This window comes from Gracilinanus agilis, chromosome 1 (genome assembly GCF_016433145.1).
Source record: "Gracilinanus agilis isolate LMUSP501 chromosome 1, AgileGrace, whole genome shotgun sequence".
In the NCBI taxonomy this organism is placed as follows: Eukaryota; Metazoa; Chordata; class Mammalia; order Didelphimorphia; family Didelphidae; genus Gracilinanus; species Gracilinanus agilis.
This window is the reverse complement of record NC_058130.1, coordinates 424,426,859-424,629,357: the sequence shown is the minus strand read 5'-3', so window position 1 is coordinate 424,629,357 and position 202,499 is coordinate 424,426,859. Positions and strand designations below refer to the sequence as shown.

The 202,499-nt window shown below is 36.4% G+C and overlaps 2 protein-coding genes across 11 annotated transcripts; one reads left to right on the top strand and one right to left on the bottom strand.

Moving 5' to 3' along the window:
- Positions 1-28,447: 28,447 nt before the first annotated feature.
- On the bottom strand, positions 28,448-63,490 carry TRIP13 (thyroid hormone receptor interactor 13). Its single transcript, XM_044657862.1, has 14 exons — positions 63,450-63,490; positions 63,150-63,251; positions 56,813-56,978; positions 55,999-56,128; positions 52,739-52,794; positions 51,912-52,002; positions 48,591-48,663; positions 45,364-45,427; positions 44,075-44,161; positions 43,781-43,887; positions 36,349-36,502; positions 34,340-34,452; positions 31,094-31,163; positions 28,448-29,374 (listed from the first exon to the last, which is right to left on the bottom strand). The coding sequence occupies exons 2-14, from the start codon at positions 63,239-63,241 to the stop codon at positions 29,276-29,278; spliced, it is 1,302 nt and encodes a 433-aa protein (XP_044513797.1). The 5' UTR covers positions 63,242-63,251; positions 63,450-63,490; the 3' UTR covers positions 28,448-29,275.
- Positions 63,491-63,609: 119 nt separating this feature from the next.
- On the top strand, positions 63,610-126,402 carry BRD9 (bromodomain containing 9). 10 transcript variants are annotated; one of them, XM_044665185.1, is made up of 18 exons: positions 63,616-63,854; positions 67,083-67,303; positions 68,265-68,397; positions 75,353-75,413; positions 76,913-77,057; positions 79,112-79,222; positions 79,940-80,115; positions 82,501-82,638; positions 83,328-83,460; positions 84,335-84,410; positions 85,917-86,012; positions 89,429-89,561; positions 90,470-90,581; positions 108,055-108,093; positions 108,495-108,563; positions 116,808-116,910; positions 122,858-123,025; positions 125,456-126,402. In XM_044665185.1, the coding sequence occupies exons 1-18, from the start codon at positions 63,803-63,805 to the stop codon at positions 125,554-125,556; spliced, it is 2,067 nt and encodes a 688-aa protein (XP_044521120.1). In that variant the 5' UTR covers positions 63,616-63,802; the 3' UTR covers positions 125,557-126,402. The 10 variants fall into 10 exon arrangements, with proteins under 10 accessions (XP_044521172.1, XP_044521198.1, XP_044521120.1 ...); XM_044665202.1 differs by having other exon boundaries at positions 63,617-63,854; positions 80,003-80,115; XM_044665193.1 differs by having other exon boundaries at positions 63,617-63,854; positions 80,000-80,115.
- The last annotated feature ends 76,097 nt before the right edge of the window (positions 126,403-202,499 follow it).

Sequence of the window (202,499 nt, the reverse complement as noted above, 5' to 3'; positions counted from 1 at the left end):
GGAAAGGAAAGGAAAGGAAAGGAAAGGAAAGGAAAGGAAAGGAAAGGAAAGGAAAGGAAAGGAAAGGAAAGGAAAGGAAAGGAAAGGAAAAAAAGTTCCATGAACTAAGAAAATTGTTTGGGTCTATGCAAGTCCAGTTTTTTACACTAAATATTTTAAAGGCTCCACTCCTACCATCCACATAAACCAACCCAATTCACTAGGCCCAAGAAACATCCCTCTTTCTTCTTTTTTCCCACCTGCCAGAAGGTCAGGAACAAGTGTATCTCCTTCTATCCTTCCCCCAGTAATCTTTCTCTGATGGGCTCTGTCAGCCTGCCTTCCTTTTCTTTGTTACTATATTTGGAAAGAGCACATCAAACAGTGTTCCTGAAATGTGGTCAAGATTGATGAAAACATTTGCAAGGGGGAGATATGGTATCATCTTTTATTTTCCCAAATGTGATAGGCAATTTTGTCCAGATCTTGATTTGTGTTTCCATCATGAAACATAATTTCTTAATAATTTGGTGCTCATAGGAAGAAATTTATCTTGGAACTAAGATCTAAAGTAATTGCCAGCATTCCATAATTCTCCATAACACTTTTCTTTGGTAGATGTTAACCACTGAAGCTTAGCAGCTTTCCAAATATTATGACACTACAATGGAAAGGCACTTTAGCTACACTCAACAATAGCATCTTGATCCAGGAATGCTTTCTTATATGTATGGCGATCGAAAGATCTGGTTCTGAGTGCCGTAGGAACCAATGGCATTCCTTTTCACATGTAATTTTATAATGCAAAGAATTAAAATTCAAAAACAGAAATTGTTGCCTTAAGAAAAGGGTTAGAGTTCAATATCTAAAAATGTCCAGCCTACAGAAAAGGATCTGGAATTAAATCTGAATTGAACTTTCCCCAGAACAACTCACAAAAAAGAAAAAAAAAATTTAGTCCACACTTTGCCAGATAATAGAACAGTGGAGAGGCAGTTAGGTATCCCAATGAACAGAGCACTGGACATAAGAGTTTAGAAGACCTAAGTTCATGTCCTACAAGACTCTAACTATGGGCATGCAGCCAAGTCAACTTAACAAACTCTCAGACTCAGTTTCCTAGTGGGAAAAATAATAAAATCAAGAATAAAATTTAATTCAAAATTCAGAACCATCAAAACAAACAAACAAAAGAACAAAGAAGGTGAGCACTGACAAGAGAGTGTGATGCAGTGATATCACAAACTCTGGAGGCAAAGGTGCTGAGTTCAAATATTACTTCTGTGACTTTGGACAAGTCACTTAATCTATATGACTTCAGTTTCCTCTTCTGTAAAATGAGGGAGCTGGCCTAGACTGACTCTAAGATCCTCTTAAATGCTGAATCTATGATCCTGGCAAGAAGTCTTCTGAAATCTCTTCTAGGAATATTCTCTTTCTTTCCAGATTTCAGTTTTGAAATATTTCTTATTCTTCACAGGAATTGTTTTTTCCTTAGTCCAGATTTTTTTTTAAATTTTTCAAAAATTTCTACTTTTTCCTGTGTGATATTTCTCACCAACACTTGACATATTGTATTTTTTAACCCTTGCTTTCTCTCTTAGTAACAACTCTAAGACAGAAGGGCAAGGGCTAGGCAAGAGTGTTAAGAGACTTGCCCAAGGTCACACAGCTAGGAAGTGCCTGAGTCCAGTTTTGAACCCAGGACTTCCATCTCTAAGTCTGGCTCTCAATCCATTCTGCCACCTACTGCATTCTTAAAGTCAAGCTAAATTCCTAGCAGCAGTCATTCTGGTCTCACTTAGTGCCCATCAGCCACTCAAATATCTGGCCTTGATAATAGCGTGGTACTCTACTGCATTAATAGCTTCAGAATAATTGTCATCAACAGCAAGTAGTATCTATGAGTTGTGGCAATCAACCAATCACTTAATCAATAAACATTTATTAAGTGTCTACTATATTCCAGGGACTGTGCCAAGCACTGTAGATACAAAAAAAGAGGCAAAGAGGGGAGATAACATGCAAACTAATATATACAAAGTAAACTATATACAGGACAAATAGGAAATAATTAACAAAGGGAAAGCACTGAAATTAGTAGGGGGTAGGGAAGGCTTCCTATGGAGTTGCTTTGAGGTTCCTTAGCAGTCTTCCCTCTCCCCTTTGTACTGTCTTTTCCCAAAGCAAAGGCTTTCTAATAAGTAATCTATCTTGAATTGCTTCCATCTTGTCCCAATTCTGTTTCTCAGTATCAGTGAATCCCTAAGGCAATATAGCGGATGAGGAAGGTACAATGATGAAGGCTGGTAGTTGAGGTGGTAGGAGAAATAAGGGAATGTCTGAGTTTAGGGAATATAAACACTGAGACACCAAGAGTTGCAAGGCTGAGGATGAGTTAATCTAGGGCAGGCAACAACAGCAAGGAAATACAGACTGGGACCCAGGTTAGAGACAAAACACTGAAGGGAAACAGACTGAGTTCCTCAAGTAAAAGAGACACTTTACAGAGCAAGGTTAGAGCCAGCCAAGAACGGCTTGAAACTGCAAATATTCCCTTATTACATCCTGAAATTCCCTATTACATAGGTTAGTTTGTCATTTCCTTCTTCAGGGGATTAAGACAAGCAGAGGTTAAATGACTTGCCATAGGTCACACAGCTAAAGTCTGAGGCCAAATGGTAACTGAGGTCTTCCCAACTCCAGGCTCAGCACTCACTTCATTGTATGGACATGTATTTCATATACACATAGGTACACAATATATGGTATACAAATATGTATTTTGTAATATACATATGCTACTTATTGCACATATGTAAAACATTGTTTAAAGACTATATTACATATATTGTATTATATATTCTATACATGATATATATAACAAGATACTACACTTGGATTCTTTGTAGGCAATTATGTTTTAAGACATGTTATATGTTCTATTATATGTCTATATATAGTGTTTATATGTTGTTTTTACATGTAATATACAATAACATCATATACATATTTTATGTGTAATTAATTAATATATAAACAATAGTGTTGCTTGTTATGTATGATGTGCATATATTGTATGTTATAGACAACATATATTATATACGTTTATATAACTTAGATAGATAGATAGAGAGAGAGAGAGATACATAAATGGATAGATAGGTAGATGGATGGATGGATGGATGGAAGGACAAACAGACAGACAGATAAATGTAATAGAAGGTCTTCCATGCCTTAAAACATATTGATCCACAAAGAAAGGAAGCCTAGTGATCCAAAAGTATAATCTAAAGAAAAAACGTACATGAGCCTAATGAAACTAGATACTAAGGTAGAGGGCATCTCTGCTCAGAGTTCTAAAATGTTTGAATCTAGGTGATAAAACTCTACTGCTGGGGCAATGAGAGGCCTCTTAGCTAAGACTGAGAATTATACAAGGCTATTTATTCAATAAAGGGGGGGGGGAATAAACCCAAACTTGAGAGTTTTGTTTCATTTTTTTGCATAAAATAGAATATTGAATTTACAATCAAGAAGACCTGAGCCCAAATCTTGTCCCAGATACTTAATAGTCATATGACACCGGGCAACCCCATCTCAGGTTCCTCATTGTAAAATGAAATTGTCAATAGCACCTACTACATAAGGTAAGGATCAAATGAGATAACATAGGGAATTTGTCATTTAGTTATTTTGGTTGTGACTGACTCTTTGTGACCCCATTTGGGGTTTTCTTGGCAAAGATACTGGAGTGGTTTGCCATTTAATTCTCCAGGTCCCTTTACATATGAGGAAACTGAGGCAAATAGGATTTAGTGATTTGCCCAAGGTCACATAGCTAGTGTGGAAAGGGAATTCCCCTCCCTTTGTTTTAATCTAATCAGTCAGGGACTTGGAGATACTTTACCATTGAGATGTACAGGCATAGAGAAAGGAAGTTGAAACCAATGAGAGAGGAAATTGATTCCACAAGCACTGCCCCCCTGGGTGGTGCCAGGCAAATTGAGGAACTACGATTGGTTCCTGAGATGTGATGTGGGAGAGCTAGTGGGTGGAGAAAACTGCTTATTAAGGTAAGACCAGGGCTCTGCTGGGAACTCTCTCTCGTGTTCTTCTGTCTGGAGATTGAAACCTGAACGAGCACATGTCTGTGGTGAGCTTGATTCTATTGGAACAGTACATAGGGTGGTAGGCTAGGCAACTCTCTACTTCTTTCCTACATTTCCCTCTCATTACTATCACTACTTTGATGTAATAAAGCTACTAACAGCCTCATGATTTAATTTTTAATTATTACAATTATAAGTGTCTGAGATCAGATTTGAATTTAGGTCTTCCTGACTCCAGGTCCAGTGCTCTATCTACTACTCTTCTGTCCCAATATATACAAAATAAAGTGATTATATATATATATATAATTTAAATTTTATTTTTGCTGATCTACAGTTGGGGACATTGTTTTTTGTAAGAAATTCTCTGGATTTGAGCCAAAAAAGGATGAAGGTACTCTGATAGCCAAAATTCAACTAAAGCCAGAAACTTAAAGCTGAACAGCCTTCACCAGAGCTGGGCAGAGCAGAGCCTGCATGCTGGGCAGAGATGATGCATCCAGCTGGTTAGTGCCCAATGGAGCAGCATCCCTGCCAAGATCTAGCTAAGCAGAATCCAGGAAAGGTCTCACCTCTAAAAGAAACTAAATGCTGGATGGAGCAGCATAAATACTGTGAAGTAGTAGCTGGCAGAGACCAGCAAGAGGCAGGAAACAGTACAATGAATCCCCCCATAAGACATGAGCTTTTGAGGTTTGAACTGTTCCTCTGCATCAAGAACCCTAACCCCACATGAGTGTGTGCTGCCACATTGTGCTCAGGTCATATGTGCTCCCTAGATACAGTGTGTCTCAGGTTTACTGGGAAAATGTTTTCTTGCTACTTTTCTTAATCTTCCATTTCATTATATTTCTTTGTTTAAACCGGTTGTGTCCTCTGACCAAGAAAGGGTAAGGAGAAGGAGAAAGGGAATAAGCACTTATATAATGCCTGCCAGCTGCCAGGCATTCTGCTCAGTATTTTGCAAATATTGTCTCATTTGATTCTCATAAAACCCTGTGAGGTAAGTACTGTTATCATCTATCTTTTACACTTGAAGAAACAGGAACAAAAGCTTGCCCAGGGTCATACAGCTAGTAAATGTCTAAGGTCATATTTGAACTCATCTTCCTGACTCTAGACCCAATGTTCTATCCTCTGCGCCACCTAACTGGTAGTTAAATTATGTAAGCTCATAAGTGGGAGCTAATTAGTTATGGTTTTGAATGAATATAGATCCATCAAGTACTAAACTTGGGGATTCTCTTCTGGGAATCTGCCCTATGAGTTGGGCATACTTCTATTGTTAAATGTTCAAATTGCTGCTAAAAAATTAACAGGATTTCTTTTCTAGTGTCTGTTTTAAAAATTCTACATGTTTTTATTGATATCTTATTTATTATATCATAATAGTTTTTCCCAATATCCTTTCCCTTCTCCCTTCCAGGGAGCCATCCCATATATCAAATAATATTTTTAAATCCATCAGCACAACTCATCAGTGTGTTGAAAAAGTCTGAAAACAAGTACACAGTGCAATGACTTGTGGGCCATTCGTCTCCAAAAAGAGGATAGGGTAGAGAGTCCCCCCATGGTTTATCATCTGAGGCATGCATGCTTGATCTTTTTGATTTTATTACATTCTCTTTTGTTATTTTGGATGTGGTTGTTCTTTCCATTTCCATTGTTGTAGGTATTGTGTGTTTTGCTTTCTTGGCTCTGCTTACTTCACTCTGCATCAGTTCATGTAAATCTTTCTGTGCCTTTCTATAGTCATCCCATTAATCATTTCTTACAGCACTTAATATCCCATTTCATTCACATGCCTCAATTTGTTTAGCCATTCCCCAATTATTTCTAACTCTTTGCTATCACAAAAGTGCTTCTAAAATATTTTGATGTATATAGGGACTTCCTTCCTATCAGTAGCTTTCTTGGGGTATAAATTCAGTAATGGAGTATCTGGCTCAAAGGCTATGGACATTTTAATAATTTTATTTGTGTAATTCCAAATTGCTTTCCAAAATGGTTCTCAGCTCTACCAACAATGTATTAGTGGGCTTATAACTTCATAACCCCTCCAACACTGATTATTGCTAGATTTTCTCAATTTACAGGATTAGAATAAATCTCAGGATTATTTTGATTTTTATTTCTCCAATTATTAATGATTTGGAGCATTTTTTCATGTGGTTGTGAATATTTTGTCAATTTTTAAAAAGTATTTGTTCTTATTCTTTGACCACTTACCTTTTGGGAAATGGTAGCTTCTTCTTTTCTGTGACATAAAACCAGTCATTACTGTATCATTAGATCACTTAAATAGTTCTTAACCTCTTTAATGTGTCCTGTTTGCCTCTGGCAGTTTGGTAAAGCCTGTAACTTCTTAGAATATTTTTAAAAGTACAAAATAAAAACACAAAGGATTATAGGGAAAACCAAAGATTTGTAAAAATAAAGATGCTTTTTTTCATATTAAAGTTCATAGATCCCCATTAGGGTCAATATATCTTAGGGTAAGAACCTCTGAACTAGATTCTAAATGACCAATCTTACTACTATTTTTAAGATAATGAAGCAAAGTCCAGTGGCAGAAAAAGGATAAGAACCAGGTCTGTTGACTCCTACTCATTTATTTCAGTCCTTATAGAATTGATAGCATAATCTAGTTTTCCTCCTTACTCAGTACTACCCAAAACAACTCATCACAGAAAAATATTGATTTTGTCAGTAACATAAGTCAAAGAAACACACAAATTTAAATCCATCAGAAGAGAAAGTGTCATGCAACAGAAAGAACACTGAGTTAGATTTAGAGAACCTGAGTTTGAACCTACCACTTACTACCCATATGATCTTGGGCAAGTCATTTAACTTTTCTGGGTCTCAGTTTCCTCCTTTATGAAATGAAGAGTATCAGACTAGGTGCCCTGTAAAGTTGTTTCTAGCTCCTAACTTAAAGAAATAATTAAGATAAATTAGGTTTTTGTGACATTTGGAGCAAAAAAATAAATAAAAGGATTGTTAATTTTTTAGAACTAATGGCATAATTCTCCAACAACAAATGGGTTCTCAGTGGAGGCAGAAGGTTCCCCGTCACCTGAAATGTTCAAGCAAAGAATGATAATTATTTTTCAGGAATGCTATATAATGGTTTCCTAAGTTCAAGAACATCAAATGACAGATTCTTTAGTTATCTCTAGAGTTGGAGGACTTCACATGCAGGCACGGTGATATATAATGTGCCAACTTTTTTTAAGAAGGAAAAATATGCAAGATACTTAGAACTATGCAGAAGTGGAACGGGGTACCTTGAGAGTTACTGATTTCCCTGTCATGGAAGTTTTCATTTTGAGATTGAATGGCCACTTTGGGATATGGAAGGAGTGGATATTTCAAGTTAGGGTTAGGACCCAATAACCTATGAGTTATTTCTATTTTTTTATTCTATTATCAGAATAACTGGGTTTGAGAGACTCATTACAGGAAGACTTAACATTGGATTATAATTTGTATTGGCCATACCAATTCTTCATGACTTTTTTTTCCCTAGGGTATGAGAGGATTGTAAACTATGTTAGTGAAGAGAATATTCACACAGATAAAATTAGTGGCCCTTGATATATTGATTTGGTTAGCAGGAAAGTAAGGTAGAGTCAGGAGGAAGTGTAATTTGGAAAATATGACCATACATTTCAAGCTATAGCCAACCTGGTTGTCCAACCCAGTCCATGAATATAGTATATAACCCCATCATTTTACAGATGAGGAAACTGAGGCCTCAATAGGTTAAGAGACTTGTCCAAGGTCACACAATAGGAAGCAACAGAAGCAAGATTAGAACCAAGGACCTTTGACTCTAAAACAAGTACTCTTTCACCTGATAACCATAGTATCTCTCCATTGGAAGCCATATATAGTAACTTACTCTTGGGCAATGCCCAGTTGCTGGCTGAAGTTTTCTAACCCAGCCTGTGTAAATAAATGAAATTTATTACACCTCTTTAAAACTTAACATGCTACTTAAGGAATGATCTTGGGTGTCAATGTTTATTTTTAGCTAGTAAAATCCCTCAAACAAGTCATGCTATCACCTGAGTGTTGGTTATAGTGATCTTATAGCTTTGAGTAATAAATATTTTCTCTCATAAATATAAGCATACTCAGATTCACACATCACTGTCATGGGCATGTAAGTAAAATGAAGAAGAGAGATATCTTTTTTTCTGAAGTGAATACAGATTGATAGAAAGTATTATAGAAGCTTCAATCACTCTACCTCGTGGAAGCATTCCTCCATCTATTTGAATGTCAGAGGAAGAAAGAAGGAAGAAGGGAAGATCCTATTATTGCCACAATTTCATACTTATTCACTTTTTTAAATAGTATTCTTGGCAAAATTACTGTAGGTCATAAATATGATAGACATAGTAGGCTATAGCTTTTAAAAATTCACGTAGATCATCACATCTTTGAACTGCATGGAAGCTCAGAAGTCACCTAATCCAACATATACTTGAAAGGGCATACCTAGAGGAGATTGAGGCAATTACCACCCTTAATATCTTAGTCCCACACCCACACAGTCCACTCACTTTTTGGACAGTTCTAATTCTTAGGAAAGTTTTCCTTATGTCAAGCTGAATTCTGCCAGTTACTCCTACTACTGCCTTGTGAGAACAAACAAGACAAATCTTATCCTTCTTCATTATATAATAGCCCTTCCAAATACTAATTAAAAAAAACAAAGCCCTGTTATCTTGCCTTCTCCTAAATCTTCTCTTTCCTAGGCAAATGTTCACAGGAGCCTAGAATCAATGATCCATGTTACCATCTTCTTTTTTAAAAAAACATTACCTTTTTGTCTTAGAATCAATACTGAGTATTGGTTCCAAGGGAGAAGAATCATAAGGGCTAGGCAGTTGGGGTTAAGTGAGTGACCCAGAGTCACACAGCTAATGAGTGTCTGAGGCTAGATTTGAATTCAGGTTTTCCTGACTCCAGGTCCATCACTCTATCCACTGCACCATCTAACTGCTCACCCTACTTGGTGATCACCCTGCTTGCACATAATACTTCCTCTATGGTCTGTCTAGTACCAGCTACAGTAATGACTATTACCTCAATCTGAATATATACTAACAAGTCTCAAGACTGTGTATCAGTTGCTATAATGAACTTTCAGGATAAGAATTCCCCATGGTCCTTTCTATGCAAAATGCTTTCTAGCTATAGTTATACTCCACAGGATTGATGGGAAGATTATCTTTCCCCAGTCCCACTCAGATGACCTCTGAGCAAAGATCTTCTTAGATAAGACTGTATCTGAGATGGGATCACCTCTTGTTTGGGCTTTCCTTTTCTTCCATGCAAGGTCTTGTGAGGTCTCCCAAGGTAAAGCTGGTATCTTTCCTCTTGCCTGTGCACCCAAGTCTTAGGTTGTCAGGTATCTGAGCAGTTGCAGAAGAAAGAACAGCAAAGGCAGAGACAGGAGAAGATTGTCCAAGAGAGGAAAAAATTACCCATAGCAAAATTACTCACCGAAAGAGCCCACTTGGGAGGAACAAACTGTAATCAGTGGAAGTGAATTATAAAACACAACTGTTGTGAGTGTTGTAACTAGGCTTGCATATTTATCCTCTCAACTGATTATAATTATTTTATGATTCTTTTTTATTGTTTGGCATTCCCTTTCTTTATAGGAATAAAAATTGCTTGTGTTGAACCTGGTTAAATTTTTTTGTAGTTATAATAAAAGTTTTTGTAATTATAATGCTCTGTACCTGGTTAATTTTTTGGTAGTTATAATGAAAAGTCGTTAATCAGAGAAAGGATTATAATCAAGAAAACCACACAGAGCAGTAGCACTGGATTTACAAACTGGGGAAAGTCTTATAGAGCTGCACCACTAGGTCTTCCCTTGATTCATTTTTGTACTATATGTATCTTTGTACTTCTTCCTCCTTCTAGAGAGAACCCCTTAGCCTCAAGCCATTCTTCAGGAATTAGACATGAGGATAGGATTGGAAAAGCAGGGAGGCCAATTCCCTTCTTGAGAAGACAGGAACCCAGAGTAATGCACCCAGGAAATCTGGTAAAGGTCAGGGATTGGCAAAGGTCATTAGCTCCTATAGCCTCTGTTTGGTGGTTTCTTAGTCAAACACTATGCTAGAAAAGGATCCTAGGTTCAGGGCTGGAAGGGACCTCAGAAGCTATTCGATGCAATTTCATTTTGCAGATGAGGAAAATGATACCTAGAGAGGTTACATGGTTTGCCAAAGGTCGTGAAGTAGTGTCAGAGACAGAATTTCAGTCCAGGTGCTCTGACTCCAGAGGCAGTACACTGCTGGGCTGGATCAACCAGATCAGTCCTCAGAACTGGCTGTTCTCCAGACTCAGTTGTTTTGGCTAGGGCAAGATTATAGCTATGGATTTCAGTGCTTGGACCTCTTACAGCTCTTCCAACCTCTTGAAGTTTACAAGATTGTCTCATCTTTGATATTCCTTAACCTTATCATCAGGGAAGAATAAACATAACAGAGAAAGAAGAAACAAAAGTGCTTTATTTTCATATCTCATATATTAAAAATATGTGTCTTATGCAATAGAGAATCATGGTTTCATATACAATCCTCTTTTCCCATTCTTTGTATGTGGAAATATTCATTTGTTGTGTTGGTCAGATCTAGAATAACTAATTTTTTAATTTGAGGGATGGTGTGTAATTAGACATATATGTGTTCATGCCTACATTATGAGCAGTCTTCTTTTTTTTGAGGCAATTTGTACATTATCTTGGTTGATATTTATCTCAACCCACAAAAATCTATTTCTTTCCCCTCTCAGGACATTTAAATGTTTTTGGGGGGGTTGTTTGTTTAATTCATAATAATATGGCAAGTGCTTTGCTGAAATCCTTATGTCCTGTGTTCATGGAATTTCCGTGATCCACTATTCTAGAAACTTTGTCAAAAAATAGTAAACGAGATTAGTGCTACATGATATGTTCTTATTGTCTCCATGCTAGAGCTTAGTAATTACTCTTCCTTTTCCAAGTACTCTCAAACTGCTCTTTTAATAATTAATTTTAGTTTTTTTCTAGTCAAGCCCACTGCCCTATAGTTTGAAGTATCCATCTTCTTCTCTTTGTAAATCAGGACTTTTGCTCATTTATATGAATGCCTTATTTCCCAGTTTACATTTCCCCCCCCCCCACAAAAATCTCTGGTGGCAACCCAGCAGTCAAGAGTAGCAAGCTAGTCAGTTCCTAAAGATGCAATTTGCCTGGGACATGCCTGGTCAGCAAAAGCACTTGAATTCTTGCTCCTCAGTCATCTGGGGTATCAGTTCTTTGATGGCCATTTTTGTTCTGGGTCCTGAAGAGCATTCATTCTATTTAGTAGATTACACAGAAGCACCATGGTAGTTGACTAGTTCTGCCTTTTTTCCAGTTTCTATTCATCTTCTTACCCATTCCTAATCGCCATCTTTCCCCTAGAATTCAAGAAACCTATTTTATCATCTTCAACTTTTCAAACTTCTAAACAGACATTGCGCGCGTGCGCGCATGCACACACACACACACACGCACAATTTCTTAACTACTAGAAACTCTGAACAGCAGGACCAGTCTGAAGTAAATGGTAAGACACAATAAACCATACTGCCTCATCTAATACTAAGACCCTGAGAAACATTTAAGACAAGAATTGAAATATCCACATGTTTCTCTTCTAATAGAATGATGTCTGGAATTTCTGGAATTAGAGTATCCAGGTAGCTCCTGGATAGTACTATGTATAGTACTATGCATTTTTAGAGTTGATGGCAATTTACTCCCTCCTCCCACCCCCAATATGAGTCTCTGTATATTTGCTTTTTGTATTCTTCATTTAGAAGCCACACTTGTTTTATTGGCCAGCAATTGTGAGACATTGCTGGTGATATACTCCCCTCTAGTGGTCTGACATCCAAAATCAACTTGCCTAGGATTTGATCATTTGGGGACATACGGAGCTCTCAAACATTGTCTAACATTTTATATAGCCCACAATTAGCCTTCAGTCTCTCACTCTTATTTTTTTCTATTTGGTTACAGACTTCTTCTTAATTCCTAAGAACTCTCATCATCTGAGCCAACCCTAGACAAAATTGGGAAATAAACGCTTTGTATTGGCTGCCAAATTCTTCCTTATTTCTCTTGGTGAAAGTTTCTTTCTTTCTTTTTCTTTTTAAACTTTTACCTACTATCTTAAAATCAATTTTAAGTATTAATTCCAGGAGAAAAAAGGTAAGGGCTAGGCAACTGGGGTTAAGTGACTTGCCCAGGGTCACGCAGCTAAGAAGTATATGAGGCATTTGAACCCAGGACCTCCTGTATCCAGGTCTGGAGTTTTATCCACTGAACTACCTAGATACCTCTTGGTAAAAAAATGTTTCAGGAACACAGTGTCTTCAGTTTTTTTCATCTATCCTATCAAAACCTACTTTCACATTTAGATACATACGATAAACTTATAGAATCCTAGAGTTGTATGTATGGGACCTTAGAGGATATTCCCTTTAGCCCTCTGCTGAATGTAGGCTTTCATTCACAATGTTCTTGACAAATGGTTGCCAGAAAGTCAAACCTTCTAGTGATAGAAACTTAAGAGTCCCACAAAGCGATGCAGTCTATGGCCAAATAGCTTTCATTGTAAAGAAGTGCTTCCTTACATTAAGCCAAAACTTCTTTCCCTCCCTCTAACTTCTACCCTTTGGATTTGGTTCTACATTAAAAAATGTAAAATTGGCGAATTTTACTCCTGAATATTAACCCTTCAAACACTTAAAGCCAAAAATCATATACCCTCTTCCCCAAATTCTTTCTTCTCCAGGCTAAATATCCCTATTTCCATCCACTATTCTATGTAACACATGGTCCCCAAACCTCTTGCCAACTTGGCTGACCTTTTCTGGATGAGCTCTTCCTTGTCAACAAACCTTTGAAAACAGGGCATCACGAGCTAAACACAGTCCTCCATGGGCCAGGCTTCTTTTTGCTGCTATAACTTTACTAGACTTAATTATTACTATCCCCTCTTTGCCATTTGTGTTCAGCACAGAAAAGAAAATCGTCTTTTGTACTCCTTCAACTAATTCTGATGTCTAGGGTTAATACATTTATTATCATCTGACCTCATGGTTGACCAACATTCCTTTTATTCTTACCTGACTGACTCTCTTTTTTCACAAAATCTATTCTGAATCTCCTTTTCTCTTCCTATTCCCACTCTCAGACAACTGTAGCTCCTACTTTGATAATAAAATAGCATATTTTTACTTATATTCAATCAATCAAATGACCAAGAATAACTTGATTGGGATACAGATCACAAGCTTGGCACAGAGACGTGGTGTAGTAGTAATTTAATTCATACTGTTACATTTGTTAGAGCTTTGTCTTTCCCCCAAAAGAAGAATGATGAATAACTTATTGATTTACCTTCATGATAGTTTCATTGTTCAAAAGGGAGAGGGAAAATTCTCTCTGGAGCTGAACTTCACTGATGAGAGAAACTGTTTTTTGAGGTAGAAATGATGGAATCTTGGGAGGAAATAACCATTGCTTCTTAGACTTTGTGATAGAGAAGAAAAAATCTGGGCATAATCTGACATGTATGCAAATTTTGGGGAAAGCCAATTTCAAAAGGTTCACAAGAAAATTAGATGGGATATCATGGACTAAAATTTTAATGGGAAATGAACCCAGAAGGGATAGGAGATACTCATGAAATTTTGAAGACAAAAAAGGAAAGAATTCCAATGAAGGCAGAAATGAAATTTGACTGAAGAGATCAATGTAGATGCATAGTAAACTCACTATCCAAAATGAATTTTTAAAATGATTAGCCTTTTAATGTTAGACTAACCTTTAACATGGAGCATACTTGGGAATCCATCTAGAGCAGTGATGGTGAACCTTTCAGAGACCAAGTGCCAAAACTGCAACCCTCACGCCACAAGCGAGCCCAGCCCCTGCCAACCTGAAACAGGGGAGGGAGGACATACTCTTATTGGGCTGTTGGGAAGAGAGGTGGGTGATGAGAGAAATGTCCTCAGGTTCATGGAGAGGGGAAGGGGAGCATCTCCCTCTGCCACATGTGCCATAGATTTGCCAACAGGGATCTAGAGTATTATTGTTCTGAGACAGATAACCCAGTTACTATGTTTCACTTCATTCACTTGATGACAATATTTTCAGATGATCTCTTAACTGAATTTCCCAGAGTCCTAAAACAAAGAACATAAAATACGAATAATGAGCATATTAAGTGTGAATTGATCTTGGCTCCTTCCCAGGAACTAACTTCTTTTGACTGAGGACTAAAATTAAGAAGGACAATCAAACCTAAAGAATATGAGGTTCGCTCCCAGACACCCTAGCATCTGGCTAAGTCTTTCCCAAACTTTCATGAACTCACAAAACCTGGCTGTTACTCCCCCTTTCCTAAAATCTATTTTATCACCCCTTTTCTGTAGTTCAGTGGAATCCCAGTATTGTGGTTCTATATGGCTTTTTACTATGTACTTGTTGGCCTTGATTTAAAGACCCATTATAATAACTACTTTTATAGTTATATTTTTTTCAAGTTAATATCCTGAATATGCCTAGCAAAATCTTTTAGCCTGTTCATTTTCTTTCCAATGAATTGAAAAGGTTGTTGCTCTTACATATAGATGATCTCTAAGTTGATTTTTGGCTCTAAGATACTATAATTATGGATATTACCACATCCAGCTTTACCTAATAAGGAAAACAATTTGTCTTAGATTCATACTCTGTGAGCAAGCAACTGCCTGCTGGTCCAATGGATAAATGCAAGACACTGAAATCTGAGAAATACTTTGAAAATAGCCCTCAATGACTGTAAACCTTTTCACTGTAGACACTGAATATTAAAATCGATATAGGAGAATTGGATTAAATCAGAAATTTAGACCATGAAAAGATATTGGCACCTTTGTTCTTTGTGACAACCTTGTTTATGTATGAATTCACCATTACCTTTATAAAGGAGAAAACTATGAAAGCAATGAGAATCAAAGTTCCTACTTCTATAAGAACAGGTTCCATTGGGAAACACTTGAGATGACTCAAGAGAAGGTTCGTTCGCCTTTCTTTTCTCTGTTTTTTGTTTTTTTTTTTTTTTTTTTTTTTTACTTTTAATAGCTTTTATTTACAAAAGAGGTAGAAAGAGTGAAAGTAGAGAAATACAAAAAGGAATATAGAAGATGTCTAGCCTATTACACTAAATATTGCTCTGATGCTTAACTCGGCCAGACACAACTTGTTAACCTTCTCAACCAAAGTTAAAACTCTCTCTGGAAGTCAGGAAAGGAAAGCCAATTCTTCACTCACCAAAGTTCCCTTCAAAAGGCAAGTCAAGATAACTCAAGGTGAAGATGACTCCTGAAGCTGACTCTCTTCTTGAAGCCGACTCTCTTCTATTTTTTAAATACTATCTTTTATTAAATTAATTAATTTAGAACATTTTTCCATGTTCTATTAAGATTGTGTTCTTATAAAATTCATGTTCTGTCCTTCCCATCTTCCCACCCTCCCCCCATAACCAACACACAATTCCACTGGGTTTTACATGTATCATTGATCAAGACCTATTTCCATATTATTGATATTTGCACTAGGGTGCTCATTTTGAGTCAATATCCCTAATTTTATGCCCATTAACCCATGTAATCAGGCTGTTGTTTTCCTTCTGTTTTTCTACTCCTATAGTTCTTCCTCTGAATGTGAATAGCATTCTTCTAATAGGTCCCTCATAGTTGTCCTGGATTATTGCATTGTTGCTAGTAGTGAAGTCCATTACATTTGATTTTACCACAGTGTATCAGTCTCTGTGTACAATGTTCTCCTGGTTCTGCTCCTTTCGCTCTGCATCAATTCCTGGAGGTCATTCCAGTTCATATGGAATTCCTCCAGTTCATTATTCCTTTGAGCACAATAGTATCCCATCACCAACAGATACCACAATTTGTTCAGCCATTCCTCATTTGAAGGGCATCCCCTCATTTTCCAATTTTTTGTCACCACAAAGAGCACAGCTATAAATATTTTTGCACATGTCTTTTTCCTTATGATCTCTCTGGGGTATAAACCTAGCAGTGGTATGGTTGGATCAGAGGGCAGGCAATCTTTTAGCCCTCTTTGGGCATAGTTCCAAATTGCAATCCTGAATGGTTGGATCAATTTATAACTCCACCAGCAATGCATTAATGTCCCAATTTTGCTACATCCCCTCCATCATTCATTATTTTCCCCTGCTTTCATTTTAACCAATCTGCTAGGTGTGAGGTGTGAGTTCAGAGTGGTTTTGATATGCATTTCTCTAATTACTAGATATTTTGAGCACTTTTTTTATGTGTTTATTGATAGTTTTGATTTCTTTATCTGAAAATTGCCTATTCATGTCCCTTGTCAATTGGAGAATAGTTTGAGTTTTTGTACAATTTATTTAGTACCTTATAAATTTGAGTAATTAGACCTTTGTCAGAGGTTTTTGTTATAAAGATTTTTCCCAGTTTGTTAACTTCTCTTCTAATTTTAGTTGCATTGGTTTTGTTTGTACATAAACTTTTTAATTTAATGTAATCAAAATTATTTATTTTACATTTTGTAATTTTTTATAACTCTTGCTTGGTCTTAAAATCTTTCCTTTCTCAAAGATCTGATAAATATACTATTCTTTGTTTGCCTAATTTTCTTATAGTTTCCTTCTTTATATTCAAGTCATTCACCCATTCTGAGTTTATCTTGGTGTAGGGTGAGATGTTGATTTAAATCTAATCTCTCCCATATTGTTTTCCAATTTTCCCAGCAGTTTCTGTCAAATAGTGGATTTTTGTCCCAAAAGCTTGGCTCTCTGGGTTTATCATAGACTGTCTTGCTGACATCCCTTACCCCAAGTCTATTCCACTCATCCTCTCTTCTGTCTCTTAGCCAGTACCATATTGTTTTGATGACCACTGCTTTATAGTATAGTTTAATATCTGGTATTGCTAGACCACCTTCCTTCATGTTGTTTTTTTTTTCATTATTTCCCTTGATATTCTTGATCTTTTGTTCTTCCAAATGAACTTTGTTATAGTTTTTTCTAATTCAGTAAAAAAGTTTTCTGACAGTTTGATAGGTATGGCACTAAATAAATCAATTAATTTGGGTAGAATGGTCATTTTTATTATGTTAGTTCATCCTACCTTTGAGCAATTGATGTTTTTCCAATTATGTAGATCTAGTTTTAATTGTGTGGAAAATATTTCATAGTTGTGTTCGTATATTCCTGTGTATGTCTTGGCAGATAGATTCCTAAAAATTTTCTCTAGGGTGATTTTAAATGGTGTTTCTCTTTCTACCTCTTGCTGCTGGGATGTGTTGGATATATATAGAAATGCTGATGATTTATGTGGATTTCTTTTGTATCCTGCAACTTTCCTAAAGTTGTTATTTCCACTAGCTTTTTAGTTGATTCTCTGGGATTTTTTAAGTAGACAATCATATCATCTGCAAAGAATGATAGCTTGGTCTCCTTGTTGCCCATTTTAATACTTTCAATTTCTTTTTCTTCTCTAATTGCTACTGCTAGTGTTTCTAGTACAATGTTAAATAATATAGGTGATAATGGGCATCCTTGTTTCACTCCTAATCTTATTGGGAAGGCTTCTAATTTATCCCCATTGCATATGATGCCTGCAGATGGTTTTAGATATATATTGTTTATTATTTTTAGGAAAGGCCTTTCTATTACTATACTTTCTAGTGTTTTCAATAGGAACACATGTTGTATTTTGTCAAAAGCTTTTTCAGCATCTATTGAGATAATAGTGATTTTTGTTGGTTAGCTTACTGATATGGTCAATTATGTGAATAGTTTTCCTAATATTGAACCATCCTGCATTCTTGGTATAAATCCCACCTGATCATAATGAATAACCCTCTTGATCACTTGCTGGAATCTTTTTGCTAGTATTCTATTTAAGATTTTTGCATCTATGTTCATTAAGGAGATTGGTCTGTAGTTTTCTTTCTCTGTTTTTGGTCTGCTTGGCTTTGAAATCAGTACCATATTTGTGTTATAAAAGGAATTTGGTAGAACACCTTCTTTGCTTTTTAGGTCAAATAGTTTGTATAGTATTGGGATTAGGTATTCTTTGAATGTTTGAAAGAATTCACTTGTGAATCCAACAGGTCCTGGGGATTTCTTTCTTAGGGAGTTCTTTGATGGCTTGTTCAATTTCTTTTTCTGATATAGGATTATTTAAATATTCTACTTCTTCTCCAGTTAATCTAAGACATTTAAATTTTTGTAGATATGTATTCATATCTCCCAGATTGCGGTATTTATTGCCTATAATTGGGCAAAATTGTTTTTAATGATTGCCTTAATTTCCTCTTCGTTAGGTGAAGTCTTCCTTTGCATCTTTGATAATGTTTTGGTTTTCTTCTTTCCTTTTTTGTACTAGATTGACCAGTACTTTGTCTATTTTATTTGTTTTTTCAAAGTACCAGTTTCTAGTCTTATTAATTCAGTAGTTCTTTTACTTTCAATTTTATTAATTTCTCCTTTAGTTTTTAGGATTTCTAATTTAGCTAATCATCTGGGAATTTTTTATTTGTTCACTTTCTAGTTTTTTAATTTGCATGCCCAATTCGTTGATCTCTGCCCTCTGTAATTTGTTAATATATGCATTCAAGGATATAATTTTCCCTCTTATTACTGCTTTGGCAGCATCCCATAAATTTTGGTAATAGGTCTCTCATCATTGTCATTCTCTTCAATGAAATTATTAAGTTGCTAGCCTGGAGAACTGGGAATAGGTGATATGGTAATAGGGAAGCTTGGAAGAGGGTTGCTTTGGGTGAAAGATACAGAACTCAGTTTTGGACATGTTGAACTTAAGATATCTACAGGACATTCAGTTCAAGATATCTAATAACATTCCATTAGAAATGTGAGACTGAGATCAGCATAGAGGTTAGGTTTGGATAAGTAGATTTGAGAATCATCAGCACAGACATATGGCAACTAAGAGAACTGGTAACTTGGGATAGAGCAGTTTCAGTTGAATGATGAGGTTGGAAGCCAGACTGAAGAGAATTAAGAAAGGAATGAGAAGAGAGGAAATGGAGGGATCTATCATAGACAGCCTTCTTGTTTAACTACAAAAGACAATAGAGATATGGGATAATTGTGGGGATGGATGTATCAAGTGAAGGTTGAGGGAATACATGAGTGTTTTTAGATAGCAAAGCAACGACTAATAGAAAAAAAAAGATTGATGGTGTGAGAATAGAAACAATAAAGAAATCTGTTGCAGAGGACAGGATGGGATGGAATCACTTATTTAGGACTGGCTTTGTTGAGAAGAGCCACTTTATCAAGTGAGACATACAGACAACTCCTTCATTGAAGAAGTTAGTGGCAGAAGGCTTCTGAATGATGTGAAATAGAGAAGAGGGAACTCTCTGCAAACAGCCACAATTTTTTCCAGTAGAATCTGAGGTAACATTCTTAGGTGACAGAGTAGTAGGAGGGGAAGGCATAGGATATTTGAGGCGAGATGAAAATTTTTGGAAGAATTTCTGTGGTGGAATAGGCTAATGAGTTAATTCAGGAGGTGTAAAAGAATTGCCTAGCTGCAAGGATCCAGCAGAGGTTGCATAACATACATGTGTAGTGTGAAAAATAGATAATGGAGGGCACCAGGGATGTTACAATAAATCTAAATAGTTGTGGGTACACACACTGAGTTGTAGGAGAGACTGGACCAGGATAGACCAGAGTTCACTGGGTTAACACGAGAATGGCAGTTGATCTCAACTGTCACACAGTTCTCCCTAGGCCAGATCTAGAAACCAACAGGCAAGGTAAAAGGGTTTAACTGGTTTAATTATGGTTAACTAAAAGGTGGGAAAGGGATTTCTATACTTAAAACCTAATGAAAAAACCACAGGGCAAGGGGAGGACTTCTCTACTCTAATCTTAGTGATCTAAACAGACAGGGCCAAAGGAGCAGTGCAGGAGTCACTATGAAGGCCTCGAACCTGGTACCTACCAGATTTGACCAGCACAGCAAATGGGTCTGAGGGTGGCTTTGGGGTTCTCACAGTAATCCACAGATGATCAGGATGCCAAAAGCTTAGGTGGTCCAAGATATCCAAGAAGAAAGAGTGTACTTGAGATGCTGTCCACCAGATCCCAAACTTCTCTTCTTGGTGCTTCTCTGTAGGTCTTGTCCTCTTGCTGGAAAGCCACCACCACTCAGGATCCCAGGGAAATCAGAATGCAGAGTGTCCTTTATTCTGAGATCTCCCAGGGCTAACAATAGTTTGTGCCAAGCCGTAATGGAGTCTCTCTCAAGGCACAAGGCACTCCTTCCTGCTCCTTCATTCCATCTTGGAATGCTCAAGCCTTCCTGTTAGGTACATCCTTAATAATTAATAACTATGTAATCTTCCTCACAAGAGTTCCCCCCCCTTTTCACAGAGCCAAAATTAACAAAATTTTGGTATTTGTGCACTACAAACTAAACTAAAATTCTAACCCAAAATAACAAACAACCTACACTAACTCTATTCTATCTAACACTATCCTATTCTACCCTACACTAGGGATTTCAACAAGGAAAGGTAAAAGGATAAATACATTGAACAGTTACATAGTTCAAAGCATAAAGCAACAAGTAACAAAGCAAAATTTCCAACAAAATCAACAGCAAATATGAAATATCAACACAAAAGTCAAAACAAACATCGAACAGAACTCCTAATACAGAAATATCCTACCAACTAATAAATGCAAACATTTTGGAAAATATATTTTAACACAACATTGCATAAGTCTTTACATCAAAATTAAAACAAAACATTAAACTCCCTTATGCAAATTACATTTGAATGTTTGCAACTCAATTATATCAAAGTATTCACAGAATTTACAGTTATATACATATATACATATGATATATACATAATATATACACGTATGATATACATGTATACATATATGTGCACATAATATATACACGTCAAATATACATATGTGCACCCTTTGCATATATACAATACTTACACTATAATACAGTTTACAATATACACATACTATTTACACAACTATTTACATTTTTGTGATATGTGATCTGTAATATGTTGTTCTTCATGTAATGCAATTTTGTCATGTTCATTGTATCTGCACTGTAATGTACATTAGTATCTTATCTTATCCTCTAATCTAATCTAATACTATATCTATTTCACTAAACTATTCTAAACTAACCCTGTGGTATTAATATATTAGTCTAGCTACATCTACCTAAATAACTAGCTAATCTTTGTTAGTAACTAACTATCCTTTGTTAGTACTTACTTATCCTATAGCTAAGTCTAATTTTATTAGTATTTATACATTGTTTCATTACATAAGGAACACAATGTATACTAACATGTTTGTGTCATATGTATCTGATTTGTTATGTTGTTTCTTTGCTATTTTGTGTTGCATCATGTTACTGATGGATGCATGATATCTACCAAAACTCCAGATCTCCTGCAGATCTCCTTTCTTCTTATCATGTTCCATTCCTCAAGGAAATCCCTTCTTCTCTCCGGTTTTCCTCTTCTCCTCCTCTTCTCCATCGAAGGTCTTGATAGTTTTATGTGCAATGTGGGATTCATATGAGTATGTAGTGATTCTATTTACATTACCCAAAATACTTCCAAACCATTTAGTCCAAATTGTCCATGATTAATCCTCTTCTTTAAGAAAATCCTTGAAAATGAAGTTTTATCAGTTCAATTCATAAGTTCATTAGTCTTAATATAAAGTTTATAAATCCTGAATCTTCTTCATCCATGTCCTCTTCCATCTGAACTGCTTTCGTCATCATGATCTTCTTCTTCTTCTTCTTTTCTTCTTCTTCTTCTTCTTCTTCTTCTTCTTCTTCTTCTTCTTCTTCTTCTTCTTCTTCTTCCCTTCTCCTCTTTCTCCTTCTTCTTCATTATTAACAATGTCTATAGTTTCATTATCTATTCCATGTCCTAATTTAACATGAGAAGAGTGATACCACGAATCTCTACCTAAAACTTTTACAGAAGATGGTGAAACTAATACAACTGTATAAGGATCTACCCAATTTTGTTCCGTTGCCGATGTTTTGGCAAAATTTTTCATATAGACCGTATCACCTGGTTTAAAATTATGAAGAGAATAATCCAATGGACCAAATTGAATTAATACTCCCATATCTTGTAATTCTCTTAGCCTCTGCTGTAAAGCACTTAAATATGAAGCAATTTGGCAATCACCTCCTAAAAGTGATGCATAAATAGCCTTACAAGATTTTTATTGTAGTGGAGCATGTCCAAAGAGCATCTCATATACTGATATATGTAGATCCGCTCTTGGTCTCATACGTAGGTAAAACAAAGCTATGGGAAGAACTTCTGGCCATTTGAGATGAGTTTCAGCACAGAGTTTCCCAACCATAGTATTGAGTTCCCTATTCATACACTCCACCTGACCTGAACTTTGCGGGTGATAAGGAACATGATATTTAGGTGTTATTCCTAGATTCTCATAGACTCTTCTAAGGATATCCTGAGTGAAATGAGATCCCTTATCCAAATCTATGGTTAAAGGCACACCAAATCTAGGCACAATTTCCTTGAGTAACACTTTCACCACAAAACTAGCTGTATTGGTATTTGATGGAAAAGCTTCAGGCCATTTAGTTAGTCTATCGACTATCACAAGACAATACTTGTATCTTCCAGCTTTAGGCATACAGATATAATCAATCTGTGAACTCTCAAATAGACAATACGCTAAAGGACTACCACCCAAACCTTTCTTTCTGAATGCACTGTGATTGAACTTTTGGCAGACTGGACAGCTATTACAGATCTTATTTGCAACAACACTTATTCTAGGAGCAACCCATTGTCTCCTGATGGAATCCACAACAGCTTGTGTACCAAAATGACCTTTTGTGTGGATAGCTTGACACAAATAAGTATACAAATCTTTTGGTAACAATGGTCTTCCTGTATAAGTAATCCATATCCCATGTTCTCTCCTAGCTCCAAATTTATCCTTCCATTTCTGGATATCTGAGTCTACATAAGCTTTCTCTAGATCATCAGAATCAATAGATGTTAAATTCATTATATAAATTGGAGCATTCTGGGCTGCATACTTCGCAGTGATATCAGCTCTGTAATTTCCTTTAGAGACTGAATCTCTACCACGAGTATGACTCCGACAATGAATTACTGCCAGTTTTGGCTTTTGGATTGCTTCTAACAACTCAGTTATTTTTCCTGCATGAGCTATTGGTTTTCCTGATGCAGTAATAAAACCTCATTGTTTCCAGATTGTTCCTGTTGCACGGCAAACAGAAAATGCATACCAAGAGTCCATATAAATATTCACACTTTTATCTTCAGCTAGAAGACATGCTTGCTTCAATGCCACCAATTCAGCACCCTGACCACTAAGACTACTAGGTAATGAGCCATACCACAGTGTCTCAAATTCTGTGACAACTGCAGCACCAGTACATCTGATTCCATTACATAAATATGATCCATCCGTGAATAACACCCAGTCTGGATTTTCGAATGGAGTATCTTTTAAATCCATCCTAGGCAGATCCACAAGATCTACTACCTCAACACATTCAGGAAATGGCTCACCATTCTTAGGCAAATCAGGAAGAAGAGTAGCTGGATTAAGTATGCTACATCTCTTCAACATGATGTTCTTACTACCTAAGAGAATAATTTCATACTTAGCTATTCGTTGGTCAGAATATCCTTGAGTACGAAACTTCCTCATTAATGCTTCTATCTGATGTGAACAATAGACAGTTAAAGGACATCCCAAAACTAGATCAGCTGACTTCTGGACTAATACAGCTGCTGCTGCTACCCCCTTAGGGTACTGTCCCCGCAGCTATTGGATCTAATTGACAGCTGTAATACCCAACTGGACGATAACTTTGTCCAAGAGTCTGTGTCAACACACCAGAAACTATACCCTTTGTTTCATTGACAAACAGCTGAAAAGGTTTCTCATAGTCTGGGATTCCTAATGCAGGTGCAGATAGAATGGCTTCTTTCAGCTTATCCAAGGCTAAACGCTGTTCAGGCTTTAGTTTCAGAGGTTCTGGTTCTGTATTCCTGATCAGATCTGTTAAACATTTAGTGATCCCACTATATCCAGGAATCCATTGTCTACAGAAACCAGTAGTTCCAAAAATAGCTCTAAGCTGTTTTTTGGCTTTAGATGCACTCAATTTCTATATGTCAGCTATTCTCTTTTGTGTAATACTTCTGGAACCCTCTGGCAACACGAATCCAAGATATTGCACCCTGGGCAAAACGAATTGTAATTTCGCTTTGGAGATTTTATGTCCTCGTTTATTCAATTCAATCAAAAGAATCTTGCTATCCCTAAGACACACCTTTGCATTTGGGGATGCCATAAGAATATCATCCACAAAATGCACCAATTTACTCTCTTTAAATTTAATAGTTTTTAGATCTCAATTTAGAATTTGAGAGAACTGCGAAGGTGAGTCGGTATACCCTTGTGGGAGACAAGTCCACGTCCTTGAGTCTTTTCCCAAGTGAAAGCAAAAATCTTTTGAGAATCCTCATGAACTGGTATTGAGAAAAACACAGAACATAAATCTACCACGATGAAATATCTAGCCTGACTTGGAATGGAAGAAATTATAGCAGTTGGACTTGGGACAACTGGATGTGTCTTGATGACATAATCATTTACAACTCTTAGATCTTGAATAAATTAATGCTGATCCAACTCATCACCATTAGTAATTAAATTCTTATTATCACCAATCAAATCAATATTAACACCAAGTGCACCATTTCCATTATTCACAATTACATCATCATTATCTTTAACACATACAATTTCATCAACATTCACTTTAGTCCCATTACCTTGATCAATCACTCTTGAACTTTGGGCACACCTTTATAATGAAGCTGTCCCTCCATTCATGTTACCATTATTAACATTCCCCTGTACAACATGACTAAACTTTGGGCAAGCTCCTGTACGAATAAAATCCTGCATCGTTGCCAAATTAGGAGCTTGTGCACCTTGTCAGAATGCATTCTGGCATTGGAACACATTTTGCTGACCATTTCCATGATTAAAACCATTATTCCGGTTATTTCCCCTGTATCCATAATTATTATACCTATTAAATCCATTGTTATTATTGTTGTATCTCTGCCCATATGATCTTTTTCTGTACCTACAGTCCCTTGCAAGGTGTCCAACATGTCCACACACATAGCAAGATTGTTGCCTCTGATTTCTCATGCTTGCATTGGTCTTATAATTATTATTATTATTCCTCTTCTCTGCTGACCTTAATGCTCCCACTGCCTTAATTTCATTTACCTCCTTTTCATTGGTTCTAGAATTTGCCTCCCTTAACTGCTTTCTAAAGCTTTCAATAATGGTATCCTTTTCATCACTTCCCTGTCTTTCTCCTGTGCAAATACGTATGTGGCTTTTTGTTTTAACTCATCCAGGCTCAAAAGTTTCCAATCAGGATAATTATCTGTGAAGAACTTCTTTACCTGGGGAACAGAATTCCTAACAAAAATCCTTTTCACATGGTCTATGGTATCCTCTAGTATGTTCATATGTAAATATATCTCAGCTGCCTCAATAATCCTGTCCAGAAATGTTGCTGGGGTCTCTAGTGCTGTCTGCCTAATCCTGTCCAGAAATGTTGCTGGGGTCTCTAGTGCTGTCTGCCTAATTTTCTCAACTTAGACCACGAATTTGGACGCTTTGTGTGTTTTTCCATTATTTTTATAAGGGACTTTCATGCCTACTTTAGCATTCAGTATATGGGAACTGAATTAAGATCCAGTTCCTCCCAGGCTACTGGCCATGGTGTCATCCCTTCTATGTTCCTTGTTTCTTCAACAAATTTGGCCCTATTGTGGTGTGACAAAATCTCACCCAACACATACCAACAATACTCAAAGTCTGGGTCATGTTGTTTTATAAATGCCTTAAAGATCTTAACAAATTTCCCAGAATCATCATGGAAATTTGGGATCTTTCTCTTCAAATTTTCCACATCCTCAGATCTAAATCTTGTGTGCTTCTAACTGCCCAAGAGTACACTTCCTGTCTGTCTCTCTGCTAGCCACCCATCTGGGAGTGACAAACAGTAGTGGACCCAGTCAGAATAGTCAGTAACGTGTAGGAACATGGATGGTGGGAATGATCCAAAACTGGATCATTCCCACCATCCATGTGTTTTGGATCATTCCCACCATCCATGATCATAAGACAGGATCAGAGATTGTAAAGGAGCAAGGATCTCAAGAGTAGAGTTGAACTGGTTTGCCAAAGGGGTCAAGATGGGGAAAGATGTGGCTAGGGCAGAGGTGATGAGCTGGGAGAGAAATTAGGGTGTCATGTTGTGAAGAGCAGAGTTATTTGGTATTGAAAGGCAGAGGGAAAGGTGAACTGTCAAAATATCACGATCAGATAATACATGAATGTGGACATGGTACATTTGTGGGTGATGACAAGATCTAGCGTATGATTTTTGATATGGCTGATGTGGGTTGGATTATGTCATGGAAATCAAGTAAGGACAGTTAGAGTGCTTGAGACTTTATATATATATATATATATATATATACACACATGTATGTATGTATGTATGTATGTATGTATGTATGTATGTATATATGTATGTATGTATGTATATATAAAATGTCCTTAGTATGAGGGCAGAAATTAGGGAGGAAAGAAGGAAAAAAAGTCCTAGAGGTTGTAGGGCTGGAGCTACCATAACTTCAATTTCAATTTGGTAATAGATATAGATTGGGGAAACCTCAAAAGGGATTACTGAATAATGGAATTGTAAGGTCTGGAAGTGCTAATGGGGCACAATACCCTCTCTGACCAGAGGAATGAGAGTCCAGCCAAAACTAGAAAGAATGGTCAAGAAGGCTGTGTCATTAGAAGAGTCAGAAGATGGAAGGAGTGAAAGGAAATTTAAGATGAAAGCAAGTTTTTTGGCTTTTGAAGCAGATATTCCAGAAGGCATAATGAGAGGGTGGGTTGTTTTTGGTAATAATTTGGGAGAAGGGGTTATGATTAAGGGGAACAGAAATTAGCAGGGCACTGGGAATGGGGAATGATGTTTGAGATGAGGACCCACAGGAATTCAGAATCATTGGGATAAGGAAGGTATGACCTGGGGGAGTTTCTTAATCACTGACAAAATTTTAGAAAAATATTCTATGTCAATAGGGTTATATAAATTCAAGGTGGAATTATTTCTAAGATGTGAAGAAGCAACAACTTGGAACAGGAGTGGTTATATTCTCCTTCCCCTAAGGTGGGAGGTTAGGCTGAAACTTGATGGAATGGCTTCCTTTCTCCTTGCCTCAGTTGGGGAGGTTGGTATGGGTGCCTCTCTTCCCACAGGAGGCAGGAAACCAGGCAGGAGATGATGGTAAGATGTTCAAGACGCAAAAATGTTCAGAAACACCAGACTATACTACTGGAACCCTACCAAAACTACTACTAAAGACTTTCCCGTTCTTTCCTCAAAACAACAAAATATATCCAGCACACATCAAACATGAGACTTCTCTCGTATAAAAGAGAAAAGCTGGGAAGTCTTTTTTTGGAGCTATCTCCCTATTATCCCAATGTAGATACAGATTTGAAGGACCAAAGCATTCCTCCCAGATCTAGCTGGCTATAAAAAATGTCCTTCAACAAATCTCATTTGGACATGTAATATGTGCGCAAAAGTTTCCTTCTTTTTCTTTTCCAATTAAGGATGTTAGGTTTGTTTTTTGTTTTTAAATTACATCTTACCTGGAGAAACTAAATAGTACTCATTTAAAAATTATTAGAACTCAGAGAGCTTTCATTCAGACTGCTACAACTGAGTGACTTTAATTTAGATACTAGGAACAAAAACAAACTTTTTAAAGCTAAAACAATTATCAATGAATTGTACATTAGACTTACTTAAGATATTTGGAAGAGGAACAATGGAGGCAGTATGGTAGTTAGCAGTTGGAGTCCTAAAGTCAAATAATTTGGGTTCAAATACTACATCTGTGACAATGAGTGAGCTGTTAAACTAACCTTGTCCTCAGTTTTGTCATCTGTAAAATGAGGGGATTGAATTAGATGGCTCTGGAGATCCCTTCCAGCTCTGAATCAGCAAGTTATTCCACTGACATGAAAAAATCAATAAAATGGCAAGACAAGAAATCTAAAAAATCCCCACAATGTTTTAATAAACAAAATAAGTATAAACAAAATAATAAATGAAGTCAGCACCATCTTTAAGAGTAGATATGATACAGAACCCACTAACATGAATTTATTTCATCCCTGGGAAAATAAAATATAATTCGTAGAACTCATAAGTCCACTTTACATTCATTATTGAAGTTCTTTTTATATGGCACATAATTTGTAACACTCTTTGAGAAGTAAAGAGCATTTATTCAACAAATAAACACATAAAAATAAAACTATTAGCCAAACTGATAATGTAGGTACAATAAGGTTATGAGGTATATACGAGTAACTATACATCTGTTTTTAATGTTAAACATTTTTCCCTTTAAACTTTATGATTCTCTAATACCACTGTTTGAATGTTATGAAGTGTGAAGACATTTCTTTCATTTTCTATAAAATCTGTGGAACTTCTGCTGTTTAAACACACTAGAGTATCTGTGCATTAAATAAGAAAATTAGATAAATCAAAGCCATGCCATTTATCTCGTCTGATGTGTATTTTTAAATGATCTAGTTACATTTTCCAAAAGTTTAAGTTCTTATATAACATGCCCCAAAGACTAAATTTGTTAATCAATTTTATTTTAAACTTACAAAAGGAAGTAAAAAGAAGACTCAACAGAGAAAGGTGATTCTTTGGGTAGATCTGAATTAAACTTTAAGTATATACATTTTACATTTCCCCTTAAAACAGTGAGAACAACAGGGCACTTGTCTTTCTAAAGGAGTCTGACAATATGTGTGTAGCACAGCTGTGCTTGAGAACATTAAATCAATTACTGTATGTATAATTGAGTCAGATACAACAGATTATCCAATGCAAGTTGAAAGCTTCTTTCTTTCTTCAAATTGTTTGTCTACTACAAGTGAAAGGGCCTGAAGGAATCCTTCTACTGAAACAGTAGGTGTCTAGAAGCAAACAATAAGGCACCATTAGATCAAAATATATCAAAACATAAAAACACTTTTCCCTTTTTTCTCTCTAGAAGCCACTCATCTAGCAACCTCAATATACTAAAACATAAGACTTTTAAATAGTCAAAGTCTATGTCACAAACAACATATTTCAGTTAAATATTATTTTTGCCATATGTTAAGGCACCGGGAAAAAAGTGACCCCATCTCCACAGAACTTATATATTCTGGAGAGGAAGGAATACACAACACATTCACAATTAAGGAAATACAGGCTTATACACATGGATATCCACACACAAATACATATACACACGTATATGTATAGATCTACATATAGATGAAAGTGATGGAGGGTGGTGGTAACCCACAACTGGGTTAATCTGGAAAGGTCTCTTGAAGAAATAACAATATTCAAACTGGGTCTTAAAGGGAGCTAGAAGTTCCAAGGGGAAGAGGAAGAATATTCCAGGCTTGAGATGATTGCCTTTGAAGAAATATGGAAGCGAGAGATGGAATGTTGTCTAGAGGGAAGAGCTAGTAAACAATTCTGGCTGGGGTGCACAGTGTGTGATGAGGAATCACCTATTATCAGCTTAAAAAGGCAGTAGGAGCCAGAGGTGAAGAGCTACAAAGGAGCTGATATTTCATCCTCTGGGCAAAGGGTAGCAGTGAAAGCTTCTTGACCATGGTCAGACCTGTGCTTTAGGAATGCTAGTTTAGTGGCTACTCTACCTCAAGGACAGACTGGAAGGGCAGAAACTGGATGCAGGGAGACTAAATAGGAGGCCACTATAACAGAGCAGGAAAGAGGTGATGAAGACATTACATCTAGGATCATTGAGAGGTAAGCAAAGAAGGGATGGCAGCTTGAATTTGTCCTCTGGGCACTTGAACTCCAGCCAAGCTGCTATAGGAGGTCATGCTGAGCTACAAAAAGATTGCATCCTGATTACAGAGGACAGTGGGAAGGATGGAGCATCAAGTTCAAGGAGCAACTGATGTGGCAATTGATTAGAACTCAGAATAAATATGGAGAAGGGCTAGGCAATAAGTCAGTAAAGGTAGCAGGGAGCCAAATTGGGAGGTGGGGAAGGCTTTAAATTCTAAATTGGAATCTGAAAATAAGAAGGGAAGGCAAGTCGCAAAGGGGATGTCATAGATAGAAGTTACAGAGGTAAATTACAGCTGAACATAAAGCTTAAATTTCTAACAATTAGAATTGTCCAAAATCAAAATAGGATGTCTAGGAGGGGTTTGAATTTTCTATCTTCAAGCAGAGGCTAGATAACAACTCATCAGGGATGTTACAGAGGGATTCATGATTGAGGCAGGGATAAGACTAGATAACCTTTGAAGCCCCTATCAAGTCCTGAGCCTGAGACACTTGTGGGAAGGGGAGAGTCTATAATAGGAAGAAAAGTTTATTATAAATAAACTTAGCTCATTTCACATTTTCCCTAGGACCAACCTTGCTGCCGGGCATGACTATTAAAGTTTTTTCTTACATTTGGCAGAATTATTGCCTTTGCCATTAACATGTCTTCAACTGGCCTGACTGTTTAATATCTTTGGCATAATATCCTGTAGTATAGTTGCTCCAAGCTAAGGCTTTAAGCGAGAAGCAATTTAAGTTAAGGCTTTGTGAGTGGCTAATGATGGTTGAGAATGGAAATATCAATTGAAAAAAAAAGAGTGAGAACAAAAACTTACTTGTATGTATAATGCATGAGCTAGAAAAGGAAGTTTCCTTAAGACTCGGCCACTAAGTCCTTCACTTTTCCTGTTTAAAAATAAACATTATAAAATAATTCTAAATATTGTTTTTCCATAGTTTAAATCGACAGTTCTTTTCTATGAATATTTTTCAGTATTAATTGCAGAGCAAAATTCAAGCAACAGTATTGACCACAAATACATTCTAAGATGAATCATGATTGCTTTCTAAAGCCAATGGCTGAAAACACCACAAGGAAGGAAAAGTAGTGGCCTAAAAACAATTCCATTTGTTTATTTCCAAGAATTTGGAGTCAACCAACTTTGTCCATTCCAAACCTAACAAGGACCCAATGAATTTAGAGGCCCAGAGGATAAATTCAATACATCAACACATTTCTGTATATTTCTGCCTACAGTAATATGAGTAACAACTTCAGTTAATATTATGGAAGGAACTATAAGCATAAGTACAAGAAAATTCTAAAGATTATTAAATAAACAGACAATCCAGATGATTTAGGTCAAAATCAATCCACTAATGTACCTTTGGTCTTGAATTATCATGGGGGAGGGGGCGGTGCTGTGTGTGTCTATGTGGTTAAGTCCCAATTACTGTGAAAAAATTATTCTATGACTTGTTTCATTATTTGAATCTACACTTTTAAAAATATACTTGCAAGTAAAATATGGTAATTTGCTCCAGATCAACAGAAATATATACTGCCAATCCAAATAATGCAACTACTTCATGGGATTATTTATCCATATCAATTAGGACCTAACTATATAATCATCAAATTAAACCTAATAATTGTAAAATCTTCATTTCATTTTGCATAACATAAACAAAGCTAATGTCACATAGAATAAAATGATGTTACTCATAAAGTAAAATCTAGGGGTATATTATAAAGTTGTATATTAAAATCAAACAATCATGAAAAATTCAACAGTGAACTTTTATTTGACCCTAGTGACCTAATTTTCTGTCCTTCAAATTTTACTAACTTCTTAAATCCCACAGAGATTCATTCTTCCTTGACTTTTTGTTAACAACCTTCTCTGTCACTGTTCAGGGGGCATCTGGCTGGTTCCCCCACTACATCCTATTGAAAATGCATCCTCTAAAGTCACCTTCAAATCAGCAAATTCGGTAGCCTATATTCAGTTCTCATTTAACTTTCCCACAAGGCCTGTCACTACTCAGACATCTCCTATACATTTTCTCCTTTCTTGGCTTATACTACCTTGGTTCTCTTGCTACCTAAATTACTCCTTTATTGGCTTTTCTCTCTCTCTCTTAGCCTAAATGAAGGTGTCTCTCAATGTTCATTCATCACCTCTGTTTTTTTATGCTATCTATACATGAATCTACCCCAAATTTCAACAACCTTCACAGTTTCAATTATTATTTCTGAGCTGCTGACTCTCAAACTTATACTTCTAGATCTGAATCACCAACTGCTTATTGGAATATTTTTATATGAATCTTGCCATCACACCAAACTCACAATGTATAACACCAAACTCACCATCATCCTTGTCAAGCTAGCTCTTTTCTCATATTGTCCTTCTCTTCTAGATATCCAGGCTTGAACTATGTTATCTCACCTTCTCCCTATCCCTCAACCTTCATATATGGGCATTAAATGTCTTTAAATTCCATATCCTTCACTCCACCTCAACTACATACAGGGAAGATAACATTATGGACTTCATCATCATCATAAGTGTATTAATTCCTTAATTAAAAACTCTGACATTCATCTAGTTCACCATAATTGCCTATCATTACATCTCTCTGTCTCATCCTTCTTACACCCATACTTCACAGTCCTCAAGAGCTATAATACTTCTATTTCTTAGTACTTTCTCAAGCTATGACCCCTTCTTTGATTTCATTTTCTTCCCTTCTCTTTCTTAGCCAATTCAACTCCACATTAGCCTCTACTTTTAAACAGTTAGTCAATAAACATTTATTAAACCCCTACTATGTGCCAGGCTCTATATACTAAGTGCTAGTGATACAAGAAGATGCAAAAGACAGACTCTGACCTCAAGAAATTTAAAATGAATAATATGCAACTTCGTTCTATTCTGCTTGTCCCTTGTCAGACCCCAATCCTAGATTATTTCCAATATCTTTCTCCTATCCACTGTGACCCTTGGTCTACTGAATGGAGGTGAAGGAAATCACAACTATGTTGACAAGGTATATTATAAAATACTATTCAACCCCAGCTGGTTCTCACTGCATCAGGTCAAAGCTCCTCCCTAACTGAATTCTTATTCCACTCCCCATATAACCTGTTCCAAATCTTCTCTTTTGAAGGTGGGATCCTAAATCATTATTCAACCCCATCTTTAGCTGAGGATTTCAATTTTTTAAAAAAATTAAAGCCATTCAATAAGTTTTCTTTCCTTCATGTAAAAACTCACTGGCATCACTCCTACTCTCTATTCCTTTCCCCCACTCTTTGACAAAGGCTTGCTAAGACCAATCTCTCTTGATCTTATTCCCTCCCCTCCATCACAACCTGCAAATCACTAGCCAAATTATTTTCCTAAAATGTTGCTTTCTTTGTTACTATTCCGTTTTAGATCTTCAGTAGTTTCCCATTACCTAGAAAACAGTCTAAACTCTATGGCCTGGCCCAAGAATCTCCACAATCTAGCTCAATTTATTGGTCTAGTTTTATCTCCCATTACTTTCATATTCTGCTATAGCCAAAATGCTCTAACCAAGTGCTTCTAAGAACACCCTGCACATTTCACTGCCTGTGTTATCCAGTGCCTTTTCTATTTAGCTGAATCTTATCCATTCTTTGAGGCCTATTTCAAATCTCAGATTTATTCTCTCTAATTTGGCATTATTGCTAACTGTCTAGCAATGTGTTACTTTTACTCATTCATTTAATTAGACAACCAATAAGCATTTACTAAGCACTTATTATATGCTAGGCACTGTATTAGGTGTTAGTGATCCAGCACTTAAGGCAAAGATGAAAGTCTTAAGAAATTATCAAAGTAACTGAGGCAATAATTCTTATTTTTGTCTTATATTTTACATGTTTATATGGAAAACTTTATAATGAATACATTTTAGAAATCATTTAAACATATTTGAGATTTTCTAAATTTTATATCTTATTTTAACTAGTATTAAGATGACAATAATTTTGCTCAAAACATCTTAAAAACAAATTTTTGGGGGGGATTCAAAATGAAGAAGATTCTCACCTTGAAATTTCACTTAATAGTAGACTCAGCTTTGATACATTATTTTCAACAAAACCAATCATTTCTAGTTCTCGGAGAGTCAAAAGCTGTTGCCGTGGGTATATTATTTGACACTAATGAAAAGGAAATATTAAATTAGCAACAAAAAATTCCAAACACTTAATCATTTAATACTAACAGAAAGTAAAATTATGCTTAAATGTATTATTTTGAATTTGTTGCATATTAACTCCCCCAACCTTTGATGGGGCCATTCCCCAAATTCATGTGTAAGCTAGTCATCTGGAAGGAAGAATATATTCCCATATAAAAATTGTTAGAAATGGTAGCTATGTAACTAAGTCATCTCACTATTTAACCTATAACCTAGCTAAATGAAAGTCTATTCAAACTTTACATCTCTAATTTTATAGATTAAATAGTGTTAAAAGTTTAAGTTTTTGTTTCAAGTCCCAGAAATGGAATATTTGGGACAGCATTGGTGTCTTTGATCAGATCAGTTTTTTGTGTAAGCTGAATGTCTGTATGTGTGGGGATATCTATGCAGAAAATAATATTAGGAGACCAGAAAAATACTAAGATGTGCATGTCAAAACTTCAAATCTGTATCCCTAACTAGGCTACTAATATTCTTTTGTGCTGTATGCAGAATGTCAAAGCTGAGGAAATGAATTAGGATTTCTCTTTATAGAAAAGTAGTAGACAGAATGATTTAATTAAAAAAAATTATAGTGATTTTCTAAAATTCAAAATTTTATCAACAATACAATAATTCATTTTGGGGGGGGAAAAACCAAACTGATTCACCACTTTCTACATCACTCCAAACTCTATATTTAGTAGTTTTCCTCTGCCACCTGTTGCTAAGACTATTTTTCTCTTTCTTTGCCCAATTAAGGCTTTCCAAATTAATTCAAGTCAGTCTAGCTGCCTCAGGGATTTCACATTCTCTAAACACTTATACAAGTAGCCTACAGTAATTAATTGATAAGTTATTTCTTTGCAAATATGTTTGTTCTTTTTGTGTGTAGAGTGTATGAGTCTCTCTTTCTAGTGGAGTCTTTTAAGACAGGGATAATCCATTCCTTTAAATCATTTATGACTATTTCTTTTTTGCCCTCATCTCAAATTTAATTACATTTTCTTTTGTCAGTGATTCTATATTCCATATGACGAAAGAAATTTTTTAACCCAGATAACTATATAAATTTACTAATTGGCAGTAATTCAGAGAAATATATAGGTGGTAAAGAAATTAATAGTTTGAAGAAAGTTATCAGAAAGAGAAAGTATTAAATAAACTAGATAAGTATCTCAGCCCAAAAGATGACTGAGTGGTAGGTAGGTAGGTAGGTAGGTAGGTAGGTAGGAAGGAAGGAAGGAAGGAAGGAAGGAAGGAAGGAAGGAAGGGAGGGAGGAAGGAAGGAAGGAAGGACCGACCAACAGAAAAAGGGCAAACTTGCTTCAATCTCCAGTTACCCAAATGCTTCCATGGCCAATGGCACAAACTACAATTTTGAACAGTCATTCATTAGAAAAAAACTGAAGGAGAAAGAAAAATGGAACAAGGAGAAACTCGAGTGACTCACAGGTAGTGAAATATGATCATTAAATGTGGTTCCCCAAAGATAAAAATCAAGTTAAAAACATAATTTTGACCATTAGCTGAAACTGTAAGAAACATTAAGACTGCAATTCACATTTTGGAGGAACAAGAAATTTTAAAATCCTCTACTCAAAATTATATGGAAAGAGATTGTTGGAGACAAGTAGGTGGCTCAGTGAATTAAGAGCTAGGCTGACCTCAAACACTTCCTAGCTCTGTGACCCTGGGCAAGTTAACTTAACCCCCATTGCTTAGCCCTTATCACTCTTCTGCCTAGGAAAGATAAAACATGAGAGTTAAAAAAAAAAAAAAAAAAAAAAAAGGTTGTTTTTAAGCCAAATCAACATAAAAGAGGCACTACTCAAAAAAACAAAACAAAACAAAACAAAAACAAAACACTTACCTTCATTAGTTCTTCTAAACAGGAAAGATAAATTTTGAAAATAGCTGCAGTAGACGGAGGCCCTATGTATTGTTTTATATCAGCTCTGTCTACAAAGGCCATGTCAATTTTCTCAGTAATATTTGAAGTAGTCAATATAACAACATTTGAATGCCTGTTAAAGAAACATCTGATGTCATACCTATTCCATCTAATATAATAACACTACTTGCCTAATATTTCATATTTTCAGAGAATTTTGCATTTTTTAAACAACAGATATTATGCAGTGAATAGAGAGAGCTAGGCCTGGAGATGGGAGGTCCTGGGTTCAAATGTGGAACTTAAGATACTTTCTGGTTGTGTGACATTGGCAAGTCACAACTCCAATTACCTAGCTGTTACTGTTGTTCTAGAACCAATACTTAGTATCAATTCTAAAATGGAAGATATGGGTTTAAAAAAAAAAAAAACTAAAAAAAAAAAACAACTAGAGATGGATACCTTACCGTGGGATAATATTATATTTAATTCAGTTAAAATAATTTTAATAATTAAAAAAACACAGGTAGGGTACTGAGGGTATTATCCATATCAATGTAGTTTAACTACCAGGAGTTACAACTCCCAAAAGGTACTGGTATCTCTTAAGCCTGAGAGGGATCCAGTGTTGCCAGCAGTCCCCAAAAATATAGTTCCAAGCCACAACTGCAGCCAAATTTGGAGCTCTATTACTACCATAATCAAAATACAGTGATCTCTAACTTACTGAAACTACTAAGAAGAGCTAGGGATAACACTCCTCTCTATGGAAATGGTTAGCATTTTTTAAATGCTCATAAATGAACAAAAACTTATAAATCATAGGAAGGAGAATTTCATCTTATCCAACTTTAAGATTTTTCTCTCTAATTGTGGAGTGAAGATTTAGTCTCCTATTAAAAGAAGTTGAAGCATTGGCAAAAAGAAACATTTGGAGGGGGGAGGACTTGAATAAGATGGTCCATGAAATTATTCATACCACTCCAAAGGTAACCCTAAAAGTAAATCTGATTTAAGGGTTTGGGGGTCATTAAGTGGGTTCAGAAGATTATAGTCTTTAAAAAGTACCTATGGAGGCCAAATATAGCTGTTCAAAACCAATTTCAAAGGTCCAATAGACCCACCTCTCCTATCAACTTCTACTTTCTCTCTATGCCTCTAGACGCCTATTTCCTGGAGAATTTTGATATTAATGTTGAATTCATTTAATTTTATCTCCTGTCATTTAACATTTCTCCATCTCCTCTATTACTTTTTTTAGATTTTCAAAATTTGAATTTTTTTGCAAATTTATTATTTTTATTTTAATAACAATATGATTCATGTTGTCTCCTTCCCACTCCCAGAGCTGACAAGTAATTCAATCTGTATTATCATGCAAAACATATTACCATGTTATTCATTTTTCAAAGTGAATAACTCAAAAAACCAAAACCTGAAATCTTATACCCAAATAAACAAGTGATAAATCATATCTTTTCATCTGCATTTATACTCCAATGGTTCTTTCTCTGGAGGTGGAAAGAAAGTATTCTTTTTCATAAATCCCTTTGTTTTGCTGTTAGTAGTGTTGTGAGGAAGATTAGATTAGTTAGTAATTAAGAATTAAGGTGTTTATCACCTTTGATTGCTGCTCAATATTGCAGTTACTATACATGGTCTCCTGGTTCTGTTTATTTCACTCTGCACAAGTTCATGTACGTCTTTCCAGTTCTTTCTGAAATCATCCTGTTCATCATTCCTTATAGCACAATAGTATTCCATCACCATCATATACCACAAATTGTTCAGCCATTCCCTCACTGGGGACATCTTTTCAGTTTCCAATTCTTTGACACCACAAAAAGTGGAGCTATAAATATTTTTGTACAAACAGGTCTTTTCCCATTTTTTTAATCCTTTTGGAATACAGACCTAGTTGTGATATTACTGGATTTAAAGGTATGCATTCTTTTATAGCCCTCTAGGCATAATTCCAAATTGTCCTACAAAATAGATCAATTCGTAATTCCACCAGCAATGCACTAGTGTCTCATTTTTGCCATATCTCCTCCAACATTTATCATTTTCCTTTACTGTCATATTGGCCAAGCTGCTTGGAGTGAGGTGGTACCTCAGAGTTGTTTTAATTTGCATTTCTCTAATCAAGAGTGATTTAAAACATTTTTTCAATTGATTATTGATAGCTTTGATTTTTTCATCTGAAAACTGCCTATCATATCTTTTGACCATTTATCAATTAGGGAATGACTTGGATTCTTATAAATTTGATTTAATTCTCTATATGTTTCAAAAATGAAACCTTTCTCAGAGAAATTTGTTAAAAAAATGTTTATCCCAGTATATTGTTTCCCTTTTAATGTTGGTTGCATTGGTTTTGTTTATAAAAAAAACTTTTAAGTTTAACATAATCTATTCATTTTATTTCTTATAATGTTCTCTCTCTAGTCATGAATTCTTCCCTTCTATACAGATCTGACAAGCAAATTATTCTTTGTTCCCCTAATTTACTTACAATATCACTTTATGTTTAAATCATATACCCATTTTGATCTTGTAATTGGTATAGGGCAGCGATGGCAAACCTTTTAGAGACCAAGTGCCCAAATTGCAACCTTCATACTCTATGTGAGTATCCCATCTCACCCCAGACAAGGGAAGGAGAAAGCACTCCTATGCGGCTGCTAGGCAGAGGGGTAGATGATGCAAGAAATGTCCTCAAGAGCACATGGAGAGGAGGGAGCAGCTCCCTCTAGCACACATGCCCTGGGTTCAGCAATACTAGTATAGGGTATGAGATACTGATCTAAACCTAATTTTTGCCATACCCTTTTCCAATGTTCCCAGCAGTTTTTGTCAAATAGTGAGTTCTTCCTGCTTTCCCATTCCATGTGGAATTCTCCAGCCCTTCCTACTTAAGTCCACATTAACTATATATAAACTAATACCTAACTAATCCTCACAACAATTCTTATCCCAAAAGCTGAGATCTTTGGGTTTATCAAACACTAGATTGTTGAGGTCATTTACCCCTAATCTATCCCATTGATTTCCCCTTTTTATCTCTTAGCCAGTACCAAACTGTTTTGATGATTACTACTTTATAGTACAGTTTAAGATCTGGTACTGCTAGGCCACCAACCTTCACATTTTTTTCCCATTAGTTTCTTGATATTCTTGACCTTTTGTCTCTCGAGATGAATTTTACTAATTTTTTTAGTTCTATAAAATAGTTTTTTGGTAGTTTGATTGGTATGGCACTGAATAAGTAAATTTAAGTAGGATTGTCATTTTTATCATATTAGCTTGACCTACTCATGAGCAATTAATGTTTTTCCAATTGTTTAGATCTAACTTTATTTGTGTGAAAAGTATTTTATAATTGGGTTCATATAATTCCTGCAATTGTCTTGGCAAATGGATTCCCAAGTATTTTATATTGTCTAGAGTGATTTAAATGGAATTTATCTTTCTATTTTGCTGAGTTTTGTTGGAAATATATAGAAATGATGACTTATGTGGGTTTATTTTGTATCCTGCACCCTTGCTAAAATTATTAATTATTTCAACTAGATTTTAATTGATTTTCTAGAATTCTCCAAGAATATAATCATATCATCTGCAAAGAATGACAGTTTAGTTTCCATATTGCTTATTTAAATTCCTTCAATTTCTTTTTCTTCTCTAATTGCTAAAGCTTGCATTTCTAGTACAATACTATATAATAGTGGTGATAATGGGCATCCTTGCTTCACTCCTTATCTTCCTTATCAGGAAGGCTTCTAACTTAGCCCCACTGCAGATGATACTTGATGGCTTTAAGTAAATATCATTATTTTAGGGAAAGCCCCCTTTAGTCCTATGCTTTCTAGTATTTTCAATAGGAATGGGTGTTGTATTTTGTCAAAGACTTCTTCTGCATCTATTGAGATAATTGTGATTTCTGTTAGTTTGATTATTGATATGGTCAATTATGCTGATAGTTTTCCTAAAATTAAACCAGCCTTGCATTCCTGGCATAAATTCCACCTGGTCATAGTGAATAATCCTTTTGATATTTTGCTGTAGTCTCTTTGTCCTCTATGATTTCTACCTAGAATAATATATAAAACGAACTCTAAACCTTGCTTTGCAAATATTCTAACCACAAAATGGGGAAGTCAGGTATCTGGCATTGAATTCTTAGTATTTGTTTTTAAATGTTTGTAGCAACACAAGATAACAAATGTTGCTGGAATCATTTGCCATCATCTTTGTTATTAGAGGTTTCCATGGACTAAATTACCATCAACAATGACAAAAGGAAATCCCCACAATACTATAGCTATAAAAAAGGAGCTTTGATTTGTCATTAGTTAAACCAGAGAGAGCTACAGGGCATGGAGTGCTAGAATTTAGTTCCTTGAGATAGGGGATTTTACCTTCATAAAACTGAGAACAAGAAAAACAATGTATAATAAAAGAAGCTTCCATCTCCAGAAATGAAGGAATCTGTCAACTCTGAAAGATAACCTGCTGAACTTTACAAAAATATAAGTGGCAATTTTACCCCTGGTAATCATGATTGTATTCTCTGAATCATCCACATTCATTTACCATTTCCTACTACCACCAACAACATGAGTTTATGTGTAAGATGAAAAGAGGATTAGATATAGAAATTGTAGCCAAGGAACAGATTTTCTGTGTAAACTTAAATGACCTACATGGTAATAAAATTGGAAACCTTGTATGATACTTCTAGAGAATGTTCTAGTCAACCACCAGACAAGTTCATACTATAAATTGTGCATATATAGGCATAAGAATGACAGGGAACATAGAATCTGAAGCCAAAAGTACTATATTAAAATCTTAGCACTTATACCCTTTATATATGTGGTTTAGGAAAAGTCCTTTAACCTCCATGCCACTTGATTTCCTCATTAATAAAAATAAGGCTTTTAGACTAAGTTGTCTTTGAGGTCCCTTCAAGATCTTAACCTTATGATTTAATCCTGCTTCCAAAACTGCCAATCTAGAAGATTTACAAATATAAAATTAACTTGAGGATAAGTACAATAAGGTCAAAGAAGTATTTCTGTTAGCAACCCAGACCACAGGGCAGTCAGTCTAAAAGAATATCTTCAGTAGACTCCAAGAAAAAAGATTTTTTTCACTTGAACATCACATTACTTTATTTGTATATTTACATATGATAAAACCATGACTTTTTTTCTCCATGCTCTTATTAACTGGGTCAAATTATATTTCCTGAAACATGGTCATTATGTTAAGTGGAAAGGGTAATGGATTAGGCATAACAAGACTGGGGTTTGAATCCCATTTCTACTATTTAGTAGTTGCATTATCTTTGGTTTCCTTATCACTAAAATGAGAAGGCTGAACTTTATAAATAATCTGAACTTGATAAAATACTATTGTGCTATAAGAAATGAGGAAACATGATTTTAAAGAGACATGGAAAAACTTATATAAAAATACAGAAAGTAAAATAAACAGAACCACTGAAAAAGGTTCATGAAAAGATTCATAACATCAACATTATAAAAGTGGATGTTTTTGAAAAAGTTTATAGCCTGTTATCACATTAGCTTTTTTGACTACCGTATCACACTCTCAACTCATATTGAGCCTTTAGTCTGCTAAAATACCCAGATCTTTTTCAGAACCGAAGCTTCCCCTCCTTATATTTTTGTACAGTTGAACTTTTGAACTAAAGTACAACACATTTATCCCTATTGAACTACACCTTATTTAAATTAAGTTGAATGTTCTAGCCAATTGATATCCTTTTGAATCTAAATTTGTCACGCACTGTTCGAGATCCTATCCAATTTTGTAGGACATTCAAATTTGATGAGCATACCATGTATAACTTTGTCTATGCCACTAATAAAAGTGCTAAAATTATTAAGCCAAGCACAGATTCCTGGGGTACTTCAGTGGAAACTTCTGCCATATTGACAATAAACCATGTAAAACAATTATTCTTTGAGTCTAGAAATTTAGCTAGTTCTAAAACCACCTGGCTGTAATATCTAAGCCATTTCTCTCCATTTTCTTCACAAGAAGAGTATGAGATACTTTATCAAAAACTTGCTAAAATTTAGGTAAACTATAAGCACAACAATTCTCTCATCTACTAATTTTGCAATAATGTCAAAAGGAAATAAGGTTAGTCAGGTATGGCCTGTCTCTGTACAAAGTCATGCTGGTTTTTCATAATAATCATTTCCCCTTTCTAGATGATGGCCAGACATCTCTTTAATGATCAGTTTCAGATTTCCCCCAAGAATTAAAGGTAAGTTCACTGGCTTATAGTTTGCAGGCTCTATTTTCTCCATTTTGAAAAATGAGGAAAGAAGTAGCATGGTCTTTTTCCAAAATATTGCTACTCTGCCTTATTTCCATCATATATATCTATATCTATATCTATATCTATATCTATATCTATATCTATATCTATATCTATATCTATGGATGGAGTCCAAAAGTTGGTGGGTGAGTTCGCCGTATTTTTATCTACATTATTATTTTAAGGCAAATTCTATTTTTTTCTTCCTCAATGTAATAATTTCCTTTAATATCTTTGGAATTCTATTCTTAGATCATCTCCCAGCCTGTGTTATTTTTGAATATAAGATCTTACCCATCTTTCCACTGAACCATTTCAAATCTACCTTTCCAAAATCTAAAGGGATCCTGATTTTCTGATTCCATGATTCTGATTCCATGTCTAACACTCTTTTCACTATACCACACTCTTTCAGATGTAACCATAAGATCCTATTGTCAAGCTACAATAAAAGTATGATATAATTCAGTTAGTGAGTAATATGGAGGCTATCTTCTGACCTTAGTGTTTTCAAAGTATTCCAAAATTCCAAGAGCAGCATTTGATAGTTACACAACATAACAATTTTTAGAACTGAGGACCATAAAAACAAAATGTTATTAGAAAAATAAATTCTTCAGAAAAATCTTATCAAAAAGTTCCTGAAAAGTCTTCTGTTTTTATTACATTACTATAAACACTAAAAAATATACTAAACACTCAAGGTCAAGCATTTAACTCCATTTTTGGTTAGAATATCTTGAAAGAAAAGTTTAGAGTTCAATTTGTGCATTTATAAGGATTTTTTTTCTAAAATCAATGCTTATCTGACCTCATTTAACTTTCCCAGGCCTCAGTTTCCTCGCTTGTAAAATAAGAGAGTTGGAAAATATGGTTTAAACTTGAAGTTCTTTTCACCACTAACTGCTATGATTTAACCTAAAATCTAGTCCTGCCCTTTCCACTAACTTGCTGGGTGATTTTGGCCATCTTATCTCCCTCATGGACCCATTTTCCTTATCTATAAAGTGAATGAACTTTTCAGCTCAAACATTCTACTTTAGCCCATGTTACCTTTTAATCTGATCAATTTGTGTCAAAACAGCATTGACAACCCGGATTGCATCTGAAGGTTCTGTGCCTGCCCTACAGGCATTACGGGCTGCTGTGAGACTTTCCACCTTTAGACAAGAAAAAAATAAATGTCATTAAAGAGAGGTTATTAATTCATGACTTGTTAAAGGATTCTCACAATTAGATTACTCCCAACTTCATGTACTTACAATAATCAGTTCTTAATATAGTAAGAAGATGAATTGATTTCTTAGAATTCCCACTTTCATAATGACTCAGTAGCTAGGCTCATACCTCATCAATCAGCACAAACACAAGGGCTTCTTTATCATCAATTAATTCTTGAATCTTCTGGAACATCTTCGTTACAAGTTTACCACTCTAGAACCAAAACACATGAAACTGTTTAAAAGCTAGCTTCTAGTGTCTTATTAAATATTTTAAAGTATTGGAATGAGACATACTTTTCTAAATTTCTATGCTTAATAAACTACCATTTTCTTTCCTATTATAATCATCCTAGGGGCCAAGCCAAGTTCAAGGTGAGGGTATGCTTAACACTTCCAATTGCAATTTAGCCTTTTTTTCCTAAAACTCTCCATTGCAAAGGGTCATCATCAGAGGCTTATATACAATTTTCTCATTTTGCAGATGAGTTAACTGATGCTCAAAAAGCATCAATTATCTATCCAAGGAAACAAATTTAATAGATACCAGAGCCAGAACTCAAATTTAGGGCTGTAAATTCATGTCCTTGAACACTACTCATATTACTCTACTTGCTTTCTGGTTTACTCTCTCTCAGGTTTGTTCTTCACACCTACTTAAGTTAGGAACTTTCAGCATCTAACTCATGGCCTTCTAGACTCATAAATTCTTTTTTTTTAAATTTTATTTTATTTAAATCTTTACCTTCCATCTTGGAATCAATACTCTGTATTGGTTCCAAGGCAGAAGAGTGGTAAGGGCTAGGCAATGGGGGTCAAGTGACTTGCCCAGAGTCACACAGCCAAAAAGTGGGCCAGATTTTAACCTAGGACTTCCCATCTCTAGGCCTGAGCCACCCAGCTGCCCCTTAGACTCACAAATTCTTAACTGGAATATCCAGATAAATCAAATGAGCCAGATACTTTCATTTTTCTGATGAGGAAATTGAATTATAAAAATGCTAAGTAATTTGCCCAAAATCACACATCTAAAAGCCGCTCTGGTTTCCCAACTTTGAGGTTTATTCCATTATAAAAAGAAGCTGATTGACACTATAATTGTTGCCTAAACCCAGATAAGATAGTAATGTTAACTAGTAATTAATCTATATTTATTCTGCTAAGTTTTAGTTGAGCTTCTGTTGTATGTTCATATTAACAGTTTAACTGATAAAATGAATTTGGATAAATTGGACAAGGATTCATATTTTGAGTGTGAGAAAATCTGAACCCTGTAATTTACCCAAAAGACAATCAAACAAAAGCAATTCATTCTTCTAGAGCACTATCCTAGGTTTTAAAAGAAATGAACTTAATTTGTACACATAACTATTTTTCTTCAAGATTAGAGAATTAAGCCTAGTATTTAATGCTTACCTCTGAAAACCACTTAGAGAAAAGGCTATGACTATTTATCTCAATCAACTGGCCATATTGATACCTAAAATCAGAGAAAGAATCAATCAAATTGTCTTTTGATGTAAGCCATCTTAAGGTACTTCTTAATGGTAGTCAACTTTTAAAAAGATAAAAGATTGGCAATTTCTCAAATATTTATAAGTTAAATGGCAAATAAGATAAATGAATTTTAGAGCTGAAAGACTCTTAAGAAGTTATTTCATCTAAATCTCAATGTGCAGGTGAGGTAACAGAAGCTCAAAGAAATTAAATAAAATCTCTAAGACCACAAAGCAACCAGGTAGCAATTTCAGGAGATCAACATCTTGATACTCAGCCCAGTATTCTTTACACTATACCACTTATCTCTCTGGGGACTAGCTAAATGTAAAAACAAAAGAAAACAAAACACAACCCCAAACCTTTGTGCCCTTTAAGTTAGAAAAAAAAAAGTAAAAACAAAACATTTTAAATGCTTTTGTTTTTTTAAAACGAACAGACAAAACAGCTGTAGGAAGAAGTAGGCAATGTACTGTGTGGCTGAATTACTGATCACAAAGGTCTACATGCTGAAGCTCCACCTCATACTGGCCTTGTTGTACTGTCCTTCACCAACCTCTGACACCTCCTTGGATTTACTGCTTTGACTACTTCACCCACCTCAGTTGTCTAGCAACATATACATTTAATTTTAATATATATTTATTTTAAAAAACCTTTCTTTCCATCTTAGGGTCAATATTGTGTATTGGTTCCAAGGCAGAAAAGGGATAAGGGGTAGGCAATGCAGATTAAGTGACTTGCTCAGTCACACAACTAAGATGTTTCTGTGGATAAATCCAAACCAAGAACTTTCTGTCTCTAGGCCTGGCTCTCAATCCACTAAGCCACCTACCTGTCCCCTTTTAATGCACTGTTAGAAGGAAAATAATGATTATATTCCTAAGGGTTCACTGTTGACTGGACTCATAGTAAGTTGGAAAATCTTCCCTCTTCATTGGATTTATAAAACTTCTTTCAAGTATGGTATCTTTAATGTTGAGAAAGAGGTAGTGGACAGATTTTGAATCAGGAAGACCCTTTTATTTCTGCTTCTTTAGTATTCTGGATATCTATAATTACTTTGTATAAATTTTGTGTTTATTTACTGTCATTTCCTGCCAGGAAAATATATACTCCTTGAGGGTAGGCACTCTTTCATTTCTGTCTTTCTATCTTTATTGCTGGGGTGGGCAAATCCAGGTAGCCTGTTCTTGAACTACCATGAGTTCAGAATGTTTTCTTCATATGTGTGTATATGTATACATACACATATGTATCTATATTTTAAAATCCTTACCTTCCATCTTAGAATCAATATTTAGTATTGGCTGCAATGTAGAAGAGAAGTAAGGGCTAGGCAATTAGGGTTAAGTGACTTCCCCAGTGTCACACAGTTGGGAAGGATCCACTGAGCCACCTGGTTGCACTGGAAATAGTTTTTATATTTTAATACAACTTTATTAAGAAATATAAAAACTATTTTTAGCTTGGCCATACAAAAACAGGGACAGGCCATAACTTGCCAACCCCTGCTCTAATGATAGCATCAAGCATAGGCTGAATAAATGCTTCCTGTTTTTTAATTACTCTCAGTCATACTAAATTCTTTTCCTTGCAAATCATATAATCTTACCTGACCTTTAAAAAAAAAAGATAAAATGTTTCTCTGATAAAATGTCAACATACCAATATGTAAGAATCAGACTATAATAATACTGAACTTATTTATGTCTGATACTTTCTTTCTGTATACATTTTATAATTTTTTGAGAAGGTATTTGTATTGGTAGTGGTATTTGTAAGGTCATTAGAAGCAAACTAGAAAACAAAGAAAAAGTATCATCTTCATAGAAACACCTTCTGAAAAACTTATTGCACTACTATGCATAGTTATAAATGTTAAGCAAATATTTATTCAACTTATTCCCTCTGAAAATCAGTCCCTTGAAAATTCTATGAAATGAGATTAAGGGAAGGTGAGACCACAAAGTTTGTCTAAAAGCTTTGGGATAGAATTTCATTCATCTCAAAAGTCCTCTGGGAAAATAAAAACACACAACTCATCCCTTTCCAAAAAAACTTTTAAGCACATGACACTTTTACATCATGGTAGGAGCAACTGGGTATTTGCCTAGTGATGTTAAGATCACAACATCAGTATGGAGGCCAAAGATAAAATTTACTTATAATGGTCTTACCTAAAAAACTGTAACCCTTTTGAATGAAATACAACAGCAAAAAATCTCCCCAAAATATAAAACATATTTATAATGGAAAAAGGGAAACACAGGGGGATTTGTCCTTTTTTCCATTATTTTTACCCAGAAAAATACCCTTATGGATCCAGAACCTTGAAAATTCACATTTCTTTTTTTTTTTTTTAACCCTTAACTTCTGTGTATTGGCTCCTAGGTGGAAGAGTGGTAAGGGAAGGCAATGGGGGTCAAGTGACTTGCCCAGGTTCACACAGGAAAGTGTCTGAGGCCTAATTTGAACCTAGGACCTCCCATCTCTAGTCCTGACTCTCAATCCACTGAGCTACTCAGCTGCCCCCTACATTTCATTTTTGAGAGAAGTCATCTTTCATGGAATAACCTCTATTTTACTGACTTTTTTGGTAGTTGCAATGGACCTTAAAGATCATCAAGTTCAGTTCCCTCATTATAGACATGGTTAAATTTAATGGCATATGCCTATTCTAGGAACTCAACATTTATAATATTGTTTCTATAGGATGATACAAGCTCTAAATAACTAAGGAGGTCATGTGGTATGATGGAAAGGACTGTGATAGGGAGTCTGAGCCCTATCCTCTGCTGTGACTCACTACATGACATTGGGAAAGACACAGAACCTAATTTGGCCTCAGTTTTTCTACTTGTAAAATGAGGAGGTTAAAGTAGATAATTTCTAAGATCTCTTTTCACTCCAATATTCTTAGGCCATATATAAACATGGTTGAATAAAGCAATTTTCAGATTTAATTGAAAGCATTTTAAAGTGATATTACAAAAAAATAAATTTTACTGACCCAAGTCAAGTTATGGCTAATAAAGGGATTAAGTAAGCCACATAAAAGGTTCATTTATAATCTTAAAAATTAAACCAATTATATAAGCTAGATAATCACATTTCTATTACTCTCTTTCCCCAAAAAAATTTACCTGCATGAAAGTCTAATTGTCAATTTCTGTGCTAATGCTTTACATAAAGATGTTTTCCCAGTTCCTGGAGGCCCTATAAAAACAAATTAATCAAAGTAAGTTTGACATTTAAGTTCATAATTAAGATAACTAGAATGGCCTAAAAAACTAAATGCAGAGGCAACTGATTAGAAATATATGCTCTATTAAAGTAGTAGGTAGTATATAAGGTTCACAACCTGAAGCCTCATAATTCAAACTTCAGAAAAGGGATTATCTGATTTCAACAGTACCAGTGTAATTTCACTAATGCAGATTGCAACTCTTTCTTTCCTTAGGTGAGGGTTTTATGAGTTGGTGTGGGCATAAAAATGTATCATTTGCTGGACAAACTTCTGGTAATCCTTACCAAACAAAGCCATTTGTGAAAGAGAATTTTTTACTCTATAGTCTATCCCAGTCTATCCCAAGTTAACACTTTAAGTACCTCTACTTCATACCTCACTAGACTGAAGACAGGATTAACTCCCCCTAGTCTACTTTTGAATTGAATCAACAAAAGATTAAACACTCTACTTAGTACTAGGTGAGAAGCTGGCAAGGTACTTAGAGAATTCACTCCCTTAGAAATTCAATCAGCCAGGAATCTGTGAATCTTCTGATGAGAACTTAACCTTCAGAAGGTGAGAAGATGATTCTACAGACACTGCCCTTGCTAGACAATTTGGAAACTGTGTTTGGCCCCTGTGAAGAGGGGAGGGGACAAGAAGTCACCATAAAAAGTAAGCCCCAAACTTCTTCAGAGCAGATAGTCTTTGAAAAGATAGTCTGAAGAGACTGTCTTCTGGAGGTAGACTTGGGTAGTTTTCGACTATGGCTTGGATTGTGGGCTTGGAGTTAGGCCTCTGCTTGGACTCTGACTCTTAAGATTACTTTGTTGGGTGAGTAAAAGGCTGATTCCTTTCCTAGCTTCTGGAGAGACTAGCTTCCATCTTGGAGGAGGGCACATGGTTACTCGCTACCAGCCTTCCTGGTTGAGAAATAATTAATCTCTGCCTGGATTAAGCAGACCCTGAGCAAAACATTTAGGTTGATAGGATAGATAACTTCTCTACCCCCCTCACATTTCTCTTCTTTATTGTTTCCTCTCTATTTGGAAATAAATTTCTGACTCAAGATATAATAAATACTGGTGATCACATAATTTCATATAATCATCATCCAACCATTAATTTTAACCATTACACATTCTAGTGTATAAGTCTGATGTACTGCACGTAAAGCTCAAGGATGAAGCCCTTCCATTTCACTGGAATCTAGAAGAGTTTGACCTCCACTGATATACCCTTCAAGAACTCAGCTAGAGTCAACTCTGATCTGAAAGGCACCAAAACTTAATGTAAATGATATCATAGGAAGTCAGACACATTAATATATCATGCTGAAACTGTGAGTTAGTCTAGTTGTTCTGGAAGACTTTGGAATCATGCAATAAGTAACTGTTAATATACCATTTGTCCCAGCAATTGGACCACCAGCTGTATAGGTCAAAAAGAGAAAGGTCATATATTTACCAAAATATTCATAGCAGCATTTCTTGTGGAAGTAAAAAAACCTAGAAACAATGTTGATGCCCACTGCCTGGGGAATGGCAGAACAAAATGTAGTATAACGATATTATTATAATGGAACACTACTCTACTATATGAAATGATGAATATGAGGAAAACAAAGCTACATGGGAATATCTGTATAAAATGAAGAAAGCAGAACAAAAAAAATACAAAAAACACAACACTTCGAGTTAAAACAAAAAAACAAAAAAAGAAATAAAAATTCAGATTGAACATAGTGAAAAATCAGTTCCAAAGAACTGATGATGAACCGTTTTCTTCCTCTACTAGTCACTTATGTAATATTGTATACACTGTTACATGTAATTGCTACACAATGCTTGCTCAATTGCTTTTCTTTGTTAAAAGGTAAAGGGGTGGGTGTGGGTATGTATATGTGCTTGTGTGTGAAACAATTTCAATAAATCATTTTTAAAAATCCTTATGATGACCCTTCCACTCCTAAAACTACCAACCCTACTCTTTTTCACCTCAGAACTTCTTAAATGAGGGCAGCTGGGTAGCTCAGTGGAGTGAGAGTCAGGCCTAGAGACGCGAGGTCCTAAGTTCAAATCCAACCTCAGACACTTCCCAGCTGTGTGACCCTGGGCAAGTCACTTGACCCCCATTGCCCACCCTTACCACTCTTCCACCTAGGAGCCAATACACAGAAATTAAGGGTTAAAAAAAAAAAAAAAAAGAATTTCTTAAATGAGTGGTCCATTCAGGCTGAATTCACTTTCTCACCTGGTTCTCATTCCTTAACCCCCTCCAGCACTGGACATTATTATTGAGAAGAATTTAGAAGTGGAGTTAAATGGGCATAGACAAGTTAAAGCCTCCCTAAGCCAAAGTTTCTTCATCTCTAAATGTGAATAATACCTTTAGTACTTCACAGGATTTTTATGAGTATCATATATAGTGATACTGAGTTAAGTATATAAAGTGCTCTATAAACCCTGAAGCATTCTGAAGTCAGTGATTCCTACTTCTCCATATCTCTTCTTCCTTGAGCCCTGTGGATCCTATGTCTGCTGACCACCATTCTTTAAGAATCTTTTCATGACGGTCTATGGCACAGCATAATCCTGATCCACCTGCCTTCTCTGACTGCTTCATATCTTTCTACGTCTGTCCCAAGTACAGACTCTGGCCTTGACCCTCTAGTCTTCTTGATTTTTCTGGCTCATATATCTCTAGCACCTTCCCCAACCTTGTGGTGAAAATTCCTAAATCTTTACCTCACATCCTGACTTTTCTTTTGATCTCTAATCCCATATTTTTAAAAAAAAAACTCTTTAACTTCCATATTAGAATCAATGCTGTGTATTGGTTCTAAAGCAGAAAAGTGGTAAGGGCTAGGCAGTGAGGATTAAGTGACTTGCCCAGGGTCAAACAGCTAAGAAATGTCCGAGGCCAACAAATCCAAGACCTCCTGTCTCTAGGCCTGGCTTTCAATCCACTGAGCCACCTACCTGCCCCCAAGCTCCACATTTTCAATGCCCTCAAAGATAGCTATCCCCGGAGATATCTTCTCACAAGCCATCTTCATTGGGATAGAAAAGAAATATGTGATTGTAGGAAGGTGAAGTGAATTGAGCAGTAGTGTAACTTTGTCTCTTTCTCTAATGAAGAAAAAATTATACTCTCTCAAAGAAGTACAAAGGCATAAGCAGTGCCCTAATTTTATACTTTACTTTTCATGAAATACAAAATAAAGCATCTTTACCATGTAGAAGAACAACTCGGTTCCAGGCTATCAGGTTGCTATCAACATTTTTGTCAGAAAATAATAAGGTTGTTGTCACATAGTCAAGCAACTGATTTGAGAGAAAAAAAAAAACAAAAGTAAAACAAAGGCATACATAAATATGGGAATTGATAATAAGGTAATACCTTCCAAATGAAAATAAAAGTTATTAGAAGCAAACAGGACCAAATGAGACCTCTAAAACCACCATCCTCTACAAATAGTTCCTAAATATATCAGACACTAGGTTCAGGTGCTGAATTGTAAATGCGCCTCCAAAAGTCCACACTCATGTCATTTTATTTTATAAAATGCAATTTTAAATATATGAAAATTGAGACTTCCTTTATTAAAAAGTACAAAATAGTGAGTTTTATAAAAAATAACAGCATAGTAGAAAACCATTTACAACTGATTTATGAAATAGTGAAATTTAACTGTTTTCCCCCTAAAACTATGATAAATCCTACTAGCTTCTAAGCACAGATCTCCTGACTGAGTAGTGTTAACTCTATTGGCTTGCTTCCTGTTGGCTTACTTTGGCAGGTCCATAAACATTACCAATATTGAATAATAATAAGGATATATAATATATAATAGCTGGCTTCACATCCTACCCATGCTTCTGCCCTCTTTTGACCCTGGCAGTCAACTATCAAGGTGAATCCAGGAAATACAATTTAAGGAGAGAATAGATCCAAGTAGTCTAAAACAGTCTGAAGTGGCAATTACTAGATCTGGGATCCCAAGGAAGAGTTCTTGTAAAACAAATAATACATTCACATAAAAAGACATTTTTCACTTACGTGTGACTTAACTTCAACATCATATACGAGGCTCTCCCAAAGACCATGAAATTCAACTATAAGATAAAAATTCTGGCATTTAATTCTAGAAAGAATTTATACCTAGAATAGTAGGATTGTAAAAGCTGGAAGAGACTTTAAACATCATATAATTTTGATGTAAATAATAATCTGACCACATACTTTTATTGATAAGTTAACTGATTCAATGAGTTATCCAAAGTTATATAGCTAGTAATGGCACAGTTTATACTCAAAAAGTCAAAACACTTGGATCAGTGTTAAAGAGAAACATAATGAAATCAAAGGTTCATAGAATTACAGAATCTTTGAGTTGGAAAGGACCTCTGAAAACACTCAGTCCAACCCATTCCTGATACAAACCTCCAGAGAAGGGAAAATCATTACCTCTTAAGGCAACCCATTCTACTTTAGGATAGTTCTAATTATTAGGAATTTTTATTTATTTTTAAACATCCAGCCTAAATCTGTCTCTCTGCTATTTGTAGTCACTGCTCCTAGTTCTATTCTCTGGAGCCAAGAACACTAAGTCTAATCCCACTGATCATCGCCCTATTATCCATCTCAGGTCACAATATAGCTTTCCAAAATAGCTTAAAATCTTTTTTTTTAAACCTTTGTTAACCTTAGTTTTCCTCCCAAGTCTCATAACACTGTGATTTTCAGCACTGCTGACAAAATCCATGCAGGCCCATGTCAAGATGCTGTATTCATTCTATATTATCTCTCCTTACTTAAATCTGCTGCAGTTATCTTTTTAAAATTAAAATTGGTTGGTTAGTTCCCTGTGCATTCAACCACCTCAGTATCTTTTCTTTATCAGAATTTTTTCCCTTTGTGTCTTCAGAACCTCATTCTTGTTTTTCCCGCCTTTCATGGCCTGACTTCTCTTATAGAACAATAAATCATTGTAATCCTTCCTATCTTTCCTATGAGGTGTTTGAAACCTGCTCTTCCAAAATCTGGGATGCATGCCAGTGTTCAGCTTTCCTTTTCTATATCATAAACTCTAAAAAGGAATTTACTTTCCCATAATGTTCCAATTATTCCTGCCCTAGCAAAGAGTTCCTTCCTTTTTTTTTTTTAAACTCTTACCTTCCATATTAGAATCAGTAATGTGTATAGGTTCCAAGGCAGAAGAGTGGTAAGAGCTAGAAAATTGGGGTTAGGTGACTTGCCCAGTCACACAGCTAGGAAGTGTCTGAGGCCAGATTTGAACCTAGGATCTCCCATCTCTAGGCCTGGCTCTCAATCCACTGAGCCACTTGAGATCCATTGAGTTCTTGAGAATAATAATGAGATCCACACTAGAACCTCACTTTGTTGATTTCTCTATCATTTGAAGGAAGAAATTATGATAAAATTAAGAAATTATTAGTTGGTGGTAGCTAGGTAGACCAAATGGTTAGAGCAACAGGCCTGGAGCTGGGAGAACCTCGGTTCAAAACTGGGCTCAAATACTTCCTAGCCATGTGAACCTATACAAGTCACTCAATTCCATTTGTCTAGCCCTTACCATTCTGTTTTAGAGTTGTTATTAAGACAGAAAGGGGAAAGAAAGAAAAGAATGAAGGAAGGATTGGCTGCTCTGCTTTTGACCAGAGAGAGATAGTGCTAACAAATGGAGAGATAACAAAATCTCCCAGCATTTGTATATCATGTCTCTATGTCAGCTTGTGAGCTATTTTCAAAACCACATCTATTCCCTTGCTATCTAGGTGATGTCCCCCTTTCCATATTCCAATGATTAACACTGCTTCTTTATCTGCCTCAATTCATCATCACTGAAATGCTTTCTATCATACTTATTCTCTCTTTGTTCTTGAATTTTCTCATATGAGTATATTTTCTTGATGTAGAACGCTACTCTACCCACTCTCAGCTTTCTATCCAATTTATTTCTTCTGAAAACATCAAGTATCAAAACCAATCATCTCTCATTCTACTACATCTCAATGATACTTATGAAGTCATATTTTCCTCCTTTTTGTTAGACTCCCCAGTTCACCCTGCTTGTTACATACACAGTGTTCCTTTGAATAAGGAACTCTGTTCTGCCATTTAATAGCTATGTGACCTTAAACAAGTCATTAAAATTTTCTAAGTCTTAGTTTACTCTTCTGCAAAATGGGGATAATAATTGTAGGAGATATCTCACATGTTATCTTAGAGGGGTCAAGAATATTGCCCATGGACTTATGAAAAAGAATGCTATTCACATCCAGAGAAAGAACTATGGAAATAGAAATACAGGGAAAAAACAATTGCTTGATCACATGGGTTGATGGGGACATGATTGATGGGTTGATGTAGACTCTAAGCGATCACCCTAATGCAAATATTAATAATATGGAAATAGGTCTTGATCAATGACACATGTAAAACCCAGTGGAATTGCTCATTTGCTATGGTGGGGACATGAATCGTGTAACCATAGAAAAATATTCTAAATCAATTAATTAAATAAAATTTTAAAAAAATATTGCCCATGGTCACAAAATGTTGAAAAGAAGATTCAAACTCAGGTTTCCTAAGTCCAAATTCACCAATAGCTCCACCAAATGGGTATTACCTCTTAGATGACCTCCAAGGTCCTAGCTGAGTCAAAAAATGTGTGATCTGTAATTTCCCTTTCTTCAACTTAAACAGAACTATATTTTTAAAAATACCTGTCTATATACAAAAGGCCCAGCTTTTTGTCAGAAGTGACAGTAAGATTTACTCCACAATTAGAAATTTAATATATCTAAAATAAAAATTATGTCCAATTTTTAGGCATAAAAATACCTCATTACATGTGGATATGTATAAAAATGATGTATACAATGAATTCTTTTTTAAGTTAAATCATATTTCAAATGATTAGGATGGATAGAAAACAGCAGAAGAGCCCATGCTAGAAGAGCAGGTGGAAATCAGATGCCTGCTAAATGAATAAAATAACATACTGGTGTTATTCCCTTCCCCTTCCAAGATTCCAACAATTCTGTAGGAAAATATTCAAAGAAATTTGCATAAGCCATATATATGGCAATCATCACAGTCTTTGGGGGAAAACAGAGTAGGGAATCAGTTCTACAATCATGTCTTTAGCATTGGAAATTTTTTCTATATAACAATAGGGAGGGAAAAGCACAATCCATGTGACATAAAAGGTGGTGAGAGTGCTCCTATTAACGCTATTATGATACTTAATTTATGTCAAAGTCTACTTTGGCTATTCATATAATATGTTATACCTGCAGGCAGCACCCAATGATTTGCTGCAATTATATTTTCTGACTCTTCTTCCAAATTTTCACTGCTTGGTCCTTCTTCATTCAGTTGGAAGACATGGAGGGCAAGAGTACACTTACTCAAGTCAATTGGCTATGAAGAAAAAGAAAACTACCCTAATAATCAACAAATATTGAAATAATTCAATTATATTAACACTACCAAAACAAAAAACATATAAAAGTGGAAATATAAAGGATAAAATACAATATGACAACTGTTTATAATAGTGTTTCAAATTGGGCTCACAGTTAAAGCTCAAAGTGGGCTGAATTCTAGGCAACACATAATAAAACTGCAATATGCTAACAAGGAAGCCAACTTCAATACCACACCAAGCTTTATCATAGAAAAAACAATCAGAATTTTTTCTAACATTCAATGGGTGACATACTTCACATATGAAAATGTTAATTAAATTGAAAGGTGTGTGATTCAATTCTTTTTTTCTAATAATGGCAACAGATTTATGTTGCTCCAACCACACTCTCACCTAACAATATCTACCCTCACTGCTATTGCCATTGTAATCACTCACAAGATGTTAGAGAGTAGTATAGTATATATGAAACAGCAGAAAATTAACTAGCAGATACAGAGATCAAACTCATGGTACATTCCTCATTAGAACACTGTATAATGCCAACACAACTGGGTAAACCAGTCACAAAGAAGACAAACTCAAAAATATCTTAAAAATATGAAAATAAAAATTAAGATTTATTTAGCTAGACCTTAAGTAGCCAAAAGGTTAAAAAGCATGAGTTATTTAGGTACCTGTCGTTCTTTAACTTTTAACTCTGTATCAACAATAGACACAGACTGCACATTTCTGGACAGAAAAGCATCATCAAACTCAGTCCATGTGTAATCTCCAAACACGATGTTGTGTCTGTTTAGCAGCTTTACAACATTCAGCTTTATATCTTCTTTTTTTGCAGTGCTATTAAAAACAAAAATGCTGTTGAGGTCAAATTTATGTTTTTCTACTAGAAAATGGTTAGAAATCTATCCATTGAACTACAATGTTGGCATTCTGATTGCTACAACTTTCTAAAATAACAGTTTATTAATAAAAGTTTATGGTTTACTAACTTTTAGACTAGAAATCCATAAGATTAAAGTAAACTGATTCATAGAATGTGTCAGAAGAATTTCAGTTTTAAATTCCCAGGGGTCAAAAATCACCCTCAACTATTAGCAGTACTTGACTTGGTATGAATGCTTTCCTTTAAAGACAATGAATGATATTCTTCTTATTTTCAAAATCAACTATAGAGTTCAAACAGCCTGAATAAGGACTATTGTATTATTTATTCTCAGTAAGACTTACTAACTGAAGTAAATCATGTTTCTGCTCTGCTCTAGGAATAATTTAACTGAAACACAGAAAGGAGACATAATTCATAGAATGTCAGAGATGGAAAGGACCTCTGAAGTTATTTAGTCTAACTCAAACCCAAAATAGAATTTCCCCTACAACCTACTCAATAGATGGTCATCTGGTTTTTGTTTTAAGGCTTACAATGAGAGAGAACATACTCTTTAATGAAGGAATCAATTCTAACATGGAAGAGTCTAAAGCAGTGATGGGCAAACTACAGCCCGCGGGCTAGATGGGGTGGGGGTGGGGGGAAAGACACCGTGAAATGTTCTATCAGCCCACCACATTATTCTTAATCTGACAAATACAATAAGTAGGATATAATACAATGAAACTTTGAAAGAGCTGCCTTAGAAACAGTCTGACAGATGAGTATTTCCTTTCGTTTGGCCCCCTCTTTAAAAAGTTTGCCCATCACTGGTCTAAGGAATTAGAAAATTTTTATCTGACACAAATCCAAATATATATCTCTTTGCAATTGTTACCTATTGCTCCTAGGTTTGTCATTTGGAGTCAAATAGAGCAAATCAAAACTTTTTTATTAATTATATACACTTCAACTACTCAAAAGACATATATCATGTTTCTCTCCTCCCTTCTAGTTTTCTCTTCTCTGGCCTTAGCAGCTTAAGTTCCTTCAACCACTCCTCATATGACAAGAATATGAGGCCTGCCCTTCACCATCCTATTTGCCCTACTCTGAAAAATCAATTCACAAATATTAACTCCCTTTTTACAAAAGGCAATATGCTAAGTGTCTAGTATATGAAAACCAAAATAAAGCTCTCCCTGTCCTTAAAGTTAGATTTTACTAGGGGATATAATACATCCAAATAAGTAAATATAAAGTAATTTAAGGAAGGAGATTACATTAACAATCAGGAAAGGCTTCCTCTTGGAGACAGCATTTGAGCTGAAACTTGGAAGAAGCTAGGGATCTAGAGATTCTAGAATGTGAAGATGAAGTCAGTGCATTCCAGACATGGAGGACAGCCTGTGTAATGGAGTATAATGGAAACATTGAATGATACGGCAACTTTTTGTAGGTTATAATAATAGTCCAAGTCAATGGCTATGTGAGCACAGAGAAGGGGATGGATGTAAACAGTATTCTAAAGGCAGCACTGACTTAGCAAATAATGAGATATAAGAAGTGTACAAGAGTGGCAAATTACAGATGACTCAGAAATTACAAACCCAAGTAATATGGAAGTGTTAGCGTCAACAGAAATGAGAATGTTTGGAGTAGAGACATCTTTAAAGGAAAGATAAGTTCTGTCTGGCTATCCTAAGTTTTGAGACTTCTAAGAGACATCTAGGTAAAGACATCCAACAGATATTTTGTGAGGTAGGATGGAAATTTGAAAGAGAATTTCTGGATAGATATGTAGATTTGGGAATCAAAAGGCTCAGAGATTATTATCAAATACTTATAAGAGCAAAAAGAAATTGAAAGAAAAGAAGGGGCAGAGGCTGGGAGACACATCTTAGTGGACAAGAGAAGAAATAAAAAGGACTTGAGAAGGAATGGTCAAACAGAGGAAGAGAGAAAATTGTCACAGAAGCTAAGAAGTTAAAGACAATCCAGGAAGAGGATGTAGTTAACAGAGATAAAACTAAAGAAATCAAATGATGGCTGAAAAAAAGCCACAGGGAACCTTTGAAAGAACATTTTTAGTTGATTAGCTGATTTGAAAGATATGTAGCAAGAGTTATAAAGTGAGGTGAAGAAATGGAGACAAGTAGAGAATGAACCTTTCTAGGAATTTGTTTGGGAAAGGAAGGTGAGATAGAGAATGCTAGCATGAGAGAATGCAGGGCAGGTGAAGGTTTTTAAAGAATAAAGTTTTAAAGAATAAAGAATGAATATGTTCATATGCATCTACGAAATATCCAATGGATAAAAGGAGATGAGAGGGAGGGAGGACCTGATTAAGATAAATGTCTAGAAATGGAAAGAAGGAATAGAACAAGGCACAATAATGGGATTATTTATGGCAAGGAAGAGGAAATGGATGATATAGTTGATCTGAATTATGAAATAAAGAAGACAGAGCTCAAGGCACATGACCAGTCAGAATCCTCTGCTGCAGGAAGGAACAGAGATAGAGTGGTATTAGAAACCTGAGGAAGAATAAAGGATTTTGCCTAGTGGACTATGGGAAATATGGTCACAAAAATTAGAAAAAAGGATCATCATACAGCAGGGACTTTAGATTAGGATAGGAATAAGGATTGGGCCTATGATTTCACTAGTAAAGATAACTCCCAGTTGAGGAAACTACCAAAGTAGGTCAGCATTAGTCTCTAGTATAGACTAATAACACAGTCTAAAATCTTAGAGAATTGTACAGTGCCTAAGAGGTTAAGTGACTTACCCAGAGTAACAGAGAAATTTGTGTTGAAGATAGGTTTAAAAGCCACATTGGCCTCAAGGTCAGATCACTATTCACAAAAGCCTCAATGTCAAGATAAGTTAACATAAATGTGTAAGGGCAGCAGTGTGTCATTTTCTCTAAAAGGAGTAAGTAGAAGCAGAAAAGGTGGGTGGAAAAATTAACTCAGGGCTATGGTTTGGTAAGATTTGAGCAATCATGATGCAAAAGGGCAAGAAATTCAGGGGTATAAATTAATACTAGAATCTAGAGTGGCTAGTTTAACACTCATAATACAGAAGAAAGAGAATTGAAGATTTGTTCAGTGCTAGATTCTGAACCTAGTATGAGCACTAACTAGCCACATGACCTGTCATTTTGCTTTAGCATCATTATTATTAAAATGTAGAAGATGGACTACATATCTCTGAGGTCTCATTGGGCTTCAAATTTCCATGATCCTACAGTAAAATGGTCAGCAGCTTTCATACTGTCCTCATCACTATCCTACATTTCCCAGCCCCCTTGCCTTGATGCAGTACCTGCAATGTCAATGCTGTGATCTTATTCTTGGGCCAGAATGTAGAGGGAGAAAAACCCAAATGGTGAACACCTCAGCAACTACAAATAATCTAACTCCCAGCTCTCACTTTAACTGAAACCTAATTTTTGTTCATTAATCCTTTCACTCATTTTATACTGATTCCCTCATTATCTCAAATATCATTGTTAGGCTTTTAAACCTACAGGATAACTACTGAAATACTTACTCCACTAATGACTTTTTAAGCCACTTAACCTTCTTTGCCCATTTCCTCATCTGTAAAACGAAGAAGGAAAAGGCAAAGCACTCTAGTATCTTTGCCAAGAAAACTCCAAATGAAGTCCCAGAGTCAGACACAATTGAACCAACTAAACACAAAAAATTATTTTGCATATATGTTACATTTATTTATCTACTCATCAACTGAATTGTTTACACTATTCAATCCTCTCAACAGCTTTAATTGTTAGCAAATTTATCCTTAACCTCAAGCCTAAATATATCACTGCAATTTCAAAGAATTGGTCTTCCTGATTCTGCCCTCTGGGTCCTTACAAGAACAAATCTAATCCCTTTTCTACATAATAACCCTAAAAATACTAGAACACAGTTAAATCTTCTCTTGTCCTGCTTAAATATTCCCATTTCCTTCAACTTATATTCATGACAGATACTTAAGGCCCTTCACTACTGTGCCATCCTCCTTTGAATGCTCTCTACCCTAATTAATTTTATATTGAACTGTAGTGATCAGAAATGAACACAATACTTTACATGTTTAAGCAAGGCAAATAGTAACTATTTTGTTATTCTTTTTTGTGTGTGTAATTTTCTAATTTGTAATTCTTCTGGATTATGACTGCCTTCTAGTTATCTATCCCTCCTAGTTTTATCTGAAAATATGAAATGCATGTTCTCTATGCTTTTATCCAAGTCACTGATAAATCCAAGGCCATGATCCCTAGGACACTCCAAAAAAACCTCATGACCAAGATGATAATGAAGCATTACTGACCACTCTTGAGTGTGGCCCATTTAACCAGCTTAAAACTTTTTCACCATTTATTTCTTATCTCTCCATCTAAAACTGAATGAAAAAGCAGTTAAGTGTTTATTGTGTAAGTATCCATGCTGCACTGAACTCTAGGGAAACAAATGCTTCATTATCTCAAATGAGACAATATTTGCAAAATGTGCTTATTTGGTATAATACCTGGCATACAGCGCAACTATATAAATGTTTCTTCTCTTCCTTTTCCCTTTCTCTATCCCCCACTCCCCACCAAAAATGAAGGAAGACAGCACACACAAGGGCATGGTACTTTAGGAAAGGCGTTTGATTTGTGAAATCTCAAGAGTTGTCAGTAGTCGATGACAACTTTCTCTAGAAGTAATTGTAACTTTCACCTGATTACCCAGAGGAAAAATTAGAAAAGGAAGTGAGAGCAGCTGATGCAGAAGGCAGGTGGCAAGAAAGCAGGTCTTCTGACTCCAATCATCTATTTCCTATCCTCCTACTTATTGTGTATAGAAGTTGCAATACACCTAAGGCATCATACTGAAAAATAGGATTTAGAGAGGCTATCCTCCAGAGTATCACTTCAGAGAAAAGCCTAAGGAAAAAATAGTTATAGTGTACCCTGCTTGCAAAGTGACTAAACCATGCAGCAATGCCACAGTTACCCACATACTCCAAGGTAGTCAAAGATAGAAAGGTAGATACACCAAAATATTTATAGAATTACTTTTAGAGGAACAAAGACCTAGGAACAATGTCATTGTCCATCAACTGGGAAATGGCAAAATGAACTGTGACACAAGACTATAATGGCATATAAATTCAAGAATTCGGGAAGCATGGGAAAATGTGAACAAATGCATGGGAAATAAGCAGAATCAGAAAAATATTACACAAAAGGTGACAAATCTGAAGCTAGAGAGGATCTAGTTCAGTGCTATCTTTTTGCATATGAGGAAACTGAGGCCCAAGAAGATTGAGTGATTTGCCCAAGGTAACAAAGCATGGTCAGACAGCTAGTATTTGAAACATGATGCCAAGAATCATAGAATTTAAGAGTTGAAAGGGACCATAGGAGTCATCTAGTCCAATCCATACAGAAGTCCTCTGATTCCAGGGTCTTTCCATTATTGCCTCCCAATGCAATCACTACAACCAGCATAAATGAAAATAACATTACTAATCAACCATTAAATAATTATAAACTGCACACTAGGTGCAAACACTGTGTTCAAAGCTCTGAGGAAACAAAAAGAGGCAATAGATAGTCACTGTCAACAAGGAAGATACAATCTAACAAAGCAAAACTGAATACTGTATAAATATAGTATGCTATACTTGGATCCCAGAGAAGATATATGAGAATACCCCTCCCAGTCTGTTGTGCAAAGAGAACTATTGGTGTGGATTACTGCCTATACTGTCAGATTCTACTGATGTAATAGTGTTCTCTGCAAAAAAAGAGATATATTAAGACATAATGTTGATTTAGGAAGAAACGACATTAGTTAATGTTTTATTGTTCTCTGAATAAAATATATTATTAATATTAAAAGTGTATTAGGAAATAAAGCTGATGTAGAAAGAAAAGATATTAGTTAATGTATTAATTGTTCTCTGCAAAAAAATTAGAAAAATAAATTATTAATATTAAAGTATGTTTAAAATATATTTATTAATGGTAAAATAAAACTTGAAATATATTATTATTGATTTTAAATAAATAAGTGCCCTGAAATTGGGATGGCTAGGCCGGAGTGGGCGGAGCTGGCTTGCAGGGCGGGGGCTCTGACCTGTTGCAGCGCAGATGCACCTCCACGTTGATCACGGGTGACTCGGACACACAAGGAAGCGCCTGCTTCAGGTCCCCGACTGCTTCGTCCATCCCGCCGCCTCTGAGGGAAAACCCCCGGGGAGAGAAGAGAGGGCGGGCTCAAGTCACCCCATCGGGGTAAAGCAGCCCCACGCGCCCGCTGCCTTCCCTTCCTCCATCCCTACCTCCCTCCCTCCCGGCCTGGCCTCGCGCCGCCTTGCCTCTCCTCGCGCCGCTCCCCTAACCCTGAGCCCCAAGAGCTATGGAAGCTTTATCTCACAGTCCTTCCGATGCAGTCCGAATCTGCCGCCAGACCGCCTGACCCCGCGACCCGGAACTACTAGGACCGTGCCCGCCTCCCAACCCCGCGGGAGGAGGGGTCACTTCCGGTCCTCGCCCAGCGGAGCCTGGGCTTTCCCCCTCCCTTCCTCTCTCCCAATCTCCGCGGCGCGGAGGGAGCCCGAGGGGCGGAGAGAAGAGCGGACGAGCCAGAGGAGGAGGTGGGGGGCAGGCGGGCGGGGAGGAAGGCCGCTTGCGGGGTATCGGCGCCGCCACCTTCTCCTTGCCTCTCCCGGGTGCTGCGGGGGGCCCCGGGGGGCGCCTGAGCCCCCCGCCCGCGGCGGCCGCCCCGCCATGGGGAAGAAGCACAAGAAGCACAAGACCGAGTGGCGATCGTCGTACAACGGTGAGAGCTGTCGGGGCCGCACTGGGATGGGGCGCAGAGTGGGGGAGACAGGGACCCGGGGGGGAGTCTCGGGAGGGGGCGGCCGGCGTTCTTTCGGCGTGCTCGCCACAATGCCGGCTTTGTGACGACACAGGGGTCAGGGATTCCAGAACTCCCGGGGGAGGGGCCGCCCCGTCGGCTCCCCCAGCCACCCTGCCCAGCTCGGGACCCCCCCACCCCAGTACTCGCTGGGCACGTGACCTTCTTTGGAGGAGGCGCTGGTCCGCTGGGGGTGGTCCCCAGTGGGAAGAGGAGCGGGTGACCCTTGGGAGAGTTGGGGCTGGAGGGGCTATGAGGGGCCTTTGATCTCCGTCCATTCCAGCTCCCTCATTTTACAGATGAGAAAACTGAGGCCCAGAGAGGGGAAAGTGACTTGTCCAAGGTGACGCTGGTAGTAAGTTCTCTTGAGTGCTTAATCAGTGTTTATTGATTATCGATTGATTGGTTAGATTGTAAATTCTTACAGGCAGAGACTATCTTTTGCCTCATGTTGTTTCTCTAGTTCTTAACATAGTGCCTGGCCCATTAGTAGACACTTAATAGATGTTTATTGAATTGAGTTGAATTCTATAGTACGTAGTGTTGGTGGGTGTGGAGTAACCCAGGGAGCATCCTTGTCTTCTTAAAGTAGCATGTATGGCATTAGCAAGTATTCTGTTAGGTGACATTGCTATTGCTCATACTCAGCTAAGTAGTATTCCTTATACTCTGCTAGGTGACATTACCCATATTCTGTGAGGTGGTGCCCATACTCTTCTAAGTGACATTCATTGCTATTGGCTTTAGACAAGAGAATAAATTTTTCCATGGAGTGGGCATGAGTAGTACTCCCAATCTTGAGATTATTGCTGCTGCACTCAACTGGACTCAAGGCGAATTTTTGGTATAGTGTTTTACTCTTGCAAGATCTACTGGGGGGTATTTAACAAAAAGACACTTTTTTCTAGACTGGTGGTTGGTAATGATTTTGGAAATTTTACTTTGGAAATTATGCACATTGTTGTTATCAGAGATCTCTGGTCACCCTAGAAAGGGGAGTATTCCTTGATTTCTAAGGGATTGTGAAGCTCATTCTGTTCTGTAGCAATGAAATGTCTCTAGGTTATGTCAAAATGTGGCTTCCTACCTTTCTACATCACATCCCAGCTACCTGGACCTGCCTCCTGAGTCCTCTTAGCAGTTTTAGCATAACTGAACAAACTCACCCCCTTTTTTGGTTGTTCACTATAATAAAGGAGTTGAATTTTTGTTCAAACAAACAAAAACCAGACTATTAAGTGATTTGTAGTGGTGAGCCCTGCTTTTACTTTCTGAGCTCTGAAGCTTCATCTTTTAGTTTCTGTCCCTGGTTTGCTCTGACTTTGAGCTAAGCTAGGTAGAGACACTTGCTTTTGCAGATTTTCAGAATCTTTCCAATTAACAGTGTTCTCTCTCCTCTCCCACCAACTACTTTGTTCTTATTTTATATAGATGATGTGTTCATTTGCCAGTGTACATGTTTTCTCCCCAGTGGTCTGTAAGCTCCTTGATAGGCCTGTTTAATTTTTATCTTTGTATCACCATTGCCTAACACTATCTTGCACATAGTAGACACGATAAATTCTTGTCGAATTGAGTTTTATCATATTGTGTTAAAATCCTTCTCCTATAACTTTACTGCATTATGTCAAATTCTGCCTTTGGGGATAAGCAGAACAAGTTTTATGCCTTCCATGATAGCCTTTATTTGAAACACAATGCTCTGCAGTTTTCTCCAGGCCAAAAGTCTTGACTCTTACTCCCTATGTGACCTTGAACAAGGCTGACCTTGAACAAGGCATTTAAGCTCTCTGAATCTTAGTCATTTCATCTATAAAGTGATGTTGTAAGCTCATTTGTCAGGTGATCTCTGAGATTTCATCTATGTTTAAATTTTATGACCCATTTTTGTTCATTTAATCTTACTAATTCCTAATTCCAAGTCTTCTCATTTCTCTTTGCCACCACTCTTCTCTAATTTTATCAATATCCCCTTTGATATATGGTGCTCTGGTAAGGCCCAATACTCCAGATTTGTTCCAACTAGAACAGAATGTGGCAGGATTCCCTTGGTCTGGACATTATACAGTGTATTCATTTGACCTAAGTTGCATTAGCTCTTTGGGGTGCCAAATCCTACTTCTACTTTTTGAGGTTGGAAACCACCAAATCTCCTAAGACTTTTTTGTATGAACTGCTTGCTAGTCATGCTCTCATTCTGTCTTTTTTACAATTTTTTTTAAAACTGAAGTTTTAAAATTTAAAAATCAAGTGAAGCTTGATACTTGACCAAACTCATTTTCTTTGTATTAGTTTTAGCTTACTATTCTATTCTAGCCTACCAGGGCTTTTTTGCAACATGATTCTGTAATTAAATGAATTATTGATATTTGTCTACCTTTGTGTCATTTACAGACTTAATATGCATATCTTTTTTTCTTTAGCTGAATTGTTGGCAAATTTTGAAGCAAATCAAGTTAAAAGACAACTCTATGGAACCCTATTAAAGATCTCCTTCCATTTTAATATTGGCCAATTTATCAATAATCCTTAGCTCTCACCTTATAAACCATCTTTTTGTCTCCTAAACCACATGTTGTATTGATAGGTGATCTTCCTTTTATCATCTTACATTTTCCTTTATTTTTAACCATCACTTCTTGCTCTTCACCATTCCTGACCCCAGTAGTGATGATAGTGATCTGAATTCAGGTCACTGCTTTTGGTTTGCTTCTGGGCCCACAGCATTGCTCCTTATATTCCCTGAAGGGCCACCTTCATTGTACTTGACTTGGCCTCCTGCAGTTTCAGCCACTATTTTACTGTCTTTGTGTAGTTGTCTGCTTCTTTTTCATTCATATCAGACTAGTAGCCTCTGTAGAGGTGTAGGGAGAAGATGTTGGATAATTGTGCAAGGAAAGGGATGGCAAGACTGCTGAATTCCAGTGCCCTTGCCATATTTGCCCTATCAGGATGGGCCTAGCCACATCATCCCCTCCTCCCTTTCCCCTCATCTCTAGCCTGTGGGCAATTTGGAATAAAGATATCTCAAGATGTGGAAGGGAGGGGAGACAGTTGTTTGTCAGCTAAAAAATGTTTTTTTCCCTAAATAAAAATTTTATTGATGAAACTCAAAAACAAGTTATATAAAGAGCATATATTTTTATTTAGATTATGTAGACAAGCCCTTGGAGAAGCCATTGAAACTAGTACTTAAAGTTGGAGGAAGTGAAGTTACTGAACTCTCGGGATCAGGCCACGATTCTAGTTATTATGACGACAGATCAGATCATGAGCGAGAACGTCATAAAGAAAAAAAAAAGAAAAAGAAAAAGAAGTCTGAAAAGGAAAAAGAAAAACATCTTGATGATGAGGAAAGGAGAAAAAGAAAGGTAAGTTATATTTGAGCAACCCACAGTGATATTACTGTTTTTACAATTGGAAATAGTAATCTGTCTTGATAAGTTTTCATCAGAAAAAAATTGTACTTCTCAAAAGTGTTTTCATAGAATCTTTATTTTTTAAATCAATCAGTTCTACAAGATGAATTTGGGATCATAGAATTAGAACTAGAAATTAATTAAGAATTAATCTAGTCCAACCCCTCATTTTGTAAATGAGGAAACTGAGTCCCAGAAATTAAGTGATTTGTCCAACATCACATAGATAATAAGTAGCAAAACTGAGTCACATCCAGCCCTCTGATTTCAGATTTTTCAGTGTATTAAACTGCCTTTCTATAATATAGTTTTTCTCCAAAAGAAATTTTATTCCTTCATAATTAAGAACACAGATTATAAATAAAACAGGAGGTGGGTTGGGGTAAAGAAAGATTTCAAAAAGAACCTTACTTTGATCATTCAGGGTACTAAAATTAAATTTCATTAGGAGTAACATACAATTGATTTTCTGTACTGAGTTATATAGGTTGGGGTCTACTTCAAGTTCACTCAATATAAATAGAACAATTATTTTATGTATTTTTTGTTTTTTTGCATTAAATACCCAGTGAAGACTCCAATGTTTAATTTTAAAAAACTGCTACAAAAAAGAGATCTGTAAAATCCTCCATGTTTCTTAGCTTCCAAAGAATAAAAGTTTCTTGAAGTTTTGGATCCTGTATCATACTGAAAACAATTGCTACTGTTGAAGCTGGGGTGGGGTGGGGGGGCTGGAGGTGGGGATGAAGACTCTTAGGAGAAATGGATTTCTCTTACTAGAACTTTTTTTTTCTTCCCACAAACTGATGAAATTATGTTCCTCAAATTTATAAATCCCTAGCTCAGCCATTTGAGGCTGGTTATTCTTAAACCTCAGTGCTACAATCATTTCTTCCTTGTCTTTACTTTTTAGGAGGAGAAGAAGAGAAAGCGAGAAAAGGAGCATTGTGACACTGAGGGGGAGACTGATGACTTTGATCCAGGAAAGAAAGTGGAGGTTGAACCTCCTCCCGATCGACCTATCAGAGCTTGCCGAACTCAGCCAGGTAAGAAGGAAAAATTTTAATTCCTTAAAGTATCAGGAATTTTCCCCCATAGAAACTTTTCTAGAACAGTGGAATTCATAACTTTCAAATTAGCTTTGATAATGATGCAAAATGAAGAGAGAAGGGGGGGGGGTCATGAGATTCCCTTCTCTATCAATTTTCTTTTCAGTAGTAGATTTAACTTAAAAATGACTAACAGTAGAATTCTCAGAATCTTGGCCTTCATTCTAAAACAAGAAATATTTGTGATTGGTTCAAAAACAAAACATACCATCACTCTTTCCTGCCGAGGTCAAACTTCTTTCCCCTAATAAGACAACTAATAGCTTTTAAGTTATTATAGTTCTGTATAGTTCTATATTATATATGTTGTTATACATAAATCCTTCAAATTAGGGACACAATGCAGAAATCTTTTTAAAAGTCAACAGAAGAGAGCTGAAGGAAGTTCAGAAGGACAAGCAGGAAAATTTTGAATGTTACCTGTGGAATTTATTGTGTATTTGAAAGGAAAAGCAAGCTGTACAGCATGGAGATTTGAAGTTTTGTGTACAGTCTTCTTTTTCTGCTCTACTTTGTAGAAATGCTTATTTGGCATTTGTTTAAAATGATAAAATTTAAATAATAAATATTAATGCCAAGTTAATAAGCACTTATTAAGTATTATATGCTAGGTTTCATCCTAAGCCCTCTTTTCTTCTCTTTTATATTATTTCACTTGATAATCTTGACTCCTGTGCTCACAGTTATTGTCTCTGTAGTGATAATACTTAGATATACTTAGCAAGACCTAAAAGCTCTCCCAGTCTCCAGATAGACATTTCTAACTGCTTATCAGACATCTCAAACTAAATGCCCTGTACTTAAACTTTATGTGTCCAAAACTGAACTAATTATCTTTCCCCTTATATCCTTTCCCTTTCCACACTTCCCTGTTACTGTCTATGGAGCACCATATTCCTAGTCACCCAGGCTTGTAACCTAAGGGTCATCTTCAGTTTCTCCCTCTCCCTCACCCTTCCTCCTCCATATCCAATTTGTTGCCAAGTCCTATTGATGTTATCTTCTTGATATTCCTCATTTATACTCCCTGCTATAAGCCCTTAGCACCTCACACCTAGATTATTGCAGTAGCCTACTTATCAGTGGTCTCCCTGCCTCCACCCTATTGTCAAATTAATTTTCCTAAAGTTAAATCCTACTGTGCCACTCCCTTCCCCCTTCATTAACCTCTAGTGGCTCCCTATCACTTTCAGGATCAATTATTAAATCTTTTATTGGGCATTCAAAATCTTAAATAACCTAACCTTCTACCTTTCCAGACTTCTTACACCTAACTCCTTCCTGCTCTTCTCACACCCCAATTTGCTCTGTGATCTAGTGACACTGACCTTGTTGATCCATACATAAGACACTCCATCTCCAGACTTCGGCATTTTCCCTAGTTATTCCTGGAATACTTTCTCTCACCTCTGTCTCTTGGCTTCCTTCAAGTTTCATCTAAAATCCTACCTTCTACAAGAAGCCATTCCTGATTCTTTTTAATGTTAGTACTTTCCCCTCTATTGCTGATCTCCAGTTTATTCCATCTGTATTTTGTTTGTATACCGTTGTTTGCATGTCATCTCCCCCTTCAGTCTGTGAGCTTCTTGAAAGCAAAGACTGTCTTCTGCATTTTTTTCTATCTCCAGGGCTTTGCAGAGTGCCTGGCACATAGTACATGCTCAATAAATAAATGCTTATTGATTCATTGACTAACACTATGCTTCATGCTAGGGATTCAAATGGGTCCTGTTCTTGGGACCTCACAGTCTAATGGGGAGACAACATGAAAATAACTATGTACAAACAAAATATATATAGAATAAGTAGGAGATAATCTTAGAGAAGCACATGTTATATGGACAATGAGAATGCTTCTTGCTTAAGGTAGGATTTTAGCTATAACCTGAAGGAAGTCAAGGAAACCTGAAAACTGAGATAAGGAGGAAGAAAATTCCAGGCTTAGGAGATAGCTAATGAAAATTCAAAGCCAAGAATTGGAATGTCTTGTGCCTAAGAATAATGAGTTCTGGTTCAATTTTGAGAAGCCTTCAGTACATCCATTCATAAATATACCAATACCTGGCCTGTACTTGGAAAGAGAGATTGGGACTTGGCATGTGTAGATCTTGTAGTCAACTAGCTTGTTGTGCAAGACATGAACATAAATGATAGGGGTGTGTGTGTGTGTGTGTGTGTGTGTGTGTGCGCGTGTGTGTGGGTGCATATACATACATACATACATACATACATACATACATACATACATTATGTACTGATTGTTAAGTTAACAAAAAGTAGTGTTGTCATATGAGTCTGGAGGTGAAGATAGTCACCAACGGATAGGTGGTGAGGCTTCTTGAAAGTGCTTACATTTGAGATGTACTATAACAAGTGAGCTATTTTCCCTTCAAATTCTCTTAGACTTTTTATCTATATAATGCCATTTCCTATAACCCCCATAATACTGTAAGGTCCTTGAGGCTAGAACTCTGCTCTTCACACCGTGTTGTTACACAGTCATCCTTTAAAAATTGTTTGTTGAAGAGTAGAAAAGAGTGTATTTTATGCATAGAGAAGAGCCTTGAGATTACAAATCATTCTGGCGATATAGGGACCTTTAATTTGGGTCTTGTTTTGAGTATATGGAAGGTTGTAATCTAGCAACAGGCTGGAAAATTACAATAGTTAGAGGTTATGTAAGATCTTGAATGACAAGCTTAGATGTTTGGTTTCTACTACAGAGTAAAGTGATAGCCCCTAAAGAGTTTTGGAAGGGTCCCTGATGTGGTTGCATCTATGCGACTAGCAGGAGTATGAAGGATGAGACCAGAGGAAGCTGGAAAACCTGTTAAATGCTGTTTCAAAGTTGCAGGTAGTTCTTATAAGAGCTTGGCCTAGGAATATGGTAGCAGCAATTGAAATAGAGATTTAGAAAGAATGGATAGGTAAGAACACTGTTGAAGAGGTAGATGCACTAGGACTTGGCAGCTAATTAAATGTGTGTATAAGAAAGAGGGAAAAGTCAAAGATTTAATTTGACAAACATTGGTTAAGCACATACTGTGTATGAGGTGCTGGGGATACAGAAAAAAATGAAATTGTTCCTTCCCTTAAGGGAGCATTTTGGTAGGAAGATACAACATGGACACAAGTAAGTAAATACAAAGTAATACAAAGAAGTTTCAGGAAAATCCTTGGGTAGCATGTGACTCCTGAGCTGTGCTTGAAAGGACCCTGTCACTAATGGTGGAAAACCTTGGGGTACAGTTATGGGCAATTGCATTTGGGGGCATTCCTCAAATACCCGCACATTGACATGTGAGCCAGAAAGGCAGGCAGTCTGCCTTTGGCAAATTTCTAACAAAAAAACACTACCCCATTTCACCAAAGTTTTTAAGTCTTTATCAAATCCTGTGGGTCCTGATGTAATGCCTTCGACCTCCTCTCTCCTGCAGACTTTTCTGTCCTGCAGACTTCTCCTTTTGTACAAGACAGCTTCATGGCTGCAAGAGAAAATGAGAAATCCACACATTCTCTGACAGGGCTTGATCAACTCCCAATATACTTACTAACTATAAAGATTGTCCACACTGCTAACCTTAATCTGAAATCCCTTATTATTAATTCTATTAATGTCTATTCTACACCAATTATAAAATTATGTAAGCTACATGCTTAATTAGAAAGATTGCCTTACTCTACCAAAACAATCATAAAAAGCAACCCTACAAACTATAGAAATATAAAGGCAAAATTAAAAACCATATCACAGGTTAATCAGAGCTTGTCTGAAATCTGAAAGTGGCCCTTCCCCTGTTTGTGGCCAAATATTTAAATGATGTCTAACCCTAAGTAAAACTCTTAACTAGATATATTCTATCACCCCAAAACCCAAAACCACATTAAAATAACTGAATGGCAGTTTCAGCCTTGAAATAATTTTAAAAGTCAAATTTAAAGTATCAAAATTAAAATTAAACTCCAAAAATTTCTCAAAGATTAAAGTGCTTCTAACTTTCCTTAATTTTAAACCTCTCACACACACCCTTTTGGGGAGGTTGAGATGCTAGAGATTTTAAAAACTATTTTCATTCACCTTTAACTACTTAACAACTATAATCATGCTTAAAAATTTTTACTTTTATTAACTATTACTTTGTATGAAAGAAATAATGTTGCAACTGAGTTAGCCAATGCAAAAAGACTGTAGATAAAAATTATCATGAATATAATTCTCTTGTTGTGGCATTATTGAAGATCTCCTGATTTAACTGAGTTCTAGCCTTATTAACTTAGTTTTGAGTACACTTTTCAATTTCCTGAGTATCTATTCATTGACAATAAAAAGTTCATTTACCATTGAACTTAGGCCTAGTCTATATAGATTTCATTAGTATTCCTAATCACAAAGGTTTTTTTTTTAATTTCATTGGTTCCTGCCTTCAGGCTTTAAAATGTATAAACTTTACTGGTACTGAGGAGTAATTCAGTGATGCTAGGGATGCATTCTAGAAATGAGAGATCACCTATGCCATAGCAATAGCATGGAATATCACATATGTAGAATGCCATATTCCAGTATGAAATGGAGAATTTTTGATAGGGAGTAATGTGATGAAGTAAGTCTATAAATGTCGATGGGAGACATCGTAATAGTTTATCCTTTTATCTCCTTATACAGGAAAGCCACTGAAACTTTTTATTAGAGCAACTAAATATTCAGATCTCTTTTTAAAACATCAGTTTGGCAGCTATGTAGATTGAGAAGGGAGGGTCAGGGAGAGTCCAGAAATAAGATGCCCAATTTGGAAGAAGTTATAGTAGTCCAGGCAAAAATTGGTGAGAGCTTGTACTAAGGTATAAAGCCTTATGTTAGTGGAAGAAGGAGACAGATGCAAAGAGTTGTTATAAAAGTAGGATTAAAGAGGTCTTTGGTTTTTAGTTCTTTGAATATGGATCTCTAGAAGAATGGTGGTGACTAATAGAAAATGGAAAGCTTGAAAGAGGAATGGATTTGGAACAATTTTTTTTTCTTTTGTTTTTTTGAGATAAGAGTTTCCCTATTTTAACCAGGTTTTGAAAGTACAGTAGATACTTATGGGCCTGATCCCACTATTAATCAATATGGAAACTGACTTATTTCATTTCCAAACTGAACCAGTTTCCCTTTCCTTAAATATCCTGGTGTCTCCTTATTTTGGTAGGGATCATCATATTTATCCCAGATTTAGTGTGGATTGCTGAAACTCAAAATTTCTGAACTGAAGCAGTCCACCAGTTTCAACCTCCCCAGGGGCAGGTGATGCTGAAATCAGGCCATGTGTTGGGGGAAAGAGGGAGAGAGTGGCCAGCATTGTAGATGATGGTAAAGGTAAACATTTTTTTCTTGGAAAAGTTTTAAAATCAAGATCAGAAGATAGAAAGGTATGTACAATTTTTTCCTTATATTAATCATTGACCTGTGATCTTACTAAGGTCATATCCCTCCATCAGTATAGGAATATGAGGAATACATTAAGAATGAAAAGGAGTTCACAGATCAGGGATTTCAAAAGGCAACAGTCAGAGGAGTAGCCCAAGGAACATAGGTATCAGAGGAAAGAAATTTGCTTAGGCTGGCAGCAGTTTCAGATGTTAAGGAGATCTAGAGAAAAAAAGTAAGATTTAAGATTCTAATTAGAATATTGACTTTATGTTCTTTGCACATCCCACCTCCTAAGTGATGATTATTTGCTTGATTGTGGTAGGGGAGGGCTGTAGGTTATGATAGCCTGGAAGGTATTGGAAAGGACCAGAGGTTTCTAAGCTACAGTTTTGAAATGTTAATTGTTGATCATTGCTATATGTATATATATCATTGGTACTACAGACTCTAAAACCAAATATGCCTTATCTGTCCCATCTTCTTATTTCCTTATTATTAGATTACTTAGGAATAGTGGTACCAGTCTTAAAACTTTTAACTTCTTTGATCATTCTCCCCAACTTCTCTTGTATAATCAGTTGTCAAGTCTTGTCCTACCTCTCTATTTCCTTTTTATTTCCTCCTGCTTGGACTATTATCAATCTTGTTATTCAGTTCTACAACATTCATTAAGCACCACTATATACTAGACTAGGAATAAAAACCCAACAGTTTCTGTGGTCAGGGAGTTTACATTCTGGTCTGGGGTATAGATATACATGTATACAGATAAGTAAGTGAGTGGTAATTTGAGGGGAAAGAGTACTACTTCTAGATTCTTCTCTCTCCAGTCCATCCTTCAAGCTTAAGAAAATCATCTTCCTTATTATTCCCATCATTTCCCTTTAGTGACTTCCCATTGTCTATAAGTGTTGCCTACAAAACAGTCTAGCATTCCAAACCTTCCATAATCAAACACAAATCAAACCTTCATAGCCTAATATTTTTTACTACTTCCTTTAAAACACACACACACACACACACACACACACACACACACATACACATACACACCACAACACAACACAACACCCCAGCCAAACTCTCATACAGCTATTCAGCAGAATGAGATTCCTCTTACATTTAAAGTTTTCATGAATCAAGTTTTGTTTTGAGCAGATATTCCTATACAGTGACTAAACTTTTGTCAATGCCTGTAGCTTGAATGCTTTTTTAAAACATGAAAAAAGGGAAAAAATCTTGGAGCCTTAAACATTTGTGTTGTAATTTATCATTAGCAGAGGATTCATGCCAAAATATATTGTAAAGGAAGTTACTGTATAAATCATATTGATGCCCATTTATTCAGCCTTTAAAATTCATTAGATCTCAGACTTGATTTATAATCAAGCGAGTTTATGTTCTCAAAAATGGGATTCTATTAGGAAGTGACGCCAAAGTCTGGACTTACTTCATTTGTTAACTCTGCTTTTTTTACATTGGCAGCTGAAAATGAGAGCACCCCTATCCAGCAATTGCTAGAGCATTTTCTTCGCCAACTCCAGAGGTAAATCCTGGGTTTGTAGAAATAGCCAGTATTCAAAGTCATATAATATCCCTTGCCTTCCCAATGTTGATTCTCCAACTTTTGCATTTTGAGACACAAATTATTTCAAGTCAACTTTCCACTGATTTGGGGGATCATTTTTGCTATTCTCTTAGTTACTTCAATAACTAAACTTTTTGGATAGGGACTTAAGTAAAGCCTATTTTTATTGAATTTTGCTCTAGTGAAAGCCATTCTACTTTACCCTGGAAGTGAAAGAATAGTAACACTTTTACTTTCAAATTCAAACTATAGTTTTTCCACATATTGTATTTTAGTTCAATTTTTTATCCCATTTTAATGAGAAAGTGTCTCTAAGTATAGCATGTATGTGTGTTTGTATGTTTCTCCGTATGTATATTTGTATTTGTATTATTAGACAAACATTGGACTTTTGGGTACAATCTAGCATGTAAATAAATGTAAACAGAAGAAAATAAATGTTTTCTACCTTTGAATTGAGTTCCTAAAGAAGTACCCATGTGCCCAAGGCCATGTTATTTACTACCTTGGAAACTAAGTCCTAAACCCTTGCTCATGTGAGAAAGTTGGGGGAAAATACATTCTAGGAAGGACAGATGAAGGGAGGTATGCTTAGTCAGAACTAGGTACCTGTTACTTCTCTTTCTCACCCTATCCCACCCAGAGACAAAGAAAAGAAAGGGGTCTTTGTGAAATTGGGTTTCAAGAGTATGTGCAACTTCCATTTAGACATCTTCCATTTATGTCCAATCCTCATCAAACCTTCTTGGTTACCTTATGTATGCCTAGAGTGAGCCTGAACATTTAGGTATTGTTATTTAAAGGCTATCATGGAGATTGGTCAGAAAATTATTTTCAACCAACCAACAAACATTTATTAAGTGCCTCCTATGTTCTAGTCAGTAACTCAGTAAACATTTATGCCAAGTATGTACTAAGTTCTGGGGTTACAAATACAAATGAAGATAAAGATAATCCATGCCACCAGGGAGCTTACAATCTAATGGGGGAGGTAAACAAGACATGAAAGGAAGCTATAAATTGGGGGGATGGGGCAGAGGGAAAAGTGGGGAGGCATCCCTTTTTCTCCCAGAGGGAATGATGGAGAATTCCAAAGACATCCAGGATTGTGGCTGGTGGGAAATGTGAAATGAAATGTTCTAGGCGCTGTGTTAAGTGCTGGAAATACAAAAATAGAAGTAAAATATCTCTTGACCTCAAGGAGTTTAAAGTCTAACATTTCAGGAATTAAAAGTTGTGAAAATTTTATACTGATTGGAACAACCACAGTATTCTTACCCTCATAGATACAAGTTTTGGTTCTTTTCTTTTTCTTATAATCCAAGTACTATACATGAAACTTCAATTTTAGCCAGTAGTTATCCTAATATAGTTATATATTTTAAGATATTTTGCATAATCTTCCAACAGAGACTGGGATTCTCTGGTAAAATTACAGACGTGTTCTTCATTTTTAGGAAAGATCCTCATGGGTTTTTTGCTTTTCCTGTCACGGATGCAATTGCTCCTGGATACTCCATGATAATAAAGCATCCCATGGACTTTGGTACGATGAAAGACAAAATTGTAGCTAACGAGTACAAATCAGTCACAGAGTTTAAGGTAAATTGTTTTGGCAACTGAATGTGTTATTCTAAAACAATGTCCTTTTTAATCTTTGTCTGGATAAGAAACTTGAATCATTCTGTCAAGTTTGCCAGTTGAAAGAATTCATTATATGGAAGCAGATTATTTCTTGAATACGACTAAACTTTCTAGTCTCTACCCAGGTTGGAAGTTGACCTTTGTATTTTGCCTTACGGTTTATCAAGTTTTTTACATTTATTACTGCTTTGATTGTCCATAGCCCCAAGAAGGTAGGTAATACAGATATTAATGTACCCATTTTATGTGTGGTGTCAAGTGGGTTGGTGAATTTCATCTCTAGATTTCTGACTCATCTTCCCACTCTTGGACTTCTGGTGTCAAGTGCTGATGAGGGAGAAATGAATCTCATTATGCCAGCTGAAATGCTGATCAACTCTTTCGTGAGTGTTGTATGCTGCAAAATGTCACTTTGAGATAAATAGCAAGACTGGTCCAAGGTAATGGTTGTTTTACAGGCTGCCTATGATAGAACAGCACCCTCGAAGACAGAAAACCCAGATTAGAATCCTGGTTTGGTGATAGTCAATCATTTCTCCTAACTTCAGTTTTCTTACCTGTAAGCTAGTGATAGTCATACCATCCATATTTGTTGAGACACCCAATAAAATAATGTAGGTAAGCATGAGCTGTTATTGTCTAGGTCCTCACAAGAATTAACATTTTAGGAATAAGGTTTTTCTCATACAACATAACTTATGGTTAAGTAAGGTTTTTTGAATAAAAATTATAATTTTCTTTGTTTTTTAGACAGAATCACAAAGCAGACTAATGATAGTGTTTTGAAAATATAAACCATTTTGGGTATTACAGTTAACTCATATCAGATTGTTTTCCCATTTGATCACTAAACTTAGAGCTTCTAGTCTGCCTTTTTCTTCTTATTTCTGATAGAATATTTCATTTTTATGTAACTTAATCTTTGAAAGTTTTATCAAATCTAACATTTAATTGTATCTTTTAGGTATGGGACGAATTGTTTACTCTTTTTTAAAAAACAGCAATTGAAGATTGGATTGATTGTAACTAGTAATGGAGTTGGGACTAGAATTCAGGTCTTCAGACCCCTTTCACTTTTGCCCTTTGTACTAAACCATGCTAGATATGCTAAGAATATGGACATAATGTAAAATTTGTGTGTTCTGCCAAGAATCGGACAAAATTAATTGTGTTGCTCCTTGAGAGGCAGCATGGCCTTGGAGTTAGGAAGATCTGGGCTCAAGTTCTTCTAGCGTGTTTTAACTATGTGTGTGGCCATAAGCAAGTTACTTAACCTTTTCATGTCTCAGGCAACTCTCTAAGACTGGTGAGTTGTTGATCTCTTTCAGCATAAGAAATTTCTACCTCAGGAATTCTACACTCTTCACAAAAATACATTATAACATTAGACATTTTGCTGATCAATGCCACTCACAAATGGTAAATCTGGACAAGATTGTCTAAATCCAATAAAATCATGGAATCAAGAGTGAGAAGGGACCTTCAGATATTCAAATTCTTTGAAAAGTGGTCATTTGCTTAAACACTAGTGACCAAGAACTTACCACCTCTGGGCAGAACCTCAAAATATATTATCTTTTTCTCTTTGAAGATTCTTTTCTTAATGAGAAATTAGTTTTAGCTTTTCTGATCTTTATATTTATAAGCTACTTGTCTAATTTTCCTATGCTGAAAATTAAGAATTGTTTAAAAGGGAAATGCCACTTTCATTACAAAGTTTATTTATTCTATCCAGAAAAAGTTAAGCATTGGAGATTAGCAAGCTACTTTTACTGTTGTGTCTCTCTTTAAAATCCTTTGAGAAAATTCCTCTGAAAATAGCTTCTTTGGCAGAGAATTTAAATGTTGTCTGAGAGCCAACCATTAACCTTGCTGTACATTTCAGCCACTGTTTGTTTTTTTTTTTGGGGGGGGGGTTCCTTTGCTTCACAAGGAGGCATCTGGAACTGTGAATTAGTTGTTACTTTGTGACCTTTCAAACTTGAAATCTTTTTGTGTTTTGTATTTTTCAGGCAGATTTCAAACTGATGTGTGATAATGCAATGACTTACAACAGGCCAGATACTGTGTACTACAAGTTAGCCAAGAAGATACTCCACACAGGCTTTAAGATGATGAGCAAAGTAAGGAACCTGTTAAAAACAGAGCCAGAAAAACACAGACTTTTTTTAAGTTTATGCATAGAAGGAAAAATTCTCAGTCATAGTGATTAACATTCCATCCATCTGTCACCTCTTCTTATAGTGCCAGTGATTGCATCTGCAGTATAGAATTAGCCTCACGGGTGTCACTGTCAGGTCCCTTTCCTCCAAACACTTCCCCACCCCCCCAACCCTTTTTCTTATGAGCAAGCTGGGATATTTTACTGGGGATTGAAATTTACAGTCTATTTCAAGCATGGAAGTAATCTGGTTGGATTTCAGTCACCTCTGGGCCTTTTAACTTAATGGGCCTGCCACAATACCCAGCAGGCCTCAGGCTCCTTTGACATTCTTGGAGCTCTAAATCCACTGTACCAGGCTGCAGTGTAAACCACGTTGCATGCATACGACATCATTTATTTGCGACTGATTAACATGTCAGGTAAGATGAGGTATCTGTGTGTGTTCTTTTGTATGTTCTGATTTTATTTCTTTGGAAGCAGTTTAACTAGCCAGTCTACTAAACAATATGGTGCCATGCTACCATGACCAAATCATGCTGCATTGCCATGGAAGGTTAGCCATGAAGGTTAGAAACGAAGTAAGGGCCATGGCCATTCCCATCCCATCCCATTATCATAGCGCCTTGGCTATGCGGGAAAGGTAAAGTCCCTGCCGCTCTGTCCTTTCTGATTCTAGGAACGGCTGTTAGCTTTGAAGCGCAGCATGTCGTTTATGCAGGACATGGATTTTTCTCAGCAGGCAGCTCTTTTGGGCAATGAAGACACAGCTGTTGAGGAACCTGTCCCTGAAGTTGTTCCTGTCCAAGTAGAAACAACCAAGAAATCCAAAAAGCCAAGTAAAGAAGTTATTAGGTAAAGGTTTTAATGAAAATGTATACAACCGCTTACTGAAGTTTGACACTCTCAAGCGGACTAGTATGCCAATCTTAGTGGTATGAGTAGGTTAATGGAAATTTTGCTGCTGTACATTTTCCAAAGAAGTTATAGGCAGGATTCATTTAATGTTTTATAGAGAGGTGCATTGCACTGGGAATTCTAAGAACTTAGTTCCAGACTTTACTTGATTTCAATTCACAGGGTGTCTTTGGCTAAAGTCTTTATAACTTCATCTTCAAAATGAGATGTTAATGTTTGCTTCTTGGCCACTTTAGATAGATGATATGACTAGTATTTGCCAAGTTCTTTGAGCTCCTCTGAAGAAATGCATATCTACATATAACTATTATTTTTTATACAGGTAAAATTCCATTATAAGCAAGATCTCTAAATAATGAAAATTTTCAAATAACTGCTGGTTATCCATTTCAGATACCCTTAATATAACCAAATACTGGTTTGAATTTGAAATTCAAATACAAAAATTTGAAAATTCCCTTCAAATTTGTCTTAACTTAATCTGTATATAAAATGGTGTTATTGTTCTGTAACCCTTAGTACTGATAACTCTGATTGCTTCACTGTTTTGTATTCTTCCTCAGGAATTCTTCTTGGAAAGACAACATATTAAATCATTGATTAACATATAATGCATAAAGTCTAATCTGTACATCTAATGCATAAAGTCTAATTTGTACATGTTTGGCTAGATGTTGTCAGTCCCCAACACACATGCCATATGGTACCACACAGGGCTCTTCATCTGGCATGTTGGTCAAAATTAATGATATCTACTGTCACCATCATCCTGAGGTTCCCACAGGTCTCCTGACTTGGGCACTGGGTGTGGTCAGTGGGCAGAATTCTGAAAGCTATTACTCTGCTGATTGTCTCTCCAAAATAGGTGTGCTGATGCCAACCCCATTGTCAGCTCTCAGTTATTAGTACACATTAAGTGAATGATTACTTGTTCTAGGCGGGGCTTCCTCTTTTAACTTTTTTCCCAGCATGCCCAGTGATTTCTGACTCTCCAGCTTTCCCTGACCCCTTTCCCTGCCTACCTTTTCTAGCCTTGTCAGGCCTTTTTGTTTGCTTTCTCTGTATTTTCACTGTCCAAGCCTAAATGGGCATTTAGCTAGTTGGCCACATGATGGTAATTGAAGGAGAAGGGGTCAGGGACAGCCTTGTCCTTCCTCACCTACCCACCCAGTGTTTTGTTTTTGTTTTTTTTCTTTTTAGAAGTATAAACCAACCTGGCCTCAATAGACATTAGCCCTAATAATGGTAGCAAGTTAGCCAACTTTTTCTCTTCTTTTTTTATGCATAGAAATTACTTGAATTTTAAGAAATCACATTATTATTCATCCATACAAGATAAGAAATTGAAAGGCCTTTTAGAGTAAAGTAATTATACAAGACTTGGAAAGTTTCTGAACTTTTAAGTCTCTTCTCTGATAGCTTCCCGGTTCTCTGCCTCACTTTTTTTCATGTCCAGTGTCTCAGGGGATTGAGAGAGGCAAAAAAATTAAGAGGTAGTCCTCAATAGCTGGGTGGGTTAACACTCTACCCTTTCCTGCTTACCTAGTTTGTAGTTATAGTCTCCACTAATATTCCTTACAACAACTAGGATAATTGAGAGTTGACTGTTTCTTGATACCAATACTACCTATATAATGTCCATCGCGTGATTCTAGAGTGATCTGAGTACATTCTGAAGGGCAAGAAACATGCTTATGATAGCAAAGTTTACCAAATTGGATTCTTGAGTTCTCAAACAACAACTTAAATGGTGATTTCAGACTCTTGATTTGAGTACACATTCATTGGCCTTTTTACTTACTCCTTAAGTCCTGTTAGGAGAATTTTAGGTAATATGGCATGTATTGTAGCTATTCTCTATAGCTGTCTATACAAGGAAATAAGTAATATTACTTCTCCAGTTACTTGTGCATTGAACCATTAAAATACCCAATGAGTTGTTAACCTCATTAAATATGTTGTACATTCTATGAAGATACAAGGTTCCATTGCTTTCAGTGGTTTTGCCTTTCTGTCTGATGGTGGATTGAAATAGGCAAATGGGGAATAGCACAGGGAATAACTTTCTTCTTTAAATATCTAGTTGCATTATTTTATGTGAGCTTGCAGTGATAGATTAGAGGAGAAGACATTTGAGGCCTACAAATGTAGTTAATTCGTATTGATGGTATGGTTATATAGGCGTTCTTATTGATAAATGCATTTAGAGATGTTTGTACATATATGCACCCATATAAAATGCAATTGTCCTTATACACTCAATCTCTTGTTTTTCTGCATCCATAATAATCTTTTTGTCATACTTCTCTCATATAATCATAGAGCTGAAAGGGACCTTGAGAGACCATCTAGCCCAGCCCCATTCCTCCAGGCAGGACTGTATTCAAACCATCCCAGAAAGATACCTGCCCACCATTTTCTTAAAAATCTCCAGAGAAGGAGACTCCACAGCCTCCCTTGGTAATGCATTCCGATGTCTCACAACTCTTATAGTCGAGAAGTTCTTCCTACTATGTAACCTAAGTTCCTCCTGCTACAATTTAAGTCCATTCCACTTGGGTTTTTTTTCCCCCCTCAGTGGAAGCAGAAATGAACTGCTCACTACCATTCAAACAGTGACCCATCCTCTACTTGAAGACTGTTAGACAGTCCCCTGTGAGCCTTCGAGATTAGCCTTTCTTCTGAGGGGCTTTTGCTTAAATTGTTAATTTGTGTTTGTCAATTCTTTGCATTAGTGCTTTCAATGGCTCTAAAATGTTTGTGGCTTTTTATCACCCAATGTGTCTTTGTTATGCTCTCATGTATATTGATTGAGGTGTTGTATTTAGGAAACCTCAGTTATTTCTTGCTTTTATATTAGCATTTTTGCTTTTTTTGTTGTTAGAATTTCAGAGAATGGATGAAAAAGAATAAGTTTTGAAAATGTAATTGCGAACATTCCTAGTAATTAGTTCATGTTTCCTTCTTGAACTTTATATCAGAACCTATTTATAGTCACAGTGTAGTGGGGTGGAGGTTGGGAGAGCTGGGCGTGGGGGTGATGAAATGATTTTGTATTACAATGCTTATCAGCAGGGTGCTGTGGTATAAGGTGTGATGCTTGTGTATTGTTGGAAAGGTTACTTCATGTGATTCTCTCTATATTTTAGCTGCATATTTGAGCCAGAAGGAAATGCCTGCAGCCTGACAGACAGCACAGCAGAGGAACACGTGTTAGCCTTGGTGGAGCATGCTGCTGATGAAGCTCGGGACAGGATTAACAGATACCTCCCAAACAGCAAGGTGGCCCAGCCTGTCATTTTGGATACTGAAGGGATACTTAAAATTTTTTACAGTTCAAAGTCTATATCTAAAATAACTCTACATTTAGAAGTGGTATGGTATGGATGGATTAATTCAGGATTCATTGAAAAAGCAGGTCCCGGATTCTTCAGAAATTAAGACTGACTATTGGCTAATTACATTATCTAGGTAGCTAATGGGTCATAAATGTTCTGGCTTCTGTTCATTCTTGAGAGTTGGTTTGAAAATTTGCCTTCTCTGGTTCCTGTATTAAGAAAGTGTTTGCTTTTAGAAAAGATAGGAAATGGGGCACTTACATGGCAAAGTAGTTAAAGAACTGGGATACTTCCTGGCTGTGTAACCCTGGACAAGTTACTTAACACCAAATTGCCTTGTCCTTACCATTCTTCTGCCTTGGAACCAGTACTTAGTATTGATTTTAAGATGGAAGGTAAAGGTTCAAGAAAAAGAAGGCATGAAATTCATATTATCCTGTGAAAAGAGTTTATTTCATTCTGGTCTTGTAACTCTTTATGTCTGTTGGCACCAGAGCATCACAAGATACATTGTTTGTATATACATGAAATTTGGGTCTTTTATTCTTAGTATCTGGTTACATAAATTGATATTGACTAATTTTTTCCATATTAGGAAATACTCCTTTTTTTTTGCCTTAATAGAAATTTTCAATTTATAAATGAAATTATCTGACTTATAGTGCACACAAAATTAGTTGGTACTGTATCTCACCTACCTTTTTTCTTTTTTCTTTCTTAATATCCTCAGAACTTATCACAGGGCCTGGCATATTATAAATACTTAATAAGTGCTTGCTGAGTAATTAATTGATTTTTCAATCTGCACCTCTTTACAGATGGGCTACCTAAAAAAGAATGGAGATGGGGCTTTACTGTACAGTGTGGTCAACCTGTCAGATCCTGAGGCAGAAGGTAAAAGTTTTTTCTTCAGGACTAAGTTTCACCAAATACATGTGCAGGCTCTTTTCTCTCTCCATGTATAGTCAGCACTTTAAATAGTAACCATTTGACTTGATTTGGTATACATTTTTGTTTCCAGTATTTTGAACCTAGACCTAGCCTTTTGTTTCATCAGTGTTAGAAATGCTTAAATAAAGTTGTTCCCTCTACTAGGGAATGTCACCAACTTTTTTTTTTTTTTTAAACCTTTACCTCCTGTCTTAATATCAGTACCGAGTATTGGTTCTCAGGCAGAAGAGTGGTATGGGGTAGGCAAATAGGGTTAAGTGGACTAACTTCTTAGTGATTGAGATTTGCTGGGAGCACTGAGAGGTTCCATGTTTCGCCCAGGGTTACACAGCCAGAGTGTGTCAGAGGCAGAACATGATTCCAGGGCTTCCTGATTGTGGCCATCTCTTGCATCTGAGATGCCATACTGCCTCTCATCAACACTAGGGCAAATTTGTAGCAAGGAGAGCCGTATTTTTTTTTGGATATTGGTCATATAGAAATTATAATACTATTGTCAGAAGATCATAGATTCATAGTTAGAATGAACCAAAAGTCTTCTATCTCTCACCCTCATAGTTTGGTAGATGAGAAAACAGACTCAGAGTCGTTACATGACCTGCCCAAGTTCTAACAGCAGGTAAAAGCTTAGGAGAAAATTGATTCTCTCAAGGCAGCAGCCCTCAGCCTTCCAGAGAGAGCACTAATGAAGGGATGCTTATAGGTAGAAAGGAGAGGAAATAAATCTTAGACCTCCTGCTCCAGCCATTGCAAGGTGATATAGAACCATATATAATTCTGTGTGACCATTTAACCAAGTAAAAGAAGCCATCTTTAGGGAAAGGGGTTTATCTCAAAATTGGAGGAAAACTCAGGGAAACTTATAAATCTTGGCCCATCTGGTAGGGTAGAAATTAGTTGAACCAAAAAAGAATTGAAAGAGTATCAGGCAGAAGACTAAAGGTTTAAGAAGTTTGTTGACATAGGAAGAGGCATAAAGCAAGTGAGAAGACCAAATAAAGAAGTTAGGATCTTTTGGTTTAGAGAATTAAGGAGCAGCTGTGTCTAATGACAGGTACACACAGAAACACACATGGGCAACATGGGCTTGTTCATCAAATCCTGGGTGTTAGATATGAGACTTCTCCTTTAAGAGCTTTGGAGAACTTCATATAGATCAAGTAAAAGGAAATACTTAAGTCAACATTCTTATCCCAGCTGCTTGCATGCTGAAAGGTATATGTTGAACATATTTAGTAATACATATTAGCATCAAAGTATTCCTTTTGGGGTAGTTATTTTTAAGTTATTTTAAACTTCTCAGCCACATAACACTGCAATAAATAAAAAAGTTTGTATATTGCTCATCCTTATGTATGATTTCAGTTTTAGCTTTAGCAGTGCACTCTTTATGAAACCTGTTAGTTAATTCAGAACCATTTTTTTTTTCTTTTGTTCAAAACATTATAGATGAAGAGACTCATCCAGTGGACTTGAGCTCCCTCTCAAGCAAATTGCTTCCTGGTTTTACTACATTAGGATTCAAAGATGAAAGAAGAAACAAAGGTAAATATGTAATTAAGCATCAAGGCAAACTAAAACAATTTATGGATTTCCCTTTAAGACTGCTTTTTTTCCTTCTTTTCTCTTAAGTGGTTCATTTTTCATTGTTTAATGTTCATTTCTACATTAATAGAAAACACAAGGTAAATGTCATTATAACAGTAGAGGTAATTAAATCATTTTTATAGTATTATGCAAAGTTAAGGTTTCCTATATTTGGGGCAAGTTGATCATTTGCAACTTACTATTAATATATCTTCACCTGTTTGGGTTTTTTCCCCCCCTTATGTGCTTTCCTCCTCTCTTGAATTTGAGGAAGAAATCAAAAGGTTTTTTCATCTCTCTGCTTTTTATAGCAGTGGCCTTAATCCTTGGAAATTATGGTGATTCTAGTAACTTTGTAGCATTTTCAGTATAACAAATTTTTGAGAGTGTTTGGGAATGTTCATTGAGCCAAATTATTTTAGGATAGATTTAGAATAGATTTGTCATGTGTGGTTAAAACACAAGAGCTATTTAATTTCCAGAATTCATTATAGGAACATCTTTTTGCCTACTTCATGCATTTGAGCTCATGGCCATAACATATTTAAAGTGTTTTTGTATTTCCTTTTTTTAAATTTGGATTGAGGCTTTTTATGAGTTTGGATTGAGGTAAGGGCATAAATATTTGAAAAATGTGTTTTTCTTTTGTGGTTTTGCTACCAGAACGAAAATACGTGTGTATGGGGGGAGGGATTCTCCCTCTTTAGGTTTTTTTGTTTTTCTTTGGTTTTGTCCATCCTGCTACAATTGCATTAGTGTAGGGAACTTTTGGTGAGGGAATTCATTTCATTAATGCATTTCATAAAGATAAGCAGCTGTTCCCCAACTTTCCATAGAAATGAAAAATGAAAAATTCCAAGCTGTCTCTGACATAGGAACACACAGCAGACTTAGAACTGGAAGGGACCATAGAAGAAATCTAATCAAGTCTCCTCCTTTTAAAACTGAGCAAACTGACACCTAGAGAGAAGAGATTTGCCCAAGGTCACTTGGGTGAAGTAGAAGAGACCTAAGATTATACTGCTTATCAGAAGGTTCAGTATCTCAGCCACAATATTTTAGTGCCATTGTCATAGGGCACAGAAAGTACAATCCTGTTGTCTCTCACATGTCTCCTTTCTTTTTCCTCTCCATTCTTAATGCCATCACCCTATTACTTCTCTTTATTTCAGCATCTGCCTATTATAAGAGTCTCTTAAATAGTCTGTCCTCATCTCATTTCTTCCCATCATCTTGTACTGCACATTTCCATGAGATTTACCTGAAAACATGGCTTTGATCATATCATTCATACACACAGAACCTTTGCCTGTCAGATTAAGTCCAGATTCCTTCATCTGGTACTCTAGATCTAGCCCTCCTGATCTGACTCTCAGCTTTATCACCTCCTCTTCCTTTGCTTGTTCTGCATACGTCTGCTTGCATGTACTGTTTTCATTGCCAAAACATGCCTTGTGTTCTTCCCACCATTACTTACTGTTTCATGTGCTTTTTGTCCCAGCTTTTCTCTCTTATTTCTGCCTGTTGAAATTCAGCTATCTTTTAAGTTTCAACTTAGCTCCATGTTATAGTGGAAAGGGTACTGGACTTGTGGTCAGAAATGAGTTCCATTTCTGGTTCAAAAACTTTTAATTTGCATCTTTTAATTGGCTCTTTTAATTTCTGTTTTCTCATTTGTAAAATGAGTGTGTGTGCAACCTGGCCTGAGACACTTCCTGGCTGTGTGACCCTGGGCAAGTCACTTAACCCTGATTGTCTAGCTTTTTTCCCTGTCTTCTGCTTAGAATTAATACTAAGACAAAAGATAAGGGTTTCCAAAAAAGAAATATTTATTTGCACTGCCTTTCAAGCTGGTTGTAGGGAAAGCACTTTCTAATTGTTATATAAATGTGAGTTATTGTCATTCTGGAAACCGTCCTAATACACCATACCAAGTGTAATTTCTCTTTTTGAACTCTAGTACTATTTTTGTCCTTATGTGATCTAGAATCAGAAGGAACCTTCAGAGGTCATATCCATTGTTTTATATAATGCCTTAAAGTTTTCAAAACTATAATCTCATTCAGCTCTCACAACTGAGATCAATTGTATAGGTGGTATTATCTCCATTTTACAGGTAAAACTGAAGCTCGCATTAATAAAGTGACTTAACCTAAGTCATAGGGTAACTGAGTCAGAGTAAAAATAACTTGCTGGGAGACCTTTCTGGGTAAAGATCTGACTTTATTGTGACAGAGAAATCACTGAGCCAGAGGTCTGCAAGTTTCCTCCTCAGACCTCGTTTTGCAAAACACATACACTTTTATAGTTTCCTATTTCTCCTTATCCTTCCTCCCCTACAGGAGGTCCCCAGTATTTCCAGTGTAGGACTTCCACTGCTCCATCTGGAGCTGCAGTTTCCCTAAACCTTCTTGAGCTGTGGCTTCCAGGGTACAAGTTCTTTGGCCTCTGCGTGACCTCCTCCTTCCTGTGTGAGCTGACTTACCTAGTGTACATTGTTGAAGAATTTGACACATTTGAGATTAACAAAGTAATTCATTTAGGATTATTATGATAATACACTTAGGATTATCTAACAATACACCCACTTTAAGTTTTAACTCAGTTCTTATCCTGGGACTTCATTTTTATTATAAAATCATACTCCAAGCATTGATTAAGCTGTTAATGATTAGTTTTCTGGTTATATACCAGAATTCAGAAACAGGTGTTCTGACTCCACATCTCTTATTATTTGGACAAATATTGTCTATTCTAAATCAAGATTTGGTGTTTTGTCTTCTCTCTCTGTCCTAGATTTTGAGCTCTTTGAAGATTTGGGAAACATTTCTTAACTCATTTTTATGTCTTCAAGCAACAAATGCTCAATAAATTCTGTTTGAATGAAAGAATGGCTCTGGTTTTACAGTATTCTTTGAAATCTAATTAGTCCAGATGACCTTAAATTTTGGTTCTTTGTAAACATATGTTTTGCAGAAAAATTCTAGGAGTTATTTGTAGTAAGCATTTACAGTACATAGCCCATCTGAGTATAACTGCAAGGATCAAAATCTCTACAGCTGGCCAGGGAAGAATATTATGTTCTCTGGTGAGGAGGACAGAAACTCCCTGTTTTTCTCTTCTTTTTCTGCTCTACTCTATAAGTATGACCATAAAGTAATAAAATTCTACATTTTAGGGCCAATCTATCTCATTGCTTTAAGGTAACACTAATTTTAATGTAACCTTGAACCCAGGAAATAAAAATGGGCAAGAAATTGTGTGAAAATATTTTATTAATCAAAAAGAGGAAAAAAAAGAAGTTACCTTTTTTGTATGGAATTTCAGTCTAAAACTAATATTGCATCTTTTGTTTTTTCCTGATCCCTTTTTAGTCACGTTTCTTACAAGTTCAGGTACTGCACTTTCAATGCAAAATAATTCAGTATTCAGTGACCTGAAAACAGATGAAATGGAACTATTATATTCAGCCTATGGAGATGAAACTGGTATACAGTGTGCCTTAAGGTGAGTATTTGCTTGGTACTTCAAAGTGACTAAATAGCTGGAGAATGGGCTAATTTACCTTCCTATAATGAAGGAGAATCAGTTTGCTGGCCATTGGCTTGTTGAATAGAACATAGCTGTGGTAACTGGCAGTAATTTCTATGATTTGATGTTCTGTCACACAAAAGAATTTATATTTTGTCCTGGGGCAAGGGCAGGGAGAGAGAGGTATGGGGTAACATAAGTCAGACCTTACTCTGTGTTGTCAGAACAAAACTCAGTATCTAAGCATTGTCCTGACTATGTTGAGTATGAATCAAAAAAGTGAGACACTTGAGACGAGCAAACTAATTTGGAATATAGCAGAGTATTCTGAGAAGAAGACACTGAGGACTTGAACCAGGGTAATGGTATGTGAATAGAGAGAAGGGGTGGTATACAAAGACAGAGCAGTAAGAAATTTTTTTTCTTACAGATTTTGCTGTGGTTTAGCTAAGTGGAATGAGTGAGAGTGAGGATGTGAAGGTGACCAAAACTGTAAACATGAGTGAATGGAAAGACATCCCTCAATAGAGATAAGAAAGTTTTGAAGGGGTTGAAAGAGTTTTGATAGGAGAAAGATACAAATTCTGTTTTGGATATGCTGTGGTGCCTGTAAGAGATGTCCAGTTTGAAACATCCAGTTAGTAGTTACTGATGTGAAAATGGACCTTAGGACAGAGCAATAGCTATTAAGTGGAAGAAGCAGAAACCTCTTTCTCCTCTATCTTTCAGAAGTACATTTGAAAGCACAATGGGAAAAAAAAATCATTACCCTGTGAAACATATCACCTAAACACTAATTTATACCCAAGTAAAGAAATATAAAGAGGCTTAAAAACAACAGGTTATACAACTACACAAATATTCTTAACCTTTGTTCTTTGTAGCTTACAGGAATTTGTGAAAGACTCTGGGAGTTACAGTAAGAAAATAGTTGATGACCTATTAGATCAAATCACAGGGGGTGATCATTCCAAAATCATTTACCAACTGAAGCAGGTAAGTCCCAGTTTTTCTTATGGGCATATTGGTGTGCTTATTCTCTGACTCCAAATGCTGACTTCTCTCTTTTTTAGGATTGGTATTTTTTCAAGTGTAGAACTGTGGTTTTTTTGTTTTTTAAACCTTTACCTTCCTTTCAGTATTGGTTCCAGGACAGAAAAACAGTGAGTGCTAGACAATTGGGGTTAAGTGATTTGCCCGGGGTCACACAGCTAGGAAGTGTCTGAGGTCAGATTTGAACCTAGAATCTCCCTTCTCTAGGCCTGGCTCTCTAGCCACTGAGCCACCTAGCTGCCCTTAGAACTAGTTGTTAAAAAGAGAGCATATTAACCAGTATTTATGCTAGCTATTATTTTTCCAAGATTTTTGAAGTAGCATTTATATAATTGGCCGATTACCCCATTGATTTTTGACTTCAGTTTAAATTAGATCTCTTTCTAGAGAATTATAATTGAGTTATGGAAATAACTGAGAAATGATTTGACTTTTTTTTTTGCTATTAAAGTCTTTAGTCAGTAGTTTTTAGCTTTGTGTGCTTATAATACCAAAAGAAAATGGGTATTCAGAGTATTTTCTCAGTGACTTTAGATAAAACTATAGATTATATAATCATCATATTAGCATGGGACAATATAGTAAGTACCTAAAAATACATGTAAAGTCCTGCATTTAAATTCAGAAGATCAGCTCTATAAATATAGGTTGGGGCAGGAATGGCTACATGGTAATTTATGTGAAATTGATTCAGGTGATTTTAGTGAATTACAACTTCAGTATCAGTTAATAGTATGAGATAAAAAACCCTGAAAACCAGATTCAATAGCTCCTTTGGCAGTCCTGTAAAGCCTATAGACCCCTTCTTAATATTTTTAAATACATAAAATGAAATACAGTGGATTACAAAGTTATATTGAAATGAGGTTGTCATGCAGATTCATCACAGAAGGTCATAGGATCATACATTTCAAGGTGGGAGACCCTAAACCAAATTCACAGGCCCTAAGTTAAGAACCCCTTCATCAAAATCTAATTTAATCTTCGAAGCCTTATAGAACGTCACTACATAAAATGTAGGAAATGATCATTCTACTGTATGATCAGACCACATTTGGACTATTGTGTTTAGTTTTAGATGCCATAAATGGAGGATGTTAACGAATTGAAGTGTATCTATATAGAGTAGGATAGTGAAAGACCTATAAACTATACTATATAAGTTATTCATTGAAAGATTTAGGCATGTTTTCCTGGAGAAGAAAAGATTAGGAAGGATCTTTATTGCATCTTTGCATTACACTAATACTTATCTTTTTAAGCATTTGAAAAGCAATCTGCTGCAAGACAGAAATTTCAGAGAATTAATTCTGATTTTGATAGAAGAAAACGTTGTTAACAATAAAAGCTACATAAAAAAATGATGTATCTTTGAGGAAGGAATGAGATTTCTTCCTGGAGGTTTTAAATGGAAGCTGCGTCTAATTAAGAGATATTATAGTGGGGTTGCCTGTTGCAGTGTAGTCTCACATCTTCATTTAGTAGAAAAGGAAATGGGCTAGAGATGTTAAGTGACTTTCTGCATCTTAAGTAGAGCACTTTATGTACTACACCATGAGTCTCTTCCAATTCAAATACTTAGTGATTCTATAAAGACAATGAATGGATAACACAATTCATTTTTATTATTGAAATATTTTTAATCACAGTTTAGTTATTGGGCCTATGCCAGTCTTTTTTAATATGAAAAAGAACTTTTATCCTTTTAAAAATTATACTTTTATGCTGTCTGATCTTTGTGATGTTATTCATAAAACTTGAATAGCTCCATGATCTCATTTACCAGTGTGTGTACTCCCATCCCCAATTTAGATCACTATACCTCTTCTCATCTTTCTACAGCCTCTCTCTGTTTCTTTTAATACTTCAGTAAGGGGACAGCTTTGTGTCTCAGTGAATTGAGAGCCATCCTGGAGATGGGAGGTTTTTAACTACTTTAGGGATATTTGTACAGAGTATGAACTCTGTCTTATCCTACAGTCTTCCACTGTAACTTGATGCAGTTGGCCACATAGTGTCAAGTCAGAAAGTCCTGATTTAAACTTTGTCCTCAGACACTACTAGTTGTGTGACCTTGGATAAGTCACTTAGCCTCAGTGTCCTTAACTATAGCATGGGGATACCACCTCCTTCAAAGAGTTGTGTTGAGGATCAAATGAAGTAATATTTGTAAAAGGTTTTAGCCCAGTGCCTGGCATGGTATAAATGCTACCTACATATGTGCTTATTTACTTCCTGTCCCCTTCCTCCTTTTCTAGTCATGCATGTTGTTAAAATCTCTTACTTGCATTCTGCAGTTCAAATTTTCATTGCCAGAATACTTCAGTATATTCATATATACACCTGTATTTCTGGGCTCTTTGGGTTGCCTGCAGTTTTTACTTTGGTGACTTTTGTTGTTGTTGAATAACATATAAGCACATTGTATCACTAATAGTACAGGGACAAAAATGGCTCGTGAGGCAGCAAGACTGGGATTATTGAAGGTGCTAAGAAGTTTCATTAAAGTGAACCAACTTGGTCACTGTCTATTATCACTGTCCATTTGTAATGCATACTTAAGAAGGACTCTCCATCAATTTGAACATAATATTCTTCAAAGTAGGAATTTTTCATCCATTTTGTGCCAATTTGAATAGTTAGGCTGATGTCTCTCATAACTGGATTTCACTGAGCAGTTGTAGTACTTTGCAACTCAGTGCAATTAGTAACATGCCATCCAAATCAAATGATTTGGATAATTTCATCTCTGATAGTGACTTCTCCAATTTAGGCTCTCCTCAGGGCATCTTCTGTGATATTGTCAAACACTTTGGGTGACCAGGATATTTATGTCTCACTTTATGTCTAATATTACATAATGAATAGTATATAGTTATTACATTATATGTAAATAACAATCATTGAACAGTTTCTTGTTTGAGTCACTGCTGTCAAAATCTTAAAAGACTTTTAACATGTATATAGGAGATAACTCGTTCAAGAAGAATTTAAAAAAATTTTTTTTCTAGCTGATCAAAATGCATTTTTAGAAATTGGCATACAATAGTAATTTATTGTATTTTCTAAATCTTATCAGTAGACTGTAGATTTGATCTACTACTATCGAAAGTCATTTACTGAAGGCAGAATCAAGATAGAGTGAAATTCATCATTTTTGCCCAACTCACCAAATGTACCTCCATAACAACCTAGAAAACTTGACAGATGAATTCTAATCAGAAAAACTTAAGAATGAGTCATTTGCCTGCCCAGGATAGCTTAGGAAGATAGAGAAGTCTATGGACTTGGAGGCAGCAACATTCTAGTATCCAGGAGTGAATAAGGAAACTAGAAGTACCATGGCAAAAAGAGATCTCTGGGGACTCCTGACTCAGTTGGGATAACAGCAATGGAGGGCAACTGGCAGCTCTTGTCACCCATTACCAGGTTCCAAGTCACAGTTCCCAAGCAGAGAGGAGTGGTCAGAAACAAGAGAGGTCTCAGCTGTGTTTAGAGCTAGGAACAAGTTCCAGAAATGTAGCTTTTTGGCTCTAAACCCAAGAGCAAAAGGAGTACTGAGTTCTAATTATTAGTCCTGCAAATAAGCCTGTGGTAGAATAACCAAAGTAGGAAACCAAGATCAATAAGGAATCAAGTAGTTCTTTGATAATTAGATTAAGTCTACACTGCCCATCTTTAGATTTAATCACCAAAGGTGAGAACACCTCTAATTTTGGGAGGTCCATAACCCACTTGTGCTAGAGTGAGTGACAAATGAGAATCAACTGACTACCCCCTAGGCAGTACTATGAGAAGTGTCTATTGTGATTGGACATGCATTAGGAGGGAGGCACAGGAAGTGACGCATAAGTGATCCCTTTAAAAGGAGAAGGTCCTCAGTCAGCTGGGGTCTTCTGGTGAGGAGCTCTTCTGGTCCGTGAAGGAATGTTGTGACCTTGGTGAGACTACTTTAAATATCTTCTTTTGAATTCCATGTGGTGAGTTTAAAGACTGAATCTTCCTGAACTTCTCTTAAGAAATTTCTTTTAATAGACTCTGTGAATGAATTTTTGCTTCATTCACCTCCAGGCCCCCTGGCCCTCTGACTCTGGCTGAGGGTTAATTAGATATACCTGGATTAATTAGAGGATCATAGCAAATTACTTACTGGGTTAGATTCTTATTTCCTTATTTACCCTCTCTCTCATCTAAATTGTAAATAAACTTCCATAAAAGTCAATTTTGACTTGAGATTATTCTTAATTGAGGATTGATAATAGTTCAATCCTCTGGCGACCATCTTTTAATATATTGAACCCAAAAAACCACTTTTTCCCCCCTTACAGTTCAATCAGTCACTCTGAACCTCCAGAACTTCTCAGTAGGCTTAACAGTGACTGAGTTCAATAGCAATCTACTAAAATACAACTATACACAATATATGACCCAAACTTGAGGCAGGAACTTTTAGAGACCTCACACCAGAAAGTCTGATGAACAAATTCTCCAGGTCACATCGCTTTGCCAAAATATGTGGGCCTCCAGATTTAACAGCAGAAGGACATAAAAAAACAGAAACTCAGGCTATACATGCCCTCTAGAAAAGAGCAGAACCCTTCATGAACATCAAATCCAGAATCAAGAAGTAGACTGGAAACTTGGGCAAACTTAAGAAGAAACCAGCCATAAAGGTAACACAGAAACTCAAGATATAACCACATTAGACATTGACTTGAAACCAAATCTCAAAGAAAAAGTACAGATTGTACACAAACCCAACAAGAAATTTTAGAAAATTTAAAGAAAGATTGTTTTTAAAGCACAAAAAAATGATTTTAAGCTATGGAGCTAAAATGGCAAAGTTAAAAGGCCGTAACCCAGCTAAACTGTCCTAATATTCCCCTTCAAACTTCTTTAAATCATATCTCAAATCAATTTCTGTAACAATAGTCAACAAAAGGTCAGAATGAAACATTTTTCCTACCTTAGTCAGCTTAGGAACTCATCAGGTCAGGTATGGCAATACCAGCAATGGGCCTTAGAGGATGTCATGGCAATAGCCCCAGCAGCTTTAGGAGCTGTCAACTGAGAAATGATAAAGGTGTTAGATGTCTGGACAGAAAAGAGATTACAGGTGACACTTTTCTGACACTAGGTGCAGAACTTGGTGTTTGGCAACTCTATTGCCTGTACATAGTTCTGGCTTATAAATTCCAGGTCAACGAGGATTGTCTTTAGTCAGTCACAAGGGACCAAGGATACTAGTCACAGTTCAGAGGCAGAGAGGCAAACTAGTATTTATGGCTACAGAAGAATGGAGGACCTGGTCACAATCCCAGAGCCAAGAGGAGCACTAGTGTTTATGGCTGTTGGAAGCAGAAGTTCCTCTTGGCTAAAGACCAGAGCATATACCAGGGGAACAATGAACACACCTCTCCCTGGGTCATACCACCTTAGAAAGGATTAAAAACTTGCAGACTCCCAGAATACTAGCTCTGAAGACAGCAGCACAAAAAACCTTGAAGTGTGGGCTACTGCCTTAAGGAAAGCAATGTGAGAGGGAGAAGAAGAGGGAGAGAAGGAATGACAATGATGGAAGAAAATTTTAAAAGAATTTACAGCCTGGTAAAAGAGACCTCAGAAAACACTAGAGAAAATATCTTAAAAAACAAAATTAGCCAAATGGCAAAAGAGTCACAATCAAAACAACTCTGAGGTATCATCTCACACCTAGCAGATTGGCTAAAATGAAAGAAGGGGAGAGTAATGAATGCTGGAGGGGATGTGGCAAAATTGGGACATTAGTGCATTGCTGGTGGAGCTGTGAACTGATCCAACCATTCTGGCTGGCAATTTGGAACTATGCTCAAAGGGCTATAAAAGAATGCCTGCCCTTTGATCCAGCCATACCATTGTTGGGTTTGTACCCCAAAGAGATCATAGATAAACAGACTCGTACGAAAATATTTATAGCTGTGCTTTTTGTAGTGGCAAAAAAACTGGAAAGGGAGGGTATGCCCTTCAATTGGGGAATGGCTGAACAAACTGTGGTATATGCGGGTGATGGAATACTATTGTGCTAAAAGGAATAATAAACTGGAGGAGTTCCAGGTGAACTGGAAAGACCTCCAGGAACTGATGCAGAGTGAAAGGAGCAGAGCCAGAAGAACATTGTACACAGAGACTGACATACTGTGGTAAAATCTAATGTAATGGACTTCTGTACCAGCAACAATGCAATGACACAAGGCAGCTCTGAGGGATTTATGGTAATGATGCTACCCACATTCAGAGGAAGATCTGCAGGAGAGGAAACATAGAAGATAAACAATTGCTTGAATGCAGGGGCTGAGGCAGACATGATTGGGGATGTGGACTCGAAATGACCATACCAACGCAACTAACAATATGGAAATAGGTCCTGAACAAGGACACATGTTACAACCAGTGGAAATGTGCATCGGCCATGGGTGGGGGGACAGTGGGGAGTGAAGGGGAAAGTAGGGGCATAAAGTATGTAAACAGGTTAAAAATGAATATTAATGTTTAAAAAAAAAACCTATAGTACGCAAGTGGCAGTACGGGCCATCACTGACCATTTTGGTACCCAGATGGGTCACTCGGGATAGTGTGAGAATGTAATGCCAGTTTGCACCCCTTTTTCTCAGTACCCTAAACTCAGTCTTGGGTTGTTAAAAGGAAAGTTTCATATTGAATTTGAAAACCCATTCGCTAGTGAATTGGATTTCTGTTTAGCCTGCATCCCTTCATTGGATTAAAAACAAGCCAGGGGTTTATATGTATAAGAAGGATCCATGTGCATTCTGGGAAGATGCCAGGTGGCTCCCTGGCACCAAGAAGAAACTCGCCTCTTGTCCCACATGACTCCTGGCATCTGGAGAATCAGCCTCTGATCCAGACTGAGGTCAAGTTCAGAAATTCAGAGATACCCAGAAAACTGGTGTCACGGAGGTTATATGTCTCATATCTGAGGAAAGGAGTCTTTTTGGGGCAGAAAGGACTGGGAGACAAGTTGGCTAGGGGGATGTGAGCTCAGATAAGCTCTGACTAGGTGAAGAAGAAGGGAAGCAGCCTGCCAATGTAGCTTATACCTTTTCTTTCTCTGACTCACTCTTATAATTTACTTAATAAATAATTGTAAAATTGAAAAAAAAAAAGAGTCACAAAAAATTTTAGGAAAAAAAGGACTTGAAAAGAAGATAAAGTAAAAAAAAATTACTGAAGAAAAGGATTTCTTAAAAAGTAAAATTAGCCAAATGGGAAAAAAAAGGTGCAAAAACTCAATGAAGAAAATACTTTCTTAAAAATACATATTGGGCAAGCAGAAGCTAATGACTCCCTGAAACCTCAAGAAACAATAAAACAAAGTCAAAAAATGAAAAAAAATAAGGAGAAAAATATAATATATCAAATGAAAAATAACTGCCCTGGAAAATAGATCATAGAGAGATCATTTAAGAATTATTGAAATACCTGAAAGCCATGATCAAAAAATGAAAATCAAATATTTGGCATCACATTTCAAGAAACTATGAAAGCAAACTGCTCCAGTATCCTAGGTTCAGAGGGTAAAATCATAATTTGAATAATCCATTGATCACTTTCTGAAAGAAATCCCCAAATGAAAACTCCCAGGATTATAAAATTTGAGCACTCCCAAGGCAAAAAGAAAATATTGCAAGAAACTAAGAAAATAATTAAATATCTTGGAACCACACAATATTTAGCCCCTTCCACATTAAAAGAGTGGAAGACTTGGAACATGATATTCCAGAGGTCAAAGGAGCTAGAATTACAGTCGGGAAAACCTACTCAGCAAAACAGTATAATCAGGGGAAAAATTAATATTTAATGAAATAGTGGACTTTTAAGTAGTCCTGATGAAGAGACTAGAGCTAAGAAATTTGATATTCAAACATAAGCCTCAAGAAGCATAAAAAAATAAATATTAAAGAAATCATAAGGGATTGAATTAAGGTTAAGCCATTCACAATCCTGTATGAGAACATGATGTATATAACTCCTAAGAATTTTATTAATCATTATTAGAGTTAGAAGATTTACATAAAGCTCATGGTTGTGAGTGAGTTACGTTAGGATGATCTCAAAAAAATTGAAAGAAAAAAAGGGGTGCACTTGGAAAAGGGGAAGGAACAAGAAGAATAGGGAAAATTATTTCATATAAATGCACAAGGAATACATTTTATAATGAATTGGGAAAATGAGAGACATGGAAGGCAACACTTTAATTTCATTGTTATTTGAATGGATGCAAAGAAGGAATATATATGCCTACTTGCACAGGTATAGAAGTCAGTCTTACCCAATAGGGGAAGTAGGAGAGAAGGGAAAAAAGAAAGAAGGGGCAGTGATAAAAGGTAGTGAAGATTAGAGGAGCCAGCAGTCAGAAGCAGAATAGACTTTTGAGGAGGAGCAGGGTTTAAAAAAAAAAAAAAGAAGAAGCAGAAGAATATAGAATAGAGAGTAATATGTAGTAATCTTAACTGTGATTGTGGGAGGGTAATACATAATAATCTCAACTTGAGTATGAATGGGATGAACTCAGCCATAAAATGAGAGCAGATAACAAAATGAAACCAGAATCTTAACAATACGTTATGTATAAGAGACACTTGAAATAGAAGAACATATACAGAGCTACAATAAAGGACTAAAACAGAATCTATTCTTCATCTAAAAGAGGAAAAACCTTAAGGGCAATAATCATGATCTCAGACTAAGCAAAAGCAAAAATAGGCTCAATTCTAAGAGATAACATGGGAAATTATATTTTGCTGAAAGATACCATAAATAATGAAATATTTTCAGTCAAAAGAATTCAGAAAAGTGTGGTGTCCAAGGAAAGTTTATGTACTGGAAGGAGAGGCTATGAAAGGAATAGGCAACATTTGAACCTTACTGTCATCTGAACTGGTACAAGGAGAAAAAAATCAAAATACACACAGTTGGGTACAGAAATTCATCTTACTCAACAGAGAAGTAGTAGGAAATAGGGTTAAGAGAAAGGTAATAGGAGGGGCAGCTGGGTAGCTCAGTGGAGTGAGAGCCAGGCCTAGAGATGGGAGGTCCTAAGTTCAAATCTGGCCTCAGACACTTCCCAGCTGTGTGACCTTGGGCAAGTCACTTGACCCCCATTGCCTACCCTTACCACTCTTCCACCAAGGAACTAATACACAGAAGTTAAGGGTTTAAAAATATAAAAACAAAAACAAAAAAAAAAAAGGTAATAAGACATAAAATAAGAGAGAGTATAGATTAAGCAAAGTATTAATCAGGGGCAAAACAGACTCAAGAGTAAGAGAGTAAAAAGGAGAAGGGTACATGTAAGAAAATAGGATGGGGGGCAACTGGGTAGCTCAGTGGATTGAGAGCCAGGCCTAGAGACAGGAGGTCCTAGGTTCAAATGTGGCCTCAGATACTTCCCAGCTGTGTGACCCTGGGCAAGTCACTTAACCACCATTGCCTACCCTTACCACTCTTCTGCCTTCGAGCCAATACTCAGTATTGACTCCAAGACAGAAGGTAAGGGTTTTAAAAAAAAGAGAGAAGCAAAAAGTGTAATATGTAAGAAACCTTGGAAAACATAGACCCAACTAAATTAGCTATCCTAGTGAAGGGAAATTCCAACAAAATTCAATTCTGGTGGAGCTAGGGAGAAAGAAGTGCATTAATTTATGGCAAGTGGCATTATCAACTGGTACAGATTTGGAAAGTAATGTGACAGTACACAGTATGAGCTACAAAAGGATAAATTTAAAATAAATAAATTTTAAAAAATAGGATGAAGAGGAGCATAAAGCAGTCATAATGATGAAAGTGAATGAGATGAACTCATTCACAAAATGGAACAGAAGAGCAGAATGGATTAAAAACTAAGAATTTAAAAATATGTTGATTACAAGAAATCCGAAACAGAAATGTACAGAATTAAATTAAGAGTGTGGCCCAGAATCTAGTGTGCTTCAGCAGAAATTAGGAAAAGGCTAGTTTGGTAATACTGAGCTCCGATAAAGCAAAAACAAAAATAGACCTAATTAAAAGAGATATCAAGTACACTACTTTTGTTTACAGATATTGGAGACAATGAATTAGTCAGTTTGTAATATATGTGCATGAAATGGTTTAGCATTAAAATTCTTAAAGGAAAAGTTAAATCACTAGTCACTAACTATACCAAAAGACAAGAAAGGGAAACTCAATAAGCATAGGCAACAAGGAAACAAAATGATCACTTTTTGCCATTGTTATGATTGTTTACCTAGAGAATCCTAGAACCCTAAAGTCAATTAAAAACTCAGGAGTTAAAGGATATACATTAAGTCTACAGAAATTATCAGTATTTCTGTGCATTCTCAAAATTCATCAGGAAGAAATAGATATCCCACTTAAAGTAACTATAGACAGCATAAAATATTTGGGTGTCTACCTGTCAAGGAATACATAGGAACTATATAAACTATCTTCACTCAACTAAAGGCATTTGAACAATTAGAGAAATACTAAATGTTCATAGATGAATGAAGTCACCATAATAAAAATTATAATACTAGCTAAATAAATGTATTCAAAACCATGCCATTCAGATTATTAAAGAATTACTTTATAGAGCTAGAAAACTAATAAAATTTCTCTTGATGAACAAAAGATTAAAAATATCAAGAGAATCGTGTACTCAATAAAAGAGGAAAGGGCCTTATTAGTACCAGATCACACTCTTTTACAAAGCTATGTAGTCATCAAAACAAATTTGGTAAGAAATAAAGAAGTTGACCAGTGGGACAGATTATGGAGCATAATATATAGTGTATAAATGGAATTAGCTCATACTCATTCATTGTTAGACTCTAGCCATCAGAAATAATGTCACCCCACCCAACTTAGTAGAGAGGGGAAAATTAGTTACCCACACATGACAGTAAGTAACAAATCAAGAACAAGGGACTGCCCTTTGGGCAGTACAAAACAGTGTTGAGGCTGCCATTCATCCACTTGAAATTGAAGGTGGATGCAAGAAGTGACAAAAGATGCTATCTCTTAAATATGATGGTAACTTCCTGTGGAGGCAGTTGGGGTTTTGAACTTGGTGTAGAAGGATCTCTGGCGAGACCTCAGACTACTTCCCTCTGAACTGTCACGTGGGTAAATTAAGCTGACTTCCTTTCTCCTCCCTTGGCGTTTCTGGAGGCTCTACCCTCAAGGAGGCCTCTCATGCCTCTCTAATTGTAGAAGGCCTTAGGGCTAGAAGCCTTGTTTAATTAACCTCTGTGCTCCTCTGCTGGGACCTCTAAATTCTTACCTGGTCTGGCTCTCTGGTCCAGGCCAGAGTTTCTCTCTCTCAATTTCCCTACCTTTAGCCTTCCTAATTGTAAATAAACTTCCATAAAAGCCATCCTGACTTGGGTCTATTTTAATTTGGAATCGAGTTAATCCAATTCCTGGTGGCCATACCTTAAATATCTAGTTTCTCCTCTTACAATAGAAGCAAATGAGTACAGTAATTTAGTTTTTAATAAATCCAATGATCCCAACTGTTGGGGCTAGTCCTCACTATTTAACAAAAATTATGGGAAAACTGGAGAGTAGTCTGGGAGAAATTGGGTATAGACCAATGTTTCTTGCTTGTATATCTGTATAAGCCCAAAATGATACATGATTTTGACATAGCGATATCATAAGGAAATTAATGGAGAAGGAAAGAATTGCCTGTCTAAATCTGTGGTTAGGAGAAGAGGTCCTGATTAAACTAGATAAAGAAGTTCATGGGAGATAATTATGTAAATTATTTTCTAATTATGTAAATTATTATTTTTTTTTTTACATAAAGCCAGTGCAGTTAAACTTGAAAGCAGGAAACTGGGAGGGTAAACCTTAACAGCAAGTTTCTCTGATAAAGGTCTCATTTCTTAAATATATATGAAAGTGAAATTTTTAAGAATGAATCATTCCCAGGTTGGTTATTGGCTAAAAGATATAAATAAGCATTTTTTAAAGAAAAATCAAAACTATCTATGGCCATGAAAAAAAATGCTTAGAATCACTAATTAGAAATGCAAATTAAAATGACTATGAAGTAGCACCTGACACTCATCAGGTTGGTTAAGATGACAAAAAAGAAAAATACTGGGGGAGTAGGGAGAGAGAGATAGGAACACTAATGTGTCATTGGTAGAACTGTCAGCTAAACCACCCATTCTGAGATGCAATTTGGAACTATGCCCCAAAGGATATTAAACTATATATGCCTTGTAACTCTTAATATTGCTACCAGGATTATACTCCGAAGAGATTAAGCAAAAAAGGAGTGGGAGCAAATCCATATGTTCAAAAATATAGCGGGTCTTTTTGGTGGCAAAGAATTGGAAACTGAAGGGATCTCTTTTTTTTTTTTTTTTTTTTTTTACCCTTAACTTCTGTGTATTGGCTTCTAGGTAGAAGAGTGGTAAGGGTGGGCAATGGGGATCAAGTGACTTGCCCAGGGTCACACAGCTGGGAAGTGTCTGAGGCCGAATTTGAACCTAGGACCTCCCATCTCTAGGCCTGTCTCTCAATCCACTGAGCTACCCAGCTGCCCCCCGGGATCTCTTGTTATTTGGGGAATGTCTGAACAAATCGTGGTATATGATGTCCTTGTCACCTTATTTTCTTTTCCATTTCTTTTATAATCTCTGAGATATATGGAAAATTTACTTCTGAGTACCTTAAGAAATTGAAAGTTCCAATACATATTTTTTGTATATATATATTTAGTCAAATTCATTTGCTTTTCCTGACTTACTCTTAAGTGCCATTTTTATTCCTCACATAGTATATTAAATAATGAAATAGAAAAATCCTAAAGTGGTAAGAATGAGATCCTGTGGAAATGTTCATAGATCTCCTCCATTCCACATACATATTTCCTTCCAGTTTCGTTTGCAGATATTATCAGTCGTCTGTTTTAACTGATATAGGCTTGCTTTTCCAAAACTCAATTATTTTTCATCATCACTGTACACTGCAATTAGGAAAGCTTAACCTCAAATCCTGCCTGAGATATTTATTAGCAGTTTAATCCTGGGAAAGTCACTTAATTGTACTATACCTCAGTTTCTTCATCTGTGAATTGAGGAGATTGGACTTAGTGACATTCTGGTTCTAAATCTATGAGTCTTTGGTCCACTGTCATGGTTTATAAATGTAGAATCATAAGTTATTGCTACTTCAGACTTTTGTGCCTTTCCATGTAACCATTAGATTTGGCATTTGCTGACTGAGATGGTTTCTGGGATTTTTCATCCTTATTGTAGAATTGTTTTGCATCAATTAAACCTCTCTAAGAAGAGGTGACCTAAACAGTCTTTGCTTTTATTCATTTCCAATTTTTTTAAACTAAAAATGGGATTTTAATTGAGACCTAAAGGAAGCTAGAAAGGTTATTACTTATAGTTGGGTAGGGAGGGCATTCCAGGCATGAGAAACAGCCAGAAAAAACACCCAGATATGGATAATGTTGTTCATGGAGCAAGCAGGAGGTCATAGTCACTGGATTGAGAGAGATACATGGCAGCGAGTAATGTGTAAGAGCACTGAAAAAGTAAGAGAGTTTGAATGCAAAATATAACATTTTGTATGTGATGCTGGAGCCAATAGAGAACTATTGGTATTTGGTAAATAGGACATGGTATGATCAGACTTGTGGTTTAGGAATGTCACTTTGGTGGCTAAATAAGAGATGGCTAGGAGAGAGGAGAGTCTTGAGGCAGGCAGACCCATCAGCAGGTTACTACAATCTAGATATGAGGTGATGAGGGCTTACACTAGATTAGTGGCATTGTCGAGGAGAGAGGGGTGTGTATTTGGGAGATAATGCAAAGGTGAAATTAACAGGTCTTGGCAACAGATTGGATATTTGGGGGAAGGTAAGAGAGTGAAGAATCCAGGATGACTCCTAAATTTTGAGCATCATGAATTGTAAGGTTAGTGGTACCTTCTAGAGCAGGGGTTGGCAACGTATGGCTCTCAAGCCATATCTGGCTCCACCTCTTGACCAGCCAGTCTGGGCAGAGCCCAAGGATGTGCCCCAGGGGGCCCTTCAGCCCCCGCCCCATATTCCAGCGCCTTCCACCTCCATCCTCCTCCTTCACAGGCGTTTATGGCTCTCATGGCCAAAAAGGTTGCTAACCAATGTTCTAGAGTAACAAGGAGGGAGAGTTTAGGGAGAAAGAAAATGAGTTCTGTTTTGGACATAATTTGAGATGTTTGAAAGGCAGTTGGAGGTAAGAAATTGGAAGTCAGCAAGAGTTTGGGGCAGGATAGGTAAATTTGAGAGTTGTCAACTACGGGAAGTTAATATTAATCTATATCCTTTTTTGGCCCCCAAAATAACCTTTTGATTTTAAAGCAAAAAATAATTTGTTTGATCTTAAGACACTCAGTATTCCTGGGCAAGTCACTTCAACTCCATTTGGCTCAGTTTCCTCAACTGTAAGATAGGGATGATAGTAGCATTTTGAGGTGGTTTTTTTTTTTTTTTAACCCTTAACTTCTGTGTATTGGCTCCTTGGTGGAAGAGTGGTAAGGGTAGGCAATAGGGGTCAAGTGACTTGCCCAAGGTCACACAGATTTGAACACAGCTGGGAAGTGTCTGAGGCCAGATTTGAACCTAGGACCTCCCGTCTCTAGGCCTGACTCTCAATCCACTGAGCTACCCAGCTGCCCCCGAAAATTTCCTTTTCAATAATAACACAACATAGAGATGGTAATTAAACCCTTGGGAGTTGATGAGATATGAGTAATATTGTATAGGAGAAGAGAAAGCTGCCCAGTACAGAACCCTGAAGAACACCTATGATTAGAGAACATGATCTGGAGGAAGATCCAGCTAACAAGACAGAGGAGGATTTTGTCAGATATGTGGGGGGGGGGGGGGGGGGAACCAGGAAAGAGTGTTATCCCAAAAACCTAGAGAGAAGAGAGAATCAAGGAGAGAGTGATCAGTAGCGCCAAAGGCTGCAGAAAGGTCAGGAGAAAAGAATTCAGAAAAAAGCCATTTATTTGGCAACCCAGATGATTAGTAATTTTGAAGAGAGTAATAATGTTTGGTGTAATGATATGGTGAGAAGCTAGATTGTAAGAAAAGAGTAAAAAGAGAAAGTAAAAGTTTCTATTGTAAATGACTGTATATAGATTTCTGAGTTATGTAAGAACTTGGGACCCTTTTTAGTCTCTTTTTTGTTAGATTGTGCTTTTCAATAGAGTTTTCAACATCTTTCCCTATTTACATCAAGGTATTAAATAACTTTGCTTTGGGGGCAGCTGGGTAGCTCACTGGAATGAGAGTCAGGCCTAGAGACGGGAGGTCCTAGGTTCAAATCTGGCCTCAGCCACTTCTCAGCTGTGTGACCCTGGTCAAGTCACTTGACCCCCATTGCCTAGCCCTTACCACTCTTCTGCCTTGGAGCCAATATACAGTATTGACTCCAAGATGGAAGGTAAGGCTTTTTTAAAAAATAAAAAAATAACTTTGTTTTAAGGATCTTGCCAAGTTCTCAGATGATTTCTTATCTTCTTCAATAGACAGTATCTTCATAAGTTGTCATTATCTTTGTAGTAGTCTGGCCACTTGCTCTCATTATAATCACTGTAAAGCAAGATAATTAAATATGCTATGAAATAATGTTTCTTATTGCCTTTTGGTGTTGAATGAAAACAAGTAGCCATATCTTTTATTTGCTCTTTAAGGAGGACTTGTAAGCCATGTTTTCTAGTTCCTTTATAACCTTTCCCCATCCAAAATGCCAGTATGATCAGTTTCTACAGTATTGTTTCATTTTGTCACTGGACAAAGATCACATATTGAGTGTCTGTGTTTAATTTTATAAAATGTATTGGAGTTATGATGATTCATAGCACACACACACACACCCCATTTTCTTCTAATTTTTCACCACTGTGGAAGCCAAAGGAGTGGAGGTACACAAGTCTAAAGGTTGTCGTGTATTTCTGATTCAGGTGATACTATAGCCAAAAATTCCTCATCCGTTGGTCAGTCATTTGTTGCATGAACCTTGTCTGCACATAGTTATGCTAATCCTTGGATAGAAAACAGTGTCTCACTGGGCATATTAATAACAAAATCAGAAATTTTAAATGCATTCATTTGGTAGCAGTTTTTAATCATGTGCAGCAGTGTTACCAAGGAAGTATCAAGAAATTCACAGTATCTTTTAAAGAAAATTAATAAAATTTGTTTGTAAATCTATTGTTGGCAGAATTTTGATAACCTCTTTTCAGGACTTATCTTTCATATTAGTGGTGTTTAAATTTCTACATTCTTCATAAACAGAGTTAGTAGTAGTAATAAATTGATGGAAGCTTTTTCTATTGCCATTTTCTCTAGGCATCTTTCAACTATTCCTGGTTCTCCAGTGGTTTAAGATTCTTTTGGATTCCTAATCTAGAGAACAAGACTACCCTAAGAACCTGGGCAGAGAGCCACAGTGTCACATCTCCATCCTAATTACTTTTGACCACTTCAGGTGCTTCTGGTTACAAAAACAACATTGGGTTCCTTCCTTTTTCTCAGAATACATCCATTTTAACCTGTGTATATAGGAATTAAGGAGTCTTCCTTATTATGGACTGAAATATTTAGGGGATTCTAATATACATAATAACTCGAAGTCAGGGACATAATGGTTTCATCCATTTTTCTCTACTTTGAGCTTAATAGAAATCATGTAAAGAAGTTCATTTTGAGATTTAATATAGCAGTTTTGCAATATAGTATAGCACTGGATTTGGAGTCAGGAGTCCTGTTTCCATGATATCTCTGGTATTTGGTTAAAATGGTTAACCTCTTAGCATCAGTAAAATGGAAATAATGTTCCACCTTTAGATCTACTAATCAAATAAGATAATGTCTACAAAGCACTTTATAAAATTAAAATATGTTAATAGATCATTACTTGGTAATGATAGAAAGGTGGTATAATCAAAACTGGAATTAAGAATCATAATACTTGATCATGGAGTCTTGTTTTACAAAATCTTCAAGAAGTGGTCATCTAACAATAAATTCAATGCTCTCCAGAGCCATTCTTTTTTGGTTAACTTTTTTTTTTTTTAAACCCTTGTACTTCGGTGTATTGTCTCATAGGTGGAAGATTGGTAAAGGTGGGCAATGGGGGTCAAGTGACTTGCCCAGGGTCACACAGCTGGGAAGTGGCTGAGGCCGGGTTTGAACCTAGGACCTCCTGTTTCTAGGCCTGACTCTCACTCCACTGAGCTACCCAGCTGCCCCCTTTTGGTTAGTTTTAAGAAAAAATAATAAACTATGTTCGTGAGCAAACAGAGCAGTTTTCATGGAACAACTATATTATTAAATAATTTCTTACCATTTTTTGTCTTCCAGAGGAGGAACATCCCAATGAAGCCGCCAGATGAAATTAAGGTATGGTATTATAAAGCAAGTGAACAACTCATCTATCAGATTGTTGTTGGAATAGTTAACATTAACTTAAAGATCAGATTTATTTTTACATGTCTTAATATGTATTATTTTGATTAGAAATTAATTAAATTTTTGACAGTTTGAATTGGATGATCCTACGTCTGCCAATATTTTTTGCCCTATGCCCTTCAATGTAGGGGGTGTATAAAATGCAAATGCCAGCTTCTGAAATGCAGAATTTCCATTTACAAAGCAAAAGACCTAGATTACCTGTAGCAGGAGCCTCATGCTTACTGAAATGCTAGAGAAAAGTAAAACAAGCAGAGTCCAATAATCAGTATGAAATGGGGGAAGAGGACTTATTAGAATGCTAACAGCTAGTATCGGCTTTAATGCTATAGGTCCTACCTGTTATAAAGGAAGAGCACAAATTGCGCCCTACCTGTCCAGATTCCTCCAAACCAATGATGGTAAGAGTACATGTGTTCTATGGTTCTTGTGGTTTTTAAGTCAGCAGGAGAATGGCTAGTGGTTGCAGTACTCCATCTGCTACAGAGAAAACATTGTTTCATGACCATCTTCATTCCCTAATGCTACTTAGTCACTATAGCTTTTAAACCACTTAACCACTTTAGTCATTCATGCATGTGTCATTCAGTGCTTTTTTTAGTTATTTCCCCAATGTTGATGCCTTGATTCCTTCCTCTCCCTCCTCTTCCCCTTTTGATATACATATGTGCATATGTGTGTGTGTGTGTGTATATATATATATGTATATATATATATATTTGAGTGAGATTTTATTCTTTTTCAAATTATACTAGAATTTTAAAATTTTTCTTATTTGGGCTTTAAATTAAATTCAGGCACCTCTGATCCCATTTGCATTTCTTTACGAAAAATCCATCATTTTTCTCCCTCCTCCTAGTAATAAAGTAAAGATCTCTTTGTCCAGAATGCTTAAGAAATAGCGTGTTCTGATTTAACATATATTATGGTTAATTGAAAATTACTGTACTTAACATTATCTTTTTTACTATAAATGTTTTCTTGTAGTCTTAACTTGGAAACCTCATAATCAGTTCATTTGACAATTTATGATTGGATATTGGAGTATTCTATTACAAATTTTCCATAATTAGCATTTCATAAGATTCATTTATAGTAAAAAAAAAAAATAGGTGGTTAGTGTCTGTCTGATTGATGGAGGTTCGACCCAAGAGACTAATGAGACCAGAGTAGAGCAATACAGCAAGATTTATTTGGAGCAGCAAGGGGGCCCAATGCCAAGAAGATTAGTGAGAGTCCCATCTGAGTAGGGGGATATAGGATCTTATAGGTTTGGGGAAGGAAGGCGGTAGGGGCCAAGGCAACTTGGATTGATCTCTTTGGTTGTTTCAGGGGGCAGGGCCAGATGGTTCTCAGGATTGTAAAGTTCCTAGCAGGGTACAGATATTGTACATTCAGTAGTTATTCATCTTGAACCCATCAAGTCAAGGAATGTGATGTTTCTGTGTTCTGTCAGACAGAACAGGTGCTGCTGTAGTTCTTTGTTCCATAGTTCCAGCAGGTGCGGCAATAGGGGGCATTTTCTGTCTTGGGCCTGTCATTCCCATTCTTTTCTTTGTATTAAAAGAAGGAAAAAGGGAGAGTGGAATATGGTTGGTGGGTGGGTGATTTTGGAGAGGGGGCCACAAATCCAAGGGAGAATATGGGTGATGGCCTTGCTCATCAGATTGTTCCCTGATGAGAGGGAGCATCGTGTGTCATTGAGTGTCTCATGAGTCTGTCAGTTAGTGCACTGTGTAGGAGAAATGTCATATGGTGCTATAAGTTATCAGGACCAGTATAGGCCCAGGATTACACCTTGGTATTATCCCCATTTCACAGATGAGGAAAGAGATTTGGGTCGAGTGACTTGCCAATGGTCATAAAGTTAATGCATGTTGGAATCAGTTCATGCAAGATCTCTTTTGACTTCCAGGCTATTGTTCTTGCCAACATATCATGCTGCCTTCCAGAGGAATTTCAAGATCTTTAAGGAATATGTCACTTTAATAGATTCTCTCCCAACTACAAAACTGCTTCAGTAAATCAATGAATCTCATCACTGTGCAGACTATAAACCATTCATAGCTCATCCTGCAGAATTTTTGTTCCTATCTTTCTAAAAATCTTTTGGTAAATCTCCCATAGAGAATCTGCCCTATGTAAGGGGAGGTTAGTATTTCACAGATCCCTATGAAGCTCTCAAGCTAGCTGTCTTTTATTCCTTACCCTCATTATGTGATTTACCCTCCTTCTTTTCCCAGTAATATAAATTGCTGATGTCAAATCTGCTATAATACTTACGCAAAAATCATTGTTGATATTTTACAGCCCACTTAGTCGTCCTACCTTGAATATTTCCATTGCTCCTATAGCACCTCTAGTCTTTCATTTCCTAAGGTCATTGTGTTCTTTGATTCCTAGCTCCAGCATCTCTAGGGGGAAAGGAGAAGGAAATAAGCATTGATATAGTGCCTACTGTGTGCCAGGCACTTCTAAGTACCTTTTATAAATATTCTGATTTGATCCTCCAATAATCCCTGGTAGGTTGGTACTATTATTATTATTCCCATTTTACAGTTGAGGAAATTGAGGCCAAGAGATTAAGTGACTTGCCATGGGTCACATAGTAAGTATCCAAGACCATATTTGAACTCCAGTATCCCTGACTCCAGGGCCATTCCTATATCCACTATGCTACCAGCCTCCTCTAGAAAAATAGGAGGGTTTAAAAAGATGGGTTTCTATTATAACACACAGTTTAGGATCATATAAAAAGTCCTGTACAGCTTATGGGGAAGCATATACTTAGACATACTGGTGGACTCCCTAGATACCTGTCCAGTTGCTTTATAATTCACCAATATGTGTTCTCCATTCAGTTTGTTTCTTAAATCTAATATGGATGAATAGATTGATATCTTTTGAGTGAGCATGAATTTCATCAAGGAAGTCCTTACTGTGTTCTAAGATTTAATGTAGTCAGTATGATGTTATTCACAAATAGGAACATCTAGGGCAGGGGTTCTTAACCTCAAACCTAGTTTTAAAAGATATTTTGATGATAACTATTTCAATAGAATTGTTTCATGTTCCTTTGTATTTTATTTTTTTGCATTTAAAAACATTAAGAAGGGGTCCATAGGCTTCATCCAACTGATAAAGGAGTTCATGACAGGGAAAAAAAAAAAGATTAAGAACCTCTGGGTTAAAGAATTTAACCATTAATAAGCAATATCACTTTTACTTGGTCTTTATAAAGGGCATCTTCTATTGATGCTAGTTAAACTTCATATGATGCTAATTCTCAGCAAATTATTGAAAAAAATTGCTTTTGTAATCTAGTTTCATTGAATTTTCTTTTTCTTCATATGCTTAGACACAGATCCTTTTAATTCTCTTCTTCCCTTCTCTCATCCCTCTCTTCATCAGCCATCTCAAGAAAACTATATCCTTTCTTCCTCATTTGTGTGATTGTGAAGATAATGTCTTTTCTTTTCTCATCTTTTTAAAATGGATACCCCCTAACATTCTCTTAAAGATTTTATAGATAATAAATAAACATATGAATCAGTAGCCTCTAATGTCTTGGAACAGCCTTATTTGGTAAGAGCATTTCTTCAAGAATGTTTCTTTGGAATTTTCCAATTTCATATCTTTAAGATAACTCAAAAATAAATTACTTCATGTCTTTAAAATTGTATTTCCTGGGGGCAGCTAGGTGGCTTAGTGGATTGAGAGCCAGGCCTAGAGACAGGAGGTTTTAGGTTCAAATCTGACCTCAGACACTTCCTAGTTGTGTGACCCTGGGCAAGTCTCTTGACCCCCATTGCCTAGCCCTTACTACTCTTCTGCCCTGGAGCCAATACACAGTATTGATTCCAGGATGGAAGTTAAGGGTTTAAAGGAATGAATGAATGAATGAATGAATGAATGAATGAATGAATGAATGAATGAAAAGAATTGTGGTTTCTGCAGCAAGGGTGTCTTTTGCTTATATTTGTTTTAGTTCATCTAGTTCTAGTTCATCTAGTTCCCAACTTAATCTCTTTAAGGGCCACCATCATTGCCCCACATAATAAATCAGTTACAGAGGAGATAGAATAGAATGTAAGTTTCAGGGGTTAGTAGGTGGTTTTGTGGATTAAGAGTGAAGCCTAGAGATAAGAGAACCTGGGTTGAAATTTGGCCTCAGATACTTCCTAGTTGTATGACCCTGGGCAAGTCACTTAATCCCCATTGCCTAGCCCTTACTGCTCTTCTGCTTTGGAATCAATACATAGTATTGATTTTAAGATGGAAGGTTAAAGATTTTAATAAAATAAAGTGTAAGTCTGAGTCTTTGCTGATGAGACTAGACCTTCATGGAGACACTGGCAGAAGTCCATTTTCATCGATAAATAGTCAGGTTGAAGTAAGGTTGTAAAGTTTTTACTTTCACTAAATGCCCATGAAAGAACATCTGTATTGTATAATATAGAGCCATCTCTATGTTGATGCTTTTGTGTGTGTCTAAATTTGTCTAGCAATAAGATTGTTTTTTCTCTCCTCTGTTAAGCTTTTTTTCTAAAATCTCATATCAGTGCACTTAGAAAAATGATGAAACTGAACCTAGAAAATACCTTTGCCTATCTACAGTTGTATATATAGTCTATTGCTCAAAATCTTTATTTTGTGCACACTTCTAGTAATTTGCTTAACTGTGGATGTCACCTTATATTTTACCAAGAAAATCATCACCATTTATCATTTATCTTCTTTATATCCCCAAACCCTCAATATCATTCTATATTTTCTCTTCTTTACTAGTCTCTGATGTAATGGACCTCCTCACCTAGGCCAACTCATGTATTCTGTAACCCATTTCCCTTATTTTCACCACCAGATTGCCCTTACTATCTATCATCCCTTTCCCCCATCTTCAATATTTCCCAATTTATTTGTTCCTTTTCTCCTAACTACAAACTTGCCTGACTCAAACTTTCTGAAAAATGATTTCACTATATTCTGTCATCTTCTCAAGCTAACATCTTACTTTCTCAGCCAGACTTATAGAAAAAAATTATTTACTCATTGCCTCTTTCTCCTCACTCTTTTACAGTCTGGCTTTCAGCATGACCATTCAACTGAAACTGCTCTCTCTGGTTATCGAGATTTCTTGATTGAGAAATCAGATGGTCTTTTCTCATTTTTTATCCTTTTTGCCCTCTGCAGCTTTTGACAACTTGATCAACCTATATATGCTGTTTATTTGTGGCCTTCTTCTTTCTTGGTTCCTTTTCTATCTGTGATCATTCATCAGTTTCCTTTGCTGGCTTTTCAAAGCAGCCTAACTAGAGTGTTACTCCAGGGTTTTGTCCTAGTCCCTGTTCACATCTCTTTTGCCCTTTCTTACTTGTTTACCTCTCCCACTTCTGTCCCATCTAATCTTTTGGGAATGACTTCCAGATCTATGTATCTCATCCTAATCTGGCTTTTTAAAAGCACTAGTACCTCACCAATAGCTACCTATTGGAAATTTCAAAAGTGCATCTCAAATTCAGCTTATCCAAACAATGCATTGTTTTTCTCCCCAAACATATCCTTCTTCCCAGTTTCCCATTTCTGTTAAGGATGCCACCATCTTTTTAGTCACTCATGTTTGCAGTTTTGTTGTCACCTGAAACTCCTTATTCTGACTCATCTCTTTTCTCTAGTAAGTTGCCAACTACCATTGTTTCAAACCCCACAACATCTCTACATATGGCCACCATCTTAGTTCAGGTCCTTATCACTTATTGACTGGACCATTGCAGTATCCTTCTAATTATTCTGTCTGCCTTTATCACTCTTTATTGCAATCCATCCTTCATAGAGAGCAGTGGTTCCCAAAATTTTTTGGCCTACTGCCCCCTTTCCAGAAAAAATGTTACTTAGCGCCCCCTGTCACATACTATCACCGCCCCCTTACAGTTATTCACCACCCCCAAATGCACCTGTGGCCATCACCACCCTCCTGGATCACTGCAGCACCCACCAGGGGGCGGAGGCCCCCACTTTGGGAATCACTGATATAGAGGTTATCATGATATTCCCGTAACACACATCTGACTGTATCACTCCCCTACTCAGTAAATTCCAGTGACTCCCTAATATTTCTAGGACCAGAGATAAGTTTTGTTTATAAAACCCTCTACCACCCACCTCTATCTGGCTTTTCTAGCCTTCTTGCACATAATTCCTCTTTCTATACTCTTTGGTACAGCCATTCTACTTTCTTACTTTTCTTCACACAAGACATTCAGTCTCCCAACTCCCACCTTCCCACTGGTTGTTCTTCATGTCTAAAATGTACTATTTTTGTCTCAGAAAATTCCCTCATTTCCATCAAGACTCAGCTCGAGTACTACCTTCTATATGAAACATCTTAATTCTCCTAGCTCATGCTTTCCTCCATTCAGATACAGACAGGTGTGGCTTATGAATATATATGTCCCTCTGATCCCAAAGAGCCACAACTTCTTTGTAGTTATGGTACTAACTGATATTTAAAGGCTTAGTTTTGAAGAATTCAGTTTAGATTCATCATTCTTTGAAAAATCAATGCATCATCAAGCATTTATTGAATACTCCCTATATACTAGACCTATTAGGCACTGGAGATTCAGAGGCAAATATATAAAAGTCTCTGCCCTCAAAGAGCTTATATTTTAGTGGGAGAGACAGCATGGACTATAAAAATTTATATAAAAAATAAATGTGAGGTAATTTTGGTGGGGAAAGCGAATGCCTGGTGGGGATTGGGAAAAGCTTCATTTAAGTGATGGTATTTGAACTGAGTTTTGAAGGAAACTAAGGATTTCAAGAGGCAAGGGCAAAGAGGGTGAGAATTCCAGGCTTAGGCCTATATGGTGAGAGGTGGATTGTCAGATGTGAAGAACAGTGAAAAAGCTCTTTTGGGCTGGACTGGAGTATGTGATGGGAATTATCACGAAGTAAGGCTGAAAGAATAGATTGACTCAAAATTGTGATAGTTTTAAATGTCAAAGGGCACAATTTATAGTTGATCCTAAAGGGAATAAGGAAGCCTTTGGAGTTTATTGAGAAGGGAATTGATGATGTCATGCCTATGGTTTTAGAATATCATTTTGGCAATTTTATAGAGACTGGATTGGAATGGGGAGAAAACTGGAGATAGGAAAAACAATTAAGCATTTATTGCAACTACCTAGTCCAAAGGTAATGGTGCCTAAACTAGAATTAGAGGCTATTTCAGCAAAGAAGAAGGGATAGATTCAAGAGATTTAATCACAGGTGACTCTTCAGATTGTGAATGACCTGAAGGATAGTAGTAGTGCCTTCCAGAGCAATAAAGAAGTTAAAATGAGAGTTTGGTTTTGGGGATTGAGGTAAGGGAATGAATTCTGTGTTCTTTTAATGTGAGATGCCTGTGGTGTGGAACATCAAATTTAAAATGTCTTAGAAGCAGTTGGTAATGTTCTTGTAAAATCAAATTGTATATTTTAATTCCCTGGGAGTTCTTCTACACTCAGTTCAATCCACAGATAGTTATTAAAGGCCTACTATGTAAAAGGTCTGTTTTAGGTCTGAGGATCCAATAAGAAAGTGGCTTCAAGGAGCTTACATTTTATAATGTATCTATAGATAATTAAATACTATATTATAGGATCATTTTAGGAAGGAAAACACTAATAAGATTAGGGACAATATTACAGAAAAGATGGCACCTGAGATAAAGAGGAAGTGTATGGGGCAAGGCTGGAGGGGAGGGGGAAGCTAGATAGCAAATCACCTAACCCCCATTGCCTAGCCCTTACCACTCCTGTGCCTTTGAACCAATATACAGTATTGTTCCTAAGACTGAAGGAAAGAGTTATTTTAAGGCTAGGAGAGGAGGGGTTTCAGCCCATTCATGAGTGAGATGGCTTGTGTAGATGCATAGGTGTTGGAGTTGTCATATTGACTTTGGGAGAAAACCTTTGTATATGAGGTAAGGTTATTTGAAAGAAAGCTGAAAGGGTAGATTGAGCCAAGTTTGTGGAAGGTTTTTAACTGTCAAATTAAGATATTGTATTTTCTTCTAGAGGTAGATTTTTGAGCAAGGAAGTGACAAACAGGTTTGTTCTTTAGGAAGATTATTTTGGCATTTCTGAGGAGGAGATTAAGAGAGAGAATAGAGTCAGGGAGAGGTTCATTCAAATTTCCATAGTTATCTTGCACATTGCTCTATGCTAATGTTCAGTCTTAGGTAGGACGAGATAAGAAAGAAGATAAACACATTTAACTTATTAGCTTAGACATAGTAGAACTTGACATAAACAAAATGATGTTTGCCTATTAAAAACTGTTAGGCAATGAAAACTTGGAAATATCCATAAGGAAACTTCAAATTTTGGTTGCTGCTTTGAAGTGGACTATGGTAAACAAAAAGAAAGATTAATTGTTGATACTAAGAAAATTTCCAAAAGGTATTCCAAGATATCTTCCCCATCTAGGATATGTATCTGAATGTCCTCAATCATTTATCAAGTAAAGTTCATTGGAATAGCATCTAACATCATCTCCTTTTCTTCCATAGATATCATACTGGGCATTTTTTTTTCATCTTGTGTTTGTGATTTGTGGTTCTTCATTTGAGTCTCCCTTCTCTTTGTGTTTTCAAGCAGATTGGTGATTCAGTTGGAGAAAATAGCAGCTCTGTTTTGGACTTTATGTCTATGAAGTCATATTCTGATGTCTCTCTTGATATTTCCATGCTCAGTTCGTTGGGTAAGTTTTCAATAGCTAAACTCTTTGAATTTCTATATTTCTTATCTAAAAGAGTTTATCGGAGGTGGGGGGGTGAGGGGGGGTGGGGGTAGGATTTTTTTCCCCCCAACTTCTATGTATGAGAAAAAAAATTGGGAAGCAGAGTCCTCACCATTGTCAGTTATGCAGTTATGGATTGAAGGACAATTTTCAGTGACATATGGACTTGTTGCTGCTCCATGCTCCATTCTAGGAACTCCCTAGGTCCATGGCTTTCAGCTAGACCATGGGCCTTCTCCCTCCATCAATAATAAGTTACCAATGCAGTATTTACTCACCATCCTAACACCATCTAGGTTGCAAAACCAGGTGACTGTGAAGATTGTGTCACTCTCAACAATAACAGGAGTTAGGAAGAGGGGAGAGCTTGCAGAAAAAAGTCATGAGTTCAGTTTGGGGCATGTTGGTTCTAGTCTATGGCATATCATATCCAGTTTGAGATAATCTGAAAGGCAGCTGGAGTGATGAGGCTCAAGGATAGAATTAGATATCAGAGGACCATTAGCATAGAAATGATCTTTGAATTTCTGAATTGGGGGGAAAAAAATCTGTTGGATATAAAGGAAGTATTACGTTCCTTCAAAGGCTTTTAGAGGTTAATAGACCTCTAAAAGTAGGTTCCAGAGACTGAAATTCATCTGTATGGGTACTAGTGTTGAACTTGGGGTGATAAATGACATAATTTCCCTTCCAGCTCTAAACATATATGGTTTTGTAATCCTTCATTGATATAAATCATAGTTCCTCAATACCTTTCTCTTAAGCTCTACTATAGAAAATCCACCCAGCAAAATGAAGTTCTTCCTCTAGTTTTTTTGGTTTTGTTTGTTTGTTTTACTTGACTTTGGGCTTGGCATTCTATCAGAGGAGCCACCTAGCCTGCCCCCTTTTGTTCTTTTAGTATTGTCATGGATTACAGTACAGTTGTTGGGCAGTCTCTTATCCTTTGTACTCTTCAAATGCCAGCCCTGCCTAATATTATGTCTTGGTCATATCTTTATTTCTTTTATACTTCACATCATTAAAAATATTCTGGAGCCAGATTATACCCATAATGTCTTTTGCCTTTGCTCACCGGTTTATACAGTATAAATAAAAAAGGAAATACAAATAAATTTGAGGTCAATCAAATGAAAAAAGAGGACACTAACAATAGAGAGATAAGCAAAGCCTTATACAAAGTGCTTGGAGATGAATCATGAAGTAGGTTAAGAAATTTTTGGGGTGGAGGTAATGAAAAAACAGTACCAAGGCATGGTTGCAATGTTTAGGAAACAGTTGATATACTGTTGAAGTTAGAAGACTGTTGAAGTCTAGTTGCTGTTTTATTCTAGGTGAGAGATAGCAGTGACTGAGTAAAGACTAAGTGTCATGCAAGAAATGTTGTGGAGGTAGAAATAGGATTTAATAACTGATGAGGATATATGAGGTGAGGGAGAATGAGAAGTTGAGGATAATACTAAAGTTATAAAACCAGGAGAATGAAAGTGGATTGGATTTGTAGGGAGAAATATTTAGTTCTGTTTTGGATGTGTTGAGTCCAGTAAGTAGTTGGTGGTGTGAAACTGTAGCTGAGGAAAAACACTAAAGCTAGGTGTCTTGAGTCATCAATATAGAGGTGATAATTAAACCCATGGGAGTTGATTAGGTCACATACTGTAAAGACAAGAGGGCTCAGGACAGAAGCTCTGAAATACTCATAATTGCAGGTATGATATGATTTAGGAGCCAGCAAAGGGGATTGAAAAGGAATATGAAATGAATCTTGAATCATACAAATAGGAGGAAAACCTGGAAGGTTTTGTTGTTTTTTTAAACCCAGAAAAGAGTGTGTATCCAAAAGAAGGATCATCACCTCCCCTGGATAGATGAGGAGTTCAAAAGGATGAAACCTGAGAAACTACCATCAGATTTAGCCATTAAGAAGCTATTGGAGAAAGGATTGTCTTTCCCTTACCCTAACCCAATTAAATTTTAAAAATATTTATTTATTAACAATGATGTAGAGTACCAGAAATATAAGACAAAAAAATAAAATCTTCACATCAAACTTGTATTCTATTGAAGCATTTCACCATGGACTGAGATAGATAAATGTGAAATGGAGTACTTTCAAGAAGATGAGAGCACTAGTACTGGGGGGCAGGGCGGAGGGATTCAAGAAAGACCTAAGAGATGAAAATCAACTGTGCTTTAAAGTAAACTGGGATAAGAAGCAAAGTAGAAGAGCTAGTATATTCCAGATGTGGAGAACACAGCATAGGCAAAAACATGGAGGCAGGTAATAAAATGCCATTTTCAGGGAACATCTAGCAGTTAGTCCCAATTTATAGGAATGGAAAGTGCACAACAGAATGTATGAAATAAGGCACAGAAAGGTAAGTGAGAATCAGATTGCAAAGGCTCTTAATTTTGCCAAGTTGAAAATTTATCCCAGAAGCAATAAAAAAAAAAAACACTAAAGATTTCTGAGTAAGGGAGTGATGTGTCATATCTGTTTTTGTAATAGCAACTTGGCAGCTGTGTGGTTAATGGATTGGAAAGGAGAGCCACCAGAAACATGGAGAACTGTTAGGAGGCTATTGCAGTAGTCTAGGCAAGAATAAATGCCTAAAGGTAGAGGCTGTGTTAATGGAGAAAAGGACAAGATATAAAAGGTGTGATTAGATTTGGAAGAGTCATTGAAAAACTCCATTGGCCCTCCATGTTGTCATCACATTTGAACCCCAGGGTAAGTCATTGCCATCTATAAACTATGCCATATATCAGACTGGATGTTACTCTGGCTAATAGTTGAGATCTGATATGGAATGAAATAAGACACTTAATTATTCTGTAGGTAAAGGAGGATTTTTTAGCCATACCATAGAAAAGATTATGAATAAGTATATAGCACTGAACTTAGGTAAATGGTCCCTTCAACTCCACTCAGAAATTAGTCTACTCAGTAGAAAAGGGTAAAGTAACTTACTGCACCTTAGAATTTCATAGGTCTGAAGAGTAAGATTCTTTCCAGTCAGGCCCTTAAGCCATCAGGAAGCTAGTAAACAACCCAGAGCCACCAGAAAGCTGTTCATCCAGTCATAGTGATAACTTCTGTTCCTGTTAGGGAAAAAAAATCGAGCCTAACCTATGTAGGATAGGAGTAGGGGTGGAGATCCTGGTAGATATTGATCCTATTACAGAAATAGAAGTTGTAGCTTACAGAAATAGGAGTTGTAGCTTGGTCATGTTGAATTTGAGCTGTGTTTAGGGCTTGGTAATGTTTGTCCAGTAGCAGTTTTTCATGAGGAACTAGAGTTCAAGAGAGAAGTCAGTGCTACAGTTGAGAAGATCATGTAGAGATCCTTGTGAATTACCTATAATCATTGGGCAGAGATGCAGCCATTCTCCAATTGATGGGCATCCCTTCAATTTCTAGTTCTTTGCCATCACAAGGAAAGCTTCTATAAATATTTTAGAACATAAAGGTTCTTTTCCTTTTTCCATGACCACTTTAGGAAATAAACCTAATAGTGGTATTGCTGGGTCAAAAGCCATACACAGTTTTATAACTCTTTATAATTCCAAAGTGTACTCCAGAATGGTCAGTTCTGCTTTTTTTTTCAAGATTTTATTTTCTTTAGCATTTTTTGTTTCTCCCTTACCAAGCTGTTAATTCTTTTTGTGTGTGTGATTTTCTCATGTCACTCATTTTTCTCTCCCAAGTTTTCCTCTACTAGATTTATTAAATTCTTTTTTGAATTTTTCCAGGAAATTTTTTGGGGCCTGAGACCAATTCATAGTTTTCTTTGAGGCTTTACAGTTTAGTTGTTTTGACTTTGTCTTCTAAGTTCATGTTTTGATATTCCCTGTCACCATAGTAATTTTATTTGTTCAAGTCCTTTTTTGGTTTTTGCTCATTTTTTGAGACTGTTTCTTAACATTGGAGTTGGAAATTTTTTCATCCAGTCCTTTTGATGATTCTGCTTCTCCAGAGTTAGTTTCATTGTCATTATTTTAACATAATTTGGAGGGGAATTTGGGAGCACTGAAGTGAGTTTGCCTTTATTCTGTCATCTTGGCTCCATCCTCCATGAATCTTGCTATCTTTAGAAACTTTGATGATGCATATCCTCTTTTATTATTGTAACCTAGCCCATGTAATTCTTAGTAAAACTGATTAGGAAGCCTTTTTTTAAAAATGCCTTTCAAGTAAGGGGATACACTAAGTATTGGCAAAGTTAATTGTGCCTCAGTATTGAGATAATGTACAATGCTTAGAAGATATTTCCGCCAGTGGTAGGGAGAAGGCAGTAGATTTCTTTTTGTTTTTGCAACAGGGCTAGGACTGAGTCATTGGTGTCCTAAGTGTTTTTCAGTAGCAAGTGGGTATTTCCTCATGGGAGTTACTGAAATGTTGTAGGAGACAGGGGTTGAGTTGACTTCGTATTGAGGCACCTCTTTTCTACTTCTTTAATGTTCAGTGTGTCTCTAGCCATTTCCTTTTTGGCAAAAGAAAATTACAATAGGCAGAAGTTGAAAGGGCTTAGTTAACTAGATTTTTTTTCAAAGCCCTTTGCAATTTTACTGTTAGAAATTTTAGCATGCAAGGGGAGATCACTCAAGAATTTAGACCCTGAACATTTTTCTCCCCCTGCCTCACTGGTGGCAGGAGGAAGAATTAAACAATAAATATAAAAACAGACTAAGTAGATTTGACACTGAAACAGGTAAAGTTCTACAAGATGTTGGTACAAAATAAAATATCATATTTTTACTAAATTTTCACATAGTGAGTATTATAAGTAAAATTAAGTGTGTGTGCAGAGAGCAGAGGCATGGGACAGCAGCAATAAGGAAGTCTAGAATTCTACTGGGAAGAGTCAGTTAGCTTGTGGGAATTCATTCTCTCTTTTCCTGAAGAAGGACTGGATACCTTTCTTTGCTGTCTTTGGTATATCTGGACTTCTCCATCCTACCTGCTTCCCTCTACCTGATTGAAACATCTATTGAGCTTCCTATGTGATCCTGTACAGCTGAACCATCTGTCTGTGAGAATCTGGTTGGGATCCTTATGGATCCAAAACCCTCTCCTTGGGCCTTGTCCTGCCTAGCTGCTTAACTACCTCCATTACCAGCAAAAAGGGAGGTTGTTTTGGGTTAGTGTAGGATATTTGTATTAGGGTCTGGGTCTCTAGATAGATAGGTGAGCTCATTGTAGGGATAAATCCACAAAGATTCCTGGTAACAGGACATTTTAAATCTTGTGAGGTTTAGATAAATACTGAGCTGTCCAATTACCTTCTTACCTTTCCCTTGTTACAATTAAACAACTTTTATATATCATCTCAGTGGGTTTGAGTTTCACCTCAGTGTCTGACTCTGCCAGCCCTTTGCTTGGGTGGCCTTCCCAGAACCCAGGTTACTCTTCTGATACTGACCTAAATAATATCCAAACCCATCCCCAAAACCCACTGTATTATTTCATGAGACAAAACTGAAAACACCTGATCTTTCACAAAATAGCTATAATTTTTCTCTTTCTTTTGAGTGACAGCGATAATGCCTAGTTAATTATGATAATACATTAAACACAAGACACTTCGCAGATATGTAATTAATATTTTTCTTTCCTTCTAAGAGAATTTGATTTTCAGTAAATGATTATAAATTTTGTTTCAGGCATTTTGCTTGATTAAAGCATTTTTGGAATATTTTTCCACCCCACCACAAAACACTTCCAACAATTTGCAATTATTCCATCTTGTTTTACATTTTCCTTTGACTCAGTGTCTACCATAGTTCCACCATCATGGTTAGCTGGTTCTGTGTCATGCTGTAATTTGAACTGGATAGATGAAGGTATCCATAACTTCATAGGGTCATAGTCCATGAGAGCTATAACAATGTGATATTTGGTTTTCAGGGAAAGTGAAGAAGGAGCTTGACCATGATGATAACCACTTAAACTTGGACGAAACAACTAAGCTCTTGCAAGATCTTCATGAAGCCCAGACGGATCGAGTGGGCTCCAGGCCGTCTTCCAATCTCAGCTCTCTTTCTAACACTTCAGAAAGGGATCAGCATCATCTGGGTAAGTTGGTCTAAGAGAGGTTTTGCCTTCTAGAGAGTCTTATTTTAGTTTGAGTAGTCGTAATTTTATTGCCATTAGAACAGAATTAAGACACCCTATCAATAGTATCTCTTAATTAGAGCCAGAGACTTTTTGTTGACCAGCCCAATAGCTGTTGCTAAAGCTTTAATAACAACAGAATATTTTAGTAGGACATCACAGACTTTATGGAGGGTACTGGCGACCTTCCAAAGCCTCTCAGTTTAATATGTTTATCCTATCATTCGGAGTCTACATTTAAGAGACTCATAGAGTGATAATTACTTGCATATTGCCATTTTTAAACATTGAGAAATTACTGGAAAGAGTGGTAGATTTGACATCAGATGAGATCTGGATTCAAATCCTTCCATTCCTTAGAGTTCATGGACATCGAACTTCTCCAGATCTTGACTTCTTTTTCTTTTTTAAATTTATTTTAAAATATTTTTCTATGGTTACATGATTCCTATCTTTCCCTCCCCCCCTCTCAGAGCTGACAAGCAATTCTACTAGATTATACATGTATTATCACTCAAACCCATTTCCATATTGTTCATTTTTGTAATAGAGTAATCTTTTAAAACCAAAACCCCAAATCCTATACCCATATAAACAAGTGATAAATCATGAGTTTTCCTTCTGCATTTATACTCCCACAGTTCTTTCTCTGGATGTGGTTAGTGTTCTTTCTCATAAGTCCCTCCAGATTTATCCTCGCATTGCTGTTAGTAGAAAAGTCTATTATATTTGATCGTTCCACAGTGTTTCAGTTTCTGTGAACAATGTTCTCCTGGTTCTGCTCATTTCACTCTGCATCAGTTCATGGAGGTCTTTCCATCCAGTTCATATGGACAACAAGCAATTCATCATTCCTTACAGCACAATAGTATTCTATTACCATCAGATACCACAATTTGTTCAACCATTTCCCAATTGAGGGATCCCCCCCCTTGTTTTCCAATTTTTTTTGCCACCATAAAAAGCACAGTTTTAAATATTTTTGTACAAACATTTGTCATTATCTCTTTGGGGTACAAATCCAGCAGCGGTATGACTGGATCAAAGTCTTTTAAAGCCCCTTAGGCATAATTCCAAATTGCCCTTCAGAATGGTTGGATCAATTGTGACCCGATTGATTTTCTTTTCTATAAGATGAGGGTTGGTAACATTTTTAATACTTTGCTTACAAAAGTCTTATAAGAATCAATGAAATATGTACATGAATGACTATATAAGCACCCACAGGTGGTGGTATTATTTTTATTTTGTTTCCATCTAGTAGTCAGAGAATCTAATGAGGGTAACAATTTGGTGTTGAGGAATTTGTTTTATCTTCTGGAATGTTTTTGCTATCTCCCTAAGTGCCTAGCATAGTGCATTGTGTATTATGTAGTCTGATGATTATTTGTTGGATGAATGAATGACTAGTGCAACTAAATGCATGTAATACCTAAATGCTTTTAATATATAAATAAGTGCCTTTCTTGTTGCCTACCTGGAGAAAGAGGTATCTTTAGTTTTTACCTGTTGTTAGAATATGCATTAAGAGGAAATCTATGGGGCAGCTAGGTAGCACAACGGGTAGAATACCAGGCATAGATTTAGTCAGGAAGACCTGAGTTCAAATTTGGCATCAGATACTTCCTAACTGTGTGACCCTGGGCAAGTCATTTAGCCCCAATTTGCCTAGTCTTTTTGCTCTTCTGCCTTGCTACCAAAGTATAATACTGATTCTAAGATGGAAGATATAGGTTTAAAAAAAGAAAGAAAGAAAAAAGAGGATATCTGCAGAAAACAAAATCCAGGAGGACCTCCCTATTCACAGCTTCAGGATTTTGAGGTTCCAGCTTTTGTGGCTTGCACTCTGGTATCCCATGCACCAATGTGGCTACATTCTTATATTTCCTTCAGTGTCACAATTACAAATGTCTCTTGTGTTACCTTCTGTCAGAATGTGGCAGCATCTATTTCCCCGACTGTGGGAATAAGATAGATATGGAAAGGGAAGAAAAGGAACACCTGAGCGTTGAGCCCTCTTCTGGGCATGACCAACAAGTTTCACATCTGCATTTTCTCTCTACTTTTTAAGGCTTTGTTGCACCTGAGCTTCATCATTTTCTTTCCACCTGGCTTCTCATTTTATACTCTCAGGTTACTCTAGAATAGCTCTACCACCAGTGGAGAGGGTTCCTTATATTAATATTTATCTGCTACCTAAAAGCTGAGAATATTGACTTTTACAAACTGAATAATGACAATTTTCTTAAATCAATTTTCAGTAAAGTAATAGAATAACATGTAGGATATCCACAAGTAGAATTCTAGGTTACTCCATCCCATCAGCATGTTGATGACAAACCATGAAATGTCTAACCTCTTCAAAAGTATTTTTTTTTCCCGTGTTTACAGGAAGCCCTTCTCATCTTAGTGTTGGAGAGCAGCAAGACATGGTTCACGACCCTTATGAATTCCTTCAGTCTCCAGAACCTGCAACCTCTACTAATAATTAATCTGATGGATATGGATTTTTGAGGGGTGTGTGTTTTGCTTTTTTAAAATAATTGCATGTACTGCTTTTATAAAGTTTTTGTCAAGGGACAAAGACTTCCACTTTATCCTCTTTGGAATGAGGAAAGCAGCTGTATTATACTGCCACAGGGGGATGGGGAAATTGTCTCCATGATATCATGTCAACACACCATATACAGCAGTTTTTGTATATAGTGTAATAGATGAATCTTGGATAGTGAAGATATAAATGGTGTGTTCTACAGCCAGGTTTATAAAGGTATGTTTGATCAGTTTCTGAGCATCATGATTTCTGTCCTAAAAGCTGTCTCTAGTCAGTAGTGTTGTACCGTTCTGTTCCTTTCCTCAAGAGAAGCAAAGGTCTTCAAGAAGTGGTACGTACGACACAATTTCCGAATTTTTATTCCCGTGTTCTCTATTTTAAAGCCAGCCCATGTTATTCTGAACCTGAAAAATGAAGTTTCTAAGCCTTCTATGCACGCCTTCCCCTGTCCTCAAAAGGCATTTGATTTGGAAACCTAAAGGGAATAACATGAAACCTATTTTGTGGGTGGGTGGCATTGTCGCTTCCCCTCTGCTAATAAATGCTGATATACTTGAAGTTAAGGGAACTCATATCCTATTGTCTTATTTACTTGTATACATAGGAAAGGAGTGACAGACACTATGCTGGAAGAGCGTACATTTTCCTGCATTTTTAAATGAAGTGTTAAGTTTCAGCATTTATGTGACAAGACTTTTTTATTCTTGATATGTTTACTGGATGACTGTTAATATTTACAGAATATTGTAAATACAGCAATTAATAAAAGATATGCCAAAAATTATTCTTGGAGTTTGGAAACAAATGTTTTGTCTTAGGAAATATCAAGTATGTATTTTAAATATTTGTTTTTGTTATTTGTGTCGTACAAAAATGGGAACCTTCTTTCCAGACAAAATCATAAAATTTAAAAAGTGGAAGAGGTTTTCGAAATCATGTGGTACCCTCCTCCAGATAACTTGGTTCAATTCAGTTCAGCAAGCATTCAAGAGCTTTTGTGCTAAGCATTGACAGTATACAGGCATAAATTATGTAGTCATCCCCTGCTCTCCAGTAGCTTCTGTTCTGTATTTACTACTTCACATTGCTGTTGATCCTCACAACATTACAACCCAGAAGGTTGGTGCTGTTTTTGTCCCTATTTTGCAGATATAAAATCGTGGGCAGAGAGGTTAAGTGACTTGCCCAGGGTCACACAACTAGGTAGTGTCTAAGGCAGATCTCCTCAGCTCTTAGATCCGGTATTCTAAAAATTGTTGACACCTAGTTGCCTCATGTTGAGTATCTCCAAATAAGGCATTTATGGTCTGAATCTCAGGATTATCCAACCCAAAAATGAATGCAGTTTCTCCACAAGGATCAACTGCCAAAAGCAAGAAAATATTGGCATACTGTTAATCTTGTCAGTAGCCTGCACCTAGGGGCCCTGGAGATGCCCACTACCTATGACAACCTGCACACAAAAGTAAGGGGGAAATGATTGGCTTTCACTGCTTATTAAATTATGTGCCATTTACTTCCAAGTGAATGAAGTAGTGTACAAGACTGTTTTGAGGCTTACTCTGTCACTCCCCTACTGAAAAGCTAGTGGTTCCATATGTTCTTTATTGGATAAATTGCAACATATTTAGCCTGGTATCTGAGGCGCTTTACAACCTGGCTCCAACCTACCCTTTCCAGACTTATTTCACATTACTCACTAGCATCTATCTCCCAATGTTGTTGTAAGGATAGAGGCAATATTTGAAAATCCCTTTGTAAATCTTTTTTTCTTTTCTTTTTTCTTTTTTTTTTTTTTTTAATTTTTAAACCCTTTACTTCTGTGTATTGACTTATAGGTGGAAGATTGGTAAGGGTAGGCAATGAGGGTCAAGTGACTTGCCCAGGGTTACACAGCTGGGAAGTGGCTGAGGCCGGGTTTGAACCTAGGACCTCCTGTCTCTAGGCCTGACTCTCACTCCACTGAGCTACCCAGCTGCCCCTTTCTTTTCTTTTTTTAATAAAATTTATTACCAGGTTATCTCAGCTCCTGTCTCCTCTCCCCACATCATAGAAGGTATCACCCAAACAATAGATGTGTATATATAAATTATGTCTGTTCATTCTCTGGGAATGGATGTTCAGAAGTTATTCTTCAAATAGTAATTTTGCAGTGTATTTAATGTTCTCTTTGTTCTACTCTTTTTACTCTTCATTATTTCATGTAGGTCTTTACAGGTTTTTTGGGTTTTTTGTTTTGTTTTTTTAAAACCCTTACCTTCCATCTTAGAATCAGTACTGTATATTTGTTCCAGGGCAGAAATGGGGGTCAAATGACTTGCCCAGGGTCTCACAGCTGGGATGTGTCTGAGGTCAGATTTGAACCTAGGACCTCCCATCTCTAGGCCTGGCTTTCAATCCACTGAGCTACCCAGCTTCCCCCACAAGTTTTTTACAAACTTATTGTTTCTTATAATGTATTACAATATCATATATCACAATTCAACCATTCCCCCAAATGATGGACATTTCCTCGATTTCCAATTCTTTCCCACCAGAGTACATCTTAAAGCATTCTTTATGTGTGTGTATACATATATATTTTATGTGTATATATGTGTGCCTGTATATATAAAAGAGCTGTTTTTAGTTTTTTATATATGCCCAGCCAAATCAGTTTTTGTTGTTCAGTTATTTGAATTGTATCCAGCCCTATGACTGACTACATTTGGGGTTTTCTTGGCAAAGATACTAAAGTGGCTTGTATTTCCTCCAGCTCATTTTACAGATAAGGAAACTGATACCAACAGGGTTAAGTGATTTCTCCAGGATCACACAACTAGGAAGTGTCTGAGATTAGATTTGAACTCAGGAACTGAGTCTTCCTGACTTTAGGACCAGTGCTCTATCCTCTGTGCCACCTAACTGTCCAAACTACTAGATGTCTCCTAATTCCATCTTTAACTTAAAAAGGCTGTCTTCTACATGAAATGCACCCTCCTTTTGTCTCTAATTCCTAAAATCCTTCTCTTCCTCTTCAGTGTTTAGTTCAGATGCCTCCTCCCTGTATCTTCCCAGGTGAAAGGGTGGAACAAGATTAGATTTAGTGTCAGAGACCTGAAATTCAAACTCCAATTCTTGAGTGATTTTAGGCAAGTTATGTACTTCAGTTTTATCATTGTAAAATTAAGAAATTGGATGTCTCATGTATCTTCCACCTTAGTTCTGATCCTCACATTTTCCTAGATCATTTTGGTTGATTCCTTTGCCCTAATCACACTCTTATTTTGATTTTATGTGTGTATATAGATGTCATTTTAATAGATCGTTTTCCCCCAGTAGATTGTGAGTTTGAGGGCAAGGACTAGTTTATTTTGTTTGTTGTTTTTTTTCCTTAGATTCCAAGCTCTTAGCCCAATGCCTTGTATGTAGTAGATATTAATAAAAGTTCATTGAATTTGAGGAAGTATTCTCTCTCTTTTGGACAGATAAATGCCATTCCCAAGAACTTAGAGAAGACTTGAGATGGCCGAGGTTTCTTCTGTCATTTGTTTCAGCTCAAGTCAGTACAGATAGCAACCCAGGAATTCAATGTATTTTGGAAGACTCTTAGTCACAAAACATATCTTAATTTATCATGTGTCTATAAGAAGCATATTCCTAATTCTGAGGAACTCAGTCAACATCAGAGCATCTCTTTCTCTAGGAGTGGTGATAGGATTTCTCCTAATCTAGAAACAGTCCTTAGTATTTTGTGAACATCCAGAATCCCCCTCTATACATTTTCCTGCCTCCATTTTCTCCCCCTCTAGTCCATCCTTCATAATCTTTCTATTACATTGTACTGATCTCATCACTCAGCTCCAATCATTTTGGTTATATACACACATATCCTTGTGTTTATATGTCTATGTATGTATGTGTGTGTATGTATATATATATATGTATGTATGTATGTATGTATGTATGTATAAGAACTACTTTTTTTTTTAAGCCCTTGTACTTCGGTGTATTGTCTCATGGGTGGAAGACTGGTAAGGGTGGGCAATGGGGGTCAAGTGACTTGCCCAGGGTCACACAGCTGGGAAGTGGCTGAGGCCGGGAAGAACTACTTTTTTAATATACCAGCCAAACCAAACTAATTTTTATTGTTTATTTTGGGCACATTTGATTCTTTGTGACCACATTTGGGGTTTTCTTGGCAAAGATATTGCCTTCAGTAATTTCCAAATGTCCACTGAATCCTTATCCTAGCATTCAAAGCTGGCCACAAAGTCTAGCTAAAATATTCCTTTCTAGAATTCCCTAACATTTACTTCCTTTTACATTGTGTTCCGGCCAAGTCAGATGACTTTTTTCCATTTTGTGCCCATCCTATCTTGTCTATATGCTTTTGTTAGTACTATCTCTAGTAACTGGTATGAACTCATTCTTCCACACAGTTCCATCAATGCTTATTAAAATATTGATGACATCATTTCTTCTCACATATAATTGATACATTGCTTGCTTTATCAATGAGTGAGAGAGGGACAGGAGGGAGAGAATTTGGAACTCAAAATGTTTTTAAGAATGTCAAAAACAAAATTTTTTAAATCTTTTGGCAATTCATCAAATTCAGGTGTCACCATGAAGTTGTCACTCACTTCTCAACAGTATGGAAATCATCTCATTCTTAGATTTCTCAGTACTTTGACCTTGTTATATTTGCCATGGGCCTTTGTGCTCATTATGTACATGCCTTACTCTTCCTATTAGATTATAAGCTCCACAAGGACTCATTTCTCCCACACTGTCTCTTGCAGCACCTGCTTGGTGGCTCATACATAGCTGATGCTCTACATGCTTGTTGAAGTATACCTCCCACAAATCTCAGTTGCTTTTTCTGGCTTCCTGATTATTTAATCTAGACTAATAATAAGCAGAGAAGTGGCTCCTCAAACCTTTTACCAGCAAGCCAACCAGCTTGTCCTTACCATAAAATAAATTGGCTAATTCCCCCTCTCTGCAGGCAGGAAGGAAAATGGTGCATATCAAGCAGGTCTTAAATTTTTTTTTCTTCAGTCTCCACATATTTTGGATTGCTAGATAAAAGAAACTTTCTTTTTAGCTCCCCAAAGAAGCTGCCTGTTTGTATACATCTCAGTTGCTCTTGGGGTGTTGGGGGCTTCTGGGAAGGGCTGCTTTTGAACTTTTTTAGCTGCTAACTTGGCATCCTTCAGCTGTTAAATCATAGCAATTTGCTGTCCAAAATGTTAGTAGTTGAATTTTTTATAGTAGCAAAGAACTGGAAACAATGCACATTGTTGTATAGATACCTAACAACTCAGGAATGATTAAGCAGGTCATATGTAAATGTAAGGAATATTAATGTGCCTGTAAGAAATGAATATGATGAATACATGGAATCATGGGAAGGAAGGCTTTTGTTAAATTAAATGGAACCAGGAAGACAAATATGCAAAAATGGAAGGAACAACTGAAGAATCAAACCTGAATGTTAAAAGTATAAAGTCCAAACAAACCCAAAGAAGGAATGTTAGAAGTTATCATACCACCACCATTCCATCCAACTGATTTCTGCCTTTTCACTGTTTGAAGTGAGGCAATAAACCTGGTATTGGGAAGAAAGTACATTAATACACAAAGATAACTCAAAGAGAAAAAACACAAAGCACAAGACTGTACTACCAGGCATGTTACTGCCTACATTCTCAATCCTGCTATGACTCGCCCTTTCTAAAACATTCTAATTCACCTCTAGTTTTCCTACTCCCAAGATTCCCTTTCGTTGCATTCTATGTCTCTCATATTCATTATCTTCTCCACTTCTGTTTTACTTTGCCCTCAGTTCCTGATCATCTCTGAGGTAGCACAGTGGATAGAAGGCTGGGTCTTGGGAGTCAGGAAGACCCAAATTCAGATTTGGCCCCAGACATTTATTAGCTGCATGATCCTAGTTACTTAATTGTTGACTCTGATTCCTCAGCTTTAAGATGATGATGATGATAGCACATAGCCTCAGGATTATTGTGAGGATCAAATGAGATATTTGTAAAGTGTTCAATATGCCTAAACAGGTGGGTACTTAATAAATGCTTGTTTGAAAACAGACTTTTGGATTCTTCCATGTCGTACTCACACCTAGCACCCTGCCTTAGCCTCAGCTCCCCTTCAGGACCAAGCTCCCAGTATGATCTTGCCCTTTGGAAAGCCCTACTTCATCTTGCCTCATGGGCTGAGTTTGACTGTCTCCCCACTGGAACAAATACGATCCATTCTTAATGTCTTACCCACTCATCGTCTATATGTAGCACATATGAAATAGTTATTTGTTCCCTCAACATGCCAGTTTAATTGGGAGAACAAATAAAATGTTAAAATTTTAAAAGTTCCCTACATCGATTTATGAGAAAGAACACTCCACATTCAGAGGAAGAACTGTGGGAGTAGAAACCCACAAGAGAAACAACTGCTTGATCTCATGGATCAATGGGTATATTATTGGGGATGTAGACTCTAAACCAGGGGTCGGCAGCCTTTTTGGCCGTGAGAGCCATAAACACCACATTTTTTAAAATGTAATTTCATGAGAGCCGTACAGTGCTCACAGTGCACGCTCCTGTAACAGCGCCTGAAAAAAAATTGACTTTATGGCTCCTGCAGAAAGAGCCATATCTGGCCCTCAAAAGAGCCAGATATGGCTCAAGAGCCAGACGTTGCTGATCCCTGTTCTGAACGATCACCCTAGGGCAATGATGAGCAAACTTTTTTTTAAAGAGGAGGCCAAAGGAAAGGAAATGCTCACCTGTCAGTCTGTTTCTATGGCAACTCTTTTGAAGTTTCATTGTGTTGTATCCTATTCATTGTATTCCTCAGATTAGGAATAATGTCTCGGGGCTGGTTAGAACATTTCAGGGGGCCAGCATCTGGCCTGTGGGCCGTAGTTTGCCCATCACTGCCCTAGTGAAAATATCAATAATATGGAAATAGGTCTTGATCAATGACACATGTAAAACCCAGTGGAATTGTGCATCGGCTAGGGGGTATGAAGGGAGGGGAGGGAAAGAACGTGAATCTTGTAACCATGGGAAAATGTTCTAAATTAATTAAATAAATGAAAATTTAAAAAAGGAAGTTCCCTACATTGGAAATCCCAGGTATGCATTTTTTTTTTTTTAAGGAAACAGCAGCTGACATCTTAACTAGAAATGCAAATAGGAGGTAATAGAGGAAAATATCTTCTGTCACCTTCCACTGAATCTTCTGATTGTGCTTTAACTAAACTAAATATATAACTAAAAATTTAGGAAGCCGGCAGATAACCCTAAAATAAGCAAAAAAAAAAAAAAAAAAATCTTAACAATTGGTTTAGATAAACCAGAAGCCAAAAGACTATAGTTTAGAACTTATAATCAAACACTGGAAATTGCAAACTCATATTAGTAGTTATGTTTTATACCAACATCTGGGAGGCAATTCTGAGAAGCAACAAGCTATCTCCTAGCTCCTCTTTTGTGATTGGAAACATAGGTATCCCTTCCTTATTGTGATTTTCCCCATCGCAGTTTCAATATATCACAAGTCAGCATAAGAAATTAAATGGTAATTTCAGGGAGTTTTATGAGAACCCCAGACAATATGAGGTCAAAAGGCAACACAAAAGGTTTAAAAGCTCAGAAATGCATAAATTATATATACAGCATTGTATGACATCAATATTTTATCTTTTAATACCATAAGTAAAAGCAATTTTTTAACATTAAAAGAATTAAAAAGTTAAAGTTTGTGTCGAACAAGAAAACTCACAGATCTCAAATTTGTTTCGTTTAAATTTTTTTCATATTTTTTTCATTTTTCATATAGTATTTTTATTTAACATTGACCTACATAAATTCTATGACCAAATACTTAACCCAAATTTTATAATAAGGTAATAGATACATGCCATAAAAGAAAAAAAAATTCAGACTTCTCTGGTATGAAGGGAGAGCCAAAAAGTTTTACACAGATTTTCCGAATGGTGGTGGTGGTATGCCCTTAACCCCCATGATGTGTACTTGTCTCTCTAGTCCAGGGGTGTATGGATATGCCTTCAAATGTACCCAGTTCTCCCCATTCTTAAAAAAAAAAAAAAAGAAAGAATTTTTGTTCCTGCCAACCTTTTAAGCTATTATCATACACCACTTCTTGTTTTCACACCCCAAACTTGTAGGAATAATTGTCTATCTTCATTTCCTCAACTCCAGTTCTCTAACTGCCTGCTCAACCATTTGCAATATGACTTCTAAGCTCTTGAACTTCAGTTTCACATCCCAGCTGCCTACTGGACTTCTCTACTTGGATGTTCCATTTGCATCTCAAACTCATTTTGTCCAAAACTGAACATCTCCTTTGAATACAACTTCTCCTCCAAATTCACTGTTTCTGTTGAAGGGACCTTCTTTTCAGTCAATCTAGTGTGAAATCTCAGAATCATTCTTGCTTCTTCCTTCTCTACCACTTTCCATATCTAACCAGTTGTCAAATTTTATGATTTCTATCTCTACAACATCACTTGTATCAATCATCTTCTCTATATTCACACAGCTACCAATGTAGTCCAGAACCTCTTGATCTCTTATCTAGACTATTAAAATAACTTCCAGATTGGCCTCTAAAGTTCCAGGCTCGACCCTCTCCAAACCACAACTGACAAATTAATTACTAAAATGCAAATTTGACAATGACACTCCACTGCACAAAATCTTTGTAGTATTATCATTTTCAGTCTCTCTATGGCCCCATTTGAGGTTTTTCTTGGTAGAGATACTGGAGTGGTTTGCCATTTCCTTCTCAAGTTCATTTTACAGTTGAGTAATTTAAGGCAAACAGGGTTAAGTGGCTTGTTCAGGGTCACACAGCTAATCAGTGTCTGAGGCCAGATTTGAACTCAGGAAGAGGAATCTTTCTGGCTCCAGGTCCTGAACTCAACACACCATGGCACCACCCAGATGCCCCTAAATTTTTATCAACTCCTTATTACCTCTGGGATGAAATCTAAACCCCTTAGCTTGGCATGTAAAGTTCTCCATAACATGCTTTTCCATCTACCTTTCCAAAAATTTATTTCATATCCCCCCCCCATTTGAAACCATTATTCAGACTCTAATGAACTTCACAGAAGAATTACATAAGCTGGCCAACACTAAAATCAATAGGCACTTTTAATTTGTTGTATTTAAGGGAAGGCCATGTGATTTAACTGGAGATACCCAAGGGGAAGAGAGGGACAACAAGGAATGAGTACTGAGGCAATATCCCCAAACTGGAGCAACAACTGACACCTCTGAAACTAGGACAATCCACTAATCCTCAACTGTAGGGCAAGGACTGATAACTTGAAACTAGGGCAGCCTACTGACCTCTCTTCTTCCCCCAGCAAAGGAGGAGAATGGATGAGATGTCCCTGGTAGTTGGGCTTGGACCAGAATGATTCCTTGCCCAGTTCTTTGTACAAGATAGAAGCATGATGAAGAACTTTCTCTTCCACCACTGTTTTGAAAAACAAAACACAAACAATTCTATTTTGGAAAGAATATGGACACTGAACCTGGTAACTTTAGAGCTAGGACTGACACTCCCAAAAGGGGACAGGGAAGAGCAAGAAAAATACAAAACCAGGGAATGTCCTCAGAAGATCTCAGTTACAAGAGTCTTCATGCCATAACATGAAGGCAGCTTCCATAATCGTCTTCCCAGAGGCAGCTCCTAAAACTTAGTACGAGGTTACACTAAGTTTTCATTGGAGTAAGGGCAGTTCAGCATTAGGGCAGCTCAGGTGTTCTTCAGAGAGGGTTAGGACCTAACACAAGTGCATCCAATTGGTTTCCAATCCCCAAGGTCATGGTCAGTGAGTTGTCAAATAGCTAAGTAAAAGGAAATTTCTAGATTGGAAGATTTTTGGCATACATGAAACAAATATTGGGAGTTTCAGAAAATAAACTGGGGAAGAGGGAATAATTATTAAATAGGATAAGAGTGTTTGGCTAGGGCACAGATTGTTGAAGAAATAAAGACTAGAAAAAATAGAGATTTTCTGGGCTTCAATATCCCCTTGGTCTACTCTGATACACAGCCACATAAAGATTCCCCATACTGTACATTTTATCTCTCATCTCTGTGCCTTTTCCAAGGCCTAGAATGCAGAGCCTCCTCACCCTTCTCTTTTAGTCTCCAGCTTTTTCAAGACAACCCAAGTGCCATTTTCTACAGAAAACCTTTCTTGAATCATTAGTACTCCTTCAAATTATACTATTCTTCCAACTACAAAGCATCATTAGTTATAGCAGTGGAAGGTGCTGTAGAGATCATCCAATCCAGTCCCTTCGTTTTACAGATAAGGAAACAGTCTTAAAGAGGGTAAGAAACTTGCCCAAAGTCACACATGTGGGAGGATACAGGATCCACTTGTCCTTCAGTTGTCTGACTGTTAGTGACCTCACAGATCCTACCTACCCAAGAGGTTTTCTTGGCAAGGATACTGGAATAGTTTGCCTTTGCCTTTTCCAGTGGATCAATCAGAAGTTAAGGGACTTGTCCAGGGATATACAGCAAGGAAGTATCTGAGGCTGGATTTGAATTTGTGTCCTCCTGATTCCTGGCCCAGTGCTCTTACTCACTGAGCCACAAATGCCACCCACCCCAAAAAAATATATGACTGACTCTTTGTGACCTCATTTGGGATTTTCTTGGCAAAAATCCTGGAGTGCTTTACTATTTCCTGCTCCAGCTCATTTTACAGATGAAGAAACGGAGGCAAGATTAAAACAAGATTAAAGTGGCTTACCCAGAGTGACCCAACTGGGAAGTGTCAGAGGTTGTTTGTGAACTCAGGTCTTTCTGACTCAAAACCCAAGGCTTTAGCCATTATGCCACCTATCTGATATCTAGGATTCATAAAGTTCAAAGAGACCAGAGAAGTCATATATTTCAACTTTCCCATAACAGTCCCCCAAAAGCTGTGATTGGTCAGACAGTATGTGATATTGTTTTGAATTGAAGTCCTTGACATTAAATTCAATGCTCATTTTTTTTAGATATTTTATTTTCCTAATTACATGTAGAAATTTTCCACTTGTTATCTGAAGTTAAAGATCCAAATTGTCTCCTTTCTTCCCTTCCCTCCCCATTTCAGAGCTGGCAAACAATTTGATCTGTCTTAAAGATGTATTATCATGCAAAACATATTTCTATATTATTCATTGTTGTAAGAGAATACTCATATAAAGCTGAAACCTCAAAATAAAAATACAAATAAACTAAAGTGAAAACAGCATGCTTTGATCTATATTCTTACTTAGACAGTTCTTTCTCAGGAGATGAATAGCATTTTTTGTCATAAGTCCTTCAGAATTGTTATGGATCATTGCATTGCTAAGAGTAGCTAAGTCTTTCACAGCTGATCATCTTACAATATTGCTGTAACTGAGTACAATGTTTTCTTGGTTCTGCTTCTTTCACTCCATAGCAATTCATGTTGGTCTTTCCAGCTTTATCTGAAATCATCTTGTACATTGTTTACGTTATTTCTTATAGCACAATAATATTCCAACACCATCTTATACTATAATTTGTTCAGCTATTCCCCAACTGATGGATGTCCCTTCAATTTCAATTTCTTTGCCACCACAAAAAGAGCTGCTATAAATATTTTTGTACAAATATGTCCTTTTCTTCCCCCTTTAAAAAATTATCTTTGGAAAATAGATCTGTAGTAGTGATATTACAGGATCTAAGGGGCTGCACTGTTTTATAGTCTTTTGGGCATAGTTCTAAATTGCCCTACAGAATGATTTGATCAGTTCACAACCCCACAAACAATGCATTCATGTCGCCTCCAACATTTATCATTTTACTGTCATATTGGCCAGTCTGATAAGTTTGAGATGGTCCTTCCCAGTTGTAATTTGCATTTCTCTAATCGAATGATTTAGAACAATTTTTCATATGATTATTGATAGCTTTGATTTTTTCATTTGAAAATTGTTTGTTCATATCCTTTGACCATTTGTCAACTGGGGAATTACTTGTATTCTTATACATTTGACTCAGTTCTCTATATATTTGAGAAATGAAACCTTCATCAGAGAAAAATACTGTACTATTTTTCCCCGGTTTGTTGCTTTCCTTCTAATCTTGGTTACATTGGTTTGGTTTGTACAAAACTTTTTAAATTTAGTATAATCAGTATTATTTATTTTATATTTCATAATGTTTTCTATCTCTTGTTTGGTAATAACTTCTTCCCTTCTCCAAAGATCTCACAAGTAAACCATTCTATGTTCCCCTAATTTACTTATGGCATCATTCTTTATATCTAAGTTATATACCCATTTTGACTTTATCTTGGTGTAGAAGTAGGAAATATTGGTCTTTGCCTAGTTTCTGCCATATTGCTTTCCAATTTTCCCAGAAATTTTTGACAGTGAGATCTTCTTCCAAAAGCTGGGCTCTTGGGGTTTATAAAATATTGATTGCTCAGGTATCTAATTTATTCCATTGGTCCACCATTCTCTTTCTTAGCCAGTACCAGATTGTCTTGATTATTACTGCTTTAGAGTACAGTTTGAAATCTGGTACTCTTTCAATTGTATCATATTCCTCCCAGTGATCTCATTCTCACCAGAGACTCTCAAATAAAGACTGAATAACCATTTATTAGGTATATTATAAGTGGGGATTTACTATCCTTTGAGGTTCTAACTTTGAAATTCTATGAAAAAAAAGTTAAAATCCCATATAATCCTACAGAGAGGAGGTCCTGGATTCATATCTAACCCTAGACACTTCCTAGCTATGTGACTCTGGGCAAGTCCTTTAACCCCCATTGTCTAGCTATTCTTCTGCCCTGGAACTAGTACTTGACATTGATTCTAAGATGGAAGGTAAAGGTTTTGTTTTTTTTTTTAATCCCATGTGATTGTACATGTAAGAGGAAGCCCTGTGTGAGATTTAAGCAAAAGTTTGAAGGCTAGAGGAACTAAAAGATGGAACTAGTATTGAATAGACAGTGGAAAATCTTCAGATGCAAAATGGACATTCTTCACCTTAGAAAAAGTCTAAGGTTTGAATAGTTCATTTTCCTATAGAAAGGCTGATATAGACAATGAACTTACTTTCAGGGCAGAGACTGCATTCCTATTGTGTCTCTAGCCACTTATCTTATATATATTCCTCAAAGAGTAAGAAAAGTAGAATCAGTCAATAAATCAATCATTAAACGTTTACAAAGCACCTAGTACATGCCAGGTACTGTGCTGAATGCTGAGGATACCAAAAGAGTCTCTACCTTTAAGAAGCATTTAGAGAAATGCAAATTACAACTGGGAGGGACCATCTAATGGGGGAGAACTGACTAGATTGGAACTCATTACCCTAAGGAAAGATGGAGTGCCTTATTTAGAGAAGTAATGTTTGATCCAGTCAGTCTTTTTAAAGAAATAAACATTTATTAAGCACTTACTGTGTGTCAGAAAAGGGTAGCTAGGTGGCACAGTGGATAAAGTGCCAGGTCTGAAGTCAGGAAGATTCATTTTCTTGAGTACAAACCTGGCCTCAGACATTGTGTGACCCTGGGCAAGTCACTTTAATCTGTTTCCCTCAGTTGTTCATGTGTAAAATGAGCTGGAGAAGGAAATGCTAAAACATAAAACAGTCCTATATCTTTGCCAAGAAAACCCCAAATAGTATCACAAAGTTGGACCTGACTGAACAACACAATAATGTGTCAGGGACTGTACACTGGCAATTCAAAGAAAAGCAAAAGACAGGTCAAGAGCTCATAATCTAATAAGCCAGAGAGGATATTAAATTGGCGAGACCTTTCCCATGTCTTGCCTCCAGATGACAAACAACCCTATAAATGAGACTCCAAAATCCTTAATGGGAAGAGACTTATGCTGATCCTAAATTAGGAGTCAGTACCCTAGCTGAAAGAGCACTGGATCCCTCCAGCTATAGATGATGCATTACCAACCTGCCACACCAGGGCTCAAAGGGGAGAAAGAACTGCAGCTGCCCATCAGAGACAAAGCCAAAGAATCAGTGATTCCCAAAGTGGGTGCCACCCCCCCTCCCTGTGGGTGCTGCAGCAATCCAGGGAGGCAGTGATGGCCACAGGTGCATTTATCTTTTCTATTAATTGCTATTAAAATTTAAAAAATTAATTTCTAGGGGGCTAAGTAACATTTTTTCTGGAAAGGGGGTGGTAGGCCAAAAAAGTTTGGGAAACCACTGATAGATGAACTACCCATCAGGTGGAGATGTCATGGCCACAGGAGGAGTTCTAGCCCAACTAAGCAGTGGAACAATTCATCCATCACAGCTGTTGTCATGAAATGAATGTGAGGACCTTCTAAAAAGGGAAAGAACATCAAGACTGTAGTTTCAGAGTTGAGAGTTGCCCTTGACATGTGTGTCTACTGTTGTACTTTAAGTTCTTGACCACTCTAGGTAAAAAAAAAATGCTTTGTAATTACTTACTTTTTGAGTAAGTGTCTTTATTAAAGAACTGAGATGGCTGGCTGATTATTCTTGGGAAATATACTGGTTGGGGCTCACTGGCCAGTATTAGGATGATAGCAACCCATAGTAGGAGATGCTCCTTTAATGACCCAGCTAGCTGAAAACAGTGTAAATTGGAGGAAGGCAAGGTATCATGTACACAGCTTCACCTTGATAACTGGGAAATAATTTTTTTTGCCTTTTAATTTCCAGTACTTAGTGGACTGTCAGGTACAAAGGAAGTGTTCATTAATATTTATTGGCCTGAATTGAACAACTAATCAGGCTCCCTATCATAGTTCAGATGTTCTATCCAAACTTATACTCCAGATCATGTAGAAAAATAATCAGTAAGGTTGTCTTGTTTCCAAGTCTTCTCGTGATTTGATTGCCAGATTCAGTATATTTCAGACAATCTAGAACCAGAAGATGATCTGACCTCTTGACTTGATTCCTAACATCGGTGAGAAACATATCCAAGACCAGAATCATATGCTCTGAGAACTTTCCAAGTATCTTATAGGAAAACTCCCCCTCCCACTCCACCGCCATGCTCCCCATGTCAGAAATATATTTTTTTCTGCTGACGTGTTAAGTCCTAATTATGTCTCCAAAGGGGATGCTTAGTTGGTGGTATGTCTTGCTACTCCCTGACCATTGTGGATGCCCCAAGACATTCCACCCAAGCACCAAACATTTGATTCAACTAGTCATTTTCCCCAGAGAAAGGAGAAGGAGGCATGTAGAAACATCCAGAATGATTAGTGAATATATAAGTGCATGTGTTTATAGCAAAGGAATTCTGCCATTCCCTACGTTGACCCTCATCCAACTTGGTCATAAAAGAAGTCTCAGGCATGTATTTTGCATTTATTTTGTATATGCTGATTCACATACATGGTGTCTCTAAAAGAATATAAACTTCTTGACAGCACAAGCTTTTTCATTTTTGTCTTTGAATCCCCAGCATCCAACACAATGTTTAAGCATACTCTAGGCACTTAATAAAAGATTATTGATTAGTTCATTATTTGGAGTCTGCTCATTGTACAGTGATATATTTGTAAAAGGTTCTAACCTTCCTTTGACTACCCTCAAAAGAACTCTATCCTCCATGAGCCACTGCAAAGTGGTTTGACTTCCAGTCAAAGCCGGTTTCCAGAATCTTCATTGAGTGAAGCTTCATTTCCCAGATCGAAAACCAGATTGGAAATCAAGGTTGACAATGAAGTTGAAGCACGTGTGTCCTTGTATCCTGTTATATGAGTGAATGTTCCCTGATGGTTCAGAAATCACTACTCTGTAGTTAGATGAGAAGTAGGTGAAGTTTATGCTTCATGAGATCCACAGCCAAACTAGTCCAAATATTAGCCTATATTTCTCATTGATTATGTTTAACAATAGGTCCTCAAGCAGAGGTTGGATGGTCATTTATAAAGGGAATTCATGTTTCATGTAAGGGATTAGACCAGATGATCTCCAAGTTTTCTTCCGGTTTTGGGATGGCATACGTCTCTGGTTTTTTATAGAGTGAAATATTGAATTATTTTAATAAGGAGCATGACAAAGAACCTTTATCGCTGTCCAGTGAAGCCTCAGGCCTAGATTTAATCATGACATGTTACATTTTATACCTCACTTTTAGTGGTTTTTTAGAAAATACAAGAAAGTCTTTGCACTTGTCTGATGAATAGTAATTGCTCTCAGCTTACATTAGCTCTTTAGTCATGCTGCATTAATTAAGGAATCTGATTTGGTTCAACCATTAAAACACATACAAAGTTGAAGCCAAATTTAAAGAAGTTCATATATCATCCCATTTCCCATTAGCATTCCAATCTGATACTGTACACAATGCTTTTGAAAATAGTAGCTTAATCTTGTTGCCATATTTTAAATTGGCAATTACCTACTAAAAGGTGCCAGGACATGCTAGGAGTTTCCTGCCCACAAATTTTTTTTTAACTTGGAGCTTTAACAGGTTTTGTTGAAAGCTGAAAGCAAAGGGACTTTCATACTAAGATACAAATTATTTTCAGACAACTTCATGCCAAATCAGTGCATATTTCTTTCTTTTTTTCCCTTATACAAAAACATACACACACAGAGAATATTCACTAGGATCTGAGCTCTCAATAATATCTCAACAAATCTGAATATTGCAAACTAAAAAAAAATCAGACTGGGATGGTTCCTACTTAAAGGGGCAAGGAAGCTGTGCACAGGATTTAGTCTATGGGAATAGGATCTGAATTGTTGGCATAAGGACCAGGTTGCTTTGGCTATAAAAAGCCCAATCTATAGGGAGTTGGGATTTCTCAGGTTTAGTGGAAATCTCATTGCCTTTTTCAGTATTTTTTTAAATTTGTTTGTTTGTTTTTTCTGATACAGTGAATGCAGTGGAAGGACGGGAGGGTGTCATACACTTGAATCAATGTTCTACTTGTATTGGTCCTTTATATGACTGAGTAAACTTTTTTTGAATTTTCGTAAAATGCATTTTATGGCATGCATATCTCATTGCATTCTAGTTCTGATCCTAAACCACTTGAATGTTCTGACTTAGTGCTGGCCCATAACATTCTTGAAGGCACCCCATCCATTCTATACCCCAAGGAGGTTAAAGACAGAAATAAAGTCTCTACACCAAAATATTCATAGTAGCATTTAATAGCAGTACCCCCCCAAACCACCAGACCTGATTACAGCCCAGTCTTTCCAGTACTTCCCCCTTGACCAGAGAAATTGTTGTGGAGAGAGATCCTATTATTCCTCATCACCACTATTAAAAACTGCTGATCAACTGCCATAAACAGGTGGATGGATATAAGAGCCCTGAGAGTGGCAGGACTCCTCTGACCATCAGTTTTGTTTCTGAACCATCCAGGGAAGCAGCTCCTATGGGAAAGGACCTTCACATCCCCAACAACTGCCATCCAACTGCCATTCACAAGGAGGGCAGGCCTGCTTAGCTGAAGCTTTAGGGCAGCACTGGTGAACCTTTTCCAAGTTCGAGTGCTCAGAGGGCAAATTCAAGCTGTCTGTGAGCCCCCACATTACCGGAGACAGCCGAGAGAGGAAGTGCTTGCTTTGGGCTTCTGGATAGAGGGGCGGGCATGCAAAAAAATGTCCTCAGGCGCTGGGAAGAGGGGGAATGGAGCAGCTCCCCAAGGGCTGGCTCTGCACGCATGCTACGTCTTCACCAACACTGCTTTGGGGTATCCTAGGGAAGAGACAGAAGACAGCATGTGCCAGGCAAGTCAAAATGCTACCACCCATCTTGACTATCATCCTACCTCCTACCCTGAAACCCAAGTGCCTTGGGAATTAGTAACGTTTCTAGTCCAGTGCCTGTTGCTATCATTGTAGAGAATGACCCTTATGGTAACTGCTCATGCAAATATTATAGCCACCTCTATTGAGAACCTGAAAAAAAGTTCCTGTCACCAAAGCCTTTGGAATTGCCAAGTGTTAAAGATCAGAATTTTATGAATTTGTCAGTAGAAGTGACATTAAAGAAGAAGTATTATTACCATCTGCTTTGCTGCTGCACCCTAAGGGCTACGGAACATTTCCATCTGACTTTTAGCTGAAATTGTCGATATGTGTTGTTCTTACTATTAGAATGTGAGTTTGTTAAGGGCAGGGGCTGTCTTTTCTCTTAATATCCTTAGCGCTTAGAATGCTTCTCTGATCATTCATTCAAATAACCAGAAACAAAACAGGTAACCATTGACTAGGGAATAAATAAACTATGGCATATAAATCTCACTAAATACTGTTGTGTTTTAAATAACGAATGAATAGGTGTATATGGGTGTTCAGAGAAGTCTAGTACTACATCCTTCAGAGAGAACCATATCTATGGTTGTGAGGACTTGAGCCCTTTTCATAGTTGTTCAGATACCTTCAGTGACTACCTTTCACTTGTGGCTCCAAAAAGCTGTAGCATGTACAGTGGCCACACTCTGGTAAACCACGTTGAGAGTAATCACAATGAGCCACAAATCCATTGGTTCGTTGGGGGAGGGGGGTGTCTACCTCAAACATGTGAAGATAAAAACAATTTGTTCTAATGTCCATGAAGGCAGCTGAAGCAGGCGCTGTGGAGTCCTTAGAGTCAAAGACACCAAGATCATCCATTGCTTCCTGGCCATCACTAGTCATCTTGATTTTTGTCTTCCCACTAGACTTCTATGACTCCCTCCAACCAGACAGAATAAGGCTTGATGACTTTGTGCAACTCTGCCTTACTTCAATTCATGTATGTCAAAATATCACCCAGTGATGTCATTGGTTCTCTTTGGAAATGATAAATATGAGAAGTTCAGAGAAATATGGCAAGATCTGTCTGATGGACACAGAATGAAATAAACAGAATGATATGCATCATTCTGTTTATTTCATTTTATACATTATTATATTATGTTATATACATTCTATTCATTACATACATACATATATATATATATAGAGATATAATTGCAATAATGGAAATTTAAAAAATAATAAAAGGAAGACAAACTGTCCAAGATTATAATAACTCAATTTTGATCTTAGGGAATAATAATAGATAATGCAACTTTTCTCCTTCCTCTGGGAAAAGAGATGGGGATCTACAAGATCAGAAGTTTAAATACTGGTCAAATTGTGTTGGTTGCCTTGATGAACCATTCTTTGTTCTAGGGAAGGTTCTGTTATTTACTGTGACTTTGAATGAGGCATTTAATTGCTATCTCTGAACCTCAGTTTTTTCACTTGATTTTTAAATTTTCTTCTGGCTCTAAACTTGTATGCCCCTTACTTTTTCTTCTCCTCATTAAAAAAATCATCATTCAAATTATAGTAATAACAACTATCATTGTATTTGCATAGTTCTTTAGAGATACCATCTCATTTGATCCACACAATAACTCTGTAAATTAGGTAATACAAATGTGATTCACATTACCATTTTGCAGATGAGACAACTGAGACTCAAGGAAGCTAAATGATTTTAACCTGATTCAAATGCTAGCAAGTAGGGGAAGATTTAAATCTATTTCTAGGTGGGTAAAAATTATCATCTGTACAAAGTCATATTACTTCTGTTTGTTTTATTTGTGCCCCAACATTTTATACTAATTGATTTATTGATTTAATCTAATAATTAAAATTGCTTTGGGGGCCCAAGGATCTGGGGCATGTCATTCTTTTTCTGTCCACAAAAGAGCTTTCCTGCTTTGGACTCATTCACACAAACAACATTCAGTCTCGGAGAAGACTGGTTTCTGATGAGGGATTAGTGTCCTTTTCTCACATTCTTCAACCCATCCCAACACCCTGGAGAAGATTTGTTTAAAGCTTATGTTTCAGTTCATTTCACATCAAAGGAGGCAGTAGAAAAGTACTTAACAGAAAATCTCAATCAGGTATAAGACAAATATTTACTTCCTATGTCCCCAAAATGAATAAACAAAAAACCCAACCACAAAACACAAAAGCTTTCACTAGCTTGCATGGATAGAGAGACTTTAAACAGTATTTGGTAATTATAATGAATTATTTTCCACATACATACTTTGATAGAAAGCACTTAAAAATGTTAAACAAGCAGCAGTAGTAACTACTATTACAGTTAACTAGAGAATTGAGACAAAACCCCTCCAAAAACCAAACCATAAAGCATTTGAAAGGACAGTTGATTTGACATTTTATATATCACTTGAGCTCTGAACTACTTACTCCAAGTCTTCCCAGGGTTTGAGTTTGTCCTCCAGCTGGTGGTCATCTTCTCCAAGAATCCTAGAGTATTTACATGTAAAGACATGGCCCTTTATCTAATTGAAGACTGGATTCTGTATTCTCAAAGCCAACTGTTACAGAAAGTCATCTAGTATTTGCTTTCCAGTTCCATTTATCTCTTTGATTAATAAAATAAGCCTCTGAACACAAGCATGGAGTAAACATGAAGTCATAGCAAATGAACTGAATGATGAATAACAGGAGGGTTCACTACATTCTGTTAAAATAAATTCTTATAGATTCCACTCAGAGAAGGAAAACAAAATTTTCCAGGAAGTATAAAATTTTCCTATGGTGGGTAATGAACCAGCTTTAGACTGAGATATTAGAAACACCTGGGTTAATGCCCTGGTTCTGCCACTAATTAGCTCTGTGATCTTGAGTAAGTTTTATTGGGTCTCAACGTCCCTATCTATAAAACAGGTGGATTGGGATTATGAGGTTCTATTCTAGACCTAGCATTCTATGGTTCTAGCTACTCCAACATGATTAAATTGGAGAGTAAGTTACATGTAGCACAAATTGGAAGATACTTCTGTAAGAAGCTCAAGACAGGAAGAAAAAAAATCATACCCACTCCAGAATCTACCTCCAACCTTCCTGCCAATTCCTCTTTCCCCTTTTCGGCCCTTGGCTTAATACTCACCCTATACTCACCCCTGTTTGAAGAAACCTCAGAATTCCTTCTCCATTCTTACCTTTAGGTCCACCTCCCTACCACCTCTTTCCAATTATGGTTAGTTCACTAGGTTGAGCCTAAAGAGAAGGTAAATGCCCTCAAGTGCATGCTAATGACTCCACAGGCTTCTCATTTGCTGTATAGCCAAACTCTCTCCAGCTTGTATAGTCTTATTCAATTAGAGAATGAGTTCCTCCTTGGTTCATTTCCATGTTTAGCCTACAGTAAGTCCTAAAGTAAGGCTTTTTTTTCCATCCATCCATCCATCCATTCATTCATTCATTCATTCATTCATTCATTCAAGAGGAGAGGCAGGGTTTTTATTGAGGAGAGCTAACAAGTTCTATTTCGATCATGCTGAATTTGAGCTCTTCAGCTGGAGATATTTAACAGTTAGATGGCAATTTAAGACTGGTTCTTGAAAGATGAGGATTGGATATATAGGTTTGGAAGTTATTAGTGTAGAAGTAAACATTAATTCCATGGATGCGTGAATATACTATTTTTCATTTGGACATTCCCAAAAGGTTTAATGTTCCCCCCCCCTTTTTAATAAAAACAAAGAATTCTGCTCTAAATATATTTGAACATATTATCTTTTTTAAAAGTATACCCCCAGGACATAATCTTCATAACCATGTTACTGGTTTAATGGGTATGATTATTTTTGCATATTGTCAATATTCTACTGTATTAGCTTCCAGAAAGCTTCCCCAAATATGCAATTCCATCAGTAATGCTTGAGTGTATCAATTTTTATACAGTCCTTCTATATGCCGTGAACTTTTACTCATTTGTAGGCTAAAGAATTATAACACTCCCTTTGGGGCCACTGTTCCAACACAAACCTATACCAGCAGGTTGAGTGCCCCATAGAGTGGTACTACCATTCTCAGGTATCTACAGATACTCTGAAGGTCTAGGTTTCTGGTATTATCTCTCAAAAGCCCCTACTGGTGAACTTCCCACTAATAATCAGTCAGTTTACTCAATCGGCTTTGTAAAACTTTATTTACTAAGATGGTATATTGGAAGAATGGTCAATAAAAATATTCTACCCCCAAACTAGAATGCACTCTCCTATCAAGACACAAAATGGACATGGGAAGAATGCATTCAAATCTAGCAAATGGTGTTAGTGAGTCATACATGTAGCATAAGCATGTGGCAAAGGAGTCCTGATTTTTTAATATCCTATTCTCCCTTCACCAAAGTGGCCTTTCTATTTGCTACATAGTAGAACCTTCAGAATCTCTTGATCTTTTCATTTGTCTTAGAACTGAACTCTCTCCTAATTCTAGGTACCATTAGTTGGTGCCTTTACAGACTATTATTTCTATCCACCACTACTCCATGAAGCTGCCTTTCCTTGGTGTTTATATCTCCTGTCTGCATGTATTCACTTCTATTTTTCCAGGCTTATGACCAAAGAAAGGAATGGCAGGTGGGAGAGGAATAGGAGGAGGAGGAGGATGGGGAGAGCACTTACTACCCTCCCCTTTCTCCTCTCAATCAGGGACTTGTCTCAAAAGTTGGAACTGGAATCTTCAATTCCTGATCTTGAGATCCTCTTCCACTATACTGGCCCACAACTTGGCTGGTCCATTGCTAAATTTCCTCTATCAATTAAAAACCCTTTTAATATTAAAGTGCCTTTTTGTTATTCAGGTTATATGAAGTCTTTAGTATTCCTTTCTTAAAATCTCACAGTATATTTTTAAAATTGGAGGATAGGGTCAATGCATTCTAGATCACTTTGAATTCTGAATACATGAAGGACTGGGATGGGAGAAGACTTTGAAGAAGTTTATTGAAATAGTTCAGGTATGTGGTGATGAGGGATCACCCCAGGGTAGTAGTAGTGTCTGAGGAGAGCTGGTTACTGACTGGGTATGCGAAGTGGCAAGTGTGAGGAGTCAAGAATAACATATGTGTAATTGGGAAGGTAGAGATACCCTTTACAATAATTGAAAGTTGAGAAGAGGGGAAGGGATTAGGAGAAAGATAATTAGTTCAATTTTGGGCATATTAAGTTTAAGATGTCTATAGGACATCCAGTTTTAAATATGCCAAAGCAGTCTGAGATGTGAGTTTGGAGTTCAAGAGAAAAGTTTGAGCATGATAAATCTGAGAATGTCAGCATAGATAATAATAATTGAATTAATCATATCTAATGAGATTACTAAGAGAAATAGTATAGAGGGAGAAGAGGTAAGGGCCTAGGACAGAGCTTTGAGGTATATCCCAGGATTTGAGGGCACAGCCCAAGTGAAGATGCCACAAAAGAGACTGAGGAATGGTTAAACAGGGAGGAGGAGATAAAGGAGAGAGAAGAGTCCCCCTCCCTATCTTGAAGTTGATTGTTGACATTTAAATTTGCAATATTATTAATGATACTTCTTAATAAACATGATCTACATCAACCAAGATTATGCCAGAGAGATTTTACTTAATTATGACGATTTCTGGCATTGATGATCATATCTTCTAACAAAACCATGAACTCATCTGCCTCACCCAGACAGCCTGTTTTTATGCTTTGCTTGCTCTGGTAGAATGAGATGAGCTTGACTGCAAATTCTGTACTCTTCTGCTCGCTGGATGGGGGACCCAAGGCAAAACATCTCTAGCACTCAGTTTCCTTATCTGTCAAAGTGGGAGAATCATACTCAGACTTCCTACTTCATTGGACTGTTGTGATGAAAAAATGAGATCATATACACAAAGCACTATATAAATGAGAACTACTCATTTTTCACATAGCTCTTAAAATTGGATAGGTGACACAGAGAAGAGACCTGAAACTCTGAGCTTGAATCTTACCTTGGACCCTTCCTAGTTATATGACTCTGGGAAAGCCCCTTTTCCTTCTCTAGTTTTGATGTCCTCATCTGTAAAATTGGGATAATGGCTACACCCACCTCCCAGGGTAGTTGTGAGGATAAAATGAGATAATGCTTATAAAATTATTTGTAAATTTTAGGCCACTATAGCTATTATTGTTATTTTTCTCCCTGAAGTTTTATTAATACCCAGATTTAATTAAGTGCTACCTAGGGCAGAAGGGTAAGTGGTAGGTAGTCTCTTCCTTTTGGAAATCACATAATTACTTTGTTTTTATTTATTTGTTCCATTAATATTCAAGGGTATTTCCCTCCCTTCTTTCCTTCCTTGCACTAGAAAAGGCATCATTTGACCCTCTATTTATATGTATATATATATATATATGTGTGTGTGTGTGTGTGTATAAACATGCATGATGAATGAGTATATATATGTGTATATATACATATGTGTAATATGTATATAAAATGATGTCTCATTTGTTTCTACTTATTGATTCTTTCTCTGGAGGTAGACATATACAAGTTATTCTTCAAATAATATTTCTGTTGCTGTATATAATGTTCTCTTAGTTCTGCTTGTTTGCGCCTTATAATTTCATGTAGGTCTTTTCACGTTTTTCCGAAATGAGCCTGCTCATCATTTCTTATGGCGCAGTAGTATTCCATCACAATGATACACCACAACTTGTTTTGCCACTTCCCAGTTGATGAGCATTCACATAATATCTTTAAAATATGACTTTAGAGAATTTATGGATCTGTTAACTCAGAACATGGTGTTTTCAAGTTTAAGAAGTTTCCAAGTGAACAGTATAGCTTTATAATTAAAGAATTAAAATACTTGATTATGGAGAGTAACTTGTATGATAAGTGTTATGCAATAAAAATTATTGGCTTTGTATAATTGGAAAATCTTGAACCCCTGGAACTGCATTGCCCAGGATTCCTTTATGTATTACCCACAATTCCTTTTCCTTTCTATTTACATGTGCCTTTTGTGTGACTGTATGTAAGTTTTGGGTACAGGCCCTCCCTCTCTCTCTCCCACATGAAGTGAGTGAGGAACGTTCCCTGTGTTCTCTAGCTCTCTAGTTAAATATTAATAAATCTCCATAAATATTCTATTTTGTAGATATTGAATATTAATTTTAAAATCCACAGCTTTCTATAAACATCATATAAGAGTTCTGAAGTCAAGAATTCTAGTCTAATTCAGCCACTTCCAGGTATATGATCGTTTATAGGTCATTTTATCCATTCCAAGTTTTACTTTCCCCCTTATGTCAAATAGGAATAATAAGCTTATGCGATCTTATTTCCCACCACTGCAAGGAAAATGCTTTGTAGACTCTAAAGCTAGCTGCTCTGTTCCCCTCATTATCAATCTTTGTTTTCTTTGCTCAGACCACTAGGGGGTACCACTATAACGTATAATGAAACATTGTCCTTAAGGGCTCAAGCAATGGTTCCCCAAACTTGGAGCAGATGGTAAAATCACCTCCATCTCATTCCTTATTTCTTCCCTGGGGCGAAGCATACTTATTCTCTAGGGGACACTTGCTATCCATCCTTAGGTTCTTATTCTTACTACTGAAAAACAAGAAGTGGAGCAGCTACATTAGAGGGCACTTGCCCTCTGCTATCAGGAAATTATCTAATGAAAGAGTGAACGTGTATGCATAAAAAATACCAGAGAGGAAGAAAAATACCCCATTTATCCAAATACCCCTGCTCCAGCCAGACTCTAATAGTTGTACGAAGGGACACACTTTGGGGGAAAGAGAGAACAGTAGTAGACCTTCATTATGTTTCCTTAAAAAGATATCCTAACCTGCCCTAACTTCCAAACAGTGTGATAAAGGACCATTCACCCTGCTGCACGTAATGGTATTATATTGCATGCGGTTGAAGTCAATTGGTTTCTCCATTCCTCCATCAAAAGACATCTACTTTGTGTCTAGTTCTTTACTATCAGAAAAAAAAAAAATTTATTTTTTTAAACTATGGTTTCTTTGGCACATAAGCCTCGTAATGGAGTCTCCATTTCAAAGGTTATGGATATTTTACTCACTCTATTTGCCTAATTCCAAAGTGCTTTCCAAAATACTTGGACCATTTCAAAGCTTCCTTAAGTGTGCCTATCATCTCATAATCCCTCCAACACTATTTTTTTTTTAACTCTCACCTTCTGTCTTAGAGTCAATATTGTGTATTGGTTCTAAGGAAGAAGAGTGGTAAGGGCTAGGCCATGGGGGTGAAGTGACTTGCCCAGAGTCACACAGCCAGGAAGTGTCTGAGACCAGATTTGAACCTAGGACCTCCCATCTCTAGGCCTGGTTCTCAATCCACTGAGCCACCTAGCTGTGCCCCCTCCAACATTGACTTTTGACATTTTTTATTGTCTGTGAATTTGCAGGATAAGAGATAAAACCGCAAAGTTATTTTAATTTTTATTTCTCTTATTATTAGTGATTTGGAGTATTCTTTCATGTGATTGTTAATATTTTGTAATTCTTCTTTTGAGAACTATTCATATCTTTTGATGATTTTATTGAGGAATGGCTAATAAACCCATATTGCATATACTATATATATATATATATATATATAAATTTTTAAAATAAATCTTGGTTTTCAAACTTTCTTAAAGAAATTTGATACAAAAAGGTTTTGCCCATTCTTTTACTTCCTTTCTTATCCTAGGTACATTAATTTTTTTTCTGTGTATAGACTTTTCAGTTTCATGTAATCAAAGTTATCTATTTTATCTTTTATATTTTCCACTCTCCGTTGTGTGGTTAAAAATACATCTCTCTCCATAGCTATGAATAGTGTATAATGAACTTATCTTCCAAATTTTTATAGTATAATTTTTAGCATTAAAGTCACATCCATTCAGACTGTATTTTGTTTTATGACTTTAGGCGTTTGTTTTAGCCTTCATTCTACCCGATTGGTTTCCAGTTTTTCTAGCAATTATCTTAATCAAATAAGGAGTTTTTCCTAGATAATTTATTTTCCATCTTATCAAACACTAAGCTATTGAATTCCATGTCTTTTTCTTGCTAGTTTAGTCAATTCAGTTGATCTATCTCTTATTTTTAACCCATACCAGATGGTTTTGATGACTTCTCTTTTATAGTATAATTTGTAGTCTGGAAATATTATTGTCCCTTCATCCTCATCTCATTTCATTATTTCCCTTGATACTTTAGATCTGTTGTTTTTCCAAATTAATTTTGCCATAATTTTGTCCAGTTCTCTAAGCAAACCTTTCATTTACAGATGAGGAAACTAAAAGTCAGAAAGGAAGTAAACTGCCCAAGATCACATAAAGAATAAGTTGCAGAGGTAGGTTTGCTTATTGTTGAGATTTGACAAGTAACCTAGACCTTTCCTCTACAATACTTAGCTTTATTGCTATGTGCCATCTTTGGTTTTCTAAAGATGGTTGGTTAGGGGGGAGAGGGGGCAGCTGAATAGCTCAGTGGATTGAGAGCCAGGCCTAAAGACGGGAGATCCTAGGTTCAAATCTGGCCTCGGACACTTTCTAGCTGTGTGACCCTGGACAAGTCACTTGACCCCCATTGCCTAGCCCTTACCACTCTTCTGTGTATTGGCTCCAAAGACAGAAGGTAAAGGTTTAAATAAATAAATAGATAAATAAAATAAAGAGGGTTGGTTGACTTATAAAGTTTATCAGTCAATTTGGAGTCTATCATGTTATGCATGGAATTCATTCTTATGCAAATAGACATGACCAAAATGGGAAAAAAAAAAACAAACAAACCCAATTTGTTAGGGATTTTTCTAAATCAGAAGAGTGAATTGGCAGGGCCAACCTATTGACATCTTCACAGGAACTGAACAGAGTGTTAATCATCCTTTGTATTGTACACAGGGAGTATATTCAGTTGGGATTATCTATCTACAAAGATGGCAGGAGAGAAATGCATATAAATTGATGTAGGAACCTACTGCTCTGTGTTATAAAAGCATACATGTGTAAAATGTGGCATAAGACATCTAAAGTTATGATGAGTCCCTTCCTCAGTGTCAGATAGGGATGGGAAGGAATAAATTTTCATGCATATATGATAAATATTGAAAAGCTATACTTCCTCTTGCTATGATATAGAGTTGCTGTCAGTATGATTTAGAAAACAGATGGTAAAGGCACTTAGCTACAGTTCACCATAATAACTAAAACCAGGGTTTGAGGAAGGATTGCTTCAAAGGTGTACCATGTCTAATTTTCTTCTTTAGCAAACATCTGCTAAGAAAATGGGTAAAACTACCATTAAAGTATCAGATCATGTCTATGAAACTAACCTCTTTCAAGGTAGTCTCATGTAGTGGTGTCAAACAAGTAGAAACAAGGACTTCTAAATTGTACATAGGGATCCCTACCCACAGCATATTAACTTAGAAAACCACACATTGACATTATATTTGTTCTGTTGTATTTTTACTTATTGTGTTGAATACTTCTCAGTTAACTTTTTTTTTAGTAAACCTTTACCTTCCATCTTAGAATTTATACTGAGTATCAGTTCAAAGACAGAAGAGTGGTAAGAGGCAATTGAGGTTAAGTGACTTGCCTAGGGTCACACAACTAGGAAGTATCTAAGGCCAGATTTGAAACCAGGACTTCTCATCTTCAGGCTTGCCCCTCTATCCACAGAGCTACCTAGCTTGCTCCCCCAGTTACATTTTAACTTGGTTTCGGGAATTTGGGAGGCATAAGTTTGACACCTCCACTCTAAAAGACTCATTCAATATTCCAATCTAATCCTTCTGGAAAGTCAACTTTTATATAGAGAGGATCAGGAAGGAATGGAATGCTGAGTTCAGTCTGCTGCCCATACCAGGGTAATTGATTATTTAACTTTTGTTTCATTCCCTTATATATCAAAAATAAGTGAGCCTGCTTTCTCTCCATCTAGTGTGAACAATGGATAGAATAGGACCAGTAGATGGCCATCAGGCAGAAGGCAGAAGATTGCTGTAGGAAGGAAGAATAGTTCCTTCTTTCCTCCACTAATACACACACACACACAAACACACACACACACACTCACACACACACACACACTAATTTGGGGGCACTATGAAGAAGAGTACCTCCCTAATCACTTATCAATGGATAAAATATCCTTTAACCATCACAATACTCTTCCTAGGATACCTCTTTCCTTGTCTAATGGGATTGTATTTATTTTCCAGGAACAAGGGGCAAAAAAAGGAAAGCAAGACCATGACTTTCCTTGGGCTAGCTGTAAATGGAGAACCAAAAAAGTGGAGGGCAACTAGAACTGTAAAGTGAACATTAGAAAACCAAGATTTTCTGACAGAAAAGAATTGAGTAGGTCCTTTGGCACCATATGTATCTCTTCCTATTGCATTTTTACTTATTTTCTTAAATACTTCCCAATTACTTTTTAACTAGGTTCTGGGAATTTGGGAAACATGTATTTGATACCTCTACTCTCAAGGACTCATTCCATAATCTAATCCGAGGATCAGAAAGAAGTAGAATCTAGAGTTCAGTCTGTCACCCAGATCAGCTGCCAAACCTTGTTTCCACTTCCATCCCACATGACTATCATACTATTTCAGTCCTCATTTCCTCTTTCCTAGACTATTACAATAGATTCCTAATTGTTCCCCTTACCCTGCCATTTTCCATGTTGCACCTCAAGTTTGTCCTCTGTCCATTCCACCCTCAAGATAGCAGCCAAGATAATTTTCCTAAAATGTAAATCTGACCTTGTCATTCTCTTCTGAGTGTAATGATGCCTTCTTGCCTATAGGACTATATATAAACTCCATGTTTACTTTTAATGCTCTCCATCACCTAGTCCAAAACTATCTTTCTAACCTTATTCACTCATTCATTTATTTAAAATCCTTACCTTTTCTCTTAGTATGAATTCTATGACAGAAGAGTGGTGAGGGCGAGGCAATTGGGGTTAAGTGACTTGATCACCCAGCTAGGAAATGTCCAAGATTAGATTTTAACCCCAGGCCTCCCAACTCCAAGCACTGTGCTACCTAGCTTCCCCTCTTTCTAATGTTATACATTACTCCTCTACCCATCCCCAGTGATCCAAGACAAGTTGCCCTTCTTGTTTTTATTCACCCATGATATTCCACCTTCCATCTCCATACCTTTGCACTAATTCTCTTTCATGCCTGAAATTCATTCTCACTGTACCACTCTTTCTTAATATCTTGCCTCTTTCAAAACTCTTTTCAAGTGCTATCTTCTGCAAGAAGTCTTTTCTGATTTACCCGACTGTCAATGCCCTCCTGTCATCTCAACCCCCAATTGACCTTGTGTATATTTTGTATGTGGTTATTTTGCTATATGTCTCCATCAGAGAATGCAAGCTCCTTAAAGGCAAGATTGTTTTATTTTTGTCTACTTATTCACCAGAATTATGCATAATAAGTGTAACAAAGGCACTTCATAAGTTTGCTGATTAATCCTTTTTATTATATCATCTACATGAACTAACCCATATCTTCTCTTTTCTTCTTGCCCCAATCATTGCTAAAATAGTGATTTTATTTTCTTTGTTATCATTTTTTATAAATCTAAAATCATCCTGTGCTCAAGCCTTTTTGTTTGTGTGTAACTTTTCCCTTTTATCCCTGTGTGTGTTTTTAAAAAAAATTTCACCTTATCTCAGAGGCTCCCTGTGTAGCTTCATCTCTCTTCTTTAAATGCTTCTCTAGTTTTCACATCAATATCATTCAAAATTATATGAGAATTTAATTTTGAGTTCCTTCTATATCTCTCTTAAAATATCTTTCTTTTTAGAGACTTATGGATTGTACTTAATTAGCTTTCCCCTGAACATTTAAAAAAATCTACTTTTCTAAATTCTTAATACTTGTCTTGGCATCCTGGCACCTGACAATGCCCCATGTTCTTCTTCATGGTTACCAGGAACTTGTGGCAAAATAGACCTACAACAGATATCATAGAACCTGGATTTCCAATTATTTGTCTTATATTTTGCCTTTGTGTCTATTTTGCCACTCGGCCACTTTTACCCCATATGACCAGGTGAATGCTATTATATTCATACTACATAGCACTTTTATTTTTCTTTAATCCCAAATGATACTGTGCTCTCCAACTCTTTGATTTTCCTACATGTATATTACTTCTTGAAATAGAATATACCCCCAGAGTATTGGTGTACTAAGTACTCGAAACTTGGAGACATACTGTATAGAGGCACTAATCAGAGATCCTCTTTCAGAGGAATTTCTTTTAAATAAAGCATGCTCTTTCGTTGTTATATTCCAGTTGTGAGAGAAGATCTTAAATTCACTTACTATCAATATTCTTTACACATTGGCATATGATTATATTCCCTGAACCTTCAGTCACTTTCCTAATGACTTTCCTAAGTACTTCCTCCACTCCTAGTCATCTGTGTGATAAATGATATCTTTCAGTGTCTCTGATGATAACATTCCACTCCCTTTCTCTACTTTCAATTTAAACTTCTCTTGATCAAAATAGTATACTTCTAAGCCAGTGATGGCGAACTTATTGCACATATGCCAAAGATGGCACGCAGGGTACAACTTTGCCCTCCCCTCACTCCACCCCTGAGTTCATTACTAGAAAAGCAGAGGGACTCCAGTGGAGCTGCTCCTCCTCCCCTTCACCATTCCTGATGACATTTTTTCACTTCACTTGTCCCTCTGCCCAGCAGCCCAATGGGAGCACACAGACAGCAAGATGGGAGACTCACAGGTAGCAGAGCTGGAGGGGAGCAAAGTGCTTGGGCTATGCCCCCTTTTCACCTGTGCTGAGGACATTTTGTCACTTCACCCACCCCTCTTCCCAGCAGCCCAATTGGAGTGCTTTCTCCGTCTCCTGCATGGGGTAAGGGCGGGGGCACACTTGCCATTGGTGGGGGAGGCATAGCACATGACCTATAAAAGGTTCGCCATCTCTGCAGTCTAGACAAAAAAAAAAAAAAAAAAAAAAACACTTTCTTCCCAGTCCTTGTGAAATACTTTCTGTCCCAAATTAAGTGCTCATTGTTCTGATATTTTAAGCCAAGCTCTAGTTAGGTGAATTCAGTTCTTTAACACTATATAGTCAGATTTCATTTCCATTACTTTCCTTTTCTTCCTAACTTAACTTTCTAATCATAGCCACACAATTGACTAAAGCTACAGAGAAAAAGATCTCACTATATTTATTGTTCATTGAATATAAAAACCCTTTGACTTGAGAGAACATACTGCAATCATAAAGACTGCTTCATCAAGGTGTCTTCCATGAATTCATTGAGATCATATGGGCCTCCTAGAAAGAGGCAACCACAAAAGTATCTTTATTCAATTATTCTCTGTCAATATTATAGGAGGCATATGGTTGTCAAAAGAGTTCTTTTCTACCAGGGAGTATGCCCTGTACAAAGTACAAACAGAAGACACAATTCTTAAGATTCTCCTGTTTCTGGATGCTGTTGTCCTAATTAAATAGAATGCCATAAAAATTCATGTGCCCAGAGAAAGCTCCATGGCTGTTCAAAAGAAACACATCTAACAATTTTACATAAGATCAAGGGGATGATTATTGCCCAGATGATGACATTTAGTCCATTGACAATGATGATTGTCTGTTGAATTAGATCTTTCTATATATCTTAGAAAGGTATTGAAAATGAGGTGGCCCTAGAATTGAATTGGATAGGCAAGAATAGGATAGATTGAACTTTAAAAATGATGCGGCATTTTTAATCATTTTAAATTGTTCCTTTCCTTACACATTATATCTTCTTAAGAATTTAAGAATTAAGAATTCTCTGGGTGATACTCTGACCATTAATAATGGACTATAATAATCTTAAAAAAATCACAATAATGAGTGACTCAAATAGACATACAGAAATTCATGAAGGGTAGCAATAAGCTGTGCCATAGTAACCAATGATAAAAGAAATGACATAAGGGATATCATCTATAAAATATATGATTTGAAATAGTTGAGCCATTCATATAACAAGACCAAGGGATAGAGAAGAAATGGATAGACTGAGTCTTGCCTTGGTACCCATAGAAAAGTTTAAAACTAGAGTCCAGTTATTGGTTCCATCCTTTATAAGGGATTATCAAGAGGATATGGACAAGAGGATGAGAAAGTCCAGAAGGATTGTGACCTGCATCAACAGAGGGAGTATCCACTTCAGTGATGTAATAGAGAGATTTAAGTATTGAACTATGGATAAGAATCAGAAAGAGTGAAAAAGCATAGAGGTATTGAAAGTTATTGGGGCGGAATGAATACCCACTTCACTGATTTCACAGATATACCCCCCCCCAATGTAACAGGGTACAGATTTAAAAAAAAGCTAAGGTACTAGAGGACTGGCTGACTGAGGAAACTGGGGATTAGGAAATACATAGGAAGGCATTCATACCATAGCTACTGAGAATAAGGATGGTTTAAAGGGACCCAGGAGAATACTATACTACTATAATGTTAAAATGTAGTTTAGACTGAGCTGGTGGTAAAATAAAGAGAAACAAAATATCTTTAATCTAGTTAAGTGTGTATAATTTTTATTTGTTAGTTTAAAAAACAGTCAGGGAACTGAGAATACAACTATCAACCTGGAACTAGAATTGTCAGGAGGTAACAAGAAGAATTCAGAGACATCAAGAAAATTTCTTATTTCCTCTAGTAGCCAAGGAAGAGATGGCAACCTAATATTGGGTAAAGGCAGGATACATATCTAGGAATCATGAACTATACAGGCCCTTACTACCTATAAAATATATTATTAAAATTGTTTACTTAAGCAAATGACAATGGAATTAGTATTAGCCTTAGTGATAGTTTGGATAATATTTTATACCATATGTCTTCATTTTATTAGTTATTGATCTTTGGTCAATCATTTAACTTTTAAAACAAATGATCAAGTTTGGTTTTTAATTTATCTTTCAGTTATTTCTGGTCCATACAAACCCTCAGTCTACTTGGTCACAGACATATATTCACCCATCTGACATCTGACAATTTGGTGAGAGCAAAACTGAAAAGCTGTTATGAAATTTTCATTCAGGGCATGATAAATTATCACTGCAAAATAACAGAAAGTATAACAATAAGTTCTGTGCTTGACTATAAGTTACGGGGATTATGGCCCAAGGATGAAAAGTGGCTCTGAATGATTGAAGAAAAGTGATATATTTCCTTTAACACATTTCCAATCCTTGAAGACAGTGAACAAATTGCTAAAGTTTAGGGAAAGTTAATCTGAAAAGGCTTGATCTTCAAAAACAAGGAGCATTTTTCATTCTTTAAAAGGAGGTTGGAGGAAAAAAAGGGGTGATGGAGTTATGCTAATCACTGGATTGGTATGGCTACAGATGGTAATCTATCAGAAGAGAATTAGTTCTGAAAAGTTTAGGTACATATTGAATCAATCTATAATTATTTCCTGCTTCTTCTGACAAACCAGAAAATCATCTGATGTTTTATTATGTAATTCAGGAGAAAGCAGTTAGTGATCATTCCCATTGAGGCTTCTGGAGGAAGTCTTGGGCCATGACTGGGTGAATATTTCTTTACTGAACTTTGTTCTATTTATATTATGCATTTCCAGAAGCTCTGAACTAGAGCCAGGCTGCCTCTGGCCAAGTAAATTCCCATGATGCCAGGTCACTGGGCCAAGCTACCAGACACAGGACTTCTGGGAACTGGTGACAATCTGCAACAGTCTCTGTGGTCAGGAAAAGAGTGAGGAAAAGTCCAAACGATCTCCAATAGCCACTATACAAACACTGGTGAGATGAGGCAATAGCCTTTTTAAAAAAAAGTCAACATAATGAAGTTTTATAGTAGTAGTTGCACTGATAATAGAACTAGAAGCCTGTTAAAAGGTGATTATATCAATTTGTGTGTTTTGCGCATAATTCATTATTCTGATTTTTAAAAAAGAAGCTGAAATTATTAGAAGCAGAATATTCATGTATTTAATGAATATCCTGATAATTGCTAGAAATTTCCTGAGACATTTTTTGTCAAAACTTTTTGTCAAGTCAACATTTATTAAATCCTTACTATGTACTAAGGCATCAAGCTAAGTGCTAACTCTTTTTTATCTTGTAAGTATTTTTATTGTTATATTTTATTAACCTTTAAAAATATTTTTCTCTCAAATTCAATGATTTTGAAATTGTAATAGAGATAGGAAAAAGCAAGGAAAAATAAAAGATATGTAAAAGCACCCAACACATCAAGTGAATTTGGACGTCCATTGAAATTTCTGAAATGATCATAGGCTGAAAGGGTAATTTTGAGTGCACATAGTCATATCAACATGAATTCATTTCAATTAAAATTCAATTTCAATTTTAATAATTACTATGTAAAGCACAGTGTATTTTACCTAAGGGGCACTGAAAAAGTTCACTGTGGGCTTATAGTAGGCAGGCTGCAAATATTATAAACGAGAAATTAGGAAGTGATGGAAAGGGGGGAAAAAGAAGAGATGGAAAGAATATTATCAAAGGAGCAAAAAAATGAGAGGAAACCAATGGATAGCTCCTGTATTCTTTTGGACTGTTTAGGATATCACAAGAATCCTAGAAGGCCTGAAGCATGTTGGGAACATCCCCTAGGACCTAGGATAAACTTGGACCAGAATTGCTCAGGATGGGCAAGTATTAGATGATCTATAGCACTGGAAGAAACAGGCAAATCTATAAGATCACAGATCCAGTTGAATAGTTCTTTTGAGTACTACATTACAAGACAGGTTCTTTCAACCAGCTGGAAGCCTTTACTTGAAAGCAAGGAAGGAGGAAGAAAAGGGGAACAAAGACCCCAGGAAATTGTTGAGGTGCCAGTGGTTCCATTCTTCTAAGCAGAGAACACCTCATTGCTTATGGAAAGAGGATACAGAAGCTTTTGGAAAGTTGAGGTGTCTGAAGCCTCTGCATATGCTTTGTCCTAGACTCCTAGTTCCTCAGAATCTTCTAAGGTAGGAATCTTTGTGGAGGCAACACAAAACAGAATTATACAATTTCAGGTTTGAAATGGAAGCCATTTTTGCTTGGAAGCCATCTAGTCCAAGGGCTCTCAACCTTCATTTTCATCATGGAGCCCTGGTGAACCAGACAGACTCCTTTAGAGAATCGTGTTTTTAAATGAATAAAAAAATTGGATTACCAAAATAATGAATATATGAAAATGCAGTTATTAAAACATGCATGTATGTAAACATACGCCCTTGTCTTAAATTTTTTTTTAATTTAAAATTTTTTAAAAGGATCTAAGGTTAAGAACCCTGGATCTAGTCCAATATGTACCTCACCAAAATCTTCTCTACAACATCTACAACTCTACACAATATCATTTAAGTCTGGAAGACTTAACAGAAACGACATAAAATTAAGTTGTTCTGTGGGAATCATCATCCCATTGACCCCCAATCCTGTTCCTTCTGATGTGGAAAAGATGATCAAATGAGGTATTTGTAAAGGTCAGGCAGGACTTGGCTTATTTTATGTGCTTAATAAGTGATTATTTTCTTCCTTCCTTCCTCTCTTCCTCCTTCCATCCCTCCTTCCTTCCTTCTTTCACTCCTTTCTTTCCTTTAAGTACCATCTTTAATACCCCTCAAATGGGTATATCTGGGTAATTCACTTAACCTCTCAGTGTCCTAGTCAACTCTCTAAGACTAGATTATAGAACAGATGTCATTATGCATTACTAAGAGAATGTTCCTCACCAAAAATTTCCCATACCAACAAAATCACAGATCCAGCCAAATATTGACATATAATATATGCAATTTTATTATTGTTGCATATAAATCAAACTACAACATATATGCATTTTTCCTATGCCTTGACTTTAAAGCCATCTTGATCAGACTGACAAGACTTTAGGTAAGTATATTTCATTGACCCTTGTTAGGTACACTATCTCCAGAGTCAGGAAGACCTAAATTTATATCTGGTCTCGGATTTTTACTAGCTGTATTACCCTGGGCAAGTCATTTAACTCTGTTGGTTTCAGGCCTCATCTGTAAAATGAGCTAGAGAAGGAAATGGTAAACCACTCCAGCATATTTGCCAAAAAAAAAGTCCTAACAGGCTTGAGAAGAGTCACATACAACTGAAAAATGACTGAACAATTAGAAATCTAAATCCATCTCCTTAACCAGTTCATTTTCCAAATTTGCAATTCTCTTCAGACTCCACCCCTTTCATTTGGCAAAAATGATGAAAACAATACTTGTGTCCATCTTAAGTTCTCTCATCTTTTGCCTACTCTTTTACTTTTAGTCCAATATCTCAGTGGAACCCTCTCACTGGCAGTGGGGGAAGGAAAGACAGAGACTGAAGGCAACTTGGATCGAGTAGTCCTAAATACAAGAAGTTTTAGAACATTTGCCCACAATGGAACAAAAAAAATTTAATCACCTGTTAAATTTGACAAAAAACAATTAAACACCTGTTAAATTGTTAAGTGGCAACAAGAACCATTTTGAATTCTGGGTTTTGTGAACTTTCTCACTTTTTTTTTCTTTTTTAGGGACTAGAATCTTTGCTAATCTCCATGAACTTCACAAGGCTACTTTATGTAGGGGGAGAGGCTAAATTCAGTACCACCTGTAGCTCTTTCAAATCTTTGACTTCCAAATGCCAATGCATTTGAGTTGAATCCAGGAACAAAAGGAATCTGATGATATAGATGGTGTCCATTCTGAGGCTTCTTGAATTTTCTACACAGCAGTCTGCTCAGAAGACATCCTTTCCCAGAAAGACAATACTGCTTATGAAGTAACTTAGGGTTCTATGGCTGCTATGGCAACCAAAGAATTTATCTACATGTCAACCTTGCTTCATTCCCCGGTAGGAAAGTTTGAATCTTTTTTGGAACTTGGGACTGGTGCTTGGAGGTGAGAAGGGCATATGTGGATTAGAATTCTGGCTGAGTGGGGGCTTGATTTCTGTTTGGGACACAACCATGTTGAATTTCAGACCTCCATGAAAGTTGAGGACATGTACACATATGAAAAAATAATGAAAATTGCAAGGCAAGTTTATGATTGGGTGTCAGACAATACTACTGCTAATTAGAAATATAAGAGTTCATAATGAACCATCATTGTGGGTAGTGTGGTCAGGGAAAACCTTATACATTATGGAGAAGATAAAGGTTCAACTTGGGCACTTGAGACTTTTTAGCTGGTATAATGTAGAAGAGAAACTCAGAATAACTAGAACAGTATTAACTACACTAAAAGGAATGACCAAGCTATGTATGAGATGGTGACCAGAGATAGAGCCTTCTTTACTGTGCCCCTTCTATTCCCAGCAGAACCTTCTCTTCAGTCCCAAACTCAAGGAGCAAAAAATTTTGGGTAAAGCAGAGAACCACCTCTGGGTAGAGGAATAGTCTGATTTAATAACAATCCCTAAGTGTGAAAAGAATGTAAAGCTATTTCTTGTATCTACTGATGAGAGAACAGGGAATGAATGAGCTTGTCACTCAGGAATGTTTGAGATTAGGAAGAGCTTACTTTTCTTTATTTCTGGTCAAATTACCATTATCAAGGGATGATAGTCATATAGACCTGGTTCTTTCTAGTCCCAGTTCTTCAACTAACCAGCTTTGTGACCTTGACCAGATCCATTAAACTGTAATTCAGTTTCTTCATTATTCAAATGAGAGGGTCAGATAAGATATCTAAGCTTCCTTCCACATCTCAAACTATGATTTATCAATTGATCACTTAGTATTTCAGATTCAGGGCTATTTATCTGAAAGGATAAATTAATCAATACTTTTTTTTTAAAACCCTTACCTTCCATCTTTAAACCTTTACCATTCCAATACTGTGTATTGGCTCCAAGACAGAAGAGTGGTAAGGGCTAGGCCATGGGGGGTCAAGTGACTTGCCCAGGGTCACACAGCTGGGAAGTGTCTGAGGCCAGATTTGAACCTAGGACCTCCTGTCTCTAGGCCTGGCTCTCAATCCATTGAGCTACCCAGCTGCCCCCTAATCAATATTTTCTGTCCTGTTTGGTTGAGTCCTTATGGTTCTCTGATGGCTTAAAACCAAATAAGGTGGAAGTACCAATGATAGCAACCCTACTTCAATTATACCTTCTTACAACTTGCTAGTAGAGCTATGCAAAGATTATAGTGAAAAAGGGGAAGCTGTAGTGAAGTAAATGATGCTAGAAAAAACTCTCTGGATTGGGAACTGGGAAGATGGATTGAGAAATATAGGTGATGTAAAATCATAAGATAATGATAAAATTTATTTTAAAAAAGAAAAGAGGGCAGCTGGGTAGCTCAGTGGAGTGAGAGTCATGCCTAGAGACAGGAGGTCCTAGGTTCAAACCCGGCCTCAGCCACTTCCCAGCTGTGTGACCCTGGGCAAGTCACTTGACCCCCATTGCTCACCCTTACCAATCTTCCACCTATGAGACAATACACCGAAGTACAAGGGTTAAAAAAAAAAAAAGAAAAGAAAAGAAAATGAACTGTAACACAAGACTCCTAATCCTACTAGATAAAACCGATCCAAGCAAGATTTCATTTTATGTTGTCTAGCATAATGAAAGGTACAAAGCAGTTCTACTCCTAGGTTATCAGTAAAAGACATTTATCATCAAGTCCGATCTTGCTAGTAAGAAGTCACACTTATAATTGGGGATTGGGTTCAATTCCGATTAGCTTAAAAAGTACTGTAACTCCAAAATATCTATAGCAATAATCTTTGTGGTGGCATAGAATTGGAAACTGAAGATGTCCATCAATTAGGAATGACTAAACAAGTTATAGTATATGATTATGACAGAATACTCTGCCCCACAAGAAATGATGAACAAACTGGTTTTTAAAAAACCTGGATAGAATTATATAAGATAATGAACAGTGGAATTAGTAGAACTAGGAGAACATTATACACACACAGAACTAATAGTAGAAAAACAAACCGAGAATATGCCCTCCAGAAAAATAAAACATGAAAGTCTTAATATATTGTATATGAACATGCTGGCTTCCATGATGATATACTATGTGATCTTGAGAGTTGGAGAAAGGTTAGGACACTAGTGGATAAGGATCTATTTTGTAGTTATGAAGAAAACTAAGTTAAACAAATAGGAGATTTGTGATCTCATTTGTGTAATATCTTTTTATTTACATATGGAAAATTGTTTTGTTTGGATTTGTAAACATTTGGAATTTTTAAAAAAGTAATATAATAAGCCATGTTCACACAATCAGTCAACAAACATTTAAGTGCCTACTATTTGCCTGGAAGAGATCATCCAGGAATGGGAAGGGGTCTGGAAAGCAGGTAATATAAAGAATGTTGGAAGAAATTGGTGACATTTAACAAGGGGAAAACAATAAAAGGAAAAAAAAACCTATTTTCAGGTATCATTTAGAAGAGAGATTAGACTTACTGTAAGTAGCCTCTGAAGGTAGAAATAAAGAGCCATAAATGAAAATTGCAGTAAGCAAATTTCTCAGATCAATATAAGGAAGAATTTTCCAATAATTATATGTGGTCAAAAATGGAATAGAATGTCTTAAGTGATAATGAGCTTCCCAAACCTGATAATTTTTAGGTCAAGTCAGGAATTCTCAGACACCGTATAGGAGATTGGGCTGTATCACCCGGAATATACCTTCCCACATAAGATTATGTGACTGATCACTCAGCCTCTACAGTATAACAATATCATCTCTATTGGGCACAGGTCTTTCTTTGAAATAGTAAGTGCTTCATATTTTGAATTAAATTTGTTCTGTCCTTTTCCTTCCAGCTTCATATGCTCTTTCCTTCAAATGGAAAACAGGCAATTCATTTTTCATGTGCCAATTTAGACAACAAAGACAAGTGTTTGCATGACTTGACTTTATGACTAATCTGTTCAATTGTGCATAAACTGGTTGTTAATGGAAAGAATTGTTGACTTAGTTGTCAGGTGTAGACAAGATCCAAGAAGGGGGTGGAAAAGAGTCTTGGCTATAGAAATTGTTTAATTTTTCTCCATAAAAAAGCATGGTTGTTATATGTGAATACAATTAGTCATTATGTAAGCAATTAGTGGAAGAGAGATTTTTTTAAAAAGTCTAAATTACATATTTCCCCAAAATATATTCTATCTTTTAAAAAAACCTGCACTTGTATGTCTTCATATACACCTTCCTTTTGTTAATGCTAATTACACTGGAATTTCCTCATTTTTATGAGAGACTGGACATAAGTTGAATTTTCTTAGGAATTTGTTGTTTAGCCATTGGTCAGCTGTGTCTGACTCTTTGTGATCCCTTCTTGGCAAGGATACTAGAATGGTTTGCCACGTCCTTCTTCAGCTCATTTTACTGATGAGGAAACTGAGGCAAACTTGTGACTTGCCCAAGTTCCCACAGTTACTAAGTGTTTAAGACCAGATTTAAATTCTAGAAGATGATCCTTTCTGGTTCTAAGATTAGCGTTATATTCACTTAACCACCTAGCTGCCCTTTCTTAGTAATACTTTTTTGGATTATTTAAAAAGTATTATTATGAGAGGTAGCATGATCTCATGGATAAGGGACTACTTGGAGTCAGAAAGGATTTCATACAAATTCTCTTTAATAAGCTATATGATCATGGGTACATCCCTTAATCTCTTGGTTTCAGACAATTCTCTACAATTCTTGTCCTAAAGTCATTGATATAATTCATCAATATCATTTTTTGCTCTTAGATTAGTGATTGCATTACTGAACTAATTAAAGTTTGGATTAAAAGAAAATTGTGATTCCCTAGAAATTAGAGATCCTAGGGGGCAGCTTGGTGGCTCAGTGGATTGAGAACCAGGCATAGAAAGGGAAGGTCCTAGGTTCAAATCTGACCTCAGATACTTCCTAGCTGTGTGACCCTGAGCAAGTCATTTAACCCCCATTGCCTAGCCCTTACCACTCTTTTGCCTTGGAGCCAATACATAGTATTAGACTCCAAGAATGAAGGTAGGGTTTAAAAAAAAGAAAAGAAAAGAAATTAGAGATCCTTCTTGCCTATTTGAGATATCTTACTATTTGGGGAAACAAATTAATATTTATCATATGTTTTTTGGAAATAAGTTGAGCTAGAGAATAGAACTTAATTATCTGGAATAATAATTTACTATACATACTGAAAGGAAGTGAAATTTGAGTAAATGGTCTATAAATTTGTTTGTACCACTATCCTTTCTTGACTTACTTTCTGAATTAGCAAGAAAAGTGGAGAAAGCGATACATTTCCAAAACATTCTAGAGACAAACCAGAGTAGTTTATAGGTTAAATACAAAAAAAGCAATCAATATGAGTTTAAAAAAATAAATTTCTCCTTATCTCTCTTGGACTATTGGCTCACCAAATTATATAAACTTGGGCCTTTAAATAAATAACAGGGAATATTTGAAGACAAAGGAATGAATCCTAGATATGAGGTAGGGTAGGCATCCCTTAAACTCATTTCTTTTTTTTTTTTTTTCATTCTCCATTTCCTCTCTACCTTCTGGCTAATACAGGAAATATAAATATCTATCCCTTTAATTTAAGGAAAATGCTCTTAGAAATAGTATCTATCCTTGAGGTGGAAAGAAAAGAGCCAGGAGGCTTTAGGAAAGGTGGTTGCCAAAAGGAAGAAAGACAGGAAGCTAAGCACCCCAATAGAAAATATAGTTTCCTTGGTGATTTAACCACAGGCTCCTACAGCAACTACCATATTAGTTTGTTGTTATTTTTTAAATGGTTTTTACTGATATCTGTTGTTTTTATATCATCTAAATTCTTTTTATTCCCCCCTCTTCTCAGAGCCATTGCAAGTTAAAAAAAAGATTTTTTTAAAAAAGACAAAATAGCAAGTAAAACCAAGCAATATATCAAAAATATTCGATGTTATATGCTTTGTTCCATACCCATGTAGCTTATCACCTCTACACAGGAGTTAGGGGAAGTATCTTTTCATATCTCTTCTTTGGGGCCAAGCTTTGTCTTTTAATTTTGAAACATTCATTTTTATTAATTTGCCATGACTTTTCATTTTCTTTGTTTGTTGTTTTTCTGGCTGTTTACTTCACTGCATTAGTTTATGTAAATCTTTCTATGCTTCTTTGTATTAAACATGTTGGTCTTTTCTTGCTCAGTCATATTCTATTACAGGGGTCGGCACCGTTGGCTCTCGAGCCATATCTGGCTCCACCTCCCCACCGGCCAGTCCGGGCAGAGCCCCAGGATGTGCCCTCAGAGAGCCCTTCAGCCCCTGCCCCATATTCCAGCTCCTTCCGCCTCCATCCTCCTCCTTTGGCAAGCGTTTATGGCTCTCCTGGCCAAAAAGGTTGCCAACCCCTGTTCTATTATATTAAAATAACACATTTTGTTTAGCCATTCCGCAGCTGATTGGCATCTATTTGGTTCCAATTGCTTGATCCCCAAAAGTACTGCTATAAAAATGTCACATATATGAGGCCTTTCTTTTTTGTTGGTGACATTATTAGGTATAAATGTAGTAGTGGAATCTATGGGTCAAGGAGTATAAAAACTTAATTGCTTTATATGCAGATTGCTTTTTTAAGAGATCGTGCTAATCCAAAGCTCCACCAATGCTCTAATGTGCCTATTTTCTCAGAAACTCACCACTATTAACAATTTCCATCTCATGTCATCATTGCCAATTTCCTAAATGGTCTCAGGATTGTTTTGATTTGCATTGCTTTTATTTTTAGTGATATTGAACATTCTTTTAATAGTTATTAATAGTTTGAATGAATAAAAACCTATTTTTATGTTCTTTGACCACTTTTATGATATTGAAAATCACTCTCTGTCTATGCTTTGTAGCAAAAATGAAAGAAGTACTTCGTAAAGGGTTTTTCTTATTTTTATTGAGATAATCATATAGTTTCAGTATTTTTGTTTTTAATATGATAAATTATGTTTTCCTAATTTTGAGTCAAAATAGAATCTCTAATATAAATCTAATTTGAGTAGCATTCATGGCTTCTAAAATAAATTCCTGTAGTCTCTTTGATGGGGCTTTATTTTTAAAATTTGAAGTGATATTTATTAATGATGATGTTCTATAGTTCTTTATTTTGTCTTTTCTTGGTTTAGATATTGGGACTATATTTGTCTGATGTAAGGTGTTTGATGAAGTTCTTTCTCAATTTGTAAAGATAATTTGAATAGTATTGTTAGTAATTGTTCTTTAAGATTTTGAAAGAATTTCTTTGTAAATACATAAGGATTATGAGTTTTTCCTTGGATAACTCCTTTATAGTTAGTTCTATTTCCTTCTTTGAGGTTAGGCTATAAAAAGATCTCTATTTGAGATTCTGTGATTCTATTGGTTTGAGTATTTTATGTTTTTAAAGGCAACCCTCTACTTCTTTTGCATGCACAGTTTAGGTGGAATAGAGTTTTACATAATAGGTTATAATAATTCTTTTTAATTTCTTTTAGTTTATTGTACTTTTATTTATTGATTTGATTTTCTACTCATCTTTTTTATCAAAGCAGGTTAAAGGTTTATCAATTATTTTTAGTCTTTTCATAAATTTTTTATTTCAGTTATGTAGGGTTTGGGGGTTTCTAATTTATCTCTCTAATTTTTTTTTAAACCCTTACCTTCCATCTTGGAGTCAATACTGTGTATTGGCTCCAAGGCAGAAGAGTGGTAAGGGTGGGCAATGGGGGTCAAGTGACTTGCCCAGGGTCACACAGCAGCTGGGAAGTGTCTGAGGCCAGATTTGAACCTAGGACCTCCAGTCTCTAGGCCTGGCTCTCAAGCCACAGAGCGACCCAGCTGCACTATCTCTCTAATTTTTGATATTTCATCTTTTGTACTTTGCTTTATATTTAACAAATGCATATTAAGTTTGTTCTCCTTTTTAATTTTGTTAACACATGTTTTTATGACTGTCAATTTTGCTCTGGGTACTGCATTAGTTGCTGCCTAGCAATTTTGGTATGTTGTTTCACCATTATAATCATCTTTCATATGATCGTTATTTCTATGATCTATTCTTTAATTTATTTATTATTTAAAATTTAATTAAGTTCTTACCTGGGTTTACATTTTTGGCTTGTGTTCTTAATTAGTTATTGTCTGAAAAGGATGTGCACACTTCTGCTTTTTTGAATTTGTTTGCTATTTCTCTCTAATATTGGAAAAATTTTTGTAAAAGTGACATGTGTAGCTAAGAAATATTTGTATTATTAATGGTTACCTTCAGAAGACACCATGAATTATTTAACTCTTATTTAACTAATATCTAATTTATTCAATTTTCAATTTCCCCCTTCATTTTTTCTATTTAATTTGATCAACTTAGAAAGGAATATTAAAATATTCTATGAATATTGTGTTTCTATCTGTCTTTTTGAAATTAAATTACATTTTCCTTATGAATATAGATCTTAGAGAGTCAAGACATTTCTAAAGGTACCAATGATAGGTTTCAGGGGGTCCATTAACCTAAAAAAGTAGAATCATATCTTTAGTCTATTCTTTAACTGAAATTTAATATTTTTTCAGCTATACTTTTTGTAAAGAAATATTATTCTAGAAGGTGTCCATAGACTACATCAGACTGCCAAATAGGTGTATGACACAGAAAAGGTTAAGAACACCTGATTTATAATGTTATTGTTCATATTTGTAAAATAGATGATAAAGTGAGAATTGTTCTGATCCATTTTTTTCACTTTGCATTAGTTCATAGAAGTCTTTCTATGTCTTTTTGAAATCATCTGTTTCCTCATATCTTCAAAAGAGCACTCTCACATTTATATTATATAGCTAGCCATGTCCTCAGTTGTAAGATATCCTCTCAGTTTCCAGTTTTTGTCACTATAAAGCAAACTACTTTACACAATAGTTGTCCTTGTTCTTTTTTATTTTTTTTTTAATAATTTCTAGAGATAAGATAATTTTCTTCATTACTTATGTTTTCTTTTGGTAGTTGTATTTATTTACCTTTATTGTGATTTTTTTTGTGGGGGTGGAGTGTTGTGAGTAAAATAATCTCATGTGTATAAATATATGTATATATGTATGACATATATATATATAAAACAATGCTTCAGAAGCCTCTTATTGAAATTATACTTTCATTAATTTTTTCACAGTATTTCATTTTAATTTATATCTTGAATTCCATTACTTTTCAGAACATCACTTCTGTAGTTTCTGAAGTTCAAGATAAGGTTGCATTACATTCCTTCTTTTATTTTTGAAGGCTTTTATGGTTATTTGTTATCTGTCAGTTTAATTGTTAAATTTAGCCACTATGTATAATTTGATTCAAAGATTTTTTTTTCTTTTTCTGGAGGTGATCTGTGCATTCTGTTGATTGATACTTGTTTCTCTGCTCAAAAGTTCTGGACAGCTTTCCAGGAACATTTCTTTTCTTTGGTGTTCTGGTATTTTGATTTGTCTTCCTTTTGATCCTAAGTTGACTCTCTTCATATTGTCTTCAAGATCAATGTGTTTTGTTTGATTGGAGATCATTTGTCCTTTTCACACTTCTACTTCTTCCACATATCTTTCACTTCACTTTATTTATATTTCTCATTGGAATCTGTTTTGGAGAGACTCAGCCACTATGGATTCAAGTTTTTCAGTGCCAGTTATTCTCTTGTGCAGGCTGTAAATCTTGCTTTTATTTAATTCTGATGTCTTATTTCAAAATTCTGATTTCTCTTAAACCATTTTGGAATATCTTGCTATAGGTTAATACTTTCTTGAGACTGTATGAAGTTCTTTATTTTAGCAGATATTGGCTTTATTTCCCTTGCCTTACAATTTTTACTAAGAATGATTTATAATCTTTTGCATATCTTGGTAGTCATCTTCCATAATGTTATTATTTTGTCAGGATTATCTGCTTCTGTTCTGTTTTTAGAGTTTTCTTCCTCTTAAAGGCTTGGGTGATCCTTTTTTCCCTCATATTACCCTGTTGCTGATTTTTGGATTACTCTCTCTTCGATGAAGAGTATTTCCCCAGGGCTGAGACCCCTAATACCTTCTGTCTCTCATGTGGCAGAATTTATTTATGACTGGCCCTATCTGGATTCCAGTCCCTTTTTCTTCAAGGGTGGTGTAGCCATTCATGCAGTTCCCCTTATTTCTTTACTTTTCTGGCTGACTGGAATAACTTTTTATATATTCTAGGGAGATCCTCTGCATTAGTATCCCCCAACCTAATAGCTACCACGGGCTGAAAGAACCTTGTTTTCTCCCCACCACCCCACATCATGTCCTTCTCTTCGTGTGTGGCTGATCAAAGTTGATATCTGCTGCCTGTTTCAACTAGGTGATGGGAAAGGATTGGTGTTAAGATTATAATTCTCTGGAGACTGTATCTTACTTTATAATTATTTATTAAATAATAAAAAGCAAACCAGAGAAAGAAAAGATTTCTAGCCACATATAGCTGGCCGTTTCCTTAGCCAATCTCCTCTAAGAACCAGGTCCAAAGCCAAGAGCCAGGAGCGGAGCCAACACACACCTTCTCCCTCAGATAATGTATAGTTGGAAAATCGTGAACCCCTAGAACTGCATTGCCCAAAATTCCTTTCTGTATTGCTCACAATTCCTTTTGCCTGTGCATCCTTTCCCTGTCTGTATATAATTTGGGTTTGCTCTGCCACGCCCTCTCTCTCCCACGTGAGGTGAGTGGAGAACATTCCCTGTGTTCTCTAGCTCTCTAGTCAAATGTTAATAAATTGTTATAAATATTATACTTTGGAGATATTAAATATTAATTTTAAAATCTACAATTCCCTGGAGGAAAAAAAAAAACCTCTTCCTTTTGGGACTCAAATTTATTCTCCCTTTCCAAAGCTTCTCCAATTGGAGGATTCCAACCTTACTCTGAGTAAAAGGTAGGTCTTCCAGATGCCAGAGAGTTATGTGGGGCAAGAGCGAAGGGTCTTCCAGACACCAGGAATCATGAGTCCTTCAGGATGCCAGCAGAGTGGGCATGCCCACCACTATCTTTTCTTTGTCCCACTATCTTAACTAGTTTGTTTACAGGAAACTTTGTTGTCTAGCTTTGTCTGTTTTTAATTTGATCAAATGGTGGGTTAAGTTGCAATTTCAAACTTAATCTCAAGAGTCTCCCTTTTTAAATCAAGTTAATCTTGGGGTACCAAGGAAAAGGGTATGGACTACTGTTAGTTTTTATAGTAGGGCAGATGGGAAATTCATGGTCCCTACAGTAAGAGAGAAGCCCCTGTGTGGGTCTCAAAGCACAAGCCTGGTTTGAATATATGAAGGCTGATGGGGCAAGGATGCTGAAGGAATACGTTATGGGTGAGCATTGTCTTAGCATTCACATGGCTATTTCTTCATTGGGCTTCTTGCTTTATTGTTCTGTGGATTCAGTTATTTCTTTTGCTTCTCAATGATAATTAATCTTTTTGGGGTCTTACCGAAACTTAAGGTTTAGTCATTAATCCTGTTAGTCATATCTAAAAATCTCTCTCTTTTTAAAAAAATTAAAATCCTTACCTTCCATTTTAGAATCAATGCTATGTATTGATACTAAGGCAGAAGACTGGTAAGGACCAACCAATGGGGGTTAAGTGACCTGCCCAGGGTCACACAGCTAGGAAGTTGTCATTTATTTTTAAAACTAGAACCTGTCCTTTTTAGAGACCTGGAAATAAAAGTGAAGGATTCAAGAGTTACTTGTCCTAGATTATTTAGTTTCTTGTCAACAAGACAGATATTTGTAAATTTATATCATTTTTAAGTTTTAAAAGACAGAGTACATGATAGTCTTTAGGCTGTCTGGCCTTCCACATGCTATTCCTACATACACAGATTTTGAAACCAAAGATGAGTATATGAATCCGAGTTAGTGTTTTCAAGTAACTCACAGGAAAAAAAAAGTGTATAAATGGAATGCACCTTCTTAATTTGATATACAGACAGGGCAGCACAGGGCCAACAAGACATCCTCAGGAGTTATTTCATTGCTTGGGAAAATAAATTTCTTTCTCATTAAATGTTTACTGTAAAAGATTTTAGGAGCTAAAAATAAGAGCCCAAAGTGAGGTGTTTATTGTACAAGTAGCTCTTTGACACGATTTTGGCAACATTTGAATTTAAGGATTAAAAAAAAAATTCCAATGGATGTTAAAAAGAAGTAAGCAGAAGGCACGTTCCTGGGGCACTCTCCAGCCATTTGAAACATTTTCAAGTGACTTGTCATAACAAAGGTACTGAAATATTGGAACTACTGGCAACAAAGAAGAATTTTGTTGATTAAAAATTGATTGTTATTTTTGTGATTTGTAACTTAATTAGGACCTTTGAAAACTTTATGAAAACTTTTTGAGCTTGCTAAGTAGACTGAGGTCTTGCCCATCAAATATCTCAGGAATTTATGGCCCACATAGTAATTTACCTCTTCCCTGAGATGAGCTAGTATGAGATCTAACTTCTTTTTTGTCACTTTGCCTTTCTGTGTGAGGAATTAAAGGGACATTTTGGTAACTTTCTCTTTCTTAACACTGGAAATCCCCCTGAGGCAGAGAAAAGTTAAAGACGGATTAATTGTAGATTAGAAGAATCTGATTTACTGCAGATGAGATTAACATTTCTTTGTGTATTTGCTTTTATTTGACTGACATGCTGGAGCAAAAATTCTGTTTTTCCATGAGTAATCCAGACCACCCTATGTTTCCTTCTTATAACTGGGGATTACCAAACTGGAATAAAATGCCAGAATTTATATAATCTTTGGTTTCTGCTATCTGTATTTACTATGGAAGGCAGTTGGTCTGAACAACTGGATTCTGTATACAGCAGATGAATCCTTTTGAGGTGCCTATGTTGCCATCTTCGCAATTGGTTTGGTGGCTCTAATATCTCAGGCAAATAGTTTTGGGCTTCAGTTTTCTCATCTGTAAAATGAGGAAATTAGGTTTGATGCTTTCTAAAGATCCCTCTAGTTCTGTATCCATGACCCCATGACCAAAGCTAAAGTTGCAATTCTTAAAGAGACTACTAGTTGATTCAACTCTTTCTAATGGCTACAGACTGTGTTCCAGCCACTACCAATCAACAGGCCAATGGGCACTGTTGATCTCGGGTGAGACTGGGTGAGAAACCAGGGGTCCAGCTTCATTTTTGGAAAACAAGGTCTTTCTTAAAGCGATTTGACTACTCCTGGTTCTATCAGGAACATAACCATACTGGCGTATTCGTTTAATTTCAACAAAAGATCATTACATATAAATTACAAGAGAGACAGCATAGCAGAATTGGAAAACATGAGTTGAAGTCTCACCTCTTACACATACTGGCAGGGTGTCCCTGGGCAAATCACTTAACTTCAGTACTCTAGAAAACACTAAGATTATAGGTTGCAGAGAAGAAGCTGTCCTGCCTTGTTAGAGAGTTTTTTCACCTGAGGGTTCTTTTTACCAAATAGAATCACAATCCAATCCTAATCCCCACCCCAATCCCTATCCCTATCCTTCTCCTTATTTTTTTCTCCTCCCATCCATATCCATATCCCTTTCTCTATCTCTATCCTTGTCCCTCTCCTTATTTTTATCCTTATCTCTGTCCTTGTGCCTATCCCAATAGGTAAAAAATGTGCCAGGCACTTGGGATACAAAATGAAATCCAGATCCTGCTTTCAAGAAGCTCATATTCTACTGCGAGTATACGAACACCCATCCACACGCACCCCCCTAAGCAAATATAATGTGTATACAAAATAATCAAAAGTAATTTCTTTTTTTGGTGTGTGATTTGAACAATTTTATTTAATTAAATAATTTAGAATATTTTCCCATGGTGACATGATTCATGTTCTTTCCCTCCCATCCTCCCACCCCCCTCCCATAGCCAATGAGCAATTCCACTGGGTTTTACTTGTGTCATTGATCCAGATCTATTTCCATATTATTAATATTTGCATTAGGGTGATTACTTGGGGTCTACATCCCCAATAATTGCAAAGTAATTTCAAGAGGCAAAATGCGCTAATAACTAGGGACATCAGAAAAGGGACTCAGGAAGAGGAACTTGAGATGTATTTTTGAAGGAAATGATTCTGAGGCAGAAGATAAAAAGGACAGCAGTTAGGGCACAGGGTTCTATTGATACAAAGACACTGAGACAAACTGGGAATGTTGGGTTCTGGGAACTGCTATGTTAGCAGGCTGCTTTTATTGGAACAAAATCATTGAAGGAGAGTAATGTGAAATTAGACTTGAAAGGTACGTAGGAAAGCTTTATATTTTAGGCTCAGAATTGCATATTTTATTCTAAAGGTAATGGAGGAACGTTTAAGATTTTTTTTTTTTGGCCCCATTGAAGAGTTCCACTACTCTCTGTAGTGTTACTTATTTACCAAGTGTTAAGGAAGGCAACTAAGCAACAGTGTTCCATTGTTGCTCTAGCATTCCTGGCCATTTCACAAAATATCATCAAGCCACAAATCAGGACTTTTTCCCTGTATTGAAACAAGCAGAGAGGAAGAGAATTCCAACATCCTAGTTACTGCTAGCATTGAGTGATTGAGTAATCTTTCAGTATCAGTCTAAACTGCTACAGTTGTAATTGGGTGGTGTGCTAAACCAGGGCTAAAAAGGGCAGCTAGCTGGCACTGTGAATAGAATTATGGGTCTAAAGTCAAGAAGATTCATCCTACTGAGTTAAAATCTGGCCTCAGACACATAGTAGCTAGCTGTGTGACCCTGGGCAAGTCACTTAACCCTGTTGGCCTCAGTTTCCTTATCTGTAAAACAAGCTGGAGAAGGAAATGACAACTTATTCCAGTATCTTTTGCCAAGAAAACCCCCAAATAGTGACATAAAGAGTCAGACATAACTGAAAAGACTAACTAGCAGCATGCTAAACCAGGTATATATCCCTTGTAGTAATTTATACCTATTAGACATCTGAAATATGTATCAAATTTCATTATCATCATAGTTTTTATTATAGGGATGATTTCCACATTTTCTTTTTTTACAGTTATAGTTAAAGAAACTGATTAATTTGGTTTTCCACACCCCATGGCAAGGGTCAGCAAACTATTGCCCTGGGATTAAATCTGGCTTATCTCCTATTTTTGTATCATGGAGCTCAGAATGAGTTTCACATTTTTTAAATTTTTAAAAATTTTTTATTTTTAGAAAAATTTTCCATGGTTACATAATTCATGTTTTTACTTTACCTTTCACCCCCTCATTCGCCCCCTCCAACGCCCCCCCCCTCGTAGCTAACTCACATTTCCACTGGTTTTAACATGTGTGGTCAGTCAAGACTTATTTACATATTATTGATAGTTACATTAGTGTGGTCTTTTTGTGTCTACATCCCCAATCATGTCTGCCTCAACCCAAATGTTCAAGTAGTTGTTTTTCTTTTGTGTTTCCACTCCTGTAGTTCTTCCTCTGAATGTGGGTAGCGTCTTTACCATAAGTTCCTCACAACTGTCCTGTGTCATTGCATTGCTGCTGGTACAGAAGTCCATTACATTCGATTTTACCATAGTGTTTCAGCCTTAATATACAAAGTTCTCCTGGTTCTGCTCCTATCTCTCTGCATCAATTCCTGGAGGTCTTTCCAGTTCACATGGAATTCCTCCAGTTTATTATTCCTTTGAGTTTCACATTTTAAAGACTTATTTTAAAAGAAATAAAATAAGAGAGACATCATGGTATAGCATATAGAAAACTGACCTCAGAATCAGGAAAACATGAGTTCAAATCTCACTTTTGACACATATTGGCAATGTGTGTCTCTGGGCAAGTCACTTTGTTAGGGTTCAAAATGGGTGGCCTCCAGAGGAACACACGAGACAATGCAATCAAAGCAGGAGAAAGCTTTATTGCCAGTACGCACTGGGGAAACTCAGCAAAGAGAGTCCCAAGGGGTGCATTCAGAAGAGGGAATATATATGTTTCTAGGATATAGGTGCCTTTGTTTTAGGGTTAGCTAATAGCTAGACAGAGGGAGTAGGGATGCTTCCAGGTGCCACAGGATATGATTCTTAATCTTCAAGGCTTGTTCTTGTCTAGGAATCTTCAAGGCTGTTCAGTCCAGGGGCAGGGAAGGAGTTGGGGCTGTCAGCCAGGAGTTGTGTCCCTGGAACTGTGAGTCAGAGATAACTGCCCTGCTTGAGCTGGGCATGACGTTATCCAAACCCCCCCTGCTTAATTGCCAAGTTTAGCTTTTTGGCTATAATATTCTTATAAGCTATAATATTTCTATAATCTTTTTTGGCTATAATAACTTAAATTCAGTCATTTTAAAATAAGGTTTTAAAATGTAAAATGTATTCTTTGCTCTAGGTCATCTCAAAATAGGTAATAGAAACAGTTTTTCCACCCCTGGCTTATGGGAATATGGGAAATTAAATATTATGACTATTACTGAAATAATATCTGTAAGCCTGTTTTCTCTATCAGCCTATCATTTGACTTTTCTTTGGTAAAAACCAAGGATTCAAAATTTATCTTCAAACTACACCTTAATGAACACTCAGGGACATTTCTTCTCTATCAGATACTTAGAGCACAGCAGGCATATCACAGGGAAAAGGGGTAGAAAATATACAAATAATATGTGAGGATAATCAAATATGGCCTAAGATACAAATATGTAATGTATAGATAGAAACAAAAACAAAAACAAATGGGCAACTAGGTCATGTGGTGTATAGAGTGTCAGGTTTAGAGTCAGGAAGACATGAATTGAAATCTTGCCTTAGACACTAGCTGTGTGACCCTGAGCAAGTCACTTAACCCTGTTGGCCTCAGTTTCCTCATCTGTATAAAGATCTGGAAAAGGAAATGTCAAATCATCTGGTCTTTGACAAGAAAACCCTAAATGGAGTAATGAATCAGACGTGACCAAAAAATGACTAACACCAACAAAACCCAAAGCAAATGAGAAATTTTAACACAGAAAGGTAAATGTAACCTCATGATTAGAATTGAGACTGGTGGCATGCAGTGGAATTTGTTCAGAATGAAAAGGAGATAAAGGTGACAGAGTCACTCTATAAAGAATATAGACTCCCATTGGATACCAATTAAGATGATGGTGAAGCATGATGTGGAATACTTGGGTGAGGATTTAAAAAGGTAGCAACAAAAGGGACAGTCTTCTAGGATTATAGTAAAGCCTACTTATTCATTTTGATAAAATGGAAGATAAATGTCTGGTACTGATTGGAGAATTGTTGCAAAGGCTGTTTGTGGTAGCAGAAGGGTACTCTTATTACTCAGGGAAATTTGCTCTAAGTTTCTCTTCATTAAGATCAGGGGCCATTTAATTTTTGACTTGCCTTGCTGATAATTTTATCTTTCAAAAATTAGAGGAAGCATGAGGTGGCTAGGTGGCTCAGTGAATTGAGAGCCAGGCCTAGAGTTCAGAGGTCTTACTTTCAAATCTGATCTTAAGCACTTCCAACCGTGTGATCTTGGGCAAGTAACTCAACCCCCATTACCTAACCTTTACCACTCCTCTGCCTTGGAACCAATACAAAGTATTCATTCTAAGATGGAAGGGAAGGGTTGTTGTTTTTGTTTTTGTTTTTAAATTAGAGGAAGCAATTTGGTGAACTACTACTGGATTTGATTCTGACAATAAGGAAGTAAAGTAGCAATTATGGGAGCCTTGAGAGGCAGTGACTCAAACATCTTAAAGATGGTAATTGATAAGATAGCACATTTTGAGGGCATCATTGACTAGGAGCAGATTTCAAAATGTTAGAGGCAGGATATACAAGCTCTTTTGACCATAGATTCTAAAGGCAAGTTAATGATTTTAAAAGTAAAATATTAATGCTAAATTAACAAATAGCTCAAATGAAGACTAAAAGGGAAGCCATTTAAATATGCTGATGTGCTTAAAAGGTCATCTTATTTAAGAAAATTTATAAATAATATTTGAGGATAATCCATCAATCAACATTTATTGAGCATATTCAGGTACCCTGCTAAGCACCGAGGTGAGAAAAAAGAGGCAAAATATAGTCTCTGACTTCAAGGAGCTTACAACTTAATTGCAGATATAAGCTGCAAACAAATCTATACCAAGTAAACCATACATAGGAAAAATAAGAAATAATTAACAGGGAGAAGGCACTAGGATTAAGAGGGGTTGGAGAAAATTCCTAGTAAAAGATGGAACTTTAATTGAAACTTAAAGGAAGCCATTAATAGTAGGAGGCAGAGATGAGGAGAGAGAGAATTCCAAGCCCAAGAGACAGAGAAATTCCCAGAGAAAAGAAATAGAGCGTCTTATTCATGGAACAACAAGGAGACCAGTGTCACTAATTGAAGAGCATTTGTCTGGGCAAAAGGTATAAGAAGACTGGAAAGGGAAGAAAGGGCTTTGAATGTTAAACAGAGTGCTTTGTATTTAATCCTAGGGGCAATAAAGAGGCACTAGAGTTCACTGAATGTGTGTGTGTGTGTGTGTGTGTGTGTGTATGTGTGTTTGTTTTACATGATTGTATCTGTATTTCAGGAAAATCACTTTAATGGCTGATTGGAGGATGGATTAGAGTGAGGAGACAGTAAGGTACTCAGTCTCAACATCAGGCTCTTTTAATAGTCCAGGAATGAGGTGATGGTCTGTACTAGAGTGGTAGCAGTGTCATAAGAGAGTAGAGGACATATTTGAAAAATGTTGCAGAGGTGAAATCAATAGTCCTTATCAATAGCTTGGATTCAGAGGATGAGAAGGAATGAGTACAGGACAACTCTTAGTTGTGAGCTTGAGGGACTGGGAGGATAATGTTGGCCTCTACCGGAAATTTAGGGAGAAAGATAATAGTAATAGGTACCATTTTGGAAATACTGAATTTAATCCTACTGAACATCCAACTGATTGGCAGATTGGAGATCAGAAGAGAGTTTGGGGCAGATAGATTTGAGAACTATTAGCATAAAGATGGTACTAAAGCTATGGGAGTTGATGAGATCACCAAGTCAGGTAGTAAATTAGGAGAAGAGAAGGCTGTGAAGATGGGATTAACTCTCCCCTGCCCATTTTGCAAGACCCAGGACAAAACAAGGGAGAAGAGGAGGTCCAGGACTCTGAGGAACACCTATGATTAGAAGGACACCTATGATTATGATATGGAGGAGGATCTAGCAAAGGAGGCAGAGAAGGAGTGGTCAGATAGGTAAGAAGAGAACCTGGAGAGAGTATTATCCTGAAAACCTGGAGAGAAAAGAGTATCAAGTAGGAGAGAGTGATCAATAATGTATGCAGAGGCTACTGAGCAAAAGAGAACAGGAAATATTACTTATCAGATTTATGTATAGAAGAATAATTTATGAATAAACAAGAGATAAAGAGCATTGTGAGATATAAAATGCATCATTTTGAGTACATAAAATTGAAAAGGTTTTGTACAAATAAATCAAATGTTGCCAAGATTAGAAGGAAAATAGAAGATTGCAGGAAAATTTTCATAGACAGCCCCTTGGATAGAGGTCTCATGTTTAAAGTATATAAAGAATGTTGTCAAATGTATGGGAATAAGTTCCATGCCCCAATTGACAAATGGGCAAAAGATATGAACTGACAATTTTCAGATGAAGAAAACAAAGCCATATATAAGTACTTAAATCACAACTGATTAGGGAAATACAAACCAAAAGAATTCTGTGGTATCATCTCACAATGCATTAGATTGGCTCACATGACAAAAGGGCAAAATATTGGCAGGGATGTGGAAAAATGAGGACACTAATACACTGTCGACGGAACTGTGAATTGATCTAACCATTTTGGAGAGCAATTTGGAATTACACCCAGAAAGTTATAAAATTGTGCATATCCTTAGACCTCACAATACCATTGGTATTTCCCAGGGAGATCAGGGAAAAAAGAAAAGAAAGTATGTGCTCTCTTTGTGGTGGCAAAGAACTAGAAATTGAGTGGATGTCCATCATTTGGGGATTGGCTAAACAAATTGAGGAATATGATTGTGATGGACTACTGTGCATGAGCAGATTAATTTTTTAAAAGTTTGAAAGAAGTAGATGAATAATAATTAAAAGTGAAATGAGTAGATCGAAGAGAACATTATATATAGCTACTGATTTAATATTGGAAGAATTAACTTATAAAGGTTCACCTCCAGAGAATGAACTGAGAAGTGAAAACATGAAAGACATAATCTGTATTTTTTTTTTTTTTTTGCTGGAGGATGCCTTCTGTGATGTGGGGAGGGAAGGGAAAGGCTGAATAAAAAAATTTTTTTTAATGCTGCAGAGAGGTCAAGGAGAATGTAGATTGAGAAAAGACCATTGGATTTGATAACAGAGAGATGATCAGTAATTTTGAAGATAGTAGTTGTGGCAGAATGATAAGGTCAGAAACCAGACTGAAAGGGGTAAAGAGAGGAGAGAAAATGGAAACTCCTTTTCAAGGAGTTTAGCTACAAAGGGCAAAAGAGATATAGAAGGGGCAGCTGGGTAGCTCAGTGGAGTGAGAGTCAGGCCTAGAGACAGGAGGTCCTAGGTTCAAACCTGGCCTCAGCCACTTCCCAGCTGTGTGACCCTGAGAAAGTCACTTGACCCCCATTGCCCACCCTTACCACTCTTCCACCTATGAGACAATACACCGAAATTAAGGGTTTATTAAAAAAAAAATAAAAAAATAAAGAGATATAGAATGATTGCAGGGACAGAAGTATCTAGTAAAGGTTTTTTCAGGATGGAGGCGGCATGAAGACATCTGAGTAATAAGAAATGAGGAAGCGGGGAGAATAGGAAGGTCATGGTGAATGGTATTAATTTTTCTGTAAAATATGAGGCAAAGCTATCAAGTTGAATGGAGGAAAGAGGAGCCATAGGAAGTTTGCATTTCCTTAATCAGTTGTGATTCATGTATTTATATGTGACTTTGTTTTCTTCATCTGAAAATTGTCAGTTCATATCTTTTACCCATTTGTCAATTGGGGAATGGAACTTATTTCCACAAATTTGACAATGTTCTTTATATACTATAAAAATGAAACCTTTCTCCAAAGGTTCAGTCTCTGTGAAGAATGGAATAGTGAGTTGAACATGGTGGCATAGTAGGAATGTCTAGCAAAAGTGAGATTGTCTAGCATAAATTTGTAGTGGACCATTCAGAATGGTTGTATGAGTTTCTTTTTATTTTTTGAATCCCTTACCTTCTGTCTTAAAATTGATACTAATTATTGGTTCTAAGGCAAAAAAGTGTTAAGGGCTAGGCAATTGGGGGTAAGTGACTTGCTCAGGGTCACACAGCTGGAAGGGTCCGAGGCCAGAATTGAACCCAGGACCTCCTGACTCCAGAAGTGACTTTCTATCCACTGAGCCACTCAGTGCCTGACTTTCTTTACATTCATTCTGTAGCATTTGATTAGGAGTGTCTATCCAGTGCTAACTCAAGAGTCATAAAATGCATAGTTGGTCATCATACTGATAAGAGATCAGTATAAAAGTATTTCATTACATTTAAAAATACATCTTTAGAGTTTGTTTTTCTTAGAACTAATTCATCTTTTAACTATCCCTCTAATCCCCCTTTTCCCATTTCCTTTTTCCACTTATTTCCCTTTTGAGAAATATGTATTTTTGGATCCACCTATTGTGTGTGTTTTCTTCCTTTTGACCCATTCAATGAGAATGAAATTCAAGTGTAAGCATTCCTTTCCATCACTCCTCTTTCCTTGTATAGATATCTATTAGAGCACCTTGGTTATGTGAAATAATTTCCCCTAGCCTTCCTTTCCTGTCGCCTACCCCTAGTCTCCCCTTCTTCTTCCAGTCTTTTATTAAGATTTTTAAGACATAACAGAACCATTCTGAGGTTTGGTCTAATCAATTTCCTTTGATGAACCCTAATCATGATAGGGTTCAGAGTGAGACACAAAAATTTCCCCATATTTGAATGTCAGTAGTTTATACTTCCTTGTTTAGTTCTTTTTAAAAACCTTTACCTTCTGTCTTAGAATCAATACTCTTGGTTCCAAAGCAGAAGCATGACAAGGGCTAGGCAATCAGGATTAATTGATTAATTGATCGTGGCTCCCTAGTTGCTGAATTCTTTCTTTCTTGCTGCTTTACAGCATTTTCTTTAACCTATAATCTCTGAATTTTGGCCATGATAGTTTGGGAAGTTTTTATTTTGAAGGTTTTTTTTTTCAGTAGGTGACCAGTGGATTCTTTCTATTTCTACTCTGTCTTCTAGTTCTAAAAGCTCTGGGTTGTTTTCTTTAAAGAGTTTCTGAATATAATGTCTGAACTTTTTTTTTTTTTGGTCTTGGTTTTTAGATAGTTCAATGATTCTTAATTTTTTTTCCTCTTCAATCTCTTCCAGATCAGTTTGTTTTTGCTCTAAGTTTGCTTTTGTTATGAGATAACTTATATTATCTTTTATTTTCCTAGCCTTTTGATTTTGTTGTTGTTTGTTTCATGGAGTCATTGGCTTATTTGTTTATTATAATTTTCAGGGAGTTTGCTTTTTAGCCAAGGCTTCATATCTCTTATGTAAAGTTGTTAATTCCCTCTCCAACTTTTTCTTCTATAGCTCTCATGTCTTTTCTATTGTTTTCCCTCACATGCTCTCATTCCATTTATAAAAATCATTTTTAGGCTTAAAAAAAAAGCCTTTATCTCTTCTAGAAATTCTAGTTGAAACTGCTAACGCTGTTCTTTTTTTTCTTCTTCTCTGAAACAATGCTTATAGAGATGTTTTGGACTTATTCTCTTAGGTGTTTATGTCTTAAGAGTCCCTGCCACCATAATGGTTTATTATGGTAGGATTCTCCTTCCCCCCACTCCCCAAATTTTTCTAGCCTACTTCCTGATGTCAGGCTTGATGTTAGGGTTGCATACTGTCATATTACTGGTTAGAAGATTTGGGCTGGTTCATTTGGTGCTTTCCTGGAGTTCTTCCAGGATCTCAGAAACAGGAACAAAATAGGAACAAAAAGGCCAAGAATCTCAAGAGAATTACTGTCTTTTTTTTTTTAATAGGAAAAGACAGCACCAGATTGAAAATTATATTTCAGTCATTAAAACAGTTTTGTGCTGGTCTCCGTCTAGACAGTTCAATAGATAGAAATGATTAGCTATACAACATACTTAAATAAAACCAATTAGATAGATAGAATATATAAGCAAATTCACTTTGTATTCAATAAACCCAAAGATTCCTGTTCTATTATGAATTCTCCTGTTTTTCACTTTTTTACATATTTTTGGTTTTTCTCTCTTTAAAAAAACAACAGGTAACTATTTTTCTATTTTATTAGTTTTCTCATCAAAAACTCAGCACCTCGTTTTCTTTACCGATGCAATGAATCTTTTTTTTATTTTACTTTTAGTTTTATTAATTTTTAGGATTTTTACTTTTCTGCTTAGTTTGGGAACTTTATTTTGGTGTTTGAGGAATTTTTTTAGTTTTATATCCTATATTATGATTCATTCTTATTCTCTTTTTTAATGTAAACGTATAGAAATATAAAAGTTCCTCTAAGAACTACTTTAACTGCATCTAGTCAATTTTAGCATATTGTCTTATTTCTGTCATTTTCTTTAATGAAAATTTTGATTTTTTATAATTTGTTTTTGGCTCTAGTTCTTAGAATAATATACTTTTCCTCCAATTACTTTTTAATTATTTCTTTAAGAGCCCATTATTTAATATGATTTTACTTATTTTTAATCACTAAATGATGTCTTTGGCATTTCTACTTTTTTGGAACAGTTTTTATGCTCCTATGCTTGGCTAAGTTTTGTAAAAATGCACATAAAGGTGAATAGTATATAACTTTCTTTTCATTTTCCTTTAATAATTGTCTTCGATCTGTCATTTCTAATATATTTTTTAAAGTTCTATTCAGGTTCTTGCTTCTTTTACTATTTTGGGTAGACTTAGCTTAGTGTAAAAGAGCTTCACTAAGGTCCCCTATTAAAATAGTTTTAATATACATTTCTCTCTCCAATTAGATGAACTTTTCCTTTAAGTATTTATATCTTATGTTAAGTACATGTGTATTATTGATTTTGATTCAATAGCTAAGGTGCCTATAAGATTAATCTCCTTGTTTATATCTTTATTATGTTTATATTTATAATTGACTTATTTGAAATCATGATTGCTTTCCTCTGAGTTTTTTTCTTTCATTTGAAGCATAATAAATTTTGCTTCAGTACTTTTAAAATTCCATGTAAATCGTTGTGTTTCAAGTATGTTTCTTGTAAACATTTTATTGTTGGATTCTGTTTTCTATTCCATTTTATAATCCTCTTCTGTTTTATGGGGGAGTTTGTCCCATTTACATTTAGGGTAATACATGGTAAATATTTATTTCCCTTCATCCTATCCTCTAGTACTTTTTCCTCTCCCTGATCCCACTTCATTCTACAAATATGAAGAAGGTGGTAAAAGTGAGGGAGTTTGCCTTACACATGTTTTTAAATGAAAGGACCAATTTTCTCTCTGTTGCAGTTTTTCTCTTTTCTTTGACTTGTCCCTGACCTCAAGTTTTTTGTTTTTTTTTTAATTTTTTTAAAATTTTTTTTTATTTTAAACCCTTAACTTCTGTGTATTAACTTATAGGTGGAAGAGTGGTAAGGGTAGGCAATGGGGGTCAAGTGACTTGCCCAGGGTCACACTGCTAGGAAGTGTCTGAGGCCGGATTTGAACCTAGGACCTCCTGTCTCTAGGCCTGGCTCTCAATCCACTGAGCTACCCAGCTGCCCCTGACCTCAGGTTTTTAATCTTTCTTAATTTTATCTTACTCCCCTTCATATCTTTCTTACTAAAATTTAAGCTTGTTTTGCCCATCACTATCACTTTATGTATCCTATCCTTTCCCTTTCAACTCTGTTCATCCCTCCCTTATTTAATTTTTCCCACTTCTATGCTGAAATCTATTGTGAGTTTTCTGTGAATAAGTCAATCTTCCTACTAGTGTGGCTATTGTTGTTCCTACTGCATGTGTGGGCTTTGGATAGACCTCCACTCCAAGATCACAAGCTACTCTTGCCAACCTCTTAGGTTTTCTTAGGTCAGAAAAAATGTTTCACATTAAGCTTTTGTTGGCTCTGCAGCTCTAAAATTTGAATTGAGGCAAAATTTTAAAGTTACTTGAAGGGGAATGTTGAGAGAATTCAGCTAGGTTCTCTCTAATCTGCCATCATGGCTCTATCCCTCTTCCCTAGGCAGTTTTAATTTGTAATTTTAAAAAATATGGTATTTAGATTTTTAAAAATTTGGTCATGGTTTTCAAATAGTCTGATAATTTTTAGATGATCAACTTGTTTTTGAGATCAATTTTCCTTTCCCATAGATCTGACAGGTATACTATTCTGTGTTCACCTAATTTGCTTATAGTTTCCTTCTTTATATTTAAGTCATTCACCCATTCTAAATTTTTTTTAATATTTCTTGCTGACATTGATAAAAATGATAGTGATTTTATACTTGGTCCATTTTAATTTGGGGTGCATTTGTTTCTTGGGTGAAGTTTTTCACTATCTATTCAAATGTATCAGTTCTCCTTGTCATTCTTTTCTCCCTGACTATTCCATTTTGTATCTCTTACATTATTTTTTCCAGGTACTCCTGTAATCCTTGTGACCAGAATATTTTTGTCTCTGAGACGTTACCTGGATTTGTTGTGGAGCTACTAATCTCTTTAAAATTGACGGTGGGGCCTCTCTCAAACCAAGGTATTTTATCATGTTATTCATAGTATTTCTTGCTCATTTCAGTAGTTTCAGTATCTATTTTGGGTGGGTGTAGGGGAAGCGAATGGATATTGTATTTGGGTGAGTCTTAGCATAGTGTGGGCAATGCCTGGCTGGTCCTGAGAATGATGACCAAGGTTAGGCCACTCTTCAAAGGAATCTGTTGCTGTACTCTACTTGGGGACCCTCTCCTGCTATGGGGCTCCAGAATCTCTCTCTGCATTATGCTTAGCCTGGGATATTCATCTCCAATTTACTGGCCTCAGGGGTTCCTTTCATGCTGGGTTCCTGCCAAGAACTTTGGAAATACCTCATTCTGGTCTTAATCTAGAATCTTTCTCCCTTCAACAGGCTCACTATTGTTAGTACTTAATGGATCCTGACCCAAATCCCCTTGGATTCTCTTGTGTTCTACTTTTTACTTATACTGGCTTATCTGTTTCAGGGTCTCTGCAGGATTTTGGACCAGCCCAATGGAATCTTTCTGTGTTCAGTGGAAAAGTCTGGAGGTGATTCTTATTTCTTTTTAGACTGGTACATGTCTAAGCTCCAAAGGAATATGAGAGTTTAGGGGTAAAGGGTGTTATATCTTAGTAAGACATCTATTACTATTCTCAGAAAAATCCATCCATGCTATCCCATGCTGTGTAATAGTTGTCCATGTTCTCCTGCAAATCACTCTGAAGGGTTCTGCCCACATGCTGAGTATCTAATGTCTAGTAATATTGGCATTGTATAGATACCAGTGGACCATAAAAGTTTACCCTCATTCTTACTACATGACTAACTCATATTCTTTAATGATCATACATCTTTCTGATTACATCTTTTATATCACTTCTCTTGTGCAAACCTTCCTTGGTTGTATTTAGATTCAATCATAAGCTCCTTGAGGGCAAGAGATGTCTTTTTGCATCTTTCTGAATCTCCACAGCTTAGCACAATGCTTGACAGAGAGCACAGTGCAGCCACATAATAAATGTTCATTGATTGACTGATGATGGCTTACAGCCTGCTGAGTCCCAATTTATACCCCTTCACTGTTTATTAGAGATATCAAAGTAAGGGGCTCCACAAAGCCTAAATGCTGCCTGAACCAGGTTAAGATGTAATTGGGAAATGCTTAACAAAAAAAGTAAAAAATATAATACCATATATACGTATATACATATATATATAATGTATGGCTCAAATTTTACTCAAATACTGTGGTATTCTACTACTTATAAGCAATAGCATTTCTGGAAGAATACTATTTTTAAAATGTTTAGAAGAAAACAGGCTAAATTTCCTTTTGGAAAATTGAAAAGAAAAACAGTGTTTTCTGTACAATTTTTCAAAAGGAAATTTAGCCTGTTTTCTTCCTATTCAGTTATAGTCCAAACATGCCATGTTTGTCCAAAATATATGTACTGTTATACCAATTGTCCATTCAAATGCATATCATAGCCTGAACAAGAGGAATTCTTCATTCTCTTGGTTTTCCTATATGGACAATTGGATTAAATTCCTTTGTACAGTTATTGATCTTTTTTTTTTTTTTTGCAAGGTTCTAGGCCAGGTTTGCTCTAAATAGCCCAATGTCATCTGAAATAAGAGGCATCTTTTCCAACTGGATTTTGTACTAGGCATCACCACGATGTTGTCAAATACCTTAAGTGGGCATATATCCCTTCCGCTGTTGCTGCCTCATTTTATATTTTTAATAATAGGGTCATCAAAGTTATCTTTGTGATATTCACATTTTTTCACATCTTATAAGGAACCTTGTATGATTTTTACATATGGACTCTATTAAGCCCTAAAGGTGATATTTTAAAAAACAGAATCAAATGTCTTTATGGTCTACAATCAACAATGTGGGATATTGGATTTGCTGTATCATTGAGTTAGTTGGATAACACTTGAAAGATAAGTGTTGCAGTACAGAGTTAAGATCTGGACTGAGGACTCGGCATCAAATACCAACTCTGTCCTTTACTAATCTGTATAACTTTTGTCAAGTTATATCTTGGGCCTCATTTTCCTTCTCTGAAAAATGTCAGGGTTAGATAAAATAATCTCTAATTTTTTTCCACCTCTAAAGATATGATCCTGTGTGATATGAATTAACTGCTATGAATGAACATTTGTTAAAAAAAAAACCCTTCAATTGTCCCTTATTTTACGTTAATCAAGATTTCCCTTAAACCATTTATGATTTATACTTATAACAATTTGTCGAAAATACAAAGAGAGGCATGAGGGGAATAATTTTTAACATTTTCTTAGTTACTTGTTTGACAGACAGTAAAGTTTAATTTTAAAAAAAAAAACATTTTCTCTTAGGGGCAGCTAGGTGGCTCAGTAGATAAGAGATCCAGTCCTAGAAATAAAAGGGTCTGGGTTCAAATATGACTTTAGATACTTCCTAGCTGTGCAATCCAGGGCAAGTCACTTAAAACCTATTGCTTAGCCCTTATGACTCTTATGTCTTAGAACCAATATATGGTACTAATTCTAAGATGGAAGGTAAGAGTTAAAAAAACTCTTCTCTTTATTTTTCTTCTCTTTCAAAAAACTTCAGAGTTGATTCCTCAAGGCCCTCAAAATTGTTACCTTTAGCATGGATGTCCTGTGCCTATATTTGGTCTAATCTAGACATTTTCCAACATAGCTTTAGAAGGCCTTCTCCATGCCTATCTTTGCATTAAAGTCACCAATATTAATTAAACCTTTTATCCATAGATTTAGTTATTTTTCCTTCTTTACCTTGCAATACATTTTGGCACTTAATTTATTTGGAGTTTTGTTTTGGCAAATGCTTATCAAAAAATACTGTAGTATATAAAGTAACCAAATATCCCATGAAAATGATTTTTTTAAATAGCCTTCAGAATTTCAATAAAAACTAACTTCACCAAATTCCCTATTTGAACTTTCCATGGAGAGCCTATATTATTATTATTTTATTTATAGTGATAGATTAAGAATGGTATGATTCATTTCTCCTCCAATAGTATGCCTATTTTTTGATTACTAGACAAAGATTTCACATCTAGAGTAGCAATAGATGTTAATATTCATAAACAATCTGAACACTGTGATTCTTAGAACCCTTTGTCTCCCTTTCCATCACTCTGCTGTTGTCACTGAGAAAGAGAAGGGGAGCTATTAGAGGCCCGAGATTCATTTTCTTTTCTTTGTTTAATGAATTTTTATAGTCAAAGAATTCATCATCTAATACATAGTTCATTGAAGACAGTGATTCCCAAAGTGGGTGCTACCACCCCCTGGTGGGTGCTGCAGCAACCCAGGGAGGTGGTGATGGCCATAGGTGCATTTATCTTTCCTATTAATTGCTATTAAAATAAAAAAAAATTAATTTCCAAGGGGCTAAGTAATATTTTTTCTGGAAAGGGGGCAGTAGGCCAAAAAAGATTGGGAACTATTGATTGAAGATAAACCCCTCTGATCTTAGTTAGCAAGGCTGATCCTCAGAAAGCGCATATAATCTTTTGTAAGAATTCTCCTAAAACCCCTTCTAGCATGGTAGGACTTTCTATGCCCCTGGCAAAGTCTTCCATAATCCAGGGCCACCTCCATGCCATGGTGATCATTGACAGTCATAAATTCTTCTGGATAAGACAGAAACCTATAGCCAAGATGATAGTGCTCAGCAGATTTGAAACTAACTGAACAACCAGATCTAAAACAAAATATTGATTAATGCATTAGTTTCCAAATGAGGAGAGGTCTATTGTGGAATTCTGCAGGATTCTATTCTGCCCTCTGCTGTTCAGCATTTTTTCAGTTATGTGGATGAAGCCATTGATATCGTGGGAATCCATTTTTCAGATTATAACAAAGCTGAAAAAGATAGCTCATGCATTAAAAATAACAGAACTGAGATCCAAACAGATGGCCATGGGTTGGAAGATGAGGCCAAAATGAATAAGAATAAACTTGTCAATGATAAATGAAAGGTCCTGCTCTTGAGTTAAAAAACAAAAAACAAAAACAAGAAATGAATGTTACAAGTACAAAATGAGAGAAGCATTGCCAGAGAGCAGCACATGTGAAAAACATATGAGTGTTTTAGTGGACAGCAAAATCAGTATGAATCAGCAGTGTGATATGACAACAAAACAAACTAATTCAATCTTTTTCCAAATTAATAGAACCATGGAATCCCAAACAAGGGATGGGCTGGCTCACATTCTGTCCTGATGTGACCATATCTGAAATACTGTGTCTAATTCTGGTTGTCATGTAATAGAAGGGATATTGACTGGTTGTAAAACAGATTTGGAGAGGGTGACCTGAGAGGATAATAATAACATTTTGTTGCTTAATAAGAATTTGTTAATTTGTTAGTTTTCTAGTTTTTTTAAAAGGTATATATTATGGTAGAATTAATCTCCTACTCTCCCAATTCCCTACAAGCAAGTTAGGCTAGGTATTTTTATGTTTTTAAGGTACTGAGATCTTTCTCAAGGCTTAGTTGGTTTAGGGGACTAAAAACTCAGAACGCTGAGGTCATGTCCTCATTTTCTGAGTGAAAAAACAGTCATGAGGGGCACTGATGGTGCTTTGATGCTTGACTGGAGAATCATAATGGTTAATTCAAGTAAGGGAGCTTTGCTCTGCCAAATCAACTTAAGGAGTCCTCAGTGCCTATCCTGGCTAAATAGGCTTCTCCTTGCCTTTAAAAAAAACAATTGGATGACCAATGACTGCCTCACTTTATTCTAATATTGAACCTGAACTACCAATGAGTTGAGTCAGGCCAGCTGAGAGCATATGCCCAATTCATTGATCTGATCTTTCCCTTTTTTGTCAATGAAAAATGCTTGGAGATATACATTTTCCTCTGGAGATTGTTTTAATTTTATCTCAGAAATTCTTGGATATTGTCTCAGAATTTTCCTTACTATTTTCAATGAAAGCATCTATTATTTCTGTGATTTATTCTTTGTTTCATCAATTAAGTAGGATTAAGTTATTTAGTCTCCAATTACCTTTTTACTTTTCCTCAACTCATTTTATGGCATTGTGATCAGCAAGAACATGTTTTCTATCTCTACTTTCCTGCATTTAATGAAGTTTTTGTACCACAAAACATGGTCCCTTTTGGTAAAGCTCATAGACACAGCTGAGAAATATGTATACTCCTCTGTTTCCATTCAATAATTGTCTGGAATCTGTAATATCTAACTTTCAAAAAATTCTTTTCAGACCCTTAACATAGTTCTGGTTTATTTTTGTTAGATTTATCTATATCTGGAAATGGTTACCTTTAGTTCCCCCACCATTATAGTGGAACATTTATAAACAATAAAAATTGTTTATGTATCTATAACTCATTTAATTTTTCTTTTAAGCATTTAGATGGCATGCCATTCATAGAATTTGTCAAGTATTAATATTAGTTTCAGCATAATGTATTTTCCCTGCTTATCTCTTTTAATTAGGTCTATTTTTTTGTTACCTTGTCTGAGATCATGTCTGTTACGCCTCTCTTTTGGAGTTTGTCTGAAGCATAGTACATTTTATTCCAGCCCTTTTAATTTGGTGTGCAGCCTTATGCTTCTAGGTGTTAGATTCTGTTCACTAATCCATTATGCTATCACATTCTATTTTATAAGTGAGTCCATCCCATTCACATACACAGTTATAATCATTGTGTATTTCCTTCCATTTTATTCTCTTATACTTTTTCTTCTTTTTCATTGCTTGGTCCTAAAAAAGTTTCATTATAGTGAGAGAGGAGTATTTTCAGCACCATTAATCTATACCTCATTAAATCAGCCTTTGCTGCCCTTTTCCTTTTTAAAATTCCCTTACCCAGATGCTTTGAAAACTCTAATTATAATCACTGTTTAAACTTAGTTTGTTTTCTTTTAAACTTTTTATTTTTAACTTCATGCAAAACACACTTCTTCATTGGTCATTGTTGTAAGAGCACACTCATAAATAACCAAAATTCCAAAATAAAACCATAAATACACTGATGTGAAAGAGAGTATGCGTTGATCTGCATCCATCCAAGAATTTGTTTTCTTTATCATTAATTTCTTTCTTGATCTATTTTCCTCTTATTCCCTTCTCTGTTCTGTTCCATTTTATTTGTCATTTGAGTTGACTATATTTCTATATCAGACTCTTTGGGTGTATTTGTATGTGTATTTGAAAAAATTGCATTTATTATTTCTGCTTTTCTGCATTTATATATGATGTTTTTATGCCCTAGTACATATTTGATCTTTATTTACATAACATGTGCTGCTAAAAAAGAAGGTATATTCCTTTTTATACCTATTTAATTTTCTCTAGATGTCTATTAACTCTAATTTTTCTAACATTTCATTCACTTCCCTTCTTATTTATGTTTAAGAATTACAGATATCCTCTTTCCATGTAGAAATATAAACATTTTGACCTTAATGAGTCCCTTAAAATTTCTCTTTCTTATTTACATTTTTAGGCTTCTCTTGGTTCTTGCATTTGGACTTCAATTTTTTTTTGTTTGTTTGTTTTGGTCTGGCTTATTCCTCAAGAATGATTAGAAATCTTCTATATTATTGAATGTCCATTTTTCTCCTGAAAGAATATATTCACTTTTGCTGGATAGGTGACTTTGGATTGTAAACCTAGATCTTTTGCCTTTCTGAATATCATAATCCATTCCTTCAGATCCTTTAATGTAGAAGCTGCTAGGTTCTTTGTGATCCTGATCATAGCTACATGGTATTTGAATGGTTTCTTTCTGGCTGTTTGAAGTATTTTTTCCTTGGCTTGGTGGTTCTTGAATTTAGCTATTATATTCTTGGAAGTTGCCATTTAAGGGTTTCTTTCTGGAGATGACCTCTGAATTCTTTCAATTTCTATCTTTTTTTTTTTTTTTTTTTTTTTTTTTTTTTTTTTTTTTTGTCCAAGAATATCTGGGCAGTTTTCCTTGATAATTTCTTAAGGTATTCAAGATTTTTTTTTTTATCATTGTTTTCAGGTAGTCAAATCTTAAATTGTCTCTCCTGGATCTATTTTCCAGGTCAATTGTTTTTTCAATGAGATATTTTCATGTTTTTGTCTTTTTTTTCTTCATTCTCTTGATTTTGTTTTATTTATTCTTGATGTCTCATGAAATCATTAGTTTCTAGTTCCTCAGTTCTAATTTTAAGGTTTGATTTTCCTTCATCAGCTTTTGGGTCTCCTTTTTTATTTCTTCTTATATTGCTGTAATTTCTCTTCCCCACTATTCCTCTGCCTCTTTTAATTAGTTTTTGAAGTCCTTTTTGAGCTCTTCCAGAATCTGAGTCCAACCCATATTTTTCTTTTGACTATTTGTGTGTCTGCTTTGCTTTCACTATCCCACTGCTTTCACAATCACTGCTTCTGTGTCTGTATCTTGTTCTTTGTCTCCATAAAAATTCTTTACAGTTAGGTATTTTTGTTGTTGTTGTTGTTGTCTGTTCATTTCCCCTACATTTTTATAGGGAGACTCTATTCTCTGGAGGTTAGAATACCTTCTTAAACTTCAGTCCTTTCTTGATGGTACCCTTAATTTTATTTCTGGGTTTCTGCCAGTTTCATTTATTCCAGGATGGGATAATAGCCTGAGGACTGGGAGCTCTGAGATTTACCTCCTGATCTCAGGCTCTCAGGTTACCAATTAACCTTTGAGATGCTGATAGCTGAAATTTTTGCCTCAGACTTGGGCACAAGCTTTTGGTCTCACTCTGTGCTTGATTAGTCAGGGACTGCTCAAATTCTCACTCTGTGCTTGATTAGTCAGGGACTGCTTAAATTCTAGCCTCAGGCTTAAGTGTAAGTTTTTGGTCTAAATATGGGCTTGATCTTGTCAGGCACACTGTAGATTGCCATGCCTTGGAGTTCCACCTTGAGGTTTTGAAAAGAGGATCAGGAGGGCCCCCTCCCCACTTTGGGTCTACCAACTACCTCAAACTGAGATCTATGTCCTCACCATAGGTCCAGACTGAGACCCTGGCTTCATTTTGGGCCCACACAGATCAGCCCACTTCAGCACAGATTGCCCTGGGCTAGAATTCCAGACTTCACTGGAGGTTTGGAATTTTAAGGGGTGTGGATTGGTTGGACTTCTGCCTGCCCAGGCAGGCTCTCCTGGTCTGGATGTTGACTTGGACTCAGGTTCCAAAAATGGAATAGCAGATGTGGAGTGGGGATGTATGGCTTGCTTCTCACTCCTTGCTATAGCTTCCTGCTGTCTGTGTTTCTCTCTCATCCCAGTGCCCCAGATGTTCTCTGCCTACCTTTTAGGTTTTTCTCTTCTTGAAAGTTGTTTGACTCTGTCTCCTTGTTGGTTATTTCACTCCTGTATTCATTTTGGATTATTATGGTGACTTTGAGCTTCTCTGCTTATACTCCATTTTGGCTCCACCTCCACTAATCTGTATATGTATTTGTACATTTTTGTCCTACCACCTTTTGATGAGTTCAGATAAAAATAAGATTCAAATGATGCTCAGTTTCCCATACCTTCCTCTTTTTTATTTCTACTTGAATATTCTGATTATCTTTCTCCTCCTTTCTTCTTTAGTTATCCCATTTCTCTTTTTTTCTTCTTATAAGATCATTATAACATAATAAAATCCCTTCTAATCTATCGTAAGTATCTTTCTGAAACCTGATGGCATTAGAGTTCTGAGGTGATATTTGCATCCTTTACCGTTAATAGTATGTAAAGATTTCATCCTAGTATTGCCTCTTTTTATTGCTCATGCATATTTTTTTGTGTTTTTTTTCTAATTTTCTATGCTTGTAATCAATTAAAAGTTTCTATGTGGCTCTGTTCTTTTTTTATCACAAATGTTTAAAAATTATCTTTTATTAAAGGTCCACTTTAACTTTATAGTATGATACTTAATTTTCCTGGGTAAGTTATTCTTGGTTGTACACCTTAATCTTTTGTGTTTTGGAATGTATTCAATTTTCTGACTTTTAAATTATGTGTGATCTTAACTAAGGTTCTTCAGGGCTCAGATACTTTTATTCTATCTATCTGCCACTTCCTTTCTTTGATTTGAAAGCTCTAGATTTGGGGTATAAATTTCCTGAGACTTTTCATTATGGAGTTTCTTTTAGGAGGTGACTAATGAAACCTTTCTATTTTCACTTTGTCATTTTATTTTATTTTATTTTTAACCCTTACCTTCCATCTTAGAATCAATATTATGTTTTGGTTCTAAGACAGAAGAGCAGTAAGGGCTAGGGAATGAGATTTAATATTACTGTTATTATGTACAGTGTTCTCCCAGTTCTGCTTATCTCACTCTGCATCAGTTCCTGCAGATCTTTCCAGCTTTTTATGAAAGCATCTTGCTTATCATTTCTTATAGCACAATAGTATTCCATCACCAAAATGTACCACGATTTGTCCAACCTTTCTGCAACTGATGGACATTCCCTCAATTTCCCATTCTTTGCCAACACAAACTTTTTAAAGAAACCCAACTGTCAGTATAAAAAAATTTCCAAATAATGATATGCTTCTGTTGAAGTGAAATATTTATGTTACAGTATATCCTGTTGCCAGGTCTGGGGCTTGAGCTATAATATTTTTAAATCAGTGACCACAATATTAATTTAGAATTCTCACATAGTCAAACCCCTAAATTTAATTTCTTATACAATCTAGTGAAGACTTTGGATCCCTTCTCAGAATAATTTACTAAAATTCATAAAATAAAATATATAAGATTATAAAGAAGACCAATTATATTGACATACGCTTAAAAAAATTTTTTTTTTAATTCACCTTTCTGACAATGATCATTAATTACCTGGCTTTTTTTTTCTTTGAGTCCTTGGTAAAAATGGTTACTTCCTTTTTGTGACTTCCTCTTTTTTCTACTCCCAAGCTGAGAATTTTGAGACTTTTAATTTTTGGTCTGAAAAGAAGAAAAGGAAGTAATTACGTATCTTGCCTGAAATAGTTCATTCTACAAAACATCATTGCAAAAGACTGGTGAAAATACTGGGCTGTTCTAAACATAAAGTAACCAATAATGGTAGTATCTGAAAGAAGGCAGCAGGGCTTTTGTCTTTAGTTGTCTAGCTGGTGGTGGTGTTTCCAGCACTGCCAAGAAATTTCTAGATGGGGTTGATTTGCCTGTATTGGGACTGCAATTTCCTCCAAGAAATAGAATTGCAAGAGGATATGTAAACAGATCATTGTAGCATTTTAAATCCTTCAAGAACTTTGGACACTTTCTAATGCTGGTGTTTTATGATAGATGGTAAGTGAAAGGAACTTTTATTTTTATAACAATTTGTCCTGATTGAATCCTTCCGAATTGCCCTCTCCTACTAAGATGTACATGTGTGTGTGTGCGTGCTTGTGTGTGCGAGTGTGCGTGTGTATGTGCCTGGATTTCTTTGGAGAAGATACCAGCTTTTTTTGGCATGTGTGAAGAGATTAGGTGGCAAATGATTAGCCTTTTATGGTAAATGTTAAGATAGAGAAAGAAGAGCTGGAAAATTAGAAAAGAAAGGAATAGGAAGAGGCTGTTGAACCATGTTTTGAGGGAAGCTTGGAATTCTGAGAAGTAGAGGTTAAAAGGAAATGGATTGGGGGTAGCTAGATGGATCAGTGATTAAGAATGAAGTCTAGAGATGGGAGATCCTGGGTCCAAATTTGGCTTTAGACACTTTCCAGCTATGTGACCCTGGGCAAATCACTCACCCACTATTGTCTAGCCCTTACCTTCCAATACACAATATTAATTCTAAGACTGAAGGCAAGGAATTTTTCTTTAAAGAAGGAAATTTATTGCAGGCATGGAGAGACCACTTGAACCGAGATTGTGAGGTAGACAGTAGAAATTAGGCAATCAATTAAGAGATAATTGCACTGATTTAGGTAAGAAGTGATGAGAATCTATTCTAGGGTAGCAACTGGGTGAGTAAAGATTTGTTGTTAGGAAGCTCTTCATGGTCTAGCTGAATAAAGAAATCTATAAGGAAAAGCAGGCAAATGACTAAGCACTTGTAAACCCCATGTGCTATCATTTAATACTTGTATGTTGGAAGTACATTGAGACTCATTAAATGATTTGAAGTAGTTCATTCTGATCCTAAAAGGTTTGATCCAGGCCAAAGCACTTGAAGTTGAATATAATCCACAACTATAATTTCAACCTCAAAGGTTTGTAGAGTAACATTTATCAGGTGGTTCAGTTCCATGAGGCACCTTGGTGGTGCCATAGTACCTAGAGCCCTGAACTTGAAGTCAGGAAGACACATCTTCCTGAGTTCAAGTCTGTCCTTAGGCACTTACTAGCTATATGACTAGGCAAATCACTTAATTCCATTTTCCTCATTTTCCTCATTTGTAAATTAAACTGGAGAAGGAAATGGCAATCCACTGCAATATCTCTCCCAAGAAAACCCCAAATGGGGTCATGAAGAGTTGGACATGATTGAAATGACTGAACAAAAACCAGCTCCATGATCAGTGATACTGGGCTGTCTAAAGACTTATTTCTTAAATTCCCCCAATTGGTTGATGCAGCAGGTGTTTTTTTAAACCCTTGCCTTCCATCTTAGAATCAATTCTGTGTATTGCTTCCGGGGCAGAAGAGCAATAAGGGCTAGGCAATGGGGGTTAAGTGACTTGCCCAGGGTCACACAGCTAGGAAGTATCTGAGGCCACATTTGAACCCACAACCTCCTATCTCTTGACCTGGTTCTTAATCCAGTGAGCCACCTAGCTGTCCCCAATTTGATAGCTTTTTCAGTATATTGGGCAGAGGCGATATAGAACAGTGAACTAGGCAGACAGCAAGTGACTGAATTCTTTTTTTTTGGAAGAGACCTTGATAATCTACAAACTGAGTAATCAATCCTGAATAAGGGAATCCATTGTACTCTGTTAACTTTAGAACTTTTGCTCTGTTCGAAGAGGAACGAGAAGGGGCAAGAATTGTATTACATTTTCAGGATAGGTCGGCCCATTAAAATGTGATTATATAAGTTTCTCCACCTACCTCCTGCTCTTTAATTCTATCTTCAGAATAACACATTCCACCCTTGTTTTGAGTGAAGAACATACTGTACAGATCTTGATTTTCCAGGGATCTGTGTCCCATTCATATTAAAAGCAGGCTCAGAGGTCCAGAAATGATGGATTAAGGTTAATAATTATATAGACAGTTCCTAATTTTGCTTAGTTTAGGAGTTTTACAGTTGGGAATCTGGGAGTTTAATATATGAAATAGTTTGAAAACTCACTATGAAGTGGTATGGGGAGGGTGAATAAATGATTTTGAGGAGGCATGTTCATTTGGAGTTGAGACAGCTGATTAGGATGAAATAAAGAGCATTTTAAACAAAGATGCCCTTTTTCTAAGGAGGAAAGTCTTGCTTAGTAGCTCAGATCGACATAGAACTTTATTGTTTCTCAAGTTCTTTTTGTATCTTATCTCATTTGATACTCATAGTGGAGAATTATTGTTGAGCCATGCACGACTCTTTGTGACCTCATTTGGGATTTTCTTGGCAAAGAAACTGCAGTAGTTTGCCATTTCCCTCTCCAGCCCATTTGACAGATGAGAAAACTGAGACCAATGGCATGAAGTGACTTGCCTAGGGTCACATAGCTAGTAAGAGTCTGAGGCCACATTAGAACTCATAAATCTTCCTCAACTCCAGGCTCAGTACTTTATGCACTGTGATGCCACCTAGCTTCCCCTATAAAAGTAGTCAGCCCAGATATTCTTAATTTTATTTTACATATGAGAGAAATGAGGTTCAGAGGAGTAACTTGCCCAAAGTCACATAGTAAGTAGAAGAGCAGGTACCAGTACAACATTGTCTTTATTTTTTGTTTTGTTTCAGATCTTCCCTATTGGCAAGGAAATTTCATACAAGGAAATTCTTTCTGCCAGGATCAGAGGCTGCTAGATAGTATTAAGGATAGAATTCTGGACCTGGAGTCAGGAAGACTTGAGTTCAAATCCAGCTCCAGATACTTACTCTCTGTATAACTAGGGAAAGTTGCTTAACCAGTCTTAGCGTGCTCACCTATAAAATGGGCATAATAATAATAGCCTCTATTTCCCAGGATTGTGATGAATATCAAATGAGATAATATTTGAAAAGTGTTTTGCCAGCCTGAAAACACTATAAAAATACTAGCTATCATCTATAATTTACCTGTTCTGAAATTTATAGTCTTAGACAGTTGCCAAGGACCACTGAGAAATTAGTTGTCTCAGAGAATAGAACACTGGCCCTGGAGTCAGGAAAACCTGAATTCAGATCTGGCCTCAGACATTTACTAGATGTGTGACCTTGGGCAAGTCACTTAACTTGGTTTGCTTCAGTTTCCTCATCTGTAAAAAGGAGCTGGAGAAGGAAATGGCAAACCATTCTAGTATCTTTGCCAAGAAAATCCCTAGTAGTTTCACAGAGTCGGACATAGCTGAAATCATCTGAATTACAACTGAGAAGTTGGGACTATTCCAGAAGCCCTCTGCCAATATGAATCAGAGCAGTCAAACTTGAACCCAGCTCTCCTTAACTCAGGCCACCTCTTTATCCACTCCCTCCCTGCTGCATTATTATCCTCAATTCAGGCCTTTGGAAAGCACAATCAATGGGAAATAATTTGGTCACCTTCTGGTCCTTCTTTGTTTCTGCCCTTTTTCCTTTATGGAAAATCCTTTTGTTTGGTCTTCAGTAACTATTTGGTTGGTATAGTGACTTTATCACAGTAATGAACACCATGGGGCCAGTGTGTTTATAGCAACCAAAGCTTCCAGTGAATTTACTAACAGGAAGTATTTGATAGGATGTTCAGAGAAAGCAAGCTGATTTCAAAGTCTTCTTTTTACTCCATCGTTTGCAAGCTCTACCTTGAGTACATGGAGCAATTGGTGCTTGAGGTAGGGAGGAGCAAGAGAAAGTTGTACTCTGGATCTTGTTTTGGCTCCTTTAATGCTATTCCCCCATTTTCTGAGCAGATACAAATTGCTTTAAGGTCTTCACTCTGTAACCCCCTCACCCTCACCCACACTCCATGTCCTCTATTCTGTCCTCACTTATCTTCCAGCTGCATTCTGTGAAAAGTCAGACAGCAGGGTTTCCATGTGGAGGCTAGACATGATCATAATTTGTGTGGGTAGGTGGGCTCCCTCATTTTCTTTTCCTTTTTCCCCTTTTTTCTCCTTTCCTTTTCCTTTCCTTTTCCTTTCCTTTTCCTTTCCTTTCCTTTCCTTTCCTTTCCTTTCCTTTCCTTTCCTTTCCTTTCCTT

What these genes read in the sequence shown, in the direction of transcription:
- TRIP13 (XM_044657862.1), bottom strand. Translation starts at nt 63,241, where the DNA reads ATGGACGAAGCAGTCGGGGACCTGAAGCAGGCGCTTCCTTGTGTGTCC. An exon ending in TCATTGGGTGCTGCCTGCAG is followed by an intron (nt 52,795 to 55,998) that starts GTATAACATATT and finishes TTTATCTTATAG; the next exon opens with TTGAATTTCATGGTCTTTGG. An exon ending in CAAATTGATCAGATTAAAAG is followed by an intron (nt 36,503 to 43,780) that starts GTAACATGGGCT and finishes TTTCTTTAACAG; the next exon opens with GCATTCAAATGTTGTTATAT.
- BRD9 (XM_044665185.1), top strand. Translation starts at nt 63,803, where the DNA reads ATGGGGAAGAAGCACAAGAAGCACAAGACCGAGTGGCGATCGTCGTAC. An exon ending in AATCAGTCACAGAGTTTAAG is followed by an intron (nt 77,058 to 79,111) that starts GTAAATTGTTTT and finishes TGTATTTTTCAG; the next exon opens with GCAGATTTCAAACTGATGTG. An exon ending in AAGGGATCAGCATCATCTGG is followed by an intron (nt 123,026 to 125,455) that starts GTAAGTTGGTCT and finishes CCGTGTTTACAG; the next exon opens with GAAGCCCTTCTCATCTTAGT.